General features: G+C 47.5%; 4 protein-coding genes across 28 annotated transcripts; 2 read left to right on the forward strand and 2 right to left on the reverse strand.

Moving 5' to 3' along the window:
* Positions 1–634: 634 nt before the first annotated feature.
* NCS1 (neuronal calcium sensor 1) lies at positions 635–50,705 on the reverse strand. 2 transcript variants are annotated; one of them, XM_044778547.2, is made up of 8 exons: positions 50,514–50,705; positions 26,851–26,875; positions 15,858–15,996; positions 14,544–14,622; positions 12,735–12,823; positions 12,285–12,362; positions 10,316–10,433; positions 635–4,257 (listed from the first exon to the last, which is right to left on the reverse strand). In XM_044778547.2, exons 1-7 carry the CDS (start codon positions 50,575–50,577, stop codon positions 10,335–10,337), a joined length of 573 nt encoding a protein of 190 aa, XP_044634482.1. In that variant the 5' UTR covers positions 50,578–50,705; the 3' UTR covers positions 635–4,257; positions 10,316–10,334. The 2 variants fall into 2 exon arrangements, with proteins under 2 accessions (XP_044634482.1, XP_044634483.1); XM_044778548.2 differs by lacking the exon at positions 50,514–50,705 and adding an exon at positions 38,853–38,901.
* An 18,084-nt stretch (positions 50,706–68,789) lies between these two features.
* Positions 68,790–139,523, reverse strand: GPR107 (G protein-coupled receptor 107). The gene is made up of 18 exons (XM_014863461.3): positions 139,337–139,523; positions 118,571–118,693; positions 118,199–118,249; positions 117,871–117,950; positions 116,715–116,854; positions 114,625–114,662; positions 112,990–113,046; positions 108,976–109,086; positions 108,494–108,627; positions 104,495–104,570; positions 103,098–103,171; positions 102,549–102,666; positions 99,249–99,379; positions 97,061–97,104; positions 83,884–83,933; positions 82,424–82,507; positions 81,571–81,692; positions 68,790–73,927 (listed from the first exon to the last, which is right to left on the reverse strand). Exons 1-18 carry the CDS (start codon positions 139,475–139,477, stop codon positions 73,831–73,833), a joined length of 1,671 nt encoding a protein of 556 aa, XP_014718947.2. The 5' UTR covers positions 139,478–139,523; the 3' UTR covers positions 68,790–73,830.
* Positions 139,524–145,521: 5,998 nt separating this feature from the next.
* On the forward strand, positions 145,522–267,577 carry FNBP1 (formin binding protein 1). 24 transcript variants are annotated; one of them, XM_070518536.1, is made up of 18 exons: positions 145,522–145,793; positions 187,927–188,042; positions 198,791–198,847; positions 200,204–200,351; positions 213,898–213,960; positions 214,370–214,474; positions 237,748–237,876; positions 238,875–239,021; positions 242,257–242,454; positions 243,394–243,576; positions 246,575–246,658; positions 249,187–249,201; positions 253,098–253,207; positions 255,919–256,051; positions 257,276–257,397; positions 257,712–257,851; positions 259,565–259,723; positions 263,649–267,577. In XM_070518536.1, exons 1-18 carry the CDS (start codon positions 145,770–145,772, stop codon positions 263,654–263,656), a joined length of 1,941 nt encoding a protein of 646 aa, XP_070374637.1. In that variant the 5' UTR covers positions 145,522–145,769; the 3' UTR covers positions 263,657–267,577. The 24 variants fall into 24 exon arrangements, with proteins under 24 accessions (XP_070374637.1, XP_070374638.1, XP_070374635.1 ...); XM_070518537.1 differs by having other exon boundaries at positions 257,715–257,851; XM_070518534.1 differs by lacking the exon at positions 263,649–267,577 and having other exon boundaries at positions 259,565–262,985.
* On the forward strand, positions 155,392–155,995 carry LOC106845399 (small ubiquitin-related modifier 2). Its single transcript, XM_014863475.3, has one exon. The coding sequence runs from the start codon at positions 155,523–155,525 to the stop codon at positions 155,808–155,810; it is 288 nt and encodes a 95-aa protein (XP_014718961.2). The 5' UTR covers positions 155,392–155,522; the 3' UTR covers positions 155,811–155,995.
* Positions 267,578–270,380: the final 2,803 nt, after the last annotated feature.

Here is a 270,380-nt window from a genome sequence, read left to right on the forward strand (position 1 = left end):
CAAGAGGAGCACGAGAGGAGGCGTGGGCATGCCACGGGGCCTGTCCACCCCGGGGCCCTGCCCCCACCTGCACCACCGGGGCCAGGGCCTGCCCCTCCCCCAGAGACACACACCAGCAGATTCAGACAGGACAGCACCCCCAAAAAGAGGCTCTGAGGGGGCTGGGAAGGCAAACAGAAAGAAAACGACCATGGCCAAGAAGCATCGCCTTTTTTTTTTTTTGTAAGAGTTGCCCAAATTTCTTTCCAAAGTTGCAGGCTGCGGGTGGAGGCGCCAGAGATTGCAGCCCCTGCACTGGCCTTTCACCTCTGCCAGGGGCTTTGATGACAACGTTTCTGTCCGCTCCCCTAACGCCCTGTGAGGTGGGCTGAGCGGGGGCTCTCGCTCCCATCTGAGGGAGGGAGAAACTGAGTCCCAATGAGCAGAAGTGACTTGCCCAGAGTCCTGGAGAAAGCTGGTCAGAGGCAGACTGGGAGCGCGTGGCCCTCCCCGGGACCACAGGCCCCTGCAAAGACATGGGAAAAAGGAAACGTACAGCCTTGGGGGAGCGAGGTGAGGGTTCTGCATTTGTCCCAGTCCTGGGGAGCACACAGAGCCTGAGCCTAGATGCCAAGACAGAAGATGGGACCAGCTGTTTATTCAGCAAAAGCCTTTTATTCATTCAAAAATCAACCATTGGGTTTATTCCGCAGATATTAAAAAAAGGGGGTCAAGGCTTCCCATCACAGTGCCCTTCTGCTAATTAACTTGCTACCCCTGGGGAAGACCTTGAAGAGGGGCGTCTGGGAGACACGCTGTCAATAACGTGGGGCTGGAGGCCCTGGCCTGGGGAGTCAGAGCCCCTCCTCGCCTCCCCACCTGCAGCCTCCCTCTGGAATCATCTGTTTGGCAGGTGGGGGCCCCAAAGGCCTTTGCAGCTCATCGCCGCCAGGGGGCGCTGCCACGTTCCCTCGGAAGCTGAAGCTGAGCTGGCAACCGGGGAGCTTTCCAAGCTCGGCGGGCAGTGGGGTTTTCTCCAGGGGGAGGCTGCCTCTCCCCGGGGGCACCCCGACACCCCAACCTCTCCCCTACACACACACAGAGAACAGACAATGTCCCCAAAAGCCCAGGTGCACCTGTCGTCTAGGAGGTGGGTGGCAAGCTGAAAAGCATTTCAGGGGAACAGGGGGACACGTACTCTGACCGTCGCCTGGTTAAACACTGCAAACTCGGGACATTCTCCTAAGTACCATCGACACAGAGCGGGGAGCAGGCGCCGTGAGCAAGAAGCCAGGGCCGCTGAGGACTGGCTGCCCGAGGCTGGACCCTGCTCCTGGGCCCAGGGAGCCAGGATGGCAGAGGGGCAGAGCCCAGCTTCCGCCTGGTCTGGGATCCCCAGACAGCAGCATCTGATGGGGCTGGGGAGAGAGGCCCATGGGCTGCTCCGGGTTCCGAGGGTGCGGCAGCTAGGGGCCCAGTGAGAGGAGGGGACAGCACTGTCCCTGTCTGGCAAGCTTGGGCGCTAATGGCCAGTGTCCAGCACCCTTCCAGGAAGAAGGGTGGCCCTTCTGGCAGCTCTGGGCTGTCTGGGGGCATGGACACAAGGTGTGCCTGAGGCGTGGGTCCACGGGATCCTGGCTAAGGCCAAAAGCCACAACCATGGCTCCAAACCAAAAGCCAAAGGGCACAGAGGTGGGAGGAAGGCCTCCCACAGACACTCAGAGATCTCCACCCTGGAGGGGTCTGCCTGCTCAGCCCCGGGGGACTCAGTCACAGGCCCTTTCCCGTGATGCTTCCAGGACGGGCTGCACAACAGCTCCTCCCCACGGGACCAGAGAGACAAACTGAGGCTCAGGCTGAGCCCGGAGAAGCAGCCTGACCCAGGACAGGCCTCACTCTCCTCCCCTCCAACCCCATGTCCAAGTTCATCTCGTGCCCTAGGAACCTAGGGCAGAGCCGGCTGAGGAGCTGCAGGATTTGGCGGTGAGTCCTGGGCCTCGTGGGCCAGTGGCCTGAGCAGGAGGGTGGCCTCAAGGATCCCAGCCTTCAAAGGTGCCTGTGAAAATGGAACCACTGCTCCCCGTCCCCACAGGACCTGGGGGGCTCACAGTGGAGCCAGAGCGCAGCCAAAGGGCCTGCTAAAGGCAGGGAGAGAGGGCTGGGCCGGCTGAGGTCCAGCCAACAGGAATGGCCATGCAAGCCACTCTCTGGCAGAGGGTCTGCTGGCGGAGGGGAATGGGCAGGAGCCGCTCAGGCCTCCTGGGAAAGTGCCGAGTGGAGACGGAGGACGATTCTCAGCGGGAACCAAGGGCCGGCTCCTCCGCTCCTGGGCAGGCTGAGCAGGGGGATCACAGGCTGCTGGCTGTGCAAGGAAGCAGCAGGAATTCTGGACTCAGGCCTGGCCCTAAACAGTCTGGGGGGCTGCTTCTCACCCCAGAAGCCTTCCCCGGGTGAGGACTAGTTCTGGGCCAAAAGATGACTCCTAAGTCCAGGAGGGACCAGGAAGCCCTGCAGGGAGGGCCAAGGTGTGTCGTCTGACCCACAGACCAGGCCCAATGGCTGCTGTGTCCAAGAGGACTTGTGCCAAGAGACAAAACAGTGACTCAGACGGTCCCCGCATCTGTTGAGGTCCAGCAAACGCAGCCACAGACCGCAGAACCGCAAACTGCAGGAGACCAGGCTCAGAATATACGGTGTCGGCACGGAAGCGCCTTCACGTCCACCAGCCCAGGCGTCTAGCTCTGCAGCTGGGGGAGCTGGGCCCCGAGAGGGCGGAGGGTTGCCCACAATCACAGAGCAAGGCCAGCCTCGGGGGCCTGGCCCCTGGTCCAAGGTTGTCTGACTTTCTTGGTGGTGGGTCTGGGGCTGCCCCGTCTCAGTGGCAGGCAGAGCTAGAAGCTCCCTGTGAACACACGTGGGCCACAGCCCCAAGAGACGGCCACTACCTGGACGGCACTGGCTGCAGCCCTTCGCTCCTCCCCTTCGCTCCTCCCCTCTCTCCCAGCAGGAGCTGAGAGAGGGAAGGGAAGAAGGATGCTGTGTGGTCTACTGGAAAAGGCAGACAGGCAGGCAGGAAAGCAGAGTGGGAGAAAACCGAGAGATTTTCAAAAGCCACCAAGGATGGAGAAAGGGCCTTCACTTCTGCTCACTTGCTTGCAAAGACCCCCTCTTCCCTCCTTCCTTATGTACCCATCCTCCCTTCCAGGACGAGCCTCTCCATTCTCAGGCTACTGCAAACACCAAAGCAAGAGTGGAGAAACCGAAAGATGCCCCTGTGGTCCTCGGAAAAGATGTGATGGACCCAGGGGAGGGCACAGGACAGGGAGGAAGGTGCACAGGGAGCAGAGAAAAGTTCAAGGAGGAGGCATTCGGGCAGGAGGGAACAGTGCATTAGCCATTTAAGAAACCCACCTTCCCCCTCTCCAAACATGGAGCACAGTATCCAAAAAGAAAAAAAAAACAAACAAAGGTTTTTTGGCTTCTCGGCCGCTGCAGAGGCCACCATCCTCCCAGGCGCTGGGCAGGTGGGCGAGGGCGTGCACATGTAAACGGGGGGCCCCGCATCCCTGGGGGCTTCGGACACACGAGGCAGCAGCAACAGTTAACACCAATAAATAAAAGATATCAATTCTATATGTATCAAAAAAAACCTCACTTTCCCCACAAAAAGCACAATACTGTTATCACAAAAAATCATCATCATCATCATTACTCATCCTGGCCACGCAGGCGGTGCTGCTGCTGGAGGACGGGGGACCAAGGACACGAACCAGGCAGCCCCCCAGCATCCCGAGCCCACCCATGGCCAGGCCGGGACCTCCGCGGCCTCTCCGGCTGCCTGAGGACGGAGCGGATTCCCTGAGTCCCCGAGGCCTCCTCCACATCTGTCAGTCCGTATCTTCTAGGACAGAAGGTAGTTTTTTTTTTCTTTTTCAATGTCTGTTTGAAATAAAAAATGAACGCACACACACAGGAGAGCGGGAGGAACCGGGGGCTGCGGTGAGGCAGCCGCGTCCTGGCTGTTGCAGGGGGCTGCAGCCTTCTCCGTTCCGTGCTGCTGTTTTCCGGACAAGCAGAGGTGGTTGGCAATTGGAGCCACTGGCTTCAGGCGGTGGTGGGGCCGGGGTGGTGCAGGGCTGGAGGGGAGAGCCGGGCCTCACGGTTCCAGGGCAGCCCGGCTGGGCGTGGCTGCAGAGAAGGGCTGGGTGGACACGGGAGGGTGGTGTCGGGGCTGAGGTGGCCTCATGGCACGGGAGGAGGTGAGTGGTTCCCAGGCATCTGGAAGACACAAGGAGGTGAGGCGGGTTTGGCGCTGGCTGCCGAGGACACATGCACACAGAGCTGGCGGGGGAGGGGGTCCAACCAGAGGACAAAGCAGCGTTGTATGTCAGAAATCCTAAAATGTGCACAGCCTCTGACCCTCCCATTTGGTGCTGAGTATTTACCCTTAAGAAACAAATATGATGTTTCCTACAGTATCATTAGTAACAGCAAAATTAAGAGGGAGGGAGCAAGCCCAGCGTCCACTCTCAGGGACTGGTCGGATAAATGAGGACACAGCCATAGGATAAAATGGTTTGCACCCATTAAGAACAATGCAGGAAACGGCCAATAAGCACACTAGAAGATGCTTAACAGAATTAGTCATCAGAGAAACGCAAATCAAAACCACAACGAGATACCACTTCACACCCACTAGCATGGCTATCATCAAAAAAATGGAACATAACAAGTGTTGGCGAGCGTGTGCAGAAATTGGAGCCCTCGTTCGTCGCTGGCGGGAATGTCAAATGGTGCAGCTGCTGTGCAAACAGTTTGGTGGTTCCTCAAAAAGTTAAACACAGAATTAACAAGGTACGTACTCCCAGGTACGTACCCAGAGGAATCGAAAACAGGTGCCCAACAAAATCCAGGAACACCATGTTCACAGCATCATTATTTACAATAACCAAAAGGTGGAAACTACCCAAGTGTCTGTTGATGGATGAATGGATAGACAAGATGTGGTACATCCATACAATGGAGTACTATGCAGCCGTAAAAAAGTATGAAGTACTGACACCTGCTACAACACGGATGAACCTTGAAAACATCATGCTGAGTGAAATAAGCCAGACACAAAAGTTCACATATTTATGATTCCATTTATGTGAAACATCCAGAATAGACAAACTCATAGACAGAAAGAAGATTGTGGTTGCCTGGGGCTTGGCGTCGCGGTGCGGGGGTGGTGGTGTGTGGATAAACTGCTTAATGGGCATGGAGTTTGGTTTTAGACTGATGCAAATGTTTTAAAACTAGATAGATGTGGTGGTTGCACAACATTATGAAAGTACCAAATGCCACTGAATTGCTCACTTTCAAGTGGTTAATTTTATGTTATGTGAATTTCACCTCAATAAATTTTTTTTTTAAAGCAGCAGCATGGGGGACAGTCATGTCTCTTACCGTCTGCACCATCTACAGATCCCTTCTGTAACCTGCTCCATGCCTGTGTTTAAATCACATGTCCCTGCTCCCCTCACTGGACAGGTGTAGGTGTCTGATCCAAGGGGACCATTTCCCTGATTTGTGTGAGGTGATTTGAAAACATTATCTGGGCCAATCAGAAGCAATGTGGAGGTGGCCCTGGAGGAATAGGAAGGCCCCGCAGGACCAGAGCTGGGGTGGCCGTTGCAGTGCAGGCATGAAGGGAGAGAGAGGACTGGAGCAGTCGCCCAGAGGCAGGCCAGAGCGCCCCAGGGGAGAGGCCTGTGTCCTCCCGGCCTCCCAGTGCCCATGCCAACACCGCAAGGCTGGGCTGGGTTTCAATCACATCCATCACCTTCTGTGGTGATCTGCAAACTCTCATGATTTGCAGTATTGTATCTGCTGGTTAAAACCGCAAACACAATGAAACTCATCAAATGCATTTGAATCCATCAACGCATAATTATATGAATACATTAAAAACTTCATTGGTGACCTCTAAAGGGTGTTAGGAATCCCATTCATTTTGAAAACTGATAAATAAAGAGAAAGAATTAAGTACCCATCGTGCTTTTCCTATTAAACACTGAGCCTCGGGGTACCAAGCAGCTGACGAGGGGAAGTTTGCCTTTGTAGAAGTCGCCCTGCCGACGACGAAGAAGGAAAGGCAGCTCGAGAACACACCATTTTGCACCACCGAGTGAATGAATGAATGAATGAATGGATTGAAGAGGTGACCATCAACGGCTGCTGACATCACCAGACGTCATGTGCCACCTGGTGGACACACAAACCCCACCACGACGCGTCCTTGCAAAAGTGGATCATACAGAACGCCAAACACGCCTGTAGACGCAACGGCCCCTTCTAGGAAGAGCAGGGAACAGAGCAGGGAACAGAGCACGTCACAGCACCACAGGGTGCAAGCAGTAAACCCCGGGCTGCGCGGAACCACAGAATGTCTTGCTCGACAAATAGCAAGAAAAAAAAAGGGAAGGGGGAAAACTTACAGATTAAAGGAAACTTAAGAGATTTATCCAAAAAAAAAAAAAAAGAGAGAGAGAGAGAGACCTATCAACCAATTCCAATATATGGCCTTTGTTCAGATGCTGGTTCCAATAAACAAAAAATTGTGAGAAAAAGGAAACCGGAAGACCACCTGCAGACTGGAGGCTATTGAGGAATTATTGTTGATTTTTTGGCATTATGGATTATTTAAAGAATTGTTCTCTTTTAGAAATACATTTTGAAATGTTTATGTGTGAGATGATATGGTGTCTTGAACTTGCTTCAAAATAACCCAGGTTGGGGTGGTGGGGAGACCGTCTAGATGGTTCAAGACCGGCTGTGAACTGGTGGTTGTGAAGCTGGGTGATGGGTGCGTGGACTTACACTATTCTCTCTACTGTTGCCTGTGAATAGTAAACTTTTTTTTTTTAATCTGCCCCCAAATTTCCAACAATCTAAGTGTCCCTCACCGTGAGACTGGTTAAATTATGACCCAGCTGTAGAATGGAATACTACGCAGCTGTTAAAAATGATGGTCCGAGACAACACTGAGCGACACAGGAAACACGCGTGACCTCAGCTCCTGAATAAGGCAGCGATTCTGTGACAGCAATTCCCCTAAGACTCACGACACTGCAGGAATCTGAGAAGGCAAATAAATCACAGAAATGACAGCACACAAGTTGCATGTAATTAATATCGAGTAGGCTCTAGAAGAAGCCTGAGAAAACGAGGAGGGCAGTTTTCAGGAAGAGCTATAGAAAGGTGGATCTCGTCACTCTGAAAAGCTTGTCGCAGAAATGAAGTTACATCTTCTCGGCTGACATATCGCTGGTGAGGGTAAGATACATGTCTACACAATTGTGTTAAGGAAAGCCTGTGTGGACAATGCAGGACATGAACTTTAAGCCAAGTTAGGTAAAACACGTTAAAAATCTTTTCTTAGTGTTGAGTCTCCAAAAGAAAAAAATGTTTCCTATAAGTTGTTCATTAAAAAAAAAAAACAGGTCCAGCCCCGGCAGCCTAGTGGTTAAGTTCGGCATGCTCTGCTTTGGCGGCCCAGGTTTGGTTCCCGGGTGTGGACTTACAGTACTCGTCTGTCAGTGGCCGTGCTGTGAAGGCAGCTCAAATACAAAAAGGGGAAGAGCCGCAACGGATGTTAGCTCAGGCTAATCTTCTTCAGCAAAAAAAACACAAAAAACAAAGACAACAGCCAGCAGCATATGGTTATGAACGCATTGTTGCCGAGGAAATATATAAACATATGTATTCAGAGAAAACTGTGAGACAAAAACAAATAGAGTGATTCAAAAATAATCGCACACTGTAAAGAAATTAATTCCATTGTATGACTTTTTCTTGGGGAGATACATCAGGTCATGTGACAGTTGCCACGGAGGCCACTGGTGGTAATTCACAAAAGCAGACTCTGAAGAATTCGACAGTGGATCAGTACGCGCCATGGGACCCCGAGCTGTAGCCCGAGTGTTCTAAGATTATAGAAATAAGCGTGCTGGTTCCTTTATAAATTGGTTTGATTATACGTTTCTATGTGACCTAGTTACTGAGTATTAACTCTTTGTAAGTGTTCAATTCTTTTCGAATCACTCTGGGTACAAAATGTTCACAGTGGTTATATCTGGGTTATATATGAAGGTTTTTTAAAAATAAGCTTTTCATTGAGGTTTTCTTTGAAAACATATTCTAATGTCTTTTCAAGGAAAAAGGATTTCTTGTGTAAAACAATAATAATAAAACAAGCTTCAGAACAGCGTGGGCCTCCTAAACAAAATATCACCAAATCAACTCTGATGATCCATAAAAAAAGAGTAACACATGATGGCTAAGTGGAATTTATTCTAAGAAGGCAAGGGTGGCGTAGTGTTCAAAAACCCATCAGCGTAACTCATCATATTAACAACAACAAAGGGAGAAAAGTCATGTGAGTGTCTTCATAGATGCAGAAAAACAACTTAATAAAATGAACGCCATTCACGGCTGTTTGTAAACAAGTAACTCCTAGCAGAGTAGAAAAAAAGGAAACTCCTAAATCTGATAAAATCTATCCATAAAACATTTACAACAAACATCCTCACTAATGGTGAATTATTGAAAGCTTTCTCCCAAGACGGAGAGAGAGACAAGAATGCTCGCCTTCACTACTCCTATGTGACATTGGCCTGGAGGGCCCGGCCAGGGCCAGGAAGCAGGAGAAAGACACAAATGGCAGAAGGATAGAAAAGGAAGGAATAAAATGTAGACAACGGAAAAGAATCTCAGGCAGACTCTTAGATTTAATAAAGGAATCTAGCAGGATCATGGAAATGTGATCAATAAACACAAACCAATTGAATTTCAACAAGCCAGAAATAAATGGAAACTACAATTTAAAAATTACTATTTATAATACCATCAAAAACATCAAATTTCTAGGAATAAATCTATCGAAAGATGTGAAAGCCCTTTCAGCTGGAAACAATAAAACATTACAGAGAAAAAATTTAAAAGACCTAAATAAATAGAGATACACCATTTTTAGAGATTGGAACACTCAACATTTATATAAAGATACCAATTCTCCCCCAAATTGAACCGTAAATTCAACTCGATCTCAATCAAAACCCCAGTGTGTGTAGACATTTATAAGTTGATTCTAAAATTTATAGGGAAATGCCAATAGTCTAAAGCAGCCAAGGCATTCTTGAAAAACAAGACACAGGATGCCACTTCCAAGATGAGGTCATAAAAAGACTGCGGTTTTCATCTCAAGTTTCGCTCCCTCCCTCCTGGAAAGCTCACTCTGCAGGAAGCCAAGTTGGTAAGCAGCCCTGTGTACGTGGGTCCATGTGGCGAGGGATGGAGGCCACCAAACCAAATGAGTGAGCTTGGAAGCGGACCAGCCCCGGGCAAGCCTTCAGATGAGACTGCAGCCCTGGCCAACAGCTGCTGACTATCCCAGTTTACCTGAGACTGAGGGGTTTCCCAGGACATGGGACTTCCAGTACTAAATCTGGGACCATCCTAGGCAGACTGGGCTGGCTGGTCACCCTACCGATAACCTGACGGCATCCTCAACAGAGATCTTGAGCCAAAGGCACCCGGCTAAGCTGTGCCCAAGTTCCTGACGTTTGATCTTCTCAGCTGCTGTCTCGTAGTAACTAGGATGCGGCAACAGATAACTACACAGTACTTCACGAAAGGAGATGCTAAAACGGATGGTACACATGTGAGGAGATGCCAACTTCAGTGCTCCGCAGAGAAATGTAAATTAAAATTACAACAAGCGATCACTACCCTCCCACCCAAACAGCTAAAATTAAAAACAGAGAACGTCCAATGTCGGCAAGAATGTGGAGCAACCAGAACTCTCCTCACTCCTGGTGGGCGTATGAAATGGGACACCCACGTGGGCAGACTGTCCGGTGGTAGCTACTAAAGCTGAGCACACCCAGATCCCACGTCGCGGCAAGTCTACTCTTAGATAAATACGGACAGAAGGCATCATCTGCCACGCACAGGAGTGTTCATGGCTGGACAGGCCGTGGGGGTCATTCACTCTTCCTCCCAGCCAACATGGAGGACGGAACAGAGACGAGGGTCAGAACTAAGTGTCCTCAGTGTTTCAATCCAGTGTTCAAGCAAACTCTCAGGCTGGGTCTGGGTATATAAAAATGACGAAAACAGAGGGCTCTGGCTGATCTGAAGGCCCTGCCTCCTGGGCCTCCCCCTACCAGGTATGCCCTCACTGGGCAACCCCAAGCACCCCCAGGAAACCCAGGTGCTCACCTGCCAACCCTACTGTCCTGTGGCTGGGTTTTCCCCCTCCCCCACGCCAGGCCCCAAGTCCGCCTCCACTCACCCCAGCTCTGGGCCCTGGACTATACCAGCCCGTCGTAGAGGGACAGTGCCTGCACGATGGAGGGGTCTGCCTTGGAGCCCTCCTGGAACTCCTGCAGCGTCAGCTTCCCGTCGGCGTTCTGGAACAGAGAGAGGCGGCCGAAGGTGGAGGGACAACCAGCCTCCTAGGACAGAGGCCTCTGACCCAGCCCCTGGACACCCCTCCCCTGGAAGCGGGGCGGGTCCACAGACAGCTCAGGAGGAGGGGAAGTCCGGCACGAGACAGAGCCGGGCACTTCCTGGCTGGGTGACCTGGGGCACGTGGCCCACATCTCTGGGCCTGTTTCCTCACCCGGGGACAGGAGATAATTGCTTGGCTCCCTGAGGGCACTGGGGTGAGTGCTCTGTGAGCTCAAGCTGCCGAAAGTGCTAGGCAACCTGGAAGCGCCCCTAAGCTAGTTACCATGATCACCGCTATTAATTGCCACAAATGGTGGCTAATCCCATGGGCTGCGAGCCTAACGCATTTCCCTGGGGTCACTCTCAGAAGGGCTTTTAAACCATTCCCGGAGCAGTCTACACCGGACCCCCGGAGGACCCCGGGTGGAGCTAAAGGGACTTCAGTGGGTCTCTTGGGGGAGGGGATGGTTTGGCCAGAATCCCTTCCCTGAAGCGTCTCTCAAGGAAACCTGTGAGAGCAAAAGAAAAAGGCCCTGGAGCCCACCACCCCACCTCCCGCACCCAGAGAGGGAAAGCACGACGAGGGTGCCACAAGCACAGAGGCCGGCCTCAAGGACCACCCGCGGGGCACCCAGCACAGGCGCTTCATCTCCTGGGACGCTCAAGGCCGCCCGGAGAAGAGGCACTGCTCAGGAGGGGGAAACTGAGGCTTGTCACCTTCGCAGGGGCCCACAGTCGGTACCTGGGGGAGCCAGAACTTACAGCCAATCTGACTCCAGGGTGTTTGTTCCCCAAAACTAGGGAGGTGTGAATTGGCCTTGATGAAGGAGTGCCTGGCCTTGGCATTAAACAGCAACGGACCACCCGGGAGTAAGCTAGTCGCCCCGCTCAGCACGGCTCTCGACCGTCACGTGTGCGACAGGTGCTAAGCACCCTTTCCCCATTAGGGAGGACCGGCCTCCGGCTCCACACTTCCCGGGCACACACCGGGGTCCGGCCCGAGGTCACGAGTTTATATTCCTTTATCGAAGGCAAGTAAAACTGGGTTTCCTTACCATCCTGCTATCAAACTCCCATTTAAAACAGAGTTATTTCAGGTTTAAAAAAAAAAGTTTGACTGGAAGGGATTCTTATCCTGGGGTCTATGGAGAGAATTCAGCAGGTCTGCAAATGTAGACGGGGAAAACGAGGTCTTTCTTTCCGATAACTCCCAACTGGAATTTAACTTTTCCTTCCTTGGTGAATCTAGGTGACGACTCCCGACAGAACCCGCAGTAAGTGTGACTCTGTCAGGCGCGGGGACCGCGGGCGTGCTCGTAACGTCGCGGCTGCTGCAGCCGGACCCACCCGGCGTCCGATGCTTTATGTCACGCGCTCATGCAGCTGCTCACGTAAGCCTGCATCACAAATTCTTTTCAAAAAAGATTTTGAAAGCTGTATTCCAAAATAATCAGCTTCCTTTTTGATCCTGTGGATGTTATTGGAGGCACTTAAAGCTGCTATTCTGAGAAGTCCACAGACGACTTCTCCAGAACGCCAAAGGGCTCCGTGGCAGAAAGTTAAAAAGGCTAAGAATCTCAGCTGATAAAAGAAAAAGCGTTGGGCAAACTTACTTAAAACTCCAGATGCTTGCTGGGGGTGGCTGCGGACCAGCGGTCATCACACCAGGCAGTGCCGCCTGCCTTGATCCAGGCCCACAGGTGGTCAGTGGCACCTGTGGGAGGGGTGTCCACTCCCTGCCCACTGGGGCCCGAGGCCAGGCCCCCACGCCTTACCTCCCTGGTCAAGGTCCAGCCTCACCCTGGTCTCACCTTGTCCATCATGGCAAAAATCCGGTCCACCCTCTTCTCGGGGGTGTTCTCCTCCTCGGGGAGCTCCACGGTGTTCCCCTGCCACGGACAGACAAGGTGGGGGCTGGGCTCCTGGCGCTCCAGGCTTTGGATCCTTTGCCCAAAACTTTGCCCCCCGGATGGGAGCTGGTTCCAGATGCAGACTGCCTACTCCCCGCCACGCCCCCACCATCTCTGCTGTTCTGCTCTGGAACATGCCACCCACCCCAGCCCCAACATCACCCCAGCCCCCACCCGCCTCCCTCCCGAGGTGCAGATGTGCAGAGTGACCGCAGGCAGTGACCCCACCTGGCCACCTCTTCCCCAGGCAGAAGAGCGGCCGCACCGGGGTGGTTCTCCCAGGCCAGGACCTGTCACCAAATTGGATGCCTCTCCTGCCACCCCCTACTCCCCAGGCCCCGGGCCGCTCACCACCATCTGATAAATGGCGTCCACGATATCCAGCATCTCGTTCCTGGTAATGTAGCCGTCGTTATCCAAGTCGTAGAGCTTGAAGGCCCCTGCAACCAAGCAGCAGGGCTGTCACCCCCGCCCAGCGCAGGGGGCTCTGCCACGCCCCTCCTCCCTCTGCACCTCTGCACACAGTCGGCACCCACGGCCCCATGCTCCTCCGGCCCATGAATGTTCATGTAGGGCTAGACGTGGACCGACACAAACGTGACACGAATACGTGCACCATTTCAACTAGGGTTTAAAGAAAAGAAACAAGGGGCCAGGCCAGGGGTGCAGCGGTTAAGTGCGCATGTTCCGCTTCGGCAGCCTGGGGTTTGCTGGTTCGGATCCTGGGTGGGGACATGGCACTGCTTGGCATGCCATGCTGTGGTAGGTGTCCCATGTATAAAGTAGAGGAAGATGGGCACAGATGTTAGCTCAGGGCCAGTCTTCCTCAGCAAAAAGAGGAGAATTGGTAGCAGTTAGCTCAGGGCTAATCTTTCTCAAAAAAATAAAATAAAATAAAATAAAGAGATGAAAGGTAAACGGGAGCGGGCAGTGCGTCTGCGAGAGCTGAGGCCTCGGAGGCTGGCGCTGAGGGATGGAGGATTCCGGCCGCGCCTGCTCCCTGTCCCCAATCATGCCGGACTCGCTACAGTCAACTCAGAAGATAAGACAATACACCTCGGGGGGACGGGGAGTTTTTGCATAAATAAAATTCTCTCTCTTATTCCGAAAAATAAAAAGAAAGAAAGAAAAGAAAAATGCGCTGTCGGGTTTTCGTGTTGCCGGCGCGATGCCGTGTGAATGTCTTAGTGAGCTGAGGGTCTGCATCTTCTCTCAGAGTCCCCTTCTCGCAGCCCAGGTTCCAGCGGGGCTGCACACTCTCCCCTCTGTATCCTCCTCTCACCCCCCCCCCCCCAGGGCCTCGCACCTGCCGTTCCCCTGCCTGGAACTCTCTCCCCACCTCCTCCCCAGCTCTCACCCTGCCCCGCGCACTCCTGACTCATAAGAGGGTCAGCTCCTCTCCTGGCAGCTCACACCTCCCTCCGCCTGCCTCCGCTGCAGTTTTACGGGATTTTTAAAAATAATGTCCCCATGCTAGACTGACGGCCATGAGAGCAGGTGCCTGTCTGTCTGATTCAGCCCTGGATTCCCAGCCTCCCGCACAGCACTGACGAGTGGCTGTGTTCGGTCAATATCTGTTGGGGGGGATGCGTGAATGAATGAAGGGATGTCAGTCATCAAAACAGCGGCCACCTAAGTGGCGGATGCAGCACGGGAACCAGTCTTTTTTTTTAAAGATTGGCACCTGAGCTAATGTTGCCAATCTTCTTTTTCTTCTTCTTCTCCCCAAAGCCCCCCGGTACACAGCTGTATATTCTAGCTGTAGGTCCTTCTAGTTGTGGTGTGTGGGACGCCGCCTCAGCGTGGCCTGATGAGCGGTGCCATGTCTGTGCACAGGATCCAAACCAGCGAAACCCTGGGCCGCTGAAGCAGAGCATGGGAACTTAACCACTTGGCCTCGGGGTGGCCCCGAACCAGTCTTTGAAGTGCCCTCTGCACTGCCCGTGGTCCCAGCTCTGCACCTGCTGGAACGTTCCCTTTATTCCTGCCCCACCTGTCCACCCCGCCTGATTAAGCCACGCTCCTCCTGCCCAGCCACCTCCAGGACACCTCCTCCGACATGGAAAGGCAGGACGGCTGTGCCACTCTCTCAGCCCCGGACAGTCGGCCTGGCCCCGGTCTGGCCTCCCTCCAGCCTGGGACCATCCGGGCAGGACTTACACCGCAGCTTCTCGTCCAGGGTCCCCCTCGAGGTCACCGACAGCGCCTGGATGAACTCAGAGAACTCAATCCGCCCGTCCTGACAGGAGAGAGAAGGGTGGGGGTGGCCTCGGTCAGCGTCAGGCTGGACCTTGGGCGGGTGGTGACGGACAACAGCAGGCGCCAGGTACCTATGGCCAAAGGCCACCCAAGTGGACGAGGGGCAGGAGGAGGAGGACGGAGGGGGAGGGAGCAGGATTAGAAACACGACAGGAAGCAGGGGTCGGGCTAAAGGGAGAGCTGACTCCAGGTCTGATGGGAGAAGGAGCCAGAAGGCACCGCCAACACACACCCCCCTCTCTGGGCAAATGCCCTTCCCCTGCCCAGAACCGCAGGCTCAGCGGCCCGGGGAGAGGGCAGGGCTGCAGCCTGTTCCACCTATTTGTTTGCAAACAAGGAAACTGAGGCTGGGAGACGGCAGAGCTCTTCCCAGGGCCAGGCAGTGTGACTGTCAGCCTGGGGACCCCGGGGAGGGAGCCAGGGCAGGAGGGAACAGAAACCACCCGAGGGGCCAAGAGCACGGGGCGTGGGAACCAGTCACAGTAAATCCACGGTGAACACGGGGGAGCCAGGAAAAACGCGTGCTTGGGTCAGTCTGGAGGACGGTGGCTACGTCAACCGTCAGCATGGCCATCGCCAGGAGGGGACACGCGCCACAACACGGATGAGCCTCGGGAACATGATGCTCAGTGAAAGAAGCCAGAACAAAAGATCCCATAGTGCACGAGGCTCAGAGCCTCAGTTTCCTCGTCTGCAAAATGGGGGATATTAAAAGGACATACCCCACAGGTGGCTGTTTGTCAAGCTTCACTAAAAGGCATCCACGGAAAGAGCTCAGCACACAGTAAATGGTCAGTAAGTGTTGGTGATGACTATAAACCCTATGACCTCTGGAGGCACTTCCATTTTTGTGCTTGTAAGAAAAAGGTCAAGGTTTCCATGGGTGTGATGCGTGTATGTATGTACCTGTGTGCACGCCATAGGTGTGCACACATCTCTGAGGGGTGCATGTGTGGGTTTGTGTGTGCGCACACTTGTGTGCACCAAGAGTGCACGTGTGTTCACGTGTGTGTGCATTGTGGGGTCATGCATGTGTACATGTGTGCGCATTGGTGTGCATGCGAGAGTGCACACGTGTGTGTTCCTTCTCGAGAAGGGAGCGTCAGCAGGAGACGGGGGGTGTGCAGACGCTGCGGGCGCCCGCGGGAGCTGAGCATGCTGCAGGAGGGAGGGGGGTCCAGGCAGCACAGGACTCCCCAGCGGTCCCGGGCTCACCTTGTTTTCATCAAAGACGTTGAAAACAAACGTGGCGAACTTGGTGGGGTCTCCAAACGGGAAGAACTGCTTATAGATCTTCTGGAAGCCCGCCGCGTCCAGCTGCCCGCTGGGGCAGTCCTTGATGAAGCCCTTGTACCTGGAGGTGGCAGACCAGGCGAGAGAGTGAAAGAGATGCCAATATCGCCCACCTGCCGGGAGCTCCGGCCCGGCGCCCCGGAGGCTGTGACTCCCTGTGCAAAGAGACAGGGCCACACAGGGGTCGTGGGCTCATCCCCCTCTGCCTCTCACTAGCTGTGTGACCTGGGACAGGTGACTGTACCTCTCTGAGCCTCATCTGTACAAGGGGGATAAGAGTTGCCATGAGATCAACCCAGACACCGTGCATAGAGCCCTCGGCCACTCAGCCCCGCGCTCCCCACAATGGGGCTAAAACAAAACTCACACCAACAACCCGGCTGAAGCTGCGCTCTTGCACGTGGCACTCCCGCCTCCCCCACCTTCTCCACTGAGCCCCTCCTGGCACCACAGAGCCAGGAAGGCTGGTGATGCTGGCAGTGCTGGTGGGCAGAGCCACCATATGGGGCCAGCAGCTGGCTCCTCCCACACGCCTGCACCCCCCATTATGCACAACGCCCCGCCCCAGCTCTGTTCCCAGGGTACTGTGTAAACAGACGCAGGAGCAGCGCAGCAAGCTTGGAGGGCGCCCTGCTTTGTTCCAAGCAGACTTGACCACCCTGTATCCCCAGTGCCCAGCACAGGACCCTCCAGATACCCGGCCAGCTGACGGCAGCACAGCTTTGCGATCCAAATCCCGCTTCTACCATTTGCTAGCTGTGCAACCTCAGACAAGTGCCTTCACCTCTCTGAGCCTCAGTCTCCTGATTTATAAAAGGGGACGGTTATTGCCCATCTTGGCAAGATTGGAGGAGATGATGGTGTAGCATACTTGGCACAGGGCTGGACATAAAAAATAATCAGTAGCATCATCTTTAGTATTATGGACTCAAATGTGCTGTTTTAAACCAATTTACGCGTTGGCCCCTACGGGTAGTTTAGCAACTCCAACGGGGACGTACATTTCCGCGGAGGATTCCCAGCACAGAGGGAAGCTAGGGGGAGCGATCGGCTGTCATCCGCTCCAGCTGAGACCTCCGCTGGGCCCCTCTCTGCTGGGAACTCAGCAAACCCCAGGCTCCTGGACTGCCCATAACAGCGCCATGAGCACGGCACCGTGATGAAGCCCGCTCTAAGGACGGGAACCGGAGGCTCAGAGAGGGCAAGACTTGCAAGTCCTTGCAGCCCAGCCCAGACTGGACCTGAGGTGGGGAACCGGGGTCACCGCTGAAGGGCTCAGGTGCCCCGCTGTGCTCTGCTCTAACCGAGACCCACGTGAAGAGCCCACTCTCCTTCTGCGGTCAAGGAGAGGATTCTGAGAGAACCGCACTTGAGGTCACTGGTGGCGCTACAGCTGGGGTCCATACACAGAGGGAGCACGTGGAGAAGCCACTGTCCCCCACCCATGAGAGAACAATCTAGGGCCGGGAGGGGGTGCTGGATGCACAGGGACCTGAAGGGACATGCAGGGCCCCCGAAAGAGGGAACCTTGGGAATTCTGCACCCTGAACGACCGAGGTCAGATGTCAAAGAGATAACAAGACAGGACTCTGGCTAACACATCAGATGCTCCTTAGGGGTGAGGGGGAGGCTGGGAGGAGAGCAGAGAAGATGGAGTGGGGTGTGGGACGTCCCTCCTGGGGTCAGGCTGGAGCGGGCACCACCGTCCCCACAGGGCCCACAGCAAGCGTGAGGTCGCAAAAGAGGCCAGGCCTCCGCGCCCCTTGCCCCCTCCCCCTGGGGGAACTCGAGGTGGACCCAGGGGGGTCCCACCCTCCGCCTGGATCTTTGCAACAGCCCCCTGCTGGCACTGAGCTCGGCCTTTGTGGATGGGACCTCACGCAGCCGCCCCCTCACCCTTCACAGTGGCTTCAGGGACGCCCATTTCACAGAGGGAGGCACTGAGGCACCGAGCTCGGGCACCCCTCCCACAGCAGGGACCAGGCAGGGACTCGGCCCTCCAGCTCCTCCTCTTAAGGCCTCCCTCTGAGCGGGCGCTCGGGCCCAACTCTCCACGCCCGGGCCAGGAGGCAGAGACACGGGGAAGGGGCGCTTCGGAGACGAGACCTGGGCTGTGATCCCAGGCCCCCGGCCAGGACGGTACCCGGGCAGGAGGAGGGGGTGGGCCTGGCACCAGGACTTGACGATCCACGTTGGGGGGGCCTCCCACTGTCACCAGCCGGCTCTGGAGGCTGGGAAAGGGGCCATGACTTCCCATCGGTCTCCCCCCGAAATTCCCAGTTCTCCACAATGGATTTGTGTCACTTGAGTGATTCTAAAAGGTTATAAAAAACAATAAAGGGGAAACAAATGGCGCCCAAGGGCCTCTCAGGGACGGGCTCCTGCTCCTGTGGTGGCTCACAGGGGGCCGGCTCCCCGAGGGGACGGCATTGGCCCCGTGGAACAGCAGCAAGCCACGGGGGGGCTGGCAGGGGGGCCCCTTGGCGTTAATGGGGGGCAGGCAGGTACAGGGAGGCAGCCTCAGTGGGGAACCTTTGGGGGCCTGTCCCATTACCCCTGCAGAGGCTGTCAGGTCACTGGGGGGCTGCAGCCCCCTTTGGGGCCGTTAGCAGGGCCCCAAGAAGCTCCCCCAGGGGGCAACACCCAACCGATTAAGGGTGGCCCCAGCCCGATGGCCCAGCCTCCCCTTGCCACCCTCCCCCACCCGCATTCCACACCCAGCCACACGTTCTAGAGCTTGTCCTGCGTCTCCAGCCTCCAGGCCTGTGTACCTGCAGGTCCCTCTGCCTGCCAAGCGCGTCCTCCTCCTCTTTATCTGGCTAATCCACTCATTTACCAGCTCCCTGTCTAGGCATCACTTCCTCCAAGAAGTCCGCCAGGTCCCCAGAGGCTGCCCTGCTCCTCTGCCCCCAAACCCCTTGCAGGTCCCGAGCACAGCATGCACCACGCTGTGTCGCATTTGCCTCCAGGCTGTGCCCCCCACCCGACTGTTAGCTCCCTGACACCATGGCATCCCGATGCCCAGCCCAGGGCCTGGCACACAGATGGGGCCTCAGTAAATGTCCAGTGAGCTCAGTGAGTGAGCTAAATGAATGAATGAACACACAGAACTGCCAGGCAGGGACAGAGCGAGAGCCCATGTGTCTGGTGTCTTTCTCCTGAGCCCCGGGGACCAGAACCCGAGAGCTCCCTGGGGATGGTTAGAGAGCCACTGACGTGCTCTCACTCCTCTGTGGATTGTTGGGGAACTGGCAGCCCAGAGAGGGAGAGAGACTGGCCCAAGGTCACACATCAAGTTAGCAGCAGAAACAGGGCTCAGACCCAGAGTTCCTGCCTCCCACGTTCCTGCCTCGCCCGCCCTTCCAGCAAGCCAGGCGGCACCACCCCCGCATAAACGCACGGTAAGGCGCCTGCTACCCAAACATTACATAACCCCATTGTTCATCGTCAGATGGGGGGCACCCTGCCTGGCTAGAGCAGAGAGAAGGGGACGTCTGAGCTGCACCAGACACTCAAGTTGCGCCCGGGCCCCGAATTCGCCCTGCAAGTCATCACAGCTCCAAGGCCAGGACTCCACGCCACGGTCCGTCCCCCACCCCTGCACCAGGCACACACCCCAAGGCGCTGCTGCCTCTCAGTGAAGCTCCTGCCTATGAATTCTGTCCCCAGAATGACTGAGCCGTGACTCCTCCCCCACCGGGGCCCAGGCCTCAGGCCTCAGGTCCCAGCAGGCCGGCCCCTCCCTCTCCCCCCGCCGTCCTCCCGCTCTCCTCCGACAGGCTGCCGCCTGGAAACCTGCACCCGTGCCTGCATGCCCTGGCCCCGTCCTGTCTCGCTGTGAGAGGGACCCCAAGCTGACCTTTTCCTGCAACGCCCCTCAGTTTCCCTGCCCAGAAAAGAAGCGGCTCAGGCTAGACGGGGTTTCTCCACCCCGGTACCACCGACACTTGGGGCTGGACGATCCTTGGTGACAGGGGCTGTCCCGTGCTCTGCAGGGGGCTGAGCAGCATCCCTGGTCTCCACCCACTGGACGCCAGTGGCACCCCTCCCCCAAGTGATGCCACCCGAAGGCATCTCCAGATGGGGACAGAACCACTCCAGGTGAGAGCCACTGGATGAGATGGCCTCTGAGGACCCCCACAAGCTTGGGAGGGGTCTACCACAGCGTCTGTCTTTCCAGGGGTCTCTGCTTCTGAACCACAGTTGCCATCAGGGACCTCCTGATCGCCGGGCGCTGGGCTGCTCACTTTCCAGGCCCGATTTCACCGAATCATCCCAACAAGCCCAGGAGGCGAGGACTGTTATGCCCATTTCACAGACGGGGAAACTGAGGCTGGGGAAGGTAAGTCCTCTCCTGGCTCAGGGCCTTCACCCGGCTGCTACTTCTGCTCGGCTCACTCTTTCCCTCCTCCTTACTCGCCTGACTCCTGCTCACCACTTTGTTCCGGGCACCTCCCTTCTAGAAGCCCCCTCTGGCCACCCCAGACTGAGTGATGCTCCAGTGCAGACACCCACAGCACCCTGTCCCCGGCTGGGCCTCGTGCTGCCTCACGCAGCTGTGCACAAGGCAAATGAGCTGTGCAACCGCGAGATGACGGACCAGCGCGTGCACCACACGGTCCACCAAGGCAGGACCATGTCTTCCAGTTCCCCTGAATCTGCAGGGTCCACCACTGAGCCTGGTACACAGTCGGTGCTTGAGGAATGTCAAACAGAGTCCCGCGGCCAGCAGATGGGGTGGCCAGAACGGGGGCCCTGTGCCGCCGCCTCTGTGCTCTCGTCGGACGGGGTGATGGCCGGGCTCCGGCATCCTGCCCATCTCAGAGTCGCAGCCGAGGCCCGAAGCCCTCGGTGGGCCTGCTCTCCCCAGCCCCTTCCGCTTCATTCCGGACCCAGAGCGGACACGACAGTGGTCCTAGCATCGTCGCAGGCACCGGGCGGGCCGGGGAGAGGCGGAGAGACACAAGAAGGCATCCTGTTACCACAGTTCTCACCGAAAACTGGCAACTTGGGGGGACCCGTCTGGTCAGGACAGGCTCTTGGGGCCCAGGCCCAGAGTCTCCAGCCACCACAGGGGACGGACGGACGGCCCTGGGGTCCACCACGCAGGCCCCACCGTGACGCATCCCCCGGGGGGCACCCACTTCAGACAGCACTTCAAGAGCGCAGCAGAAAGGAGTGGGGGAGAGAGCTCTTTGTTATTATTATTATTATTAATCCCCGTGCTTATTGTTTTACCGGCTGCACTGAGCATGCAGGAATTCTGCAATATGAAAAAGGAGTTGAATTTTTTTTTTTTTTTTTTGGTGAGAAGGATTGTCCCTGAGCTAACATCTGTGCCAATCTTCCTCTTTTTGTCTGTGAGCCGCCACCACAGCACTGACAGACAGACGAGTGGTATAGGTCCCTGCCCAGGAACCGAACCCGGGCCGCCAAAGCAGAGCAGGGCACACACAAGTTTTTGAGAAACCTGTGTTTGTTGACTGTGTTTGGGAGCTGCCTCTTTGAGACACACTGGAGATGAGAAGAGAAAAGCCTGCATTTGACAACTGCACTCTTACCCTTCTTTAAAAGGGAAAAGGAAAAAAGAAAGCTGTCATGTCATAAAAACACTGAAGGCTGAACGCCACTTACAAGACACGCTGGGCTCCCTCTGAGCCCTCCTCCCACCACCCCCTCGGCTGCACCAGCCCCTGCTCCCAGGAGACTCCAGGCACCTGTCTCCTTCAGTCCCTGCCGTCCCCAGCCCCCAGCACTGGCCTGGCACATAGTAGGTGCCTGGGGAAGATTTACTGAACCAACCAACCAACCAATGAGTGAATGAGCGAGGGCACGCTCGCCACGCACGACACACGAGTCCAATTCCAGCCGAGCTTCTCGTTTTCCGGGGGCCCAGAGCAAGCCCCAGCGCTGCCAAGGCCTTGGTTCCCCAAAGGCCCCAGCCTGCTAGAAGTTTCTGGAATCCACCGCTCCCAGTTCCCATGGAACTTCGCCCTCTGGGACGCAGCTGGCAGCCAAGCCCGCATCGCCCTGCATGCCCATCTCCCTCCCCGCCAAGGGCCCCTGTCTGCAGTGTGAACGCAGGACACAGAGAGAGACGAATGAGGAACAAGGCGTAACCCCAGCTGCAGGCAGCCGAGCGGCCTCGCCAACCGCGTGCCCAGCGTCTTCTCCAACAGACCCCTTCCTGGCACCGCCCTCCCGGGGCTCCCTGGACACCTGACTTCACACGGTCCCGGAGGAGGGTCCCAAACATCCCTGAGGATGACGCCCCTACCTCTCCCTGCTCGTCCTCCCAGCCCGCCGCCCTCAGCTCTGTGGGTTCCCGGAGCAGGAGCCAGCAGCCCTGAGCCCGAGAGCCTGGGCCAGGGGGTGCAGTGAGCTGGACCCAGACACACCCACCCACCCACCCACCCCCAACACACACAGAGCTGTGCAAATTGGGCAAGGGTCTCTGCCACCCACCCCGAGCCTCAGTTTCTCCAGAAAACATAAGAGGAAAAAAGGACCCATACCCCTGACGCTGCCTCCCCAGCGCACCCACCGCCAGCCCCCGGCTGGCCTCCCGTCTTTCCCTCTGCATGTTCCTCACCGTGGAACCGTGTTGGGGGTCCCACTTGTGACGTGCTGCTTCCACCCAGGGTCGTGGCCTCTTCGTTCTCCAGGTGACCACAGTTTTCACTCATCTTTCAGGGGCTGCCGCTCCCTTATCAGCCCCCCGTAGGGTTCCTGACCTTCCACTGTGACGAGTCAGCTCAAAGGGGGAACTGAGACGGGCGGGGGTGCCAGGCTGGCTGCAGACCCCGGCACGGGCCTCACCTCCCTAAGCTTCCAGCCTCGTCCTGCTGCCAAACGCAGGCAGCTGCGCCAGCCACCCCGAGCTGGGAGCGGCCGGGAGGACGCCGCGGGGCACCCAGGTGGCGCTGGCACAGGCATTGCATGGCTGTGACCTGACCTATGCTCCTGACCACCTGGGGTCTGGGTTCTCCTGGAGGACCTGGGACCCCACCAGCACGGAGGCCTGAGTTCTAGGCCCACTAGGCGGCCTGGGAAAATCGCAGAATCTCTTAACAGCCCAGGGCCTTGGTTCCCCTCTCTGGAGCAGCCACTAAACGTCAGCACAAAACAAGACGATCCTGTACGGACCCAGAGAAACCGGGGCCCGCGGTCAGTGCAGACCTCTCCCAGGAGGTGACGCTGCAGCAGAGACGCCAAGATCTGGGAGCAGAGGGAACAGTAAGGACGGAGGCTCTGAGGAAGGAATGAGCTTGGGGGGGGTAAGGGGCCACCAGTGTGGCTGGTGCCCAGTGAGCGGGAGAGGGTGAGGTCGGGGATGCGGGGATCCCTGAGGGCCAGGCAAGGGCTTCAGGTTTCATTTTAGCGCCGCAGGAGGAAGCTGCAGGTGCACCCCGCCCCGCCCCCGGCTGCATCTCCCCAGGTGCTCGCAGGCAGGAGAGGAGAGCTGTCCCCTGTGCCCTGTCCTCCTGTCTTCCCACTCCCTCCCCAGACGTTTTCGCCCTGAGCTGCTGGGCTCAGGAGCCCTGAGTGTTCCAGGGGAGGGCAGGCACCGGTGCATCCCCAGCTCCTGGGCGCCTGAGAGCTGTTTAGAACATGAAGAGGCACAGGCTGGAGGCTGTGGTGAGAAAGGGCCTCTGAAAATGGGCCTGGGCATTTGGGACACAGGCGCTCATCCTATCCGTCTCCTGTGCAAAGGACCAGGGGCACGGTGGGCCTCATACCATCCCAGTGAACCAGTGAGGTTCAGGCCAATCAAGGGATGACAAACGGGTTCACTCTGTGTATTAGAAACAACTGCACCGGCTGCCCAGAGCACTGGAGGAGACTGATCCAAAGCGCCATAATCTGTGATCCACTACCAATGTCTGCTGTGGGCACAGGCAGGGACAGTGGTGGTGTGAGTGTCACTGTTTAATCATCCCTCATCTAGCTTTGACCCGTGTGAGGTAGGGATGTGGAACATAGCCATTCTAGAATGCAACAGTGAGGTGGGTGGTGAGCTGACCCAGGAGGGCCAGAGAAAGGCATTGGGTCAACTATTTCCAACCTTGAAGGCACACCAAAATGCACCAAAGGACATTTACTTGTCCACAGAACTTCCTGACAGAGAAAAGACCATTTCTTTTTTTCATAAGCTCTTTAGAGAGTTTTCCTACAGCAAGGACTGGGCGTCCCACAGCCCGGGGGCCCGGTTTTCTCATGGGAGCCTCGGCAACTGCTCTCTGTGGGCCAGCTTCTCTGGCCTCCCTGCTGTTTCTCAAACATGCCAAGTCTATTCCTACCACTGAGCCTCTGTCCTTGCTGTTCCCTGTGCCTGGAACACTCTCCTCCAGGCTGAGTCCTTGTTGTCCAGATCGTAGCTCAAATGTCAGCTTGATCAATGAATCAAAGCCACTCCACCTGTCTGCGCCTCAGTTTCCCCATCTATGTAACGAGGAGGGCACCCTCAATCTCAGGATCGCTCCCTGGGTTGTGCTGATGAAGAGATCAGTATTATTACTATTGTTAATAACACCAACAGAGAGAGGATTCCCAGGCTCTGCTCCAAACGTTTTATATGAATTAGCTCATTTATTCTTCACAATATTCCTATAATTTGACTATTTTTACCCTCACTTTCCAGATGGGGAAACAGAGGCACCGAGAAGTCCAGTAAGTTGTCCCAGGTTGCTCAACCAGGATGTGGAAAGTGGGGATGCGAGCCCAGCACCCGGCTCCAGAGCCCCCCGGTCACCTTGCCTCCCGCCTCTCCAGGAGAAGGCCCAGGGGCCTCGTCCAGGAAAGGGGACCCTCCTCCGGGTGACTGTGAGGATGGAATGAATGAGGCCCCGTCTGAGTGGCCTGGCCCACAGCGGCCAGAAGCGTCTCCATCTCTCCAGGACAGACCCCCCCTCTGCCTGCCCTCTCCGAGCCTCATCAGCCTGGAGCTGAGACCCCCGACGACGCCAGGACGGCTCCCAGGTGACGGCAGCGTGTGTGAGGCACCTGGGCCGGGCCCTCTGGGTGCTGAGGCCCGCTCTGGCTGGGCCCTGGGGATGCAGTGGTGGACAGGGCAGTGCCGGCCTCAGGGCCAGGGGTGCAGGCAGGGAGGGATGGAGACGTGTAACTGCTGCCCGGTGAGTCCCAGGCTGTGACAGTGACGGGGCCCTCACCCAACCTGGAGGCCTGAGGTTGGGGGCTCAGGGGAGGAGGCCAAGGGTGAGGAGGGGGCGGCCAAGCAGAGTGGAGGAGGGGCATTCCCAGCAGGGGGACCAGCCCAGGCCAAGGTCAGGAAGCCCCCGAGAGCAAGGTGAGTCCGGAACGGCGGGCAGAGGGAGACAGCAGTCAGGCTGGAGGGGTCAGCAGGGCCGGGCCGAGTGGGGTCTCAGAACCACAAAACCACGACAGGGCGTGGACTTCACCTGAGGTCCGGGGAGGGTTTAGGCAGAAGCCTGGCATCACCAGGTTTATGTTCGACAAAGATTCCTCTGGCTGGTGTGTAGGAAGGAGGGAGATTCTGTACAGATGGGGAATCCAGGAAGGCTTCACGGAGGAGGTGACTCAGGTGAGCTTTGGGAGAGTAGAACTCAGACAGCCTAGGAAGGAAGGGTGGGGCGTTCCAGGAGGGAGAGCCTCGGGGATAAAGACCTAGAAGCAGGGATGTTTCTGGAACGCTCGCCGGGGGACGTGGAGAAGTGGAAATGAGGTTGAAGGCAGGTCAGGCCCACAGCTGGGTCCCAGGATGTGGGGGAGGCAGGGGGCAGTGGCTGCTCCCTCCACGTGCGTTCCCCTCCGCCCGGCGCAGCCAGCCCGTCAGCCGGTTCTGCCCAGCTGGCCGGGTGTCCAGCCAGGGGTCAGCAGAGCCGGGCAGGGCGCCCTCACAGCCTGGCCCAGGGACACGGAGGCACAGGGAGTGGCCCCCAGAGGAGCCGGGTCCCGCCCACCGCAGCCTGGCTGTGTGACAGAGGGCATGTTGCTAGGCCTCAGCACCCCAGCTGAGCAGCGGGCGGAAGACCACTGGCAACAGCCGTCGTCTCTTGGGCACTACGCCCCGACCTTTACGGGGGATGTGTCCCCAGTGCGTCATCACTCCTGTCACACACGTGGGGAAACTGAGGCTCAGAGGGGTTGGACCACTTGAGGTCACTCGTATAGGACAGATGGCCAGGACTGTAAAGCCCATTTCTAAACCACCAAACCTCACTGAGGTCTCCAAGCTCCCCTCCGCACTCCCCCAACCCAACTCGGGTTCGTCTTAAAATGAGGGCCCCTCCTGTCTGCTCCACATCCCATGGGCAGCGACAGACAATATGCTGCTCTCCTCTCCCCAGCTCAGGGCAGACATCACTAATCCATTACAGACCTCATTAATCCCTCACTGCTATACTTTCCATTTGTTCCCTGACATACAGCCTCAGAATCCTTCTTAACACGGTACTCCAGGCAGCCACTAAGGATTGATCAGAGCTGCACCCATGAGGGAGCTTATTTTCCATCCCTGATCCAGTCTAATCCATCACGTTGTAGAAGGGGCGGCTGAACCCCAGAGAGAAGATGCTTTAGTGATGAAGCCGGGCCTGGGACCCAGTCTCCTGACTCTTTTCTGGTCCAAACCCCTCCCTCGGGTGAGCAGGACCTGGAGTGAACACTTCAGGGCTGGTGGTCCTTAGAGACGCCACATGAGGCAAGGCGTTGCCAGACCCCGCCCATCCCACCCGGGTTCGGTTGGATCTTCGTCACTCCCTCGTGAACAAGGGAATCAGAGCAAGGCGGCCTGGCCTGGTTTGCGGATGAGCTGCTCTCAGAGGCCCCTCCACGTGCCCCTGTCCCGGGCAGCCGGACTGCTGTCCCCTCAGCATGAAGCCAACACCCCCCACCCCAACCCCCACCCACAGTTTAGGAAAAAGCAGCTACTCACCACTGCTGGACCTCCTTCTCGGTAACTGCAAGAGAAAACAGAAAAGCAGCCTTTTAGCTCCGGGAGGTGTCCTGGGGGTGGGGGCATGGACACTGGGGGACATCCTCCCACCCTCCCCACCCGGCCCACGGCCTGCCTGCCCACAGTGGGACACTGGCCGGCTCTGAACAAGACCACAGCCCCCAGGTGAACAGCCCCAGTCAGGAGCTGTGTGTCGGGCCACCCCAGCAGGGGACAGCCCTGGCCCATTCCCTCCCAAACCCCCCGTGCTGCCGGGGGACCAAAAGAACAGCCTGTCAGGCGCAGGGGTGGACCTCTCCCCTGTCCTGGGGTGGGCAGGCAGGACGGTCCCGCCCAGCCCAGCTTTCAGACACCCTCTCCCCATCGCTCAGCCCCGGGGAGAGTGGGCCGGGGAGGCACTGGTGCCAGGCCCGCAGCCGCCTGCGGGCACGTGGGGCCAGCAGACAGGCTGAGCCCCATCCCGGGCCCGTCCCTCCAGCCCCTCGCAGGGAACAGTCCTGGGTCTTTCACAGGCGAGACGAGAGCGGGGCGGAGGACCAAAGGCTGGAACGAGCCGTGTAAAGCAGCTGAACCTCCCGCCGAGCCCAAATAGCCACTCTTTACTGAACCATGAAACAAAAAATGTTTTTTCTGAAAAGTACTGAATCAGTTCAAGTCGAATCAAACAATGTTCTCTCCAAAATCACTGAACGGGAACATCACAGCACCGCCAAGGGCACATTCGCTCTCTGCAGGGGGTGGGGGGGCGTGGGGGGCCTCAGGAGAGCACCTCCAGCTCCCCGTGCCTCAGTTTCCTCGTTTGTAAAGAGGGAATAATAGTAACAGTACCTGCCCCGTGAGCCGTGCCAGGGACTCAATTGTAACAGGTGCGGAAGCTCCTGACCCCAGCTCGGAGCCGGCACTCAAACGTGCTCAATACAGGCTGTGGAATGAATGAATGAATGAACGAACAAATGAATGAACGAATGCACGAATGGACAGGAAGGCGGGTGCTAGGCGGAGGGCCACCGAGTTGCAGAACTGGAATCTCTTCCCAGGGAACTGGGAAGGGAGGCCCTGTATTGTCTGTGCCTCGTCAGACCTGGGAGGCCACCCCTCAAACACAGCTCAAAGCCCGCGGGAGTCCCTCGAGCCCCCCGCGGGTCTGAGCCAGGGCGGGCCTCTGCGCTCTGGCTCAGCTATGCCGACAGCAGCTCTGAGGGAAGACAGCATTCCTCTGCCCTGGCTCCAAATGGGGAAACTGAGGCACGAAGGGGCCAGGACATGAAGTGGCAGGGCGAGGGTCTGAACTCAGCCACGAGACCCACAGCCTGGAACGCGGTGGTCAGACTCCTGGAGCAGGCTGGAAGCTTCCGCCGCCTGGCCCTCCTCGTCAGCGCTCACCTCCCACAAGCCCAAATGAGGGCCTGAGGAAGGGACCTGTCAACGAGAGGCCGCGGAGAGAGGTGCCGGTGACCCAGGACAGCCAGACCCAGGGGAAAAGAATGCAATTTTCCAAGAGAGTTCTGGTACAGGGTAGGGGGTGAGAGAGGGGTCAGGCAGGCCTAACCCAGGCTGGGCAGCCCTGGACCTGCCACTCAGGCTGGCAGTGCAGGGCCGGGAGCTCAGGGTGTGGACTCTGGAGCCAGACTGCACCAGCTGGGCTCAAATCCAGCTCCACAGTTTCCTAGCTGTGTGTCCTTGGGCAAAGTACTGCCCCTCTCTAAGCCTCAGTTTCCTCATCTGTAAAATGTGCTTGTTGTGAAGATTAAAGGGCTTGGTGCTCTCCACCTGCACAAGAATCCCATAGGCAGGTGTGATCCCGTTTTCCCAATGAAGAGACCGAGGTTCAGACAGGTCCGCTTACTTGCCTGAAGGCACCCGGGGTCACCCTGCCAGGATATGGCAGCTCTGGGACTGTGTTTCCAGAGCCCAGGATGGACAGCCCATTGGGTACCCTCTACCCACCCCGAGTCAGCCAATGAGCTTCATGACCTTGTGTGACCTTGGCAGCACGTGACATAAACTGCAGGAGCTGGGTGGCAAGGGCTCATGGGCACATCCACTGCTGACCTCAGGCATGGCCTCACAGGGCCAGAGAGCCTCCCCAGAATCCCCCAGCTCAGAAGCCCCAACCCTCCCCCGGCCCCAGCCCAGCCCCAGCCTCCAGCCTGCCCCAGGCTTTCAGCCTCCAGCCTCCCCGGTACCCCCTCACCACCCCCCACCCCCGACGAGACCCCAGGATGCAGGTGCCATGGGCGCTGGGCAGAGGGAACATAGTTGGCCGTCCCCTCCCCCATTAGAACGGTCCCCAACACAGAACACTGGGCAGCCAGCAGGCTAGGCAGCCAAGCCCCAGGGGATGTGAGCCGGGGTGGGGGAGAGAAGCCCTGCCCGATCCCATAAGCAGCTAATTAACCTTTAGGAAACAGACAAGGCCATCAGGCGTCCCCAGGCACCTTGCCAGGGCCAGTGGCTTGTCACTGCTTCTCTGCCTGGAGCCTTGGAGGGTCTTGGAGGGGGAGTGGGCAGCAGGCAGCCCTCTGGGAGCCTGGCCACCTGCCCCGAGCCCCTCGACAAGGGTCAGGCAGATCTGTGCTACCACCCCAGCCTGGACATGACCGGTGTGAGCCTCTGTGCAGGGGAGGAAGCTGAGTGGGGGAGGCGGCCTGAGGAAGGGGCCCGGGGCCACAGCCGGAAGAGGAACAGCAGGACCTGTGCTCGACACAGGGACCTGCGGACTCACCGCTCCACCTGGGTTTCCAGAAGCTCAGCCATGCCCACACCACCTTGGCAATTCTCCCCATCCACCTGCCGATGACCCCTCGGGGTGTTTCTCTAAACCGGCTCACTCTTTTCACCTTCTTGCCTAATCTCACTTCAGTCTAAGCAGTAATACCCACACAATGACCAGCGACGTGGGCCAGTCGCATCTTTTCTAATACACAATAAAAAGATAACTATTAAAAGATGAGCATCCTTGATCAAACCTGGCCTCCCCAGTCGTGAGACACCGTGACCTCCTGCGTCCCGTGACGTGAGGCGGCCGAAGGACACGGCACCTGCGGAGTTCTCCTGCCAAAAACCTTTGCGCTGAGTCTAATCACGGGGACATAATCAGACATACCCAGTGGTGGGACATTCTACAAAACAAGTGGCCAGGACATGTCAATAAGTCCACGCCATGAAAGGTAAAACAAGGAAGGGATTGTTCCGGAAAAAGACTAAAGAGACAAGGCCACCCAATGGGATTCGTGACACCTGGGTTGGGTCCTGGATCAGAGTTAAACACCGGCGATAAGGGACATTGATGGACTCACTGCTGATTTTCTTAGGAGTGCTAACAATGAGAGGTCACGTGGGAGAAGGTCCTTTCTCCTTGGAGCTGTATCAGGGGTGAGGGTCAGAAATACGCACAGATACTTGGGAAGAGAGAAAGGAAACGTGGGAGATGCTGACTGCGGGCGGATCTGGGGGGAGGCCACACAGCTGCTCCCGCGCTCTTATCTCAATGCTTCCCTCGATTTTTCAAAATGAAAAGTGGGGAGGACACGTCTGTCCTCATCAGCCCATTCTGTGTGCTGTCCCCGCACAGCGCCAGAAGGGCCTGGGGTCCTGCCCCCAGCAGCTCCGACCCCCTCACGCAATGGGAGGGAGGCGGGGGATGGGGACAATTCTGGGGTCCCTCTGCCTCCACCCAGACCTCAGAGTGACGGTCCCAGGCTCAGGCTCCCAGGCTCAGCACCATCCCCGCTTCTCCCGGGCCACCATCCAAGCGTGAAATTAACAGGCGTCCACCCACACCGCCCTTGCACTTGGCGGATCCCTGCTCAGGGCTCAGGGCTCAGAGCCCAGCAGGAAGGCAGGCGGTGCTCAGTGCCTCTAGCCCCAGGCCCCTGCCCACCCCCAACACCCCCACCCCTTGTGACCCCCCCCTTAAGCTCCTCTCACCAGTTCTGCCTCCAGGCCTTTGTACCTGCCATTCCCTCCGCCCAGAACACTCCCCCTCACCTTTCAGCCTGGCGACCCCTACACACCTTTCCAATCCCAGCTGGGATGCCCCGTTTCTCGGAAGCCCTCCTGACCCTGCCACAGCCCCCTCCGAAGCCCCCTCAAGCGGGAATCACCGCTCTACAAGGAGTCTATCTTTCCATCAGCTTCACAACGGAGGGTCAGGCGGGGAGGGGGCGGTGGCAAAGGAGAGTGGTCCGCAGAAAGGGCTCCGCGGTCAGCCCAGCCAGGGCTCTGGCGGAGGCTCTGGTTGCGTGGCCTTGAGCAAAGAGCCCCATGCCTCTCATCGGCAGAACGGGACGAACAGCCTCTGTCGTACAGCAGGGGGATGCAGTGAAAGAGCTCGGACGATGTCTGGTACCCAGCAAGCACTCAAGGTCATGTGGGAGGAGCATTTTTTTCGTCTTATCTTCCCAGCTGGACCCTCAGCCCCCAGAGGCCGAGGGACATCTCCTGGCCTGTCCTAGCCTCACCCGCGGAGCCCGGCCCGGCGTCCTGCGCACGGGAAGCCGAGAACAAACCCTTGTTGATGCCCCCATCGTCACAGTGCCACTTGGCTCCGTTTGGAACACATCCTGAAACACGGTTCTCACAACGCCTTTACCTTCACAGGTATGACCAGCTTTGGCCAATTTTAAAAAGGAGCTCCATCCTCCAGCACACTCCCGCCTCCAGGCCAGGGGGCCCAGGCTCGTCAGGAGACCAGTGTTTAAAACCACAGGGCCGAAACGGTGGGAGGCTCGGGGTCAGCATCCTATCTTGGCCACTTGTAGACTGGGTTACTTCCAACAAGTTACTTAACCTCTCTGAGCCTCAGAGTCCTCATCTGAAGGATGGGGTATAAACTCCTACCAGGCAGAGTCATCAGGAGGGGTTCTTGAGGTGGGTAGGAAATTCCCAGCTTAGAGCAGGCACAGAGCCACGAGGAGAGAGAGGGGCTGGGCGTCCACTCTACTCCTCTCCCACTGACCCCCCTGAGAGCCGGGGAGGGCAGGGGGAGGAGGGGCCCAGGCCCTGCGGCTGCCCAGCCTTCGCCCCAGCTGGCTCCCTAGCACCAGGCCGGTCCCCCGGGATGGTGGGGGTGCCTGCAGCGCTCCGAGGCCGCTCCCCGCTCCCGCTCCCTGCCACCAGCTCTCGTCTGCCGGTCCCTGCAGCCCGGGACGGATGCTGAGTCTGATCTGATTTCCCTAAAGCAGAATGCCTCTCTGCCGATGAAGGCTCAGCTCCAACACGGCGGGAACAGAAAGTGGGGGCTGGCGGCCCCCACGGAGGCGTGGGGGGCAGCAGGAGGGAGCGAGGGCAGCCGGTGAGCTCTCGCCGGCCTCTTGAGCGTCCCGTCCCGCGGCTCACCCAGGCCTGCTTCCATCTCCAGGGAGGAGGCTGCGTGCATGTCGCCTGTGCTGCCCCACCCCCACCGCAGCTGAAGGGAAACCGTCAGCAAGGGGCCGCCCGTGGGATCAGCACAAACTGGGGGCCTGGCCACCAGCAACCCCCCGTCACTGAATCCGACGCTCGCTCCCATTAATGCAGACACCTCTGACCACTGACTGCCTCGGCTTCCAGAAGGGCAGCTTCCCTTGGACAGCTCTCCTCCGGGCCCAGGCCTCTCCTGGCTCCAGCTCCGACTACGGGGGTCTCCGAGCCCCCTTCTCGGCACCCTCCTCACGTGGTCTCCGGGGGCGGCGTGGGCGCCCTTGCAGGCCTCACTCCCAGGCTCCTCGCCAGTCGGGCCCCCTTCTAGCTCCTCTTGGACGGCCCAGGGGCCCCTCACGCTCCACATGGCCCAAAGGGACAGCCCCCAGACCAGACCTCCCCCTCCTGGGTCCCCATACTGTGAACACCCCTTGTCCTACCCTACCAGGAGTCCCACTCACCCTGGCCACCTGGAAAACACGAGAACAGCCCCACTGTCCAGGGCCAGCCCAGAGTCCCCCCACCCCCACCCCCACCCCAGTGCTGTGCCAGCTGCTTCCCAGCCTCCCCCTTCCCTCCCATTGATTTCCCGCCCAGCAGCTGCCAACATTCCTAATTTGGTCATGTCCCTCCCCTCTTAGCAAAGCTTCCTCAGAGAAGGGAGGGCACTTGCTGGTGGGTTCTGCTCACCAGGAGGCACCCTCCTGCCCCACGGAAGCCTGACCCCCCTCCACCCCAGGGACAGTGACCCGCACCCCCCGGGAGGGGCAGCTCCCTGTGGTGAAGGAGGCGAAGCATGCTGGTCCTGTGGGACTTGGATTCCAGGGGTCTGCCACTCCCTTGCTGCATGAACTGTCACTGCCCCTGTCGGGGCCTCAGTTTCCCTGTCTGTGAAAGGCTGGTGGTCCCTCCTCCTGCTCACAGCAGACATGACCTGGCTGTGCCAACTGTGAGGCGCTGCACGCTGGAGGGGGCGGAGGACAGGAAAGAGAGTTAACTGCCTGCGGGGTTACCCACCCACACGTCCGCCACCCCCGAGGGCTGGGTGCGCAGACACCTGCGCTCTCTAACCCTCCAGGTGCCACAAGCTCCCCCAGCCCCAAATCGCTTCTCCGGGGACAGCCCACGGACACACACGAGGGGCAGCATGGCAACAGAAGGGTGGGCACACGCCCCGGGCCGGACACCTGGCCGGGTCCCAGCTGCACTACTGAACCGGGTGGCCTTGGGCGGGCGTGGCAGGCTCATCGGGTAGAGCTGCCGCTGGAAGGTCAGATACGACGTGAGGACACGCACAGGAACCGCGAGTCTCAATGTCGCTGCTACTGCAATTCGTAGTCAATGCCTGTGCCAGGGTGGGAGGGAGAGGCGGTCCCTCTGCCCGCCCCACTCCCGTTTTCCATAAATGCCCAGCTGGACGGGAGCCGGGCCGGCCTGGGTTTCATCAGGAAGAAAGCTGGCCTCCCGTCCAGAATTCCCAGGCCCTCTGGCTGAGCTGGGCTCGGAGCAGCCCCGGTCCCCGCCGTGCCCTCAGCCTCCCCTCTGGGCTCCAGACCCCTGCCCAGCACAGGGGCCGCGGCCCAGCCTCCTTGGAGCTCCCTGTGTCCACCCACGTGGGCTGCGGGCCAGCCGGGCCCACCGCAGTCCCCGGGAGAACCGCAGGGCCCCGCCCACTCGGCTCACACCATCCTGTGTGCTGGGACCGAGGACGTCAGAGCGCCAGCCACAGATAGGTACCCGCGAGACCCGTGAGCCACTGCCACTGCTGGCCCTGCACCGGTCCTTCACACACAGGATTTCAGAGAACCCCACAAAGCTCCAGGGGTCAAGGTCACAAGGAGGCACCAGGGTTCAGGGGGAGGCACGCCCCCGGTCACCCAGCTGACCAGTCTCTGACCGCTGCCTGGGCCCTGCTCCTGGCCCCCGCCTCCCCTTACATCCTCACAGCAGCCCCCTCCAGGCTAAGAGGGGCAGAGCACGGGGTTACAGGAGGGCTGAGCCGCCCTGGGGCTACCTCAGCTGCACAAGAGCCCATTTGGGGCACGGGAGGAGTTCAGGCCCACAAGGCCTGACTTCAGGAACTCGGAGTGGATGGTGGCTCCCTGACCACAGAGGGCAGGCCCAGGACAGGGCTTGGCCAGCTGAGCCCGACTCCTGGGACCTGCTCTTCACCCCCCTGAGCTCAGGCCTGGCTGACCTGACCCGAAGAACCTGGGCTCTCTCCCACTGCAGGCCTTTGCACCGACGGGTCCACCCCCAATCTGGTCACTGTGTGACCTGAGTCAACGCACTCCCCTCTCTGAGCCTTGGTTTCCTCCTCCATCACGGAGCTGCCATCAGAGACAACAAAAGGACGCAGGGCGAAAGCTCTGAGCTTGAAAGCTCTGAGGCCAGCCTGTGATGAGTTATCTACAGGGAAACGTGGACCATCACGATGCCAGTCATGGTTTGAGAATAAGATGACAAGGTCTCACTGCCATTGGGGCAGCAGGAGATGCGGCCGGCAGGCTGGACGGCTGATGCTAAGACGGGAAACTCCCTGGGATGCAGAGAGGAGCCGAGCCATCGAGGGAACGCAGGTGTGGGAGGATGCTCGGAGCCGCTCGAATCCCAGTTCGAATTCCCCTGCATCCCTCTTGGCCACTCAGCATCCTCCCGAGCCCCAGGTGGCGCCCAGCTGAGCTCCTTTGCTCCGCCAGACCCTGTGCTGAGAGGGGGTCCCCAACAGCCCACTTCACTGATGAAGACGCTGAGGCTTCACAGACAGACAAAGGCACTCGCCCGAGGCCACGTGGTCAGAGGAGGCATGGAGGTGGTCAGTGGTGGTCACGTGGAGGTCACATGGAGGCGTGGAGGTGCGAGCCCAGGTCAAGAAGGCTTTAGCCCAGAAACGGTCATCCCCAAGAAGGGGCCGCCCACTGAGCCCCCCAGGCCATGGCAGGCACTCGCCCAGCACCGCTGAGTGCCAGGGACTGGGGTGCACGAGGCTTGGGGTGCTTGGTCCCCCAGGGAGCAGCCGGCTCCTGCCCATCAAAGCGCCCTTGGCAGTGCCTCCCCGGAGAGGCCCGGGCTCCAGCTTTCTCCTGGACGCTGTGACCCTTCTCACTTTCAGACTCACCAAAGAAAGCTCGATTCGTGATTCTTTTCACTCCAAGCCTCAGTCTTCCCATCTGACAAACGGGGTAGGCATGTTCACTCCAGCAGCTCTCAGGGAGGTGACAGTGCTCCGTCCCTGGAGCAGGGCCATGCGGAGAGGAGGCGACCGGCTCCCAAAGGTGCCCTCCCCAGAGCCCCTGACAGCAGAGGGCTGGGGCCCGGGGCGGGCGCAGGAGGAGAGTCCCAGGCCACCACCGAAAACCAGGTGCAGTGGTATTTTGCTCTAACAATAAAGTCATAAAATATACTGATTTTAATTTCTATATAAGTACCTTTTCCCAAAAACTTCTCAGTAAAGCTGCAGGAAGGTATACTTGTCCGGTGGTCTCCAGGCAGAGCCAGATGCCATGCCATGGGCATTGACTGTGTGCCCGTCCTGGGCTAGGCGCTCTGCAAGCACAACCTCGTTCAGTCCCCGAACGATGCTGGGAGGCAAGGACTCCAATTATCCCCATTATACGGATCAGGAAACTGAGGCTCCGGGAGATGAAGCCACTTGCCCAAGGACCAAAGTCAGTCTGCACTGGAGCTGGGACCAGAACCAGGGTCTGTGTGACTCCAGAACTTGCTGGAGAAGTGCAGGGTTTAAAACATCACACAAATGCATTCTGGGAGTTACCCTCTTTATGTCCTGCTTGACTCCTGAACCACGTCATCTGGTCCCCTCTTTGGCTTCTCTGACTCCCTAATAAAGGGCCTCGAGACCTGTTGATCTATTAACAACTTGCTTTGACTGAGTGACCCAGACCGAGGCACAGTGACATAAATTCAAATCCTGGCTATTCCACGTTCCAGCTGTGTGACGTTGGACAAGTCAGTTAACCTCTCTGAGCCTTAGTTTCCTCATTAGAAAACTGAGGATGATAAAACTCACCAGCTACATACATAGTGAAAAAGACTGGAAGGAACTAGGTAAAAATGTTAACAACAGTGACCTCAGAGACCGGTTTTGTTTTCGTCTTTGTGACTGCCTGTATTTTCCAATTCTGTCCTTCCCCAATGGCTGGGGGCTCTGTGGGGCAGGATCTGTGTCTGCCTAAGTTGCAGCCACGTTGCAGCCTCTGGCAGACAGCAGGTGCTCAGTGTGCGTTTGTTCTCGCAGAGCGTGTGGTGTGTGTTTTAGGTGAATGAGTTGCAAAGTAGAGACGTCTCTAAAACTCAGTTATTCCCGGCTAACAGGAAGATTTGCCCCCACAGTGACACGCGCCTGCTCTCTCGCTGTCTCTCTGTCACACACGCATGCGCACACACACACACTTACACCTCCCAAGGTAAGACCCCAAGAACCACTCCCTGGTTCAAGCTCCCTCTCCTGCCAGACTCCGAATCTTCCAGAAGAGCAGCTGCAGAGGGAGGTGCCTGTCCTTTGAGACCTTGGGAAAGGCTGACACACGGGGCCTTCTCAGGACTTCTGGTGGGGAACCCTGCAAACATTCCAGAGCCGCGCCAAGCTACGTGCTCAGGGTTCAGCCCAATTCCAGGAACACTTTCCCAGGACCTGCCAAGGTCAGAGGCTGTCGGAGGCCCTGAGGCACCTGGTCAACAGGGTCTTTCTCTGAACTGAGTCATTCTTTTTTTTTTTTTTGAGGAAGATTAGCCCTGAGCTAACTGCTGCCAATCCTCCTCTTTTTGCTGAGGAAGACTGGCCCTGAGCTAACATCTGTGCCCATCTTCCTCTACTTTATACGTGGGACGCCTACCACAGCATGGCTTTGCCAAGTGGTGCCATGTCCGCACCCGGGATCCGAACTGGTGAACCCCGGGCCTCCGAGAAGTGGAACATGCACACTTAACCCCTGTGCCACCGGGCCGGCCCCTGAACTGAGTCATTCTTTAGGCCGGTGTGAGCTGGGGAAACTGAGTTCAACCCCTGAGCCTCAGTTTCCTCATCTGTAAAGTGGGGATTGTGGTGGTGACAACACCTTCCTCACAAGGTGGTCAGAAGGAACAAACGAGATTTTTCACCCCTTCATTCATCCCACAAATAATCACTGAACACTCACACAGGCCAGGCCCTGAGCTGGGCCCTGGGAACCCAGTAATGACCCGGACACAGGTCCTTGTCCTCCGAGTGGCTGATGTGACAGGGGAGGGACCTAGAGCACACACCACACAGCTGTCTGATTATCTGTGGTGGCGGGAAGGGAGAGTGCAGGGGTGAGGACAATGTAAAACGGGAGCCCGAGCCCGTCAGGGGGCAGAGCCCACTCCCTGGAAAGGGCGCTCAGGCTGAGGAATCAAGGGTATAAAGGACGAGACAGAGAGCCTGGTAGGCCAGGGACCACAAGAAGCCACGTCTCGCTGGAACCGAGCATTAGCCAGAGGAAGCACGGCGAGGTCCAGGCAGACGGAGCACAACGGGGGCCCCGCGACGTCAACAGTTGCTACTATTATTAATAAAGGTGTCACGGCAGTCAAAAACAAGGCGATGACCAGGGCCCATGACCTGGGCACCCGGGAGGGGAGGGAGCTGCAAGAAGCCGTGGACGGTCACCCCCTCCTGTCCACCCTGTCCTGGGGCATGCGGCATCTGCATCCTCCCCCATGGCCCCCACACCCCAGCTTGGTCCCCAGCCCTGGGACAGGTGGGACACGCTGGCTGGTCTCCGTCACAGCCCGGGCATGAGCCAGATCAGTCACAGTCCCTAACGTCACAACCACTGGAGCAAGGAAACCTCAGAATGGCAATGGGAGCGGGGGTGGGGCACTGAGGGACGGGGGAGGGCGCAAAGTCCCCCACAAGGAGGGACGGAGACAACACTGACAGGGACACAGGGACGAAGCAGGGGCTGCACCTGGAGTGGGAACCACACAGCCACGCGGTCACCAGGACCCAGTCCCAGCTCCCCGCCAATATCCCAGCTTCCCCTCCCTGCCCCCCCCATGCGGTGAATGCCCTCCCCAGATACCGAGGCCACACCTCAGCTGAGCGGGGAGGAGGAACCCCAGCGGGAATCCAGGGGCATCCGGCCCAGGAGGGCAGAGCGGGGGCTGGCGTCCCAGGCGCCCTGGGCCAGCGGCACTGCGGGCTCGGGCTCCGGCTCTGGCCCTTTAAGAGCTGAGGGTGGAGGCCGGCCCTGACCTGCCCTGCGTGGGGAGGCACCAACAGACGTGACTCATCCCAGGTCCTCGTCCTGGTCCTGGGCAGCGGGAGGACCCGCGCTGGGACTCCGAGCGGTAACAGGGCTCAGGCAGGCACAGCCTGGCCAGATCCCACGGAGCCCGGACCGTGACCTTGACCACGACGCCTGCGGGGCCTCCTTCTGCCAAGGTGGCCCCACCTCCCTTAGTGTGCCCTGTGGCCTCAGGTGGCTCACCTGTCCCCCGAGACTGGCGCCCGCAGTGCTGCCCCTCAGGCGGGGCCCTGCCCTGCTGGCCCGCCCGCCCCCCCGAGCGGCTAACCCGCGGCACCCCCAGCTCACCGTGCACCTCCTCTGCACTCCGGCCACCGCACATCTTCCAGGTCCTCGGAGACGCACCCTTGAGGCCTCCAGATCCAGAACATGCTGTTCCTTCTGCCTGAAACACTCTCAACATCCCCCATAAACCATCCCACAAACCTCTTCGTGCCTTCTCAACTCCTACTCCTCCCTCAGGTAGGGCTGCCAAGTTTAGCAAATAAAAATACAGGATGCCCAGTTAAATCTGAATTTCAGATAAGCAATGAATAACTGTTTAGTATGTCTGGCAATCCTACCCTCGGGGCTCAAGAGAAACATTGCCTCCTCCAGGAAGTCATCCCAGATGCACCCCAGACCCAGTGAACTCCCATAGCATCATGCAATGCCCTGTCTTGATGCTTATCCGAGCCTAATATCTCCTTCTCCACCCAACTGTGAATGCCAGGAGAGAGGGAAACCCATCGGTCCAATCTGCCCTGTGTCCCCGTGCCCACAGCACCTGGCAGCAGACAGCTGTTCCTCACTTTCTCATCAGGGAGTGAGGGTGGCAAGGCAGCCCAGGGATGCCCTCGGCCAGACTCGCCTCACATGGGCACCCAAGCCTCCCACCGTCCTCGGACGGCTGGCTGGGCCTCCCTCCCCGGGATGTGCCCAGAACGCTTCCCCCGGCCGCCGCAGCTCCCTCCCAGAGCCAGAGCGCAGGGGGCCTGACCAGGGCAGGGCGGCCAGGCCAGCCGCAGCCGGCAGGCTCCCCTCCTCCACCTCGATGGCTGCTGTTAGTTTTAATTAAAATCGTGCTCCACTCAGGCCCAGCAAGGGCCTCCTCGCAGACAGTCAAGAAACGATGGCCCAGTGAGGCCGGGTGGGCCAATGAGCCTGGGGGGAGGTGGGCCCCGGGCCGAGGGGCACGAGCCTGGCCAGCACCGGCTTTGCACTCTGCGTGGCTCCTGGGCGGCCCGGCACAGACGCCGCGTTTCTGAACAGAAGGGAAGCATTCGCCTTTCCCTGACAGGGCCAAAAATAGCCCCATCTCCCGCCTTTCAACGGGATCTTTCGGTTCCTACAAAGAGACGGGAGCGGGTGGGGCCTGGAGCGTGCTGGCTGGCAGCCTCCTCCTGTCCCCCAGCCCCCGGGGAAGAGGGGCCCAGGCCTGACTTCTCAGGACCCGCAGACCCGGGAAACCCTCCATCGCCGGCCTGGGGGTAGGAAGGGGCCCGGCAGGAACAGAAAGCGCAGACCCAAGATGGATGAGAAGAAGCCTCGTTCATCCGTTAACTTGCTCATTTATGCATTTATTTCTTCTTTTATCCCACCCAATGTGCACCAGGCTCCCTTCTAGGAGATGGGACACCACGGTGAACTGCACGGCGTGTGGCCCGTCCCCACGGTGCTCACAGCCGAATGGAAAGAGGGCGCATTAAACACGTTCTCACCCCCAGGCCCGGGGAGGCCAGCGTCCGGAGGGGCCCTGGGCGCCTCCCGTGGAAGGGACCGTCGGGCACTGGCGCAAGCTGAGTGCGGCCGCGAGGTAGGAGGGTCAGAGGAAAAGCTGCCCGTTGCCCAGGGCACGGATCTTCATTCAAGCCGGCAGTGAGCCCACAGGGGGCGTCTCCCACTCTCTGTGTGACGCCACCAGGACGGGAGAGCCTGGGAGGCGCCAGGCCCTGTGCCAGCATCTTCACGGCACGCCACCCACAACCCTGGCAGGCGGGATGCCCATCATCCGCCCATTTTACAGATGGAGTAAGGAGACCAGATGGGACAGGGCTTGGCCCAGAGCCAGCGAGAGGAGCTGGGGTTTGTGCCCTGGCCAGGCGTGTCCCTGAGCAGGAGCTTCTGACACTGCACCACCTGCCAAGCGGTCTCAGCCATGTCCCCGCCACCAATTCCGCAGAAGAGAAAGCAGAGGTTCCAGGCAGGACGTGGTCACAGGGCTGGGAAGCGGAGGACGGGGGATTTGAACCCAGCTCCATCTGCCTCCCAACCCAAAAAACAAAAGGCCACTTTCTGTCCCCAAAAGGCCAGAGCAGTGGGGGAGCCGGGGGAGGCTGGAGAGACAGAGAGGATGGCACTCAGAGCCCACCTCCCGGCTGAAAACCCCAGCCTGGAGCAAAAAAAGCAGCTGGCTATTTCTGCCTCGGGTCAACATTGCTCACAGCCACATTCCTCCCGCCCTCCCCCTTCTCCAGTCGGGAATCGAGTGGAGCGCGGTGGCCTGGAGTGGTGGCCTGGCCGCCCCGCCAGCTTCCTGGGGCTCCCTCGTGAGACCAGGGCGCCAGGCCCCCCACCAGGCTCACCACCTCCCAGGAGGCACTGCCGGGCTCCCTGGGGCTGAGAAAAGGTGACGTCCCATCTCATGGAGAGCAGGACAGACAGGAAACTAAGGCTCTGAGGGGGGCAATCAGAGGCCACAGCAAGTTGGGCTGGAACCAGGACCCAGCCTCAGACCCCTTGCCATCACCCGCCCCCATCAGATTGGGGCTCGGGGGCACAGGTGGGTCCCGAGTTGGTCTGCAGAGGAGCAAAGCAAAGCAGCACGTGGACAGGACCTTGGAAAGCCCAGAACCTTCCACAGAGGCGTCACAGGCCTGCCCCGTGCGCAGCTCCAGGCCGGGCACTGCACAAAACCAAAACCCACCACATGTGTTCTAACCCTCAAGGAGCTTAGAGTCATCCTGGGCGCTGCTCCCAGGGCCCGAGGTCCCCTCCGTCACCGTGCCCCTGAGCCCCACGCTGCTCTGTGAGGACTCGGCCTCTTCCTTCGTCAGACACGCGCAGGGCGGGAGGGCCAGGGAGCTCCCGGGCTCCGTGGCCTCAGCTTCGGGCTGCCCCTGCTTTCCAGCCCCAGTCGCGGGCTCCCCGAGGGCAGGGACAGTGCCAACCCTGCAGGACGGGCCATACTGCTCCTGAGCTCAAGGCTGGGAGGACGCCATGAGGTCGGCACAGTGCCTGCACACGGTGGGCACCCGAGCCTCTGCCAGGATGGGGCGGAGGCCGAGAAAGACCCAGAGCCTGGTTACGGGGCAGCTGCCCACTGCCCCCTCCTACAACGCTCCCCAAACTTCTCGCAACCCTTCCTGCCGCCTTCCCACGGGCCTTGGTTCTGCCTCCTCCCCAGAGGGAGCCAAGCCGAGGCCGCCCCAAACCCCTTGCAGGAATCAGGACATCTGGAACTAGTAAGGCTGTGTGCTGGAAGCTGTGGCTGGAAGGATCCAACCCAGGAATCCAGGACGCCTGGCCAGAGTCTGACGCTCCAGCAGTGGCTTGAATGCCTCTAGGGATGGGGTGCTCACTACCCTCTGCAGCAGCTCTAAGGCTACAAGGCTCATGGAGATCATGGGAGGCAGGCACAGGGTGGGAAAGGCATGGCTTTGGCAAAACAAAAATCTGAGCCTGAGCCCACCTGGCCACTGACTGGTTGGGAGGCCGTGGGCATGTCCCTGAACCTGCCTGGGCTTCCGTTCCTTCATGTGTAAAATGGGCATAATAGTCCCCACTCCCAGGGCTGTGGTGAGACTGCAGGGGGTACAGCCTGTACTCAGGACTCCTGGCACCGAGTACCCACTTGGCAAACAGGAGTTATCATTACCGTCACTCCTCCCCAGGATAGTCCCCCACTGCCCAAGGCAGATGGGTTCCCAGACGCCACCGTAGCCAGGGCAGAAGCGGACCGAGAAGTGGCAGCCATGTCGTCTGGTCCCAGAGCAGACACCTGAGCAACCAGCTTCTGACTCAGATTCCTGGCCTGCGTGTGTCTCCCACCAAATGCCCCGCCCCCCGTGCACATCTACACTTACAACCTGCACAGACCTGCCCTCACACACACCGACGTGCGCACGCGCATGCACAGACGTGCCGGCTCACCCACTCCTGACACACGCCGTGACCCCGTCACTCACACCTGGAGCACACCCACGCGAACCAGGGCTCACACACGTGATCCGCAGCAGCCCCCCCACCTGCACACCCACACTCACTGGCGCTCACCCACACACCACCACTGCCCACCGGCACAGGGCCCCGCCCCACGGCCCAGGGTCAAACTCCAGCTGTGCCACTCATCCGATGTGTGGCCTTGGGCCAGCTGGGGTCCCCTCTGAGCCTCAGATTCCTCATCTGTGAAACAGGGACCACACAGGGCTCCTGGGAGGAGAGGGTGATGAGCACGTGTGAGCACTGAGCCGGGCCCGGATCACACAAACGTGCCTGATGCCAGGCTCTCGTCACGGCCACAGCCTCTGATCCCCGCGCGTTGTCGATCACGGGTTCTCCGTCACCAGTGGTGAGCTGGAGGGAGCGCCTGACTCAGCGTCTCTACTGTTTCTGACCTCGCCCACACAGCCCCGTGCCATGGATGCACCATCGTCCCCAACTCGCAGACGGGAAGACCGAGGCATCGAGAGACAAAGAACTGTGTCTGTGCCGAAGAGCCCAAGAGCCCAGGTCGTCAGACACCAGGGCCCAAGCACGCTCCCTCCCTGGGCCCAGGGGCAGGCTCCCCACGGAAGTCTCACCATCTGGCAGTCTGAACACAGCACAGAAAGGGAACCTGAGTCCCGGAGGGGACTGGTGACACCAAAGTCACTGTCCAGGCCACCATGTTCTGGACTGAAGCCCAGGCAGGTGCCTCTATGGCCCTCCGAGGCCTCATCTGTACAGGACCCTAAAATCTGGCATCCCAGAGTGAGCACGCCCTGGGAGCCCAACGTACAACCACCCAGCCACCGACATCCAGGACAAACACAGAGGCCGTCCACATTTGTCACTCACTCCCAATTTATCGGCTGGCCTGTGACGGGTCACCCCGTGGCTGCCTGGGGGAGGGGCCAAGGACCGCTGTCCCCTGACCCCCACGGCCAGGCAGCCTCCTTCCTGTGGGGGCATTTACTTAGTGTGCGTCATCCCTGTGTCCGCTTGCGGGAAAAGCGCTACTGTCGTCCGTCCCCATCTCACACACAGGTCACCCAGAGGGTGAGGGGCTCGCCAGGGTCCCACAGCCAGAGCCTGCAAGCTGGCCTGCAAACGCTCAGCACTCTGCTCTCCCACCCTCGGCCGGGAATCTGACCCCAATTTCAAGTTACCTGGAAACTCGGCACATTAACTTACGACGTCCTCTGCCTCGTAAATAGACCACACGGAGGATGTGTAATGACAGTAATGACAGTAAGATGAACGCTCCTTTTAATTTATACTGGTTTTTCCTTACCTGAGAGCAAGAGATATGGAGGACAAGATGAACCATATCAAAAGAAACTTCCAGAAGAAAGCAAGACATGCCCGTCTTGACCGCAATGGCCAACCCAGCACGGCAGAGTGGGCAGCGTCCCGACGGGAGTCAGCCGCCCTAGGTTCCTGCCTGGTATTTGCCATGTGACCTTGGGAGAGAAACTTCACCTCTCTGAGCTCAATTTGTCCATTTATAAAATGAGGGCGTTGGACTGCCTGACCCCAACGTCTCCTCCAGCTCAAAGATCCTAGGACGCTATTCAACAGCAATCAAAGAAACGAATATTGAAACAGTGAGCTGTTCTTTCCTTTCCCGTAAAGTTGGTAATTATTAGGAAAAACAATCCTGCTCAGTGCTGGAAGGAATTCAGGGAAACAGGCATTCTCCACCCGCTTCTGCTGAAATACAAATGTGGCACACGTTCTGGAGAGCCACTGAACAACTTCTCAATCGAAAGCTTTTTAAGCTACCCCCAGTCTTTAACTCCACACTCTCATTCTGGGGAATTTATCTTCAAGAGATACATGCAAAGATTTCGTACAAAGATGTCTGTCACAGTGCTGTTTACATGGGCAAAAACAAGGCAACCTAACCATCCAATGGCAGGGGGTTAAATAAAATATGTTGCATTTATATGAGGCACCATGAAAAACTCATGTTTTAGGGAGCAGCCTGGCGGCGCAGCGGTTAAGTTCACGCATTCAGCTTCAGCAGCCCGTGGTTTGCCAGTTCAGATCCCGGGCGTGCACCTACACTCTGCTCATCAAGCCATGCTATGGTAGGCATCCCACATGTAAAATAGAGGAAGACGGGTACAGATGTTATCTCAGGGCCAATCTTCCTCGGCAAAAAGAGGAAGATTAGAGACAGATGTTAGCTCAGGGCTAATCTTCCTCCAAAAAAATAAAATAAAAATAAAACTCATGTTTTAGAACAGTTAATGACGTGGGCAAACATCCACAATTGCCAGGTTTCAAAGTTAGAAAAGAAAAAGCATCTAATCCCAAATTTACAAGGTAATTTGTATCACGCCCCATTGAGTCTTCCTCCTAAATAAAGCTAGAATCTGCCTGTCACATCGTCCCCAGTGATGCTCCAGCTTGTCACCATGACACCCCCGGCCTTGAGTACCACCCCTCCTCCAATCCATTCTCTGGACTGACCTCCAACCCCAGACCTAACGTGTCCCCACCACCTCCTTCCACGCCTCCCACCCATCTCAGAAAATGTCCAAAGCCCTTCCCAAGGGGCTTTCGGGGCCCTTGGGGAGGGGTGACCGTGAGCCCAGCCCACTGGCCAGCCGTGTCACCACTGCCCATGACCTGCCCCACAGGGGCTCAGGCCTGGCCCTGGGGCAGAGGGAGCTGGGTCCCATCCCAAGGCTGTGGCCAGGAGAAAGGGCTTTCACCTGATTCTGAGATGCCAGAAACCGGGGTGGGGGATGCGGGGGTGACAAGAGGAGCCGGGCCACCCTTACGGAGCTGGAAGAGGCAGAAAGAGCCGGAACAGGCTGGAGGAGGGAGCCTGGGCCCCTCCTCGAGTCCCCGCCCCCCTCTGGCCTCCTGTACTTCTCTCTCTGCTCAACAAAGGGGGCAGGCTGTGGACCCACCGGGCAGTCCTGCTCCAGAGGCAGAGGACGCACAGCCCAGGCCGCCACCAGGAGAGGTTTAAAGGACCCCTCGGCACCGGCATGTGCTCGAGCCTGGCACCCCGAATCCTCGCCAGCTCTGCGGCCCCCGTGATGCCCACTTTCCCTCATTCATAAGGGAGGAGGAAAGTGAAGCCCTGCTCATGGGGCCCCCAGCCCTACTTCCCTCCCCGAGACTCTGCTGCCGAACGGCCCCCGCTCCCTTTCCGGCCCACGCTCTGGACCTCAAAGCACTGTCCCATTTGGACCCACGGAGTCACATGGGCAGGTATTATAGGTGAGCATTCTGCTGCTCAGAGAGGGTAAGCGACTTGCCCAAGGTCACAGAGCCCGAATTCCCCAGGATCCGGAGTTCTTTCCTAAAGACAGACGATGTTTCTTGCCCAGATGCCCGCCTAGCATTGAGAGTCCAACCTCGATGCCTCTTCTGCTGCTCTGTTCGCCTTCAGTGGAGACAGGGACCAGCTCCCTGGTCTCACCTCTGTGCACACAGGATGACAGGGAGCCAGCAGCCACCTGCTTCCTCCAGGCCGTCCCTCTCCTGGGTGGCTTATCCCTTGCCTGGCTGTGGGGCCGTCCACATCCCAACTCCTTCATTTGTCCCAAGATGGGTGCCAGACACTGCCTCCCCCCAAGGCGATGTCTTGCCCCCTCTGGTCAAACAGAGGTGAGTGAGGGCAGCAACGCTCAAAGAATATTCCTCATCCTGCAGGAAGGGACCCTTCTCAAAGCTAGAGCAACACAAGAGCCCAGGTGGTGACAGTCAGCATCTCTCAACCTCAGACTCCTAACTCCCAGCGGGGCTCCCCAGACCACCCAGCACTCCTCCCCTCCACAAGGTGCCGAGTGCCGGGCACCATTCTGGGCATCAGGAAAAAGGCCGAAGACACTCAAAGCTGGCGAGCAAGGTCAAAGCAGACCCTGGGCAGACCAAGAGTGATATGGAGGGGGTGACCACCTCTGAGTCCTGACGGAGGGTCCCTGGGGAGTGCCATGAGCACCCGGGGAGAGGAGAAAGGGGGAGGGGAGGGGGCATCTCTGCCTCCTGGGGCCGCTGTGCTGGCCCAGAAGCCCTTAAACTGATGCAGCTCAAACCACGACAAACAGCTTAAGCCTATGAGATCGGTTTTTTGGACAACCGGGCTGGTTTCCACCCGAGGGCAGGAATGACATCTCTCCGGTTCACATCTCTGTCTCCCTGCCCAGCACAGGGTGAGCATTCAATGAACAGCAGGTCAGGGTGGCTGCAAAATTAACAAGGGAGGGTAGGGGGAGACGGCTGTGGGGAAAAGGAGAATGGGCTAAGATTTGAGCAAAACAAAGATCCCACCTTTCTATGCCTCCTGTGTGCCAGGCACAAAGACCCAGCCGCAGGAAGTTTCCTCTGTGGGGAGGTGAACTTCGCCCACACTTAAGCCCCGTTCGAGATGAAGCTGAACTGTGTAGTCAAAACAACAGTATTAATGACGATCCCTAACAAGCATCCTTGACAAGCGCTCGTCCTGCAGATCAAGGACGGCCCCTTACCAGAGACCAGGTACTAGGATGCTGTGAACCATCCTGCTGACTGCTCACATCCCCTCCGAGTCAGGTACCAAGAGCACACCCATTTTGCAGACAAGGAAACTGAGGCTCCGTTAGGTGAGGGGCTGGCCTGTCCCACAGCCTGGGCACACAGGGATGACAACAGCCTCACCAATACGCTAGAAGAAAGTGGGCAGACCTCAGAGGAACCAGGCTGCTGGCCAAACTGACCACTGCCCGGTGAGTCCCGGCTGGGCGGGGGCCTCCTCCCTCTTGCGAACCTCCCGCTGCTCCTGGATATGAAGTGCGCCAGGAAGTGTGAGGATTGGGTGACGGGGCACTGACGATCTACAAAATGTTATCTGCGGAGGAGGAAAAAGTCTGCTTTCTTTGTTAAACCTGAAAGACAGAGGGTTTTAGCCAGGCTGAATCCAGATGCATCCAGCAAGGGCCACACAGCTGGAGCTTTCCGACCTCTGCCTCCTCACACATGCACGGACCACCAAGACAGTCTTTTCCAGGGAGCAGGAGAATCGCCACCAAGGGTGGCAGCTGGCACTGACGCAGGCGGGAACATCTGGGGCTCCCTCTGGGTGCTAGCCAGCTGTGCTACGCCCGAGGTGGGTTAGGACACCAGGTGACGCTTACATACGCCAGGCCTGCCAGAACCAGCTGCGGGTCTTCAGCTGGGGCTCCTGGGAACCAAGAGCTGTAAGACAAACACTTGTCAAGGATGCGAATTCCTGGGCCCAGCCCAGAACTTAAGAATCGGAAATCCGGGAGAACGATCAGACCCAGGGACCGCGACATTTAACAGGCTCTCCAGGATTCTGACATTTGAGCGTCCTTCCGAAGCGCTCTTCTCCGGACCCCAGACACAGAACCCCCCGAACAAAGAACAGATGGCTCCTCTCCTCGTCAGAAGGAAGCTCATCTGGGGCCGTAGAACAAGCTGGAGGCTGTCTCTGCTTTTCCTGCTGGTAGACTCTTCATTCAACAAATATCTGTGGGCCTACTAAGTGCCAACACAACCAAACAGACGAGGAAGCTGACATTAGCAAGGGAGACAGACAGGAGGCAAACGAACCCACCGCCACCTCCACCAATGCTCCCCTCATAAGGGCTCCACAGAAGACAAGGACCCCACTAACTCTCTCCCTGATGGAAACAGTTCCATGTTGCCGAAGGCCTTTAAAAACAGCCCAGCCCAGCTCAGCACCGCAGGGCCAACTCCCAAGAAAGCCTTGTGGACTCAACTTCTCCCAAAGTTGACAGATCCGCCGGGAGAGAGGCGGGCGGCCACAGTGACCACCCCAGACCCGTTGCCATCCAGAAGCCCCCAGCCTGGGCTTATAGCAGAAACCAGAAAGGGACACGCAGAAGAAAGGCCCCTGCTGACTTCGCATGAGCTCTGAGTTCAAGTCCTGGTGCCCAGGCATCGGCTGAGGGATCTTGGGGACGCCGCTCCGCCTCTCTGAGCCTGAGCTTCCTCCCCGGTAAATACGGATGGTCCCAGTGCACACCGTGCACAGGGCTGTTTCTGGGATTCAGAGTACTAAGGATGCGAAGAGCTCGGCGTTTGACGTGCTCGATAAGGAGGAAAGCTTCGTTCAGCTCACAGGTGGCTGCCCTGCTCCATCATGATGGAGACGCCCCAGTGTAGCCCATGCCCCCCATCCCGCCGAACCTCATGGTGCCCTCCCCCTCCTCAAGCACAGGGGCCCATGAAGCCTGCCCGCAGCCTGCCTGGTGACAGCTATGGGCCACCTCTGGATGGAGTGCAAAGGAAGGCCCAGCAAATCTCACACAACGACAGCCAAACTGGGGAGGGCCACCCACCCACCTCCCAAAGAGAGTAAGAACAGCAAGGACAGAATCCCCAGCCCTCGGAGGCTCACTCCTTAAAGGAGCAGCAAAAGGGACGTGAGCTCTTGCGGCAGGATTTACTGGAGAAGGGCCAGTACCCCTCAGCAGACCAGTGCCCACTCAGGAAAGCCCCCTTTGTTCCAAGCACATGGGGGCGAGGGGCATGGAGCTGACGCGTGGGCTTGGGCAGACCTGCCAACGAGCCCAGAAGACCGACGGCGTGGGGGGCGGGGAGCAGAGCTTGTGCAATGCACCACCAGCAGCTGCCTCCCCACCTCCACCGGCGCACCGGGCTGGCGGTCAATCGGCTGCCTCCAGGGAGGGTGCAGAGGGGCTGGACCCACCCAGTTCCCAGGGAGGGGACCTGAATTCCCACCCAAGCCCAGGGACACTGCCCCCTGCAAGTCAGACACCCAGGCCGGAGAACTACCACACCAGGCAGTCCTCCACCCCATCCCCAGAAAGAAAGACTGTGTGGTCAGGACCCCATGCCATTAACCCCTGGTGTGCTGGGGCATCTCCCAAGAAGCTGCAGGGAAGGGAGAAGTGTGGTATGGAAAAATTGGAGACCCAAGGGGACTGGAGAGTTGTGAAGTTGGGCAAGTGGAGGGAGACACACTGGGAGGGATCTGGAGAAGTCCGAAATGGACAGACCCTCCTCTCGGGTGAGCCCCAGATGGTGAAACGATGAGATAGACCATCTCCCCCACAGGCTGGACAGACCCATTTCCCAGTTTGGCAGATAGAGATAGAAGGGCGGAGGTGAGATCAGGGCCAGAGGAAAATTCAGCCTGTAAATCCTGCAGCCAACAGGGCGCCCAGGACCCTTCCCCGCCGCCGCTGCCACGAGCTCTGACAAGTCTTGCCACCCCCCTGCACACGATCGGGGCCAGGGAGGGGGCGACAGGCCAACCTGGCGGCGCGGCAGCAGCGGCATCGTGATGCATGAATCACCCAGCCCGCTGCGCTCGTGCCAGTCGCTCCGCGCATCCGGAGCCACCTCGCAAGCGGGCGCCCCCTCCCCCGACCACCGCCCCTGGCCCCTGCACACCCCTGCCCTGCTCGACAGCTCTGCAGAGAGGGGGCCGTGGGTGGGCTGGGGCTTTTCCTCCAGGCCCGGGGGTGGCCCCACGCACGCTGACAGGCAGCACACGTCCCTGTCGTGGGGGGTGCCCTAGAACAATAGGGCCAGGTGTGGGGCTGGGGGCGCGGCCGGGGGCTTCCGAGGGGCCCGGGGCGGAGGCAGGGCAGGGTACCACCGAAGAGGGTTGCGGCGCCGATGGGGGCGGAGAGCGGGCCCGCAGCCGGGATGAGGGGTTCGGGGCGGGGTGGGGGGAATACCGCGCGGTGGGGGAGGGGCGCGCGGGGGCGGAGGGAGCTCCGGGAGCGCGGGGCGGGGGCCGGCGCGCGCACTCACAGTAGGTTTTCCTGGTCAGCTCCTCCACAACTTCAGGCTTCAACTTGCTGTTGGATTTCCCCATCCTCGGCGCCGCGGCCCCCGCGCCCCGGGCCGGACCCCGTCGGGGCGCCCAGCGGGAGCGGCTCGGCCGGCGCGGGCCGGGGCGGGCCGGGGCGGGGCGCGCGGAGGGCCGGCGGGCCGGGCTGGCCGGGCCGGGGCCGCGCCTTTGTCTGCGCCGTGCCCGCGCGGCCCGGGGCGCGGGGCTCGGGTGCGCTGAGCGGCACGGCGGGCGGCGCCTCGGGCGCCCTGGGCGCGGCGCGGGGCCCGGGGCGCGGGGCAGCCGCTGGGCAGGCCCGGCCGTGCGGCCGCCGCCCTCTCCGGGCGCCGCGGCGCGGAGCTGCGCTGGCTGGGCGCCGAGCGGCCGCCGTGTGGCCGCGGTCGTCCCTGGTTACTGGGCTCGGCGGCACATGCTCGCTGCTGCGCTCCCTCGCGCCGCCGCCCTGCGCTCCCCGCCTCCCGCCTCCCCCCGCACCGGCGCGCCGGGGGTGGACCCGGAGCCGCCACTCAGCGCCCGGCGCCACCTCCCGCCCAGCACCCGCCCGGCCGGGCCTGCGCCCGCGGAACGGCGGCCCGCGAGCGGGGAGCCGGGCTCGGAGGGGCTGCCCCGGCCTCGCCGCGTCCGGGGCTGGAGGGGGCGGTCACCCCGCCGCCCTCCCTCGAGTCCATCCCCGGCCTCCAGCCCCCCCACGGCGGGGGAGGGCCCCGGAGATGTGGCGTGAATGAGGCCAAGTCGCTGCCCGGCGAAATTCATTCATTCGACACGGATTGTCGGGCGCTGGGGACACGCCGCTGCACGGGACAGGCGCAGCCCCGGCCCTCGCGGGGGGCGGGGGGCACTGCTCTGCAGGATGTCACATGTTGTGGTGGGGGGCACCTACCGCGGCCTGGAGGAAGGTGACCTCCAAGCCCAGGAGGGAGGGAGGAGGGGGCGTGGCTGGGAACGTGTTCAAGGCCCAGAAAACCCGGCGGAGGGAAGGAGGCCTGGACCCGAGGGAGGGCTCCTTTCCTTGCACAGGGCTCCGGGCGCAGGGCCGCTGCGAGCTGAGGCCACCTCTCCCCAAGGAGCTGGGCCTCTGGGGTTCAAGCTCTCTGCTTCTCTGCCTCCGTGTGCAGGGGCACTCGGGCAGGAGTTGAGGCCGAGGCCAGGGGTCAGGGCTCCACCTGGATGGACAGAAGCAAGTGGATTGGGGGGAGGGGCCCACAGGGCCTTCCCTGGCCACCTGTCTACAATGTCAGCATGTCGGGACCTTTCCCGTCCCCTTCCCAGCTTTATCTGTTTCCTTCTTAGCTACTGTCACAGCCTAATGACCCCCTGAGGGCAGGGCTTCCTGTCTTGTCTGTAGTTGTGTCTCCAACACCTGGAAGGTGCCTGACCTGCAGTGGCCACTCAGCAAATGTCTGTGCATGAGTGAAAGGCTGAGGAAGGAATGATGGCTGTGCTGGGGCCCTGGAGGTGGGCAGAGCATGGAGGACCAGGCAGGGGTGAGGTGGGGCACCTTTTCTCCCCACTTTGGCACAGTGTCCAGACCTCGGGGTCCTGGCAGCGCAGAGGAACTGGGGAGACAGAGCACCCCTGAGAGTGCTTCTCAGCCCCCACAGGCCCCCTCCTACCTCCAGACTGCTCTTCCAGCTTTCTCCCTGCAGGCCTGGCCGGCCTGCATGGAGCCCCAGGCCCCAGGGAGCCTTCAGATGGGGTACACTTGCTGGCCTGCAGGAGCTCATTCTGGAAGGGAAGTGGGGAGGGCACGGACCCCAAGAGCTGGGGCAGGACCCACAGTTGGAGGGACTTGCTTCAGACTTGGGAGCAGGACATCCCAACAGTGAGGACGGACTCAGAATGGACACCATTGAGGGACCCACAGCGAGGGGCTCACAGTTGGGCAGACCAGCCTGAGCATCCTGCCCGGGAGGAGGGGGAGCTGGCATTGGGACCAGAGCCTGGTCGGGATGACAGTGACAGCAGTGGCAGTTAAAGCCCTATAAAAATCCAGGTGCTCCTCCCGTGAGTACTTCTTGCCTGCTGCCCATGTGCCATGTGCTGTGCTGGGCACAGGGGACACTGCCATGACCTCCCCACTTCCCCTGCCTGTGCCACAATGGTCCCCAAATCACAGTGGTGACAAATTCCATGAAGGGAACGGAGAGGGCGCCGGGGGCACATGCACAGAAACCCTGTCGAGGGGCATCAGCGAGGTTCCTGCGGGCTTCCCAGATTCACTATCATTCAGTAGATATTTCCCGAGTGCCTACTGTGCGCCAGGCCCAGGGGCATACCGACAAGCCCCCGCTGTCATGGAGCTTGCAGTGTAGTGAAGGGGAGAGCAATATAAACAATAAACAAGATGCATGAGTAAAATACATCATGTCAGAGGTGAAAACATAAAAATAAGGCAGGGAAGGGGGGTGGGAAGCGCTGGGCTGGGAGGTGGGACAATCTTAAGGGCAGGCGAAGCCTCGTGGAGAAGGTGCTACCTGATCAAGGGCTGAAGGGGGAAGCGCTGCCCCGGCCCTGGGGTGAGCCCCGCTGGCCCTCCGGTGGCCCGCAGGGGTGAAGGGAGGGGGCGCTTAGAGAGCCAGGCAGAGGTGGGAGATGAGGTCAGACTCAGGGATCTGTTGGGATCTAGCAGACGGCCGGACAGCCAATGGGGCGGGGTGGGGGCTGTGAGACAAAGGTGGGAGTCAAGGACGACAGCAGGGGTTTGGCCTGAGCGGTGTTGGAGGGGCATTTCCATTTGCTACGGTGGGGATGGATGGCACAGGAGGCGGGAGGAGCAGGAGCCTGGTTCTGGACGTGTGAGGAAGAGATGCTTACTGGACATTCCAGGTGGAGAGGCCGGTGTGGGGGGCGGGCGGGTGATACTGACACCTGGAGCCCAGGGAGAGGCCCAGGCCGCAGGGGTAAGCTGGGCGTCATCCCGGTAGCGATGGAAATTAAAGCCCTGGGGCAGGATGCAGCCACCAGGGGAGCGAGTGTAGATGGAGAACTGAGACCCAGGACACACAGGTCAGGGAGACAAGTGGGTGTCAGCAACAAGATAGGAAGATACCTGGGCTGTGGGCGGGTGTCCTGGAAGTCAGGGCAAGAACAGCGGGTTTTAGGAGGGAGAGAGACGCACAGGGCTGGTCGGGCAGGGGGAGCAGAGTGTCCGGCCCCATGAGGTGAAGACAGCATGTGGGAAGGTGCTGGGCCTTGGGGTCAGCCCCACCCACTTTCCTGAGCTGGATTTCGGCCCAAAGCGTGTCCCTGCCAACATCAGCTGAAACCCTCAGCCCGAGCCACCCCGACAGAGAGCTCGGATCCACTCTCCCTGGTGCCCCGTCCTTCTGAGAGCAGCAGTTCCAGTTCTTTCTGCCACAGGAGTAGGGTGTTGAAGCGAAGAAACCTGTGCAGCCAGACTTCATGCCAGGGTTTCAGGAGCAGATTCTCACTTTAAGAGGCTCCTGCTGCTGCTGTGTGGGTGGGAGGGGCAGTGAGGAGAGAGGCATCAGAGAGAGGACTGATTAGATGGGGGAGGCGTCAAGGGCGGCTCCCTGGGGGCTGGCGGGAGCCCCTGGGGGAGGGGTGCATTTGTCAGGATGGGGCCACCCAAGCAGAACTAGGTTTGAAGAGGAAGGTCATGAACTCAAATGTTGGATTTGAGATGTCTGTGAGACACCCAAGGGAGGGTGTTGAGTTTTCTGTTCAAAATAAAAGAGTAGGTTATAAACCAGTGTGTACAAAATAATGGAATGAACGGGGCTGGCCTGGTGGCATAGTGGTTAAGTTTGTGCGCTCTGCTTCAGCAGCCTGGCGTTCACGGGTTCCGATCCTGGGCACAGACCTACACACCACTCATCAAGCCATGCTGTGGTGGCGTCCCACATACAAAATAGTGGAAGATTGGGACAGATGTTAACTCAGGGCCAATCTTCCTCACCAAAAAAATAACAATAATAAAGGAAGAAAAAGAATAAATTTAAAAAATAATCAAATTAACCACATACACCTGTGTAGAAAGCAGTCTGAAGGACAAACTCCCAAAGTGTTATATCAGTCATTATCACTGTAAGTGGGATGACAAGTCATTTTATTGTCTTCTCTCATCTGTATTTTTCCTTGTATTTTTTTAAAGTTGGGATGTAATTCATATAACAAAATTCACCATTTTAGGGGCCAGCCTGGTGGTACAGCGGTTAAGTTCACACGCTCTGCTTCTCGGCGGCCCAGGGTTCGCCAGTTTGGATCCCGGGTGCAGACGTGGCACCACTTGGCACGTCATGCTGTGGTAGGCATCCCATGTATAAAGTAGAGGAAGATGGGCACGGATGTTAGCTCAGGGCCAGTCTTCCTCAGCAAAAAGAGGAGGATTGGCAGTAGTTAGCTCAGGGCTAATCTTCCTCAAAAAAAAAAAAAAAGAATACATAAAAAAATAAAAATAAATAAAATTCACCATTTAAAAATGTACAATTCAGTGGTTTCAGTATGTTTAGCATATTTGCTAGGTTGTGCAACCATCACCACTGTCTGGTTCCAGAATCCCACCTGTGTTTTATACACATTGTTTGCTACAATTAAACGCATTGCTTTTGAATAAGAAAAATATTTTATCGAATCATTTTGCTCGCCTACAGGTAGCTGGAGGCAGAGGCCTTCCTGAGTGGCCCTGCTCAGAGCGGTTGACCACCCAGATGCCCGGACGCCCTCCAGACACTGTGGATCAGAACGAGGCGGGGGCGTGGCCTGGGAATCTGCGTTTGAACCCAGCCTCTAGTCCATTCAGCAAGCGAGTCCCTTCTCTTGGGTTATGAGCTCTCCTGGAAGAGTGACTCCAGAAGCTTGCCCAGTAGTTGTTCCAGAAAGCCCATGGGGGAAAAAATCACACCCATGTGGTGGGCAGAGTCAGATTCAATATCCTCCTGGGCCGCCGCATCCTGGGCGTCAGTTCCCTCCCCCGGCAGATCTCTCCCCGGGCCTGAGCCCCTGTATCCAGGACTTTATGGGGCATGTCCATGTGAGTGTCCCACAGGCACCTCAGACTCAACAGGCTGGACATATAACTCATCGCCTCCCCCCAAAACAGAATCTACTCCCCGTCCCTCGCCTCAGAGACCCCGCTTTCTAGATCCATCAACAGCACCTAATCCGTTGGATTTCACTCCCTAAATAGCCCTTAAGGAGCCCGGAAAGCTGAACGCTTTTCTCCATCCTCCCCCTGCCAGTCTACTCCAGCTGCCGCCTCTCTCCAGGCCACCCGCTCTGCTGCCTCATCTCTTGGGTCCTCTGACCCGCAGTTTCCTCTCCTCCACTCCCCCCCGCACCCCGGCTGCCCTCCCTTCCCCGCTTCTGTGCTGTAGCGACCGCCTGGACCCGCGTCCAACATGGAGACCCCTCGCACCCACGCGGCCATCGGGCCCTTGAAATGTGGCCGGTCCAAACGGACATGTGCTGTAAGCATAAAATACACGCCGGATTTCAAAGGTTCGTACAAAACAAAAAGAATGAAATCTATCTCATTAATATTTTTGAAAATTCGATTTTTGATTGAACTGATAATATTTTAGATATAAAGCATTAAATATACTACTAAAATTGATTCCCGCTGTTTCTTTTAATTTTTTTTTCAAGTGCCTATTAGAAAATGTAAAACTACACATGTGGCTCACGTTGCATTTCTACTGGACAGCGCTGCCGTGGACGTCCCTTCAAGCCTGCATTTAAACATCACCTCCGCGAAGCCTGCCTGGCTGCCCCAGGTGAGCCCAAGTCCCCCTGGTGCACGCCTACCCACAGGGCACCTGGTCCTGGGGTCTTGCTGCTTTTTATGTGAGTTGAGGAGCTCTGTCCCCACAAGTCCTTTCTGTCCCACAGGTCTGGGTGGGAACAGGGACTCAGGTGGAGGATGCCCAGGGTAGAGTCAGCTGCTAGCGGTTGGTGGGGGTGGGGTGCTGACATTTGGCCCAGAGGAGGGGGAGTGGGAGGGGGAGGAGGTGTCCTGATGAACCCCCAGCACGGAGCATGGCCACCCCGCTGCCCAGGCTTAGTCCTGGTCCTGTCCCTCAAGCCCTGTGTGACTTCCGGCCAATCATTTCCCACGGCACAGACGAATCTGATCTTCTCCTGGGGGAGGGTTTACAAGGACCAAAAATGCTCTGCACAAGCACAAGACAAACAGTTAATATCTTCAACCTACTGAGAACTTTCTAAACTAGTAAGAAAAAGATGAGCCCGCTTAGAAAGTTGGGGAAAGGACCCCCAACAGGAGACGCAACAAGAGCAACGAACGCAAGCCGCCAATCCACACGAACGCTGTCCCTTCCAAGTCGTCAAAGACGCACAAAACAAACTGGAAAAAAATTAAAAAGTCTGTGACGGTCCCCGTGTCGGCAAAGGAGCGGGACGCTGCCAGGCAGGGTGTGTGGGTACAACCTTTCTGGAGAACAGTTTGGCAGTAAATACCCCCAGTCCTTGACTCAGCAAATCCACTTCTAGGAAACCATCCTCAGCCAACAGAGATCTACACGAGTGTTCAGCTTCAAAGATGCTACTGCAGCAGCGTTTACAACAAGTGGAAGCAACCTGCGTCTCCAGCAGTGAGGGATTCCTCTGTCCACACCACGGAATCTTGTAAACAATAATACGTTATGGCCCGGATGGAAATGCACTCACGTGTGACAGATCCCAACTGGGTGAGGAGAAAAGTCCGTGTACATCACTGTGTGTTTTAACTGTCTTTTTCAATCATATTTTTTCCTCCAAATTATATAAAGGTTATCAAAAGTACATAATCCAGTATCTCCTGAAGAAAAACCAGTCTCTGCGGTATGTAGGTCCTGTGGGGAAAAAGGTCAAATAAATGCCTTGAGAGAATATCACAAACTATAACCTCCAAGAGTCACAGCGCATGTCAGCATAGTAAAGGCTCTGAGAAGTCCTGCAGGAAAGAAGTGTTTTATTTAAGTAAGTATTTTCCACACTTACTTGACTGTTGAACTTTTTTTTTTCTTAATTCTAGTTGGTATTTAAAGAACCAGTGTCTGTGGGATAAATAGCCGTGAGGAGCCCATTGTTTTACCAGCTCTGACTCCCCATGTGTCTTGTCTCTGCCGCCCGCCCAGGGCCCAACTCAGAGCGGAAGCTCAGACAACACACATGACCAGGTGGATGGTGGCTCTTTGGCCCCTCAACTCCTCCTTGGCCGTGATGGTGAGTCCGTCTGTCTCCTTGAGGTCAGCCACACACTGCATCAATAAGGTCCAGGCCCGCTAGCTTCCGCTGCAGACTTGGACAAGCGCTCTCTCTCTCTGGACCTCAGTTTCCCCGTCTGTACAAGGACGGGCTTCAAGCCTCCTTCCAGCTGGAACAGTACCTGCTGTAACCGTTCTAAGCTGGGGTCCAGGCTTGAAGCATCAGAGCTGACCACGACAGGAGGATGCTTGGCTTTCTCTTGGAGTCATTCAGCCTCTCTTGCTTTCAGACTTGAACGCAGTGTAGCCTTGGTAAAGAGTAAGTCCTGCAGTAACAACAGCCTCTTCGTCCAGACAGCTCTGCGGGGCCTGGGAGGCCGCCCCTGCTCGGCTCCTGACGTTTGCAGATGGAGCCTGACAGCCTCTTTCCTGGGGTTCAGCAAACACGGACGACCATCAGCTGCAGCAAACCTTTAAAGCCCTCGTTCTCCGTGGCCTCTGGGGCATCATTAACATGCCAGGGAGGTCCTCGCTCAGGGCCCGGGCCAAGGATGCCTGACCCAGGCCTCCACGCCCAGCGCAGGATTCCTGCCTGCCCTTCGAAGACCAGCCCGCTGCGGGCGCTCTGATGGGGTCTTCCTGTGGATTCTGAGAATGGAGAGGCAGGGTGGGGCAAATCAGCATGTAGGGAAAGCTCCACTGGTAGGTGGGGCACAGGGCTGAGTCTGGAGGTGGAGTTCTGGAAGCATCTTTCCTGGACTCCCCAGCCCCCATCCCTCTGGGGCCTTCAGAAGGGTCTCTGCTCCCTCTGACTCTGAAATGAGCCCGGAGCTAGCGCTCCCCCCACCCACAGGTCAAATATGGGCTGGGGCAGGGGAGAGGAGCACCCCGCTTCCCAGCCCCCACTCCATGAACCACCGTCTAGCCACCTACCCAACCTACACGGCAGCTGGCTCCCAGATTGGGGGCGGGGAGGGGCAGAAATGACCCGGAGGGTCTGTGGATGGTGTCTCTCTCGCTTTCCCACCTCCCCCAGCTGCTCCTGCTCCTCGCGGGTCTTCACCCGGCTCCACTTGAAGGAAATCCGTCAACACCAAGCTGACTGCAGGGCCTGCTGGTGACCAGGTGGGTGCCCCACGCTGGCTCCTCGGTGGGGTCTGGGGGAGACTGGAAATAACAAACTGCAGGGAAGGGCGGGGGCAGCTTTTTGCTCCTTCTAAATGGGCTGGGGCTCGGGGCGGACCTAAGGGCAGGTCGTTACCAACTCGTCTCTCAGGGCAAGGTTTGGCCCTTAGCCTGGAAGGCCGTGGGAGCAAGTGCAGGCTGTGGGTGTGGAGAGGCCCTGCAACAGCTTGGCCCTTGACCCCTGAGCGGCCCCAGAGTCCGCCCGCTTTGCTGCCCGGCCAGCTTTCCCAGCAGGTCCCTCCAGAGGAGGGAAGGCGGCCTTGTTAGTAATTCTGTCCCAATGCCCCTGCACAGGAGCCGCTGAAGCTCCGTGTTGGGAGCGGTCAGCGGGGCCTGGAGCGACCCGTCACGTGGAGGTGGACGGTGGCTGAGAACCAAGGGGGCCACCCGCTGATGGGCTCTGTGAGGCCTGGACAGGGGAAGGCAGGAGCCACAGTGCGGGGCCCGTAGATAAGCAGGGAGGCAGAGGAGCCCGGATGTGAATTCCAGATGGGGCAAATGAGCTTTTTCTCAAAAACGACAAAATCAGCTTTACCCCAGGCCCAGCCCTGCAGGGTCTGTAGCTCACAGTCAAACCGCAGAGCGGGTGGAAGGGACTCGCCCAGGAGGCAGCACACCTGGGCTCCAGGTCTGGCTCCTGCTGTGTGGCCGTGGGCGGGTCAGTTGCCCCCTAGGACCTCAGCTTGGATCCTCATCTGTGAACAAGGTGGGAGGATGACCTAATCTGGGGGCAGAGCCAATCCGGCCCCCTCAGGCTCTCCGTGTTGGTCTGGGGTCCGGGCCCACCTCTTGGACAAGCTGCTGAAATCCCACTGGGGGCCTGGCCTCAGGCACTGAGGATGGATGCATGTCAGGAGCAGATTCTCAGGAAGGACCCTTTGTACAACTCCTCCCCTCCCCTCCCATGACAGCCCTTCCAACCTCCTTCACTAACTACCCCCTTCTCATCTTTCAGCACGCTGCCCCAGTATTTTCCAGGGAGCCCTCTAGGACCCTCCAGGGAGACTGCAAAGGTTCCTCAGGGCTCCCTGATTCCTTGTGCATTCCTTCAGTCACAGTGTTTGTTTATTTGCTGAAGCACTTTATAGAACGGAAAACCTGACCTAATCTGGCTAAAGCAAAAAGGAAAATTATTGACTCTTGTAACTCAGGAGTACAGCAGTATCTGCCTTCAGGCAGGGCTTGATCCAGGCCCACAGGCTGAGAGGATCTTGGTTTCTTCCTTCCATTTCTGGCTCTGCTTCTTCGGTGTTGGGGCCATTCTCAGGAAGGCTCCTCCAACTTGGCTGCAGGCAGCAGCTTAGGGCTTCCCTCTTGGTGTTCACATCTTGCTGAAAGTGATCCACTTCTTCCCCACCCCTGCCCTGCCAACCAAGACTCCAGGACCCCGTCTCATTGGCCCAGATTGCCTGAGGGGTCTATGACAGTCAGTCACAGACTGCCTGTGTCTATTCTTGAACCAATCGATGTATGCGGGGTGGGGAGACAAGGGATCTGCTGATCAGCTTAAACCAGTCAAGGCTCGAGCCTAGAGCTAGGAGTGTGGGGTCAGTCTCAGCCAAACCATATGCCTGAGGAATGTGAGGTCCAGCCTGGGACAGAGGGGAGGGATGGAAGCCAGAGAGGCGGCAAGAGAGGCCCCTACACCACTCGTGTGTGCCGTAATCACCAGCGTGCCCATCAGAGCGCAGTCCGACTGTCTTACTTCCCTGTGAACACTGCCCTCAGGGTAAGGGCCAAACTCCCCAGAAGAGGGCCTCCAGACACAGCCCACACCCACGTTGCTAGTCTCATCTCTTCGCCCCCAACTTCCCATTCAGGACGGCAGCTCTACTGGATTTATCAGATGTACCAGGCTCTCTCTCACCACTTTCCTCGCCACATGCTGTTCCCTCTGCCTGAACACCTTTCCACTGCCATCCGCTTCATCAAGCTAATTCATCCTATCCGTACAGGATGCTACTTCCTCCCGGGAGCCCTCCTTGACTTAGCCAGGGCAGGGTCGCGAGCTCTGTGCTCCCACAGACCCCTCTTTGCTTGGATCACTGGATTTCTTTTTTTAACAGCTTGAGTGAAATATAATTCACATACCATACAATTCACCCACTTAAAGTGTACATTTAATGGTTTTTGGTATATTCATAGAGTTGTACAGCCACCACCACAATTTCAGAAAATTTGCATCACTTCCAGTCACCTCTCACGCTCCCCCGGCCCCCCGGCCCCCAGGCCCTGGCAACCACTCATCTACTTTCTGTCTCTACAGACTTGCCTATTCTGGACATTTCTATAAATGGAATCATATGAGAGTGGCCTTTTGTGTCTGGCTTCTTTCACTTAGTATAATGTTGTCAGATTTCATCCATGTTGTAGCATCTGTCAGCACTTCATTCCTTTTCATTGCTGAATAATATTCCTTTGTATGGATAGACCACTTCTATTTATCCATTCATCAGTGATGGACATCTGGGTTATTTCCAATTTTTAGGTATTAGGAATAATGCTTTGGACATTTGTATCCACGTTTTTGTGTGGCCATATGTTTTCATTTCTCTTGGCTATGTTCCTAGGAGTGGAATTGCTGATCATATGGTAACTCTACGCTTCATCTTTTGAAAAACTGCCCAAGTTTTCCAAAGCAGCTGCATCGTTTTCCAATCCCCTCAGCAGCGTGTGAGGGTTCCAATTTCTCTGCATCGTCACCAACATTTGTTATGCTGTCTTTCTTATTATAGCCACCCTAGTGGGTGCAAAGTAGCCTCTCACTCCTTTTGATTTACGTTTCCCTGATGGCTGATGCTGTTGGGTGTCTTTTCACGTGCTTGCTGGCCATCTGTAAATCCTCTTTGTAGACACGCTTATTCAGATGCCAAGACCATTCAGTGGGGAAAGGACAGTCTTGAACCTGTGGTGCTGGGAAGACTGGATATCCACATGCAAAAGAATGAAGTTGGACCCTTACTTTACAATATACACAAAAATTAACTCGAAATGGATCAAAGACTTAATGTAAGAGCTAAAACTATAAAACTCAGGAGAAAACATAGAGGAAAAGCTTCATGATATTGGATCTGGCAGTGATTTCTTGGATATGATACCAAAGCATAGGCAACAGAAGAAGAAATAAGTAAATTGGACTTCATCGAAATTAAAAACTTGTGTGTATCAAAGGATATTATCAACAGTGAAAAAGGCAACCCGCAGAGTGGGAGAAAATATTTGCAAATCATGTATCTGATAAGGGCTTAATATCCACAATACATAAAGAACTCTCACAAATCAACAATAAACAATTCAATTAAAAAATGGGCAAAGGGAACTAGGAAGACATGACGCTGAGATAAGCCAGTCGCAAAAAGACAAATACTGTGTGATTCCATTGATTTGGGGTATCTGGAGTGGTCATATTCATAGAGACAGAAGGTAGACTGGTGGGGGCCAGGAGCCGGGGGCGAAGGAGGACGGGGAGTTGTCGTTTAATGGGTCCAGAGTTTCAGTTTTGCAAGAAGAAAGAGTTCTGGAGACGGCTGCACAACAGTGTGAATGTACCTAACACTAATGAACTGTGTGCTTGAAAATGGTTAAGACGGGAAATTTAAGGTTACGTATATTTTACCATAATGAAAACTAAACTAAAAATGGGCCAAGGATTTCAATAGACATTTCTAGAAACATACACAAATGGCCAATAAGCACATGAAAAGATGCTCAGCATCACTGATCACTAGGGAAATGCAAATCAAGATCACAATGAGATACCAAACCGGCCATTAGGATGGCTATGATGAAAACAAACAAAATACAAGATAACAAGTATTGGCCAGGAACATTTATAGAGAAACTGGAACCCATGTGCACTGCTGGTGGAAACGTACAATGGCGCAGCTGCTATGGAAAATGGTACGGTTCCTCAAAAAATTAAACACAGAACTACCAGATGCAGCAATATCTGCGTATTTACCCAAAAGAACTGAAAACAGAGACTTGAATAGATCTTTGTACACTCATGTTCACAGCAGCATTACTCGCAATAACCAAAAAGTAGAAGCAATCCAAGAGTTCATTGACAGGTGAATGGATAAACAAAATATGGTCTATCCATATAATGGAATATTCTTCAGCCTTAAAAAGAAATGAAATTCTGGGGCTGGCCCTGTGGCCGAGTGGTTCAGTTCGCGCGCTCCGCTGCAGGCGGCCCAGTGTTTCGTTGGTTCGAATCCTGGGCGCGGACATGGCACTGCTCATCAAACCACGCTGAGGCAGCGTCCCACATGCCACAACTAGAAGGACCCACAACGAAGAATATACAACTATGTACCAGGGGGCTTTGGGGAGAAAAGGGAAAAAAATAAAATCTTTAAAAAAAAAAAAAAAGAAATGAAATTCTGATACACATTACAGCATGGGTCAACTGTGAAATTACCATACTTGAAATGCCTAGTCAGATCCTTTGCCCATTTTAAAAATGAGTTATCCTTTTATTGAGTTGTAAGAGTTCTTTATATATTGTGGAAACAAGACCCTTGTCAGATATATGATTTGCAAATATTTGGGTTGTCTTTTCACTTCTTTTGAAGTACATTAAATGTGAACTTCGGTCAAATCCAGTTTACCTATTTTTTTCTTCGGTTGCCATGCTTTGGTGTCATATCTAAGAAACCACTGTCTAATACAAGGTCACTTGTATGATTGATCCCTATGTTTTCTTCTAGGAGTTCTAGTTTGAGGTGTACGATCCATTTTGAGGTAATGCTTGTGTGTGATGTGAAGCAGGGCTACAAATTTGCTTTCTGCATGTTGGATGTCTGGTCGCCCCAGCACCATTGGTTGAAACAAAAGACAATTCTTTCCCAGCTGAAGTGTTTTGGCACCCTTGCTGAAAACCCAATTGACCATAAACGTATGGGTTTATTTTTGGACTTTCAATTCTATTTCACTGATCCCTACATCTACACTTAGGCCAGGACCACACTCTCTTGATTACCACAGCTTTGTAGTAAGTTTTGAAATTGACAAGTGTGAGCCCATCAGCTTTGTTCTTCTTTTTCCAGATTGTTTTGGCTACTCTGGATCCCTTGCATCACATATGAATTTTAGGATCAGCTTGTGAATTTTTGCAAAGAAGCCAGCTGGGATTTTGGTAGGGACTGCACTGAATTTGTAGATCAATTTGGGGAATATTATTACCTTAACAATATTGTCTTCCGATCCATAAATATGGGATGGCTTTTCATTTATTTAGATCTTCTTCAATTTCTTTCAATGTTTCAGTTTTCAGAGAATAAGTTTTGCACTTCTTCTGATAAATTTATTCCTAAGTATTTTATTCTTTTTGATGCTGTTGTAAATGGAATTGTTTTAATTTCATTTTTGGATTGTTCATTGCAGGTGTAAAGAAATACGGTTGAGTGGGGGCCGGCCCAGTGGCACATCAGTTACGTGCACACGTTCTGCTTCGGCGACCCAGGGTTCGCCGGTTTGGATCCCGGGTGTAGACATGGCACCGCTTGGCAAGACATGCTGTGGCAGGCGTCCCATATAAAGTAAAGGAAGATGGGCACAGATGTTAGCTCAGGGCCAGTCTTCCTCAGCAAAAAGAGGAGGATTGGTGGCAGATGTTGGCTCAGGGCTAATCTTCCTCAAAAAAAACAAAAGAAATACAGTTGATTTCTGTATATTGATCTTGTATCCTCCTTGCTGCCTTTAGAAGGTCACTCAGCTGAAGCACGACAAAAGGCTGGAGGTGGGGCAAGACTGGAGGCCAGGCCACCAGCTGGGAGGTGGCTAATGCTGTAGCCCAGGTCAGGGTGAGGGCGGCCTGGGCAGTGGCAGGAGGGAGGGAGAGGCGGATGGACGTGAACCCTCGGATTGGGCTGGGGTGGGAGAAAGAGAGGTGTCAAGGACGAGGCCCAGGTTTGGGCCTGGATCACATTTACTGGGTGTGGTAATTTCCTTTTGAAAGTGTGGCTTTGAAGTGCCTTTACAACAGCCCAGGAGGCAGCTCAACTTGTCATCAGCGACTCAGAACAGCTCTGGGCTGGAAATAAAATCCTGGGTGTCAGAGAGCAGGAGAATGGAGGAAACTGCCCGGGCGAGAGCTGGGGCAGTGGCTGAGGAGCCCAACACTGAGGGGCAGACGCAGGAAGCCGGCTGTGGCCGAGCGGCTGGAGAAAGAAAACCACGGAAGCACAGTCGCTGGTGCAGGATGCGCGGAGGGTGGTGGTGGGCGCAACGCTGGGAGCCCAGGGTGAGTCTCCGGAGGGCGAGCGTCACTGTGAAGTCGCAGGAGATGAGGTCCATGCCCCAAGGGGTTGCAGGTGAGGCCAGAGGAACGACACTGCAGTGGGTTGGGGGTACGGGAGGGTCAAGTCGCAGACCTGAGAGGTTTGGCCCATAAGGGGGGCGGGCGGTGCTGCTTAGCCTAGGGAGAATTCTTTTGTTCTGTGGCTTTGTTTTTCATGAGACAAACTGGAACAAGCCTTACAGCTGACGGGAAGGACCGAGTTACAGTGGAAAGGGAGGGGGAGGCGGTGGAGCAATGCTGGGGCAGCGGCTCCTCTTCCCCACGGTGCACCCCATGTTGCTCTCCCACCACGTGGTGAGCCAGACCTACCACCCATTTCCTACCGTGGCCCTGCACAGGCGGGTGTGCTCAGAGCGGTGTTCAGCCCCCGTGAGGCGCGCTGGCTGGAGCCGGGCTCCGAAAGGAGACGCACTGGCCAAGTGCGCACACGAGAAGGGCTGGCGAGGCGCCCCGAGTTCGGCTCCCGTGGACGGTCCTAAGGAGCGGACTCCTCACTGCTAGGAAGGGAAGAGTCCCCGTGAGTGGATTCCTCACTGCTAGGAAGGGCAGCGTCGCCCCCGTGAGTGGATTCCTTATTGCTAGGAAGGGCAGCGTCGCCCCCGTGAGTGGATTCCTCACTGCTAGGAAGGGCAGTGTCCCCGTGAGCAGATTCCTCACTGCTAGGAAGGGCAGCGTCCCCCCGTGAGTGGATTCCTCACTGCTAGGAAGGGCAGTGTCCCCGTGAGCAGATTCCTCACTGCTAGGAAGGGCAGCGTCGCCCCCGTGAGTGGATTCCTTATTGCTAGGAAGGGCAGCGTCGCCCCCGTGAGTGGATTCCTCACTGCTAGGAAGGGCAGTGTCCCCGTGAGCAGATTCCTCACTGCTAGGAAGGGCAGCGTCGCCCCCGTGAGTGGATTCCTTATTGCTAGGAAGGGCAGCGTCGCCCCCGTGAGTGGATTCCTCACTGCTAGGAAGGGCAGTGTCCCCGTGAGCAGATTCCTCACTGCTAGGAAGGGCAGCGTCCCCCCGTGAGTGGATTCCTCACTGCTAGGAAGGGCAGTGTCCCCGTGAGCAGATTCCTCACTGCTAGGAAGGGCAGCGTCCCCCCGTGAGTGGATTCCTCACTGCTAGGAAGGGCAGTGTCCCCGTGAGTGGATTCCTCACTGCAAGGAAGGGCAGTGTCCCCGTGAGCAGATTCCTCATTGCTAGGAAGGGCAGCCTCCCCGTGAGTGGATTCCTCACTGCTAGGAAGGGCAGTGTACCCCCGTGAGTGGATTCCTCACTGCTAGGAAGGGCAGTGTCCCCGTGAGCGGATTCCTCATTGCTAGGAAGGGCAGCGTCCCCCCGCAAAGTGGGAAGGAGCCAGTAAGGCACAGCAACCCCCTAAAATCCAGTCCCCGAACTGCTTCTCTCCGTGTGGGGGACGGGCCAGTGCCAAGGAGACACCCCCGGGCCCGCGGCTGAACAGGAAGCACCGGGCGCTGGTGGGTGCTGCTGGGCACAGCGCAGGGCTGCGGGTAGAAGTGAGCTTTCCTCACCCCGTGCCCAGCCTCACTGTTCCTCAGCCCGAGGGCCGGTGCAGCGATCCATCTGCCAACCCTGCGGATTCATGGCGCCGGGTAGGGCACCCACAGGCAGCTGCAACAGTGAAGGAGCCCCCGCGGGCGCTGGGAGCACTGCGAGGGTGCTGGGGTGGCTGTCGGCAGCTCTCAGAGGGCACATGTGGGTCAGAGGCTGGGCCCGACTCTGCCTGCTCTCTCCCTTAGCACAGGGAGCCCCGAAGGTGAGGGGGCCGTGGCGGGACTCGGGGGCACAGGCCTTCCTGACGAGCCCACGTCCTGAGGTGCCAGGCTCCGCGGCCTCTGAAGCCCGGGTGTCGTCGGCCCGGATGGCTGCATTTCTAACGGGGAAAGTTCGGCCTGGCTCTGGAGGGGGAGGAAGCCAGCGCCGCTGACGGGGAGCAGTCCAGCCAGCACCGCCCCCGAGCCCCTGCCTGCACTCCTTCACCACGACCACCACAACTCCACGGCAGGCCTGGAGCCAGGGCGGCGTCTGGCTGCTGCCTGCCGTCCAGCAGGGGCTCTGCGAGGGGGTGCTTGGACGTGTGCTGGCTGAATGACTGCGGGGCAGTTAACTGGGTTACATCAGTGGTTCTCAAAGTGCGACCCGGGACCAGCCGAGGCGGCATCACCGGGGAGCTTGTTAGCAATGCAGCTTCTCAGGCCCCCGGGGGACCTACTGAATCAGAAACTCTGGGCCCTCCCAGGGGACTCTGATGCTTGCTCGAGCTTGAGAGCCACTGGATTAGCTGGTCCCCAAGGTCCCTGCCCTGCGTTTTCTCAGCTGTCCCCTTCCTGAGTTGCCTCAGCATCTCTTATCCTTGAGCATCTTGCCTGACTCCTGGGCTCCCCACCCTGGGAATGCCCCACCCCTACTCCTCAGGCTTCACTCCACAGATACCCTTGGGAACTCAAGGCCTCTGGAGAGCCAGGGACAAGAGTAGGGGGAGGCACGGCCACTAACTGGGAAACCTAGGCCAAAAATCATGGATCCTGAGGCCTGTTCACCCTGAGCTTGCATGATACGGTGAACTGTTACCATAAAAGTAACCGCAGTAACAATGGAGCGCTGGCTGTGCGGGGCACTGGGCCAGGCCCGACTGAACCTCATCACCCCAGCAGGGTCGGAGCCAGGAGACGTGAGTGCTCGTCTCAGCACTGACACTCACAAGCTGGGTGACCTGGGGTCGGGGCACAGCCTTCTCCAGGCCCCACTGTCTGCAACTTTACAGCCAGGGCTTTGGACGGATAAACCACAAACACAATGTGTTGTGTGGACAGAGCCAGACAAAAGGGGACACACCAGGTGATTCCGTCCAGGTGCAGCTCTAGAACAGGCACACACACGGCGTGGCAATCAGAGCAGCGCTGGTGGTAGTTTTAGAAAGGGAGTGGTTCTGACTGAGACGGGGCACGAGGGAGCTTCACAGAATGATGGGAACGTTCCATCTTGATATGGTAAGGCTACAGAACTATAAATACAAACTCCTCCAATGGTACAGTTAAAAAGGGTAAATTCTACTGTATGTATACCGCAATTTAAAACATCCCTCATAAAATGAGGGCTTCGGGGTTGGATGACTTCTAAAAGTGCCTTGAGTCCCAAGTCCTGGAGATCTGACTCTGACACGGGGTAACTCGCCGGGCTATTGGACAGCCAGTGTCTGGGGGAGTGAGCTGCAGCTGTCAGTGTGGGCTTTGCCCCAAGTCTCCACTGTCACCTCCCCTCACATGGTGGCAGTGCCCAGGTCCTGATTCAGAAGGCACCCCCTCTGCCCCCAACGGAGGCAGAACATTAGTAAACTACAATTGATTTTAGGTCTGTTCCAAAATCCAGCCTCTGGAGGGGAAGGCACGTTTGTGTGTCAATCGCAGCTGCCCCAGATATGCTAAGATGCGTGCAACTTCTCTAGCCGGTGTCACCACTGTCAGTGCGAGCAGGTGGGAGGCAGGTAACTAATTTAATGAACAAAAACCACAAAGAAAGAAATTATGAGAGGGAGTGGAGGAGAGACGCAGCCAGGAGTCAGCGACGCCCTGGGATTACAAACATACATTCTGTCACAGAATCTTTATTTTACATGTTTGATCACAGCAAGAGAATCCATCCCATACATCACCCTGACCAGAACCCCGCCCGCTAGAGGTTTACATAAATACTCTTCTATGATCATTAGTGTTAAAAAAAATACTGAAAGCTCCTTCTGCATCCCAATATAACCTGGAAAGCAAGTGATATTTACAGACATTTTCTCCCCCAAACGAAACTTATTTCTGGTTTAGATGTGTCCGACTTCTGAGGTCATAGGACTAGTGAATCCAATTTATGATCTGCAAAAGCTGCTTCAGATGTCAAGAAACGCACTGTGTGGACAAGATCTTTGGATCCTTTTGTACTAAGTATCTGAAATGCTAAGACGGTTGCCCCTCTGGAGCCCCTGTAACCGCCCACCATAAAAACCCGAAGCTCACCTCAAAATGAGCTCACTGCGAGTGAGTTCGCTTTCCTGTCTCCGTTTGACCTGCACTGACTTTACCCACGACTCCTCCTTCCCGGGTGGCCTGCCTGCAGACTTCCTGCCACCAGAAATCCTGCAGCTCCCTGGGGCAACACAACCAAATCCTTGCCCTGGCCCCTCCGTGCTCTCCCTCAGTGTGCTTTCCTCACACAGCATCTCAGAGGATACGCATGTCCCACGCCCTAACAGGGAACCAGAGAGAAACAGTCTCTATTTTTCAAGCGTAAACCATGCAGAAAGGGCACAGATGCATCACCAGGCTACTAAAGTGGCCCCTGGGGAATGTGGAGTGTTCAACTTGCTGATCAATAACTACATTCCAGGTGGTGACAAGTATTAGCCTCAACTCAGGTGGATCTCTTTTAAGGACTTCATGCCAAAAACACCCTAGAGAAAACTGGAATAAAGAGCAGATCTTTTAGAACGTGTATATTCCAGACAAACACCTTTTTGATCAACCAAGAGAGATCAAGTCAAAGTCTAACGTCTTTAGTGGGGAAGCCATGAATTTACTGAATCCTACAGGGAAAAACAGCACGGGCATCCTGGACTCAGCCAATTCCAAATCTGTTAAAAGGCCTGGGGTGGGTCAGAGCAAAGCAAAGGGACAAGGTGTGGAGTGTGGAAAAGGTGGAGGAGTGGGCTGGGGTCTGCTGCCTCTGAAACTCAGCAGCTGGCAGCATAGAGCATGAACGGTTCTGCCGTTCTCCCTAGGGGATGGAGGAGCGCCAACAACCTCGTCAGACTGTCCAGCGTTCTAAGGGCCTTCCTCAAAGAGAGTGCTTCAGGACGGGGGAGACGGCCAGAACGCCACTGGCAGTTAAGATAGGCGTCTCACACTCTTCCCTGGTCTGGAAGGACCAGCTCCTGGTGGCAGGCGCTTAGGTACTAACACAAGACATACATTCTAGTGCAGGGCAAGAACATTACACATGGCCCAAAGCAATAATCTACGGTATTAGGACGGACTTTCTTGAAGAAATTCTCCTCAGCTCAGAAAACACATCCTTCCCAGAGCTGCTGGGAGAAAACGCTGCAATGCACCAAAGCTCGCGGCCCAGCCCGAGCCTGTGGGGAATCGATAGGTGGGGGCAGGGGTGGGGGGGGCGCCAGGGTGTGGAACCAGAGAGCAGACATTCTGATGAGATCATAACGCAGGAGCGGAAACGTCGTCCTGACGGTCACGAGTGGACTTCTGATGAGACTGAGTGCTGCCCGAGCTGGCTGGACGTGTCCAGGGAAAATAAAACCTGGAAATTTTACTCTAAAGCGGTTTCTTGAAGGAAAACTGCACTGACTCAGGTTATGATCTGAGAAGCTACCTCTTACACTAGAGCAGGCTTCTCCTTACGGGAGAATGGGCCACCAACTCAACAGGCACATTCAGCGTATAAAACGCATTGCTGTTGAAATTTTAAAGCACTGAGGGACCAAGAAACAGGCTGACCAAGTCTTTGGACACTGTTAAGAGTCAGGATTAAGAGATCAATGATTGTTCTTATTGTCCAAGAAGTAATTTTCTAGCAAAATAGACACACTTCATTAAAGGAAAACAGGTCCTTACTTCCTAAGGTTTCCCAGCCAGCAGCACTTCCAGTCCACGGCAGATTTCGGAAAGGAAGCTTGGATATCTTGTGTAGGCAGAAACGGAGCAGGAGCACAAAGCGAAGCTATAAATACCACTGCGCGCTCCAGGATGTGCACCCAATCCTTTCTGCCCAATCCCTGAAATCCTGACGGCTTAACCGTGGGAACACGGCCGCACAGGGATCCCGGGCGCCTGTGAGACTCAGGCTGCAAGAAGGGGGCTTGTCAGCAGCTCAAACTATTTGGCTTTGGACCCCAATCAGTCATCTCTACTCAAGAGCAGAGCTGAAGGCTGGCCACAGCTATTAAGCGACGGAAAAGGAGAGGAGATTTTTACAGAACAGGCTGCAGAGTGTGAACAATTTTGTCAAAACCTGAACCACCACCTGTTTCCCAATCTCAGGCTGGGGTTTTGATTTTTCTTGACCATCAGCTTGATTCCAAACCTTCTGCCAGTTAAGATATAGAATATAGGCAGACAACCTGCTTGTTAGGAAGGCTGTGGCCAGCCTTGATTCCTAAACCGCTATCTTATCTCATCTGTACCTTCCTGTTCCAGAAGGGGACCGTCACACTGCAGCCACTCAGCTGTTCTGTGAGTGAGCCTAGAGGTAACCACGGATGGAAAGCTCGCCCCACCCCCAGAGCAGCTCAGCGCCCTGGCTCATGCCCTCGCGTGACTGCAGAGGCTCAGGGGTCTGCCGGAGAAAGGGCAGGAGCCAGGCCGGCGCCGGGAGCAGCAGTCAGGCTGGAGCCCGGTGCTGGCCCCCACATGTTCTTGTCCTCTCTCACTCCTTCACTCACTTGCTTCCTTGCGTCTAGCACGTGAAATGAGGACACCTCTGTGGGGATCCTTTCTAGGGGGGGAGGTTTCGTCACACCTTTTGTTCTTGCCAAGAAGTCTACGGCCTGGTCAAGACCAGCTGCTTGCAGGACAAACAGCAAACGTGTCCCTCTGAGGGAAGCACCCAAGGGAGTCTGGGCCATAGCACGAACACGCTTCTGAAGCGCTGCTACTGTGTTCACGCACAGGAAAACTAAGTCTCACACATATTCCCATCCTCCCTGCAACTTCCTTCTCCTGTCACACAGCTCCAAGTTAACTTAAAAAAAAGAAAAAAGCCCCCTAAATTAATACTTCAGGCATATTTCCCTGCTCCTGAAGCCGGGGAGACACGTGAACCATTCCCTGAAGCCTCTGTGGGCAGGCGAGCAGCAATGGCCTTGAAGATGCCTCCTCTTGCTGCAGGCCTAGCAGGGACTGCGGCTGTGAAGGACGGGCTGGCAGAGCACAGGGAAAGAACGCTCGCTTCCTCACAGCTCAGTTAGGAGGTGAAAACGGCCCAGGAGAGGGAAAACGTCTCTTCTAAGTAGAGACTCTCCAGGTCCCCGAGTGTGGGATATTGAGCGCCACCCCTGAATCCTGTGGTCTCTGACTGACCCTCCCAAGCTGGAGGTAAGAAAACCACCACCAGAGACTGTCCCTGTCCCCTGCAGGGCCAGCTCACTGCCAAGCCCAGGCAGGGGAGGGCTCCGGTTTCTGACACCGGGAATCGGAAGGGCCCCAAATCCAGCCAGCACCCCAGCATTAGGCAGCTTTTCTGATGCGGCCATGTTTCAGTCCAGTTTTGGGCCCAGGACTAAAAAGCATAGTGGGAAGTTACCACCAAGCCCTTGTTGGCCCTCGGTCACAGATGACCTTCTGAGACTGTCCCATTATCCTAATGACTTAGTCACGAGTTGCAACACTGTTCACTTCGGGCCGCTCCCATGCTCATCTCCGAGCTCTCACAGCCTGTAGGGAAGCTCACTGAGCTCCCGTGAAAGACGCCGCCCCTGGTCCCGGGGAGTGAAAGGCCGTGCACTCACACTCCGTTTCCCGCATCCACACTCCTGGAACACAGGGACAGGTCTGCTTCACTCCTCCGTTTAGAAATCCTACCTGGCTTATAGGAAAAGCTTTTTAATGATGATAATTTGCTTGTACTTAAGCATTTGCTTTACATTACCCTTTCTGCCCCGAGCTGCTCCTTTAAGGAAAATTCCTTCCCTTTTCCCCCCATATCTGATCACACAAAACAGACACAGCTGCGGGGAGAGGGGGACACGAGAGATGCTGCTGCTCTGGGTGGTCCGGGGGCCAGACGTTCAGGGAAATCCTGGAGGGGAATGCTTTTTGAGCTTAAAAACACATTTCCGTCCATCCATTAGGCAACAGAGAACACGCTTCAATCAAGAAAAGCATTTCCCACCAGCTGGGCTGTGTGGTGTCCCAGGGCCACGACTGCCTGACATTATAGCCCTCAGATGACAGAGACCTTCTGGAAGAGACCATGTGCCTCCAGAGCTGCTGGTTCCTGGTCATTTTCAGAATGTGGGCTAGAGGCCTGGGGCACGTTTCAGGGCCAGGAGTCCTGGGCAGGCTCTAGATGCTAAATTGGGGTTTCACTTTGCTTTCTAAAATAAGCGAACTTCCTTCATTTTTGTCCCCAAGGGTGCAGTGCTGCTCTCCAGTTCCCATCTGAGTCCCCAGATCCTCACTCCACACTCGCTCATTTCCTGAAGCCCCGTTCCTGGGCCGTGAGCGGCTTCAGCCACACCCCTCCGCCCTCCTCCCAGGTCCCCCAACGTTCCTTTCAGTGCTGCCGCACACTTGGGTCACAACTGAAGAGCCCTTAAGAGTTCCCGGTTAAAAGAAAAAAGAAATATATGTTAAAAAGACAGTCTTCCTTTTATCCTCCTCCTCTCCACTCTCCCTCCCCACCACGCCCACCTGAAGGAGGATTCTAGCTGCCTATAACCAGCCACAGATCCAGCTTCCATAAAAGAGAGTAAAAAATTAGGCTTCCGTGGCACTTTGCTCCCAGCCACGTGCTCTGTGGTGTCACTGTCGGCAGGTGCCAGATGCTCTTGCTCACCAATAGGACTATGAATAAATCAGACGTTTCCTTTGACAGTGCCAGCTCAGAGCTGCTCCATCACGCGGTGCCTTCCCAGTCGCCCTGGGGCTCCACCAAGCCGTTGGTCACCTTCTTGACTTTCTTCATATTCTCCATCACCCCTGACGTCGTCACTCTGAACGAGGAGGAAAACAATGAGGAAAATCTCAGTCTTACAGTAAAAGGCCATCCGCACGACCGCACAGGGGTTGGCTCTGGAATCAGACAGACCTGGGTTTGAATTCAGACCTGCTCCTTGCTAGCTGCAACCTTGGCCAAGTCATTTGGCCTCTCTGTGCTTAAGTCTAATAAATAATTCCCACTTCACAGAACTGTCGTGAGGGAAAAACGAGATTCACCAGTGCACCAAATCAATACATATCAGCTGCACTTATCACAATCAACAGGAATCTCTCTCTTTTTGTCACGGCCTCCACCAATTTTTATTTATTTAATGCTAGTTATGATTATGAGACCAATATCTATATCATAAGTAACATTCATAAAAGAAAGCTCATCAGCTGTAGACATTTATCTTTTTTTTTTTATTTTTGGAAGATTAGCCCTGAGCTAACTGCTGCCAATCCTCCTCTTTTTGCTGAGGAAGACTGGCCCTGAGCTCACATCCGTGCCCATCTTCCTCTCCTTTATATGTGGGACACCTGCCACAGCATGGCCTGCCAAGTGGTGCCACATCCGCATCAGGGATGCGAACCGGCCAACCCCAGGCCGCCAAAGCGGAACGTGCGCTCTTACCCGCTGCGCCAGCGGGGCCCCGGCTGTGGACTCTCTACAAGGAGCCGCGATGGCTCATTTCTGAGCCGTGGGGCAGAGCCGCAGGTCTGGAGGAGCCTCCTGGGCCCAAATGTTCTCCCACAGAGAGGGAGAACTGGCCGCTTTCTGCAAATCCAAGCCCTGCTCTCTGTGGGCTGGGGCCACGCAGCTGTCAGCGATCGTGTGGCTCTGCCTCCGCTCTGCAGCCCAGGCCAGGGGCCTGCATCTCTGTTGGTGCCTGGCGCTGAGGAGGTGCCACGGAGACCTTCACTGAATGCAGGGATTCAAACGGGAGAAGGCTGGCCTCAGCCTGAGGAGCTGAGCATGGGGGCCCTTTCCGCGGAGTGAAGCCTAACACCTCGAGTGGTGGGTCTACGAGAAGACAGCCTCTCGCCTCTCAAGACGTGAGCTGGGCAGATGCTATGGAGCTCCGGATTTATGCAGGAACTGGGTGGCTTTGCAGCAGGAGACACCAAGCAGAGGCACTGAGCTCCACCTGGCAGGTGGGACACAGAAGGTCTTCAGGGCTCTGTGATTCTATAATGGTGGATATGTGTCATTTCACATTTGTCCAAACCCACAGAATGCGCACCACCAAGAGTGGACCCTACGTAACCTAGGGACGCTGGGCGACAATGACGCGTCACTGTAGCTCCCTCAGTTCTAACCAATGAACCCCTCTGACGGGGATGTTGACAGCGGGGGAGGCTGCGCATGTTTGGGGCGGGGGGTATATGGGAAATCTCCGTACCCTCTCTTCAACTTTGCTGTGAACCTAAAACTGCTCCAAAAAGTAGAGTCTATTAAAAACACACGCACACACACTTGGCCCAGCAACTCCCTGAGTCCTCTAGGAAACAACGAGGCATCTGTGTTTCCCGGCGTGGACCAACAGCAATTTCCTAATCGGTAAAATAAACTCAATCGGTCAACTCAACAGATTCTCTCCAAGGACTCCCATACCAACGATCAAAGCCCGTCACCTACAGGCAGTAACTCAGCGGCCCTGTATGTGACACCTTTAGAGTTTGTCCAGCGGGACGTAATGGTAGATAAATGATTTTGTATGGGGTAAGGAAAGAAAATTCTTCCTCCCCTTTTTCCTTCCTTCATTCCTGACACCACGTTGCTGCGGTGACCAAGCCTCAAAACCATCCAGTCCTGCCCAGAACTGGGACTTCTCTCAAACAAGAGTCCTTCAGACTCGTGGGTTACCTGTACTTCTGGCAAGGTTGGGACAAGGTATAATGCTGGCACGTGGTTCTTGCAGGAAGTGAGAGACCTCCGCAGATGCTGTTAGTGATCTAAATGTCGCACCCACACAAAGGAAAGCAGCCAGCACCACTTCCTGTCAGCTGGTCACACTCAGGCCTGGCCTAACTAGGAGGAGACCATGGTTTTCCCAGGAGGAATCCACGCAAACAGGGCTGCTTCTAAAGGGACCTTCTCCAGACTGGGACACGGGAGGTGGTGCGGCCGAAGCACCAAGAGAACCATAAGCTTTTGTAGCTCTGGCACAACAACCCCCTATCCTCCTCCAAACATGCTGAGATCAGAGAAGAAATGCAACCTCAAGTCTGCCAGCAACACTCCCCGCAACAGCCAACTCTTCTGTGGCTGCTGCGCCTTGTTACAAAGGGACAAGGAGCTCCACACGTGCTGATGCTGAGAGCAGCACCCTCGCTATGACCGGAGTGTGGCTTGGACAGCGGGATGGGACGACACCTACTACCCTACTTTCCCTAAGAAAATATTCCTTTCCAGATGGGGGACCAAGGGAGAAAACAATGCCTGCTCTTTCGTGCAGGGGCAGGGACAGAGAGGGACAGCACTGGGCTGGTGCTTTTAGGTACCCGCAGCCAGCAGAAGAGACAGTCTTGCAGACCAACAGGCAAAGCCCTTCAGACAGACAGAAGTGCTGGGAGCAGGTCAGATGGCAGCTCGGGGAGAAGAACCCCCTCTGCTGGGGGAACCGGGGGAAGCTGTGAAAGCTGTGTGGAAAGACAAAGAGCAGCAAGATGGAGGGTGGGAGAGCGCAGGGCTGTCTCTGAAAAGAATATACCGGGCAAAAAGCAAGGAAGAAACAAAAGAAAGTTCCCGGGCACAGTCAGGGAGTGCGGAGAAAAGTGGCAGGAGGGTCAGGGGCAGGCAGGCGGGGCGTGGGGGCCTTATCTGCCCTGTCACCAGTGGCTGAACTTGGGTCTTATGCCAGGGTCCTCGGCCCTGGCTCCAGCAGGATGCCCCAGGGAGTTATGCCTGAGCCCATACATTCAGAATCGAGTCTCCAGGGGAGGGGCCAGGGAACCTACTTCTGAAATACTCTCCAAGTGAATCTGGTAGCCAAGGAGAACGGCCAGGAGGGAAAATCAGAGGTGAAGACGCCAGCCAGGTGAGGGCGGGGCACCGGGATGAAGCAGGGAGAGGCATGGGAGACACGATGTTGGCCTCCAAGACATGGTCACTCACTCCACTTGGGCTGAGGGAGAGGAGGTGTTTAGGCCAACGCCCGTGTTCGGCTGGTGGTGACTGGGAAGATGGCGGTGCTAACAAGGCCCGTCTAGAATGCCGGGGAGAGGCGAGCTTGGGAGGACGGTGAGCCGGTGGAGAGAGGGCCCCGAAGCTCGGGTCAGCCAAGTGGGCTGGAGCGAGAGACTGGGGAGGAGTCGCTGAGTAGACGGCCGGGCAGCCTGGGCTTGGGTGAGCACTCCAGACGAGGAGCGGGAGAATGGCAGCCTCCAAGGCTTTGGAGCAGGGGAGCATGCCAGCACGCGAGGTGTCACCAGTGAAGCAGGCAAGGAGGTGGTTTCGTAAGTGACCTGGAGCAGGAGCTGCTGAAGTGAACTGAAACCGATCAGGACGCCTGGCAGCAGGGATGCTGGGTGGCCCAGCAAACCTTTGGGAAGTGAAAGAGATGCCGGGGCCCAGGTGGAGCAGGTAGGCCCGGCCAGCCCCCTGCAGACTGGCACTGCTCCTCACAGCGCAGACCCTTCAGCAGTGACAAAGGAGACCTGGCTTAGACTGACACCCTAATGCCTTCCAGGCAGGGACAGAAGGAAGTGGGGCTTCTGCAACTCCGCGCGCACCTCCCTGCGTACCTCCCTGCGTGCCCTAGTTTCGGTGCAAACGCTGAAGGGGAGGCCAGCTGCAGAACCACCATCCAAGCAGCACTGTGCACCACAGACAACCGTCCTCAAAGGCCCACCGCACGCAGCATGCAGAGCACTCGCCGAGCTCAGGCTAAGCAATGGGCAGTGGGGATTTTCAGTCTAACTCAACTCCGGAGATCTGGGCAGAGCCTCCTGGAGCTGCCTGGATCACAGCCCTCACCACTCACTTCACAGAACCGGAAAGTGACATCCGGAGAGGATGACCTTGTGTCCTCTGCTCATTCCTTCTCTGCCTGACTAGCTCCTTCTTGCCCCAGGCTGGTGCGATGCCCTCTGTGGCTCCAGGCACACAGCTCCATGGCAGCACTGGCTGCACTCTGTCACACTGTGCCCGCAGCAGACAGTGCGCTCCCTGAGGGCAGGGCTTTTGCACTGGCTGGTGCTCCACAACTGCCCAGAGGGCTGAGGGAGCCAGGCACAGTGAGGCACAGCAGCCTCAGTGCATGGGGCCTGCCTGGCCTCTCTGGCTGCCCAGCCCAATGCCAGTCCAGGAGAAGCCGTCCTCCCTCCAGTGCCTGTCCAGGGAAGCACTGCTCTGAGCCCAGGTGCCCAATTCCTGACTTCGCGAGGGTGCCAGCCTCAAGGGGAGCAGCTCATGAGCGGGTCTGAGGTGAGGGAGACCAGTTCAGGAGGGTCTGTGGACAGAGAGGAGAGTGGAGCAGATGCCCGAGAGGAGGAGCAGGGAGCTCCAGCAGAGATGGAGAGAGCACATGGACCCAGGGCTGCCTCCCATTTTCCTTCCACATCTAAATGGTGACCCCTCTTTTCCTTGCAGAACCCCGAGTCTACGCTTACAACCAAAAAGGCCTAAGGAACAAGACGGGAAAGGGGGCTGTAGGTACCCACTGCTCCTTCTGCCACACCAGACTGCGATCACATGTGGCTTGGGCCTAAGTGGTCCATGGACACATCTGTTTCTGGAACCACACTAAACCACAGACATAACCAAACTAAAAACGCGTCCTGGACTTGCAGTGCACGAGGCCTGGTTAAGAGGCAATTCTATTTGTCTCCAAGCCCTGTTTCCACTTTTGCTGCTCACTCCCCGAGCTAACGCAGGACATAGCAGTCAAAGGTTAAGGCAACCTCGAGGCCGGCGTTCTGGAATGGGATCCCCAGAGAGACAACCGCCCGGCCCCAAAACCCACACCAAACGTTTCTTCCCACTCTCACTTCTTGAGATGACGGAAATGATTCAGACCATCGAGGACACGCACAGCTTACTGGAGGCTACTGAGTCTGCTTGCTGAAACTGCATCCAGGACTTCTTAACTTGCTGAAATTTTTATGATAAATTCTGTTACCAAAATTGGTAAGCCTCTGTGAGCTTTAGCCCAAGAAAAATGTTGAAAGAGATAGAAGGAGAAAAAGACAGAAAGTCAGAGTTAATTCTGACTGTGTCCTCATTCTGCAGACTCAGATGGAGCAGCTGTGTGGGACCTGGCGGGGATGGCAGCCCGCACGGACTGTACGGGCCTGGGCCAGAGGAAGGGTGGAAGCACTCCATCCCCGGGGGAGCACGGCTCCGTCCTGAGATCCACCGGCAGATTAGCTTCCCAAACGCACTGCACTCCCACAGCTCAGCTTCAGAGAAGGGGCGAGAACAGGTGAAGGAAACTATCTAGAACAAGTCAGTAAGGGCAGTGAGTGACCGGGTCAGAGTTCACGTGCTGCCAGTGGGTGAGACTCATGAGGAAGAGTGTGGATTTGTTGTGGGGTGTGTGGGGCAGAACAAATATTGCTCCCCACAAGGAGGGGGTTCGTTCTGTGGCGGGAATCAGACCTAGCTCCCTCCTTCAGGAAACACCCTTCAGTGTGGATGACAGACAGCTCATGACCTTCTAGAAAACACAGCCAAGGGCTTGGCTCGCCTCTGGCTTGGATTATTTCTGGAGGACTGACGAGGTGCCGTCCAGGAACAGCACCCCCAAGAAGAAGAGGGAGATGACAGCTGGGGCACAGCGCGGTGGCCCTGAGAAGCCACAATCAGCCTCTGCACTCCCTGCCTGGGAACGCGGTGGCGGGCTGCGCCGGAGCCTCCACCTCGGGCCTGTGCTGCTGTCACATCTTACAGATTCACAGAACTTTCTCAACAGCAGAGGTCTTAGCCAAAGAGAAACCCCAGAACGATTTCCTTGCCTATGTAAAGGCACTTGGCCTCAATCGGCTCCTCAGCTTTTTCACAGGCCAAACTGGGCCAGCGCTTGCTGGAAATACCACTGCCCTAAAGAAAACCTTCATCGGGCGTGAAATTCTTTCCGGCTGTTACACATGTGGCCTTTCTGCCACTGATGAGAAGCTCACTTCACTATGACAGTACGGCTCTCACTAAGCACTGAGAAGCCAGTACAACCAGAGTACCCCCCTGCCCTTGTAACAGTGTAAACTGAGGCAGGCAAAGGATAATCCCTGACTTAACGTTCCGCCGTTCCGCCGCTCCCAAATCGTGCCAGAATAAGGAACACGCTCTCTCCAGTCTCCACTAGACTGGTGGTGTGTCTGCTCCCTCCCCGTTCCCTCCAGATTTTAGCACCTATAGACCCTCTTGCTCAAATATTGTCGGAGAGAAACAAAACCAACACAAAATTTAAAAAAGTTTTGCCAGGAGACAAAAATACCTTCACAATGCATCCACGCTTCCAGATGAAACAGCTGACGGCAAGGACGTGGGGAGAGAACTCCTAAGTTGCTGGCGAGGAGCGCAGCTATGTGGCCATTCTGGAGCACAATTCAGTGAAGTGGAAGGTGCTCTGCCCCAGCCGGTCAGCTTCTAGCTGCCCAGCCCAGAGAAAGCTGGCCGCGTGCTTATGGAACAAGCTACAGGTCTCCCAGCAGGGGACGGCTAACCACACCACGCCTTAGGTTACTGACCACCGTGCCCACCAGGCTGACTCTCACTTGCACCTCTTCAACCAACAGCACTTGCTCAGCTTCTGCTGCTTCTAAAAAGGCACATCTGACGGTTCTCCTGCTTTGCCCTCCACTGTCTGTAAAAAGGTGTCTCTTCCTCTGCACAGGGAGATGCTGTTCGGGACCCATGGGTAGGCTCTGCCTTCCCTTTATTGTTCTCACAGTGGAGCTGAGCACAAAGAGCTGTCCCACGCTGCCCAGCCTGCTGCCCAGCCTGCAGCCCAGCAGAGCCCAGCAGGGGCCAAGGCTCAGCCTTTGAATTGGGAACAGTCAAAAGGCTGCGGAGAACCAGAAGAGAAACCCAGCCTCAGGCTAATCAGCACAACAATTAACCTGGCCCATCGCAGCTGATAAGTTAACAAGTAAATTCGCTTACTTAATCACCATTCACTTCTCTAGAAAATGACTGCCCTTTCCCAGAAAATAGGACCCTAGAATCACTTAGCCTGTGACTCAGAAAAGCCCATTTTAACGCTCAGATATAGGTCAAAGTCATTGTGCTAGGTTTAGCTGATGATAAAGGACGTTTGAGGATAGTTAGCAGACTTACAAATGACCCCGGTGATCGCATTTTCAGCTCCCCACGGCAGGAGCCCAACAGGAAGTGGGGCTGCCCATCCTCAGGAGCTCTGAACAACCAAGTATGTCCCTAAGTTCTTGCTGGTGAGTTACTGGAAGCAGGCTCCAATGAGGCTAAATAGGATGGCAAGTTCAACTCTCCCTGAAAAGATGGAGGGATGCCTGGCAGCTACTGTCCTTCAAACTGAATGAGAGCGCCTGGGGCTTGAGTGTCCATTTCCTTCTGCTAAAAATAGAAGTGCCACCTCTGAAGCAACAAAAGGCAGAGAGTGGCTGCTCCAGTTCACACCAGGCTGCTTTCAGTTAGGTAAAGGGGTAGACACGGGAGGGAGGAAAGGAGATTTCTTACACAGATTCCATTTCCAAGTCATCCTCTTCCTGAGAAAGTTGTAGGTAGGGGTTATCTGAAGCTGGACGGAATTTATACCCCGTTAGAACAAAGAACACCAGCGTGGCCGTTTCATCCAGGAGCTGCAAATTGAAAAACCGTCCCCAAATAAAGGGATTAGCAACACTGTTCTTCAGACAGCAGCGGAACTAAACAAACAGACACATCCCCCCGCCAACCCACCACTGGCTGCTCCCTCACTCAAATGCCAGAGCTGACTGCTAGAGAGCATTTTCTTTAGCAGATTTGCTGAAGCCTCAGCCAGGAGCATTCTGCCCAAAGACGACATTTAAGACTCCCTGCTTTAAGCAGTCTTCCCCGGTAGCTTTCAAGAGCTCATTAAATACCCACATTTCCCATGGCCCTAAAGCACCAAGTCAGTGCTTCAAGAAAAGTCTCTACATCGTTTGGCGGATTCCCCTCGTAGTTAAACTTGTTCTAGTGTACTGCAAAGATGCTAATAACGGGCCAAGAAGAGGGGAGGCCCGGATTCTGTTATTCGAAGCCCTGTCTCTGAAGGAAAAGACCCCTCTCATCTAAGTTTGATTATACAGGGCACATCTTTCTCTTTCCGCCTGAGGCTTTTCTTTTCACAGACTTTTAAAATTGAAAACTAAAATCAATAATGCAACTATTTCTAGATTTCTCACGTAATCCAGCAGCTTTCCTAGACAGATAATGTTAATTGTGGACGAGAAGAGACAGGAAGTCTGAGCGGCCACGGCTGGATACGTTTATAACAACCTTCAGTTAAACCCCAGGACTTGATCCTCAGACAGGAACTCTCTGGCACGGTGCCCTGAGAGCCGCATACCTGGTAGAGCCACTTCCACTGGAAGGGAACGGCAAGCTTGAGGAGAAATGCGATGATCCTGGTGAAGTATATGTAACACACGATCTACGTGAAGAGGAAAGAAACGAGGAATACAATCAACACAGACATTACGGCACCACTTTCTTCCAATAGTTTGTTTCGACAAATTATCTACAAAAGAGCAAAGAGAATATCTGGAGACAACTGTTCGACACTCGTAGGCGAATTAATGAGCCTGGCGGACAGACGGCTACTCCGCTAGTCAGAACTGAAAGCTCTCCTCTTTGTCTCTGTGATGACACACACTCCAGGGCGGCTGCCCCTAACTCCTGAGTAACCCCTCCCTCGCCCTATCCACACACATAACCCATTGATCCCAACCCCCTAAGGGTAATATTTTTAATTGTCAGACTCTGAGGAATGTTTTCCAGTAGTAACAGCAAAATAAAGCCACACAGAGAAAATACTGACTTTGAGTCTCTCCAGCAGATGCTGTAAATGTTCGAGGTCCACACTCAGTGGAACAATACTAAGTACTCTAGGAAGGGAGGATGTGACAAGGATTCACATGACAGCTACTCTAGTGTGCACTGCTTGCTGGGACCATGCCCAGGGTGGCGAGGCTTGCGGGAAAAGAACTGTCCAGCATGATAGTCAATGCCAAAATCACAAAGACAACTCAGAAACTTTAAGAGTCAAAAAGTGAACCCTAGAAGACCCATAACCTTACGTATTCCAAAAAATTATGATCTTAATAATTTATGGCAAGTCCTGCCTTTGGTGTATGCGTATATGGACTTTGCATGTCCATTACAGCCTTGTTTTAGGTGTGATCCCATTTTGGTAAATAAATACAGAAAGCAAGTCAAAGGAACAGCTATGTGTGGCATATGCCTAAAAAGAGTCTAGAAAAATAACCACAAACTGTCAACAGGAATCACTCAGGGAGGAAGAGGAGGGGGAGAAGATCAGGGTCATAAAGGGCTTCTCCTGTGTTTCTATAATCCCTGTAGTTAAAAATACCAAGCATTTATTATTTTTCTGAGTATTTAAAGCCAAATTTAAAACCAAAATTTAGAAAGAAATAACTCAGGTAATTTCCCATATCAAAAGACACAATTTGGAGCAAGCCCTGAGGGCCTAGTGGTGCAAGTTCGGCATGCTCTGCTTCAGTGGCCAGTTCGGTTCCCAGGCGCGGAACCACACCACTCATCTGTCAGTAGCCATGCTGTGGTGGTGGCTCACACAGAAGAACTAGAAGGACTTACAACTAGAATACACAACTATGGACTGGGGCTTTGGGGAGGAAAAAAAAGAAAAAAAAACCCAAAATACAATTTGGTTTTATAAAATGAAATCCACACAGCTCCACACATCTTGTGCTTTCAACAACTCTTGCAAGTTCATTTGCTCTACTCCTTGAATTGATCTTATTGCAGATTTAGGATTTTTTTACTCACCAAGACGTAATAATGTCTGAAAAGTTTCAGCTTTGCTAAGTTAATAGCAGCTAGGGAGAAGAAAGAACAAAATGAAAAGCTCATTAACTTCTTTTCTCAATTTCCAAGAAAGTTACAGGCAGGCACCCGCTGTCAAGGGGACAAGTCTACTGCGAATGAGGACAGCGCGGGGCACACCTAGTTTCTGGAAATGCCAGCGCTCGGCAGGACCTCCCCAGATTACCAGGAAGCAGCAGGGAGTAGGAAGCAGCAGGTGCGGTGCTCTGGCACTGCATCTCCCCACTCCAGGTTCAGGAGCTTTCAACTGGCCATGCTGGGCGTATGGTGACACCACAGACAATGGGGACACGACCAATCAACACTCGAGGCCCCAAAGCTGGTGTTGACACTCCAGCTGTGCTGCTCCAGCTGACAGAGCTGAACCCTCACTAGGGCCAGTCTCAGGTGGGTCCCTGAGCCCTGTCTGGGGAGCCTCCCACTAGCTGAGCATTAATTCGACTAACCCACGGGTGCATCTTGCAAACTTCTCTTAGGTTTTACTATGTGCCTTGTAATGAGCCCTTTAATATGACCTCCCTGGTTCTGTCTTACGGTTGTGATGGCTCAAGGTCAGGCAGCCGGGACAGCTAACTTCCTGCCGCTGCCTATGGCCATGAAATATTGATGACCACAGAGGGTAGCCTGGCTCCCTCCCCGATTAGCAGTCCTTTCACTCATCATATACGTTCCAGCAGGAGCCAAATTCATTTGTTTAACAGCATTCAATTACTGGCTCCCTTTAAGAACGGGACTGTGGGCAGCGAAGGGTCGAATTTCCTCTTCCTCCCTCCTCTGGCTCGTGCTTAGTGGGGGGCAATCAAGCCTAGGATTCCAAAAGAAATTCCCGAATCCTCAATTAATCTTCAAAGTGATTATCAACTAACAGTATCTGCAAGAATCTCCTCTGAGAAACCGAACGCATGGATGAGGGGAGGGTCAGAAAGTCTTTCCAGGAAAGTTTAACTCCCCAAACTGAGAGGCTGTAACCCTCACATGTAGAGCTGCAAAGGACTCGCACACAACATGTGAAGAAGCACAATTCCAGGAGGCCGACGGGCGGAGGCTTTCTTACCCAGCACCCTCTCTAGCAGTCTGGTTTTGTCTTAAGTTAAATCTCTCTGGTTCTCTTGTAGGTTTTCACTCAGCTCATCTCAGGACAGGCGCTGGGACGCAGCAGTGACCCTGGCTGCCCAGGCCTTTGCCCGAGGGGCGGCTGCCGTCCCTCAGAGAGGCACCAGACCAGCCACATACTCACTGCTACATTGCCCAGAGTCCGGTGACGAAAGGGTGTAATGGGCACTATTCCTCCTCATCTGAGGGAGGGGAGAGGCTGCACTGAGGGAAAGATATTAGAAGTGTCGGATAAGTAAGTGACCATGGATTTAAAACTTTCCACATTTGCATGAGCCAGTATTCCTCTTGTGTCCCCTTTTGTGTGCGTGTCCCCTGCTCACACTGGCAGAGGTCAATGAAACGGCCTGCTCACACTGCATTCGGCCCTCGAAACCCCAGCCCTGGGAGCTGTGGCCCGCCCAGAGAAGCACACAGTTCTTGAATACGAACACTCAATTCTCTTCTTTGCGAATAAGTGAGAAAGAACAGCACCAACAATTAGACACTTAAACAATAAAAATGCTTTAAAAGTCTCCTCTGAATTTTCAAATAAATCCTGACAAATGAAACTCCTGCCCTTGCTTAAGCAGGAACCTTCAGCCTGACAGAGAGAAAAGTGCCACACTTTTATTCCTGGATTTCAAGACGCCAGGACAAGATACACATGGCTGCCATGGCCATGATCAAGTAAGGGCTCTCAAGCCAGATCAGGGGGACAAGGGGAGAAAGAGAGGATTCCCAAAGGAGGCGATGTCCAAGCGGAGGCGCTGTCTAAGCGGAGGCCTTCCTGGGGCTCAGGAAGGGGCAGGAGTGGAGACACCAAGTGGAGAGAATGCGCGGGAAGAGCAGGCACAGAGGCTCCGAGGTGAGGCAGCACCAGGCAGCAGCGAAGAGAAAGCAGCTCGGGGCAGCTGGACAGTGAGGAGGCAGGGGACGAGGCCGGGTGGAGAGGAGAGGTGGGAGCTGAGTCAGATGCCAAAGGCCGGAGCTGGACTCCCTTGGCGCCGAGACCAGGGAACCTCGGCCAGCTGAAGCAGGGCCGTGCCTTGATCACACCTACAGTTCAGAGCAAGCTCTCTGGAGACAGGATGGAGAGAACCAATAAAAGCCCAGGGGAAGTCAAAAGCCTGGAGTGTGGAGGTCCCTCTAAAAGGTGGTGAGGCCTTTCTGTCCGTGGAGAGCAGAGGACAGGGCAGCAAACAAGAGGCTGAGCTTGCGTTGGTGGCTGGCTTGGGAGACAGAAGGACAACAAGCCAACGGTGCTGGGAGACCAGAGAGAATTCTTCAGGTGAAGTTCATGGGGGAGAGAGCAGATGGGTCAAGGCGCTGCAGGCCTTAATGGGCCAAGACACGAGTGCGCGTGAGAGGAAGGGGGCGGGAGGCCCGCGTCACAGCCTCCAGGCTGACTGTGAGACACTCGGAAGAGGCAGCCACGAAGCCTTTATCGATGAGCCTGGACAGCCACAGACAGGCGCCCACGAAGAAACATCAGCACAGGCACTGACGCTAGGCCACCCCAGGACACGGGCTGGGACTGAGAAACAGACCTTGGGAACAACTAGGTTTGTCTCTAAGAAAAGCAGCCACAATAAGCAGAGTTCAAGGTTGATTCTGAAACCCACCAGTCACGACAGACATCGTTTCTAGGCACAAGTAAGGCATCTGTTTGAGACTGCTGGTCACGGGATGAGGCACCTGGGTCCACATGGGTGTTCTAGGCACAGCCAAGGCAGTGGAGGCCAGGAGCAAGCTTCCTCATTGGAGCAAGAAGCAGGAGTGGGTGTCAGTGCAGGCCCTGCACATTTGAACACTGTGGGTTCAAATTCCAACTCTGCTGCTTACTGGCTATGTGACCTCAGATAAATCGCCTCACCTCTCTGAGCCTCAGTTTCTTCATCTGTAAAACAAGAATAACAATACCTACTGCCAGAGTTGCTGGGGGAATGTGTGAGACAGGATGTGGAAAGCAAACAGCACACAGTAAGCACTCAATGAATGCCTGATGTCATGGCATCAGGATTACATGGTATTACCAAATACCAAATGTGGCATATAGTGCTACAGTGGCTGCCACAGCTGGCAGGACTCCAGACTCTAGTAAGTAAAACTGGAGCAAGTGGCGACCTGGGGACTGCCAGAGAGCTCTGGGTTCTCCTGGAAGCACTGCTGCCATATGCACACGATGAGTCAGCCTGCCGAGCAGGGGATGGACCAGCTCTGGAGGGTGGAACCTCACTGGCACCATGCAAGGAGCAGTGAGGCAGTGGGCCGCAGCCTGGAGTGCCAAGCCTCCCTTTGCTTTGATTCCAAAACAGCCTTCAGTGGAGTTAAGAATGCGGATCGCTTGCTGCTCACTGGACCATGGCAGGGCGGGCTCCCACGGGAGTAAGGGCTCACCAAGTCTGGGCTAGCTATTTCTGACCCCACCATGAGGAAGAGCAAATATGGTAAAAGAATGAGCACGGTGTGAGGGAAAACGCCTCAGACAGGAGCCAGGAGACCTGCATTCCAGGCCCTGTACCATCATAGCTCAGGGTGCCTGAGCCTGGCCTGCCGCTGCCTCCTTGGGGCATCAGTCTCCCATTTGGAGAATTTCCTTCCGGCAATGGTCCTTAACCGGGGTGGGCAGCAGAATTACCCGGAGAGCTTTCTTTAGCACAGATGCCCAAGCTGCTCCCTACTCGTAGGGAATCGGGGCTGGCTATAAGGATTTTGAAAAACTTCCTAGGGAATGGGGGAGGGGTGGGGTGGGGAGCAAGGAGAGAGCACGGACACCTGTGTCAGGAGCGCCTACGAGGCTGACTTCCTGCTGCGGGATTCCTCTTCCTCCCACTCTCAGGAAAACGGACATGACTGGATTTTGGCAAGTACTTTTTACTGCCGAGAACAGAAAAAGTGCCCACTGAGGTAGGAAGTACCCACTGAGGCAGGACGCATCCAGCCTTTCAAATTCTTAACAAGTCAGCGCTCTCTCGGACCCAGCAGCAAAAGAGCAAATGCACCCCAACTCCAGGAGCTCCCTGCCTAGACTTTCACTTTTCCTCTTTAAGCCCCAGAGTACCAAGCAGGCTGGCAGGAAGATGGATGGGCCCCTTCCTCCTCAGAGGTCTTCCCTGGATGGTCTTGGAAGCACGACAACAATAAAAACAACAGTGCTGGTCACCATCTACTGTGTGATAGTGCGCTGGGCCCCGGGCCGGGCCCCTCTCCTATTTCACCTCGTGTAGTCCGCACAGGAGCCTCTGTGAGGAAAGGGGGCTGTTACCACTGCCTCGCAGATGAAGGACACAGGCCTGGAGAAGTGAGTAAATTACCAAGGTCGCACAGCTTGTAAGCGGAGAAGCCAGTGTTCAAACCAAGCCCCTCCCTCCGAGGACCAAGCTCTCAGTGCCCAGGCTTAACGCTGAGAGAAAGGCGCTTCACGGCCTCCTAATCCACCAGTGGCTCAGGGCAATGCGATGGTGGCTCAAAATGCTGGGCAATGCCAGGAGCTGCCAGCACTCTGTCTTGAGGAGTTAGCTCTGGACAATCCACGGGACGGACAGAGGCAAGGGCCCACGACAGCCACTTAGAGGATGAAAAATTTCCACAACAACCCTTCCCTGGGTGTAAGGAAAGCCTTGAGGCTTAAAATCACCCCTACCTACCCATCATCCTTTTCTCCTGCTTCCTCCTGAGCTTCACAGGGAATTTTGAGTCAAACTAAAAATTAAAGAAATAAGGATGACAGCAAAGCCTAGATCGCATTGGAGTCGCTCTGACTCACTCTCAACCGTAGCATTTCCACAATCTGCTTCAGCTCCGGGCTCAAGCTCACAGTGCACGGGGCACAGGGCAGCTTCCCCCATTCGAAGCCAGGCCACATGCTGACCTGGGACCACACTGGTCTGAACGTGTCCATTCTGGAGTGCTGAGCCCACACGCCTCCACTAGTAAGAGATCCCACTCACCCGTCTCACAGAGAAGGCATCAGGAGCGAGGATGGGAAAGACTGTGACGGACAGGAAGAACTAAGAAAACTGAACGCTTTCATCTGCAAACTGAAAAGTAGCTCAAAATACATTTCCAATATACATTTAAAACAATGACCCCGGAGTGGTCAGAAGCCACTGAAATGAACAGTGGAGGGCTGTGCATCTTACTGTAAGCAAAATTTTATCATAAATAACCAACAAAAAGCATCAAAGAAAGGAGCAAAAATGGCCCAAGAGACCGGCTGACAACCACACCACTGCAGGAAAGAGTGACTCCAGAACAGATTTCTGCCCTCCAGTCTAGTGAGCGTGTGCCTTTTTCGTTCCTTCTGCTCTAGAATCACACCCAAGGCCCTGCTGGAGGAGGGGGTCCTAGGGCCCATGCTGATCTCAGATTCTGCTTGTGACAGTCCCTCCCGCCTTGCCAGCCCGCAGCGCGCAGCCGCAATGCTGGCAGCCGTGTCAGCCAGACATCACAGCTGAGCTGGGCAGCACATCGCTCCCCTGGCTGTCCACAGCACAGACTCACAGTTGGCAATGAGCTGGGCAAGGAAGACGGTGAGATGTCTCATGGCTTGATGACACAGCCTGGTCAACAGCAGACAACACCTTCTCAATAGGAGAACCTGACCGCCCTGAATACTGCAGTAATCTGAGAAAAGCTGCTTTCAACTGTGTCTTAAGAATCGCAGAAAACAAATGCATGCTAACACCACTAGGCAGGAGAACCACACCCAGAACTGCGGAGGGCATGCCAACACAGACGGCTAACCAGGCCCACTGGGGGCTGAGTGCCCCACGGTAACTAGGGTCCTGATAATATCTGAAAGGCCTAAGAAGAAACTGGCACTGCGATGAAGCTGCGTCTCAGCCCGGGGATACGAGAGGCCTCTGCTGCTGGTTGTAGATTCTATTAACTCAGGGTATCGCTGGTTAACTGATTATTTCAAAATGTTGATCAGAAGCTGGGATTAGGTTGATGACATTAAAGGAATTCTGGGTGACCTGCTGAGGGAAAGTAATGAAAAGAGGTTTTTGGTGATTAAAATAAATTAAAAATCATTGTATTAAGCCAGTGTAATAAAATATCCTTTTTCTCTCTCATTCTCTCTTCCTCAGAGTCTATTTAGTTGTGGTTTTACCCTTTCTAGGGTCACAGACTCCTGGAGAGACCAGGAGACAGCCTCCTTCGAGAATGTGCTGAGAGCCACAAACCCTGTGGCCAGGCAAATGCGAGCATGCACAAGATCTACAGTCTCTGACCCACAGCTGCCTCGTGTCATGCTCTCATGGGTGCCACCTGAAAAACACCTGACTTACAAGGTCAGCCACACACTTAGGTGAGGTGGCCCTGAGTGACAGAGAGAATCCTCTGGGGTCTCGACAAATGCCACCTCACCTCATGCCATAAGAGAGGCAGGAATTTTGTAAGTACTTCCATCACATCTCCCGGAGAGAAAGTGTTCTTTGCCTGCCAGCACGCCACCTTTCTGGAGCAGCAGACTGTTTAGAACGCCCTCAGGGCGCAGCTTTAGACTGCAGAGGCCGGAGCAGATCCACAAATGCATGCTCTAGCTACACGGGAACAGAAGGAAGTAGGAAAAGTTTCTGAGTGACCAGATAAAGGGAATCTCACTTCTTCTGCCTTTTCTCTTCCATGATCATGAAACAGTGCTCCAGAGGGTGGGATCCCAACGGACTACCCTCACCAGCCGTGCAGACGACAGTGGACTGCGGGTCCGGAGGAAAGCACCCTCGCCCCACTGCACAGTGCTAGAGCCCTTCCACCTCCGGGAGGTGGAACCACAGCCAAACGCGCAGCTGGGGGCCCTACTCTCCTGACCTCCTCGTCCTCTCTAAGGCTTTTGGGCTAGAGTCTCCAAATTTAATCTAACAACAATCCTCACTGCCTAGAGCATCAGTGGGTCTGGGGCCACCTTAGTTTCTACTTGGAAAGTGAAAATAAAGGTTAGATAAACCTATAATTATAACCAGGAACTGAGTCAAAGAAGTCAGAGAAGAGAGCGCGTATAAACCATCAGCCCGGGTAGAAATGTATAACCCAAGTCTCTGTTCATAAACAGAGAGTAATCCATGTTAAAAGCCATCTTGTTAGTTAAAGAAAAGCACAGATTCCCATTAGAGTAATGGGTTAGGTAAAATATCAGAACAGAGAAGGATGCAAAAGCTACTGTCCCAATCAAATAACAAAGAACATAGTGCTGGACACTAAGTTGGAGTTCAGTAAATCCTCAGAAGCAGTAATTTCTTATACCTATGTGAGCTTTACAGTTTTCAAAGTGCTCAGTACAGAGCGAACGGTCAGCAGTCAACATCACTACATTATAGATATGGTTTCAAAAATGGTATCTCTTAAATGTCCACAATAGCCAGGAGTTGTCACACTTTCTCTGTAAAGGGCTGGAGAGCAAATGTTTTAGGCCTTGTGGGCTGGCTGATCTCGGCCACATAGTCATCACTGCCACAGTAGCACAAAAGCAGCAACAGGCAATACGTATAGCAATGGGCATGGCTGTGTTCCAACCAAAGTTTATTTACAAAAACAGCCAGGGTATTTCTCTTTCTTGCACATTAGTACGTTTTTCAATAGGTCTGTTTATATGAACACACCGAAATAAAACATATTTTTTTGGCATCGGTTGCCCAGTAATGGACTCTTAAATAGTCACAAGAATCTGAACAAGTCAGTCTGAAATGAGCTCAACAGGCTCAGGAAGAAAGAACCAGGCAGCCTTTCACTCCCACTCACGGGTGTTGGGACCACAAGGCTCAAGAAGTCGCATCCCTAATGCATGGTTCTGGAACTTTCAGGCTCAGGACCAATGCACACTAAAAAATTACTGAAGACCCCAAAGAGCTGGTGTTCATGTGGGGAAAATCTATCAGTATTTATCATATTAGAAATTGCAACAAATTTCCAAAATATTTAATAATTAATTTAAAAGTGACAAAAATAGGGGCCGGCCCGGTGACACAGCAGTTAAGTTCGCATATTCCACTTTGGTGGCCTGGGGTTCGCCGGTTCGGATCCTGGGTGCAGACATGGCACCGCTTGGCAAGCTATGCTGTGGTAGGCGTCCCACGTATAAAGCAGAGGAAGATGGGCACAAATGTTAGCTCAGCACCAGTCTTCCTCAGAAAAAAGAGGAGGACTGGCAGCAGATGTTAGCTCAGGGCTAATCTTCCTCAAAAAAAAAAAAGTGACAAAAATAAATTCATTACATGTTAATATTATTTTTCTTATAAAAATAACAAAAAAATTTCATGAGAAGAGCAGAACTGTTTTCCATTTTTCTAAATCTCTTTAATGTCTGGCTTAATAGAACACAGCAGGATTTTCATATTTGCTTCTGCATTCAATCTGTTGTGAAGGAGGGTTCTGGTTCAAGTATATGAAGAAAATATGGCCTTAAACAGACGTAGGCCTTTTTAGATAACTGAATAATCTTCTCTGATTCTATATTAAAACTTGACAAGCGGTAGCTTCTCGAAGATCAGCGAAGTGGGAAATCTGAAACTGTATCACTGACTTTTCACACTCTGTCAATTAAAATCCACTGGTCCATCTTGCACTTTGACTGGATCTTCTATCCATGCATGACTGTGTAACATGCACTGATCAGGTGGAAAATACTGTTTCACTGAGTTATGCACACCTCCAAAACACTGCAAATTCTTATCACAAAATATTTCTTAAAAGTCCCCCTGCTCACATTAGAGCTCTTTTAAGAACCGGGAAGCTGTCGAGCTTGCAGCGGTGGATCTAAGTCTTCCGAAATTGAAATTTGTGCTTTCAAGTGAAAATTAGATCACTGGCAACAAATACTTGTAGTTGTTTCCCTGAAGTGAGATGTTTATTTGGTTCATTTTCAAGAAAATGTCTGCCAAAACTCCAAGCTTCAGTACCCATAGTTTGACTGTCACCATCTTTCAAATACAAACGGTGCCCCAAGAGACAAGTGGCTAGTTCAGCTTGCAACTCAAGCAACTACACGTGCTCTCCCTCTAGACGACCGTCGCACCTCGGTACGCGGCAGACGTGCTTTAGGCCTACTTCCCAGTTCGTCCCCCAGAAGGTTAAAGACCATATGCAAGGGTAGAGATTTAATAACATTAATAGCTTTTACTATTTCACCAATGCCACTCTTGAGTGAAATGAGCCCTTTTCCCCCCTGCAAGAAGGTGGCAGTGAAGAATGCCAGGGCCACCGACACAGGGTGGTGCCATGCCCTGACGCTCGCTGAGGCGCCAGCTGTTCTCCCCGCCTCGGCTTGTGCACCCTCTGCAAATGCCAACAGCGAAAAAGGTGGATAATGTCTTATTATGGAAATGGCTCTGACTCCGAGGAGCCTCTTGAGAACTCTGCCCTGACCAATACTTCTCAGGGGCACAGGACCTCGACACGGCCGCAGCTCCAAGTGAAGCCATGCCTCCACAAAGCCTCCGGCTCGCCAATCACCATTTGTTTAAAGGCTTGTGAAGCTCACCTAAAAGCTAAGATTCCTCAGAATACTTCCACCAATTTTCCTCAGAAACACAAGGAAAAAACCCCAGAAGATCAGAAGCAGAGCCTGTTAATTAAACGTATGGTGTGTATCCCCCAGCCAGCCCTCTAAGGTGATGACGCTGGAGAACGAACGAGAAGGAAATGGGCGCAGGCTCAAGGGCAGGAACAGCCAGTGAATGTTGGCAGGCGAGACCCAGGGGACAGAGCGCGGCGCGCCTGTGCAACACTCAATTAAGCCTCCTCTCAGAGGACGGGCGCGGCAGCAACTCTAAACGACAGCAGAGTGTGCGACAGCAGAGACAAAGACACAGCTTAAGGACAGCAGGCAGCTTCATCTGTAACTTTTTCCTTTATACTTCCCTCAGGTTCAGTCGGAAGGAACCCAGAGACAAAGAAGCGCACGAAATCCAAACGAACCCTCCCTGAAAGCCAGATGCAATCCCGAATGCAGAGGGACAAGGACAAAGAGCATTTCCCCCACCTGCAGTTAGTCAGCCTGGACTGCACTTAAAACTGAAACACTTAAGCCCAAGTCGCTGTTAAGGTCGTGCAATGAGTCAGTGGAATAATGGGCCTAAGAACAGGAACCAGAGTGTCAGGCACCATCCAGCAAAATGCTTCCAAATCCAGTAGGAGACATTCCTGCCCTTGGCCTTTACTTTGCGTAGATGCCTCTAGGATGGGCTAGATCTCAGGGGGTGAGGGGACAGGATGGGACTGAGGAACACAGAGGGTCAACCAAGACATCCTGGGACCAGCACCAGCAGGCGGTCAGCTGTGCGTTCACTCCAGCTTCCCGGTGCTGCCGTGGTGCCATCCTGGAGTGGACAGGGCACAGCCACTCTGCAGTCACACCCGAGGCTGGCCTGACAGCACAGGGCGCTGCTCCTGAGGGTTCCTTGCCGGGGAGACTTCAGCTGTGGGAACACAGCTGCCCTGACTTGGGAAGTGTCCCAAGCATGACCACTTCTCAAAGGACGGAGTGAAATAAGCATTTGCAGATCAGCTCAAGAGCATCCCTCAGCCTAAATCAATTCGGTGAAAGAACACGAATCAAGGAGACACCCCCATTCTAGGCTAATCTACTCTGTCCCCCTTTCAAAGGGTTTGTGATACCCGCTGATGAGAAACTGGTGCTTCCTTAACAATATGTCATCCTGAGAGTGCTGAAGGAGAGCCCGGGGTGGGGGGTTTGCGCGACTCCCTGTGTCCGCGTTTGCTCTCTGCTGAAGAGGTCTCATGCTGTCACCTGGTGGAAAAGACGAGAAACTGCCTGTGTGCCCCAGGCGATGACAAAAGCACTCCTGTTCCATAAAGTTTCCCTTCCCCATGATGCTAGGGGACAATGACGAGTCCATCTTGGGCTTCCCCTGCAGTGCTCTCTGCCCAGGCAGGATACTGCACTAAGATCTCAGCTGATGACCACGCTCTCACGGAGTAAGAGGTCCCAGAGACAGTCACCTACACAGTCAGCCCGAGCCCTCCAAAGCACGGGGCAGAAGGCGGAGGCAGTCAGAGGGCTAGAGTGATGGCGGGGGGGTGGGGAACTGGTGAGGGAGGACCGGAGCAAGTCGCAAACAGGGAAGGATGAGGCCAAGAAGAAAAGCACAGATGAAACCCGTCAACGGGGAAACCCTGCCCGTGGGATTTTTACACACCTTCAGCCAAAGTCAGAAAAATGAATCTAGAAATAGTGAAGTGTATAAAGATGAAAAAATTAAAATGTCTCATCTCAATATATTAAAATAAGAGAAAGACACATTAACTAAGTCACAGAAATAATAAAACCCCTTTTTAATATGATGTGTATAGAAGAGAAAAAAAAAGACAAGAATATACCCAAACGACAATTATTCCCAGAAAATGGGGTTTTACTTTCTCCTTTGGACTCTTCTGTTTGTGGTAGGGTGCTTTATTAAAATTCTGATTTATTTTTTATGATTCCCCTTTACCCTATTCCAAGAAGTCAGGAGGGCTCTCAGAGTTCTGTGGCTCAGAGGAAGGCAATGTAGCCAGGCTTTTTTAGCACAAGATTTCTGCAAAGTTCCAGCTTAAACTCACTGAAAAGAACTTATCCCAGAGGGTATCCCAGAGGGAGAAGGGAACCCAGTGCCTCTGACGGAAAAGAGGAGAAAACAAAGAGCTATTTCCCAGGACTGGAAAGAAAACAAGAGCTGGCACATTCTGTGAGTGGGGTCTGTGGCCACTCGAGAAGCCCAGTGGGCCTTGAGAGGCTGGACTCAGAGCACTGGCCAGACCTCCCAGCCGAGGCAAGACCCTCACAGGCTGCCCAGACACAAGAGTGGTACCCAAGCCAGACAGCAGGACTCTCAATAGGAACCACTGTGGGCGGAAACCAGGGGCACCGCTGAACACCGTGCTCTAAATAAGAACGCTGGATGTCCCCTGACACTGGAGTGAAGCCTTGAAGGCAGGTCTAATTCAATTTTAAGAAAGTACTGTGATATTAATTGTACAGCAAGTGTGAACTAAAATATGTACCTACTACAGTCCTGTGTTGCATGACGATCGGATACATCCCGAGAAATGTGCTGTTAGGCTGCTTCATCGTTGTGTGCACATTATAATTACTTACACAAACCTACATGTACAGCTTACTACACACCTGGGCTACATGGTACTCATCTTACGGGGCGACTGTCACACATATGGTCCATCCTTGACCGAAACATCATTATGCAATGCATGACTGGACATGTTTTCTGACTTTCCTGAAATGAATCCCCTTTACTTTTATAATCAGAAAATAGGTCAGCAACAAAACTTTATTTACAACAAGAACTGGACAATCTGCCTTAAAGAACATGATTACTATCAGCACTGGGTGTATGATGTCACGGCTCCAGAGGCAGCTCTGGCCTTTGACAGCACTGCTCCTTGACCCCTTGTGGTCGGCAATGCCCATTTGTGCCACAGCAGCCTGTAGTTGTGGACATTTTTCAAATAAGCCCAGAAACACACAAAACGTTTTCTTTGTGGTATCTTTTCTGATTTAGCAGGCACGGTTGGAAAATCAGGTGAATGCAAAAAGTTATAATGGCACAAGCACTTATAAATCAGAGCGTGTCAAAGGTTCTCTGTGGCATCAGTCTCGTTGTAAATTAATACCGACACCTCTATTTTGGAAGCGTGTGACATCAGCAGAAAGGGACGCTTTACACATAGCCAGCCTCAATCCTGAACCTCCTGTTCTCACAGTGAAGTGTTAGCCGGTCCCCCCAAAACAAGATTCTCTCTTCCCGACTCAGTTTTGAGAAGGTGAAATCACGCTCACGAGTGGCAGTGAAATGAATCATCCCAAAGAGCAGCAGCCACCCCAGGCCTCCTCACAGCTGGTCTCCGCAATGGGTGCCACCTGCCTCTCCACCCAGCAACGCCATGCTGCCTCACAGAGCGGGCCCAGGGCTCGCGCCGCCTCCCGGGCCCGTCCTCCGCCCCTCTGCAGCGCCCAGGCCTGTGGCTTCAGGGAAGGTGAGCAGCACAAGAGCACAAGGGAACTTGCCTTTTCCATCTGTTGCTGATGCTTCTTGTAAATGCCTGATTGACCTAAAAATAAACATTTGGGAACAAAAAGTTAGCTCACAAACTTGCATTCCTGTCCGTTTCCAGTACTAGCAACTGAAGGCCCCGAGTCCCTCCACCATAGACGGAAGGGCTGGACTAGACTGAGCAGGCTCTCCTAGCACCGACATCTCTGACAATCGGCACTCCGCCCATGTGGTGCTCAGGCTGTGAGTCAAACACGCCCTCTGCTGGCTGAACAAAGCATGGCAGGGGCCTGCATGTGAGGAGAAACAAAACAAAATATAACCATTGAACACTCCTGATTTCTCAACCCAATCTCTCATTCCCACAACTACCCCCCACCAACACTACTAAGACGAGAAGCATCAGTGAGTTTAGCTGCTTCCTAGACAGAATGGCCCCCATAAGAAGGTCACAGGCCAATTTCTAAAGTCTAGGTCCAGGAGCTGTGAGCACGTGGCTTCGTTCAAACTTTGTATTCATTGACTGGAGATTTATAACTGCTGAAAAATGCCGACCTCCAGGGAGTCTTTTCCAGCTGCAATGTGCCAGTAACTAAGTACCATCATTACAGTTCAGGCAGGGGACATTAACATTATTAAAGGAGCTATAGATGAGAGTTCCAGGCAGGGTTCAAAGGCACCAGGGAAGTCTTTCTTAAAGGATGAGAGCAGCACAGGCAGACACGGTGCAGGGGGAAGACAGCTCAAGTCCTCACATGGCCACCCACTCTTTACTGGACCATGAACAAGTCATTTCTCCAAAAACCTCCATAGTTTGCCCACCTGTGACAAGTGACTGGCACAACATGTGAACGTTAACTAGCACAGAGAACACCAAACCAATGCTGGCTGAAGCTGAATATTTAAAAGAAATCATCAATACTAGTTCTTACATCACCTCTTAGTACTTGATGTTTTTCATTTTACAGCAATTTTCAGGATATTTACCTTAAAGAATCTTGCCATTTGGCATCTGCTCGTGAGGGTTTTAATCATCAAGTGGCAGGAAATGGCCCCTTGTAGCTTTATAGTGCACTGGGTCTTCCCAAACCCCCATGTCCCTTCTACTTTGCTGAGTGTGGCAGATCTAAGAGGAGGGTTCTCCACTCCGTTCCCTAGTAATAAGATGCTCTTTCTATCTGAAGATAATGCTGGTCCTCCTGCTACAGATGCCTGAGTTACTTATTCCTGGCAGGACTCGAGGAAGTGTGGAGATTAGACTCATTTGCGCTCTCTTCCACAGTGGCAGGTGTCCGCTGCACTGCTCTATGTACACGTGTGACGTACGATGGAATTAAGGTTAAGAGTGAATCTAACTGGCTAGAATGAGCATTACACTCCACTGGCACCATACCCTAAAAAACTCAGACACGAGTGACCTGATAAACCCGGGGATCCTAAAGAATATTAACTGACTGCAGGGGGCATTGCACTGAGGAACAGCTCCCTTCTAATAGAAGGCAGGTAAATCTATTTTCCTAAACTTTATTCCATAAGAGTTAATTGCTTTCAAGTAGCCGTGGAACTAGCTCATTATAAGGGTGCTTCATTTTTGCTCGCCGTTTGTCCTCAACTTGTTTCCTACTCTACCAAGAATTTCCTTCACTTTGCATGAGATTTAATGAGGATATTATTTCTCACCAACCACTGACTTAGCACTACCATTTCTTTACACATAACCAGAGCCCAGCATATGCATCTAAAGCCTGCCATTTCCAGGAATGAAGGAGCCCATTCTGAAGATATCTAGAATGTTTACATGCTGAGAACTACCACTAGTTTTATGTTAACGGACTTCCTCATTTTCCAACTAACTTGGCAAGAAAAGGCTATGGGATTTCTTCAACTCCCTCCCCTCCAAATTCTTGCTGCTATTTGTGCTGCTACTAAGTTCGCATTTCCAGACTCTTCTCTATTGTCTAAATGGTGCTAAAAGCCAGTCACAGAGCCAGACTAGCTCTATCAGAATCCACTGGGGAACTTGATAAAGACGGATTCCAGGGTCCTGCCCTGAAGACTGATTCAGTCTGGGACCAGGAAGCTGTATTTCTTAAAGAGATGCCCCGTGTGATTCGAACCAGTTTGCGAATGGCTGGTCCAGCTGTTGGGTTTGACGACAAGCCTCGTGGTGCACATGCAGCCTCCCTCCCTCCGAGGACTTACCATACCACTGGGAAGAGGATGGCTCCACAGCACAGCAGGTCAACTAGAAACAGAGAGTCCTTCCACAAGCCGTACTCCGTCGTCCCCTCCTCGGTGGACTCTATGATGATGTAGGCCACATTCGCCAGCACCTATAGGACATGAAAAGTCACTGAGGCCCCAAAGCGCAGGGAGATCTTCATGACCACAGCCCCAGTGGGGGCTGGACACCTGGCCTGCAAGCCCTCAACCTGTGGCCACAGCATTATTTCCAGTCCCACATGCTCTTCCAGAACTTTGCCATTCTCCTGCCAAGAAGCAGTCTCTGTGCCCTCCTCCTGAGATTGTGCTTGCTCTGACCAATACAGTAAGGTGGGAGTGACGCCATGGACTTCCAAGGTAGGTCATACAAAGAATGCAGCTTCTGCCTGGCTCTCTCTCTTGAGACACAAACCCTTGGAGCGCCCTGAGGCTTCTTGTGAGAAGTCTGGCTACCTCGAAGCTGCCATGCTGGCCAGAGCAGGCAGAGAGAGACAAAGACGCCCAAGGAGCCCCAGCTGTGCTGGCCCTATCAGATCCAGTCTCCCCAGGCCAGGAGGGAGAGGGAAGTGAAGACTTCCAGAGGAGCCCAGCCACTGTCTGACCACGTAATGCACGAGACTTGAAGCCAGACCCGCCCAGTGAAGCCGCTCCCGAGCGCTGTTGTAAGTTACTAAGTTTGGGGGTGATGTATTATGCGGCAAGCGATAACTGGGACACTTTGCTTTCCAGGCACCCCAGGCCTCAGCACAGCCACTCAGGTGCTAAACAGGGGGCACTTTCCATCTCGGTTAGCCACAGTGCCCATGCTCCTCGGGCCCAGTTCTCCCTGCGTGGGTAGCTCTGGCTCTCCCTGACGGTCACCTTCTCCGCGCCAGATAACGGGACTGTGTTCTCAGAGACCAGAGATGCAAGCACGGCAGACTCCTCACAGCAGTAACTCCTGTCCAGGTCCTCTCTACGTGGACACAGCTCAGTTCTTCCCACTGAGGTTCATCCGCGTCCATGTTCTGCTTCGATTTCCAAAATTAAGGCTGTGCCTTGTGTGTTCAGTCCTGATATTAAGCTCTTGGCATATTATGAAAAGTCCTTCAGATGACTAAACTGAGATGACAATGTTTTGAAAACTGGGATGCTGCTCAGCATGAGGGAGACATAATCTATGAGACATTCTTTTAAGATTACCACGAGAACAGACGCAAGGATTCTAATCCCACCTCCACAGTCCATGAGAAGTCCACGGTCCCCAGTACTCGACTTGACTTGCAGTAAAGGTAGTTCTCCAGACTTCTACAAAACTGTGCAATCTGTTGTGCTAGCACTTGGGGCATCTCCAAGCGAAGTTCCTCTACCTAGGACTGAGTTAACTCAGCACAGAAGCCATACTTCGCCTCATATAAATGCAAAAATTATTTTGCAATTTCAGTCTCCCACCGACCCCATTCTGGGTTCCTCCCGAAGCCCAGTCTGTCCTAAACGTCTGCACCTGTGGCTCTGTCTATGGCGACAAAGTGGAAAACAGGGTTTCCACAGCTCACACCCTTAAGTCCCTTCTGTCCTTTGTGCACACTCCTGTCACGAGAGACAAAGCGTTCCCAGAAGGGCTGGTGTGCAACAACGTGCCAATCATGCTCCCGAAACGCCACTTTGTATGCCACACACTTCTCACTCAGAAGCGTGCAGTGGCTCCCTGTGGTCAAGAGGAAGCAGCTTTAACTTTTTGGGCTGATGTTCAAGGCCTTCAAAGACTAGTCCCAAAGGTTAAATACTTGTCACTTCTTCACTGTAATTATTTGAATGTCCTTGTTTCCTCAGAGAGACCTGACAGGTAACCTTGTGTTTTGCCCCTTCTGGGAACAAAAGCGGGGAAGCTGGGAAGACGGTGCCCACTGCATCACAGCCCCGGCCAGCGAGGGAGACTCCAAAGTGGAGAGGATGGCTGCAGCTACCAGAGGGAAGGGGAAACAGGAGCTGTCCGGCACGTGGGAAGAGGACCCAGGCCCGGTACTCTGGGCTCTGAGACCTTGGCAGGCTGCAGAACTTGGCCTGGCAGAGACGTGGTCCCAGTGGCTCAACAGCAAGACCCACACAGGCCCCCGCGCCTCCTGTTCACCAGACAGTAGGATCACGTGCTTCTGCTACTGCTCCTCTGCCTCCGTCCTGTTTCTTTCCTTAACCATCTAGGCAAAGCCCATCTCCATGATAAAGCCTTCCAGATCATTCGAAGTGGGGGATTACTCTCTCCTCAGAAACCTCTAGCAAGTGGTCTGTACCATTCACTCGGCACTCACGTATGTCCTTTATTACTGAACGTGAAGGAGGCTTTGCTGCAAACATTGCTAACCCACCGATCACCAGTGTTGAGTGGGCTGATCTGGGTGCCTAGGGAGTTGCCCCTTCCTTCGCTGGGAAGCCTGCCACATTCACACTGTGCTCCACAATGAGGTCAGCTGGCAAGAACAACTTTATCCAACAGATGCTCTTTGGTCAAGCAGAGCAGGGTAATTGCACACTCCTGTTTACTCTCAGACTTTATTTTCCCTTTTTCTCCCTAAAACCCCCCAGTACATAGTTGTGTATTTTTAGTTGTGGGTCCTTCTGGTTGTGGCATGTGGGACGCTGCCTCAGCATGGCTTGATAAGTGGTGCCATGTCCACACCCAGGATCCGAACCGGCGAAACCCCAGGCTGCCGAAGCAGAGCGCACGAACTTAACCACTCGGCCACAGGGCCAGCCCCAAAGACCTCCTGTTTATTATGAGTTCCTTAGGTCCAGGTTCTGCTTCCAGTACGTCTATTTATCTTCAAGACACAGTTCCTCCCCTGAGGGGCTCACAGCCTTGTAAGGCTGGCCTCCACCCCAGGGTCCCAAACACAGGAAGGGTTTAAGAAAGGCTTGCCCCTGACGCCTACTTAACAGTCTACCTTACGGAAGCTCACTGGTGTCATCTGCAGTTGTAAAGTAATTTGTTAATAAAATCGCTTCTTCATTAAGAGGACCATTTTGTTAGAGGGAGAAAGGATGCAGAAAAGAAGGCTGTGTGTTGGTTGCTCTAATTTTTCAGCAGCTCTCTGTGCAAAGTATAGGTGCCCACATGTTGGTTTAAAGATGACTGATGGTCAAAAATCTCCCAGTGCAATCACTAGAGGTCCTGGGTCTGTCAGAATGCAGAAAGAGAACCCCCGGTGGCAGAGGCAGGGTTTCTGAGTGAGACAGGCCTGCAGCTGAGCCCTGCGAAGTGCCAAGACGGAACTAGGCCAAGCGGGGGTGGAGTTCCTTTACCTGGAGTGGGATGACAATCATGAAGATCTTTTTGTCTTTATCGGAAAGGATGTGCTTAATGAAAGCCCAGCCGGTGCCAATGAGCGCGATGGTGATGAACAGCAGTGCCCCTTTCAAACTGGAAAAGAAAACATTTAACAGACACTGACGGGCCTCTTCAGACTCTCACTCTGAGAGTTACATTCTACAGTGCACTCTAGGATTTCACATGCTTCTTGCAAAAGATAGGTGGCCCGATTCAGGAAACTCATCTCACATGTGCAACACTTCTCTCCGGACATGCAAATAGTTAGCTACGCACCCCCACCCTGAGCAGCCAATCCCTGCAGGGAGGCAACCCCTCCCAGGAGCACACCTACAGCCCCAACTTCTCAAGTCTGCACAGCCACCTGCATGCCACACCCTTTTGGCATGGCAGGAACCCAGAAAGGCTGCCAAGGAGGCAGGGCCATCAACCTGGGGCAGGCCTCTTCCTACCACGGCTTCCCCCACTTCTCCCGCGCACCATTCCAGGGCCCGAGTCCTCTGTGTGGCATGCCGCATACTCACAGGTGAGTGATGTAGTACACCACAGCCCAGCCTTCGATGGGAAAGCCCTGGGAGGAGATGTAGTGGTAGTCGATCTGCAACCGAACGAGCACGTTTCAGACAGGCCCATCCACCTCGAGCCCCAGTGCACAGTGGAACAGGAAAGGCCACCAGAGGACTTCCTGGTGGAGGACGTCCCCCATGCCACGCCCTGATAACTCACTCGCCAATTCACAATTAAGCATGTGAGTGCACTAACAACGTCAGGGAGCTTGAGAAACCCGACTCAAGGTTTCAAAGTCACTAACATCCAGCCCAGGTCCCTCTCTTGAGGCAGGTGATTCACCCTGGCAAATGGCTGCCATTCTCTTCTTTAAAATCTCTAAGATCCAAATGCCACAGGTCTTTTCAGTATTCCAGCCAAGAACTTTATCTTTCATGCTCCAGCTGCTTATAAAAGTGAATAAGCCAGTCAGTAACACATCTGTGTGGAATCACCCAGCTTCAACTAGGTTTTCTTTGAAAAAAATTCTGTAAAATTTAGAGCTACCTGAAGCTGCCAATTTTAATTAAAGTGGCAAGTTTCAGTAGGGTACCCAAAATGCTTCCTGGAAGAACTCACAAAGCTGATACCAATTTTTTATACATCTTTCATTCTATCACAGATGGCTAGCTAGACGTTGAAGTGACTCAAGGATCCCATCATTCATGATCTATATGGTTCCAGAGGAATCTTTTAACTTAGATCCAAATGGGAAATTATCCAAATAACTGTCATTTCTTGAGACGGTAACTGGACCTAATATGACTTTTTCTACAGCAACATGTTTAAGTGCAGGAGGAGAGCACCTGTCCGCAGACTGGCATGCTCGCAGGTGTGGCCCGTGGGTGCCTTGGAGGCCTGCAAATTGGAGAAGTTGTGGTCTTATGCCCACGGGCAGGCTCATTTCAATTTGTATTAGTACTACATATTCAAAGCTTAAGCTCAATTCTTAGACCTTGATCTTTAGAGCATCCGTTTTCTCTCAAATAAGAGAAAATAACACGGACCTTCAAATCAAATGGGAACATGAGGGAATATTTGGAAAAATAAGGGAAGTCATGGAAACAATTCACCAGGTGGCACTCTTATCTCAAGAAATGACAAAAAAGCCCCAAAGAAATAAAAACCAACAAGTGTTGGAGGAAAGCTCCAGGTCTGCAGGTAATATCAAAAGATGTCTTAGGTCTAGTCTTAAGGAGGTTGTGATGATGTCCCCCCGAGGCCAGTCCCTCCCAGACCAAAGGAGGCTCGTGAGACAGGGACTCTTTCCGCTTTTGTTTCCCACTGATCTGCCTCCTTTCTTCTAATTGATTTTTCCCAATCATCTAGACATTGTACATCATTTCATGAATGACTGCAAAATACTAATACATACTGCATGGAACACCAGAGAAAGAGACTTGGTGAAGGGAAGGGCCGCCATCAACCAGTGAATTTTAAATACATCATTCCTATAAAAACAGAGAAAAGAATTAAAGGAATATTCCATTCACCCAAAGGACAGCTGGAGTGCCAAGCATCAGATATATTTATAAGGAGACAGTAAATATAATCTAAGCAAATCACAAACATGAAGACTTTTTAAAAAGTAGCTTCTGCCAATAGAAAAGGCCTCAAACGGAGTCCTCAGGTCATCCCTCACATGCAATTTAACGTTGTGAAGGGAACTGAGAGCTATGCACTGAAGCCAGATGTGATGGGTTCCGAGTTCTGATAAGATGGAAATCGAAATAGGTTGCCAGCTTCCTCCCCGAAAACCAGCTTGAAAAGGCCACAGAGGCAAGAGCGGGGTGGACGGATCCGTGAAAACGACACGAAATCCTGAGAAAGCAGAGGCAATGAGGTGCAGCTGTAGGGGAACTGGCACCACACAGCAGGGACGGCCAAAGGGAAAGCTCCAACTCAGTGGGAAAAGAACAGGCTGGTTAATAACCGGCACAGGGACAATTCAGCTCAAACCTAGATAGAGAAAGAAAGCTGGATCTCTACTTCACACTTCCATAAAGGGGGACCCCCCACATTTTGGGATCCTGAAGTGGGAAGAGGGCTCTTAAGATCCAAGAGGCACTGCTCAAAAGACTGAAATTAGCTAGCTTTGACTCCACTAACATGAAAGATTTTTATTCAACAACGACTACTAGAGACAAGTTTAACAGACTGGGAGAAGACAAGGGACTGACACCCAGAATATGCAAGAAACGCATGCAAAGCAACCAGAAAAAGAGAAAACTGCACAGAAAACTATGCGAAGAAGACAGGCAGTCACAAGAGGGAAAACCCAAATGGTTAACAATTTCCTGCAAAGATGATTTACATCCCTAATATTCAGAGAAATGCAAAATAAAATAAGGTACCATTTATACCCATCAGACTGGCAAAAATAAGCTGTCGGTATCGGTGAGTGTGCAGGGAGACAAGACCTTTCGGCCTGTGGGCAGAAGGGTGAGCTGGTACGGGCACACAGGCAGGCAGGCTGGCGGCACTGAATGAAATTAAATGCACGTTGACCCCACACCTAGTACACCTCCTCTGGGAATGTGCCTCAGAGGTTGCACAGAGCCATAAGGGGACAGGTGGGAGGGAGGGTCGTGACAGCACTGTTTGTGGAAGCAGGCAGATGGAGGCAACCAAGGGGTCCACCATTAAAGGGAGGGATAAGTAAAATGTGGGGATGCATACCATGGGTGCTAGAGAGTAACTAAAAATGAATGGACTAGATGTACACACAGCAAGATGACTAGACCTTAAAAAGGATATTACGAGTGAAAAATGTACAAGAAAGATAGTATATACTATACTATAGTTTAGTAGTATACCATACTATATAGTTTACACTATACTGTCTATATAGATATACTTATATCTACATGATTTAGGTCTTTACTATATATATTTAGTTTATATAAATTAAAAATACATGCAACACCAATAAACATTATTTATTTTTAAGAATACACAAATATCCAATAACACATACTGAACACATGTGAGTGGCTCTCCACGGGTGGGAAGGAATGGGAGAGGGGACAGGACACGAGGGGGAAAATAAAGCAGGAGAGGGGGCCTTGCACAGAACGATGAGGAGGGCGTGCATGGACTGACGCACACTCAGTTTCCGGGCTGGTTTCCTCCCTGGTACTTTCCTGCTCTAGTCCCCACCCATTTGAAGGTCAAAAAGGAAGTCAAGGCCAGAGTAGTCTGTCACTCCTAAATAGCAGCGAGATTTACCAGAGTGCAAAACCGCCCAGTGTCAAGAGTGGTGCACACCCACACCCCCTGGCAACCTCGCCTTGCAGTTCAAGTTAAAACATCCACGGCTGGGGCAGGGATGTGACAGGAAGAACACAGCTCTGAAGCCACACCAACCTGGCTCAAATACTGGTTCTACCCTGATGACCTTAATCTCTCTAAGCCTCAGTGACCTCTTCTGCAAACAGGGAACACCAACCTCAAGATGCTGCTGGAAGATTCGTTGAACTAACCAACATCGAGTGCGTGGCTGAGCAGAGAGTGGGTACTCCAAAACTATTAGCTTCCTGTTGTCCCTTCCCACATCCCCAGGATTCCCATCCCCACGTTCTGGGGCCCACAAGAGAACTCAGAGTTGAGAGGAGCCATGTATGCATCGCAAGTAGATTTGGCTTCCAGTGCCAGCTCTGTCACGTGACACTAGCCATGTCTCTCACTTCCTCTCTCAAGGCCTCAATAAAACCAGGCAAAGGTCTCTCAGTTCCTTCCAGCTTTATGGGACTACGAGCCTCTGAAATGTACCGGCAGCCATGGGGTCACATCCTTTACAGGACTCAAATTTCCAACCCAACACAACTGGCTGTAGGACTCCCGGAAAAACACGGGGATGGGCGGAGGGCTTATGTTACATATTTCTGAATGTATACTCTACTTCAAGGAGAGTTTAGAACATTTTGTACAAGGTAGGTCAGTCTCATTTAACCACAGATTTAGAACTGTTGCCACAATTATATATAAGTGAATCAGTGACAAGGACTGCTGCATCAGTAAATAAAGGGAAATTAAACCACTGAACACCTGGCTAGTAAGCTGTTTTGCGTGGACCTCATATTTGCATAGCACCCTGATTTGCAAAGCCCTCTCATACACAGTATTTTGGGGTAATTACGTAAAAAAAATCTAAGGATCTAAGGCTCTCAGAGGAAGAAGGGAAATTATCACTGTCCCGGTTTGGCAGCCAAGGAAAAGCACACTTAAGAGTGAAGCTGGGCACACGGGTGCTAACAGTGCTCGGTCACACTGGAAATCAGGCGTCTGACTCCTAGTTCTTACTCTTCTAATAAGTGCAAGAGCAAAACTTTCTTTAAAAAAATAAACAAAAAAACCCTTTCTGACCTGAATTTGTAGGATTCTTTTTTTCTTATTAATGGCTGACTGATCAACCAGTCCAAACACGACTACATAGGGCCCTTCACAAATCAACAAGATTGTTGATTTGTGAAGGTCTTTGCATCTGGTGGGTGTAAAGGATATTACAACAAATAGGAAGGAGCAAGTGCACCCAGCAGAGCCCAATACCCTGGCTGGGCATGTCCCCTAGAAGGCAATCAGGCCACCAGGGATTAAAGAGGTCTTAATTTCTGCTCCAGTGCTCCAGAGAAAGAGGTATTTGATATTTGGGGGTCCTTAACTATTGGACGAATTTAAATTAATCCATATTACAATACCATATTCACATACCATCATTTACTCAGTTTATGGGCCTTATACTAATAATAAATGCTTCACGCTATTCTTTAACTGAAAATTAATATTTTGTTCTCAATTTTGGGGGGAGGAAGACAGAATTAAACACTAGCTCCACACATATGCAGCTGCTCCCCTCAAGAACCCAGTACGGGAAGTTAAAACCTCAGGGGTTTCAGAAGAAAGGCCACGAGGCAGGCAGGTGGCCTTTGAAGAGGTTTTCCCCAGCGAGGAGCCTCTGGAGATGAGGATCTGTCCCAGACAGGCTCTGAGCTGAGGACTTCAGCACGAAGCAGCGACGCCATGCTCTCACCCAGGCAGTGGGTCATTGTCACTCATCAACTCTTAAGAACAAACAGCCCAGAATGGGACCAATGTGTTCACTATGAGTCCTGGACTGCAGCGTCTTTGCTATGGAAACACTTCGCTTATACATTTTACTTTCCTTGTACGTTATTGAAATATTTGGATTTGCTTTCTAAACAAAGCAATGGGAAGTAAATAAACAGCAGGGCATGCAAACGCCTCCCTCACTGCAAGGCCGGTTTGAGGAATAGGCCAGTGCCAATTCCTTCCAGGTTCAGAAGCCAGCAAAAGGTGAAATTATACAAATCCCAACACACTCTAAGTTGAAGGGCTCAAGGAAGTAATAATTTACCGTCGTTTTCGAAGGATGTGAATCCAGATGGTCCCAGAAAGGAAAAAGAAAAAGGCCATAGAAATGTATAATTTAGGGAGAGGGGTCTCTCCCGCTGAGAGGTAGCTGTCAGGGTTCTTCTCTGTGATCTCAATCTGAAACCAACATGAAATCAATTTTCAGGAACAGATCATCACATATCCAGCAACTTGTATGTAATCTTAGCTGCTACAATTAAGCTTAAGAAAGTGAGTACCAGCAGAAAATAAGCTCATTCTTAACTCACAGGCTGAAGTGTAAACACACCCTAAATTGCTTTACACTTTCTTATTTACGAATCTTCCGCTGAAGTATCCTGCCCACTGGCAGAGACGTTATTCTGGCCACATTTTTCTCTTACTCTGCTTAAGTGTTCTTAAAATCTATTCTTATAGAGAAATAAATGCCTCCCATTTTACACAGCTGACAAAATCTATGTGGGACACACTCCATATGGTACTCACATCAAGGTTGAATGAAAACTTGCTATGAGATGAAACTTCTTTTGTAAGGCATTTATGAAAATACAGACTGTAGAGGCCTTCTTGGTCATTGGTGCTGATGTTAAAGAAAAACTGTAAGTGAAGAAAAAAAATTTAAGGGTACTCAAATCCTCAGCTAAATTTTTAAATCTTAGAAATAAATCATGAACACTATAGACAGAAGAATATAAAGATAGACTACTTAAATTACTCAAATTCTCCCAGAGCAGAATTTAAACAGATATTTTCTTACTCTATGATTCCCTCCCAATATTTTGTTCTAACAATTTTCAAGCTAACAGAAAAGTTGACAGAATTATACAGTGAATACCTATACACCCACTACCTAGATTCAACCAGTAATATTCTGCTATACTTGCTTTATCATGTATCTATCCATCAGCGATGGGTTTTCACAGAAGTCTGCAGAGATAACCTAGAATGCAGTTATCTAGTTTTCAAGACAACATATTACTTTGCTTTTCAGGTAAAAAAATACTCCTGAGAAATAAAGGAGGTTCATCTGATACTTGAAAAGGAAAAGGACCAATGTTCCCTCATCAGAATTCACACCTATGGTTTTAGACAACAGCGATTGAGGCTACATTTTCTACATTTAAACATTTCTCCATGTTTTTCATATATTTCATGTGTTCAAATGAAGTTTAATGTCAATCAAAAAACCTTATATATATAAGATCACAGAATGTGACTCCTTGGTCAATTCTAGAGAAAATTTTAATATAAGCCTAAAATATATTGTTTAGGGCTACATGTATAGATGGTAAATATAAAGAAAAGTGTGGAAATGATTATGATAACATTCTTCATGATAGGGGTTACTCTAGAGTTGGGAAAGGATGTAAGGTACACACAGGCGTTCCAGGGTGCCAGCACTGTTCTAGTTCTTGTCCTAGGGGACAGTTACAAAGGTGATCATAATTGTTTGTACTCAACATAAGTACTATATACGCTTCTGTGTGTATACTATACATCGCAATTAAAAAAGACGGGGAAAAAAGAAACATCTGACAAGAAGATGGAAACAAAAGACCAAGAATATTCAAGCTGAAATTATTAATCTGTTACACCCTGTCCTAAATGTGAGAGCGTGTATTTTGGGACACGCAAGGTAGCCAGAAAAGGAAAACTTTTTAGGGGCTGGCCCCGTGGCTGAGTGGTTAAGTTTGTGTGCTCTGCTGCAGCGGCCCAGGGTTTTGCCGGTCCGAATCCTGGGTGTGGACACGGCACCGCTCATCAAGCCACGCTGAGGCGGCGTCCCACATGCCACAACTAGAAGGACCCACGACTAAAAATACACAACTATGTACTAGGGAGCTTTGGGGAGAAAAAGAAAAAAATAAAATCTTTAGAAAACTTTTCTAAACATATCAGTAACTTTTAATTCCAAAAGTAAGACTCATATGAAGTTTCTAAGAAATAATAAAAAAAAAACATCAACAGAGTCATCATGGTAGATCAGAGTAGGCAGCTGACCTTTAAAGAAAAAACCGAAACAGGGGCTGGCCAGGGGGCACAGCGGTTAAGGTTGCATGTTCCGTTCTGCAGCCCGGGGTTCGCTGGTTCGGATCCCGGCTGCAGACATGGCACCACTTGGCAAGCCATGCTGTGGCAGGCGTCCCACATATAAAGTAGAGGAAGGTAGGCATGGATGTTAGCTCAGGGCCAGTCTGCCTCAGCAAAAAGAGGAGGATTGGCGGCACACGTTAGCTCAGGGCTAATCTTCCTCAAAAAAAAAAGGAACGAAACAAAACAAAATAAAGCAAATATGTCAATCTTAGAGTTGGAACAAGCCCTGACAGTCCCTTTCCTGCTTTAGGGAGATGAACTATCACAGCTACCCCGTGAATGGGGCAGAAAAGCTCAGAATGATCACACTGTTCAAAACTGGGCAGATCCTTGGTCACAAAATAGTAAGGAGTCGCCTTCTGACTTCTTTACAAGGAGGGGGAGCCAGAGAAAAGGCAAGCTGTCTGTCCACTGCCTGTTTGATGCATCCCAAGAACCCTACAAACTAGCTGTTTCAGCCAATGTTCTTCATCGTCACATATGCTGCTATCCCCTCCACACTCACCCCGACACCAAGCATCAGTAACTGGCAAATGTGTATATCCTATAACAATTTCCTTTTGTGATTTCTTTAAAAAAGCCTTTTTAAAAAACATTCAAAAAACTTCTTTTATTAACAAGCATTTTAAAGTGAGGGAAAGAAGAGAGAAAAGTACCTTTCGTATTTTCTTAAGGAGGTAGTAAAGCAAAGTGGTTAAACACATGGGCCTTGGAGTAAGACAAACCTGGGTTTGAATCCTCCCCTTGGGCAAGTTACTTAACCTCTCTGAGCCTCAGTTTCTTCATCTGTGAAAGGCGGATAATAACAGTACCTACTTCCTAGAGTTGTTGGGGGACGAACTGAGATAATGATAATGTAGAAGTACTTAGCACAAGGCCTGGCATTCCTTCATTCATCTCCAAAATTACTCACGGAGAGCCTATTGTGGGCCGGGAGCAAGCTTAGGAATTTCACAGACATCAGTAATAAAACAGATAAAAATCCCTGATCTTATGGTTACCTTCCAAAGGGAGGGACAGTCAATAAACACAATAAATGAGTAAAATATACAGCATGGAAAGAAGTGTGAGGGAAAAAACAGAGCGGAGGGTGGGGGAAAGGGGAGTGGGCTCCATTTAAAACAGGGCGCTTGGAGGAAGCCTTGTTGAGAAGGTGCCATTTGAACAAAGACTTGAAGGAGAAAGAAACTAATCACATGGATTCCAAGAGAATAGCGTTCCTGCCAGCGGGGACAGCTGGAGCAGAGCCTCAGGCTCGATCCTGTCTAGGAGCAGCAGGGTGGCCTGTGTGGCTGAAGCAGAGTGAGCAAGGCAGGGAGAAAGAGGGGCTGAGGGGCAAGAGATGACAGCAGCCAGACCACGTGGGCCTGGAGACACTGAGAGGACGTGCCTTTCCCTCTGAGACAGATGGGAAGCTGCTGAGGGCTCAGAGCAGACGAGCACCCCACAAGCTCTCAGTGAGCTATCAATACCAATAGTTACTGAACTTAAAGAACATAGAAACATTGTCAGATAGGCAAAGTAATCTATGGTGTAAGAAACGAGAACAGCGGATGCAGGGCTGGGGGCCTTTCTGAGGTGATAAAACACAGAGACTCTTGATAGTGGGAAACATGGGGGCCTGAATTTGTCAACACTGATCAAACTCTATACTTAAGACCTGTGCATTTCGCTCTAAGCAAATTATACCTCAACTAATGAAAACCGGTTAGAAAAGAGGCAGTGACTCTTACAAACTAATGGTAAAAAATTATTTGTATAGTACTTTACATAGCACTTTCCTTTTTAAAAAAATGATAGAACAACCCTGAGATAAATGCCATCATTTTTCATTTTTAGATGATTGAAGAGCAAGGTTCAGAAGTTAAGTGAGTTGTCCAAGGTCAACAGCTGGGAAGTGGATTCTGAGATCCAGGCCAATGTCCTACCTGTACACAGGCTGTGATGCTGCCATAAGCACTCACGTGCAGCTAATAACCGCGACAGCCGAGCGGGTCACTCCAGGCCTCCGAGTTGCAGTGAGAGCATCTCTAAAACTACATCACCACCCTAGTGGTCACCAATGGTTCTTTGAGGCACAGAATTCTGGGCTTCCGGCCCACTCTGAACGAGAGGCAGCACGGGATTCAGAGAGGCAGAGTTGTGGGCAGCCAGGCAGAACTGGGTTGGAATCTGGCCTTGTCACTGACACTAGACACTCACAAAGTTATTCATCTCAGAGCTTCTGATTTGATAAGTGGTGGTCACAATAGCCACCTTTCGGTTGTTAGGGAGAGAGCTACTATATTCAACGACTGACACACAGCAGGCCTAAATTATTATTCCTAAATTCAAAATCCCTTAAAAAATACACCCTTTTACATGGTAGAGATAAAGTCTATGAAGCTTTACTCAGAGAACACATACCTGAAATGAAACTGCTCCACCCTTATTATGAATAGAAAAGGAATTCTCTCCTGTTGCCTAAAAAGACATAACATCCTGTTTTAGGAAGACACCGGCAGAAAAAGTATGCTAATAGAAATAAAAAAGACACAAAACACATTCTTCTTAAACTCTAAATTTGCTGACCTTCAAAAGCTCTCTGAAAATAAAATTCACCATCTTTTCAAGATGCTTAAAATCTCCGTCCCCAGAGAATGGTGATGTCTCTTCAGCCATTTCCTTTCCTCTGCAATAACCCCCTAGGCCCTGCCCTCCCCCGCAGTCTGCCTGCTGGAGCCCTTCTCTACTCTTACAGCCTCAGCAGGATGAAGGATGCCCACCCAGCTCACACCCCGACACATCACCTGGACTCTGTTCCCAATCTCACAGGATCAACATATTGCCACTTACACAATGGACTGATACTAAGTAATGAAAAGAATGAACTATTCATACATGCAACAACGTGGACGAACTCAAAATAATTACACTGAATGAAAGAAGACAAAAAACAGCACATACTGCATAATTCATTTATATAAAGTTCTATAAAATGAATGTGTAGTGATAGATCAGTGGTTGCTTGGAGGCAAAAGGATGACCAAGGGGCAGGAGAAACTTTTGGGGTGATGGATATGTTCACCATCCTGACTGTGGTGATGGTTTCACAGATGTACACATCAAAGCTTATCAAATCGTCACTTTAAATATGTGCAGTTTACTCTATTCAATTATACTTCAGTAAAACTATTAAAACAAAACAAAATAAAATACTGCCATTTGGATGCCCCCCCAATGAAAAATCAATACATCCCAAACCCAAACCTCCCCAGTTTTTCCTTCTGCTGTTTCTCCTACCTACCCCTCTGCAAAAAAAGTCTGCCTCTCCTCTTACCCTCCACTAGCCCCAACTACCCCCAGCCTGCTCCCTTATTTCACACCCCAAGTCTCAGCTCTGGGTCAGATCCTCCTCACCCCAAACCTGTGTCATCACAACCACAGCCCTCCTGGGTCCCCTAATTCCACTGACTTCCTCTCCAAGGCTACCCTGCACGTTACACTCAGAACGATGATCTTCCTGAGACACTACATCCATCACATTTCTTTCTGATCAAGAAGACACGATGACTTCCTACTTCTATGCATCAATACCTTCAAATGTATGGCCCTATATTATCCAAGATCCCTCTTCTACTCCCAAATATGTACCTTTTACTTCAAACAGCCCAGTGGCCAGTACTTGTCATGCTCGTTTCCACTTCCAGTCTTTGCTCGCGACAGTCTTCATCCCCTTTCTTCTCCTCTTCTCCAAATAAGTCCACCAAACTTCAGCCCTGCTGACACTTCCTTCAAGAAGGCTCTCCAGATAGCTCACTTTCCTCTCCCCTCACTAGCTCACCCTGTCACACTAAGTGCTGTACAATTCGGCACCCAATCTTACTTTGCAATTGTCTCAGTGTGTCAATGCTGTCTCCCCAGACATAAGGCAACTCCCTGTGGATTAGGGATGAATACATGTGCATACTTACGTCCATAAATATATTCATATGTACACACATACACATACATACATGTATACCCAGGAAAGCTGAGCACAAGTGGGTGGTTAGTTCTTACCTTTGAATCCACTGTACTTCTTGTAAACTTTCCACTGTCTAGAAGCAGAAACATTCAAAAGATGTTATTGCATGATTCAGCTCATATGTACATCACAGTGTCATTTTATGAGACTCTAGCTTGTCTCATATCAAAGAATTCAAAGAAACAAAAAGGTGAGGCCATGTGCTATCTTGTAAGCTACCGTCTCCTCAGAACCCAAAACAATCCGGAGCTGCAGAAGCGGCAAATTGCAACTTGCTATACTATAAATGCTATCTAAAAATGATAATATTTAGTACAAACAGGGGAATTCATCTCTGAACAATCTAGTGTATGTTATTGCCAGTGATGCCACATGGAGTGACTTTCCTTATTTTCTAAGTAATTACATTTGTAAACAGATCATTATTTAAAATATTTATATAACATACGAGACTTATTTACATACATGGAAAAAATAAACAGCAAATACTATTAGCATAACGCATACTTTTTTCCATAGCAAGGAGTGTTAAGATTGCTAACGGCTTCTTTCAAGGAACAGAGAGGGCATCTGTCCCTTATTTTTACTTAAGATACTCTTCATGAGAAAGACAGGATCTCAAGCTCCCTGCAGGAAGGAATAGAGTTTTGGAATAAATAATGGAAAAGAATATAGTTATACACCACACAATGACGTTTCAGTCAACGGTGGACCACATATACAATGGAGGTCCCATAAGATCAGTACCATACAGCCTGGGTGTGCAGTAGCTGTACCATCTAGGTGTGTGTAAGTAAGTACACTCTACGATGTTCGCACAATGATGAAATCGCCTGATGACGCATTTCTCAGAACACATCCCTGTCGTTAAGTGACACAAGACTGTATTTTCCGCTCAGGGAATGGTTGTGTGAGCATGAGGAACCTGGAAAAGGAGATGGTGCACTGGCATTAAATTACACCACCACACAAACGCAATATTCCTGTAAGTCTTTTAATTTAGGTTAGAGTTTTGACAGACTGAGGAAAAATATGTGTAAATAATACAATAAATAGTAAATTATTTTTAAAGAAGTCATATAAATTATTAGACAAACCTGACAGTTAATAAAAGAAGTGATAAATGTAAATTGGCTAATCAACGTATGGGGAAAAAGTGCAGCCTCAATGATAACAGTGAATACAAAAAGAAGACCTTTTTGCCTTTCACTTTAAGATTTAAGGGAAAAAACCTCCAAACCCAGGACTGGCCAGGACTTGGTGATGCAGGCACTATTTCTACATGTTTCCAATAGGAGTATGAATCTACTCAACTCATATGGAAAGGAATTAAAACTATGTATCAGATATATTCTCAAAAGTATTAATATCCCGTGAACCAGATATTCTATTTCTGGGAAACCATCTTAAAGAAAGTTCTATGGGGGCCGGCCCGGTGGCGCAGGAGTTAAGTGTGCACATTCCCCTTCAGTGGCCTGGGGTTCACTGGTTCAGATCCCGAGTGCGGACATGGCACCACTTGGCAAACGCCATGCTGTGGTAGGCATCCCACATATAAAGTAGAGGAAGATGGGCATGGATGTTAGCTCAGGGCCAGCCTTCCTCAGCAAAAACAGGAGGATTAGCAGCAGTTAGCTCAGGGCTAATCTTCCTCAAAAGAAAAAAGAAAGTTCTGTATACATGAAAAAAGTTCTACAAATAAAGAAGCCCAATGCAGCAGTATTTATAATAGCATCAAAATAGAAATATGTCTCCTTAAGGGGAAAGGTTGAGTAAATTACACTACCCATTTAATGGGATATCTGATGAGTATGAAACATCTTAAAAGTTAAGTGAATGGGGATGCTTATAAAATTATAAATATGACTAAATTTTTAAAATCAAATGTTACAAACTTAGAAGGAAACATAAATTACCAAAATTCTAACACTGGGAGTAAGGAGAAACGACTGTTCTTTTTCCATCTTCCTCATAATTTCCACATTTTTCTTTAATGGTCATATATTTTTGTATAACTTCCAACATAAAATAAGGATAAGATCATGTTTGTTTTTACTTAGGAACAAAAAAGAATCAACAGAAGCAAGACAGTGAAGAAAATGCTGGTTTCCACTCGGCAGTTTACCTTGTTTTTTCTGAGTCTGGTTGCCTGCCGAGACCGGGGGAACACCAGGCTCCTGGCTCTGGCCAACGACTTTCTCATCCTTGCTCAAGATGATCTTTGGTAACTGGGTATCAGTGTCTGGTGGAGATCGTATTTTCACTCTATATTTAAATACGACAGAAGGAAAACAGTTGACAGTAATGCTTATGGCCATTTAACTGTTGCCTGTTAGGAACTGTTTCAAGCTCTAAAGCCATCATCTCACGGAGTCCTGACAATGTCCTGTGGTGTAGATTCTATTACACGCATTTTACAGATGCTGAAGTGGACGCTCAGAAAGGCTGCATACGTGCCCAGAGTAGTCAGTTAGTAAGTAGCTGGGCAAGGACCCAGGCAGTCTCACTGTAAAGCTTAAGTTCTCAGCAACCATATGATGCTGATGTACATATTTCCCCCCAAGTATCCATAATGTGTTCAACAAATTGGCATACAAGGGAAATGGAACAAGACATAAAAAAACCAAGAAGACATTAAAGTGAAGTCTAGGGGAACACGTGAGGGGCAGTGGGCACCAGAAGCAGCCTGCCTAACATGCACTTCTTCCCTTCTCCCTTCGTAACAGACCCGTCCCGCCCGAGAAGGGGCCAGGGAGTTTCCATGCCTGAGTGGACATGTGCCCACAGCTGACACGACCCAGCTGAAGGGAAGCACTTCTAGTTCTGACTGGGAGAAGCCTTCCCCTCTTTCCCTCAGCTGCATGTGAATAAAGAACTCACTTCACTGAACATACCAGGGTATTTCACACTACTCCGCCTTTGTAGAGAATGCTCCCTCGGCCTGAAATGCTCTACCTTTCTCATTCATCTGGTAAAGTCTGTGCACGAGAAGGCCGGTTGGGCCAACACTTACTGAAGCCTTCCCTTTTCTTTCACAGTTCCACGGCTTCTCTGCCTTACTCCTTCTCTTTTGATGTGATCATCTGCACTGCTCTTCTGCCTCCCTCATTAACCTACAAGCTCCTCAAGGACCAGACCTCTGTCTCCCTCATCTTGGTTCTAATCTCCACCACTCAGCACAGTATTTGGCACATGGCAGACACTCAATAAACTAGCTTAGCTACCAAAGGCCCTCTAACTTTACTCTAGGATGGAAGTGAAGGAACGTTAGAATTACTTACTCACTCTTGGAGATGTCTACGACTAGAAGGGTGACAGAGACAACCTGCTGCCTTAAAATGCAGTAATGCACATCTTCATCCTGAGAAAGGAAGAGCCAACTGTACATCATCTTAGACATTCACACTAGAACGAGAACAAAAAGTTCTCGGGAACAAGGCAAACAAGTGGCCCAGCCTCCATTCCAAACACAACTGCTGGTGCTCAGAGACGCCTGGAAGTCAGAGCAGCCACCACCTCAGGAGAACAGCACCAAAAGGAGCAGCCTGTTCCCACCCAGTGTCCTGGGCTCAAGGGAAGGGAGTGATCAGGTCAGGCATTTAAGCTCACCAGGTAAGAAGAAAATCCATCATTCTTTGTGCGGTCCAGGGTGAATCCAATCTAAAAAGGGTAAAAAGAGTAGAGGTAAGTATCTCCCTGATACCCTAGCGTCCAGACCTTTCCTACTTTGAGAGAAGAAAAGCTGACGCTTTTGGTTTGGCCTCCTCTCGGTTTTCTTAGCATTCATTTCGTAAGAAGCATCACTAATTACTAAAATTATTCAAGAATTACAACTTCAGTGTTAAAAGTAAAACTATCTGATGCCTGCTCACAAGGTAAATTTTCTGCGCATTCTGATACTTCATCTTAAAGTATGGGGAGGAGCTCTCACCTAAGGAACGAAAAAGGGCAAAGGCCTCGACCTCCCAGAAAGGCACTTACAACGGGCTCCTTGTCTGTGGCTCCTTCAGGCACGTTCACTGAAAGGCTACTGACAGTAACCACCATGTACCCATCCTTGAAGAATCCAAAGGTGTTCAGATGAACCTTATGCCTCACATCGTCCTAAAAAAGATATGCAGTAGTGGAATTAGTAATATGGAGAAGTTAATTTGATTACTTAACCTATTCATTTGCTTGAAGAACTATAGTATCTAGTTTCCTGCTAGCTAACCAACGTTTCCATATGCTCAGCACTTACCAAGAACCAGGTTATGTGCCAAGGGCTTTCCCATGATACCTAAGCCTCACTCAGCCCGGTGTGGTTAAGAGCAGTGTCCCCACGACAGGGATGAAAACACTAGCTCAGAGGTGAGACGAATGACCCAAGCCAGGCAGACGATAAGTGGTAAGGCTGAGACTTCAACACAGATCTGCTGTGAAAGCCATTTTCATACGACTGTCCCTTAATATGGGAAAATGATCAGGATATAATATGAAATGCAAGTTGGATAACCTAGAAGAAATGGACAAATTCCTAGAAACATACAATCTACCAAGACTGAATCATGAAGAAACAGAAAATCTGAACAGACCACTGACAAGTCAGGAGATTGAATCAGTAAGCAAACAGTTAAGGCAAAGTTAATGCCAATCCTTCTCAAACTCTTCCAAAAAATTAAAGAGGAGGGAACACTTCCAAACTCATTTTATAAGACCAGTATTATCTGGATAGCAAAGCCAGATAAGGACACTACAAGAAAAGAAAATTACAAGCCAATATCCCTGATGAACAAAGATGCAAAAATCCTCAACAAAATACTAGCCAAACCGAATTCAATAGCACATTAAAAGATCATACACCACAATCAAGTGGGATTTATCCCTGGGATGCAAGGATGGTTTAACATATGCAAATCAATAAATGTGATACATCACTTAACCAAATGAAGGGAAAAATCCAAAGATCATTTCAACAGACTCAGAAAAAGCACCTGACAAAATACAACATCCTTTCATGATAAAGACTCTCAACAAATTAGGTATAGAAGGAATGTACCTCAACATAATACAGGCCAAATATGACAAACCCACAGCTAACATAATACTTAACAGTGAAAAGCTGAAAGTCTTTCCTCTAACACCATGAACAAGACGGATGCCCACTCTCATCATTCCTATTCAACATAGTACTGGAAGTTCTAGCTAGAGTAATTAGGCAAGAAAAAGAAATAAGAGGCATCCAAACTGGGAAGGAAGAAGCAAAAATGTCTCTGTTTGTACATGAGATGATCTTAAATATAGAAAATACTAAAGACTCCACTAAGAACCTGTTAGAATAAACAAATTCAGTAAGGTTGTATGATATGAAAATCAACATACAAAAAAAGTGACATTTCTATACACTAACAACAACAATATTTTGATTGCATCAAAATATCCCGAAGAGAAACAAACAAACAAAAAGATCCCATTTACACTAGCATCAAGAACCCAGGAAAATATTCAGGAATAAATTTAACCAAGGAGGTGAAAGATCTATACACTGAAAACTACAAACACACTGATGAAAGAAACTGCAGATACAAATGATGGAAAAGATAACCTGTATTCATGGGTTGAAGGCATTAATACTGTTAAAATGTCCACACTATCCAAAGCGATCTACGGAGTCAATGTACTCCCTATCAAAATTCCAATGGCATTTTTCACAGAACTAGAAAAAACAATCCTAAATTTATATGAAACTGCGAAAGACACCAAACAGCCAAAGCAATCTTGAATAAGAAGAACGAAGCTGGAGGTATCACATTACCTGATTTCAAACTATCTTACAAAGCTCCAGTAACCAAAACAATATGGTACTGGCATAAAAACAGACATACAGACCAATGGAACAGAATAGAGTCCAGAAATAAATCCACACATATACCGTCAACTGATCTTCGACAAAGGTGCCAAGGACACGCAATGGGGAAACAATAGTCTGTTCAATAAGCAGCATTGGGAAAACTGGATATCCACATGCAGAAGAATGAAACTGGACCCTCATCTCACACCATATACAAAACTCAACTCAAAATGGATTAAAGACTTAAATGTAAGGTCTGAAACTGGAAAACTACTAGAAGAAAACATAGGAAAAAAGCTTGACATTGGTATGGGCAAAGGTTTTTAGGACAGAAACCAAAAAAGCACAGGCAACAGAGGTAAAACAGACAAACAAGATTGCATCAAACTAAAAAGCCTGTGAACAGCAAAAGAAACAATCAACAGAGTGAAGAGACAATCCATGGAATGAGAAAAAATATTTGCAAACCATATGTCTGATAAGGGGTTAACATACAAATACACAAGGAACTCAAACAACTAAACAGCAAGAAAACAAATAACCTAATTAAAAAATGGGCAAAGGATCTGAACAGATATTTCTCAAAAGAAGACACAAAAATGGCCAACAGGTGTATGAAAAGGTGTTCAACATCACTAATTATTATAGAAATGCAAATTAAAACCATGATGAGATATCACCTCACTCCTGTTAAAATGGCTATTATCAAAAAGTCGAAAGAGAACAAGCGTTGATGAGAACATGGAGAAACAGAGAACTCTTGTACACTGTTGGTGGGAATGTAAATGGACCAACTATTACAGAAAACAATACGGAGGTTCTTCAAAAAATTAAAAATGAGGGGCCGGGCCCGTGGCTGTGCGGTTAGAGTTCCCTGCGCTCTGCTTCAGCACGGCCGTAGATCCCAGGCGCAGACCTAGCCCACTCATCAGCCGTGCTGTGGAGGCATCCCCATATACAAAATAGAGGAAGACTGGCACAGATGTGAGCTCAGGGCCAATCTCCCTCAAGCAAAAATTGAGGAAGATTGGCAACGGACGTTAGCTCAGGGCAAATGGATCTCACCAAAAAAACCCAAATAAATAAATCCCATGTTTGGAAAAAAATTAAAACTAGAACTACCACATGATCCAGCAATCCCACTTCTGAGTATATATCCACAGGAAACAAAATTGTCATCTCGAAGAAATAGCTGCATTCCCACGTTTGTTGCAGCACTATTCACAACAGCCAAGATCCGGAGAAAACATAAGTGGTGCCAACAAATGAATGGATAAAGAAAATGTGATACACACACACACAAAGGACTATCATTCAGCCTTCAAAGAAGAAGGAAATCTTCTCTTTTTCGACGACACGGATTAACCTGGAGAACATCATCTTAAGTGCAATAAGCCAGACACAGAAAGACAAATACTGCATGATCTCACTTATATGTGGAATCTAAAAATGTTGATTTCTTAGAAGCAGAGTGCAGAATGATGGTTACCAAGGGCTGGGGGTGGGCGCGTGGAGGGAAATGGACAGATGGTCAAAGTGTACAAAGTTTCAGATATGCAGGATGAGTAAGTTCTGGAGATCTAGCAACACTGTATAGTATATTTGAAATTTGCTTGGAGAGTAGACCTTAATTGTTCTCACCAAAAAGAAAAGAAAGTAGCTATGTGAGGTAATGGATACATGAATTGGCTTGATGGTGGTAATCATTTCGCAATGTATATATAAATCAAAACACCACACTGTACATCTTAAATACAATTTTTATTTGTCAATTATACCTCATTAAAGCTGGAAAAAATATTAAATGCGAAGAACCAAATCCAATCTATATACAGTAAGAGCTAAATTTGTTTTTAAAAAATTAAAAGGCATATATATTTACACTTATTTACATATTTATAAAATATTTGAGAGAAACTCACCAGCTCTAAAAATGTTAGTGCCAGTGGGATGGTGGGTAACAATTTTTTCTTTACATTTTTCTGTATTTTCTAAATTTATAACAAGTCATGTATTAATTTATAATTACAGAAAAATCAATCATTTTTTTCTTTAAGTATTACCATTTGCCAGCAATATCCGCAGGACCCTCACCTAACCTAACCCCCATCTCCATTTTAAGCTATTATGTCACAATATCAACTAAGATACATATGGAAGTGACTTTGTAAACTGTATCTCATTATACAAATCATATAGACATAGAAATTTTGAGACTAGAAGGGACCAGGAAGGTCATACATTGTAATCACCCACTCAACTTTATTCGATTCAATTCAATGTAAATAAACCAATATTTACAAAACACCACTAACAGCTGAGGCCCAAGAGGTGAAAAATACTCAGTCCCAGAAAAAATCCCAACAGCCAGTCCTAACTGTCCAGGAACAAGGGAACCTTTCCTTCCACCACGGGGAAGTCAGAGCTCTGGGCGCTCTGGGCCAAGTGCCCCAGCCACTTTGCAAGTCCTGTGCCGGGGTGCTTCAGCCAGCATCTGGGGACGGGGTGGGAGGAGGGGAGAAGAAACCTCAGCACTCATCTCTCTCCCTCCAGATACTCTCCTAGAAGGGGCAGTGATGTCAGTCTCTTGATGGCAAGGTGACCAAGCAAAAGGAGGCACACGCAAGGAGCCGCCAAGTAGGGTGAGGAGGACAACAGCAGACACAGCAATGAAGATTTAACTACATTTCAACAACCACCTACCATTTCCATCAGTATTGACAGCAGTAAAGTCTGTCTGTTTCCTCACGGATTTCAGAGATTGCAAGCACTTGACCTGGAATTTAGTACTGTGCTAAGAGGAGCTTTATGTATTACCATTCATTCTTCTTACAACACTCTGAGGCAGGTGTTGATATGCCCATTTTATAGATGAGGAAACAGAGGCTCAGAGCAGTAAAAACCGCTTAAAATCATACTGTTAGTAGGTGGCAGAGCCAGTACTCCAACTTAGGTTTGTTTAAACCCCAAACCTCTGGTCTTAACCACCTCATACTTTTTACAACCAAATAAATGGTGTATCTTTTGTTTGCTTTTAAATTTTTTATTATAGAAAATTTCAAACTATCTACTTGTGGTCAATTTTATTCCTCTACACTCCTCCCCAGCCCCAATCTCAATTATTTAGAAGCAAATCCCAGCTATTTTATCATTTCATCTGTTAATCTTTCAGTGTGTATCTGACAAAGGCTTTTTAAAAAAACATAACCCTAATAACATGCTATATTCCTAATCACAGTAAACTACTTATCAAGTTAATTAAAGGAGATTGTTCATCCATGAGAAGTCAAGGTCACAGGAACATAAAACACAGGACTGTTTCCAGGTTCATATTCACAGGGCTGGTTGTAAAACTTTCTAATTTTTCCTAGCTTTTCTAGTAGACTTTTATTATCTGAAATCAGTGGAAACACAATTGGCTCTAACACAATTACAATCTCAAAAGCATTTATCCAAAACAAGGAAATCAGCATTAACTTGAGGAGGAAGAAGCAGTCTGAATTACTGTGCTGGATACCTAACCTATCATTAGAGAAATGGCGGCACCAGCAGATTATTCTGGATTATTTCAGATTATTCTGAAAGATTCGTTTGTATTTTCCATAAACTATTATGTTAAATTAAAATTTCCTTTTAAGATTTCAAAATTCTAAACCAAAATTTTACCCAAAAGTTTAATTAAAATGTGTAGTTTCAGGTCTTAATTATGGATGCAATTTTGTTCGCTTCTTCCTGTTTTCTGTTTGCATGCAACTTTCTTTTTACCACCACAAAAGCTTTCTCAGCATTTAAGAACACATACGTACTGAGAAGTAAACTCTTACTGAAATAAGTTTTCCTAAAACTTCTGGTTTATAGAGTAAATCTGAAATTAAAAGACAACAGGAGGCTAATAAACATGCTGAGATCCTGAACCTCATCAAGGGTCAACTTAAAACAAGATGTCACCTTTTTCCTATCAGGATGACAGAAGACCTAAAATGTGCTATGTTGTGCAGCATGTGGCTAAATGAACACTCAACACTCGCATGTCCTACCGGTGGGAGTGTAAACTGATTAAACCCTTATAGAGGGCTATTTGGTACCCTCCACTTAAAGTAATCCCACGCCTAGGAATCTACCCCACAGAAATACTAAAGCCGATACACAAAGATATATGTACAAGAATATTCACAGCAGCCTTAGTATAATAGCTAAAATCAAGCAATAAAAAGGCAATATAAATTTTCATCAACAAAAGAATGATTTTTATAAGTCATGAGTCCTCCTCACAATGGAGTATTATTGTAGTGGTTAAGAAGTAATAAGTAGGGGGGCTGGCCCCGTGGCCGAGTAGTTAAGTTCGTGCACTCCGCTGCAGGCGGCCCAGTGTTTCGTTGGTTCGAATCCTGGCGCGGACATGGCACTGCTCATCAAACCACGCTGAGGCAGCGTCCCATGTGCCACAACTAGAAGGACTCACAACAAAGAATATACAACTATGTACTGGGGGGCTTTGGGGAGAAAAAGGAAAAAAAATAAAATCTTTAAAAAAAAAAAGAAGTAATAAGTAGGCCTACATACACTAACATCTTTTAAATATCCACAAGATAATAAATGAAAAAGACAAACTGATTCATTCAGCAAGTATTCACTGAGTACCGACAGGCCTTGCTCTAAGTTTGAGAACGGAGCACTAAATAAAATGAACAAAAATTCCTGCCTGATTGAGCTTATATTCCAGTGGAGACAGATAAGAACAAATAACAGTGGACGACGCGGTCTATTGGATGGCGAGGAGTCTACAGAGAAATCACGCCGGGAAACGAGCCGAGGAGGGTGGGGAGCGCTGCCACCTCAACCAGGGTGGTCGGAGCAGGCGCCACCAAGCAGGCAGCTCCGAGCAGAGAGGAGTGTGGGCAACCGCCACACAGACGTCAGGAGGAAGGGCACTCCAGGCCTGGCACCAAGGAATGCCCCCCAAAAGTGGAACCGTGCTCCGTGGATTGAGGACTACAGGAGGCCAGTATGGCCGGACTTGGGCTCAGAAGTCACTGAAAAGCTCTGCACATAACCTGAGCTGACTTCCATTTTATAAAGTGTGACTATAACAGAAAAAGAAAAGAGAAAGAAACCTACATGTGGGGAAGGCGTTTATGAAGGTGATTAAAGTTACGGCGGGAGACGCGGAAGGACACACTACGCGGGCACAGCGGACCACTCCGAGGAATCCACTCGAGGGGCGGGGTGGGGGAAGGACGCCGAACACGCCTGAGCACCCTTGTATCAGGAAAGCTTTCAGCTCACCAGAAAGCAGTTACCTGGCACATACTAAATACTCTTTTACTCCTTCAAACACATTATGAAAGGCAATTATAACCAGTGTTCTAATCTGTACTTTATCCATCCAAAAACCTTTTTGGTTTTCTACAAACTATGCCTCTGAAAATGAAGTATTATATTCAAAAAAATCATTTTTATTTGACTTCTTAGAGTGAAATGTAGGATAGTTTTTATAATCAAATTTAACTTTTAAAAATTATAAGTGACAACTACATTAGGGAAAAAAGAACCAAAGTGAAAAAAAGTCACCCCTATTTCACTTTGTGAAAACCATTCAGAATTTGGAGATTTTCCCTCTAATCTGTTTTATTTTAATATTACTTGTTGGGGGCCGGCCCCGTGGCCAAGTTCACGCGCTCCGCTGCGGCGGCCCAGGGTTTCACTGGTTCGGATCCTGGGCGCGGACATGGCACCGCTCATCAGGCCACGCTGAGGCGGCGTCCCACATGCCACAACCAGAAGGACCCACAACTAAAATATGCAACTATGTACAGGGGGGCTTTGGGGAGAAAAAGGAAAAACAAAATCTCTAAAAATAGACATATATCACTTGTTTATTCTGATGATAAAACTTGTACCCGCTCACAGAAAACATAACTAAAAAAGGACAGGAGAGGAGCTGCATCCTCACCCTCTGCGATAACTTACAATAACAGTTTGGTCTTTTCCTTTCACATCGAAGAAAATTTAAACCACATTTTTCAGTCATTGTAGCTCTTAGGTGGGACTAAGCAAACGAAAGATCATATTAGCTGGAAAAGTATAAACTAAACCATAATGTATACTCTCGCTGTTTGGTGGCATCTATAACAGGATCAGCCATGTCCTGAGTACACACAAGCCCATCACCCAAGTGCAGAGAATTCCTGTTTATAGAAACACGGCAACAACACTTTGTCAGTAATAAGTGCTCATTTTAGAAAAACTGGAACACAGAAACGCATTCATTCCCTCATTCAACAGAGACAGACTGAATCCCCACTATGTGTCAGGCACTGTGCACTCAATGGTCACCAGGGCAAGCGAGCCCTTGCTCTCAGGAGGCTCACAACCCTTCTAGTCGTAGCAAAGTTAAACGAACGACAACCAATATCCATTCACCCACTCCGGAATTATCAAATGTCTCTATCACAGTTGCTTCAGATCCACAGGAAGGGAGAGAGGAAAGGAGGGAAACAATAAAACGTTAGTGACAAAGTCAAGCGCCTTGTATCTCTGCCGAATCCTATTCCCTCCGTCATCCCTCCCACATTCATTAATTGGTTAGGTGGTTTTCTGCTTTTTCCTTTTTAAATTACTTTTACTAGATATATCCATAAACATCACACAGTATCATTCTGTGTTTTAAAATTGTGGATAAATTGTGTCATATTGCATGTACAGTTCCACAACTCGCATTTTCAGAGACACTGCACTCTTTGAGGACCTGCGCTGATACACTTAATGCTCCAGTTCCTCATGTATCTGCTTGTGTTCCATCACATGTACATCACAATATATCCATTTCCCCATCCTGTGTGCTCAGGGAATTTCCGATCTTTTGGTATGACAAAACTGTATGAAAGCTATTATGATCCTTGTACATATCTTCTTACACATATTTGTCTGGGGATCAAGGGTATATAAATATATTATATATACATATAAATTCTTAAATATAAATTTATATAAAATTACACAAAAATATACATCTAATTTTAGAGTTGTTTTTACATTTTGGTCTTTAATCCACCTGGAATATATTTTTGTGTAAGGTGTGAGGAAGGTAGCTGTTTCTTTTTTTTCCCTCCATATGGGAAGCCAGTTGTCCTGAGACTACTCCAGAGCAATCTGTCCTAACTTCCACTGCTCTGTGATGCTCCAGAGGTAAGCAATAGATGCTTAGCCCATCCTCATGAAGCCAGAAGTCTCTGGTGTGTGCTTCCTATTCTGTCCCATTGATCTGCTTGATTCCCAGTATTATCACATTGCCTTATGATATGAAACCGAGGAAGGCAAGACCTCTCTCCTCCTCCTTATTGAGATGTGTGTAATTTCGGGCCTTCTGGTGACTGGAATGGAGAGCTAGGAGGGCTTCTAGGGTGCTAGTAATGTCCTGTTTCTTGACCTGAGTGCTGGTCACATGGGTATGTTCAGTCATAAAAAAATTCGCCAAGATGCACACGCATGAACTAAAAAACTAAAGAAAGGACGGGCAATGGGACGAGAGGAGGCTGCCTCACAGAAAGCTGGGCAGCCTCATTAAGGACTGTGAACTCTCCCCTAAGGCAAACAGGGTGCCACCAATGGGCTTAAAAGGGGAGTGACATGACTGGAGTTGGCTTTTAGGGAGATCATTCCAGCTACAAAAGAAAATATGAACTGGAGTAACACTGGGACCCCAGGTGTGAGGAGACCACACTGCTCCAAGAGATACAAGGATGGCCTGGACCAAAGAGTGACAGTGGTGATGACAGAGCAGTGAATGGATCTGGGGAGCTATTTAAAACGCCCATCTGTGGAACTTGGTGATGAGAAGTTAAGAATAACAGACTCTGGCTTGAGAAAATGAGTAGCTAGTGGTCCCAGCTACTAAGAAAAGGAAATCTTCAGGAGAAGTATATAGGTTGGGGGTGAAGGGAGTGGCAGGACAAGCTGAATTTCAACACACAGAGGTGCTTACGAGACATCTGAATGGAACGGGGGGCAGGGGGGCAGGCAGTTGGACATACTTGTCTAGAGCTCAGAGGAAAGGGCTGATCTGCAGAGGAAATAAGCATTCCCATAATCACAACGCCTAAAGACAACTACTATTTTGGTGTACTTTCTCCTCTTTCCCCACTTTAAAAACAGTTGTTTTATACTGACAATTCTGGTCTTTTAACTAAATACTAAAACATAAGAAATGCTTTTACTTTGATTTGCCCAACAACTTCACATTAAACTGCTTTCAAATAGAGCACGTGGAGTAATGATACTTCACTTTAGTTTTCTCATAAACGGAACTTGAGAAAATAAACACACCACTTAAGTGAGCTGGCTGAAGGTCACCTACCTGGCCACTTCTTTATTTTCAACAGCTCACCAGCTGGCAGTCTACAGACTGTACTGGCCCACAAAATGTGTTTTATCTGGCCAACACAGTGTTTTGTTTTTGTTTTTTAACTTGAATCCATTGCTAGTTAATTTCACATAAAAGTCTGAATTTCTAGTTATTCTTAAAAAAGAAAGAAAGGAAGGAAGAAAAAGAACCAGAAGATCCAGCATGTCTAGGCCACATTCCAACACAGCAACCGTCCGCTGCAGCAGGGCAGCAGCCACCTGCAGAAGGGGCGTGCGTTTGTTCTGCCGCGGGCGCGCCCTGCTGTCTCACGGAGCCAGCTCACTTGGCATCTCCCTGGCTTCTACGAGCATCGAAGTTTGTGACCTCTGATTAATATAAACAGCAGACCCGACAAGTAAGCAAAAGTGCCTTTAAGTGCCCACGATCACAGAGAAGCAACAACAGTATCATCTACCACTTGTTGACTGCCTACTACTCCTGGCAGGAGGCACCACCGTAAGCTTAATATTGATTCTTGGCTCACCGCATACAGACAGCAACTCACAAAAGGAATCAGGTAAAATTCACTCATGAAACAAAAATCTGACAGCTAAGCATATGAGGAAAGAGAAGAGCTACAAAAAGCTGACAGAAAATGCAAAGCACAGAAGTCTAGGGTCCTGGCGATCAGGGTTCGCCTCCTTGACAGTCACTGAGGGCTGCTCGCTCAGTGCAAGTGCTAAGATGGAAAGAGCACGGATCCTGGGTTCAAATTCCAACTCTACTTATGTAACCCAAGTTCTGTTTTCCTAATTCATAAAGCAGAGATAATAACATTTATCTCAAAGGCCTGCTATGAGGAGTCAGTGAATAAAAAATTTCAAATATTTAGCATAGTCTCTGGCCTATAATAGATGCTTTAATAATAAGTAGCTATTACCATCACTTCAAATTTAGATTCAGGGGCCAGCCCCGTGGCCGACTGGTTAAGTTCGCACGCTCTGCTTCAGCGGCCCAGGGTTTCGCAGGTTCGGATCCTGGGCGTGGACATCGCACCGCTCATCAGGCTGTGCTGAGGCAGGGTCCCACATAGCACAACCAGAGGCACTCACAGCTAGAATATGCAACTATGTACAGGGGGGCTTTGGAGGGAGAAGAAGAAGAAAAGACTGGCAACAGATGTTAGTGCAGGTGCCAATCTAAAAAAAAAAAATTTAGATTCTGTAGAACACCTCATTTCCCCCAAGTGAGCACAGAACAGTCGTCACCGAGCCAGCGGTCTCAACGTTTCTGTGTCCACAGCAGTCTCATACGCTAGAGTTACGGTAGCATACTTAAGAGGGACGAAAGATTTCAAACAACACTGAATGAGTCAACAGCATCTCCCTCCGTGTTGCACTCCCCCCAGCTCCCTTCCTCTCCTCACTCTGAGTTGCCTTGGGTGAGCTGTTGGCTGCCTCGACCAAGCTCTTCTCCACGCTCACAAGGCCAAGGGGCTGGGCCTGACCTCATACTGTCGCGAGAGCACACTGCATGCTTTTCTGCACCACCCTGGGCGAGATTCTGGACAGACCCGGCTAACCTGTGAGTCCACCCAGTTGCAGCAAACACTGATTTTACACACTGATCACAGTTTTGGAGGCATGCCTAGGAAGGGTTTGAGGTTTTACAGGATGGACCAGCTAAGAGTCAGTGGACCTGAGCGGAGGCACAGCAGGTGTGAGGAAGATCCTCTTCTAATTTCCCAAAACTTTCCAGATACTTGTTCAGGGGCAGGGGGTGGAATTCACAAAGCAGTCCGTGCAGTGGGGCTGTAGCCACTGGTAAAGGAAGATCTACCAAGTAAGGCTGGTGTGATCAGGCGGATCCTGATCGACTGGCAGTGATTCCAGAGTATTTGTGCAAAGGGGATCTGATTCATCTACTTACAGACATCACTGCTCTGCTGAAGACATTCTCTGAACGCTATCACTCGGAAACAGAGTAGCAACACGTTGCTATGAAGGTGGAGCTTCGAAGTGAGGTTATCATATACCTATTGCATTAGTTTCCCAGGGTTATAACAAACACTCACAGACCGCGTGGCTTACAACAACAGAAACTTATTCTCTCCCAGTTCTGGAGGCTAGAAGTCCAAAATCAAGGTGTCGGCAAGGCCATGCTCCCTCTGAAGCCTCGAGGGAAAAAAACCCTTCCTTGCCTCTTCCGAGTTCCTGGCGGTTGCTTGCAATCCTCAGGGTTCCCGGTTCGCAGCTGCAGCAATCCAATCTCACACGGCCTTCCTCCCTCTCTGTGTGCCTCCTCTTCTGAGAAGGACACTGGTCACACTGAATTAGGACCCAGCCTGACCCAGTATGACCTAATCTTCATTATTTACAGCTGCAAAGACCCTATTTCCAAATAAGGCCACATCCTGAGATTCTGGGTGGACATTAATTTTGGAGGGACACCAGTCAACCCAGTACATACATCCATGTTCTCAATCATTTACACTGAAGACTCCTAGTGCTTAATCACCTGGCCATATTCATGCTATTCTTCTTCAACCAAAGAGATGAAGCAAAGGAAAACCTAATGCATAGACAATCTTTCTTGATCCCAACTTTTTTCCCCCTAGTTAATAAAAGAGTAAACCACAGGTTTACCCTTGTGCACCGGGGATAAAAACAGCAGCAGCAAAAATCCATAACAGCAGCAGTGGAAGGGCAAGGGGAAATAAAAGTGGAAAAAAAGACAAAATAATTATTGGAATTTTCCAGGGGTGTTTTATTAAGAAACCTCAGCAATCAATATTTGATTACTCTACACCAGTATTCTCAGAAGAAAGCAAACTGGCACACACGCCACCAAAGAGTAATGACTAGAAAAAGCGTGCTGCATGCTCATATACACCTATGCCGATGAGCAGATGCTTAAGAGACATTAGTACTTAAAAGAGATGAGACCCCGAAAGGTCCGTATATTTCACGTGTATACAGTCATGCGTCACTAACAACAGGGATACCTTCTGAGACATGCATTGTTAGGCGATTTTGTCATTGTGAGAACATCACAGAGTGTACTTGCACAAACCCAAATGCACAGCCCACTACACACCTAGGCTGTATGGTACTGATCTTACGGGACACTGTTGTGCATGCGGTCCCTTGACCGATATGTCGTTATGCAGGGCACGACTGGACTGAGGTTAGGAGTCTTTCTAATTCAAATGGTCAGGCGCTGGTGTTAAAATAACCTTCAGAGCACTATGGACTATCCCACTTTGGCGCATAAAAGTCGGTAGGGAAATGGAGAAGACTCAGGGGCTGGCCCTGTGGCATAGTGCACAGGGTGCAGCTCTGCTTCGGCAACCTGGGTTTGCAGGTTCGGATCCCAGGTACAGACCTAAACCACTAAATAAGCCATGTCGTGGCAGCAACCCACAAACAAAATAGAGGGAGACTGGCACAAATGTTAACTCAGGGCTGATCTTCCTCAAGCAAAAAAAGAGGAAAAGTGGCAACGGATGTTAGCTCAGAGGAAACGTTCCTCACCAAAAAAAGGAAGACTCAGATCAATGTATACACTCATGTTGTTGAGGCCCACACAAATGGATACTGCTGCCTTTTGGCCACACCAATTAACTACAGGGCAGCACGTGCTCAAGCCCAACTACAAGGCCTCTCTCTTGGTTTAACATGAGGAAAAGGAGTAATTCAGCTATGCTAATGGGTAATTACACAGAACTGCCTTCCCATCCTGCAAAATACGCCAGTGAGACAACCACATCCCCCAAATAATCCCTTCACCAAAAGGTGTGTGTGGGGGGGCACACAGGTTTACAGCTGGAGGATGAATGTGCATCTTGCTCTTATTCCTTTTCCAACTATTCAGTCACCTCAACAGCACTATCTCATCTTCTTCCCAGAATCTGTTAGGTGGTGGCACCAACATCCACCTTCATAAGCTCTGCCGCCAACCTAGATGCCACCTCCTCCCTTACCCCGAGATTTGTCCATCATTTACTTTCTAAATAGCTGGGGGGGTCTGTACCCTCTTCTCCCTCCTGCCCCCACTTTAGGCCCTAATCTCGCACCTAGAGTGCCTCTATAACCTGGCTCACCCCTGGCTTCCAGTCTTGCCCCCTGATTGAAATCCCAGAGAAATCTACATAAAATCAAATTATTCAGTCACTCCCGGCCTTAAAAACGTCAGGGGCTCCCCAAAGCCTCCACATGTTACAAAGGCCGATCTCCACGCATTTCCTCTGCTCTGCTCTTTGCACGTCAACACCGGGCATGATGGATGACTTCCTGCCACCATGCTCAGGAGGCTGTCCCCTCTGACGGGACCACCCTACTCTCTCCATATGCTTCTCTTGGCTTATTTTTTCTCCTAAAACGTAAACTCTTCCAAGGTACAACTCAGATGTTAGCTCTCAGAGGAAATATTCCCTATCTCGGCCTCTCAGAAAGGGTCCCGGACTCTGTGCTCCCACAGCCCCTGCACAGGACTGTTGTGTTAAAGAGCCACCAGGCTGTATCAAAACTACCTGTTTCCGTGCCTGTCTCATTTTTGCATCCCTAGCACCTAGCACACAACAGGTATTTAATGAATGCTGAATGAATGCACTTACTATTTAGTTCATTCTACTACTCAGTGCTATTATTTTACATAAATTATACCCAGGCCTCGTAGCTTCCCTGACAGAAAGCAACCATCACCCCTATTTCGCGGATCAGGGAACCAAAGATCAGGGTAGGGCACGCTGTCCCTTCCACACACTCTAACCCCAGCTGACCCTGGCTTATTCTTACTCACGTTCCAGGTCTCAGCTTTAATGTCACTTCTTCAGGGAACCGTTCCTTTATACCAAAAACCAGGGCAGGCTCCTCAGTGCACAAAATACAATCCGCACATCTTACCGTGGCCTCCAGGCTCACCTGCACCTCTTCAGCTTCCTCTCCTCTCTTCCCCAAACCACTGTGCTCCAGCCACACAGGCCTCCTTGCAGCTCCATGGACAAATGAAAATGCAGACCGTCCCACTCAGGGCCACTGCGCCTCCTGTGTCCTCTGCCTCTCACACTCTTCCCCAGATCCTCAAGCGCTGGCTAGTTCTTTGAGTCTCTGCTCAAACATCACCTCTTCAGGGAGGCTCTCCCGGGACAACCCATCCAACTGCACTGCTCTTTACCCCGACACTGTTTTATCCTCTTCTCAGCAATTTATGCCAATCTTAAGTTACTTGCGCACTCACGTGTTTCCGAGCTTATTGTCCATTACCACTAGATTGAAAACTCCATGTAGGCAAGGGCTTAGCCCCACTCACTGCCACAGCTTGTGTCTAGAACAGTGCCTGCCCAGCATATAACAGATACCCGAGGAGTATCCGTCCAGTAGGCAAGCAAGAAGCAGAAGGCATATGTTGCAAAGTCATCTGGCACATTTAAAATCACTCATTTAGTCAATGAAGCTACAATCGTAGTTTTTAGGTCAAAATAAAATGTTTCAGGTACATACCCTTTTTGTGTGATTTTCTGCTTTAATCTACCTTCTCACTTAACACCTTCTGATCTAGACACCCCCCCAGTGAAGAGGATTTCTTACGAGACTAGCCCCAAAGTCATACGGCATCAAACAGAAGTCAGGATCCAAAGTCAGACCTGTTCATTCCAAAGTCATGCTCTGTCCTGCACTTCATTACACTGCCGGGATGAAGTTTTGGTCATTGAAGTTATAATTTACGGATAATTATTATAAAAGTACTCAACCCAAGAAATGTCCAAATTAAATCAAAGCACTCAAAGCTTTAGCAAGACACTTCCTGGCCAGTCTCATAGGCAGCGGCTACCCGAAAGCTAGAATTATCAGGCATCAAAATAGCCTATATTTGTAAACACAGAAGGCCACCATGTAAAAACCGTTATCAGACGATCTTTGACACAAAATTCTCATTATCCTTTTTTATTCCATTAATGAGAACTAGAAAATGACTACTAAAATACCATCATTGATTTAAAATACTATCAATGATCATGTAACATTTGTTCAAAGTAATGAGTCAGAAAAAAAATGTTTATTGAATAAGTGAATGGACACTCCCTATCATCCAGAAAAGGCTAAATTGTACTCCACAGCTTGAGTCTACAAAGTCAAGAAGTGTTAAAATACTTAAGGGTCAGGCTGGCCCTGTTGCCTAGTGGTTAAGTTCACACGCCCCGCTTCGGCAGCCACGGGTTTGGTTCCCAGGCACAGACCTATACCACCCCTTGGCAGCCACGCTGTGGCAGCGACCCACATATAAAATAAAGGAAGACTGGCACAGATGTCAGCTCAGGGACAATCTTCCTCAAGCAAAAAGAGGAAGACGGGCAACAGATGTTAGCTCAGGGTGAATCTTCCTAAGGAAAAAAAAATACTTAAAGAAAATTCCTATCAACAGAGGGAATTCTATATTCTACTCAGAATATAGAAGACTCTACCTGTTTTCTCTGCTGGCCTGAAACCGCCACAGGGGTAGGGACCATGCCTTATATAAGCAATCAATAAATGCTTCCTGAGCATGTGGATGCCTGAGGAATGACACGTTTGCACTTTAATACACTTTTCCTTTGTCTTGGGGGCCATGTTTGAGAAACAGAACAAGATCTACCATACCATAAAATATACAACTTAATAAGGGCAGCCCTATGCTTTGAGAGCAAACAGCATAATTATAGATCAATGCCTAACTGCCACAGTCTCAATGTCTGTGGCCCCCAAAACTCATACAGTGAAATCCTAACACTTGAAGATCATGGTATTAGGAGGTGCCGAGGTCTTTGGGAGGTGCTGAGGTCATGAGGCTGAAGTCTTCACGAACGGGATTAGTGTTCTTATAAAAGAGACCCCACAGAGATCTCCTACCCCATCTGCCATGTGAGGACACAGCAAGAAGGCAGCAGCTATGAACAAGGAAGAGGGCCTTTACCAGAATGCACCCATGCTGGCACCTTGATCTTGGACTTCTCAGGCTCCAGAACTGTGAGAGATAAATTTCTGTTGTTTATAACCTACCCAGTCTGCGGTATTGTTATAGCATCCTGAACAGACCAAGACACGAATGAACAAAGGGACGTAAGCATTGGACATCAACAGGGCCAACGTGACAAAGAGAAGGACAAGCAGACACCTTGCCTCCCCATGGAACAACACAGCACTACGCGGGAAACAGCCCTGCCCCAAGAATCAAACTTGAACATGGTCAAACCGCTAGATCCAATTAGCAAGTTACAGGAAACACAAAGGACAGACGAACATATTAAATTACACAAGGAAATAACCAGCAAAATCCAGCACGGGGCCTTGAAGGAGTGACATCCTCTAGATTACAAGAGACTTAAGAGGCATGTTGACCAATTGCAATGTAAGGATGCTATTTAGATTCTGGTTAAAAAAATGTTTTAAATCCATTTATGACCAATGGAAACTTGAACCTGATCTTGGTAAATATTAACATTATTATTTTTTGTTATAATGGTATTGTAGTTATGTTTTTAAAAGGGTCCTTAGTTCTTATAGGTACATACTGAAATGTTTATGGATCAAATGATAATGATGCCGTTGATTCATTCTAAAATAATATGAGAAGACACTGACAAACGCCGGCAAAAATGTATAGAAAGAGGAACCCTCACAAATTGCTGGTGGGAATGTAAAATGGTACAGCCACTTCAGAAAGCCGTTCGGCAGTTTCTTAAAAGGTTAAATATAAATCCACCACATATCCAGAATTCTACCCCACTTCTAGGGTATCACCCCCAAAAATGAAAACATAAGTCCCCACAAAGACTTGCTCATGAATGTTTGTAGCAGCGTTATTCACAGTGGCCAAAAATGAAAACAACTCAAATGTCCAGCAACTGATGAATGGCTAAGCAAAAGGTGGTATCCACACAATGGAACAGTATTCAGCCATTAAAAGGAATGAATTACTAATACATGGCACTAACAGACAGATTTGATGAATCTCAAAAACATAAGCAAAAGAAGCCAAACACAAAAAAACACATACTGTGTGATTCCATTTCTATGAAATATCCAGAAAGGGCAAATCTATAGAGATGGAAAGTAGATTAGTGGTTGCTGGGAGCTGGGGGTGGAAAGGGGAATTCACTGTCAACCAGCACAAGGGATCTTATGAGGGTGATGGAAATACTCTAGGGCTGGACTGTGACGATAGTTGCACAACTCAGTAAATTCACTAACAATCATTGAAGTGTACACTTAAAATGGGTGAATTTTATGGTATGTAAACTATACCTCAATACAGTTGTTTTAATAAGGTACAGAATCTAAAGAAAGATCAAAAGAGAAGGAATTTGAGAAGACTGAGAAAACCAGGAGAATGCAGAAAATGTAGCATGGGATAAGAAAAGTGAATGAAAAATGAAAGACCCTGTTTCCAATTAAAAAAAAAAAGAAAGAATACGAAGAGAGAAGTGACGTGTGGGGATGGGACAGAATTTGCCACTGTTTAATGGTTACTGAGGCTGGGTGACAGCTCCATGGGAGTACATTATACTGTTCTACTTTGGTATAGGTTTGAAATTCTCCATGATAAAAAGTTTTTAAAAAGATCAACGCATATTTCTGGCACTCAGGGATCTCTTCATGCCATTCTTGCTAGTCTAGGTCTGTAACCTCATCAAACATCCTATTTCTCTTGGTCTCAAGCGAAACAAGACAATCTAATGTTGCTGCTGTGACGAGCTCTCTTTAGGTGATTTCCATGTCCTTGGGTAAGAAGTTAGAATGCTTGAGAGAAAAGAAACAGGGGGCCGGCCCCATGGCCGAGTGGTTAAGTTTGCACGCTCCGCTGCGGTGGCCCAGGGTTTTGCTGGTTTGGATCCTGGGCGCAGACATGGCACCACTCATCAGGCCATGCTGAGGTGGCGTCCCACATGCCACAACTAGAAGGACCCACGACTAAAAATACACAACTATGTACCAGCAGGCTTTGGGGAGAAAAAGGAAAAGTAAAATCTTTAAAAAAGAGAGAGAAAAGAAACAATCACAGTACTGACTATGGAGTTGGCACCACAGTACTTATCAAACAACTTACAAAGATGAAAAACACTAAGTGACTTAGCACAATAGGGAAAAATCAACCACCAGAATTACATCAGTTCAGTTTGCTTCTACCACTTAGGCCAGCAGACATCTTCATCTCTACCTATACTGTCAGTATTTACCTAATGATGCCAGCCACCTGACATTTTAATTCTAGAAATGTACAGAGAGCACTGTACTGGGAGCCAAGAGACATGATCCAGTGTGTCCTACTATTAGCTTGGTTTCAAATTTATAAGCTATATGAACTCAGTTACATAACTTAATGTAAGACTCAGGATCTTATACTATAAAATGAAAGAATTTTAAAGATCAGGAGTTCTTGACTTGGAGTCATAAGCTAGGGAGCTAGGGTCTATGGCTAAGTTTCAGCAAGATTATAAAGTCCTAAAAATTCCAAGAAAATTTTGCCTACATTTCTATCTGCACGTTTTTGGGGAGACGTTCCATAGTTTTCAGCAGTTTCTCAAAAGGAGCTAAGACTCATCTAGCTCCCTGGTGCTGAAAACCATCTCAATCAGGTAATTTTTGTTTACAAACAAGTGATACCCCAAAGTATGATGCATGGGTCTGGCTAGGCTTTTTAAGCCAGGTTCTGTATTCTTTAAGCTCTACGTTTACAAAATACAGTGTTTCACGGTTTGTTAATGTGTTTTAATAAGACAAATTTTCTACAATCCCACAACTTCTTAGAAAATGATGCATCATGAAAATAATGTACAAGGCTTTGGGTCATAACGATTTATTTTTCTACTCCCCAGATACGTTAACCTGCTGAACCGCCTGGAGGCACGTTTTGGTCTTAGATGACTTTTAGTTGTGAGTTATAATGCAAGATCGAAAGGATCGTTCTAGGCGTATCATAAATCTCTTTCCTAGGCAGACAATGACAGGAGCCAGGCAGAAAAAGGCAGGCCCTCTAATTAGAAACATATTTTTAAGCCTGGTTTTAAGTTCTCGGTCACCTATTTCAAGCGAGATTTGAAATTCCTCCCGGACGTCCCCCCTTTGGTCAGTCTACACAGCGCCCTAAGCTGAACTGGGAAACTGAGGCCAAGGTTCCGTGTACTTTCACGGGGCACGAGGGGATGGAGGAGTGGAGACCGCGAAAAAGCGACGTCGAGGATAAAAGTTGGAGGCGAGAAGGGAGGGGGAAGAGCAGCTGCCTATCGGCGAGGAGCCTAGGGAAGCCGGCAGGGATTGCAGGCTGGGGCTCCCGAGTCCTTCGGTGTTACGCCGCAGGTCAGCTCCTTCCGCTTTCTCAGCTCGAATCTTTTGCCCCTTCCAGACAGCCCGAGGACCCCCGCCACTCCCTCAGTTCCCAAAAGACCTCTGTCAGGAAGAGGCCATGCCCGCGGGGGCGAGCAAGCGGGCCCAATCGATCCGAGACCCCTCCTGGGCCAAAGTTGCCCCAAGCCCCGAGGGAGCAGCCTCGGCCTCCGCCCCCCGGCCCGGCCCTGCTCGGCCCTCGGCGGCCTTACCTTGAGCGCCAGGTGGTGGACGCGGCCCAGGCCGGGCTCGGCCAGCAGCTGCAGCAGTCCCAGGAGCGGGAGCAGCCGGAGGCCAGCGGTCAGCCGCGGCCAACAGGAGCCTGAGAGGCCGCCAGCGGCCGGGGCGGCCATGTTTGTTCCAGCATCACCAGCCGCTTCCTCTCCCGCCCACTTCCGGGGTCAAAGGGCAGCGGCGCCGGAAGAGCCTGGCAGAAGGGCTTGGCGGCCCGCGGCGCGGGGACAGTGGTCATTCTCGTGGAGGGTGCGCCCCGGAAAGTCGCCGAGGGGCCCAAGCTGGCCGTCGAGTGGCCGTTCAGTTGGCCTACCCCGTGCGGACTCTGGTTTAGCCAGAACCCCCCGCGGGGACCCTGTGATGGCTGCCATGGCAACCGTCCTGGGCAGGGCCGGCCGGGGCTTCGCCTCCGCCCCGCCGTGCTTTGAAAGCGCCCGTGGGCCTGCGGGACCCGGACCCCGGGGGGACCCGGCTCTCCGGGGCGGGGATGTCTCACCCTGTGGCTGCAGCGCCGGGCCTGGCCGTTGTTTGCACGAGCGGCGTTGACTTGGTGAAAAATAGCAAGTTCACGGCTTGTCATAGGTCCTTTGGGTTTTTTGAGGCGCTTCATACTAAAGTTTCAGACGAAGTGGTTGTAGTAATAGGATTTCTCGAGCTTAGCTGGCGCTTCGTTACGCCTTTTGTGTGCGTTATTGCATTTAATCCTTGGAACAGTCTGGTGAGGTAGGAGGTAGGTGTTAACCATTATCCCCACTTAACAGGTAAGCAGACTGAGGCTCTGAGTCATTTTTTCCGGGTTGAGCTGGACATCACGTGGAAACTTCTAAATACTGTGTTATATTGCTTCCTGCCGTTCGTGGGACCACTAGAGGATGAGTGGAAACTTTCTTTGCTTCTAATCTGTGGAATTTATAGGGAGATCTTTAATGGGGGGATTCCTTGCACTATGCCACACATGGCTTTCTAATTCTTTAATTTTTCAAAAAATTCCATTATCTTCAAAAAATTTTTCAAAATAAAATCCCAGCGTCTGAGTAACCAATGTGTTATCAAATGAGAAATTTTCAGAAAGCATTTTAAAAATCAGCACTGTGAAAGAACATAATAGGAATGTAAAATAAGTGATATTTTTCTTTTAGGTGTCAAGAGGAAATACCACAGACAGTTGACCGATTCTTACTTTAGTAAGAAACTAGTCATTAAAGGGAAAGGTGACTTTCAAGTGTAGTTTCCTTTTCAAAGGTAGCTTGCAATGCTTTGGTGTGTTTTTATTGTTTACTTTTTAAAGTTAGATGCCCTTTTTGAGAATCTCTGGTTTTCAACTTGAATATAATAGACTTCTAAAAACAGAATGATCAGGAAGCGTCTTAATTTCATTTAATAACATAATAGTGATGAAACATTTAAGTAGTTTATAAAATAGAAGACTTTTGTCTTTTAGTTTCTGGAAAACAGTTTTACAAGCACTTAAACTTGGGTTCTTATTGCTTGCTTCTTTTCCCTTGGGAACTATTAGGTGACCTTCACAGAGGTTTAAACCGTCTCCCAGAGGTCGATGAAGAATAGCTTCCTTCAGGCCTTTGAAAACCACATTGTACCAGTCATTAGTTTGGAATTGAAAGAAATAAGAATGGAAACACTAATGACAAAGGCTTAAAGTGAAGCATTTTTTAGACACTTTTCAAATTCTGTGAAAACTACTGTCTTGGCAATTATGTCGGCACATGATTTCTGAGTTTCAAGAAAAGGTTATTGGCATAACCATGATGCTGTAACTAGAAACAGACCTGGTCAGTAACAGAACAAGTTATGCTTGCTTCTCCCTGGCAGCATTCTCAAAGGGGCATTAAACTTTAAGGTATTGACTGAAAAGGCCTGGAGGGGCTGGAAAGACTGATGTCCTAAATCTGGCTTTTAGCCTTACTCTGTCGGTCAAGTGCATTTTATTTTTCTATTTCTTCTAACTTTTCAGGATCCACTAAAGGTTGTCACTAGTAACAGAATTTGTAATTTGAACCTAGTGTGATTAATAACATTTGGCATCAGTGTAGAAATTTCCAGAAATCTTTTAAGTAATTAATGGATTAATATTCTCTAGTTGTAGTAAGATGTAGTTGCTATTTGTTTTTCTTATCAAAAGAGTTGATATTTTAGACCAAAAACCTCTATAAAGACAGTATAGAGAACTAGAGGTCAAACTGGGACCTGGGAAGGGCTGTCCTGGTGGCGCAGCGGTTAAGTTCATGTGTTCCGCTTCAGCGCCCCGGTTGGCTGGTTGGAGCCGGGTATGAACCTATGCACCACTTGGCAAGCCATGCTGTGGCAGGCGTCCCATGTGTAAAGTAGAGGAAGATGGGCACGGATGTTAGCTCAGGGCCAGTCTTCCTCAGCAAAAAGAGGAGGATTGGCAGCAGATGTTAGCTCAGGGCTGATCTTCCAAAAACAAGAAAAAAATTGAGACCTAGCAATACATTCAGAAGTCAAATATCACTTTTGTTCTTTGACTTCAAATGTCATGTCTTGGGGCCAGGGGGGAGCCCATGGCCTCTTGCAGAGAGTGATCTTCATGGAAAAGCTCGGCCCTGACACGTGTTAAATCCTACGGGTTCGAGAAAAGCTTCCAATTCACGTCTCCTCACCTTGGTGGCACAATGTGTGATTTGCTTGGCCACAGGACAGCTGTTTTTTTCTGATTTTATGCACATCTTTATACCCTTTCAGGGAATTCCATCATCGGGTGCAAAAATTGGTTGCCGTTTTAAGATTCTACTCAGCATAAAGTTCCTACTTTTATCCCACTCCAACTTTTTCCACTTGACTGCCTTCTTGACTAAGTAGTTTGAATGCTAAACAGATGAAGCATTTTAAGCTAGAAACCAATGGAAGCTACTTTAAATTAAAAAAAATTCCTGAGAATTTCAGTAGGAATAGTGCTTCACCAATAGATAACCAATCAATTGTAGTTCGGGCAAGCTGTCTGGCTGCATCAGAAGTGCTTAAACGATTGCTTTTCTTCGTATAATAAATAAAAATTCTCCGGAAAACAAGCTGAAAGGAAAGGGAACCAATACTTGTGCCCTTACATGCTAAGCATTTTACATGTATTCTTTCTTTTACTCTTCGCAGTAACCTTTGAAGTCAGGAGCATTATTTCCATCTTACAGAGGAGGAAACAGGCTTGGAGAAGGAAAATAATTGATGCAAAGCTCTGCAGCTTTCTGTGCAGGGCTGTCCAAATCTGGCTGACACTGAATCCAGCGCCCCCCACCAGCTCCCTCATTTCACAAATGAAGAAACCGTCGCGCAGAAGAGTGTAAATAACTTGCCAAAGGCCACACACCTAATAAGTAGTGGAACACTAGGGTCTCAATTTAACAATTACAAAACCTGTCTCCTTTAAAAGATAAGACGGGGGCCGGCCCAGTGGCACAGCGGTTAAGTGCGCATGTTCCACTTTGCCAGCCTGGGGTTTGCCGGTTCAGATCCCGGGTGTGGACATGGCACCGCTTGGCACGCCATGCTGTGGTAGGCGTCCCACATATAATGTAGAGGAAGATGGGCATGGATGTGAGCTCAGGGCCAGTCTTTCTCAGCAAAAAGAGGAGGATTACCAGCAGTTAGCTCAGGGCTAATCTTCCTTAAAAAACCAAAACAACAAAAAAAGATAAGATAGATACAGATAGATAGATAGAGGTATCTATATATCTAAGCCCCTGAATTAGATGTTTATTAATTGCAAAGAGCATTAGAATTGCCAAAAAGCCTTCATAGAATGGTTTACCTCTAACTACACAGCAACCTATACAGGGTCTCTCTTTGTCTAGATACCTTATTTCAGTGCTAATAATGTCCTTGTGATCAGATTAGTCAGTGGAAATTTATATACTCACTCACCAAGATCATAATTTTGGGTTCTCGAGATGTCACTGAGAGGTGAAACAGGTGTGCATAACCCAGACTGACTCCCTACGTCATTCAAGCATTTACATAGACAGGGTTTAGAGTACCTCTTGTGAAAATTGATTGCTAAGTAGGTCAGGTCACAGTAATTTGTTAATAGTGAGAACTCCTCTTCTTAGAATCGCTCCCTCTTACTACAAGGGAGACTGAAATGGATTTAGTTCTTCCGAAAGAGAACTGTGCTGTATTTATCTTTTTCTCTGCTGGTTTATTTCTCCTTATCTTCAATCCTATTTGTTTCCATTGCTTTAAGATCAATGGCATCTTTTCCCTTTTTTTTTTTTTTGAAGATTCTAACATTTTCAATCTTTTTCCAGTTAGCACCCAAACTTAATGAAGTTAAAGATATTTGTAGTGTGGTCAAATTAACCCAGTTCCATATAGATCTGCTGCTGTGGCTTTTAATGGGTTCCTATGACTATTTCCTGCTTACTCATCTCAAAAATTTCCGTCTTCATGTGGTCTCTTTTTTCCTTCTGTCCCTTCCTCTTCTTTCTCTTCTTTACAGCAGCAGGTGGTTTTCCTCCTGATTAGCTTACTCGCACAAGTGGACACTGTTTTTGAGAAGTCTCCAAGAACTCAGTCAAGATTAGATCACTGTATTTGACTGAAAAAATATTCAAGCCTTGGCAGGAAGGGAAATTGAGGTGGTTACTGAGGCAAGGTCTTTTTAGATAACCTGCGTTTTCACTTACTGTTTCCAAACAGCAAACTAAACTGTGTGGCGTTGTTTGAATTTCTAACCCCTCCAAATCCTCTGGCTATTAACCTGCCTTGGGATGTAGGTGGCTGGCCATTCTGATCGCTGTGTATGTAGCCGGCTCTGGAGTAAAGAATTCCCAGACCTGGTAACTGTGAGAGCACAATATTTAAGCACACACACTAATCGAGGGGGTGGAGGGGAACTTGAAACTGAAAAAAGACAGACCAAAACAGTTTTGACAGTTTAAATTTATTGTAACTCTGTCCAACAAAGGAAGTCGACTTGGTCTATCGGCAGGGGTTTTTCAGCTCCACCCTTTCATGGAGGAGAATGATAAGCTGGTTGAAGCTGGGGTGTTTGGCTTGGAGAGAGGCATCATTGTGAATGTTTCTAAAATAGGGCCCATTTTTGGAGTCCACAGTTATTCCGAAAAGTCAGTAGCATTAACTGAGGGAGAGAGAAAAGTTGGGGAGAAAGGGCCTAGTAGTTCAGAGGAGAGTTGGAACTCCACAAATCCTCCATAGCTTGTCGGGAATGATGTTAGTGTAGACGCTGGGAATAGAGTGAGGGAGTCAGTTATCTACCGACACGTGAGCTTTCCGTTTCCTAACCACAGGCCAGGTAACAGGTGCTCCTCTCTTTGATCCTCGCCACCCCACTGGGAGATGGATACGTTATTACCTCCATTCGGCGGGGGGGCTCTGGGCTTCTGGAGAGGTGGAGTCCTCGTCCGAGGCCACCCAGCTAGTACGTGCGGGAGGCTGGATCGGAACCAAACACGCTATCTGTGGGCACAGCGCCTTTCCTCTTACCCACTAAGCGGCAACGTGATTTCACGTCTGAGAGTTTCTTGGCCGAACAAGTTGGAAATCACTGGTTTCAGAGATTAGAAATCACTGGTTGTGCGTCCCTGGGTTCCTTCCCCAGCAACGCGGAGCTGCTCGGTCGCTCTTGGCCTCGACGTCCCTACCCCTACAGGGCACAGACATCAGCGTACCAGGCCCCACTGCCCCCGCGCAAGGCTGCAGGCTCCTCGGGCCTCGGCGGTTCCCGGCGGTGGGGAGGGAGCATCCCGAGCGAACTCTGGTCGGCGCGAAGGGCTGCCGGGGAAAAAGATTGTCCTTCAGTCCACGGCGGCGCTCGGCGCAGGGGAGCAACCTCAGGCCCCGGCAGAGCACCGGTAATAACAGGGCCGGCCACGTTCAAAGGCGAGGGGTCGTCCCAAGAGCAGAGAGCGTGGTTGCTAATAAGTAATAAAAAAATCGGCGGGGGGAACCCCGGGTCCGGCCCGGCCGCGCTCCCGCCTCCCTCGCGTGCTCCCAGACCCCCAGCGGCGCGGGCAGGGCTGAGGGCGCGGGGGGAGGGGGCCGGGGGCGGGGCGGGAGGGGGGGCCGGGGTGGGGCGGGGCGGGGGGCGCGCGTGCGCGAGCTGTCAGCCCGGCCCCGCCCCCGGCGCGGCCCCGCCCCCTCCTTCCCCTCCCCCTCCCCCGCTCCCGGGTGTTGGGCGGGCGGGCGCTGCGGCGGCCGCGGCTGCTGCTTCCTCGGGCCATTTTGCTGAGGAGCGACGGGGAGGAGGAGCGGCCGAGGAGACCCCGGGCGAGGAGCGGCGAGCCGGAGGAGGCGGCGGCGGCCGCGCGGGTACCGGGCCTTCCTCGATCGCGAGGATCTCGAGGGGCGAGGGGATCGCCGGGGAGGGGGGCCGGAGAGCCGCGACCGCCGCGCGGCGCGCCCCTTCCCGCCCCCTGCACCATGAGCTGGGGCACCGAGCTCTGGGTGAGTGAGGGGCTGGGCCCGCCGCGGCGGGGGAGGGTGCCTGGCGCGCCTGGGAGGGGGCGCGGGCCGGGGTCCCCTCGGTTTGGGGGCGAGGCGCAGGTCCCGTGCCCCTCGTCGGCCTTCCCCGAGCAGGAGGTGCGAGCCGGATTCGCCCTTCGGAGGCCGGGGAGCTGGTGCGGGTCCCCGCCGGCCTGAGCAGGGGGCGCCCCGAGGCCAGCCGTGTGCATTGGAAGGAGCCTTAATCCCTCGGGGAGAGCGACCGATGCGCCGCGGGCTGGCTTCGATGGGGGCGTGGAGGCCCTCGGGTTTTCGGGGATGCGTTATTTATCGGGGCGCCCAGCCCGAGTTCCTGAGGCTGCTTTCTCCCAGCGGAGGAGCGGGCGGATCGGGCGCTTTCCCCGGGGGCGGGGCGCCTCGGCGCGGCCGGGGCCGAGGTCTTGGGTTTTGGGGTGCAGGGGCGAGAAGCGGTGTCTTCCCTCTGGAGGCGAGGACTTTTGACTTGTGGCGGTTTGGGGCGCACTTGTAGTTCTTGAGGGGCAGCTCCGATCCTGGATTGGACGTGAGGACTGCGGCGTTTGGCCTGGAGGGGAAAGTCATCGGAGTTAGAGGGAGATTTTGTGTCACCTTCGGGAAGGGGCGTTCTCGGGGTAAATCTTTAACTGCTCCGAGGAAACGGTTTAAAATGGGGGAGGTTGGCGGTGAGGGGCGCCCTGCCGAGACCCTTAACCTGGGGGTGCGGATCGGTAAACAAGGAGCGTGGTGTCTGGAATCCGTCTCCCCGGACCTGGCGAATAGAGGATGCCGAGGAGGGGAGGCTGTGGGTCGTGGAATGGAGCTTGGTTCCCCGTCTGCCTCTGGCTTCCTGGGGAAATCATTGGGTCAGGGATGGGCAGTGCAGTGTCCAGAGGGAGGAGTGGATGAAATCTCAATTATTGCGCTGAAACGTTCTCAAGATGAGGCATTTCCCATGATGAACTCGAAAGTGCCTCCTTTCAGAATTCCATTTGTAAAGGGTGTGGAGGAGAAAAGTGTAGGGTGGTGGTTGCTCTCTGAGCTGAGGCCAAGAAATCTCACGTCAAAATAAAACAAGGTAGGAGCAGCGATAGAAACAGAGCGCATCCTCCCTGATTATTTATTTATTTTTTTGGCTTTAATTGTTTTTACATAACCATTCCTTAGGCTTGGAAGCAGCTACTGTTACTAATGCAAAATCCTGAAGGCAGTAGCTCGCTCAAATTAAGATAATTCATTTTATAAACATCCTCTATCTAAAGGGATGCATGAAAATTTCGGCTGCTGTTTACACATACTCATTTTAGAAATAAAATAACAGATGCTTTTAAATATTTGCACGCACCTGATTAGGCAGAATCTACCATTTTAAGCGTTGTTTTTCTTTCTCTTCTATTCCTTCTCCACTAGCTTATCTGGGGTGGGGGAGCAAATCAGAAGTAATTTTTATCAAGAGAATAGAAATTTTGGCGCAATTTTTTTTTCCTACTCGTTCAAACAAGAGAAAGGGATTATGGAGGGAAAAATACAGTATACTTCTAAGTGAAATGGGCTGCGGTTAAAAGGACTGAACACAGTGGTGGACATTCCCCAGTGCTGCTGGTGAATGTTGTAGAAGGTGACCCGGAAGAGAGTAGGTAGCCGTGAGAAGAAAATGGATAAAAGAGCTCCAATTGCCCTGTATTATTCTATACACTTCTTTTTGGGAGTGGAGGGATGGGAAGGAAGGCAAAGACAAGGAGTTGTTGAAAATAAATGGGAACTGGAATATAGATGAATGATATGAAGTCTCGGATTTGCTTCAAAATGAATTGGGATGGTGGTGGATGGGGATATGGATGAAACAAAAGTGGTCTTGAGTTGGTAATTGTTGAAGCTGGGTGGTGGGTACAGAAAAGCTCATGATACTGTTCTTTCGACTGTGTATGCTTGAAATTTTCTACGATAACAATAATTGGGAGAGATTTTTTAAGGGAGAAGGCGTGTAAACTACTTGAAGTTTTTTTTCACTTGGTAAGTTTATGAGGAAGAATGAGTCAGTTAGCAGTTGTATATATGCAAGTGTATGTCAGTGAAGAGTGAAAGAAAAAAAGACGTCCTACTCAAAAGGCATTCTAGTAGAGCTTTGGCCTTTGCCCTTGAGTGCTTATAGTTTAATAGAGGGAAAGGAATGAACACATTTGCACTAATAAGAGAGGTGCAAAATCGGAGTTTCAAGGTGAAATACCAAGAAGTCTAAGAGCCAGAGAATGTCTGTTTTCAGTTGCCTTATTTTATTAGGGGTATTTGAGATTTTAAAGAAAGACTGGAATAATGGAGGATTCTGAAAAATAGAGCTCCAGTCCAGCAGTGGGGACAGACTGTGAAATGCAGCGCAGTGGGCAGTGCTGGGCAGCCCGGGGCAGGGCAGAACGATTGAGGGTTCCCCTTGCATGTGGCTTTCGAATCATGCACATGGGTAATGAGATAATGACCGGGAGCTCAAGTCTTGGCAAAATGATGCTTCTCAATGGAGAGAGACAGAGCTATGGGTTGGCGGCCATCAGTCATTTCTAACAGGTGGTTGTACGGTCACAGATCTTCGCAAATACCACCAGGTTTTACACACATTTTAGGACTTTAGTCAAAGTCCATATAGGCTGTTAAAAACTTCAGGTTTCTAACACACACTTTACATTAAAGGCCTGCTCGTCGGCCACATCCTGCTTTGTAGACAGAGTAAAACCTTTCTCTCTCTCTCTTTTTTTTAACAGCTCCGTAGGAGTAATCGCTCACATTCTAGGACATTTTTGAGGGAAGTTTTCATACAACTATAAAAGTAGACTTGAAACCCATAATTTGTAAAAATTTCTTGGACTAGTTTGAATTTAAATCGAGGCTTTTAATTTTTGTATCAGAAGGTCATAATAAGGTATGAATGGCTGTTTTAAAGCGCTTAGGTTATAACAAAATTGTTTCTGTGCAGCTCTTCATAACATTGCCTTTTAATCAACTTTTAAAATTTTTATCGAACAGCTACTATGTGCAGACTCAGACCAATCTGAGACTGTAAGTCACATCGTATACACTGAAGGATGTCTGCTTAATTCCGTGGAAACATATAAAGTAGGCTTAACTCTAGCCTGCAACATCAGAATCAAAAGAGAGATTTATGTTTCTCTGTAAAATGAACTGAAATGCATTTACTGCAGATTTTGTTAGGAAGGTAGTGTTAATAGGGTAAGTAGGTTGCATTGACTTATTGGAATTGTGACTGGTCATTGGAGAAATGGCAAAGCAAGAGTTTCTTACATTTGAATGTTTTTTCTTTACCTACTTATTTGAAAGAAGTGGCAAGTTACTGAAGTGTCAGTTCAACATTTTTTTTCTTTCCTGAAGAAGATTCACCCTGAGCTAACATCTGTTGCCAGTCTTCCTCTATTTTGAATGTAGGATGCGACCACAGCATGGCTGATGAGCGGAGTAGGTCTGCGCCCAGGATCCCAACCTTTGACCCTGGGCCATGGAAGCGGAGCCTGCCCAACTTAACCACTATGCCATGGGGCCAGCCCCTCAATTCAACTTCTTATTAGCTTGATCATTGATGTGAAGTATGAATAAATCCATTGGAAATTTTAGCTTTCCTCATAATCGTTCTACTCTTTGCAGCTAACCAATTACTCAGTGACAGAAGCTACTTTTGTCTCCTGGTGTCCTCTCTGCCATCTTTATGTCTGTGCTTTGGTGCTAATAGGAAGGAGAGTGGCTCAAAATACCAAAAACAAGAAAGTGAACAGCAAGACTGAATAATACATATTGGTTCACATAGTAAGAAGCCACCTGTGTTGATTGTGCGTAATTTTCTCTGAATCCGTGTTTTTAGGACAATGCCAGGCATGGAATGCGCATTCAACAGTGTGTTGAATATGGTGGTGTGCCCCTTTAAAGAGGCAGCAGCGAGTTACCCACCCGCTGTACCAGGCACAATGCCTGGTCATAGTAGGCGTTCAGGAAATATTTATTGAAAATGACTGAATCGTTTTTTTCCTTTTGTTTTAACTTTTGCTTTTTTAAAGTAATGGAAGAATAATTGTAACGCTTTTCTGCGCTTTGGCAGTTGTAAAAATTTTCTGTAATTCTAGGCAACTTTAAAAATTGTTTTAAATAGACTTTATTTCTTAGAGCCGCTTCACAGCAAAACTGAACGGAAGGTATAGAGGTTTCCCATATACTCTCTGCCCGAAGGGACATTTTTCACCTTTAAAGTGGGGCTTGAAAACTTCTGTCTTCTCTGTTGTTCACGCTCCTTGTGCCTGGTATGTCCGTGTGTGTTTATACAAGAACACTTTACCGTGTATCCGAATTTTAAGCTAGGCAATCCTGATTCTTTTTTAATCTAGAAGTAATTGACTATTAATAGTTCTAAGTTTTGGAGAATCATTACCATCTTGTGCTGCTGGATGCGGAGTGGAGGGCAGTGCTAACCACAGTTCGTAGCTCTTCTGCTGCTCTTTGTTCTCAACCCTTCAGAGGTTTCTGTTTGGGATAAACATAGCAAGACCAACAACAGGGGAGAGACAGTGCTCCCGGAACTATGCTAAGTGGAGCAGAACTACCTCAGAAGATAGACTGAATCAGATTTAATTCTGTCATCCCCATGTCTCCGTTAAAACAGGCTTTGCACGCAGTCTTTTCTGGTTAGTAGATATTAAACAAACCATGGGAGGTCTGGTGATTTTTTGGCTGATATCAGCTTGTTGCCTTCACTTGATACATTAGCTGGAACCCTGAAACTTGCGTTTTTGGTAGGTAAAACTGTGTTTCAAGCATCATACAGGAGTTCTGTAACTGTTGGTGCTGACTGTCTGACCACGTTATAAGTCTTGATTTACATTGGTGCGACATGGAAAGTGTCTTTGAAGGACTATTCAAGTGTCACCCACTTCCTAGCTAAAGCTAATATTGTGTTTCCTGCAAGTATTACTCATACTTGTTTCATCAACACCACCCACATTTAAAAATAAGGCTTCATTTTCACACTTAAAAATTGCAAGCTACCAAGAATACACAAATGCCTTGGAAAATTAATCTAATTAGATTTTAGAATGTGGGTGTGAAATCTTCTGGAATTAGTGTTTATAATGAAATATTTGTTTCCTATTTTAGTAATGTATGCTTATAGTAGCTTGAGCCTAGTGATGTGTCTAGTTAAAAACTTAAAAAAATCATAAAGGGCCAAATATGCATATTATATTAAAGAGTTAGTCGGGAATATACAAGTTTTTAATATTGATTGATCATGGTCTTCCAATTGGGACCAACTTTTAACTCATAAACTTCATCCAATTTGTAAAATTCTGTGTTAAATTTTTGTAAGGCTTATAGCCTCAATTGTTTAATGCTAGAAATAGATTCAAACCACCCATAACAAAAATTTTAAAAAGGTAGATGAAACTTCCAATTTCTTGTTGCAAAAGTTGTAATACCTGTTCACATTTAAACTATAGTATCATATAAGCTATATTGTGTTGTTTTTTTTTTAATTTAGAACATACCATTTAGTAATTGGAATGAGGTTTTTAATGGAAATTAGCTCTTAGACTAAAATCTGTGGTTTTGGTGTATAATGTTCAGCAACTACAGGTTCCATTTGTACTTCTCTACTCTCTTTATGGGTTGTAAAAATAGGAATAGCTTATAATTGCATAAACTCTATAGTTCTTGTAATATTTTCACAAGCACCATGCCCTGTTGCCTTAAACACTGCTGGCTAGTTATCAGTATTGCCGATTATTGAGAGCTTATCCTGTCTTAGGTGCTATGCAAAGTGTTTTCCATCCATTGTCTCATTTATCTTCACAAGAATCTAATGAGGTAAGTACCGTTTGTGCCAGCATCAGGGAAGATGCTGAGATGGAGCTAGGAGTGCCTAGTTTTACTGGAGAGGAACACCTGTGAAAGGAAAATGGAGGACGTGTGATTGGGGAGAGGAAGCTGTCAGGCCAGGATGCAGCCTAACAGTCTCTACCAGGCCACCCAGGAGCTCCAGAGCCAAGATTACCCATTCAAAGAGTCTCACATGGGACAGAAATGGCCAGCCCTTGTACCGCTGCCTTGCTCATTCATTGGCCAAGGACTGCCCCATGAGAACACTGTGACCTTGGCTGCCATCATGCTCAGTCATTGGCTGGGGGTTGCAATAAGAAGACCAGGACCTGGGGCTGGCCCCGTGGCCGAGTGGTTAAGTTCGCACGCTCCGCTGCAGGCATCCCTGTGTTTCACTGGTTCAAATCCTGGGCACGGACATGGCACTGCTCATCAAACCACACTGAGGCAGCGTCCCACATGCCACAACTAGAAGGACCCACAACGAAGAATATACAACTATGTACTGGGGGGCTTTGGGGAGAAAAAGGAAAAAAAAAATCTTTAAAAAAAAAAAAGTTGTTTCTTAAAAAAAAAAAAAAAGAAGACCAGGACCTTGGCTCAAAAGATGAGGCAGACGCTGAGAGAAGCTGTTTGCCAACCACACTCCTTGCAGGTGGGCAGCAGGTCCTTTCTGGGAAGGGGATCTGAGCGGCACATCTCTGCACCCGCCACACCATTATCATTCCCTTGTATAAGAAGAAATTGAGGCTCAGAAGCATAAAATAACATGCCCAAGTTCAGGATAGAAAGTAGAGATTCAATCCTAGGTCTTAGGGATGTAAGAGCCCTCCTCCTCTTCCTTTTTTTTTTTTTAAGTTAATACCTTCAAAAATTATTATTGTTCGAACTTTTTATTATAGAAATTTTCAAACATACTTACAGAAAAAAATATTATCAACCCCTATGTAATCCTCACCCAGCTTCAAACTGATCGATATTTTGGCATTCTTGTTTCATCTTTTTGCCCCCATAGGGTTTCCTTGAGCCTCAGCCTTCTCCACCACACGTTATATTACTACTCTGCTGCCCCGCTTTCCTGAGGAGTCATGCATGGAACCAAAATTCTGCCCCCATCCTTTAAAATATGAAAACAGAAGGGAACCAACTTGTGAAGTATCTGATGCACCCTTATTAGGGGATTGAAATGCATCCTTTCATAACCTAAGAAGGACCCTGTGAGTTTAACAGTGATCTCCATTTCACAGATGTCTCAGAGAAGTGAAGTTATTTACCAGACTCACCCAAACAATGAGAGCTAGTGCTAGAATTTAAGTTTAGGCTTTTTTCATGACACTAAATAAATGTAGTTTAAAAATTGCATCTTCTATATTAGTAGCTCGCAATCCCTTTTCTCCCCATTACTCACTCGGATTTCCCCTGTCACCGATGGAGGTTTTGCTTTCTGAAACATTTGCTGTTGCTCATATGCGAATCCCTGAGCCTCTGACTCATAGTGCTGCAGACCCAGCAGAAACGGCTATGAATGAAGCTTGAATTCTAGTAAGCATTTCATGTGTCTACTGAGCCCCTCATTCTTTCAAATCCAGTGTTATTATTTTCTCTTCTAACTTAAAGAAATTAATTTGTAAAAGTATTAGATAGAGTAGGATAAAGTTCCTGATTTCGTGTCTAACAAAAGTATGTCGTAGTGAAAAGTATTTTGAATTGAATTGGAAAAGAACAAAGAGGATATGGATATTGACCATGTTAAAGGTGCTCTGGCTGTCACATTCAGGGCTTTCAGAGTCTTGGTTCTTGAGGGATAAGAAACTAAACTTTTCCCCTCGTGTCTGTGGCAAAGAAAACGAGGCAATTTTACAGGAAGCTCTTGCCCTTGGACTTCTTTTTGCACAACCAAAACTGGGAGTGGGTTCCTGAAATGCATTCAAGTACCTGATGGGTTCCTGGGAGGAGTGGCGTGGGCGCTCCCAGGCAAGTGAGACAGCCTGGAGGGGCTCGCACCGCTTGCTGCGTCTCGTGTTTATTAGTGCTGCGCAGGTCCTCACATCCCTGTTCCTCGTTTTCCCTTTTCCATAAAGTGGTATGATGCTGTGTGATGCTGCGTACCTTCCTCTTCACAAGCAGGCATGAAGATGAGTGTTTGTTTACAGAGTGCTTTGAGATGGTTGGCTGAGAGGTGATGGGTACGTACAAGTGAGTATGGTCACCGGGAGGGTTAAAGGAAAAAAGCCCTGTTGCCTGGCAACAAATTGCAGAACTCGCCTGCTGTAAGAAGGACTTGTGAAAAATGAGCAATTCTCTGTCCAGCCTTCTCGTTTTCACAGTGAAATCTTTGTCCTTTGACTTAAAGTTGTGTTTACACGTTAACAGTAAAATAAAATAACTTCATAGTAGGACAATGCCTGGAAATCATTGCTTTGGAAAGGAAATCTGGAGACCTTGCATGGTTATCTTTTCCTTCTTTTTTAATATGAAATTCATTCCAAAACACTAACCATACTAATTGTTAGTAATACACTTGACTTTACTTAAGATATAATTTTAATGTTATCCCTTGAGGGGAAATAGTTCTCTTTAGCTATTATTACCATGCTACTGAAGTCACATTATTTCCCCCCAAAAGCTGGATATTTGCTGCTTGAGACAGTTAGTGAATTATTCTGCATATCAGCTTAGTTTGAGATTGATTTCTTCTTAGCTAAGAAATATAAAAATAGGGGCCGGCCTGGTGGCACAGCGGTTAAGTGCACACGTTCCGCTTAGGCGGCCTGGGGTTCGCTGGTTCAGATCCTGGGTGTGGACATGGCACCGCTTGGCATGCCATGCTGTGGTAGGCGTCCCATATATAAAGTAGAGGAAGATGGGCACGGATGTGAGCTCAGGGCCAGTCTTCCTCAGCAAAAAGAGGAGGATTGGCAGTGGATGTTAGCTCAGGGCTAATCTTCCTCAAAAAAAAAAAAAGAAATTTAAAAATGTTTTCATTGGGATAGATATATATGGAAATGCCTAGCAATGTTTGGGCAAAGAAATTTGGATTTCATGAGTATGTATGTGTATATAAAATATCTTTTTCACCATGACTCTGAATTTTTAAATTTATATTTTACTTATCCTTAAAAACAGGTTATCTATCTGCACTGTTCAATTTTCACAAGATGCTAAGATGTCCATGAGAAGTCTTCCTGTCATCCTAGAATAGATTTAATTCTTAATGTCATTACCACTTTTGGCAAGAGGGTTGAGGATGTTGGTTGCAAATAATTATGGCTTTAGTATGTAAAAGAAGAAACCAAATGAAATTATAAAAATTATATCAGACAAGAGATACAGACATGATGAGGGTGATTGAGACTTCCATATTTTGTCTACCATATCTATTTTTTCAGCATATACTCAGTGCCAAGACGTGATTATTGCCCTTAAGTAGCTTACAGTGTAGTAGGAGGGCAGAAACGTACGCAAGGGCTTACAGTGTGGTGTGATAAGGACTAAGGAAGAGTAACTGCATGGAATCATATACGCAGGAGTGTAACTCATTTGGGGATGAAGTGGCGCCATGTGAGCCCTGAGGACTAGTAAGTTACACGGGTGAAGGAGAGCGGTCAGGTTGATCTAGACACAGCCTTCCAGGAAGATGGAGTAAATGGCATGTCCAAAAGCCCATAAGTAAAGAGGACGTGGAACTGGAGAACGAGGAGAGCACAGAAAAAGGAGCCTGAGAGAGACTCTCCCTCCTCCACCGCTGCCGCCTCCTTTTTCTGCCGCTCCTGGTGCTGCTTGTGTGCTCGTTCGGTGCGGACCTGGTACCTCTTTTGTGAAGTGGCAGCTGAGGAGACTCCGGCGTTCGCCATGGCCGACGAAAAGCCCAAGGAAGGAGTCAAGACTGAGAACACCGATCATATTAATTTGAAGGTGGCGGGGCAGGATGGTTCTGTCGTGCAGTTTAAGATTAAGAGGCATACACCACTTAGTAAACTAATGAAAGCCTATTGTGAACGACAGGGTTTGTCAATGAGGCAGATCAGATTCCGATTTGACGGGCAGCCAATCAATGAAACAGACACACCTGCACAGTTGGAAATGGAGGATGAAGATACAATTGATGTGTTCCAGCAGCAGACAGGAGGTGTCTATTAAAAAGGGAACCTGCTACTTTACTCCAGAACTCTCTTCCTCCAGACCAAGAAGACATTCTCAATTAGAAAACCGCAATTTGGTTCCACCGCGTCCTGACTACTACAGTATAGTTTTCTCTATTCTTTCATTTTCCCCTTCCCCATTCCTTTATTGTACATAAAGTAACTGGTGTATGTGCACAAGCATATTGCATTTTTTTTAAAACTAAATGGCCAATGGTATGTTTTAATTGACATCAAATGGAGATGGGATAGGGAAAAATACTGGTTCTGTGAAAATACCCCCTTTCTCCATTAGTGGCATGCTCATTCAGCTCTTATCTTTATATTCCAGTAAGTTATTTTGCTCTCACTGTTTAACAAAAAAAAGAACAACGTAAAAATCCTTGCATACCTTGTTCGATTGGAGAATTTTAATGTTTTTCATTTGTCACTGTAAAACCAAGGACAATTTTATAACTTTTTTGTACGTAGCTGTTACATGTAGGGCAATCTGTCTTTAAGTAGGGATAAATTCCTCTAAAAGAAATGAATCCTAGATAGTTTTCCCTTCAAGTCAAGCGTCTTGTTGTTTAAATAAACTTCTTGTTTAAAATGAAAAAAAAAAAAAAAAGGAGCCTGAGAAGATGGGCTGTAGCTGAAAACCACGTGAGGACTGTGGCTTTGCCTCAAGGCCAGGCGAAGGACCCTTGAACTGCTGAAAACAGGTAGCGAAGGGGCCAGTTTTTCAGTCTCCCTCCTGCAGTGAGGAGAAGGTTGGAAAGGAGCTAGACAGCAGCAGGGCAGGCCAGGCTAATTGGCTGATTGGATTAATTGTGTGGGTTGGAGTAGAGAGCACCCCTCAACATTTTTATGTGGGTGAATTAGTTAAAATGAATTGCTAGGGAAGTCTTGGATCCCTAAAGAAGACCCAGCAGTGTACACCTTGAGTGGTGAGCCAGGAGATGGGGAGGGTGAGGCCAATTCTCTGCTGTGGCTTGTGGGTTGAATAGTATATCAGCCTCAGGTCCCTTTTTTCACCACTTGGGCACAAAACCAAAACCTACAGTTGCTTGTTTCTTGCCCTCTCTTTGTTTCTGCTCAGGTGGCACAACCCTGGTAGGGTTGCCAGGGTCTGCACTTCAGCCCTTTTAAGCTAAGAGATTTGGTATTTTCACTGTGCCTGCAGGTGACTCATGTTAACCAAATTCCCAAGACTGATGAATAAACCAGAATGCACATTTTAAATTCATACTGAGAAGTACGTCCATAAGGAGACCAACTCTGCATGTTTGCTCCTCGGCACATTTTCTCCCTGGAGGCTAATCTATATGGAATGTGAAATTCTACACAAACTTTCTTGGAGAGCAGAAAATCAAAATAGAGCTGGATGAATTTAATGGCTTGTGACACGAAGCTGTGGAAGCCTAAGGCATCTCTCCCTTCTAAAGGGATGGATCTACGTTAAGGACAGAATAGAGTCTGCTTTATAGATGCTGTATAGCTGATGCCTTTTTCTATAACCTCTTCTTTCTTAGGCAGACTACAGGGCAGTTAGTTATGTTTAGACCTTTTTAATTCTCATCTCTATTCAGTCTTGCATCCCTGAGATTACATCCAGGTACCCAGATTGGAGGTTGGGTGTTCCTCATCTTGTCCCTTTCCAGCATTTGCCAAACTGGCAAGTCTGAGAATCTAATTTTGAAAGCTCTCGTAGGTCATGCTGATGCGACTTAGGTCGCACTACTTAACACGTTGATTCTTTCTCATGCATTCTCAGTTTTTGCTCATTTTTATTCTTTACAACAAATTTAAAATCTAGCAGTATTTTGGAGCTACTTTCTTGCCCTGCCAGTCACTTACAAACATCATAACCATTCTAAGGTCCTCTATTCCTTTATGGTTCTCTAGTTGCGATTTACTCAGGTATCCAGATAAGTCATCAATTCATGCAACAAATATTGACCACCTACTATATGCCAGGCATTGTTCTCGGCAAAGGGAAAATGGCAGTGAACCAAACAGTAGAAAATTTTGCCCTTGTGTATGGTCTCTCTCTGTGTAACATAGCTGATCATGATAAATGCTATGGAGAAAAATAAGGGTGTGAGAGTCTGGGAACTGCAGGATTAGGGCTGACAGGGAAAAGAATGGACATGTAGTGCTGGACATTTTGCAAGACGCCTGTTAGCTATCTAAGTATCTACTCTCTAGTAGATACTGAAATGTGTGCGTCTGGAGCTCAGGAAACAGGTCCAGGCTGATGGATCTCTTTGGGTCTGATTACCCAATATAAGTTTGGCAAAATTTTATTGGTAATTATGTTGGTAAAAATGGTAAAATTCTAAGCTTTTGGCATAGTTATATTGCTCCAACCACTCTTATTTAACTTTAGGACCATGCCACGTAGTAAAACTGTCAGAATGTGTTGCCCTTTTGGACAGTGGCTGTGCTCTCTGCTGGCTGAACTGTTCGCCCTACTGAGAATCATTATGTGAAACTTGTTTTAGATTGGGAGGGGTGTCGACCATTAAGAGTTGATTGGGGGCCGGCTCGGTGGGGCAGCGGTTAAGTTCGCATGTTCCACTTTGGCGGCCCGGGGTTCGCTGGTTTGGATCCCAGGTGCGGACATGGCACCGCTTGACAAGCCATGCTGTGGTAGGTGTCCCTCATATAAAGTAGAGGAAGATGGGCACGGATGTGAGCTCAGGGCCAATCTTCCTCAGCGAAAAGAGGAGGATTGGCAGTAGTTAGCTCAGGGCTAATCTTCCTCAAAAAAAAAAAAATTTATAAAAAAAGAGTTGATTGGTGGGGCCAGCCCCATGGCCGATTGGTTAAGTTCGCGCGATCCACTTCAGTGACCCAGCGTTTTGCTGGTTTGAATCCTGGATGCAGACATGGCACCGCTCATCAGGCCACGCTGAGGCAGCATCCCACATAGCACAACCAGAAGGACCCACAACTGAAATATACAACTATGTACTGGGAGGATTTGGGGAGAAAAAGCAGAAAAAAAAAAGGTTGGCAACAGTTGTTAGCTCAGGTGCCAATCTTTAAAAAAAAAAAAGAGTTGATTGGTTTTGTAACTTGTTATCAGAGCATAATAAACAGATCTTAAAGCTCTGATAAGCTTAGAAGTAAAACTAATGTACCTATTCACAAATGGAAAAGTAAAAATAAATGGCCACTGATGGGTATTCAGTTTTGGGTAATAATCAGAAATTAATGTCACGCATGCATCATTTTTAATAGTTTTCTGCAGACAGTCTAATGGCTTCAACTCTACTTCTTTGAAAGCCGCCTGTGTGCTTGTTGTGCCATCTGGAGATGCACAGAGAATGTTGAAAATTATTCAGTGCCCACCTTATGGACCGAGATCTCTGTTGTGCCTGATACTGTTTAATTTTCCTCTTTATATTTCTTGGAGAGAGTTTAAAATTGATAGTATTAGATCACCAAAAAAATCAGATCTGGGGGGAACTCTACTTCATATATGTGACAGATTCCATTTGGCAAGGATGGCCATAGCAATATTTCCCATCCAGTGGCTCTTCCCCACTAAGCTTTGGGGGTGATCTGTGCTACAATAATAACTGGGACAGTATCCTTGGATGTCACAGTAGATAATAGTAACCTTACCCTTGTTCATTTATTAAAGAAGAGGGCTACTGTGTGTCCTTTCTCGTAGTCAAAAAATAAAATAAGATCACTTTCTCTTTGAAGAAATTAGAATATGAAAGTGAAAAGTTAAGGAGCATTCAGGAAGTTTTTGCGCTTCTTTTCTCTGAAGAGGGGGGATGGGAAACTGAGGCGCTAAGACATGGAGACTTGTCACAGGAAGAAAGAAACTCCTTCAACTCAGTTTGTTCTCAGGCTCTTGTCACAAGAGTGTACACTTTGAATGTGGTGACTCTTTGTCATTCTTTATAAAATCTCAGCAGTTTTACGTTATTGTCACAGCCTCTTCGGACCCACAGAAGAGGATATTTCATTGCAATTCCCTTTTGTAGGAAATGGTTTGGCCGGTTTTTCTCCCTAAAATTCGTCTCCTCTTCTTTGAGATGTAAGCCGTGCTGATCCACTTCAGAAGTATTGTTTGAGGAATATCAAATAAAATGCAAAATTTGCTGGAGTTTTAGTTCTGAAATGCAATCATTGTTCAGGAGGCAGTGAATCTGCCAGACTACAGGTCTTGTTGACTGAGTTCTCTGTGATCTAGTCCTCTCTCTGCTGCTCGCTCACTCTGCGTCTTCATCCTGACTGAAAGACTTGGCCTAGATAGTCTCTGATGGCTGCTTACTTTAAAATTCTTTTATCTTATAAATCTTAGAAGATTTCTACAATTTAATCAGTGTGTGTCATATTGTTCAAGAGTATGGGTCTGGATGGAGCCAGACTACTTGGGCTACAGCCTGATACTAACTAGCCGAGTAATTTTGGGCAAGTCATCAAACCTCAGTTCCTTCATCTGTAAAATGGGGATAATAATAGTGTCGACTTGACAGGATTATTGAGACTATCAAATGAGTTAATGAATGCTTAGAGCAGTACACGTCTGACACAGTAAGTTGTATGAGCACTGGCTGTCATTATTTACCCTCACGTGTTGCTGGTTGTGGTCACACTTTTGTTGATGTCTTGAATTCCACGTTGAGAAGAAACCGAAGGAGCTCTTCCTTGGGACGGGTACTGAAGAAGCGATCGATGAATTGGGTGTGGACTAGACTGTGTGACCTCAAGTCCCTTTAACTGGAGTGTTCTGAGGTAATCTGAGTCCCAGGACAAACGGACACTGAGATGGATTGTCCCAGGAGTACTGACTCATAATACGCGGAGAATGCATCAACGTTGATTATGGTAGAGCGACTGCTTCCAAGGCTGGACACTCTATTCAGTAATTTTATGTGTAGTTCCCACACTTGAGCTCAAAGAAATGCTAATAATGTTAATAGGAGGTTTGTAAAAGTTTCAACAGTTCAAAAAGTGACACATAAATGGAATCATTAGGCACATTCCATAAGTTGTCAGGCACTCTGCCCGTGGATTGAACGTCTTGGGTGTGACCCCATAGGCAAAAATATCAGGGACTGTTTTGCTCAACAAAAATGTTTTGGCTCAAACCTGCAAGGCTTATGGTTTAATTTATTTTCTCACTTGGTAGATGAGCAAGTAAATCAGGTAGGTAAACAATGCCATTCCAGAAAAACTTTAGGCAGCCAGGGGCTTCCTTGCTAGATAAAAACATTCAGCCACTTGATGGAAATGAAATGCAGGCTGGTGACTTCTTTCTTCTTCTCTTTCTGGATTTCTTTGGATTATGAAGTGCCAGGAATTGTCTGAGAAAGTGGAACAAACAGCCAATTAGATGAGAAGAAAACCCTCAAGACAAGTTGGAAGCTGTTGACCACAATAAAGAATGTTTTTGATAACTCCAAGCAGATCTATAAATTGTCTTTGATTATTAAAAAAAAGATTGAGGGAATCAAAACTACACTAAGATATCACCTTACCCCTGTTAGAATGGCAAAAATATCCAAAACCAAGAGTGACAAATGTTGGAGAGGCTGTGGAGAAAAGGGAACCCTCATACACTGTTGGTGGGAATGCAAACTGGTGCAGCCACTATGGAAAGCAGTATGGAGGTTCCTCAAAAAGTTAAGAATAGAAAGACCTTATGACCCAGCCATCCCACTACTGGGTATCTAGCCTAAGAACCTGAAATCAACAATTCCAAAAGTTCCATGCACCCCTATGTTCATCACAGCATTATTCACAATAGCCAAGTCATGGAACCAACCTGAATGCCCAGCAACTGATGATTGGATAAAGAAGATGTGGTATATATATACAATGGAATACTACTCAGCCATAAAAAAGGACAAAGTCATCCCATTCACAACAACATGGGTAGACCTTGAGGGTATTATGTTGAGTGAAATAAGCCAGACAGAGAAAGACAGACTCTATATGACTCCACTCATAGGTGGTAGTTAACATATGGACAAAGAGAACTGATCTGTGGTTGCCAGGGGAAAGGGGGGTGGGGGGAGGGCACTAGGGGTGAAGTGGTGTACCTACAACATGACTAATAATGATGTACAACTGTAATTTCACAAGGATGTTAACTTTCATAACCTTAATAAAAAAAAAAAAGATTGAGGGGCTGGCCCCTTGGAGTACTGGTTAAGTTTGGCTTGCTCCACTTTGGTGGCCTGGGTTCATGGGTTCGGATCCCAGGTGTGGACCTGGGATGTTGTGGTGGCAACCCACATGCGAAATAGAGGAAGACTGGCACAAATGTTGGCTCAGGGCAAATCTTCCTCAGCAAAAAAAGAAGAAAAGTTTGAAAACTTTAAAAGTCAATTGCAGAAATGGGCAAAGGATAGTCTCCATCAGCCATGTTCACTTAGGTGTCACCAATGTGTGGTAGTCTATAAACAGATCTGTTCGTTTAAAAATAAGTAATATGTGCATCAGGCATAGACCCCACCCAGATCACAAGTTTGGAGTGTGGAGGCTGGCTGTTCAATGATTGCAAATATAGGCCAAGCTGAAGATTACACTTGTCTTGATTTTTCAGTGTGGCAGAGACCACAGTAGCTCAAAGGGAGATTAAAGGGTGCTGCTTTACACACTGTCTATTTACTTGGCAGTCTTTGAATGGGGGGCCAGTCCTAGGGATGAGGCAATCTCATCTGGGGCAAAAGTAAAGAAAGAGGAGAAAAGAGAGAGACTAGAGGGAATGTAGGATCTGCTAGTGTAGATGGAAGGCTGAGCTCGGGGAAACTGGGTAAATGCTAAACGCCTGGAATAAAAAAGATGACGGATGCCTTGGATCCTCTAGGCAGCTCCAAGGGCTACTGTGGGGAGAACACTTAGGAACCGGGGTTACCTAATATGGAATGGGTGAGGCTCAGACCTGATGGCAAACCTAACAAGGACTTACGTCTCAGAGTAAAAGCTAAATTTAGACAACCCCTTTATCTTGCTGGTCCTCTACCCCCAACACACTCCCTCTTCCAGCCGCAGATGCCTTCTCATCCTTTGTGCACACAGCCTGCCTCCCTCCCTCCCTCTCTCTCTCTCTCTCCCTCCTCTCTCTTTCAGGCGCTACCGCTCCGTCCTGGCTTTGCCCTCCACCAGGACGCTCTTGCTCCAGGCAGTTTTGTGGCTCTGCGCCTCCTCCCGCTCACCCTCCTTGTATGTAGTTTTGTCCTCATAATATCCTTCATGCAGTTACACATGTAACTGAACTCTTAGAGTTCAGTCATCATACAAAATGACTCTGTTAAAGAAGCAAAATTGGGGAAAGAAAAGTTTGATTTCAAAAGCCTGATTTATTTCTGCTTTGTTTACGTATTTTTGAATAGGCGACACATGTACGTGGTATGTGTTTCTCCAGTGACCCCCTCTCCCTCTATGGAGGCAACCACTGTTACTAGTTTCTTGTGAGTTCTTCCAGAGAGCAGAGCTGAGTGTTTATAAACAAATGCCCCCCTCCACACTGATGTTAGCATACCCATCACACTTTTTGGTACCTTACTTTTATCACTTGTAGTAATCTTGGTGTTTTTTTCCTTAGCTGCCTCATTCTGCTATTCTATTGTATGGATATGTTGAAATTTGTTGTGGTCATTTCAGTTGTTTTCAATGTATTTTCCTATTAAAGATAGTAGAAATTAATAGTTTGATATGTGCTGTTTTGCATATGTGTAAGTATATGCAGAGGATAAACACCAAGATCTTGGACAGGTCTGGCCAAACCACCCTCCAAAGAGAGTCCCACACTAGTGCTCTCACCAGGCATTTATTAGAGTTTCTGTGGTCCTGCATCCTCCCCGACGGTGTGTAATCAAACGTTTTAATAGCTGCTAATCAAGCGGGTAAAAAGTGGTATTTCAGTGTAGTTTTTAATTTTCATTTTTCTTTTCAAAGTTTAAGAACATTTCTTTTCTGTAAACTGTTCGTGTCCTTGATTTATTTTCTCTTAGGCTGGTGTGGGTTGTGAATGTGCTTTAACAGTAAGGAGGCTTCATGTCTGACGTGAGGTGACTTCATCTTAGGTATTGACATAGGAAGAAGCTGGAAAAAAGAAGTTAGGTTGAATTTGATCTCCAAGAATGTTTTATTGGAAAACAGTCAGATTTAGGTAAACCGTCTCTTTTTAACACCTTACCATTCTAAATTTAGATTGACTACCATACGTGTGTTCTTTTTTGTCACACCCTTGTTGAAAAAAATATCTTTTAAAACAATAGTTTATAACCATAAAACTTGGTATACAATAGCAGCTATTTTTCTAAAAATTGAGTTTATTCTTGGTATAAAAAGGAGAGTGCTGCTATTTGTCTGACATTTTTATTCTTGAGGATATTAAAACAGAGTATGTCGTTCTATACTTTTGGACCCAAGGCTTTATAAACTCATAGTAAATCTGCGCATTTCCTAGTTGTAATTGTGTAAAATATGCCTGATTAGTATATCAAGCAGTACTCTTAACAGTAAAAGTAAGATAGTCCTTCAGTGTTATTTAATATCTGTACACAAGAGCCCACGTGCCTGTTTATGGGTTCTATATTTTAAAATATTTCTGTGAAAACTGCAAGTTACTCATTTTTACTATGTCCGTTTTCCAAGTTAATAGATTTAGCGTTTATCAAACCTTCCTTGGGAGCCGAGCTCCCTGAGGACGAGGTTTTTTATTTGGTTTTGTTCAGTGCTGTGTCATCGGCATGTAGACTAGAACCTTGCACACAGAAGGCCCTCAATACATGAGGCAATTGCCAAAACTCCAGTAGTCTTGGATTTTGCCCTTTGACAGCACACCAGTTCAGGCTCTTACCTAATTCATGTGACTTCCAACATAGATTTAAAAAGGGGAGAGAGGGGGCAGTTTTAAGAAAGATGATAATAAAGATTTACAGTTATTTGTATTTATTGTCGCAGAAGTGGGGAATAAAAGGAGATTGTTTCCCAAAGAAAATATACAAATGGCCAACGAGCACAGGAAAAGATGCTGAACATCATTAGTTATTTGGGAAATGCAAATCAGAACCATAATAAGGTACTGCTTCACACCGGCTAGGATGACTATAATCAAAAAAGTGGAAAATAAGTATTGGGGAGGGTGTGGAGAAATTGGAACGCTTGTACATTGCTGGCAGAAGTGTAAAATGGTTCAGCCACTGTGAAAAACCATTTGGCAGGTCCTCAAAAAATTAAACATATAATTACCATATGATTCAGCAATTCCACTCCTAGTTACAACCCTAAAAGAATTGAAGATAGGTGTTCAGATAAATACTTGTACAGGAGTGTTCGTAGCAGCACAATTCACGATAGCCAAAAGGTAGACACAACCCAGAAGTCCGTTGACAGATGATGGATAAACAAAATGTTACATAGCCACACAGTGGCATATTATTTGGCCATAAAAAGGAATGAAGTACTGGCATACGCTACAACTTGGGTGAACCTCGAAAACATTAAGCCTAGTGAGAGAAACCAGACACAAAGGTCACATGTTATGTAATTCTATTTATGTAAAATATCCAGAATAAGCAAATCCATAGAGACAGAAAACAGATTGGTGGTTGTCAGGGGTTGGGGGGGACGAGTAGGGAGTAACTGCTCATGGGTACAGATGTTTACTTTAGGATGATGAAAGTAGTTTGGAACTAGATAGAAGTGGTGTGCATAACGTTGGAAGGTATTAAACGCCACTGAATTGTTCGCTTTAAAATGGTTAATTTTATGTTAAGTGAATGTCACCTCAATTTAGAAGAAAAAAAGATAAAAACCAAATTGGTACTGGGCATCTGAGTTATCTCTCAGATGGCAAAGAGCTGAGTGGGGAAGCTCCCTGGTCTTTGGACATTTAAAAGCCGGTGTAAACGCTGGATGAAACAATTGATCTTTAGCTCCTCAGAGGGTTCCACAAATTTTCTTCCAAGTAATTAAAGGATTGCTGTGTTATGTTTGAACTCTCTTTAATGATTATCTAAATGTTCTTGTTGCAAAACAGGTTACAAGGGTATATTAGGTGCTATTTAAAAATACACCCACAACGTTAAACCAAACTCGAAGAATTAATTGGGAATTGTTCGCTCTGCAAATTAATTTTCCACCAAATCAGTTGTTAAGCTATCTGCTAAAACCAGTATTTAGTGGCTCTCAGTCAAGTTGGCTAATGGTGGTGTTCTCCGAGCAAGTGGGAGGCGTGAGCTGAAGTGGAAGAGAATGGAGTTCCCAGAAAGCGGTCAAGGTTGACTTTTTACACCTTACTGTAATTACAGTGTGTGACTGGAAATAACTATTTGGTTCTTTTTTAAAGCCACTATAGTTAGATTGACTATAAACATCATTCAATTTACCTGTGCTGTAACTCAGTTCCACAAACATGTATTGGGCAAGACACTGAGCTGGGTGCCGTGCGGGAAACAGGAAAACACTTGACAGCTGTCCTTAAATTTAATAGGGGTGAGACTTCTAGAAATTGCTGTAATAATTTTTCATTAGCTAAAAACCCATCTGTGCTGAATGACCAGTTTTATGTTATCTTATATGAGAAGTGCTTTGAAAAAGTAGCCAGCAATTTGACATTGTTTTGAAGAAGTCTTTTTTTTTTCTTAAATAGAGATGGGAATCTATATGGATCTGTTTAACAGTAGTTTTAATTAGTCTCAGTAATAGAGATGTTAGAACTAAATTTGACTGTGCGCCGACACCCACAATCTACAGGGACCAATCACATTTTATGGTCTCTGTTGTTCCTACAGTGGGAATGGCGGGCTGAAAGCTGCCTGCCACTTGAGAAAATGGCAGCTTTTCAAAGTTCTTGAGTGCTGACCTTCCTTGCATCTGTTAAGGCATTCAGAGCAGAGTACAAGAAACTTAAGGTTTGAATTGGACTGTAGCTCTGCAGAGCTGGCCTAGCATATTAATTATCTATTCCTATTGGTAACTTTGGGCGTTGTTACTCAGTTCTTAGTACCTTTTGGTTTTATGTTGGTGTGAGGTCGTTTAAGTGTTACAGAAACAGTTTTAAAGTTATTATTGTACTGTTGGTCTCAAGTAGACACTGCTTAGTAAACCACAAAGGAAAAAAAACCCCCAACACAAGAAAAGTTAGAAGGCGGTTCTAAAGTACCCTTATTAAATGAGAAAGTCCATGTTCGTGTGTGTCGCTGATGTGAAAATAAACATACGTCGCCTTGTCTCCTAGGCAGAGTCGCTGCAGTTGAGGCCATTTGTATCACGCTCGTCTTTTGACAGCCAACAGGAATTTCCCTCTTCGTCTTCACATGTAGGAATGCGATGAAAACATGGTTCTGTTGCCTAAAAAGCAAATTATCAGAACAGCTTTAAAAGGGACTTGTAGTGGTTACTTTCAAGTTCTGTAGCCTTTTTTTTTTTTTAATCTAGTGGGGTCCTGTGAAAATAGTCCAGTGTTTATGTACATAAAATCAGTATTGTGCATTTGACCACTTGAAAAACTTTGGGTTTCTGTCTGGCCAGCCATCACTCTGAAAACCAAAATAAACAACAAAATAAGCAGGGGTGGTGGTGTTTCTTTCTTTCTTTCTTTCCAGTTAATTATTGCCAAATCTGAATTTATGTGGCAGATTTGGGCTCCAGATGGAACAGCCGTGATGATCTGTTTTGGAACTTTACTCATTGATTTTTATAAACATCAGAGCAAATTACAAAATTGATATTCCGAAATATTTTCTTAAATCAGTCCATGGATGTATCTCTCATCCAAATCATTATTAAACCTGTGAAGACCTTCTATGAAACCAATGCAATCTAATTGTCAGTTTAATCCAAAAAAATCAGCTTGGCTGGTTTATGTTGGCTTTTGTCTGGGGAAAAAGATAACAATTTGATTGTCTTTTTTGGTGTATTATTTTGCTATTGCTACCTAGCAAAAGATGATTCTTACTTGCTTGAAATAAAGTCCCGACTTCAGAAGGCAGAATTTCCAGTTTGTAGAAATTCTCCTGGTACAATTTAGCTACATTGTATTCTCCACCCCCCCCAGCTTTATTGAGATGTAGTGACATATAATATTGGTAAGTTTAAGATGTACAGCGTGTGAATGTGACACACGACTATAATGGAAAATGATCACCACCAAAGGTTAGCTAACATCTCCATCCTGTCACATAATTACCATTTGTGTTTTTTTTGGTGAGAACAGTTACGATCTACTCCCTTAGCGACTTTCAAGCATGTGATACAGTATTATTAGCTACAGTCACCATGCTGTGTATTAGACCCCAGAACTTATTCAGCTTCTCACTGGGAGTTTGTGCCAGTTGGCCAACATCTCCCCATTTCCCACACCCCCTGGTCCCTGGTTGCCACTGTTCTACCCTCTGTTTGCCTGAGTTCAGCTTTTTTAGAGTCCACACTTAAGTGAGATCGTACGGTATTTGTCTTTCTCTGTCTGACTTACTTCACTCAGCATAATGCCCTCAGGGTCCATCCATGTTGTTGCAAAGGTAGGATTTCCTTCTTTCCCAAGGCTGAATAATATCCATTGTCTATATATACCACATCTTTATCCATATGTTCTTATTTTTAGTAAGTGGTAAGTGACCGTATATAAAAGTGGGCTCTTTTGACTGCATTAAATAACCCAGGTATTCTCTATATGCCGTATGTCAGGTCTAAAAATAAAACTTTAAGGTAGTGAAAATTGCGGTGTACTTCAGTAATTCTTTCTTCTTTCTACAATAATTTTTGATTAGCCACGTATAAGATGGCATTTGAATCTCTCAAAACTAGAAATATGTTCTTAAGTTTAAGAAATTTCTCATTAGCTCTTGAGATATTATTGAACTAGTACTTTTGCCAAGAGAGTCATTCTTTCTGTTACGTTCTGGGGGAACACAGGGGTAAGCACAAACAGAGAGGGTGTCTGCCTGCCCTCACAGAGACTGCTCATCAAATAACTACCCAGATAAATGTGTGCTTCTACTCTGAGCGATGCCGGAAAAGAAAGGGGCATCGACGTCCTGAGGCCACGTGTTGGGGAGCCAGCTACGTCGAGGGAATTGCAAGAGGCGTCCCTGGAGAATGCATGTTGTCTTGCTAGTTTAAGCTGTCTTTACAAATACTGCCTGAAAAAAAAAATTGCACAGCATGCCTACAATTTACCACACATTACATTATTCATAATTCTTAAACAAAGCCTCCAGGTCCTTTTTGTTCATTGGCATTTCTTCTAAATGCCTGAAAATGCTGAGAGAAAGATCCAAGAGAATGTTTCCTGAATTTTGAGGAAATCCTGACTTTTCTAGGGGGAAGGGGGTGTCAGTGTGATTTTCAAATAGTGCTGTAATTGTTTTGTTATCAGTGTTGCTTTTTAAAATAAAGCAATAAAGAGAAGAATCCTAGGAATAAAAAAGAATCTCTTTTTTGGAAGGTAAAATATCGCTGCAGACCTGCGTGGGAGGTTCATAGCAGCTTTATTGATAATTGCCAAAACTCGGAAACAACCAGGATGGCCTTCAGTAGGTGAATGGATAAACAGACTGTGGTACCTGCAGACAATGGAATATTATTTGGCAATAAAGAGAAGTGAGCTGTCAGGTCACCAAAAGACATGGAGGAAGTTTAAATGCATATTGCCAGGTGAAGGAGCCAGTTGGAAAAAGCTGCATACTTTCTGATCCAACTCTATGACCTTCTGGAAAAGGCAAAACTCTGCATACAGTAAGAAGATGAGTGGATGCCGGCGGGGAGGGGGAGCGAGGAAGGAACAGATGCAGCACTGGGGCTTCTTGGGGCAGAGAAACAACTCTGTTTGATACTGTCGTGGTGGGTACCTGACCTTATTCATTGGGCAAACACAATTCATTTGGGTATAACACAAAGTGAACCCTAACGTAAACTATGGACTTTAGTTAATAACGTATCAATATTGGCTTATCAGTTATAACAAAGGTACCACACTAATGCAAGATGTTAATAATAGCAGAAACTGAGGGGCGAAATAGATGGGAACTCTCTACTTCCTGCTGTTTTTCTGTAAACCTGAAACTGCTCTAAAAAAATAAAGTCTATTAATTAAAAAATAAAATATCAGTGCAGTAAACTAAGATCATTAAGTAACTTATTATGTCATTGAATATGTTGTTGGCACTATGAGCTGTTGCAAAGGAAAAAAAAAGTCTACAGGTTTTTTATTTTAAACTTAAAATAATCTGCATTGGTTCTTTTCATGACTTTAAAAAGACATTTTTTTTTCCAGAGGATAATGTTTTACTGATGTATGATTTTATACAATAACGTCTTTCTGAAGATTCTGTTTATAGGTTAAATGTTTTCTGTTTTTATAAAAGAGAAAATGAGGTTATATTCTCAGGAATACTTAAGAAATTCAAATTTATAATGGTTTTAAGTTGCAGTAATGAGGCTGTGGTCTGCTCACGGGGTTGGGCTAGATTCCTATTGACATTAACTTTTAATAAGTAAACAAACAAGTAAATCTTCAAGCAAAATTCTATGTTGGCGGTGTTTTGGGTTGCTGAGATGAGAACAAGATTAACTATTTTAAATCTTTCTGAAAGCAAAACTTGAACTTGACTATTGTTTTAGTTGCTGTTTATAGTACCACTGATTATTATGATTATAAAGAAACCTCATCTTGTATTGTTGGAATTTATTTCCCTTACCTGGAATAAACATAGGTGTATAATGCTGTGGAAATTTGCATTGCACTCCCTGAAGGACATAGAAAAATGTCATAATTTTGTTCGGTATTTTGTAAGATAAAATCTACAGTAAACATTTAAAATTTTACATTGTAATATTTGCAATGAACTTCACAGTTGAATATTTGCAAGTGTTATGACTGTCTTTAAGAGTGGGTAGGAGGCCCAGTTCCCTCCTGTCCATTTGAAAAGTTCAGATACACACACCTACCCAACCCATAATGGTTGATAGATTTTTGACTCAGGTGACCCCCACACAATGCCCTCCCAGCCCCCAACAAGGCAAATGAGCCTTCCAGTGTTACCAACTTCTTTCACCAGTGTCTTTCTACTCTTTTTCCATCTCCACAGAGATGAGTTCAAATTCTAATTCCACCACTTCCACCTTGCTCTGTGATCACACGTCAAAAAATGGACATGGTACTGACTATACCATGGGGTTGGGGGTTGGGGTACAGAAAGATCTCAGGTTCATCAAGAACCGAGCACAGTGTGGACAGCCAACAGTAGAAGAAATCAAGAGCAAGGATTGTCTTAAGCAAATCGTCTAGAGCAGTGGTTAAGCACACAGCCTCTGGAGCTCTGGGTTCAAATCTCTTCCAGTTAATAATTGTGTGGCCTTGAGCAAGCCCCTCAACCTTTCTCTGCCTCATTTTACCCATCTCAAATAAGGGGATATTAACAGTGTCAGCCTCATAGGATGGTTTTGAGGATTAAATGAAATATGTAAAGTGCTTGGCATAGAGCCTGCACATAGGAAGGACATTAGAAGTGGTAGCCATTATTATTGTTATCGGGGACCTGAATAATCTAAACTCAAGAGACAGGGAGCTCAGGATAGATGATGTCTGCTTCAAATGAATCTTTACTTGTGCTTGGAAAAAAAAGGAAAAAAACTAGCCCAATTTATGTTGACAACAAAATAAGATACATTGGAATTAAACTCTTAACACCCCTGCCAAAAGATGTAGGCAGTTGCATTCACTCTGTTGCTTATCTAGAGTTGTCAACATCTCCTGGACCAGTAAAATCTCTTGCATTTGCATAATGCTTTGAAGAATTCCTGAAATATGGGCACTTCCCTCTGAATTAGGGGTTTCCTGTGGTCCTGACCACAACCCTGAAACACTGGGATTTCTGCTCTTCACTCAGGGCTCTGGTCACAACCACCGGCAGCCTGGGCTTCCTCACCAGCTCACGCCATGATGAACTGCTGTGCGGAAAGTGGGAATGGACTCTAGGGATAAAGATGGTTTTACCTACTCTTTTAGGGTACAAGTGTGAATCATTGGCTCTGTTATGATATTGCTATGATGCTTAACGTGTCAGCTACTAACTTACTCGGTGCCAGTTTTAAGCACTTTACACTATATGAACTCATTTTATGTCCCAACACATTGGTACTCTTATTGTGTTTCACTGCCTCATTTTTTCTTTCCAGATCTCGTGAGAGTCCATCTGGCTCCTGAAACCCAATCCCGTTCCTCTAAGTACAGGAGAGTCTGAGAAATGTGGTTCTCAGCCTTCCAGCTTTGATGATAAAGCAGAAACTTAAAAAGGGTGGAAAATGGATACTGAGAGTCAATAAATAACATCAGTACAGTTTCACTATTCTCAAAGTATTTCAATGACTTCCCACCTCACTCCGAAGTTCCTTTCAGTAGCCACCATGGCCCCCTGTGGTCCGGTCCAACGTGATCTTTCTGACTCGTCCGAATAGTCTTCCTCCTCTTCTTCTTCCTCCCCCCTTCTTGCTCCTCCTCCCCCTCTCCCTTCTCCTCTTCCTCCCTCTCTTCCTCTCCCTCTTTCTCCCCCTCCTCCTCCTTTCATTAACTTTTTTTAATTGTAAAATATACGTAACATAAAATTTGCCTTTTTAACCATTTTTAGGCGTCCAGTTCAGGAGTGTTACCTGTGGGACTGTTAGTACCTTTACTTGTGGATGAGGCAGCTGTAACACAGACGTGAAGGACCTCACACTGCCAGCGAGGCGAGGTGCTGGGGCTGGGGCATGGGCCCGTCTAAGGCCAGCGCCTCGGCGCCTCGTGCTGCAGAATCCACAGCCTCCCCCACCCTGCAGTGAATGCTCAGGATGACAGGCAGGGCTGCACATTTGTAGTCGACTCATTTTGGTTTGTTTTGAAAGCATAGCGTTTAGTGTGTTGGTTATGTTAGCAGTTGCCCAAAAGAAATCTGTAGCATGGAAATGGGAGCTCAAAACATCGAAATAAGATGAAGCTAGAAATAATTTACAGCCACTCAAAAAATAGGGCCAAACATGGTGGATTTTCTTTGAAATAGCTAATGTTTACTTTTAAAACGTGAATAGCTTTTAGTTATTGAAAGAACTGACTGCCCACGTATAATTAATGAAAAGAAAACACGTGCTAGGACTATAGGTCTCTAAGCATTTAGCTAGTTCACATTCTTTGGCAACTGTTTGGGGAAGGCAGCCATGTACTAGAATTTTTTTTTTTTTTAACTTTTTTGCACCCCATCTCGGGGACTTGAGAATTCCTAATGCTATGATTGGAAGTAAAGGGAAAAAAATTGTCCTCTTATAGATGTAAAATTTCATGTTACTGCATGCTCTTCATAAATGACATTTTTCGTAGCTCCAAGAGAGCAGGGAGTTTTTCTGTTGTGCACAGTTGCATCCCCAGCACTTTGCAGAGTGGCTAGCACACATCATCCTGGAATCCAGGATAATAAACTACATATGTGAACTAAATGGACTCTGGTCATGGGCTAGAAGGAATTAAATCATGGGCTAGCAGAATTCCAGTGATGGCTGGAGAAGTTTCCATTAACTCATTCATTCGTTCAGCAAATACTTATTGAAGGGCACCCACGGGGTGTGTGCCGTGTTAGTGTTGACCGATGGTACAGGATGTGGTGAGCCAGGCACAGATGAGGTGTGCTGAGCAGAAGAGGTAACTGGTATTCAGACTATGGGTGAGAGTGCCCAGCGCACCCTTGGTAAAGGGGTTAGTGTGAAGGTAGCAGCACTTGGCAGTAGATTTAGAAACGCAGAGGAAAAGATAGTTGAAAATGAATCCTGGATTTCTACTTAATGTTGCATGACATGTCACTAGAAATGTTTTTCCTTTTAGTAAAAACATCAAACTAGAATAAAATGGTAATATTTATGCTATTTTATCGTGAATTACTGCCTCGAAGGAAATGGTAATTCAGTAAAGTCAAGGTAGAAGTTACTTCCAGAATAGATATTTCCTTATGTTACTTCCTTAGGTGTCTTTAAAATAATAACTCATGGGGCTACTGGCCCCGTGGCCGAGTGGTTAAGTTCGTGCGCTCCGCTGCAGGTGGCCCAGTGTTTTGTTGGTTCGAATCCTGGGCGCCGACATGGCACTGCTCATCAGGCCACACTGGGGCGGCGTCCCACATGCCACAACTAGAAGGACCCACAACGAAGAATATACAACTGTGTACCGGGGGCTTTGGGGAGAAAAACGAAAAAAATAAAATCTTTAAAATAATAACTCATTAAATTAGTATTGTACTATATTGATAATCAGAAAAAAAGGCTATTGAAGAAAATTTGGAACATACAGAGAAATGTAAAATAGTGGGGGAACCCTTATAGTTTCTAACCCCCTGGGGTAACCATACATTTTTATGTCTGTGTGTCAAAATATACATACAAATTCCAAGTCAGACAAACTAGGAAAAACATTTATACCAAATATGGCCGAGTTAAACCTTAATATATAAAGAGCTTATATGCAAAACAATAAGATAAATACAAAGTTTCTAATAGATAAATGAGTCAAGATTAAGAAGAGACCAGTTACAAGAGGAAATTCCAAAGGCTAATGAACATGTATAAAAGGGTTAATTTCAGGAATAATCAAAGAAGTGCATAATACAGCAATTTGCTTACCAAATAAATAAAGCTTTCTTCTTCTTTTTTTTCATTTGTTTTTCGTTTTACAATCAGTAATATTCAGATCTTATCAGGGTTCAGTAAGAGAAGGATCCTTGGACTCTGTTGGTGGATATGTAATTGGTTCACCTTTTCTGGAAAAGACTTGGGCACAGGCAAGGCCTGTTTTCAGCCAGGATGCCTCAGCACAGCTGGCCTCTCTTCTGATTGGATGGGGAGTCTGCTGTTGATTGGTTGTTAAATATTTTGACTGTCACCCCTGCTAATAGGTGTGAATGGGCTTTACAGTGTTCCTCTCCAGGCACCTAGTGGTTCTTCTCATGGGACTGTCAACTGAATTAACCTTTCTGAAATTTCTTTATAGCTTTGTACAGTAAAGATCTCCTAGAATATAAGCTCTATGAGAGTAGAGAATTTACGTCTTCTGTTTGTTCTATGTCCTCAGTTCCTAGAACAGTGTTTGACACATGGTAGGTGCCCAGTAAAACATTGTTGCATGAATGAATGGATGAGTGTGATTTGGGCTTAGAGGAGAAACACAACATATGTTGCTTACTATAATATATGTTTTCTTAACCTTTGTAAACATTTTATTTGAGGGAAATTATCTATTATAGTCCTGTAGTGGTATGTGAAAAATATTTTTAGCTTTTAGACAGTAAGAGTCCTGGATTTTTTTTTTTAAGTTTTTTTCCCCCAAAGTGTGAAGTCTTTTTTGCAATCAATAATAAATCCATACTTGGGTATTAAAGGATGCCCATTTTTTGAAGAAGATTTTATATTTTTTTATGGGAATAAAATAGGAAGTGCATCCATTAAGGAAAAAGTAATAGTTCAATACTTTATGCAATAGATTTTTCTATTGATTTCTTTCTTTTCTTTCATAAATGTTTTAACTTCGTTTTTGATCTCCAGTTGGCAGAGGTTCAAAGGACCTTAAGTTTCTCTAATACTGAAGATTTTTCCCATCAACCCAACTGTAAACTAACAATTAAATGTTAATTATGGAATATTACAAAAGAATGTATGAAAATGTGTATGTATAGAATGATGTATACAAAAGTAGCAGTAAAGGGAACACTCACGAACATTCCACCCGGTAAAGAAATAGAGCATCGCTCTGCCCCAGAAGCTCCCTATGGCCCCTTTGCGATCACATTCCCTCTTCAAGCTCCCCAAGCTAATTGAGTGTTATCCAGAATTCTGAATCAAAAAATATTCTTTTGTTTTTCTTTGTAGTTTTTCATCACTTCTGAATGTATCAGTAGACAATACGTTGCTTAGGAATCTATACAGAAGTTGAAATACTATGATGTACTCCTGGAATTTATATAGTGTTGTAAACCAGTGCTACCTCATTGTTTAGTTTTGCCTGTTTTGGGGATTGATATAAATGGAATCAGATGGACAGATGGGTTGTTTTTGGTATTTTGTGGCTATGAATTATGCTGCTGTACACATTTCCGTGCATGTCTCTTGGTTCACATGACCAAGAGTTTATTGTCTAGGTCCTAGACCTTAAGCTGTATGTCCAGTAGAGGAATTGCTGCATTGCACGGGGGCACAGGTTCACCTTTACTGGATAAAGCCAATCCGTGTTTAAGGTCCCCAGCAGTGTACGAGCTGGCCTGTTGCAACACATCCTTGTTAATCCTGGGTGTTTTCTGACTTCAAATTTTTGCCAGGCTGGTGGGTCTCATTTCATTGTACAATGACATCTCATTGTAGTTTTAATATGCATTATCTTGATTACTAATAAGGCTAAATATCATTTTATGCTTAAAATTCTTATTATTTTTGCCCCTTTTCCTATTGGATTATATCATCTTTTTAAGAAAATCTATTTGAAGGAGTTCTTTCTATATTCCAGACACTGATCCTTTCTTTCTTTCTTTCTTTTTTTAAAGATTGGCACCTGAGCTAACAACCGTTGCCAACCTTTTTTTTTTTCTGCTTTTCCTCCCCAAATCCCCCCAGTACATAGTTGTATATTTTAGTTCTGGGTCCTTCTAGTTGTGGCACGTGGGACCCCACCTCAGCGTGGCCTGACGAGTGGTGCCATGTCCACACCCAGGATCCGAACCAGCGAAACCCTGGGCCGCTGAAGCGGAGCGCAAAAACTTAACCTCTCGGCCCGAGGGCCGCCCCAGCACTGATCCTTTCTCGATCATGTGTGTTACAAATACCTCCTCCCAGTTTGTCTTTTATTGTTTTACGTTCCTCATGGGATCTTGTCATAAACAGAAGTTTTCAGTGTTCGTGTAGTCAAGTTCATCAATTTTTTTTCTTTATGGTGCATGCTTTTTTGTGTCTTATTTGAAAGTCGTTTCCTACCTCAAGGTCAGAAAGATCTTCTTCTCTATTGTCTCCTGAAAGTTTTCTAGGCTTGCCTTTTATAGTTAGGTCCTTATCCTACTTGGAATTAGTTTTTGTACATTGTAAGAAATTGAGGTTGGATTTTATTCTTTCCCATAGATGCACAGTCATCCCAGCACCTTTGATTAAACAGCCCGTTCTTTCCTCATTGGATGGTGATGATGGTGATGATGGTGATGATGGTGATGATGGCATTAACACTTCCTGAGAGCTTACTATATGCCAAGCCGTGTTCTAAGCATGAGATAACTTGTTTAATCCTGGTAGTCACCCTACAAATAGATCCTGCTGTTATCTCCATTTTTTAGATGAGAAACAGAAACACAGAGAGGTTAAGTAACCTGCTTCATGTGACATAGCTGGCATGTTAAAGAGCGAGAATTCAAACCAATTTGTTCTAGCTCCAGACCCCAGGCCCTTAGGCATTAGGCTCTCATCTTTTCTATACAGTTTTTTTTCTTTTCTTTTCTTTTCTTTCTTTCTTTTTTTTTTTTTTCTTTTCCCTGGGCCTGTTCCTGGCCTTTCTGTTCTTCACATTTGCCTATTTTTCTATCCCTGGCCAATACCGCACAGCCCTTAACTAACTTTATAATGTGTCCACATGCAGCGTGGCGGTCCCCCCAGCTTGTTCTTCTTCGGGAGTGTTTGACTATTGGTTGACCTTTGCAACCCCATTTAAACCTTTGCATTATGTTCTTCAAAAACCTGTTGGGATTTTAATTGGAACTGCATCGAATCCATAGACAATTTGGGGGAGAACTGATATATTCACAATATATAGCCTTGCAATCCAGGAATGTGGTTCATATCTCTCCACTTCTTCTGGTTTTCTTTAATGTCTTTTAATAATGTTTTATTGTTTTCTCCGTGACAGTCTGGTGCATCTTTTGTTAAGCTTATTTCTGTCTAGTGGCAATTTTTCGTGCTATTGTAAATGATATTGTTTCTAAAATTTCATGTTCTGTTTGTTGCTGATGTCCAGAAAGCAGTTGGGTTCTCTCTGTTGATCTTATAGCCAGCCATCATGTTAAACTCTTAATTCTAATAATTGATCAGCGGACTCTTCTGTCTGTGCTACATAGTTAGTCATATCATCTGTGAATAATGACAGTTTTATTTCTTCCTTAACAATCCTTATACTTTTTATTTTTCCGGTCTTGTCTTATTGAGCAACTCGTTTCCCAAAATTAGGTCCACAATCCGTTATCCAAAATGGTGTGGAATGAAAGGTATGAGCACGTGTGATGAGTGGAGGTTATAATCAGGCTCGGGTGAGGTTTGTCACTAGGTGAGTTAAGAAAAACCTTTTGGCTTTCAGGAATTTTTTGATTTTGGATTTGGAGGAGACTGTGAACCTGCCTTAAGATGGTCGTAATGGCTCTTCTCCTAGCGTTTAGCTCAATAAATTATTTTAAAAGCCGGTCTTTATATCTGATTATTCCTTCCTGTAAAGCCTAGTCTCTCATCTTCATTCCTCCTCCGAGAATGTCAATGCCAAGATGTCAACTGGTTTTGGAATGCAGAACTAAAATAAATTATATCTTATAATATTAAGAGGACAAATAACAAAATCTTACATTTATCGTATTTACATACCTTATGTCCTTTGATTTTCTAAGAACCTGTTTTGAGTAGGCAGAGACTGTCTGCCCTTTTTACAGATAAGGAAACCGAGGCTTAATAGAGAAAGAATCTTGCCCGAAGTAACAGGACGTGTAACTACTGACGTCAGAATTTGAACCCAGGTCCAAAGCTCTTCCATTATCCTCTCCTGCTTAGGAATGTTTGGCAAGATGGCATTTAAAACTTCTGCTAGGTCTGGCTTATTGGTCTACGTAGAAGAAAAGATTGATCAATAAGGCTTTTGATTTATCTCAAAAATGAGGTGTCTCTTCTTTAGAGGACTATGGGGCCATGTGTAGCAAAAAACTCTTCAGAATCATAAAGTGTATCCCTAAAACTCATTAAATAATTTAAAAACACAGCCTGTAAGCCACAAAGAAGTCTTAGAAAGAAGGATTGTATTAGTCGGCAAATGCTCACCGTCATTTCTCAGTAAGAAATGGTTGATGTATTGCAACTTATTGGAAAGAGACATGGGTGTGTGGGTTAAACTGCAAGTAACAAAAGACCCAAAGAAAAGTGGCTTAGACAATAAGGACACATTTTTTCTCACCTCACAAGGAGTCCAGAGGCAGGGAGTTTCCGGGACTAGTGTCGAGGTTCAGTAATTTCATCAAAGATCCAGGTGCTTTCCATCTTGCATTTCTGCCATTCCTAGTGCATCTGTGATGCTTCCTCCTCATGGTGACAAGATGGTTGCAGCAACTCCAAGCATCACAGGCAGCTTTGACCATGTCAAGTAAAGAAGAGGAGGAGTTTATTGAGGAGGGTAACCTTTCTCAGTAGCCACCCGTAGATATCCCGTACATCTGGTTGGCCAGGGTGATGTCGCATGTCTATGTCGTAGCTGCAAGGGGGATCTTGCAGTAGGAGAGGTGCTCAACCCAAGAATGGGTAGGAAATAGCTGCTGGTTTGTCAGCCAACAGTGTCTGTCCCAAGGGATATCTTACAGAACCAGGGGCTGGAAGAACAGACTAGTCTCACAGAGGACTTGAAATCAGCCGGTGGAAAGCTCACAGGTACAACCATTTGGAATGCTCTGCATAATGTTGTCTGACATCTCTGCTTTGTTCTTCGTCTCTGCAGACTGGTGTTTTCTCTCTCATTTGGCGTGCACAGGGACAGTTTTCACCTGTTAGCTCCAACACCTGTTCCCAGAGAGTTTCTGATTGGTCCGATCCACCCTGTCTTGTGGGTTCCTTGGGTCAGATGTTCAACGGTGGCAGTGGGTTGAGCGTTGGGATCCCATGTCTTAAAAAGGGACAACACCTACGTGTTTGCTTAACCTTCTTAAAATTGGAGGTTAGTTAACTGCTAAGTCTTTGGAAACTCCCTTTCATTGGTGTTAACTAAGTTTCAGGTGCCAGGGCTTTAAGAAAACTTTTTTCCTATGACATTTTTGTAATATTTTGCACCCCCCCACCCCCCGCCACACACACACCCCTGGAAATATTTATGGAGTTTAGAAATAAGCCAGGACTTTAAAAATCTGGCTTTTTCTTCTCATTAAAAATTTAGCTTGTATTCTTTGCTCTTCTTTAGTCTTTGTGTTGCCTTCAAAGTTCTTCCTGGTATTTAGAGTGTAGCGGCCTCCTCTCTCCCTCTCCCTCCTTTCTTCTGCCCTTGGGTTGGTCTTGAACTTATTTCCTGGAGGAGAGAATCACCTGCGGATAACCATGCGGGATGTTTGAGGTACAGCTGGTTCCCCGGAGCTTAAAGGAACGCAGGACAGCTGGAGGAGGGAGAGGTGACTGAACTTGTGCGTCTGCTGCCTGAGCAGGCTCAGTACAGCAACCAGTTCATACTCAGGCTTCCTTGTCCCAGCTGCTGCACAGAAACCAGCAGATGAATGAGGAGATCCCATTTCCAGGTCGAAACCAAACGCTAATGATACCGGACATTTGTGTTAAGGATGTTCATCTCACAATCACAGCTTAACTAAGCCCCCTTGCCTTCTGCCACAATGAGACAGAGTCTTTTTCCTTACAAAGAGCAAGATTTTGCTTTCTGTGATTATTTCTGTTTCTCATTAGCGTTGATTCAGCCCTCCACAATTACAAGTTAGACCCAGCTTTCTGAACCCAGTTTTTCTAACTTCATCATCCTTAATACTTTTCCTCTTCTATGTAAGGTATTTGACAATGCCTATCTGGAGGAGTAATTTTTAAGATTGCTTTAAAAATTAGTGGGATTTCTTTTTTAATCAAAAAACGTAAGCTCTTTAAAATGTTTTTTCCTTGAAAATCTTATTCTTGGTGATCTCTGTCACTCAGCCTGTTTGGGGCAGTTACAGATGTTTGTTTTTGTTTGTTGATTGCTTGTACTGTATCCAAAGGAACCGAGAGGGGAACTGAAACTGACTAAGGTGTTCTAAGAACCTTGCAATAGGCCAGAAGCTTATTGCGGCTTCTTAAAGGAATACATTCTGTAGCAATTTCCCCTCCAGGTCTCATCTGCTCAGACGGCAGTATAGTATAATTCTGGTGCTTTTTCTGCAAGTTATATTTTCTACCCTCTCTTTTCTTTTCGGGATGCAATGTAACATGGCATCACATTTGGCGTAGGACATCCCAGCATCCATCACCCAAGTCTCCTCCTTTCTGTGTCCTTCCATTTGTTGCACAGCCAACGTCAGCCTCCTTATTGCCCTTTTGCACAATATAATTATTGTTATAAAAGTATGAAAATGCAGCTTTTCATATTCTGTGTGCCTTTTCCACATTCTTTGTATCACTAACTTCATATGCTGTTGGATTTTTTTTTTTAAGGTTTTCTTTGGGGTTTTTTTAAACTCATGCATATATTTTCATCTTGTGTTTGTTTACATTCTTACTTCTTGTGTTTAAAATGCAATTGCTGGAAAGAACCATGAACATAGAATAATTCCTTAGTGTTTTCATTTTCCCGATAAAGACAGACTTAGACTGTGGTTGGCAACAGTAGATGTGCCCGAATTTCTACCTGTCTTTATGGCAAGTTGTAGACTTTCATTTTAAGGAAATTCTGAGTTCACTAAAACTTGTGTGCTAGTTAAAATCCATTGTAGTAGCTTGACTGTCCAACCATGACCCTGTGATGTTAGAGGCCCTCCTTTGTCAGTTATGTGACAGGTTATTGCTTTAGGAGCATTTTCAACCGAGGGAGAACACCACCCTAATTCACAGAACCCATTTCAGAAACAGCCAGTGAGTACGAAATTTTACAGAATCTGCATCTGCTTGTATCGTCAAAACATAAAGTATCTGTGCTCCTTGAAATAAACCCTCTAATGCTGCCACTCTTTCTGTGGGTAAACCCTGAAGTCACTGTGGGTAATGGTTTTTCATCACTTCAAGGTGTGATGCGTTTATGTTGAAAATATATATTTGGATATTTCTGCTTTTAATTTAATGAGAAAAATTCTTAATTTGCCCGTGGAAATCAATTGAAGTCTTTGTTAAAAGTTCGAGAAATAGAATTTTACGTGGTATTTGTGATGACACATTTTTGTTTCTAAAGCTTTCTAAAACTTTTTTGTTCCTGTATATACAGCTACTTTAATAGTCAGACCCAAATTGATTTTTAAAACATTTTAAATGGAGGTTTTGTTACATTTATATTCTGGGTAAGTCTATACCTTCTGACACTTTCTCCTCGAAGATAAGAGGAAGCCGATACCGGCAGTATCATCCCCAGGGCTTCTGTTTAAAAAGAGCCGTTTAAGGTCTGCTTTTCAAAGTGCCCAAGTTCTGAGGAAAGTGGGTTTATCCAAAGTTAGAGTATCCTAAAACAGGGGTGCAGACAGCACACACGGAAGTGGATCCAGGAATGTGAAGGGGATAATTCCATCCCCGGAGCGGGTCACTTGCTGTAGAGGGAGGGATTCGATCGTGGGGGAGAGCTGGCCTCAGGTCCCCTGTCTCTGAGTCTGAGCCGCTTACACAGAGGAACTGTAGCAGTTTCCTTTCTGACTAGATTGGCTGATTCCAGGGGTTTTTGGATTAGTGTCGGTTTAGTGTGCTTCTCAGTTACAGGAAGTACCGTGTGAAAAGTTGACCTCTTCTTTGCAGAAGAACTTCCTTGTGGCTGACTTGGATCTTCTCACCTCAAAAGCTTTTCTGACTGTAGCTCCTGTGTCAGCTCTTTTGCATAATTTGAAAAAAAAATCAAGATTTCAGAAGACTTCCTGAATGGCCAAGAATAATCATTATCTACTGACCTAGAGAGACTAGTCATAACACCGACTGACGGGTTTATGCTGTAGGCAAAATCTGTTGGTATTGGACTTCGTGATTCTGTAAGAATTCTGATGAAGACATGATGACCCAAACGAATGCCATTCTCCATACTTGTTCTGGTTCGGTCTTCAGCGCATAAAGGAGCTTAATCGCAGCATAGTACATAAAACCAGGCCTAAAAACGATTGTAAAATACAGCAGTTGTATGTTGATTAATGCAATCGCACCTTCCTTATTGTCTTCTCGGCTTACTCAGCCTCTCACAGCTGAAAGCTCCTGGCACGAACCTTTGGTTGTTTTGAATTCTAGGTCAAGCGGGGGCATTACAGGGGTTCCTGGAAGGTACCTGTCAGGCTGTAACCAGCTACTTGGAAACATCCATTTGCAGTCCTCTTGGCAACTTTACATTTAATTGTTGAGTGTATATATAGCACGCACTTATAAATTAAACATCATTTTCCATTAGGTCATATATTATCTGACTTTCTTAATCTTTGGCAATATGCAACTTTAAAATAGAAATCTTAGAGTATGTGCCATGTGGTAGTGGGTCATAAAGTGTGGTCCCTGGACCTCTGGAAGTTCCAGAAACCCTCTCATGGAGCCCACAAGCTCAAAACTATTTTCACAACGCTCCTAGGACATCGTCTTTTGTGCTGTGTGTGTGGACATTTGCAGCGATGGTGCAAGAGCAGGGAGGGTAAGACTCCCGGCGCCTTAGCGTGAACCAAGGCAGCGGCTCCAAACGGGACTGGCCGTTACTGTATTCTTCACCTTCAGCTGTTAAGAAAATGAGTTTTATCTAAAAATGTCCTTGATGAAACAGTAAAGATGACTAATTTTATTAAATCTCAACCCTTGAATAGACACCTTTTTAATAGCGTGTGTGACAAGACGGGCAGCATGCCTAAAGCACTGTATTGCTTACCAAAATACTTTAGTGATTGTGTTGTGAGCTGAACTAGCTGTTTTTGTCATGGGCCACCATTTTTCACTTCAAAGAGCCATTGCCAGACAGACTCTTGGGCATTTGGCAGACATTTTCTCAAAAAGGAATGAAGTGAGCTTGTCACCTCAAGGAAACAACTGAGAATACTTGTTGCCAATGATAGAATTCTAGCTTTTAAGTGAAAATTCGAATTTCGGAAAATTTCTATTTGCCACTGTGACAGCTTGATAGCCTCCAAATATTTAAAGATTCCTCAGATAAGATGAGATAGGTAGTAATATAAAGAAATGTGATTTTTTAATATTTTATTATGAAATGTGTCAACACTTGGAAGATCTGCATGTGTCAGTGAAGTAATATTTTCTAAGTGACCAATGCATAATGTCAGACAGTCATGTGCCGGTAAATGATCCATTCAAAATGCAAGATAGACCAGTGCATTTTATTGTAACTGAGGATGAAAAGTTCATTGCTATGGTTTCAGATTTCACATTGCAACCAGCCATTAAGAAACGACTTTGTCAAGTTTTAGTGTAATATCAAATAAGAATATCCACAACTACCTAAAAAGGCTGTTGAAATACTCCTCCGTTCCTAACTACATATCTGTGTGAAGTCCTATTTTTTCTTACGCTTCAACCGAAATAAGGAGTCATGCCAGATCACATACAGAAGCATCGATGAGAATCGAGCTATCTTCTATTGAGCTGGACATCAAAGAGATTTGCAAAAACGTAAAACAACGCCACTCTTCTCGCTATTTTTTTTTTTTTTTGTCTTGGAAAAGAAAGTTCTTAAAAGTTAAAAAATATGCTATTTGGGGCCGGCCTGGTGGCATAGTGGTTAAGTTCACATGCTCCACTTTGGTGGCCCAGGGTTCATGGGTTCCGATCCCAGGTGTGGACCTAACGCCACTCATCAGGCCATGCCGTGGCAGCGTCCCACATACAAAATAGAGAAAGATGGGCACAGATGTTAGCTCAGCAACAATCTTCCTCACCAAAAAAATATATATAACAATAATAATAATAATGAAATAGATGATGTATAAAGAGATTGTCTAGGTTATAGTTAAACCTAATAAAAAATTTTTTAAAGCATATGCTATTTACATTAACATTTAGTAGATTTATTATTGTTTTTAAATGAATTACTAAATGCTTTTAAAAGCTCTCCGTTTTTAATTTCAGATGGAAATTTAATTTCAAATTTTAATTTCAGTAAATATTGATAGCTATAACCCGTATAAACAAAACCTCTTTGAGGCCCTTAATGATTTCTAAGAGGGCAAAGGCACCTTCAGAACCGCTGTCATGTGACATCAAACAAGAAAGGAGGCATTTTTTTTTTCTCTTTCTCTCTCTCTTTTTTTTATTGAGGTATAATTGACATGTAATGGAGGGGATGCATTTTTTATAATGGCACCATCCCCAAAGTAGCAAAGACTATTTCTTTAAAGAGCCATTTGGAATATTTGCTCACAAAGGAGTCTTTTCAAGATTTGGAGTTTTTTTCCATTAAGTTTTCCACATTTTAGTCAAGAATGTAAGTGGGTTGATTAGTTTTTCATCTGTTTTGAATTTTCTTTTAGCGGCTGTCAGGAAAGTCTATCCCGTGGCCAGCAGGGTGACGGCTACAGGGCAGCATCCTCAGAGATGTTTGCATATAGCATCGAAAGAACTATACTGTATTCCCAAACGAGTACTAGTTTATTTGTTGCTAAGTTTTTTTATTAAGATCTTCTATCTTCTTTGTACCTTATTTTACTAAGTGCCTTACAATAGCTTGCATAATGTTCTTGAATACAGATAACTTTATTGAAAACATATTGTTGGTTTGAGGCCAGTAATTTTTAAGGTGGACTCAATTCCAACGTAGATTTTTTTTAAAGAGTTTTGGTATCAAAGGCTGTTGCTTTATGTTGTGTACATTAGGGCTAAAAAGGATGGCAAACTAATGCAATAGGTGAAAATATGTAGTTAGATTATTAACAGGACAAGAGTGACATCTAAGAGCAGATGGTCTTTGCAAGTTTTCAAGGAAACACTTAGAATTGCTGAAGGTAGCTGAGGCCCCGAAGATGGGAAACAATCCAGAGAGAGGGCTCGCTAATGGGGGGGTTTGAATAAATAGGATCGCTATGAAACTAGATTTACAAAGGCTCACCTTTAGCAGAAAGCTTTGAGGAAGCCGGGCTCTAAATAGCCAGGAACGATTTGTAATCATTACTTGAATACTTTGTATATTTGCTTCCTCAAGTACTTTAAAGAGACCTACAGTCTTGTTTCCACTATTAGTTTGCTTGACAACCCTTGTCTTTAGAGATTACATAAATAAACAATCTTCCTGTACTGCGTTTCTTGAAGTGGAGGCTAGGAGTTTGTGGAATGTATTATTGAGGACCGAGAATCAATGAAAACCTTAAATATTTGTCCTTATTGTTTATGATAATATTAAAAATTCTTAGGTATAAAGGCAAACATTTTGCCGGGATTATTTTTAATGAGAAAAGCATTCTAGTAAAATAAAAACCCTGACTTCTTAAGTTGATGTTTCTCAAACTGTTTTATGGGCCAGGGTGGGAGTTAGGTTGGGGAAATTATTTCTCTTCAGAAAAGCGTTTCTCAAGGTGGAGAAAAAGTGTTTTTGCCTCTGCTGCCTGCCCACTCCACCCAAATCTGACTTACACAGAACGAAGTTTACTCGGTTTACAGTTTGCACTGCTTTGAATGGAAACTGAAGACGCTCGATTTACAGAGCGAGCCGAGGGTGAGGCTGAAGGTCACTGTTAGGTTGCACATGCTGACAGGATTAAATTGCGGCTTTGTACTTGTATATTTGATTTGGCACTTTCTCGTTTTACATGACCGATCTGTGAAATTAGGCGGGGATTATTTCTGCATCTTAGAGGCAAATGACTAAAGCCTTGAGATGTTCGGTGGCCTTTCTCTGTGAAGCCCCAGGGCTGGGCTAGAACCCTCATCCTCAGTCACCGTTACCTCTCACGGGCAAACTTTCCATCTGTGCCTCGTCTCGGTTCTCTCGTCCCCGGGATGGCCTGCTAGCTCTCTTCACTTTCCGTAGCCTTGCTGGGCTGTCCTTCCGGGCCTGGCCCGCAGAGCTGCAGTAGGCTTTGGCATTATCATCCTTGGCTGTTGCTTCAGATCCACTGGCTCACGGGCCTCCCTCCTTGAGCTCTGAATAGATCTGTGTTTCTGACCCTCTTCTGGACATGTCACTCCCTTGTTCGACGTGTCACTTCATCCCAAACTGTTGTCCTTCCGTCTGTCTGGTCACAGGAAGGAGAAGGGAGTCACCCTAGAATCCTCTGTCTCCTTGGCATCCCTTTCCAGCCTCCTCATCCAGTCAGTCACTGAGCCTGCTTGATTCTACTTGTTAAGTGTCTATGAAATGCTTCCCTCTGCTCCCATTTCCTCTCGTCTAGACTTATTTAACAAGCTCCTAACTTGCATCTCTTGGTGATTCTAGACATATCTATCATCCTGCCACACCCCCTTGCAAGCCCTTCAGTGAGTCACTTGTGCCCTCTGGAGAGACTAAGCTCCTTAGCTGGGCATTCGAGGCCTTGGGTGATGGTCCCCAGTCTTTCTCTAGTTTCATCACCCACCACCTTGCCCCCTACCCCCGCCTTGCGCTCCAGCTGGACGAGTCCCCCTGACTCCCGGAAGTCTCCATGCCTTTGCATTAGCTGTTGCTGGAATCCCCACCCCCTCTCATTCTTCCAGAGGAGGAACCTCAAGGCGCTCTGCAAGTTGGGGCTGTATTTCTGTTCCTTTGGGTTCCCCAGTTCCCAGCACCATTCCTGGCACGGTGTAGGCTTGCTATATGTTTGGATGTTTGGATAAAGTCCCTGTGAGTCATTGTATTTATTTGTTTGAAGAAAGCAATGTTTTGTAACTCTTCTCCCTCCCATTTCCTTTCCCCAAATTTCACTGAGCTGTTTTGAATAACTCCGAGATAACAGTTAAGATGCTGATAGTGTGGCTGAGTTAATGTGGGTGTGCGTTTCACCTCTCTGTTTTTGTATCTGGAAAAGACATTTTCTGTTGTACTAGGACCTTAATTATATCCAAAAGCCATGTTTCTAATAGGAATAGGGAACGTGAACAAATGGGTCAGAGTTCAGTCCCCCAGGCGGTTTTTCAAACCAAATTTGGTAATGTTGATTCAAAACTGCTCAACAAAAAAAACACCCAAGTGCAATCATGGAAAATGTTGGAACTGCTTTCTACGTAGCAATATATTGTTGAGAGAGTCGTTCACTGAAATTATGTTAATCACAGAGATAGGTTATAAACTGTCTCTGTTTTTTTTTTAACAGGATCAATTTGACAACTTAGAAAAACACACACAGTGGGGAATTGATATTCTTGAGAAATACATCAAATTTGTAAAGGAAAGGACAGAGATTGAACTCAGCTATGCAAAGCAACTCAGGTAAGTTGATATTGAGAAGGTTATTTGTTTATTAACTGCAAAATGGAGGTAAGGATAACTTATATTCTCATTTTATAGTATAAATGTATAACCCTTTAAATATTTCTTTTTCTCTTTCATGTAAGGTAATATTTCCATAGAAACAACTGTTTTTACGTAGAAGATTAATTTTCATAGAACAGTAAACATAAAAACTAAGTTATTGCTTTTAGGCTCATTTTTTTTTAAAAGGATATTTTCTGAATTTGGGAGCAGCTTATTTTTTTTTCAGAAAACTTTTTATTGAAACATATATACAGAGAAGTGTCCAGATCAGAAGTGCCTGGCTCCATAACTTGACACAGAGTGAACACACCCATGTAACCAGCGCCCAGGTCAGGAAAGAGAAAATTGCCAGCTCGGACGCCCCTATGGCCCCTCCTGGTTCACCGGCCGCCCCCCAGGCTTGACACACTCTTGATTTCTAACAGCGCGGATTCGTCTCGCCTATTTTTGAGCCTTATGTGAATATAATCATTTATTATGCACAGTTTGCGTTTGGCTACTTTTTGTTCTGCGTTGTGTTTGTGCGGTCCATTCATGTTCTTGCACGCGTGATAGTTTGTGTCTTTACATTGCTGTTTCGTGTTTCTGTGGGTGAGTGTGTTCATCCCCCACTGTCACCGGGTGATTGCTCATTTCCAAATTGGGGATATAACGAAGTGCTTCTACAAGCATTCGTTTTGACACAAGGCTTTCGGAGCGTATCTGTACGTTTCCGAGTGTCCACCCAGGAGTGGAACTGCGGGCTCAGAGGCTTCCTGTGTGCTCAGCTTTAGCAGATCGGATCACACCGTTTTCCAAAGTACTAATTCACGTTTCTTCCAGCAGCGTGTGGGAGGTCCGGGGAGCAAAGTTTTAAAAGTATTTTGGACCTCTTACATCTTTAATGGTGAAACCATCCAAGAAATTTGTGTTTTTGTGTAAATTGTTTAGAAGTTGTCTGTAGAACCGAGCTTGAACTTGAAGTGGCATGCAGAGTCTTTGATGATTTCTGGTTTGGTTGAATTGGTTTGTGCAGATTGCTTTAAGACTGGTTAAAGATCTAGATGACTTTCGGATTAGAAACATTTCATTTTAACCTAAAGAGCATCTGCATAAGGGGTCTGCCATGTGTCATTGAAAGAACGTGGGTTCTTACAGGGCTGCTGGTGGTAGTGTTTGTAAATAAGCACCTATGTGGTACATATGGGATATTTTTATGGATGACAAGTTTTGTTTCCATTGAGTAAATAAAACATACAACGTATGGCTCAATGAAATAATTTTTATAACTCACCGAATCCAGATGAATTTCTACTGCCCCTTGTGTATGTCAGCCTCATTAATGCGTTAAGGCTTTCAGAACCGAGATAGGAAGAGAGAATGAGCTGTTTCATGTTGATTAGACTGTCAGCCATAAAATGTTGCCTTTCACGTGAAAATGCGTTACATAAGAGCTTTAGCCAAAATAAGGTCTCACCTTATGGGTTTATCTGTATTCGTTGTCCGTTTATCTACTAGCATACACTCCTCTTTGCTGGTGCCTTAGTCCACTATCTCGTTCTGCTTTGGAGGTTTGTTATTAGATGTCGTTAAGTCGGTTCTCAGCAAGTTTCTGCATCCCTTCTGTGTCACGGAGGGAAAGTGCCCTCTTAGCTCCCGGTCTGGACTGCACCTGGCTCCTCGCCCTACTCGTCACCCTAGGAGAGGGAACTGAGGATTTAGGTAACAAAATGGGAGGCTTTTGCAAAAGACTGCAAATCCCAATGTGGGTTTAGGGTAAAATCTAATAGCTCTCCACTGACCATTTTACCGTGTTGTAGATCGTGTTTCACATCTTGAAATAAAGTATCAGAATTACTGCTATGATTGTAGTCTCCTGGGAAGCACTTTTCCTGAGATTCAAATATTAACATTTGTTTCATTACATCCCTGAGAAGTATCTAAATTTGTACTTGTTGGGAGAAGTTGATAAAAAAAAATTCTGAGTAATTGAACAAATGCCTTCAAGACAGTTACTAACCCTCTGGACAGGTCTTCTCATCTTTTATGCTGAGGTCTCAGCCGCAGGCTGCACGCTGATACATAATCGTGCTTTCTCTCCTTTGTTGATTTTTTCCCTGCTCTCCTAAGTGACTCTTCATAGCTTCTCTTTCATCATCTCCAACACCTCCTTTCCCATCCTCACCGCTTGCTTCTTACTTCACTGAGAAAATTGAAGGAGTCAGAAGAAAATATCTGCACACTCTCACACTCTCTACCCACGTGTCAGCATCTGTTCCCACATTTTGATGCCCCTCCCCCCAAAGATGCTCCTGTCTAAATGCAGGCTCTCCTCTTGTGCACCAGGTCTCACCCGCTCTCTCTGACTCCAGAACTCTGCCCCAGCGTTCTCCTCTCTCTCCTACATCATCAATTCTTCACTCTTTACTGGATTATTCCCATTGGCACAAAAATGCGACCTTATGTCTCCTATCATTAAAAACACAAAAAAGAAAGGACCGGCCCCCTGGCCAAGTGGTTAAAGTTCTGCACACTCCACTTTGGTGGCCTGGGTTCGTCAGTTCAGATCCCGGGCCTACTCCACTCATCAGCCATGCTGTGGAGGCATCCCACATACAAAATAGAGGAAGATTAGTACAGATGTTAGCCCAGGACTAATCTTCCTCAGCAAAAAAAAGAGGAAGATTGGTAACAGATGTTAGCTCAGGGCAGATCTTCCTCACCAAAAAACCCCCCAGAAAACAAAACGAAAAAGAAAAACAAAACTTCTCTTAAGCTCCCTTTCTCTACCAGCTACCTTTTTCCTTTTTGCTTCCATTTGCAGCAAAACTTCTCAATGGTGTCCTTACTTGCTGTCTCCAGTCCCCCTCCTCGCGCTATTTTAAATCAGCTCACCTGCACCACTCCGCCAGCTCTGCTCCTCAAGGGTGCCACTGACCTCCATATTGTTCAGCCCAAGGGCCTGTCCTCAACCTGCCAGCAGCTTTGACAGAGTGGATGCTCCCTCCTCCTTGCTTGGCTTCTGAAATCCCACGGTCTCCTGGCATCCTTCCTATCTCACTGGAAGCTCCTTCTCCGCCTCCCTCGCAGGTTCCTCCGCTCCTCCTGCCTCTTCGCCGTGCTGTGCCCCACCTCCTAGTTCCCGGCCTTCCTCCCTCTCGGTCTCTACTCTCTTGTGACCCCATCTGTCTCGTGGCTTCAGGTGTGATCTACAAGACAACAGCTCGCAGATAAGTGTCTCCAGGCTGGACCTCTGTCCTGAACTCGAGAAACAGGTTACTCGAAATCTCCATTTGGACGTCTAAGAAACCTGACATGTAACGTGTGAATCTCTCCACTCAGAATCTGCATCTCTGCAGCCCGGCGTTCCCCCCCTCACTCGAGGGCAGCTGCCTCCTTCCTCGCTGAGGTCGGAAACCCTGGAGTCACCGTGGGCTCCCCTCTGTCTCTCACACTCCCTCCCGTCCCATCCAAGCCGGCTGGTAGTCCTGGTGACTCTACTTTCCAGATTTATGCAGGATCCGACCCCTTCTCATTGCCTCCACTGCTGCCACTGTGGTCCACGTCCCCATCACCTCTTGTCCGGGTTGTTCTCAGTCCTCTCACTGCTTTCCCTTGTTCCGCCCTAGTCCCTCTTATCTGTCTGTTTTCCACAAAGCAGCCAGATCACTGTATTCCTCAGTTCAAAACACCAGCATCTCCCCATTTCACTCACAGTCAACCCCAAATCCTCACAGTGGGTGTCCTGCAGAGCCCTTCGCGATCAGATCTGCTTTCCTCTCTGACATCGTCTCCCTCTCTCCCTCCTCCTCTCTGCTCTAACCCTATCGGCCTCCTTGCTGTTTCTTGCATGTCCCAGGCATGCTCCACCCCAGGGCTGTTGCACTGGCCTTTCCACATGGTGTCACCTAGGTGCTCATCCCCCAGGATCCCCGTGACTTACTCCCTCACCTCCCTCAAGTCTTTGCTCAAATGTCACCTGCTTGGTGAGGCCACCCCCTCCCTCTACTGGACTTTCCTGTTTGCCTCAGTGCTGATAACTTGCTACCATTCTGTATAATTTCCTCATCTTGTATTTGTTGTTCACTGTCTCCCACTCCGTCCTTGCTAGAATGTCAGCCCCTCAGCGCAGGGCCCTTTGAGTTGTGTTCACAACGCATCCCGATAGTAGGGAACGGTGCCTGGTACATACTAGGTGCTTAGTAAACAGTTGAAGAAAGAGCAAAGATGTTTGGTCGGTGTTGCTTCAAGGAGCATTGTGTGTTTGCACAGGCCTGTGAGAGCTGATGAGGGCTTGACAACAAACAGAACAACTAACAATGTGTCGGCAGAGTTCCAGGGGGACTCTAAGGAGCTCTCCTTCTCACTATGGAAAACAAAGAGGTCAATCATTTAAAGATAGCATTTATCACCCCAAATAAGTAAAGCCAGGGATACAGTAGAGCACGATGGGGAGCCAGGCTTGCCTAGCTAGACTGGCCAGGGGAAAGTCATTGCTTGAGAGCTGAAGGACAAGGAGAAGGCAGGTGTGGAGAGGTCTGGGGGTAGCTCGTCCAGGCTGAGGAATCAGTATGTGCAAAGGTCCTGAGGTAGGAACATGTTCAAGGAATGGAACGGCCAATGTGACTGCAGCATAGTCAACAAATCCTTGCCTGAAATACCCATATGATGTTGAAAAATCAACATGATTTTTCTGGGGAGACGTCTATCATTAAATAATTTTTATTTTTCTCTGCATTAGAGGAAAAAATGCTAACTTATTTTAGACGTAGAAGATGATGATTAGGGCTTTGGTTTCTGGACATCCGTGGTTGGCAAACTAAAGCCTATGGCCAAATCCATCCACTGCCTGGTTTTGTAAATAAAGTTTTATTGGAATGCAGCCACATCCATTCATTTATGTGTTGTCTGTGGCTGCTTTTGCTGAACAGTGACAGTGGAATAGTTGCAACCACGTGACCGGGACCTACTTGCAAGTCTAAAATATTTACTGTCTGGCCCTTTACAGACAAACTTTGCTGATCCCTGCTATAGTTACTGTTTATTCAAGGCAGTGTAGGGTCAAATTCCTAATATAATTTTAAAACGTCTTATATGACCTGTATAAGAGAACCAATTATTGGTTTCCCTTAGCAACTGTTTCTTTAAAAAAAAAACTAAATTATTTGTTATGGCCAGATAATGAATTCATATGATTAAAAATTCTAGAGGGACAGAATAGTGAACAGTGAAGTGTCCCTTCTCTTACCAGCCTGTCTCCAAGGACAATAAATATTATCAGTTTCTTCTGTGTCCTTCCAGAGAGATCTTACACACACACGGGCAAATAAGTGTGTGTTTTCTTCCTCGCTTCCCCAGCAGTTCAGTGTGCTCTTGGCTTTCTGCATCCTGGAGATTTTTCCAAGTGTTCGTTTCGATTTTTTACAGCTTTACCATATTGCATGGGCTTGGTGGATGTGTTGATTGCTGCCACTTGTCTGCAACTCTGAACAAAGTTGCAATGCGTAACCTTGAATAACACACTTGGGCGAGCACATCGGGAGGATAAATTCCTAAAAGTAGCGCTCTGGATGTGACAGAGTTTGCCAAGATGCCCTCCTGGGAGCCGGTGACCCTCAGCGCTCATACAGAGGGTGTGGCAATGCTCCCTACCTTGACCCTCAGTGCCTCTTGTTACCAATCTTTTTTTATCGTTGCCAATTTGACAAGTAAAAATTGCTAAGTCTGAGTGTTAGTTTCTGTTTCTCTTAGTATGAATGAGGTTGAGCATGTTTTTATACATTGGAGACATTTGTGCTTTTTTCTGGATGAACCATTCAGTCTGCTCAGTTTTTGTTACAGGAGCTCATTGTAAAGAAAGGATGACCGCGTACAAGTCATTTTAGAAAATATTTTGCATATTGTGTATACAAAGCATTAAATTTAAATTTAACCATAAAAAAGACATTAAAGTGAAACTGGAAGATTTGCTGAACTTTAAATATTAAACAAATTCATAAGATTTAGCAAAAAGAATCTGAAAAACTTGTAGGGTGTCATTACTGGGTTTTGTTTTTTGTTTTAACTCCATGTTGTAATTTTAAACAGGCTGAATTGCCTCACTGCTAGGAAAGATAAAGAAAGTAGTATTTATGTGTTTTGCTTCCTCTTCTAATTGAGTTAGACAATGTGGTCTGTAACATGAGCCCCACAGTTAATTTGTCTTAATTCTACATTTAAATATAGATTTATGGTCACCACCATTCCTTCTACCACAGCCTCTCCACTTTGCTTCTTGGCATCAAGGAAAATAGGGCTATTTTCCCCCTAATAAGAGCTTGCAGCCTAATCCTGGAGCTCTTTCTTGTCTGAGAACGCCACTGTGCTTGACGACAGTTTGACTTGGTCGTTCTCTGGCCATATTTTCTCTCTCTCCAGACTTTCTTACTGCCTTGTCTTTGGTGGAAAACTCTGGAGCCGGCCAGATTTTTTTCTCTGCAGATGACTTGCTTTTTTGACCATATATGTGAAGAATTTTTTTGTTCCACTTAGCCGTTTGATAACTTTGCCATCCTATGCCTTGTTCTTGATCATTCTTTATCAGTTTTCCTTAGAGACCTTTCCCAGGCAGCTTCGCTTCTTCATTTATTTCAGGGAACTTTCTTCAATCACATCTGAATATTTTTTCTGTTCCACTTAGTGGGTTATATACTTCAGAGATACGCGTTTTCCTTACGTTACATCATCGTGTTCTTTGGATCATGTTTTCTTCTGATTGTGTCCGTTGCTTTCCACCTGATGGTCATCTCGGACTCTGCTCTGTTCACTTGGACAGCCAGTCTCGTTTATGTGTTAGCTGTGCAGTGGTGCGTTTCAGTTGTCAGTTCCTTCCTGAGCTTCGCAGTCTCCCTTTCCATCCGTTCTCTTTTATCTGGTGGTCTGGAGACTCTTGCTTTATTGCTGTGTTTTTATTGTTTGTCTAGAATGCAAAATGTCCTGGAGGAGTTTCATCCTGCTTCTTTTCCTTGTTTGTTTCCTTCCCGATTGGGTCTTTCTCTGTCATGTCCCTCCCTCCTTCCTTTCTTTCTTTTCTTCTGTATTACATATCATATCTTTTCACCTCACTTATGTTTAATGTGGGTGGTTCAGTGAAGCGGTTAAGAGTACAGACTCGAGAGTCTCAGTGTCTGGGATGTAATCTTGGTTCCTCCGCTTAACAGTAATACGATTTGGGGCAAATTACTCTCTGTGCTTCATCTTTAAAATGTGAATAATAATAATAAATTCCCACTTTATAAGGCTGTGGAGGGGACTTAGTGAGAAACAGCGTGGAAAGGTCTTACTAGGCTGATGCTCAGCAACATTATTATTACTGTTTTTGTTGTTGTTGTTAATGTAAGCAACCCCTGGGCTCCTGCTTGATCCAGTGGAGTGCAGGGGAGTGTTCTCACCGGGCCCCCAGCACCACTGGCCGTTCCCTCTATGCTCCATCAGGGGCTCAGGGTCGGGGAAAGCGCCTAGTTTGACATCTCGTCTTTGAGACTCTGAGTTGTTGTCCCTTCAGAAACGTTGTTAGAGGTTCCGTTTTGGACTTCACTCCATTACGTCAAAGGCGTGTCTTATTCTTTGGAACCCCTAGGTTTGGGGGGCACCCCCCAGACAGCCAGCCAGACAGTGGGGATCCAGGTGGCCAGCCCTGCCCCTGCCCACGTCCTGGGGTCTGGTGGCCTTCCTCACAGAGCTCTTCTGTCTCAGTCCCCAAGTGCTTACTCCCCGCTTGGTTTACTTCTGAATCCATTGTCAGGGTTTTGCGGACTTCTGTTGGTGCAACAGGCAGGGTGAGGTCAGCCTCCATTCTCAGCTGTCCCCAAATCTTCTGTCTCTCACCCTGGTCATCGCGTTTCAAAGTGTGTAGATGAGGTCCTGCTCCTTTCTTCATTGGCTTATTTTCTGCTCTTGAAAATTCTCCTGGCTGCTTTTCACCTCTTCTTGTTGGCAAAGCACAATTCTCTGATTGAATTTTATTCTGCCATCTTTATCTGGAAATCTCGTGAGGAGCTTTTAGATAAATAAAAGAAAGATAGAAAAAAAGTCCTGGACATTCCTGGGCCCAACCCTGGACCTTCCATTTCAGAGGGTCTGGAATGGGGCCCAAGTATCTCCTTTTTAAAAGCATCCCTGTGGTTCTTAGGATCGACCAAGTTTAGATCCGGGATCCTTATTAAAGGATGTATGTTTGTCTCTTACCTTTTAATTAGCCTATCTGAAGAACAAGTTTAGTATTTAAAACACTGAGAATTTCTCAGAAAGACCCAATAAATTTAAAGATGCTCTTTGTGGTTTATTTGCTTGCTTGTTTCTGAAATACTCTCATACAAACAGGGCAAGAAAGCCTGTCTCCAGAGAATGGAAATGAAAGTTGATCGTTTTTTGTAGTGGTCCCTGAGAGAAATATCCCTAGGCCTAGGGAGAGAAATTCCTAGGCCTGAAATTCCCTTCTAGACCTCTGAAGCTTTTAGTTTCTGCTCGCATTTGTAGAGTGAATTATTCATTGGTGCTTTTAAGAAGCATTTTGAATGCTGTGTGTGCTAACATTGTCTAAGTGGTGCTCCTTCGTCAGAACTCGATGATCTTACAGGATATCGCCCACAACAGGTCTTTAATCCCATTTAGGATTTGACTGGTAAAAGGGAGCCATAAAGAATGATGGTTTTACCTGGATCTATTCAAGCCATTTCCTTCAACTAGATATAAAACCTAAATGATTTTTATGGCTGCTAAGGACTGGAAGCTAAAAGGAAAATGTGGATTTAAATAAACCTTTAAAATAATAGTTTTGAAATAATTTTTTATTGAAGAGGTGAATTTAGAAGTGACATTTTTTTAATTTGTCATTTATAGTTAACAGAAGAAATAGTTAATATTTAAAACTGTGCACTAAAAATATCTCACATGCGGCCACTAGGCTTTTTCAATATCGGGTCTCCCATCCATGCTCCTCTAAATTCATTTGGGAAAGAATCTATTGATTATATAGTGTCTGCTCTCCATGTGCTCCCTTTCATTCCTGGTCCTTGTAGGTGGGAGATAGTGTTTTTACTAATCTTCTTAAGGAATGATTGTGATAAACCAACTCAAAGAACCAAATGGTGCTTTCAACATACGAGATTTCCCTCTTTTGCATTATTTTTTCTCTAAGGCACACTCTCTAAGGAAATATTGCGTTTTCACATTCTCTTGGATGTAGGTTTATTAGGTAAATTGTGACATATCCAGAGTATCAGTAGAGAAAAAATGACGTGGGTTATTTATTTAAGTGGAACTTACATGAGGGCAACCTTCAAGTAAGTGCGTTCTTCTTTCATCCGTTTGTCTAATTATAATTTTTAAATTGTTCTATACGCGTGTCTTCATTTTTAAATAACTGCAACAATCGATATTCTAGTGGGTCTTATATACTCCCTCAGAATTTCCAGACTTGGAGGGATGAGAGGCGACATTCCATCCTGCCCCTTTGGACTGACAGATGAGGAACTGAAAGCACAGACTTGCTTTCAAAGCGTGACTTGTCAGAGGTCATGCCTCCCAGCACACGGCCTCTGGATCCCCAGAGTGATGTCCTTTTTGCTGAAGGCTACTGCCTCTCACGTCATCTAGCAGCACCTGTTAGAATGAGGTCACATTTCACTCTGTATGTGAAATGTACCCTGATCCAAAATGTAAATTTATGATCACCCATTTTTCTAGGCAAATCTGTAGATTCAGAGGAAATGGAAGAAACGCAACGTGAAATAATGAAAGTAGCTGTTATAAAAGAGGAATAGCAACATGAAATCCACAGGGAAGTGAGCACCGAGATGCTGTCAAATGAAGAGTTCCCCTGTGGACCATTAGTCAGCATCCTGTGGCTGTTTCGTTACCCACAGTGGCCAAAGTCGGGACCCACGAGAAGTGAGAGTGCAGACCCGGCTGTTAGTGAGCTTGCTCTTTCATGTTGACCTCTTGGTCTTGGAGTAAATTTAAGTGCTTTGAATGTAGAGGAGAGAATTTGGATCCTTGACCTGGAGATGGGATTAGAAGAGAGATTGGGATGATTTTGGGTAATCTGAGTGTGTTCAGAGCAAACCTGCTGGGCAGGTTAAAAGTTCTCCTAGTTAAATGTCTTAGCGTGAACATCCCCAAAGTATTGTCTCTACTTCCTTCGAGGAGACTTACTCACAGGCGGTTTTCGTTAGCTCTGTGTGGGAGGAGCCACCCAACCTTGACAACAGGCCCTTGGCACTTTGATTTTTCATTTAAACCTTTGGACACAGTTCATATACCTTCCTTGGGTTTACAGTAATACTGCTCAACTGGAGATGATGACGAGGGCATGGTGGCCTGGTGAGAAAAACCGCCGTCAGCTCAGTGCCCCAAACGGAAGCCGCTGCGTCTGTCCACGTGGTCTGTACTCTCCGGGTGAATAAAGGCAGGTCTTAACATCCACGTAAGGGACCAGCTAGTGACCATTTCTGTTCTTCTTTGCTCTCCCTTCGAGGTGAAAGATTCAAAGTTTGCAAACCCTTCCTAACAGGAGCTTCACGATCCGGGTTGAAAGACGCAAAGAAAGAAATGGATTTCACCTGTGGACATTTTATGATTTTTTTTTTTTTTAACTTGTAAACAAAAGCACTAACTTCATCTTTCATTCCTGATTTCTCAATTATCTTTCTCTATAAGGTGACATGTCTGCATTTTTCTTTTAGGAACCTTTCGAAGAAATACCAACCTAAAAAGAACTCAAAGGAGGAGGAAGAATACAGGTGTGTCTATCGTTGATAATTATGTGGCAGCATCTCTGTGCCATTGGGGATGATTATGGAGGAAAGGAGAAATACATATCTACAACAGGTTGCATTCCCCCTTCATATTTATGTCAGTTTTTAAACTGGGGAGAAGCTGCAATAAAAACGTACTCAATTACCTTTTCTTATACTGAATCACTAAACCTATTCCAGATTGTTTCAATTAAAGTAATCAGGAAAAGCTTGGAGTATGATCGAAGCCAATACAGGAAGTGTGGATTATGTGTTCTACAGGCTTGATTTGTTGGGTTTTTTTTTTCTTTCTGCTTTTTCTCCCCAAATCCCCCCAGTACACAGTAGTATATTTTAGTTGCGGGTCCTTCCAGTTGTTGTTGTTTTGGGTTTTTTTAAATGCTTTTTATTTTTTTAATGATTGGCACCTGAGCTAACATCTGTTGCCAACCTCCTTTTTTTTTCTTCTTTTTCTCCCCAAAGCCCCCCGGTACATAGTTGTATATTTTTAGTTGTGGGTCCTCCTAGTTGTGCTATGAGGGTTGTTACCTCAGCGTGGCCTGATGAGCGGTGCTAGGTCCGCTCCCAGGTTCCAAACCAGCCAAACTCTGGGCCACCGGAGCACAGTACAAGCACGAATTTAACGACTCAGCCACGGGGCCGGCCCCTTGATTTGGTTTCGTACCATCAGGAGTCTCTATCGTACCACTCTTTCATCCGAGAAATATGTCCGTTTCAGTCAGCAATTAAGGCATCTTATTTATTTATTTATTTATTTATTTTTGAGGAAGATTAGCCCTGAGCTAACATTTGCTGCCAGTCCTCCTCTTTTTGCTGAGGAAGACTGGCCCTCAGCTAACATCCGTGCCCATCTTCCTCTACTTTATACGTGGGATGCCCACCACAGCATGGCTTGTCCACACCTGGGATCCGAACTGGTGAACCCCGGGCCACCGAAGCGGAACGTGCGCACTTAGCCACTGCACCACAGGGCCGGCCCCAGCAATTAAGGCATCTTAACGTGGACAGCCCAAAAGTATTGTCTCTAATTTAGATCTAAAACGCCCACTACATCAGTACCTACAGCGTGTGTATGTATTTTGGGTTATATTTGGACTGAGTATTAACAAAGCCAAATATTGCCTTCCATAGAGAAATTTGGTTTCGCAAAATGAAAAGGGTTCCCATTGTAATTAATTCGGAGCCATTTTGACAAGAACACTCTCATGTGTAATGAATTGTCAGGATCTCATGGGAGGTGGATGCAAATTAACCTGATCTTAATTAATATTCCGCCAGTGTGAAGCGGTGTTAGGATGGATGTGGCCTTGTTTGCAAAGGAGTCGCGTTTTCTGTTCGTAGGTACACGGCGTGTAAAGCCTTCCTTTCCACCTTGAACGAAATGAACGATTACGCCGGGCAGCATGAAGTCATCTCGGAGAACATGACCTCCCAGATTACCGTGGAGTTAACACGCTACGTCCAGGACCTGAAGCAGGAGCGAAAATCGGTAACAGAAATTTGTTCTTCCTTCCTAAGAGACGGACCAAAGATAATGCGAGTATCTCTAGAAGCTTTCAAGTTAAATGGAATCCTGTAAGATGCTGGATTGTAAACTGACACCTTTGAGTCTCGTACGAAAGTTATGGAGCCTGTTCCTAGAAAGTGTTTCTAGGTCTTCACACACAATTTCAGGAGTCCCTCAGACACTCAAACTCGTCTGTGGACCCCAGAATACTAATCTTTTGAGGAATTTAAATATATTTGAGGATATCAGAGATGAAAAGAGTAAGCAATATAATATGCTCTGTGGAATAAATAGTGTTAAAATAAATGCATATAAGAAGTTCAGAAAAACCAGAAAGATGGCCTCAGTTCCATCCACCCCGCTCTTTGGCTCATTCAGTGCCGTCTAATGAAGAAGACCCTTTTGTTCCTCTTGACGCCATTACAGTCTTTTCATAGCTTTATTGTTAACAAAGGAGAAAAATGTACACTCCAGTAAAGTCTATTCATAGTCAAGATTTTGCCCAAAGAGATTTATCTTTAAGCCGTGGTCCTTGTGTTTCCATCGCTTGTGAGGTGGCACCATAAGAACTTCTTAGTCATAAAGTACCAAAGTTGGCCGGGGATACACTTTTTTATATAAATTTGAGTCCATAATAATTCTTTTAGTGCTCTGGAGATCCACGAGCCAACAAGATAGAGAGGGTTCCTGCTGAAATGGAGGAGACATTAAATAATAATGACCAAAATAATGATTTAATGGAAGTGATGATAGTTGCTACAGAGTATGAGTACAGCTGCTGCGAGAGCATTTAACAGGGATGCTCACATGTTCATGCTCCGGGTCAGGGAGGAGCCTCCCGGGGGCCTCACCAGTTAAGGCTAAACCAGACCTGAGGGCTGAGTAGCAGTTGCCTGGGACAAGCATTCAAGACGCAGGAAGGTGTTTGGAACATCTGAGTTTCGTTCTTTCTAGCCTATATGTGCACACGTGGCTTTGGGTATATTTAGAAGTTAGGAAGAGATACATGCCTTAAGATCAGCCCATTGGTTTTTTTAAAAAATGTCGATAAACTGAGATGAAGTTTTTATCCATTCACAACTGGACACAATTTTGCTCCCCACCCCAGCACCATTTGTCAATGTCTGGAGATACATTTGGTTGTCAGGGAGATTGTCGCTGGAGGATTGCTACTGGCCTCCGGTGGGCAGAACCCCGGGATGCTGGCAAACATGCTACAACGCACAGAACAGCCTCCCCAACAAAGAATTACCTGGTCCCTAATGTCCGTGGTGCTGGGGTTGAGAAACTTTGCACTAGAGCCCCAAATTAGACGACAGTTTCCATTAGACCATCCATTACAGAAGATCTTTTCTTTTATACAATGGAAAGGAAGCAGAACACTAAGGTTCAGGATGAAGCACAAATACCTAATATCATCATAAAGTAAATACAATAAATCTGAACACGATGCTGGACTGCTTCCCCGGTTCTTGAACTTCCCTCGACCTTGCAGAGTTTATACTTTCTTCCTGTTTGTTACTCTGGTCCAGTGCTCTGTTTCTTGACTGACCTCCCTCCACCCATATAGTGTAGCATTTTAGCAACACTCTAAACAAAAACTCAGTGCATTTACCTTATTCTGGAATGTAAATTCTACTTCTGGAGTGAATCGTGGGATGTGAAGCTCATATAACGTGGCCTCCTGTTATTTCTTTGAATTCCTCTTCTCCAACCACATGGCCTCCTCATCCATGCCCCATGTGATCCTGCCTCAGGGCCTTTGCACGGGCTATTCTCTCCTTGGATAGCTTTTCCCCAAGCCATCTGCAGAGCTCACTTGCTGACTTCTTTCTCAGGAATCGCCTTCTCATTGAGATCTATCTTGTCCACCTTGTTTAAAATTACAGAGTCCCTCCCACCTTTCCCCCCACTTCGTTCCTCTCCCCATCTTCACCACCTTCCTCTGCTTTACTTTTTTTCATCAATACTCACCAGCATCTAACATTTTACAGATTTACTTGTTTCTTTTCCCTTCACCCCACACTAGAATGTAAGCCCCACAAGGGCAGGAATTCTCTTGTCCACTGTTGTTTCCTGAGCACCTGGAACAGTGCCCAGTGTGGCTCAGAGCAGGCTCTCGATAAACACTCCTGGAGTGAAAGAGAGAGTGGGGAAGTAGAAGCAGCAGCCTTCGACACAGCTTAGTTCTCAGCTAGACGTTGTTCACTGGCGGAGCATCCTTGTATTTCTTTGCCGTGTTATGATTGAGTTCTTTTGTTTTGCTTACTCACTGTTAATCATATGTCCTTTTTACAGTCCGTCCTATCTGTATTTTGAGTTCTGTTCCTTTTTTATCAGAAATTATAGTCATTTATAGAGTAAATTATAGGTAGTAGAGATATGCATTAAATAATGTCTTGCAATATACAGTGTTCCTTTTATTTTAAGGAGAATTACAGGTGTACATCTCTGACTCAGAGGTTCTTTTAGGAAGAGCTGCAAACACTGGGCTTTCTTGAGTCATTTTGTGATTACAGTCATGGGTCCTCACGTAACGACGGGGATCTGCTCTGAGAAATGTGTCGTTATGTGATTTCCTCATTGTGCAAACATCATAGAGTGCACGTCCACAAACCTAGGTGGTAGAGACCACTACACACCTAGGCTATGTGGGACTAATCTTATGGGACCACTGTCATCTATGCGGCCCATCGTTGACCTAAATGTCGCTATGCGGCGCATGACTGTATATTAAAATGAAATTTTAGGAAACTGTGAAACCTCTTAAAATTCTAGAAAGAATATCAGTAAGCAAATTTGTGGTGTTTTGATATAATGTATCGTGAACATTTTTACTTTCTTCTGCCTAATAGTTACCATTGTTTTGAATGACTGCATAATGTAGCGTGACGTTGCGTGTTGATACACTGTAATTTTTTAAATTATTCTGATACTATTGGATATTTAATTGTTTGGCCTCAGTGTTCATTCTTCAGATGATGGTAACTGACATCCATTGCACTTTACATTTAGTCCTCACAGTGTCCCTTGGGGAGGAGGGACCAGGATCTTACACATTTCACTCAAGTCGAGGAGCCTGGAGGCAGCAAGCGGGGAGAGTCAGGGCTGTCACGAACGTGGTGGAGCTGGGTTTCATACCCGGACAGCCTGTCTCGCCGGGCAGCACGTGTTCGCACGCATGTTTTTGTTTCCACTGAGTTGCTCTCTTTAACTCACATCGGAGCACGCCAGATTGAATAGGGGAACACCTTCGCCCGCAGTCAGCCTTAGAACAGGGGTCCCGAGACCGGCTCAGACTAACCAATACTTCTCCTTTAGAGCTTTCACTTTTGGCTACCCTGACTTTTCTTAGTAAATGATCTAATTTTCCTAAGGATGACTCTGAAAACCACAATAGAATGTGATCGCTTCCACTTTCTGGTGACATTAATTATTGGCAGAAGTGGCCCAACAAAGCTAGAACTCAAATCCGGGTCTTCTGACGTCAAATCCAGTTGCCTCTTTGCTGCGCTGCCATGAGGGGCTGACAGTGTGCTTAGATCTTCCTTAGAAGAGGGGAGAGCCAAAACCAGTGGTGTGTCCACAGACCTGCAGCTCCATACAAGGCTGTTGGGCGAGGAGAGGAAAGGACACGGGCCTTCCGTTCAACAGGTGGGCTGAGGATTCTGGCAGCCCACCAGCTGTGAAACCTTAGGCAGGTCATGAAAACTCTCTGAGCTCCCAGTTCTGAGTCTGTAACTGATCGCAACCACCCTACAGAGCTGGAGGGAGGATTGGGAGAAGACAAGCGCAAACCACCTATCACCGCTCGAGGATATGGAAATCTAGGCACTGCGCGCCCAGTACGTCTTGTCATGGGCATCCTGTTTCTCAGTACGAGATCTCTCTTCTACCCCAGAGCTTTTTGATCAGGGTTTATTACAGAAAACAGTAGCATATACGGTCTTCCTTGTGACCGTCTATCCTGACCGTAATGGTCCAGTGCATTTAAAATGACCTTTCTAAACGTGTCGAATTGGTGGATGGCATTGAAAACAAGCTGCTTTAAGAAGTTTAGGTCCAGCTGCTATTTCTCATGGCTGCCTGGAAATAATGTCTTGCTTTATTAACATCAGTATAATACCTTTTGGGCCATTTGATACAGTGGTGGAATCCTGTCTGCCCAAAAGGACGATTTAGAATTTACAGGATTACTGCTGAAGCTGTTACTGCATGTAGAGTATTTCCAAGTTGAGTTCAGAATACTAATGGAAAGTTATTTTTCCTCTAGGTTTTGCTGTGTTTGAATAGATGAATCTCTAACAAGAGTGTGCATGGTGAAAAATAGCTCACTATGCAAAAGATGAGATTTCCTTCCCTTTTTGTATTAAATTGAAAGGAAGTAGAAGAAAGTAAGGTCGTGGGAAAGGCAGACATTCTCCTTGCCTTTGGGGCCACGCCGCAATGAACAAGCTGTTCGATCTTCAAGTCTTAAAACCTCCGATTGGAAAACAGGCTAGTGCTTGCTGTTCGCATTTTTAGGAGAGAAGATGATTTTTTATGCAGCAGTTTCTACAGATACTATATTCTCATGTTGCAATGCAGCCCACTCACATAATATTTGGAATAACCAGTGTTTGTCCTGACACACAAATCTGTAGGCTCGTTTTGATGAAAAGATTTGATTTTTTAAAAGTAAATTCTTTCCAAGAGAACCTTGACTTGCCTTCTGCAAGAGCGTAGGCGTTCAGGCTCTTCCCCGCCTGCCGTCTGAGCAGTAGTTCTCAGCAGGAACAGGAGCGCTCCTGGAAGACGGATGGGGTGCCTCTTAACTTCTTCCCTGAAGGGGCTCCACTCCGGCGGCTGTGTTTTTGGCAAGATGCTCACCTTCTCGTTAGAGATAATGGATCAGCGACCCGTCTCTGGGGCGAATATAAATCCACATACACGGTGCCAGTTCCTTTGCTTTGTATTCAGTCTTTTATTTGCAAACGTAAATCATCAATAAACCTGTACTCTGTGATAATGTCTGGGATTTGTTGGTGTTCACTGATAATGAGGAGAAATAACTGGGAAATCAGCAGTTCTTTATAAGCCAACATGATTAGTTTTAATGAGTAAAATCTGGAAATTTTATGCTTGCCTGATTTTCCTAGATTTCTGCAAATTTACAGTGAACACAACATCCATCATCTCTTCAAGCTGACCACATACCCAAAGAACTTATTTTTCTTTTATTTACTCTCCCTTTGTGGGGGCGGGAAGGCGGTGCCGTGACTCATGTGTTAGTTGCCAAATTCTTTAAAGAATGTTACTAAAACTCGGAATTAAAGAACAGACACTCACAATCTTTATAAATCAAAATCCTCATTTTTCTGTTTCCTTCTGGATGTCACTTGTAGATATATAGATATATATAGAGAGAGAGCTGTCTCACTTGATATAAATATCTATATATCTATAGCCCTCTCTTTATATATCTCTATAAATAGAGATATATATAATATTTAAGAGTTTTAGTCCTAGTATAGATATAATTTATATTTTTCCTTATTCCCCATTTAATCTATATTTTCCATATTTCTACATGAAAACATATAATTATAATAATTAGAATTTTAGTGGCTATGTGTTATTCTAACACTATTATAATTCACTTAATTAATTCTTTATTATTTGAACTATAGGCTATTACCAGGTTCTGATTATTTATTTATTTAGTTGTATAAACAATACTGTAGTGAACTCTTCACTTTTATAGCTATTTTCCTTCTGTGTAGAGTGGGGATTATTTCTCCAAGCTAAATTCCCAGAAACGAGAATATGAGAGGAAAGCGTACGTGATTTATGGTTCTTGATTAAGCTTTGGCTATTTATAAGATTAATGGTCTCTAACAGAAGTGGAGATGAGATTCCCAGGTCACTAACTTGGATGCGAATTGGCTTATCTGAGACATGGGTAATTCAGAATTGTTTCAGATATAGTCCTCCTTAAGAACTATATATGATGAATACACTCTTATTAGCGATTTTTGCACATTGAATCAAGTTTTTAAAGAATTTTAGAGAGACTGTTTGATTCAGCTCCAGCCTTTGAGTGTGTCTGAGGTTATCCTCAATGATCACCACCAACCGCCTATGAGGGATTTATGGAGGTCTGTGCTCCAGAAGAGGAACCAGGAGGTTCCGGCCAACATTTACTGGAAGCTCCGAGTAAACGTCTCCCAGCAGGTGGAAAGTGTGGTTCATCACAGAGGGTTGGCCAGGAGCAGAATCACTTTTTGGCAGGGGTTGTCTGAAGACTTCTAGAGGAAACAATTATACAATACCTTCAGTGACGCACTGAAATTTTTATAAACCTCAGAGAATGCTTACAAGACCCACACCATTAGAATTGACCCTTAAAATTGTTTTTTCTTGAGATTTCAGGAATGTTTAAAAATTGATACTAAAAGCTATAACATTTTTCTTAAAGTTCGCTGTTGGACGGGTCCTATTTATGAACCTTATGAAAAGGCTTAATTTCGTATGAGGCAGTTCTGCAGCATGGACTGACTCCAGTATGTTTGGAACATGTTTTTTTAATAAGAGATTACAGCAGATAGATAAAACTTAGCATGAAGCAAAGCAAAAACTAAAGGGAGCTTATATATGATCGAGCTAATCACAAATCTACTTCTGATGTACTCAGTCCTACTGAGATGCAACTATGCATACCATACTGTTATAAAGCCAAAACTTGTAGAAAGAAAACCAAGACGGGTTTTAGATTTCATGATCTGGAAAAAGGAGCAGTGGGTTTCAATGGCAGTTCTTCCTTGCTGGTGTTATGGCATTTATTTAAGTAAATCAAAAAGCAAGAAGTCCTTTTATCTTTCACTAGTTGGTCTTTTGCTTGTGTCACACGGACAGAACACCCACTAAGATCCCCTGGGTTAATGTATCTCAAGGTGTGTTTCGATTTGTGTCTCCTTTGTTTTGAAAGAACATGAGATAGTGGGTTTTCTATTAATTAAGGGCCTGTCACCACTGTGGTTCTACTGCCTGTAAAACCATTGGTCTGGTGAACCAAAGAAATTTTACTTTATCATTTATGGGATAACGTATTTAGTTATCAGAATACTTAGATTCTGTCCTTGATTTCATGGATTTGATATGTGACTTTGGGTTTTCTGTTTCTTCCTTATGAGTTGAAACGAGACCTTCGTTTTCTTCTAAGAATTGTGAGAACCACTTGACTGTTTTGTGTCCCACCTGACTCTCAGTATCCTGTCACCTATTTGACATCTCCCCTTAGGTGTCTGATGCAGCCTCACCCCTCGCGCCAGTCATTGGAGGCCCTGGACCCCAGCCACAATGTGAATGATTGCCCCAGAGTTGTGCAATGCACTGGACCTGTTAACCCATCCAAAAACAAACTCTGGATTCCCCAAACTCCTTTTTCGTGCCCCATTCTAATCTGCATTTCCTCCAGTCAGTAAATAGGACTCCTTTTTTTTTTTTTTTTTGAGGAAGATTAGCCCTGCGCTAACATCTGCTGCCAATCCTCCTCTTTTTGCTGAGGAAGACTGGCCCTGAGCTAACATCCGTGTCCATCTTCCTCTACTTTATACGTGGGATGCCTGACACAACATGGCTTGCCAAGCGGTGCCACGTCCGCATCCAGGATCTGAACCGGCGAACCTGGGCTGCTGAAGCAGAACGTGTGCCCTTAACTGCTGTGCCACTGGGCAAGCCCCAGGACTTCTTTTTAACCTGATTGTTCTGGCCAAAAACATGGGGTATCCAGGACTTCTTTTTTCCTTACACCCCATCTTCTATATAACATCAAGTCCTGGTGGCTCTGCCTTCAGTAGATGTTCTGAATCCAGACTCTCCTCAGCACTTCTTCCACGCCCATCCCTAGTCTAGCCCCTCACTATCTCACCTGGGGGCTGTCCTCCGTCTCCTAAATCCTCTCTCTGCTTCCAGGCTTGCCCCGTAGCCAGTGGTCCAGCTCCCCGTCTCCACCAGCTCTCCCTCAGGCAAGTGCAGCAGCCTCCTCCCTGGTCCCCTGCCACTCCTGCCCCCATTCAGGACATTGTCTGCACGGCAGCCCGAGCAATCTTGCAATGATACAATCACACGGTGTCACTTCCTTTCTTAAATCTTCCGGTAGCTTTCCATGGTGCTCACGTGGCTTGAGAAGCCACTCATGGTCTAGCCCTTGCCTACTTCTGCCTTACCCCTCATCCCAGTCTAATTGCATTGGCATCTGGCTCTTCCCTGAACACACCAAGCCCTCTGCCACTTCGGAACATCTTCATTTGCTGTTCCCGCTGCCCGAAGGGTGTTTCCCCAGGTCTTTTCAGGGTTACTCCTGCACTCTGTCCAAGTCTCAACTCAAATGTCATCCCAGACCACCTTACCTAAAATGCCGCCTGCACCCCCCACCCCTTCCTTCTGTGTTCCCTTCCCCTCTTTCTCTTACCACTGTGTCCACTACGTTTCTAGAGGACGGGGTCTTTGTCTTCTTCGAGCTGCTTTCCTCCTCCTGCAGCAGCGCCCTGCGCGTGCGGGCGTGCCGTGAACGTGGGTTGAATGAATGGTTGAATTACATTTTAAGGCCTTTCAGCCCAGGGAAGTGTTCCTGTTCTAAAGCTTCACCCATCAACCTGGCACTCTATCTAAAACTCTTATTAATTGTGATCCTCCTAGTTTGGGTTTGGAAGTAACAGCTTTATGCCCTCAGAAGGGATCAAGTGAGGGACGTGAGTCATTCGCTACTTAGTATTGATCGTTTTAAGATCCTTTCATCCTAAGAGCTAATTGGGATTCTTCAGAGGAATTAGAATTTTGAGGAATGCGAAAGAAGGGCTTATTGTGAAGAACAGATGAAAGACTGCTGGAGTCGAGGTAAATTGTGGATGTGGAGAGTTCCGGGTAGCGAAAGCCAGCATGAGAATAACGAGGTCGGAGGGGGGAGGGAGAGGCACGCCAGGGGAGAAGTGAAGGAAGCTTGGCCTATGCTTCTGGGCCTGGACCCGGGCCGTGTGCAGGGTCCCCTGCCCGGTGCCCAGATGGTCAGTGTTGGGGTGAAGGGAAGCAGCTGAGCCTGACACGGGGAGGTGGGCATTTTAGGGACTTGAAACGAGTTCATTGAGAAGGCATTTTTATTACAAAGGAATTTGGGAAAATAGGCCTTACTTTGTAAAAATAGAGCGTAACTCCCGTCACAGACATTTCTGGGTTTATGCTTTGGGATTTCAATGGAGGAGTGAAATGCTCGCTTGAACAGGCCTGAAGGTGTTTCAGTTTTCCTACACGGTCCACGTAAATATCTGCACCTCACAGATTTGTCGTTACGTTAATTAATCCCAAGTCACGCTTAGAAACTGCTGGTGTCCACACCACCCCCACTGTGAGTTTTGAGGCCATTATTGTATTTGTCACAGACATATTTTCTGGAAGCTGCTTTTTTTCTTTGCCCTTTTCCAGCCTTTGTGTGCCTTTGTTTTCGTCTGTGGAATCTGAGTTTTATTTAAAATTCCAGATGGCTGACTGTCCTCAGATGAGTGTTCACTCTTTTATTTTTTTTCCACCTTTTTTTTTTTGAAGTGGCTGTTCTTACATCAATGCCATATTTTGCATTTTTATGTAGTTTTAAAAATTAAAATGTATATAAATTAAATATATATATATATATACACACACGTACATATGGTACAAACGGGCAGCTCTCATCCCTGATTGTAGGGTGTGAATCAGGAGCAATCTCAGTTTGTCTATTCAGCCTAAATTTGATTTCCTCCAGAGCAGTAAAATCTTCTTAGAAGTTTGGTCATTGTAGTTTTTCTTTCAGTTAATGCTTGCTTGTTTAAGGTTCCCTGTGATTTTTATCTCAGCTACCTCTGGTCACTGGGAAATTTCTAACAAAATTTTTAAGGGTGATTTTATTTGTAGAAATGTCATCTGTATATTTTTAAGGTTCAACCAAAAGTTGAAATGAAAGTCGGTAAGTTTAGCTGTCACCCCAGATACCATCAGGCATTTAAAAAAGTCTATTATTATGTTTGAAGAGAAGCGAAAGCATCTTATTACCGCAGAAAGCAGGGAGCGTTTTTCTGCGTCTCCAGAGATGGCATTTCCCGTCTCCCCTCTGATAGGAGAACCGAGCCCTGATGACTTCACTCCAGCGCTCCACAAGAAGTGCTTATTATCTTTTTTCTAGAGAACAATTCCTCTTTCTTTAGGGCTCGGAGGCACACTTTTTAGAGACACACTTGCTCACTGTCCGGCGAAGAAATGTTTTGCCATTGTTGATTAATAAACAACAAACACATCTGGGAAGCCGGCTCGTGTGTTTAACTTGGTGACTGTTAAAATAGCTTTTCTGATTCAAGGAGGGAGGATGGAGCTGGATACAAATGACCGCTGCTATCTAGGTCATGTCTGCTCCGAACCCCGAGGAAGGCTTTTCTTCCTTCCATTAATTTCCTAAGGGATCAAGCCGCACAAAGTTTTTTTTGCGTGTGTTGTAGCCAAATAAATTTTGGAGGAACACAGACGAGGAGAGAAAGATTAGAAGGAAAATCACCGACGCCTGGATTTTTCCTTGCGTCACATGAAATGTTATGCTCACAAGTGTAGTTTTCCGATCATTACTGTAGTCCAGCTGAACTGTGGCTGAGCTGTCTCATGGGAGAAAGCTCACCAGTAAAGTCAGCGTCCACGCCGTGCTTGAAAAATAAATGCATGTTTATTATTAAACATTTAAATGAAGAAGTGGCGGGAGAATGTACTATGTAGGTTTTCAGTCGAAGTCGTCCCTCATGCTTCCAGAATATGGCCTTTTTTTGAAGACCGTTGTCGTCAGAGAAGTTTCCTTTGGTAATAAAGCCGAGTCGACCTTCCGTGCCGTGTCCGTCACTCTCCACGTGTTCTTGTGCATCCTCTCTCCACCCAGGACCGCCCTAGCAGTAAGGGAGCTTTCGTTGGGTGGAAACGTTCATTTTAAGAGTTGCTGTAGAGATGGAGCGTAAACGTAGAGCACAGCTCTGAATTTGGCGCCGAGGTTTCATTTTTCTTTTCATGTCTGTCTTTGAATCTCCAAGTAAAATTTGGGGGAGTGACCACATGGTTTCAGCAAACTACAGAACATGACGGTCCTACTCTCGAGATGGGGATAGTCCTCTTGACCAGTGGGGAAAGGCAAATTTCTGGATGGAGGAGGGACTTCAGGACCGAAGGGGCCTCGCTGGGAGGACACAGCCAACAGCCAACCCTTCGTGTCGCCCTGAGCCTGTCCCTCGGCCTCCCCGTCTGCCCGTCCCTCTTTCCCCTGAGCACCTCCCTCACTGCTTCGCTCCATGCTTTTTTGAAGTGATGGATGTGGCTTTCAGAAAGCCTGCCCGCGTGCTGTGCGGCGCTTCCTCCAGCGTTCGAGGTTGTCCTGACTCTGCCCTCAGCCCTACCTCTTCTCCCTTGGCCTGATCCTTCCTCGCTTGTCGATTCCTACCTTAGACTCGATCTCTTTTCTGTTTTATCCCTGTGTCTATTATGAGACTTGAAAAATGAAGCCCCAAGGGGCTCCTCTCGAGTTCATAGAGACCAAAAAATTGCAGGATGGATAAAACTTCTGTAAAGAGGCGCTTCAAACAGTGAAACACAACCTCAAACGAGAGACAAGAGAATGTTCCCTTAGAAAGGAGCACTGTTCTTAAAAAAAAAGAATCTGCTTTCGTCTCCTCGTCCCTGGCCTCCCAGCAGTCGGCTGTCTTTTGTGACTCTGCTCAGCCTAGGGCCCAGCCGGGTAAGATGAAGGGCTCCGAGGCTGTGCTGAGGGGAGGGGGCCTCTTCGTTTCTGCTCTCTCTCACCTTCCCGTCTCCTCCGTAGCACATAGCGCGCCCCTGCCACCAATGCGCACCTTGTCAGTCAGAAAACAGACAGCACATTCAAGCCCAGTAATCGAAGGAAGGTCATTTATTAAAAGGAGCATTTACGACGTTGTGGAGAGGGTTCAGGAAAAGCAGTGAGGGGTGGTGTGGTACCCTGGGGCTAATCGTGGTGGGGAGCTGCTGTGGTCCCCAGATCTCAAAGGGCGGGGAGAGCATTACAAGAACTTCATAGATTAGCTGTGGGGGCTGCTTGACCAGAGCTGTGGCCTTTGGTCGGAGAACCCAGCCAACCCATAGCATCTGAGCGAGGGGAAGCTGGAGATATAAATCCCTGCCCTCTTCTGTGCCAGAACCGCTCCATGGCAAATCGAAACCAGGGGGAAAGGGAGCCATTCGCGTGGTCCACGCCGGTCAGAACAGCCTCGGAGTCACCCTGACCTCTCAGCAGCTCAGCCCACACCTGATCCAATCCACCAGCAAGTCCTAGTGTTTTCCTGATCAAAGGACCTCCAGCGTCTGACCCTCTCCCCCTACCTGCACAGCTGCCCCGTGGTCCAAGTCTCCATCATCTCCAGGGGAGGAGAGTGCCTCCCATCTGGAACCTTCCTTCCTATCATGGCACTTCTATAGTCTATACTCGGAGTCATCCGTGGCTCCTCAGCTCATTCAGACAGAAAGCCTACAAGACTTGACACGGTCTGCCCCTTTCTTCTCTGACCCCATCCCCTAATGTTCTTGAGGCTCACCCTGGTCTAGCCCTCTGGTGTCCTTGCTGGTGAACACCAGGCACATACCTGCCTCAGGGCCTTTGCAGATAGCGAGGAGGTGAATTTATCTTTAAGTTTAAAAAGATCTAAGTAATGGAAATATTTGTCTGCACAAGACTTTTATGCAAATGTTTGCAGCAGCATTATTTGTAATAGCACCAAATTGAAAGAACCCAAATGTCCATCAGCTGGTGAATGGGTAAACTAATTGTGGTATACAGCCATACAATGGAATATCACTCAGCAATCAAAAAAGGTGTCGATCCATGTGACAGCATGGACGAACCTGGAAAACATTATGCTAAGTGAATATTATGAAATAATGAAGGCATTATGCCAGTCACAAAAGACCTCATACTGTGCGCTTCCATTCACCTGGGACATCCAGAATAGGCAAATCTATGGAGACAGAAAGTAGGGTGGTGGTTGCCTAGGGCTGGGGAGGATGGGGAACAGGAGGGTGACAGCTAAGAGGGACAGGGTTTCTTTTCGGGGTGATAAAAATATTCTATAATTGATTGTGGTGATGGTTGCATCATTTTGTGACTATACTAAAAGCCGTTGAATTGTACACTTTAAATGGATGAGTCGTATGGTACGTGAATTACATCTCAAAGCAGTTAAAGATCTAAGTGACTGCTGTCTTAAGAACACATTCCTGTCATTTTCACAAGTAGTGTGTAAGTCTTAGAATTCATTATTATTGTATCTAAAGTTTTAAAGGGAACTGACTCCATGACTATTCTTTTTTCATTTCTCCTTTATTTTTTAACTCTTAAATTTCCTTGGAGCGCAAGTGCTAGGTAGTCAATATTTGGATGTTGTTTAAGTGAATGAGTTTTTTCTCGTGTGTTAATGTGGGGAGCAGGGGTACTAATCGTGGTGTGTTTTTCCACCTCCAGCACTTTCACGAGGGCCGCAAGGCCCAGCAACACATAGAGACCTGCTGGAAGCAGCTCGAATCAGTAAGTGAAAGCACACAGCTCAAGAAATGTCTCTATAGATCTTCTAATTTGAATTTAAATTAAGCTTGAATCAATCAGTAAGGACAAAACAAAGACACTTAAGAAATGTCTTTAGAGATTTTTCTCATTTGAATTTGTTTCTAGAAACCATTATCTAGAGTAAAACATTGAGCCAAAAGAGCTCAAGTAGAGTATTTTTCTAAAAATCATATGGAAAGAGCAAAGAGGAGACAGTTTGGGTGGGAATAAATGCAGATTTTAAAATAACTTTGTGAAATTATGACATGTAACAAATCAGTTCAGAGAAGAATGGTCTTTTGGAGGTTTAGATAAAATCGTGTTTTCTCCTAGAAATCTCATGACCTCTTTAATAATTACTCTCCCTGCCACCCTTTTCCTTCGCTTTTAGAGTAAAAGACGATTTGAGCGGGATTGCAAAGAGGCTGACCGAGCACAGCAGTACTTTGAGAAAATGGATGCGGACATCAACGTTACAAAAGCAGATGTCGAAAAGGTGAGGCGAAAGTGAGCCTTCCGTTCGTTTCCTTTTTTACTGTTCGACACACATCCTCCCAGACTGACTGTCCTTAGTTCTCCTTTCTGAGGCAACCACAAAAGACCACTCAATTTGGGATCGTTTTCCCTTTGTGTCACCTGTCCTGGGAACCAGAAACTAAAATTTGGGGAATCTTCGTGTCATGATTTGAACAATTTATCGCTTTGTTTACTCACCAGGATGGTAACGGGGAGACGTAGACCCTGAAGGGACCGTGGGAGGGCGGTTTCCGGAGGTTGTGGCTTTCTCTTAATGGCTTTTCAAAGAAAAAGTGAACCCCTTGAAAGCTGGAGCAGACGTTCAGCACCATCTGGAAGAGCTTGGCTGCTCCTGAATGCTTCCATTAAAAAGATAAAGAGACTCCCTCCCACGGCTTGGCCTCACTTCTGGTTGATTCCTTCAGGTTGCTGACAGGTTGTAGTTGAGGCATTTTACAAGTCCTCTCAGAAGCCTTTCTCCAAATGGACTTGTGCTGGCAATGAAGAGCATTTCAAAGCTGGTACTGGCTCTTCTTGTGGTTGATATGTGTGTTTTCCCTAGAAGCTGAATTTGCTTGTTAGGAAGGTCATCAATATAGTGTAAACAAAATGAGGCAGTTGAGGAACAGTGTTCATTCATTACTGCCCAGGGCTGTTTTCATAGATTTCTTTCACTTCTGCCAGATGAGTTGGAGATGGGTTTACTTTGAAAATTGTGTGAATTAGTTATTTCGTTATTGCCCAATTCTCCCAGATTCCTTGCTTAAAGACTGTGTATATATATTAGTCTGCCTTCCTCTAAAATTACCTAAGATATTGAAATACACTATCTCGTATCTATATTTGATCTTGAGTGGCGATGTTGACTTTACCAAAATATATACTAACTTGTTGGTAAGTGTACTATAAATCACCATAAATTTGTCATAAGTTCTCATTAAAATAGCCAGCTCCTCCAAGTATTTAAAAGGTTATGCAATTAAAATAGATAGACCCAAAGTTTATCCAATAAAACAGTTTCGGTTAAATGAGGTGAAATCAGTGTGTGTGTCACAGAAACAAATCTACCACAAAAGTACACATTCTCTATCAAATATATTTTGTTATCCTCAATGTAAAACTGGAGTGATTTTTATTTGTTGAAAGACTTTTTAAAAGAAATAACTTTTAGTGGTCTTTTCTTGGTATAAAAGCTGTCCACGCTCGTTGTAGAAATATCTGAAAATACAAACAACTAAAGGGGGAGAAAAACTTTAAAACATCCAACTATTGCTAATAAAAGGGATTTTACGTTTCAGAGGCTTTTCTTTAAAAAAATAGTATATATTATCTCTGTACAATGTAAAGAAGAGCAAAAGGAACACCTGCTAATCTGCAGCCTGTCTTAAGAAATAAAGTCTTATTGGTGCCTTTGATGTCCCCCTCCCTAACTTCGTCCTTTTTCTCCCCACCCAGGTGCCTTGCTAAACTCTTTTTATTTCTCTTTTGGGTTTTCGGTAGAGACAGTCCTATCACCAGCAAATAATGGCAGTTTTATTTCTACTTTTTAAATCCTTATGCCTTGTGTTTATTTTTCTTATCTTGCTCTGCTGTTTCTGACCTCCATTGTGCTGGCAGAGCTGTCCTTGGGGACTTCCTTATCTTGTTCTTGATTACAAAGACAGCGCTTCAAATGTGTCCCCACTAAGCAGGATTTTACTATTCCCTTTAGCAGGTTAAGGGATTTCCCTTTTCTTTGTGTTTTTCCAAGAGTTTTTTTTAAGCTTGACTTGATATTGAATATCATCCAATACTTTTTTCTGCTTCCTTTAATCCATTAATGTGATGGATTGCATTAATCACTTTTCTCATATGGAACCAAATTAGCATTCCGGGGGCAAATCCAACTAGATGATGATGTATTATTTTTTTTATACATAGCTGAATTTGTTTTGTTAATATTTTACTTAAGGTTTTTACATCTATATTCATTGAAACTGGTCTATAATTTTTCTTTCTTATCTCTCCTAGTTTGCTTTACTTACTCGTTTTGGAAAGTTGCTCTTTTTTCTGGTTTCTGAAATAATATATGTGAGATGAAATTGTTCCTGAAATGTTTTGTAATAATTTGTTTTGGGAAAGTTTCTAACTACTGATTTGGTGCCTTTATCGTCTGCTTTTTCTTCGGTTGGTCCTGGTGGGTTATTTTTTCTGGGACTATATCTGTTTCTTTGTAAGGTTTCAAATTTATTGGGCAGAAGTTGCCCATAGTTTTCTCTCCCCTTAAGTTTTGCTGCGTACATTGTTGTGTGCCCTTAATTTCTTCCTAATATTGCTTATTTATACCTTTTATTAAAATCAGATTTCTAAAATCATTTTTATTAGTATTTTCCAAGAACCGAAATTTGTGTTTGTGGAGCTTCTCTGTTCTATTTTTATTCTCTATTTCGTTTAGTTTCTTTTTCTTCTTCCTCTTTTGTCAATGTATTTGGATTTATTCTATTGCCTTTTGGAAAACTTCTTTCTTCAATTGCTCACTTCATTTCAACTTTTCTTCTTTTTATAAGCATTTAAATAACAAATTTCCCATTTAAGTACTGTTTTATATAGTATTATTATTGTTCACTTCCAGATATTTTTCATTTCTTTCACTATTTAGTCTCTCCTATGATTTATTTAGAATCATATTTTAAAATTTCCAATTGATGGCATATTTAAACTTATCTTTTTGCTATTGATTTCTAATTTAATTGCATTGTGGTTGTGGAAAGCCTGACTTTGAGCCTTTTCTGTTTGTTGAGACTTGCTTTGTGGCCGGTACATGGTCAGGTTTTATAAATGTCCTATAAGTAAATGAAAAGAATGGGTATTCTCCATTTCTTGGTTGCCAAGTTCTACATATTTTCATTAGATCAAACCCGCTGGTGATCCAAATGTTCCCATTATTAAGGATTTTTTGTCAGCTTGTTGTAACATTTTGTGAGAAAGACGTGTCACTTCTTTGTCCTTTCTTTCTTTGTCTGTAAAGTGGGAACACAGAACAGGGTTGATGCGAGGTTTAGTTGGGTTAACATGTACAAGGCACTGCAAGCCATTTATGGCAGTGCCGGTGCTCCCTAAGTTAGCTATGATGATGATAATGGTGGAAGATTTGTCACTTTCTGCCAATTTTGCTCTTCTATGGTAAAGTTATTTTATCAAAAAATAAAGCTTAGAATTGTAACATCTTCATGTGATTTAATTTTTCTTCAGCGTGTAGTGATCTTTCTGCCGTTGTGCTCTGTGCTGTGAGGTCTGTTTTACCTGACGTTTACCGGCTCTTTCTTTGCGTTAGCATTTGCCTGGCAGATCTTTCCCATGCTTTTGAGTCTGAGTGTTTCTTTGTCCTCATGTTTAGATGTGTCTCTCATAAAAGGCATATATGGCTGGACTTCTTTTTAATCCAGTCTGAGAGGTCTGGATCCACGTATACCTGGAGAGTTTGGGTCCAAGTATATATACCACCTCTTTTTTTTTTTTTTGGTCTCACTTTTTCTATATCTCTTTCCCTCTTACTCTGACATTGTTTGTTTCTTGTCTTCTTGTCTTTTGAAATTTTTGTTTTGTTTTACTTTCTTCATTCCATTTTGCCCCTCTTGTCTTTTGGAGGTTATGTATTCGTTCTATTTCTGTTCTTTTGTTGGGGGGCCTCGACATTTTAACGTATGTGTTCAACCTAAACCATAACGTAAATCAGCATCTTTACTGATGTCCTCCCAAACAACACTTGACCAAAAGCAGCTTTCCTGGACAATTGCAATTTATTTTTGAATATTTTTGGTTCAACTACTCAAATTAGGCTTTAATAATTTTATACAATTCTATAAGTATTATTTGATTTTCTTTGTTCACAACTTCTTTTGTACCTGGGATCTTATTTTTTCTTCCCAAAGGGCACCCTTTGGAAGTTCCTTTAGCAGAGATTTATGACAGTAAAACCTCAGTTTTTGTCTGATTGGAACCATCTTCACCTCACTCTCGTTCTTGAAAGCTGATTTCTCTGTATACAGAGTCCTAGGGAGACTCTATTGCACCTGGAGGATCTACCTACGTCTCCTGGCTCTCATTTGTGCTGAGAAGTCACGGTGGCTGAGAGGTCAGAATAATTGTTAACCCTTTGAAGATAGCTTTCCTTTTCTTCTTGGTAACTATTAAGATCTATTTTTTTGTCATTGTTCTTCTGAAATTTCACTATGACGTATCTAGGTGTGAATTCCTTTTTTTATCTTCCTTTTGAGTCATTGAGCTTATTGACTCCAGATCGGAATTTCCTGACACCTGCCTATCCCTCATTCTATTATTTCTTCTGGAACTCTGATTATAAAGTAGAAGTTAAAACTGCCACTTTATATCCTCTATGCCTATTAACTTTTATTTGTATTTCCCATCTCTTTGTGTCTTTCTCTTCTTTGTTCCATGTAATTCTTTGAGATGCAATTTTCATTTCACTAATTCTCTCTTAAGCTATGTCTAATCTGTGGTTTAACACGTCCATTAAGTTTCTAATTTCAGTTGTTACATTTTCATTTCTGGAAGTTCCTTTTAGTTCTCTTTAAAATCCGTATTTTCATTTTATTTTCTTATCACTTCATCACACTTTTGTACCGTAGTTTACTTCTTTAAACATAGTAACACAGATTTTATATTCTCTATTTGATGAATTTCAGCATCTACAATCTTTGTGGGCCTGATTCTTCAGTTTGTTGTTTCTGTTGACTTGTTCATGGCAACTTGTTTCCTCATGTATTTTTGTGATACAAACATTTCTGCTATAATCCCATAAATGCATTGGTGAAAAACCATATGTTCTGGAAAAATACTGCTAAAAATAACAAACAGAGCTTATGGGAAAAGTAGGCATAGAAACAGGTTAGTCAGTACCTATAGAACTTTGTAACCAGAGCACCAACTAAACAACAATCCTAGTAAAACTACTAGCATTTGCATTGAACCTCACAGCCCTTGTCCTTCAAGATGTAGGTCCTTCATAGTATTAGGGCCTTCCGAGATGTAAGTCCTTGAAAGCACTTACTTCTAATAGAGACTACTTTCATCAAAGTGAAAAGTCTGATGCAGGATATAGCTTTCTGCATTTCTCCTTTGGTTTAACACAGGGGAAAATATCTTCCTAGTTTTTGCATTCATATTTCCAGCTTCACCAGATCGCCCAACAGAATGGAGATTGTAACAGTTCTTGAAGTCGCTAAGCCAACCACTGGTTGCAGTTCTGTAGATTTTTATCCTTTTTCTTCAGATCTGCATGACATTGCTAAGGCTTGCTGTTGTGAGAAAGCTTACCCATTATTGCTTCCAAACATTACTGTACTATGACAAATTGCACCTGGATTAGCAAGGCTTCTATGTTAAACCGACATCATTGCCCTGTATTTCAGTCACGTAGGAAGGTGTAAGTCACAGCAGAGAAACGTGAGAGGTACAGAGCAGACTGTGTGATATGAATGTCATTCCTCGGACTTGTATCTATCGTCTGGGTTTAAAGTGGTTTCTCCGGGGAGCTGACATTACCCGGGGGTCACTCCCAAGCCGGGAACGCATAGATCTAAATCTCCACCTTGGCATTTGGGATGCACCCAGGCTGTGTGAGTTCTGGCCCTTTGAGGTTCAAAAATTTCCGGGATGACGTTTTTCTTTGTTTTTCTCACTCAGGTTGGCTCCAAGGTTGTTAAGTTAGCAAGAGTGCAGTGGCTGGACCCAGTGGCAGCCTTAGGACTTTCGATAGGTACTGCCGAACTGCATGGCTCTCCTCAACTATTTCAACATTTCCAAGGATGTATTGTTTTTTGTTATACTGAGAGCATCATTTTGTTATTTTTATGGAAGTACTACTTACCTCCTCCCCAAGGATGTGATAAATTTCCTGATTTGGGCATCACAAACATTGAAGCTGATAGAGCAATGTCTAAACATTGGGATTCTGAAGTTATTTTGCTTATGAGTGTGACTTGAAGCACTGAATTCCCCAAAACAAACAGTGATTTGACTATTATATCCGTTTTTCGCTTTATCGCCTATGAAGCCTCTTGTCAGGATCAAGCTGAAAGGATGCAGTGTTTCATCCTTATCATTGTTTAGTGTCATTTGCCATTTCTGGCAGTCTTTGATCTAATATAAATGCCTTTTCCCCCAGTTTCCGCAAACGAGGAAATTATCCAGTTGTATTAGAAGGAACTCACCCTCCTTTTTCCAACAGTCAGCCCCCCAACACTTGGAATGGTGTGCCTGTGTTTACAAAGACGTTGTGACCGCTCCAGCTATAAGAAGGATGGCCTTTTCTAAATTGCTTGATGATACAGTTGATATGAACTATATGTGCATGCAGCTTCTAAACTGTTTAGGGCCTAGATATGAGCCTGATTTTCTTCTTCTCTTTTTGAAAAGTTAAACGCCCCTAATAAGGATTGGAACCACACCTTTCGTAAGCACCGTGTTCCAATCGCCTGCATCTGCCCGAGTCCACCACGGGCTGTCAGTAGACTTTTGCTCGTGTTCTGTGTCCAGGTGTGGCCAGATGTTTAGTGATTTGCATGCAAGAGGATATGTGTTATCCTGGAGGCACCCAATTCAACTAAAAGTAAATTTGTGCGTATAAGGTAGACATAAGAAAAAACGGGCAATGTTATCTCTGGGCAAGTGAACATATTTGGACGTCGTGTGATGCCGTGTTCCTTACAGGAGTGATGAGGAAAGGAAATAAGCTCAATGGAATGGTTTTTATTGATGATGAAAACTCAACGAACTATGTAGTCTCTTTTCCTTTGCCGAGATGCCACTGGCAGAGTTTTGAATTTGAAGACTTGAAACGAGTTCTGGTGATTTGGAACTGGTTGAGCTGGGTCCGTAAAAGGACCAATATGCGTTAGAACAGGTCATCTTGTGGCTCGTGGCCCCTGTGCTTAAGTCGAAGGTGAAACCAGACTCTTTCTTTCTCCCTCTTAATGGGGTGGAAAAGATAGTCCTTAGTGTCTGTTTCGTAATATTAGAAGTTGAAGGACTGCAAGGCAACATGGAAAAATCCAACCATATATGTCTTTAAAAAAAAATTAAAACGTGGAGGATAAGGCAGGAGTATTCTTTGCTATCCCACCCGCCCCCACCCCAGCCCTTCTCAGAGGTGACCACTCTTGCCACTTGATGTGTGTCCTGTAGACCTTTTTAAATAGGTTTTTATTGAGATGTAATTTACATATAATAAAGTGGCCACGTCTTAGAGTGGACAGCTCAGTGAGTTTTTACATATATATGAAATCATGTGCCATCACCCAAGATAGGGGACATTTCTAGGAGAGCCCAGCAGGCTCCCCTGAACCCTCCCCCAATGCCAAAGCTTACTCTGACCTCTATCATATATTAGTTAGCCTGTTTCTGTACTTCATACAAATTATATAATACAGGTTCTTCCATGTGGCTTCTTTAATTCAATTATTATCTTTGTGAGATTCATATTTTTGCTGCTTATGTTGGTAGTTTGTGTTGTCTATTTTTAATTGCTGTGTGATATTCCGTTGTATGGATATACCACAGTTTGTTTCTCCATTCTCATGTTGATGGACATTTGGATGGTTTCCATATTGAGGCTAAATTAAGAATAAAGCGCCGTGAGCATTTTTATACATGTTATTGGTGGACATAGTCTCTTGTTTTTCTTGGGTATACACCTAGGAGTGGAATCCTCGTGTGTTGTCAAAGAGCTTGACACAGTCGTTGTACCAGCTGACACTCCTTCGGCAGTTGCTCGTCATCCTCACCAACAATGGGTATTGTCAGTCGTTTTATTTTAGCCTCTTTGATGAGTGTAGAGTGGGATCTTATGGTTTTAATTTGCATTTGTATTTCCTTGATGAAAAATGATGGGGAGCATCTTTTCATATGCCTTTTCTGCCATTTGAATAACCTCTTTAGTGAAGTACTCAAATCTTTTGCTCATTTTAAAAATAGATTTTCTTCTTTCTGGTGTATACGTATTCTTTATATATTCCGGACATGAGTGTGTATATATATGTGTGTGTATAATACACACATGTGTATGTATAGAATTATACAATACATTTTTGTGTCTGGCTTCTTTTGATGAACACAAGTTATCAATTTAAATAAAGTCCCATTTACCCATTTTTTTTAAGGTTAGTACTTTTTGTTTTCTGTTGAAAATATCTTTACTTACTCTAGTAAAGCCTTTTGGTATGCCTTTAATCAATATGCGGGTGATCTTTTATTTTACGTGTACATGGATTGGAAGAATAAACATAGTTAAAATGTCCATACTACCTAAAGCAATCTACAGATTCGACGCCATCCCAATCAGAATCCCAATGACATTCTTTACAGAATTAGAACAAAGAATCCTAAAATTCATATGGGGCAACAAAAGACCCCGAATTTCTAAAGCAATCCTGAGAAAAAAGAACAAAACGGGAGGCATCACAATCCCTGACTTCAAAACATGCTACAAAGCTACAGTAATCAAAACAGCATGGTACTGGTACAAAAACAGGTGCACAGATCAATGGAACAGAATTGAAAGCCCAGAAATAAAACCACACATCTATGGACAGCTTATCTTTGACAAAGGAGCTGAGGGCATACAATGGAGAAAAGAAAGTCTTTTCAACAAATGGTGCTGGGAAAACTGGAAAGCCACATGTAAAAGAATGAAAATTGACCATTCTTTTTCACCATTCACCAAAATAAACTCAAAATGGATTAAAGACCTAAAGGTGAGACCTGAAACCATAAGGCTTCTGGAAGAAAACGTAGGCAGTACACTCTTTGACATCAGTATTAAAAGGATCGTTTTGGACACTATGTCTTCTCAGAGAAGGGAAACAATAGAAAGAATAAACAAATGGGACTTCATCAGATTAAAGAGCTTCTTCAAGGCAAATGAAAACAGGATTGAAACAAAAAAACAACCCACTAACTGGGAAAAAATATTTGCAAGTCATATATCTGACAAAGGCTTAATATCCTTAATATATAAAGAACTCTCGCAACTCAACCACAAAACATCAAACAACCCAATCAAAAAATGGGCTGGAGACATGAACAGACATTTCTCCAAAGAAGATATACTGATGGCCAATAGGCACATGAAAAGATGCTCATCATCGCTGATCATCAGGGAAATGCAAATCAAAACTACACTAAGATATCACCTTACACCCGTTAGAATGACAAAAATATCTAAAACTAATAGCAACAAATGTTGTAGAGGTTGCAGAGAAAAAGGAACCCTCATACACTGCTGGTGGGAATGCAAACTGGTACAGCCACTATGGAAAACAGTATGGAGATTCCTCAAAAAACTAAAAATAGAACTACCATACGATCCAGCCATCCCACTACTGGGTATTTATCCAAAGAGCCTGAAGTCAGCAATCCCAAAAGTCCTGTGCACCCCAATGTTTATTGCAGCACTGTTTACAATAGCCAAGACGTGGAAGCAACCTAAGTGCCCATCAACAGACGAATGGATAAAGAAGATGTGGTACATATATACAATGGAATGCTACTCAGCTGCAAAACAGAACAAAATCATTCCATTTGCAATAACATGATGGACCTTGAGAGAATTATGTTAAGTGAAATAAGCCAGCGAGAGAAAGATAATCTGTGTATGACTCCACTCATATGAGGAATTTAAAACTATGGACCAAGAATAGTTTAGTGGCTACCAGGGGAAAGGTGGGGTGGGGGGTGGGCACAAAGGGTGAAGTGGTGCACCTACAACATGACTGACAAACATTAATGTACAATTGAAATTTCACAAGATTGTAACCTATCAATAACTCAACAAAAAAATAATAATTAAAAAAAATTTTCATCATTGCTATTAAAATATCGTGCAATGGAAAAGCCTAGATAAAAGGAATCATTGCTTCCAACTCACACGTTTTTAAAGATCATGCTTAGAAGCACAGACTCTGCTTCTCCGTGACCCCATATCCCGGAAGCCCAGCGCCATCTGAATGGACAGGGAACAGAATGACTATTGTTCACTGTCACCTTGAGCAATTAAACTTCATGTATACATGGGGTGTTTTTGTGGTCTTGGAGTGTAGTGTGTAAGACATGGGCAAGAGACTACTTTTTAATGAGGTCAGTATTTCAAGCTTTACATAGTTTGGAGGTTACTTTTGAAGAATTGGAATTCTAAGTAATCTTTTTTTTTTTTCTGAGGAAGATTAGCCCTGAGCTAGCATCTGCCACCAATCCTCCTCTTTTTGCTGAGAAAGGCTGGCCCTGAGCTAACATCCGTGCCCATGTTCCTCTACTTTATATGTGGGACGCCTACCACAGCATGGCTTGTCAAGCGGTGCCACGTCCGCACCCGGGATCCAAACCAGCGAACCCCGGGCCGCCAAAGCGGAATGCACACACTTAACCCCTGCACCACCAGGCCAGCACCTAAGTAATCATTATTTTATAAAAATGTTTCTAGTAATTTTTTTCTTGCAGCTTGCTTCTGCTTGGTACAGCTTTTTATGCAACTAAATTCTGAATTTGTCTATTTCTATTTTCATATAGCCCCCATAACCCCAAAATGAGTTATCCCAACCTTTTTCTTTTAGTTTAAGGGAATTCTAGTGGAATCATGATTTCATGGTCTTAGTCTCATTTCTGAAAAACGTTTAACTTGTGGACGGAACTCCTAAGTTGTGAAGTGTTCACATTCTTTCATTCGTTCATTCTTTCCCCCGTCATTCACTGACTGTGTGCTGGCGAGGTGTGGGGTGGCACAGATACCACGTGTAATCCCACAATCGTTGACTCTAAAGAACTTGCCATTCGTTTTCTTCGTAATATTTAGTTCATTTGCCCCCTAACCAACTCTTGAATGACATTTTCGTGACAAAGACTTCAAAGTCAGGTTTTCTCTGTCACTCTGCTTTGGAATAACGTGCCAGACAAACTGGGATGAGAGAGGAACCTGATGTCTGGTTCTGCTGGTGCTACAGATGCTCAGTGTGGTGTTGGGACGAAAAAGGAAAAGGTTATCAAAATGAATGGAATGTGAACTAATATTTCCGAACAGAGAGAACAGTGTTTTCTAAATGCATGCATTAAACCGAGTTCATCCATGTCAGGCAATGAATCATTCCCTTTCTCTAATTCGCCTTGGCCTTGTGACTGTTGGCTCTTACATAATTTCTAAATGCAAAATAGGACATTGTTTAACGGAAGCTGCAGTTAGCGGTTACAAGTAACTGCAGAAATTGTTAGCGAGTTCAAGTTATGTTTTTTAAACTCCAGTGTCAATTTCTCCTTTTCTTATAGATCTAGTGTCATTTAACCTGTGTGATTCTTTTGCTGCTGGAGTCTTAATTTTGTGGGCAGTTGTTTGCCATGAAACAGCTAACTTGCCTTCTTTATTCAAGTTCATTGCAATTCTGAGAGCTGACTGACCAGAAGTCTTCTCTATACAATTCGAGAGGTTTCCTTCTTTGGCTTACTCAGGAGTTTTATTACATAACCTGATTTGAGGAAATGTTTTAAAAGCTAAATTAAATTAAAATCCTGACCATAGGCCCTTAGAACAGTGTATCGGTTTCTTAGGGAGCTTGCATTCTGTTTTTGTATGATACTATGGCTTCTAAATATATTTGGCTTTGCACATTATGAGCTTTAAAATTCTACGTGGATCTCCCTCTTGTGAAGTAAAGTAGGAAATTCTGAGTCATTTATGAATTCAGGTAGAATTCTAAGTATGTGAGAAAACTTCATGCTTCTAATTACGGTAAAATGTACAGGTACAATTTTTTGTGTGTCATATGTTACATAATAGAATATTTTAAAGAGAAAATAAAATTATAGTGAAGAATCTATGCCAATTTTAAGCAAGAATGAAGGAATTTACTTTGAATGATTATCAGTTTGATAATTTGATAAGTAAATGAAATTTGGCAGTTTAGAAAGTTGTCTTCAGTGGGAATCAGTGTTTCTGATCTGTGAAGCCACGGACAGGGTTGCGTCGGTTCTGTTCTAACTGAAGCCAGCTGAGTAGCAGAGTGTTAAATTTTTTGACCATTTGGGGAAACAGTCTCTAGCAAGATGACGACTTTAGTTATTGTACGTATAAGGAATTGTACTATTAAATTTTTTCTCTGCCCTTGCTGTAACCACGAGGTTGACATCTTTATTGAACGTGTTAATACCTTGAGTGCTTTCCCCGAATTTGTTTCATATAAAATGTCTGACTGGTTATCTGAAGGAATTGTTCACTGTAGCAGTTTAGAAAACAAAAATTTTTTTAAAAAAGAGGAAGTGGTTAGTATGAATGCAGGAAATAAATTTTGCAACTGCAGCTTGATCTTTCAGTTTAAAGTGCTTTTTATTTAGCACAAGAGAACAATAGAATTATAAAGAGAGAACAAAAATTGGATCTTGTTGCTGTAACTATTCTTTTATAAGTGGATCAATGTTCAAATCAAAGATTCTAGAAAAGACACTTTGTTCTTCTCTGGTTTGTGTGTATCCTGTAAGCGGTCATATCTGTGGAGTTCGTATTTTGTTTATTTTGCCTCTCATTGTGCCTTTATTAAATGAACATTCCGAATGGTTTTGATTCTTAATATTTGTCTTCAGTAATAATGGATACGTTTTCATCTTTTTTTAATTTAATTTTTGTTGAGTTAATGATAGGTTGCACTCCTGTGAAATTTCAGTTGTACACTATTGTCTGTCAGTTGTGTTATAAGTTCACCCCTTCACCCTTTGTGCGCACCCCCACCCCCCCTTTCCCCCGGTAGCCACTAATCTGTTCTCTTTGTCTGCATTTTTAAATTCCTCATATGAGTGGAGTCATATGTTTTCATCTTTTGACTCTTCCCACAGGAAATGGAATTTAATGGAATTTTTCTGCAATTATTAGATGTAGAATAGCTGTGTTTTTACGTGGAAACAGGACACCGCTTTGGGCTATGTCATAAATGAGTATTAGTAGGATGAGGTTTTTTTTTTTTTAAGACTATGACTCTCAATATTAGTTTTACCATTAAAAATGAATTTGTGCTAGGAATATTGAAACAAAATTATTTCCTATGGCTAAATGTTTCACCGAAAAGTACTCTAAAGTTGTGTTCAGCACTACGTGTCAGTTCATTTGCTACCAAAGAATGCTCTCTCTTTATTCTTAATATAATTTTCACTTCTTTCTTTTTGAAGTAAGTGGTTTTGGCACTAAAAATGGGGTTTGGTTAAATAAACATCTAAAAGAAACAGGAAAGTCAAAACTTCAAAATCTCAGAGTGTCAGAAATGTTGGGGGTGGAGGTGCCGCCGAGAGTGAGTTTCCATGAAGACTAAATGCTTTCAAAAGCCTCTTCAATGAAACCGTTTCAGTGTGCATTTGCCGTTAAAATGTTGACGTGAGACTCCTTCTTCGCTTTGCTTTAGTATTCCTAAGCACATAACCACTAACCAGCCTCAGCGTTCACGTGCGAAAGAGCAATGGAGCAGAGGCACGCGACAGGTGCTTCTCCTACCGTAGGTCTGAAGATGGAAGTGTACTCAAGAAATATAACACGAATGAAAATAGTCACATATATTCATAGTATGTGAATATGTGAATATAAAATAAAAGTGAATTAAATTAAATTAAAATAATATGAACTTATTTATGTGTGTGTGTGTGTGTGCGTGCGTGTGTGTGTGTAGCTTCAAACACTTGGCACTTACCATGTGGCCCCACACTGTTCTAACGGCTTTCATAGGGCAACACATTTGATAAAATATTTTAATTTTCGCTGATAGTCAGTGGTCTAGCTTGGCCAAGAGTTTGTTCTTAATCTCAGTTGATACTACACAGAAGTGAGTTCGGATCTTGTTTCTCTGCCCCTCACCAATGGTATGGCAGGAGGCAATTCACTTAATCTCTGGGCCTGTTTCCTGTTCTGTGAAATAAGGATAATATTAGACACCTCGAGGGCTGGTTGTGGGGTTCCACTGGTGTGTGATGTGTGTAAAGCAGTGGCCTGTTTTTGGACTGCACTTCATTAGTTGACGCTATGATTGTCATTTGTATTTTGCCTGCTTGCGTCCTTCTCCTTGGAGTCCTTCTGGCTCCTCCTTCCTCAGTTCTTCCCGCTTCAACCTCCTGTGGATCATTTGAGTATAGTTTGAACAATCTAGGCATCACAAGAATATTTATTGAACAAATAGTGCATAGTATCCATAGGATTACAATAGATACCTTTCATGAGAACCCTGGTTAGCAAATATGATGAGATGGAGAGACAAGAAAAACGTGAGTCCACTGGGGAATGAGATAGAGTATCAGTTACAGATTGTTGGGATAGGCCTGAAGGAGGAATTGGGACTTGAATATGCAGGATGAGCAGAAATTGAAAAGATGGAGCAGAGAGAGAGCAACTGAGCTGGAGAGAACTTCATCCAGGGCACTGAGGGAGACGCGTTGCTGATGTTGACCTGCCTGACAGAACAGGGGACCGAGCAGGATCTAGATGGGGAGGTGAGATGAGAACAGATTATGAAGGATAGTAAGAGCAAAACAGTGGAGTGGATGTGACTCTGATGAAATGCTATTGAACCTGCTTCTCAAAAAACTTACATTGGAAAAGTGTTTTATATTTTCTAAAAGGGTTTCAATCCTCCCTATAACTCTTTTATCCCTTTATAGATAAAAAGAGTAGAGCTATAAAATGCTAAATTGCCATTAGCCTAAAGTGGCCCTGATGGATATGGCACAGCTCAGACTGGAGCACTTTTCCATGCCTCAAGTTCAGTGTATTGCCAGGGTACCATATGACTTTACCACTGGATTACATCAAATGAGCTCTTTTCCCTTTTTTTAAAGATCGGCTCCTGAGCTAACATCTGTTGCCAACTTCTTCTCCTCCTTCTTCTCCTCCTTCTTCTCCTCCTTCTTCTCCTCCTTCTCCTCCTCCTTCTCCTCCTCCTTCTCCTCCTCCTTCTCCTCCTCCTTCTCCTCCTCCTTCTCCTCCTCCTTCTCCTCCTCCTTCTTCCCAAAGCCCCCCAGCACATAGTTGTAGACTCTAGTTGTGAGTGCTTCTGGTTGTGCTGTGTGGGACACCTCCTCAGCACCGCCTGATGAGTGGTACCATGTCCACGCCCAGGATCCAAATTGGTGAAACCCTGGGCCACTGAAGAAGAGCGTGGGAACTTAACCACTCAGCCAAGGGGCCGGCCCCTTAAATGAGCTCTTTACTCTTACCCACTGCTCTTGCCTGCAGAACTAGGCAGGTAATAGTGAGTTGGGGTAAGATGATAAAAAGCAGTTGACATGAGGCTTCAGTATTAGAAACCCAGTAAGGAGAGATGAGGACTGTACTGGACTAGGAGGCCCAGGGACCGTCTAAAAGACAACCATCTATTTGCCGTCCGTTCACATCTGTCCACACAGCTATAGCCATGTGATAATGCAGGCCAAGTATTGTTACTTATTGCATGTTATTCCTTTTGGGGTTAAATTTCCTCCTTCCTAGATAATAGATTGTTTTCATTTTTTTTTCCATGAGTGTTTGTGAGTAGTAACTTCTCTTTCTTTGTCTGAAATGTCTTTATTTTGTCCTCACTCTAGTGTGACAGTTTAGCTGGCTATAGAATTCTAACCTGACAGTTATTTTCTCTAAATGTTGAAATTTTGAAAATATCATTCCATTGTCTTCCATCATTGATTGTTCCCCTTTGGGAAGTTGGCTCTCTCCTTAATTGCATTTCTTTGTAGACAGTTGACTTTCCTCCCTAGTTGTTAAGACCTTGTCTTCCCCTTGGGTGTTCTTTGGCATCGCTGTGATGTTGCAAAGCATAGACTTTTTATTCTTAACTTACTCTTCTTGGGATTCCTTGGGGATTTGTTCGTTTTGTAAACGTAGGAAAATTCTCAGGCGTTAACTCTGCAAATATTACCATTCTCTCAAAGTGTAGGTTCCGGGACTCATATTGGATGTGTGTGAAACTTCTCATTCTATTCCCCGTGCCTCTTAACTTCTTTTTCGTTCATTCCACTTCCTTATCTCTATACTTACATTTCAGCTGCTTCATGAGTTCTCTTCAATTATTCTGTTGTTTAACTCATCTGTTAAGTTCTAAATTTCAATGATGGCATTTTTTATTTCTAGAAGTTCCATTTGGTTCTTTTTCAGATATGCTTGATCTTTATAATGTTTTATCATTTCTCTGTGATTTCTGTTGCTTCTTTTATTTCTTTAATCACTTTGAATGTTCTTGTTTTATGTTTTATATATTCTTTCAAATTGTTCTTTTAGCTCAAGTTCTTATGGTGATAATTTTTCTATCATGTCAGCCTAATGGTGGTTTATTTGCTTGTGCATTTATGATTTTCATTGTCTTTTTTTTGTACGAGCCTATCTTCAACAGGGATGGTTTTTTCTCTGAGAATCTCATAAAGGCAGGATTGTGGGAGTATCCACCCCCACACAGACACCAAGTTTTATATTTGTTTCTGCCAGACAACCTGGGACTAATCTGTATGTTGGTTACTTGAGTTGGAGATTTTTGTACCATCTGTATAATATACACAAGTTTAAGGTTTTGTTTGTCAAGGGCCATTCTTCCTCCACTCCTCCTCGTAGCCTGAGAGAAGCAATGCTGAGGTTAAGATAGAGGAAGGGCTCGTGATCTTACATCTTGACCTCATTGATAGTAGACGCTGACTATAACACATGTAAGACTTTTAGTATTAAACATTACTGATTAAATGTCGGCTGTGACTTGGGTACCCCCAGGTGAATGGCTGCTCACCTACCAGCAAACACTTCAGCTTTCTTCAGAACTGCTAGTGTGGTATTTCATTTCTTTCGCTGGGGTGTGTAATGGGACTAATTTTTTTTTTGCTCTTTTAAGGAACATATCTTTTCTAGAACTACATTTATAAAGTGCTTTCGGTATTTTTGTTCTTCACAAGAACTTCACAGGAATAAAGAAGGGTGATCATATGGGCATGCACTTTCTGGAATCCAGGCTATCCTCAGCTGTGCGTTTCTGAGACCTTGTGCGTGTCATGTTCTGGCGTGAGGTTATTTATAAAGGGGAGAAGTGGAAGAGAAAGGGATAATTCATTTCAAACCTCCCATAACTGAGAACTCAAGTCTTCTAGCCCATGACAACGCATTAGAAACCAGGGAAGAGAGGAGGCCAAGTCTTAGAGACCTCTGAGCTCCAACCAAATTTGTTTTCACCAGCCTATCTTGGAGTTGTGCCAACATCAAGATGAACAGTGTCAGCACTGGCCTCTCGTTTAGCAGAAATTGTCGCTCACCTTGAGTAAATAGATATTTCAAATTCTGCCTTTCAAATAAGGCAGCCAGGTTATAGGGAGACAGAGGCATTTTCTTAAAACTGCTTAGCAAGTGAATGGCCCATGGGCAATTAAGATGCTGGTCTCATTCGCTGTCCTTCCATGTTCTCTCCTATTTCAGTGACCATGCACCAAAGTAACCAACAATACTGGGACTAGAAGTTGTAAGACTGTTAAGAAAAAAAAAAATCAGGAAATTGCTGGAATATTTCAAGCATATTTCTTTGGTTAACTTATTTTGAAGTTTTTCTCTGTTTTGTATTTTAGCTGCCCTTATAATTTATCAAAGACAGACTCATTGTTTTGGCAAGTCCCTGCCTGGAATTCTCCAACAAAAACTCACAGCACTGTCTGAATAGGAATTTTTAAATGCATTCTTAGTCTTGAACTTGAAAATGGATTCTTGATGCAACAGTTTGCTGGGAAATTTAAACAATGGCATTTATCGTGCAACAACATTGCTCCAGACAGAGAGCTTTTTCATCTCTTCCTCTATCAGTAGCCCTTCGACTAGGTTATCTTTTCAAAGTTTTTTGTTTTGTTTTTTTTTGTAGACCTCAAAGGCAAGCCATCCCTCTTCAATCTCTCACTGTTTTTGGAATTCAGCATTAGAATTTGTCTCTTTTACTAATCTTTTTTGACAAAACAAAATATTCCTTAATCACTCTTTTCAGAGGTGATCATTATTAATGTTTTATTTTTACAATAATGGGATTATGCTGTAGATACTGTTTTTGGAAACCTTAAAAATTTTTTTAAAATATATATAGTCTCTACTTTCCTTTATTATTAAGTATTCTTTCACATTATTATTTTTAAAGGCTGCAAATTAGTCCATCAAGGGTATGACATATGTTTAACCAATCACATACTGGGCATTTGTTTCAGATTATTAGCTATTATAAACAATGCTGTGATGGACATCTTTTGTGAACATTTAGAATTATTTCTTTAGGATAAATTCCTAGAAGTGGAATTGCTGGGTCAAAAACTAGGGTGAAGTCAGGTTTCCTCCTAATCCTTGACAAATCCTGGAGAAATCTGGCATACCAATCAGAATTCTCAGGAGTTTCAACAGGTTGCTGGTTTTCTGATCTCAGAAATGCCTAGAAGGTAGGTCATAGTACTCAGTGCCCCTCCCTCCCTTGCGTGCTCTGAAAATGTATGTGCTTCTTCTCGTTAAGCTGGCCACGCCCAGAAGGCAGGGTACTCCAGTGGTTGGAGCTCCTTGGTGACTCTGAGACTCACCAAGTTTGCCAGCGGTTGACGGCGGATCATTCTGATGTGGTGGTGTCATTTAGTGGTGACGTTGCAGCTGTGCTTCTGGAACTTTCCAGTGAATTACTCTAGGCTGCTGTACCTCCCCTCGGGGTTTTCTCAGATCCCTGCCCCCCCCCCCCCCATGAAGAACTCCGGGCTGTCACTCTTTAATAGTGACTATCAGAGGGCGGAGCCTTCAGGGACTTCCACGGTCTAAAGCATACAATTCTGTGAATTTGACTTACAGCAAGCAAATTTTTGTAATCGGGTAAAAGAAGAACTGAAACTGGAGAGAGGCCAGATAAGCCAGGTTGTTAAACTCAGAAGTTTAATTTTATCCGCGATATCAAGTCGGCAGCTCAGAGAGGTCGAAGAGGGGTGAATCAAGAGCCAGGCGCCCTGCTGGCCTCTTGCTGGGCCGCCAGCCCGGGCCCCACGCCCTTCCAGCCCAGTTCCAGCCACAGCCGTCAGGCTGCTCTGCCCCCTGAGGGGAGCTGCCACAGGTCGCCGGCTACTGAATATTAACTACCGGTGCAGAACAGCAAATTCAGAACAAAAATCTCGATTTTCCCTCCAGCCTAAAATACAGTTGGTCTCTTGTGATGAAATAAAACGTTGAAAATACAGCTGCTCCAGAGAACATTTACTGTTGTTTGAGCTACCAGTGATAACTGGAGAATAGTCCTCATGGCTCCCCTCAGCATTTTGGTCATAAAGGATGGGCCTTTTAATTTGTTATATTACAAACTTTTAACAGAGAAGAAGTGACTTTCCAGAAGCTCTGAACGCTGCTGCAATAAATGGTTTGTCATTTAAGGAACAACAGTGGATAAAATTCTGAGAGGTCTGAGGTCAGTTTCAAAAAATTAATAAATCTCATTATTTATTTACAGTAACTATATAAGTAGAACCAGACCATGCTTTCGCATTTTGTTAGCAGATCAAAAGCCATAAGCAGCTCTGATAAAAGGTGTGAGGGTCCGTAACTTGCTAAGTAAATGCACCACGTTCCCCCGGTGAAATGAAGAAGCTTCTAGTTCACCTGTGCTCTCTGCTTGTGACAGTTGAGACTCAGCCAGCAGTGTTATTTTCTCCTTGATATTTGAAAGATTCAGGACAAAGTAAGATTGAGTTAAACAGGAAGTAGCTACACATTTTGGGCATGCTAATAATCCAAATTTAACTAACTAAATGGATGACAGTATTTTTGTCCGTAAACCCAAGAGGGATCAGAAGCATTGAGCTGCAGCTCAGTTTCTAAAATATCGTTTTCTTTACTTAGAAACTGCAGCTCTTTTAGGCAATACTGCTTTCCTTTCACGCGACGTTGAGATGGCCCGTGTCACGAATGAGCGGGCGGTGAAGTCATGCCTGGGCAGGGCATACTTGGGCCTAATTGGATTTATTTGGGGAGATTCCCAAGGGTTTGTCAGAGACATTCTAAAGGTTAAATTCAGTCTTCCTGATTGACAGTGAAATTGGTCTAGATCTTATTCAAAGATGTCTGTGGCTTACAGCCTCAGGCAATTGCGGTTATTCTGGACTTTTTGAGAATACTATCTCTAAATTCTGTGACTGTGACTCACGAAGAAAAGAACAGGCCGATCTCTTAACTTCTCTCTGCCCTACAGTAATGTTGCTCTAAGGCGCAGTGTCTTTTATTCTTAGAATGGGAAAGTTAATTAAAAGAAGTAGCTTGTGGTCTGGCTTAGAATGGAAATACTGTACCTCTTTAAGATAATAGTTGCTATTTTTAGACTGACTTAAAAAGAAATGAGCAATAGTGATGCTTATAATCTTCATTTAGCCTTAGACATTAGGAGATACACTCTCTAAAATGTCTAGTTACTTCCTGGTTACTCCAGACGAGTTTTTGAAAGTATTTTTAAAGATATTTTTAAAAATATATTTGTAATGATGAATAACTCGCTCAACGCTAGTTGTAGAGAAAGGCTCTTCAAATTCCATTATAAAATAAACATAGCAGCTCACTAAGCAAAATGGAGTTCCCATAGTAAATCTTGGTCAGGACAATGGCACGTTCCTGGGCCCGGGATTCAAAAGTAGGTATTAATTCAAAGCAGCTGGACGCTGATATGGAGCGTAAACAGGCCCGTCTTCCTGCTGTGGCCTCGCAGAATTTGATGTACGACCGTATTTTGCTGCTTTTGAGTGTTTCTCCAACCTTTGAGTGAGGGAGGGAGATGGTAGAAATACATAGGCTTTCCTGTGTCTAAGCTTTGACGTTCCAGAAAAACTCCCAGAGAGGTCATGCTTCTTTCCCTAAAAGGTAGACCGTTTCCCTCGAGTGTAGGTTTGTGTGGTTTGTCGTCTTCTGCTCAGCTAACTTTCTGCTGGATTTTATACATGTCATTCCTTCTCTCAGCTTCTTCCGTCGTCCACAGCCGCTGGTGCCTAGTTAGGTCTCAGGATGCCTGCGGATGGCAGAGCGAGGAGCATCGTGACACTGACATGACTTAATGTGCTTGCAAAAGCAGGTCCCGCAGCCAAAGCGGAGACATCCTGGGAGATTGTGGGGAGCCGAGAGGAGAGGATTACAGCGTTTCCAACCAAATGGAGCTGGGGTGCCTCTTGCGGGGCTCGCCTCCAGTTCTCTTGAGTGAAATACTCCATGGCTGGTGTGAAGGATTTATTGGGAGGAAGCGTTGAGCTGCTCTTGTGATGTGTGTACATACAGGCACACACACCCACATGCACACGCATACACACATGCACACATAATGATGACAGTCTGATCCCTGTTTCAAAACTTAAGCTATTTAAAGAATTCACCAATCTAGAATCATTTCTCCCAAATAAAAAAGGGACCTCTCCATCTTCTTGTTACTCTTGTTTGCAAAAGAGATGAAGGAAGCACTCCCCTTGGGTTTTTGTGAGACTTTTTCTGAGGAAGGATTGTGAATGAATAGAGAATTTTTTAGAAATTTAAGGCCTACCTGGGAATTTCCTTGGCTTTTTTTCTTTCATGTTCATAACAAAGTGATGAATGATAGAAGTCCGGGGAACCGAAAGAGTTAAACGGATTTTTGCGTTGGGCGTATTCGGGGAGCAGATGGAAGGCCCGTGGGTGGGAAAGCTGTTATTTAGATGGGGGGGGGGGGCTCCTGTATGTTGGAAGGGCATGGGATTTTGAGGGGAGCTGGGAACCTAACATTTTGGGGACTAGGTTAATATGTACTAGTGGACACAGAAGAAGCAGAAGCCAAAGCATATGGTCAGGAAGGGAGTTAACAGGCTGCCGACAAAGAGGAAGAATGTGGCAGCTGAAGTAACCGCAGGGAGATGAGAGATGGATAAAATGGTTCTGAGATACCTAAAGGCCTAAAGAAACTCAAGAGCCTCCGGTAATATGGAAATTAGTCTGGAAATATTGATATTGTTACCTTCATTTGGGAAGTGCTGATACGTGAATAGGGAAGAAAATAAAGGAAGCTCCCTGGGTACCACCTGGGGCTTTCACCCATTCTCAGATGAGTCAGAGGCATCCAGGAAGTGAAAGACAGGTTGAGCCTTCCTGTCACGGAGGCAGGAAGCCAATAAAGAACGTCGAGATGCTCAAAACCCCAAGAGTAGATGTTACCGGTGATTAGACAGAAAGTGGGACAAACTTCTCCAGCATTTCTTCTTTGTGTTTACATTTGAACGTTTCTATGTTCTTTGTTTAAAACTATTTAGGCTCAGTGAAACAAAACACAAAAACAAACGAAACGTCCCCTTGGTTCTGCTGGAACAAGGCCCTTTTCCTGTTGTGTTTTTGGCTCGGTGTGGTCAGTTTGCCAAGTCGCCTACAGACCAAGCCATCGCTTCCGCTGGCAGGGGGTGGTTTTCGCGCTGCGTGGACCTCAGATTGCGTTCGATTCGCGAGATAATATTTATCAAGGCTCCTTCAAAGTGCCAGGTGAATCGAAGGAGGTGTTACCAGCGCGACAATCTCTGGTGTTTGTGGATGACCTTGACGTTTACAGACTTTCTTGTTTGAGTTTGAAAATCAATTCTGCAACTTGTCAACAGCTGCCCCTTTCTTGTAGGCGTATGACTAACCAAAATATGAATTAGAAGAGAGAAACAGATTTGTGAATTTTATTGTTATTTAGGGGAAAAGCTATGCAGTGAAACGCAAAGTAGCACACGCAAAAATATTAAAAGCACAAAGAGGGCGCCATGCTTCTTTAGAGTATATACTAAAAATGAGGAGTTTTAGAAAGGTCCATTTATGTGAGTGGTTCATATGCCTTTTTAGTTCATGAACTCCATTGAGAATTAGATTAAAAATTTATAGATACCTCCATACCCTCCTCAAAAAAAAAAAAAATATATATATATATGAGCAGAGGTTCCCACAAGGGCCATCCAGGTGACGTAAATCTAGGCCAAGTACAGACAATAAAGAACGATGGCACTTGGGTTAAACTAGAAAGTAACGTCGAGTTGTTCAGACAATAGAGAGGTGGATCTGTGACTCATTAGGATGCACGTCCTTACTCAAGTAAACTCAAACTCTAAACAATTTTTTAAACATAGCGCCAGCTAACTACAACACATTTTAGGCAAATTTGACCCCACAGCCCCTCCAGTTTGCTATTCTAGGCTTTTATTTATCATGTGTAAACAGGGCTATTCTTGTTTTTTTGCCCTAAGGCACGACAACAAGCTCAAACTCGTCACCAAATGGCAGAGGATAGCAAAGCGGATTACTCATTGATTCTTCAGAAATTCAACCAGGAGCAGCGTGAATATTACTACACTCACATTCCCACCATCTTTCAGGTAAGTGCCTCAGATCTCTCGGGTTTCATGTGTGCTTCACTTAGAAGCACGTTCCTTCGAAATCATGATTGCTGGGCTGGTATTCCAAGTGGTTATATAATTCTAAATTTCCTGTAACTCAAATCATTTTTGAAAGCATCTAGATCAAACACTGACTAGCAATGAGATGAAATAGAGTATTAATCTCAAGATTAATCAGGAGCCTCTGCAAACTTCCCTGGCTTGCTCCTCCAGTCATTTTCTGCCAGTCCTAGAAGTCTGATTCTTAGATTAACGCTCTCTTTGCTAAAAGGACCATTTTTGTTACAAAAATACCACCTTAACTTTAGGAGTGAAAGCGATATTCATACAGATCTTAGCTCAGGGCTAATCTTCCTGAAACAAAAAAAAAAAAAGGAAAAGAGGAAGATTGGCAACAGATGTTAGCTCAGGGCAAATCTTCCTCACCAAAAAAAAAAAAAAAGTTATGAGAAAGATATATTCATGTTCTCCCACTTTGGGAATCTTTTACATCTTCAAGTCCAGTTGTAGAAAAGAAATAATAAATATTTGCTTCTTGGTGTCTACACACACAGCAAATAAGAACCTTCGGCTTGTAGAAGGAAGGTTCCCTAGTCACCTCTTGGCCTGTGTTGGGGTGAGACAGTTAACCAGATACCACGCCTGTGGTGGTAAAGGGTAAAGTAGGATCCAAGATGGAGGGAATGTTTGACAAGTATCCTCAAATGCTGTTAATAATGAAACTACTTGAGTTTGGGGTCCTTACTGAAATTGGAATGGAGTTGTGTCAAGTTTCCATTTGATTAGCCTAACAAGTCATAGAATATGGGCACAGCTGGCTAATGTGGGGGCACAATAACCTTCCAGTTGCTCTAACTCAAACCCTATAGGCCTATACGACTCCTAGAGAATTTATTAGAGGTAACAGTGCTACCAGAAAACAACTTTCTTCCACAACAGTGGACCAAGTTAATTTTATATGAAATCTAACGTTGCAGAAAATACAAGAGATGGAGGAGAGGAGGATAGTGAGAGTTGGAGAGTCCATGAAGACCTACGCCGAGGTGGATCGGCAGGTGATCCCAATCATTGGGAAGTGCTTGGATGAGATAGTCAAGGCGGCCAAATCAATTGATCAGAAAAATGTAAGTCTTGCTGTTTGGACTTAGCTTACAACTTAGTGTTTTTGGTTCCATTCTGTCTCCTCCCCCTGCCACGGTGACCTCATTGAATCATCTCCTGCTAGGTACTTGCTTCCTGTGGTCACAAGTACTTTTCAACAGTAGCAACACCACCGGAGAGTTTTTTTAATTCAGCCCTCTGTGTTTTGGATTTAGCTCTCGAATTCCTTTTGCAGAAAACGCATATAAGTGGTAAGCGGTCTGAGACATTACAGAATTAAATGGAAGTGTTTTCTTCTCAGTTGGCTGAGTAACCTTTCAAATTGGGATGTGACTCTTTAGGGCATTTTTGGATGTTTTGGACCAGATAATTCTTTATTGGGGGGCCCTGTCCTGAGCACTGTAAGATGGTCAGCAGCGTCCCACTAGATGCCAGCAGCACCCCTCCCCCGGTCGTGACAATCAAAAGTGTCTCCAGACGTTGCCCAATGTCCCCTGAAGGGAAAAATCCTCTCCGATTCAGAGCACTGCTGTAGGGCCAGAGTTCTCCATTTGGATTCCTTTCCTAGAAGTCTATTTCCCTCAGCAAAAATACCAACTAGAACACCAGAATAGGCTTTTACAAACATTTGTTAATTTCCAAACCAAACATTTAACATAAAAGGCATGCCATAAGTATTCTGTGTCATAGGAACAGCTTAAAAAGAGTCCAGGGAGGGGATTGAAGCCATCTTTTTCTTGTGAATAGATCTTAGCATGCAGAGAGATTCTTCATTGCTCTAAGACGTTTGAAGTGTATTAACGTTTAAAGCCATTTGTGTATAAAGCTTTTGTTGGTCCAATGGACACAAATGCTTCCAAATGTGTTCAATGGTAAGTATTTGTAGGAGGGATAGCTGTAAGGTAGTGGTGTGGTTTTTTTGGTTTGTTTTTATGTTAAGATTCCTTGATCTTTATTTTATTAATACCTATTTGCCTAGAGCCTCCTTCAGTGATTTCAGCTAACTGTTTAGGGAAAAATTATTGATGCTTCTGAATTACTGGTGCTTTCCCATCAAACTACGTTACGCCAACGAGTTTTCAGAAGTGATCAAACCATCTTTTCCCTGTATTGAAAATGTCATCATTTGATGTTTTCTTTATCTCTTTTAAGCATCTCAAAAGAGACAGGCCTCTTGCTGGACCTGTTTCTTGGTTTAGAGACCTATGGCTGGTCACTCGTCTATGCAGTCAAGTTTCTCCGTGTTATGAGTACCCATTCCATCTTCCTACCACCATTGATTCATCAGTTCTGTACATCTCTGTATCTTCACTTTGGTCAAAGTCTTTTATGGTTGTAAATTCCTGGCTCGTAGAAGGAAATCAAGAAATAATCTCAGTGGCTATCTGACCACCCTATTTAAAATTTCATTAGTCACCCATAAATTACTGTGTGGGGGGTCTTTTAAAGGGAGATGGCAATAGTGGTGTTTACAAGGGAAACTTTCAAGGTGAGGTCATCTCTATGTGCGTCTTGACTTTTCTTTTAGCTTCATTGACTTCTGGCATTGATTAAAACCCAAAACAAGCCTGATTTTCATTTCTTGTATTATAAACTTGGAAAATTCTTTTTCCTTGAAATTTTACAGTTTCATGAGATTATGTCTGAATGATGGTTTCTCTTTATCAGTTTTATCTGGGAAATTGTGAGCCCCCTAGATTTATAGGATATTTCTCCCATTCTGGGAGCCTTGTTCTCCATTGTATCACTGATAATTCTTTTTCACCCATGACGTTTATGTCACTAAATCCAAGGGGCTATTCTAAGTCGGTTCGTCATTGACCAAAACGTCATTACACGGTTCCTGACTGCATGTCAAAGGATCATGTTTTCACTAGAATAAGTCATTGTAAACACCAGCACACTTAGGACTGTGGAATGGAATCTGCTAGGAGAGGTTTAACTTCATGTGACGAGAACAATAGTGTCTTAAACAAGGCGGTTTATTTTTCCTCTCGTGCAAAAGATGTCCCCAGGCAGAGGGTCTAGCCATGGTGTGGGCGGATGGTCCATAAGTCCTCACAGACTCAGGCTCCTCCCAGTTCACAGCTTTTGAGGATGTGACCTTCAAACTCAATATGGCTGCTGGAGCTCCAACCATCCTATCTAAATTCCAGAGAGCAGAATATAGAGAATGGCCCATGCCACCCCTTTAAAGAGGCTTCCTAAAATTGCACACTGTACTTCTGTGTACCTCTCAGAGATCTCAGAGGTCACGACTTAGTCAGGTGGCTGCCCCTTGCTGTACAGAAGGCTGGAGAGTGAAGCCTTTTAGCTGGGTGGCAATGGGCCCATCTACTCAGAAGGAAGAAGGGTGATTGGCTGTTGGAAGACAATCCACAGTCTGTGGCATACTTCCAAATTACAATACAATGAAATAGCTATGGGAAATTAAAATGTGGGCTCCTGAAGAAGTTGAGATGTATCCACATTGTCTTCTCTAGTAATTTCTTTTAATCAGATGGTCATTGAGTTAGAATGTTATGTTATAAAACACTACATATAATACTTTATCTATAGATCTATCTATCTATGACACTGTGGTTGTAATTTTCTTATGCATTTGTCTCCACGACCTGACCCTGAGAAGATGTTGAACCTAAAGTTGCCAGCACAGTGCACACCATAGACTAGGCATTCAGTTCATTGATTCATTCAGCAAACATTTATTGCACACCATTTTCACCGGGCGCCATTGTGGTACTAGGGATCCAACAGAGGAAAACAGAAGGGAGCTTACATTCTAGTGGAGGAGAGACTGTGAACCCATATATATACAAAGAAAAATTACACCATAAATTAATATCTTTGGACCACAGTGAACCAAAGAATTAGACGGATTAGTTACTTTTTGCTTTGACTTTGTGTACACTGCATTGTTATAAGAACTTCTGATGAGAACCAGATTTTTGTATTTCTGTATTTTTCAAAGGAATTGCATGATAATGGTCCAATTTTTCTGCTTTTAGCAAAGTCATTCTTAATTAGCATTTGTTTCGCCAAATGTCAAAAAAATTTTGTTTCTTCAAATCTCAACTAGAGATATAGCTTTACAAATTATACTTTTTCTTCCTAGTGATAAAACTACTACTAGGAAGAATCTATTATTAATCAATATACCTTCCTTAGAGCATCATCTGTGTGAGGTCATCACAGTTCATTGTGTAAAAAGTATTGTACGTATTGAATGTATTTGCGTGTGATTGGTTGTAATTTCAGGATTCACAGCTGGTCATAGAAGCTTACAAGTCAGGCTTTGAGCCGCCCGGAGACATTGAATTTGAAGATTACACTCAGCCGATGAAGCGCACCGTGTCCGATAACAGCCTTTCGAACTCCAGGGGAGAAGGCAAACCAGAACTCAAATTTGGTGGCAAATCCAAAGGAAAGCTATGGCCATTCATCAAAAAAAATAAGGTACTGATGGTTGGACCCAATGTGAAAATGAGTTTTCTGCAGAGTGGAGATTTTGACTGTATCTTTTAGTTTGAAAAAAATTAAGATTTTAAACCTGTAGTTTCAGAATGCAAAAAAGGCTAGTATGCGATTTTATTTTAAAACAGTGTTTCTCCTTGGTGGTGGTCCCTCCCCCATGGCCATTTGTCTTATTTCAGATGCATTGTCACTCGTACCGTGTCCCCCACACTAACAGATTACTGACCGCTCGGCCGCCCTGCTTCACGCCTTTCACTCCTCAATCTCCTGGGCTGCTGGTTGCCTCAGCTGGGAGAAGGGATACTGCGCAAAATTTCTATAACAGTTTATCAGCCTGTCTAATCGAAATTGTTTCCCTGGGTTAATAACTTGGTTTTGAATTCATGTTAACATGTATATCCATGAACATTTTTCGTTTTCTTTTTATATGGCACGTAGGTGCATGGCGGCATTAACCTGGGCATAGAACATGATCAAGGCGACATTACAGCTTTAACCTTAGAATAATTACTAATTTTAAAAGACTGTCTTGCTGTTTTCACAATCTCAGCATTTAAGGTCTTATCATTTTCTCCCATCAAGCTGTGTTAGTTTAGGAGGTTTAGAAGTATTCACCCTTCTGGCTGGAACTGGTTTCCAGGAACTGATTAGAACTGTAGTTTGCATGTGAAAGTCTGCATGAGCTTCTTGTCAAATATTTCTTGCGGTTCTTCTGTGCATCGCTTACTAAAACTCCCACTTTCATCACATTCTTCATTTAACGTATTCTCCATGTTTTCTTTTGGACCATGGCCTAAATATTTAATTGTTTGTGTTTGACTTGCTTTGGGTTTCAGATATGATTTGATGCTTATTTTTGTTTGTGTCTTATCTTCTTGTTTCTGATTTTTACTCTGTCACTGCTCCATCTCTTACACGTAGCTTATGTCCCTTTTAACATCCCCCCGTCAGCCTCCCCCTCCTCCCCCTGCCTCTGCCTCACCCTCTGCTGTTCCCAACGGCCCCCAGTCTCCCAAGCAGCAGAAGGAACCCCTCTCCCATCGCTTCAACGAGTTCATGACCTCCAAACCCAAAATCCACTGCTTCAGGAGCCTAAAGCGTGGGGTAAGTCCGGCTCTGGAATCCTGTCTCTCTCGTGCGCTTTGGTTGCATGCTCTGGTCTGCATAACTTATTTTGTTTGTGAATGACTCCATTGTGTTTTCCCATAACATACAACAATAAGAACCTATGATTCAGTATTGCTGGAGAGAAGAATGGCAGAGAGAGGAGGAAAGAAGGAAGGAAGCAGGGTAGATGGAAGGAGAGAGAGCCAGCCGGCCCAGAGCTCTTTTTGTCTTGAGCGCATTTTGGAGGGACTTTTCTCCACTTCCCTTTTAAAACATCAAAGTCATTAACATTTTACTTTGATTTTGCCAAAGAAGGAAACTTAGATTCAGTTTAAGTTAGTGACGTATGAGATGAGGAATTGGAAGTTACTGTGTAGTCAGAAAATATTTGCTTAATAAATACTGAGACAATGTGAGCATAATGAAGATGGTTTTCTCTGAGCTGCGCCTCAGGGTTCAAAGGGGAAATGTCACGGTTTCAGGGGTTTCTTTAGCTATTTTCGTGAACTTGTAAGATGTTGATAAAAATCTCTGACTGGAAAAGGCCCAACGCAGTATTTATCCTTAAAAGATGAAACAATAATAGCAGCTGACATTTATTGAGTCCTTATTCTATGCCAGACTCTATTCTCTGTGCTCGTTTACTTTTTTCAACCACCCTATGAAGTCTAGGTACTAAGATTTCCTTCTTTTACTGATACGAAAACGGAGGCATAAAAAGATGAAGTCAGGAAGATGTTGAGCCAAGATTTAAAGCCAGGGAGCCTGCTTGTAGTCAGAGATTCTGTGCCGTCCACGTTCAGCGAGACGCTGCGACAATGTGGTTGACTCGTGAGTGGATGTTACGCAGACCCAGGCTTGCCGTTCTAACAAGGCTGCACGTGCCTGAGTCCCAGGGTCTGTGGAATCGATCCAGCAGCCCAAAGTAGATACCGGTTTGGTTTATAGGAAAAGATTGGAATAAGGTAATGTGTAGTCTCCCAGATAGGTCTAAATTGTCAGTCTAGTCCAAGCCATCCCCAAATCTTCTTCATAACGAATGATGAAGTGTGGCTATCAAGAGTAAAGAAACATTTAACGCATCAACTTATCCAGTGAGGTCGTCTTTTATCCTTTCTCTGAGGGTTCAATACAATTGTCGTGGGATGTGTTCTTGTACAAACAATTTTTACTTCTCCTTTCCTCTGTGTAAAAAAGAGTGTAAATGTATAATAACTAACTAACTTGTTACCTTTTAAAATAAGAGACAAAAAAACCCACCCCATTTCTTTATATGCAGAGTTCCTTTAATAAGGGAATCTCAAAGTTTTATGCAAAGAGGACAGTGGGTGGAATGATCTTGCTTTCAGGTTACCCAGTATATCAGGTTAAGAATTAGAAATTTAGTTTCCTAATGATTTCAAGAGAGCCATTGTTCGAACGTAGAGTATAGCTTCAAAAGTGGATGATGGATGATGTTGAGCTCTATAATTAGATCTCACTTTCTGGCTTGATTCTCCTGGCTGTTAGAACCCCCCATCCATCTCCACTTGTTCATCAGAGCATTTCCAGCACATGACCAGGGTATTTTTTGCTAGGCTATGTTTTACATTAATCGTAAATCAGTGAACCCATCTCTGCCACTTCCAAAACCCTTATGGAGTACTCATTTATTCTATTGATAATAAATACCTCTGCATTGCCTTTTGGAGTCTCCTAGTGAAGTGTGTTGAATATTCATGACTGTTTACCATTTGTGTCTGTATCTTTTCCATTCTTCTCTCAACATCACACAGTCTGTTGGTTGCCAATGGTTTCTGAATCTGTGTTTTCTGGTGTTCTCTAAATGTTCAGTAAAAGACCAAAGAGTGTCAGTAATCAATAAGTGTTAGAAAAAGATGGCTAGGAAAAATATAACACTTAAAAACAAAAAATGGTGAAGTGGGAAATGGGTTATTTTGATGATTTAAAGGAAAACTCTTTTTTTTTCTTACCATAATTAGAAAAAATGGATTTTATTTCTTACTCTTCAAATCTGTGCTCAGCAAACCTCTGTTAAAAAATTTGTCCTAAATGATGAGTGTGTTTTCCTGAGAGGAAATGCACAAACACATACACACACTAGAAGCATTGGTAAATAAATAGAAATCTATTTTTGTTTCCCTCATTTTTGGTCAATCTGTTCTTAGTGAGGGTCAGATTTCATGTCCCTTCCTTCAGGAAGTAGGAGTGCAAAAAAAAAAAAAAAAAAAACAGAAAGAAGGAAAAATGAAATACATCATAGAAGTAAGATTAGGAAGTTCAAAAAAAAAGTCTGAAATGTAGAGAAATAAATTTGATTTTAAAGTACTCTCAGCATGGAGGGTACATGGTTTACGGGATCCCTGACTTGAATGATACAATCCTAGCTACTCTTTCATTTACTCTACTTTGTAACTTAAAGACTATTGTGCCAAAGATAGGAAAAGTACCCTAGGAGAATAACCAATCTGTGATTTCAATATGTCTTTTAATTTATCATGTTTTGCAGCTTTCAGATCCAGAGTTCAGTAACTGGTTTCTCTTATCAGAATGTATAATCCTGTGCACGTATTTCTTAGTGTAACTGATTTTTGTTTCTAAATAATTAAACAGGATAATTTTTTTTTGCTGTAAATCATTGACATTTGTAAGAAAATTTTATTTCATTGAAGGTCTTTGAAGTATGCTACCTGAGTGTTATTAACCATTATTTCGTCTTTACCTCAGTTGAAGAAAAATGAGACTAATGTTCTTAATTTGTAATCTACAAAGTAATTTCATTGTCTTAAATTAAGTTTTCTTTTTCTGGTCTGAGTAAATCTAAATCTAAATGGACATATTTTTCCCATGTTTCAGAGTTCATTGCATGGAAAAATACTGTCAGAGTTGATCAAAATATTTTGAAAATCCTTACCAACTGTTTGTCAGATGTTACAATCTTATGGTTACTTTAATTTTATTTACTTTATCTTGTTCTCTCGCTGATTATTGGCAGACTCAGTCTTTCTGTTTTCACAAAGAACTCATGAAGAGGACGATAGGGAAACCCACGTATGCTTTTGAAGCTAGGGACTATGTTGTAAGTTTACCTGTGGCGGCCCAGTCGCACGGTCACGGCACAGGCACTAACCCCATTGACATCACCAAGACTGGGGACCCAGAGGCGCTCTGCTGTGCTCCCATCCGAGCAATAAAATTCTCAATTGAGAGACCTGGACACCAGAAAAAGCCTAATTGTCTAAATTCAACCACAGGCTATTTCCTCTGGAATACTCGCATGGAAAACGGAACCAAGCCTCCCAGTAACACTCAAACTTCCTAAAAACGTCACTGAGTGGAGCTTGGTTTTCCCCCTTCATTGAGCGTGACTGCCTTCTGAGAGGACGTCACTGGCTTTGATTTTATGGCAGAATTTCATCTATAAAACGCAGTTGCAGAGCGTGGTCACAGGACAATGACTCTTACAGATGGCAGTTGTGTAGCTTGGGGACCCACATCCACATTTGAAATGGATGGACCTGTAAGGAAGTTATATCGTAAAGCTCGCAGAACCAAATAACATCAGAGCAGCATGAGCAAGGTCAGAGAGCAGTGAAATGACGTCCTGTGAACACTGACTTAGATCTTTATTTCCACTGTCCCCTTTCTTCATACTTGAGGTTAGTACCTGTGACTGCCCGGTAACACATGGACTCGCTGGCTCTGTGTCCCTCATGTGTTATTGACACTTGTGGCTCCCAAGGCTCCATAATTGTTGCCTGAAACTGACAGCTTTTTAGTTCTGCAGGCGTCTCGCGATGCACTTACTGCAGCCTTTCAAAGTATTCTCTGAGCAGATGATTCCGTTTCTAATTTTAAATAATCTAACTGGCTGGCTTACCACTTAAGACCCAAAACCGGTTTATAATCGTGGAAAAGAATCCCGTAGGGTGTTTCTTGTAGATCATCCATCAGGGTCCACTTCAGAAAGTTGGATTGGTCTGAGAATTCACTATTTCCCATTTCTATTTGGATTTATTCTCAGTCCTGATGACTTGTTTTTATTAAGAAGTAGTAATCTTCCTGTGCTGTTAGTTTTGATGTTAGAATTCTACTTTTGGAACGCTTAAAAAAGAGTATATAAGCTTAAGGAACGGAAGTAGCTGAAGAGAGAGCGGCTAGAGTACCAAGTTCAAATATCAGTTCTCTGAGTTAGCCACATTCAGAGGGTGATGAGCGAAGAAACGTTTGTATATGGCAGTGTGCTTTGCAGGGAAGATATTTGCAAAGTTTTCTGCTGTGCACCATAAGTGTTGTCCGTAAAGAACTCGAACTGTGATGACTCTGTGCTGAAGTTCCCAGGAGGGGCTCAAAGAGCTAACACAGACTGCCACACGAGAGCCGCCACGGATGTGACTGTCTGTACTTTTTTTTTCCCCAAAAAATTTCTCTTGCTACTTCTTTCCTTCAAAGTCTTTTTCCTCATAAGGACAGTTTCTTTAAAAGCTTAACGCCTATTTACAAAGAAGCATCAACTGTGAGTTAATCTTAAGAATACGATTTGTTAAATCTGGTTAAGGAATTTCCAACACCCTCCCTTCTCCCAACTTAAAATGAAAGGGTGCTTTCTTTAGCCCTTTGTCTCCAACATAGTTTCGGACCCTACCACCAGCTGCCTGAAGTTTCAGGATTGACAACAGCTAAACAAATATGCACTGACCTCTCAAAATACTGCTTCATAGCCATAGAGCATGGCTCACCCGTTGAGGAAGAACCACGTTCCTTTTTCTAATTTTGAGAGGCCTTCTAATGTGTTTTGGGTCCAGAAATCACTATACCCTTCTAATCTCCAAGCCCAGCAGAATTGCAGCTGCTGCGCCCTGGTAATGACCAGGACCGCCACAGTAAGGAGGCCCTCTGGGAAGGTGAGACAGTTGGCTATTTCCTGGATGTAACTTTCAAGAGCAGCAAGTTCTGTTGACTCCCCAGATGCTATGTAACCCCTGCAGACGGGCTCAGGGCTCCCTGGCCGCCCCTGAGACCCTCCCACAGCCAGGGGGTGGTGTGCAGGGCACGGGTGGGAGGGGCATCCTCCTGCCTCCAGTGCTTGGTTACCCATTCCTCAGCTTGAGAGTTTGCCTGAATACCTTTAGGAAATGCCAATGCTCATACTTATTAGGTCTCCTTAAAATACAAATATTGCTTCCTATTGTGGAATAATTGCTTTTCCGACCCTTTTAGCCTGTGTAAAACTTTCCATGGGAAATTTGGTGAACAAAAGCCTATGTGACTATTTTTGTCTTCTATAATCATCATATGTCACCAACGGCAAACTTATTTTCATTTATATCCAGTTTCTTGTGACCAATAGAGAACTGTAAACAGAAACTCTCCTTTTCTATCTTGATTCTTCGCCCAGGCAACACGGCAGTCGAGAATGATTTTGGTAGCAGTAGCCCCTCTTGTGAACTTTTGCGCAGACCCGCTACAAGTCGTTTTCACAGAGCGCAGGTGAACACGTGTATGTTAGTGCAGCGGAACTGACCAGGGCCCTCTTCTTCTGATGTGTTGATGTATTTCTCTCTCTCTCTTTTTTCCCCCGCTTACTCCTTCAATTTTTTCCTGAAGCTTTCTCTCAAGCTGGTAAGCACAATTATTCCTTGCATGTCCTGAATCTAATTGGGGCTTTGGTGTGTGTTTTATTGTGCTATGCCTTGTGCAACGTATCTTCAAAGTTAACTGTTGATTTGTGTTTCTCTCGTGTCTGCTTGCGTTGGTGTTTCTTTGTCAGACCTTTGAAAACCAAAGGTCTAGAATCTAATCAAGGTGATCTTAATCTTTGCAAATTGCTAAGAAAATTAACGCTTAACTCATGATTTGGTTTTCTTTATTACTGGGGCCTTAAGAGGATGACTAGTGTTGATAAAGTTTATTTAAATATGAACATAAATATAAATATTAAATATGGGGGAGTTTATTGGGTCATTTTGAATAAAAGTAAATTTAATAGTTGAAAGGTGCTCCTCCCTGGGAGCCAGAGAAGCAGATGGAGAGCTCTGGCACCTGAGGGGGACATGCAGGAACGATGCCAGTCTCAAGCTCAGGTCTAAGGCGGCCTTCGAGAATTGAAAACTGCGAAATCTCGAAGGTGCTGCATAAGTACCTTGGTGCCTTGTGCATGGCTGATTCAAGAAATCACAAGGTGATTTAATAGACAGTGAACAAGCCTCCTCAGCCTTCCTACCATGATGGGCTGGGTGTTCTGTGTTCTACTCAATTGTACAGCCCTAGTAAAGAGTCCAACTAATCATTAAATTTATTAAAAGAAACTCTCATTTAACCACATAACCCATAACTACCCTCCAAATATGTGTAAGCCACGTAGTATTCTCAAACACCACAGCTGAGAAGGTCCTGAGATGATGAGCAATGGTAAACGGTGACCATTCACCCAGGAATAAGACCAGCACTTTACGCACTGCTGTTGATAATGGAGGGTGATATTTGCTGGTGATCCTTATATATACGTATTCATAAATACGTAATTGTTTTCAACCCATCTCAGTATTTGGCAACTGCCCCAACCCTAAAGAAAACGGGTATTTTATTAAATTAAACATTGCTTAGACTGTGAAATAAGATCCAGAGAAGGGTTCTTGATTAAGGTCTCTACAAGAAGGAAGGATGTAGACGCTTAAATGAACTGAGTTCCTCAGCAGTCTGGATTCGGCAGAAATGGAGAAGCTAACCGGGGTCTCTCAGATGCCAGGATGTCCTTCCTCCCTTTCTTTGTTGTTTCGATGAGGTGCTAGCAGCCAGCGATCACCGCATCAGGAGCCTTTCTGTCTGACATACAGACCACTGACCGCCCTGGTGGCGAATTGTTGTTTTATACCCTGACTTTGAAGTTCATGAAGAAGTGGCATGTTGCACAAAGGCGGCTTAGGGGTAAAAACCAGAAAACTCAGGCAGAGCTCAGGAGCAAGTGTTCGATCCCAGGAGCATGTCCAACAAGAGCCTCTTAGAGCCACAGGACTGAAAGCAGACATCTACGCACACGGCCGCCCCTTCCAACACCTGGTATGGCCAGTCTGCGTGTGAACTGGGCTGTTCCAAAGATTCCAGAAAACCCATCCTGAATCAAAGCTGGAAATAAAAATTCCTTTGTGGCAAAATGAATCATAGGTCAGAGTATTGTTTGAAAGAATTCAAGCTTCAAAAGGCTAATTGGACACAAAGATGTTTTAAGGTACTTTCCAGAAACCTTGAGTTTCTTTGGATCTTTCAGAAACTGTTGATCTGAATCTCCAATGGCAACGTCAGGTTTGTCTGAGGCGTAGTCACTGAGATTCGATTTAAATACCAACACAGAAACACAGAACATCTATTGAAAGGGACCTAATTGCTCAATTAGACTGACTCCTGATCAAACGAAGAGAATTTGTTTCTTTATTATTTAATTGTTTTCATTTTTCTAAATAATCCGGGCTGTGTTTTTGTTGTCTAGGGCATCTATTTATGAGTCATACAGTGTGTTTCACTTACAGATTTCTGTGCAGCTGTTCACACGCCAGTGCAACTCGTACACCTGCTCGCAGTCTAGACCCGTGTGGGCCAGCGTGGTGGCCACTCACCACACGAGGCTATTTAGATTTTAGTCAATTAAAATTAACTAAATTTTAAAATTTCAGTTCCACAGTTGCACTAGCCACATTTCAAGTGCTCAGTAGCCACGTGCGGCTACTGTATTGGACAGTGCAGCTATGAGGACATTTTGATCATTCTGGAAAGTTCTTTTGGACTCGTAGCACATAGTAAGGCTCAATGAATGTTAATGAACGCTGACCACTTTCTCGATCTCCTCACTTCTGAAGCAGTGTATTTTACACTGTTTTGTTGCGTTCCAGCATTAAAACAAAAACAAAACCAAAAACCTCAATTCTAGAAAAAATTCAACATGAAAACAAAATATGGAGCTTCCAGGCTCCGTGATTGAACTGAGCAAATTGAAAAGCACGTAATTAAGGTTTCAAGTTTTATAACACGATAGTGTATGGAAAAGAAAAAACAAATGTGGTTTATTTTTATATTGAAGATTAGTTTGCTTCATCTTAGTTTTAGAGGCAAATTGAACTTCCTTGGTTTGGCCTTACGGGATATTCCCTGCCATCACTCTGGTTTCACTCAAATCTTATCTCCTCCCACTCTCTCTCTCTCTCTCTCTTTCTCTCTCTCTCTCTCTCTCTCTCTCTCACACACACACACACACACACACACACACACACACACACACACGAGTCTTTGAGAGCATTAGCAGAAAGGTCTTGGCGTGGCCTTACTGGTAAACTATTTGCTGAACCACACGCTTCCAGCAGCCTGGCATTTTGTCCTAAGGAGCCTAGGAATTCCAGTCACACGCCCCCAAGTAAGCCGCTTGGCAACTTCAGCTTGATTTTGGAATGACATTATCTGGGTCCCTTCTTTTCCACCCACTCCCAAGCCAGCCTTGCCTTTGTTTATTTGGTTCTAAAATAAAATCTTTTTTTTTTTTCCTAAATTCCCCAGCTTATCCCTGGTTATTGAATAAATTTCTCTTTCTTTATGAAAATCACCCCATTTAAGTAAAAGCGCTTGATAACCACAACTTAGCCACAGCTTGTAACAAGTCTGTATGGAAAAGTCTAGAAACTCACTGTTGACGTTTTCTACTTAAATCGCATGCACAGAGGAGAGATAGCAATTGTTTTTGAAAGGGACTCAAGAGATCAGAATATACTCCTGATGGATTAAAAATAGCTGAGGTTGATTTCCTAGGCCGTGGGCAGTAGATTTTGAGGTGGGGGAATTATACGTGGATTTCCCGACTGTATAGGAATTTTCTAGTGACCCTAAAGATGTCAAAAAGAAGTGAGCTGACTTTTAGAGGCAGCAGAGTGCGTGGGGGTAGAGGGAGGATGTGTTTTTTTAAATGTCCTTTACACCCACATTCTCTGAGGTACTAGATGTCCCCTCTGTCACTTCGCGAGGATGGAAACTTTTGGCCTCAGCCTGTGTGAGGGGACGGGAAGGAATACTCAGACTAGGGGGGAAAAGCAGGGCCTTCGACATGAGACAGTTGATGGGGGTACTTACCACTGTTTTATATGAAGAAAACATAAACTTCCTTAAAACTTCAGTGTCGCCACCGACACTGACAGTAAAGTGAAGGATCTGTCTCAAAATTTGTTTTCCACTGATTCTCAGTGGAGTCAGAAGTATTTCTTCCTTTCTCCCCCTGCAACATGGCTCCGTGCCTTTTCCGAGGCGGTTCGGCCGGCATCCACGGCCCGGGAAATGGTTTGTGGGACTTCTGCCGTTTGCATGCATTGATTCTGCATCTCAGCTGGGTGTCGTGGGAAAGAGCTTAATTTATTTCATGAAAATACATGCAGACGTCTGTCCCCCTGGCGTCTGGGGAATTTTCCCTGCGGGCTCTCCTCGGGATCTGTTCCCCAGCAGCCCGGAGGGCCTTCCCGGCTCACGCGTGTTTGCATCCGCAGGGCGCCGCGCCAGAGGACTTCAGCAACCTCCCGCCCGAGCAGAGGAGGAAAAAGCTGCAGCAGAAAGTCGACGAATTAAATAAAGACATTCAGAAGGAGATGGATCAAAGGTAGAGTGGATCCATGTGACCTCCTGAGACGTTCCACTTCAGTTTGCAAAGATGGGCAATCCTAAAGGAGATCCTAATAGAAGCAGTTATTTCAGCCGTGTGTTTTGTCCTAGATCGTCCACTGGATTGCTTTATTACAGCCTGGGAGAATTCTTTGAACAAATAGGTTTTATTCTGAGTTTTGGGAACAAAATACATATGGTTATCTCTTTTATCACGGGTATAAAAGTGAGGTTTTTTTGTACAAATGAGGAAGAAGGAAGTAGCATGAACCCCGCCCCCTCTCTTGCCCCACATCCTAGTTTTGGGTCCAGAATGTACCTTCCTTTCTTTCTTTTTTTCTTCTTCTCCCCAAAGCCCCCCCGGAACATAGTTGTATCTTCTAGCTGTAGGTCCTTCTAGTTCTGTTGTGTGGGATGTCGCCTCAGCATGGCCTGAGGAGCAGTGCCGTGTCCGCTGCACAGATGCCAACCAAAAGAAAATTGATGTGAAAAGGCTGACTTTCAGGCCCCCCCCAAAAATCCAAACTATTCAACTGAAGAGAGTCAACTTCATAATAATAAGAGATTCAAATAACAAATGGTTCAATTCACCAAGAAGATACAAAATTTTAAATCTGTATGACCACAATAGCATAACCTCCAAACATGAACAAGCAAAAGTTGACAGAAGTACAGAAATACAAATATATCATTATATGGGAGATGTTTAATGCTCTTCTCTTAGTAATTGATAGAACAGATTAACAGAGTCAGGACAGAAGATCTGAGTAATGTAGTTAACAAAATTGACCTCATACACAAACGCAACAGCTGCCTTATACACAGTCTTTTCGAGCACACACGGAACATTTCCAAGAATTGAGCACACCCTGGTTTCATAACGCAAATCTCAGCAAACATCAAAGACAGATACCAGGCGAGGTGTGTTCTCTGAAGCTTGAAATTGAGCTGGATACCAGTAACAAAAATTTTGAAATTAAGAAATGTAGTTCTAAATAGCACAGAGACTAAAGAAGAAATCATAATAGATATTAGAAAATATATGGAACACACATTCCACCTATCAGTGTCTGGGATGTCACTAAAGCCGTGCTTATAAAGGGAAATTTATAGCTTTCAGTAAATATTAAAAACAAAGAAAGCTAAAAATCGGTGAGTTAAGTATCTAAGAAGTTAGAAAAAGAACAGCAAATTAAACCAGAGAAAATAGAAGAAAGGAAATAGTAAAGAAAATAATGTAAGTTAAATAAATAGAAAAAATATACATTCAACAGAAAGGATCAACAGATGCGAAAGTTAGTTCTTTGCAAAGATGAACAAAATTGATAAACCTCTGGAGGGACTGATCAGGAGAGAGCAGAAGGAGGAGAATGAAGATAATGAAGTTAGACAACTCTTGAGAGGTTTTGCTGAGAAATGGGGCGGTGGCTGGAGGGCGGGGCCACGAAGTCGAGAGGAAATGTATAAAGGGGGATGACACTACAATTTGTTTGTTGTAAGGACGTTTGTTCGTCTAACAGATATTTTTGAGCATCTGCCGTGTGCCAGCATTGTCCCGCCCACTGGAGATGCATCAAGTTAACAACAGGGCTTGAGCCCATCGAGCTAGGAAGAGACAGGCAGCAGACAATGAGCGCAATGATCAGTGATGTAATGTGGGAAAGTGATACATGCTAGGGAAAGAAAGGGAGTGGAGCGAGGGCACGGGGCTGGGGGGCCAGTGGATGAGGGCTCCAGTCGGGGAGTGGCCTTCGGGAAGAGTGGACAGACACTTCACCACTGTCCACCAAGGGGGTGGCAGGCGACATGTGCTCAGATGCAAGGAGGCGGGGGGTGTGGGGGGGTGGGGGGGGGTGAGGACCTGTGGAAATTCTGTTCCTATTATTTCTGTATTTTCAGTTAAACTATTTCCCATGGCTCAAAATATAATTTGGTTTGTTGGTCTTGTCTTGTATGACTGGTTTAGATTTTCTTTTGCTGAAGCTCATTAAAGTTGGCCCCTTACCCCTGGCAAAGAGTCATCTGCTCTAAGCTTGCAGCAAGTCAAACCCGACTCCAAGTCCCTTGAAGCCTGGGCTGAAGTTCGCAGAGCTCTTTGGTCCTATACAGATAAGCCCACGAGTGCCCGCAACGCTTCTCCGGGGGTTCCTCACTCGGGCTGCTGTGGGAGGGCTTCCAACACGAGATTTCAGGAAGGGTGTGGCATCTTGCAGTACGCAGCTCTGTTGCCCGCCTGTCTTGGAGACCAGCTGTGGGTTCAGTTTCTTAACAGTGGAAATAGTGTATAATAAAATTCCCAAAGCAGTTACCTGTGCTTCCTTCACGAGGTAAACGCAGCGCAGCCCGCAAGGCCCAAGATGCCCGCTGTAGCTTTGGTTCGTGTAAAGAATATTTGGGGTTGGTTTGTTGCTATTGTTGTTTGCGGCAGAGGGGGTGTGGTGCAGGATTACGTCTCTCACTGGCTGAAGACAATAGGGAGGTCCCATCCCAAAAAGGCAGCTGCAATTTAAATATCTGTCTCTGGATTATACAGACCTTGGTAGCAGAATTATTCCAGAGGCGTTTTAGAGCCAGCCCCAACAGGCCCTCTAGTCCATGCTCAGAATCCCCCCACGCTCCCTCCCATGCACAGGGTTTCCCAGGTGGTAGGAGGATCTGATTGTCTGACGACATTAACCTTTACCAGGCTCTGCTCATTCTTTTTTTCAGAGATGCCATAACAAAAATGAAAGATGTTTACCTAAAGAATCCTCAGATGGGAGACCCAGCCAGTTTGGATCACAAATTAACAGAAGTCAGCCAAAATATCGAAAAGTTGAGACTAGAGGCCCAGAAATTTGAGGTATGAAAAAGCTGTTGTGGAGAAGCTTTGTTGGAGAAAAAGAAACAGAAGAAGGGATGGGTGTCATGAAGGGCGTGTTGTGGAGCACCAACATTTCTCTGAGAGAGACGGCTGGAAATGGCGCCGTGTTTCACGATATCAGGGAAAATATGCCGTCATCCATTGAGCATCCTGCTTTTCAGCATATCCTATTTTAATTGTGTCCCTAAAACTCACACTGTTTACAGCTGCATTTGTACACGGTGTTGCTTTTAATTTAAGTTTTAAGTTTGTTCTGCTTCATTTCATGTTGATAGCGGATGCAGTGGGAGTGTACAATTGTTCGTCATTTCAGTAAATCAAAAGACAATTTTAGAAAATCACTTGAAATATGTTATTGTTCTTTCAAAGGACCCATTATCAAAAGGTTATATATATATATGAAAACCAATGAGAAACGGAAATGAGAAATGACTAGGAAACACCAATAATAAATGTTTTAAGGAGAGAGGGGAGCACCCAAAGGCTGTGGGCAAAAGTCTTCTTTTTTCCCCCTAATTTAAAGAGGTCTCCAGAGCATGGAAGAAGAAATTAGTAACCGATCATTCCAATCAGGATAGGTTATTGTGGCTTTTTTCATTCTTCCTAGAATCTGTCGAAAGTTTTTAATGTTTGAGTTTTTAGAACCTGGAAATGTCCTTTTCTGGTCATTTTTATTCCTCTGCCTTTCGAATAGCATGACTATTTCAAATTTTGCTGATTTTATTTCCTACGTATGAGTTTCTTCATTATTAAAAAAAAGTTACACTTTTAAAAATATGGGAAGTATGGCTTTCAAACTGAGTCACTGCCCTAGTGTGGCAGTCCCCTCGTGTTTCCCGGTGTGACCTCACGGTCACAGAATTTCTGGAACCAGAAGGAACTAGAAGTGATTTATCCAAAGCCACACAGCTGTTTAAAAAGCCCAAGAGTAGAACGTGGTCCAGGGTTCCTTCTGCCACGATGCGAGCGATTGCCTATATCTAAGTTTGCTCCCACTTCTCCAGCTCAGGGTGAAATGGAAACAGTTGCCTGTAGGAGCGTTTATACAGTGAACAGCAAAAACACCGGAGGCTCCACCCTGATGTGGGCCTTCTCGAATCAGCTTCACTGACCAACGAGCAGCCCGAATAGGGGGCCTTAAGACTCCCTGCTCAGGCGCTCAGCTGAGCTCAGGCCAGGGTCTGTCATGGCATTTGTTTCCAGGCGTGGCTGGCGGAGGTTGAAGGCAGGCTCCCAGCGCGCAGCGACCAGGCCCGCCGACAGAGCGGCATGTACGACACCCAGAGCCCAGCGACCGTCAACAACTGCGCCCAGGACCGCGAGAGGTACAGTATCTGCACAGGGCCTGCTTTCCAGCAAGGGAGCAATGTTACTGTGTATTCGGTTCTCGATTCTGGAATGTGGAAACGAGCATAAGGCGCTTGTTAGACACCAAAGTGCCTGTGATGACGGATCTCAGGTTCTCTCCCCGGTGCGGGGTTCTGATGCCACATGGGAGGGTGACAGAGCATGGGGGGTGATTTGAAGTGGCCTTAGTTACGGCACTTGGGGGCCTCAAGCACTTTGCTCTCAAGGGGGCTGGACTGGAGTCCTCCCAGGGGGCAGTCGCTATAGTTGCTGTGTGTCTTCCTCTCTTGAGCAGCCCGGATGGCAGTTACACGGAGGAGCAGAGTCAGGAGAGTGAGGTGAAGGTGCTGGCCACGGATTTTGACGACGAGTTCGATGATGAGGAGCCCCTCCCTGCCATAGGGACTTGTAAAGCTCTCTACACCTTTGAAGGTAACACACGTGCCAGCCCAAGGCCCCCACTTTTCATAAACTTCCTGTGTCACTCTTCTCTTTCTCGGATCACACCTTCTTTTGAAGCCTTCCAGATCTTTCTCTGCTACTCTCTTGCTCTGCGCATAGTATTATTGTCGTTTGGTCGACGGCTGTCTGTTTTGCCCTCTGGTCTGTGCAGTTTAACACCTTCCAATGAGCTTAATTATAGCAGATGGCAGGGAGTAATGACTATCTCACCCGTGCGTTCAGTTCTCGCAGAGCCCCTGTCCCGTAAAGACCCCTGAAGGGGTGGGATGCGGGTGGGATGCTGTGGCATCTGCCTTGGACACACATCCTACAGGGGGCAGCCTGCAGGATTTCCCAGAGGAGGGGGAGAGAGTGATGGGGGCTTCCTGGGGGCGTGAATCACTACCTTAACAGAACTCAGAGAACTCTCTGTGCAGCCATGTCTCAGAGGAACAGGCATTGCCAGCCGTGGAGGTGAGGAAAGCATGGGGCTCCTGTGGCTGGAGCCCAGATGTCTTAGGTGCTACTAGTGGAATTTGAGATGAGAAAGTAGGCAGTGTCAGTGGGGAGGTGGGTGTGAGAGAAACATGTGGATTTTACTTGGCAAGCATTGAGGAACTATTCAAAGTATCGCGGGTGTTGACACGCTCAGAGCTGTACCTTAGGCCATTTAGTGTCATGTGTAAGTTCAATCAGAAAACAGGGATAATGGTTAGAAAGATTAGCCTGGTGTTTCCTAAACAGATGAACCTTGAAATGATGTCCTGAGAATGTTAATAAGGATGCTACGAAAGAAGCAATCAGAGCTCAGAAAAGTTTGGGAAGCCCTGGGATCAATGAATTTTACAGATTTCTTTACTACAGGACTTTTCAGAGCCTTTGATAGACTAAATGTTCATTGTGACAAAACAAGAAAGAGAAGTACCAGGTTAAATGTTCCCCGTTTTACTTCATGTCCTCAGGCCCCCCTCAGCCCCCACAGTCCCCCCCGTCAACAGCTCCCGAAACAAGCGGCCTTTCAGAATACTGTTCGGGCAGTGGTGGCTCGTCTTTTGACATTATCTTAGCAGATGTCTTGGGGGCCTCAATTAGGGAATGGACACAGAGATGCCGCAGTCAACAAACTGCTCAGCCTGGTGGCTGACTGGAAGTCGGGAAGAAAGAGGGGAGGAAATCACAGATGAGTCCCGAAGTTGCATTCCCGGGACAGTGGCAGTCCAGTGCATGGGAAAGCAGGGGATCTAGTTGGGGAGGAACAATGACGAGTCCAGGTTAACCCATGTTGCGTGTCAGGAGTCAGGTAAACACCAAGGTGTGCTTCAGGCAGAAGGAGAAGTGGAACCTTAGGCACAGACAAGAACCAGCATGGGAGAAAGGAGTGGGGATGAGGTGTAATTGAGGCCATGGGAGTCCTTTCACCCCAAGAGAGAGATGCAAGAGGGAAGAAGAGAAGAGAAGAGGACCAAAGACTTCCCTTGGGGAGAAAATGCTCTTCTGGGAAGAGGAGGGCTCCTTGGAGGAGGAGAGAAGGGTCCTTAGAGAGATGCAGGGTGAGGACCTGGAAGCTTCGGGACAAGGGGCAAAGGGCCAGAGCGTCCGCGTATGCACCTCGTCTTGTACCACACTTGTTTCACTGCAAAGCCCCGTTTGCTCTCGGTCTGGATTTGACAAGAAAACTAAAATATTCCAATACTGCTTTTTCAGGTCAGAATGAAGGAACCATTTCAGTAGTTGAAGGAGAAACACTGTACGTCATAGAGGAGGACAAAGGTGATGGCTGGACCCGCATTCGGAGAAGTGAAGATGAAGAGGGTTATGTCCCCACTTCCTACGTCGAAGTCTATTTGGACAAAAATGCCAAAGGTGCTAAGACTTATATTTAATACAACTTTGAAACATTTTTTTAAAAATTGGAGTTGTTTCTCCCCACACCTGTGACTGTTACAGGCAGTTCTTCAGAAGCCTGGATGGACACCAGCACAGTCTATGTCCCTGTAGCCACACGCTGGACTCACATGCATCTCACACCTGAATTTCTTTGGTTAGTCTTGACTCTAATCAAGTTTCACTTGTTGATGAAATTTTCTGTGGAAAGCTGCCAGCTGCCAATTTGCAACTGTGTCATTTGAAATCTGATAAACGTTTCCTCTTTCGGCAGCACCACAGATAACAAAACAAAGCTGCCTTCTAGCTTCTAATCAGTATTTCCGAATTTAAAAGTCCACTTACATCATAGGGGTGCAGACGACCTCAGTTCTCTTATTTATATCTAGTACCTGCCATAAATTGAAGTACCTTAGACTGTTACAGTTTGTAACTTAATAAATTAAACTACTCTAGTTTGTTAAATTTTATAATCATTCACTATGGAGGAAGTCATAAATGAAAGCTCCCCTTCTTAAGTAAAGAAGGAAATAAGATTCTTACATTGGTACCAAAAGTGTGTATTTTTACTTAAACGTGGTTAAGATCATTGCTAGATCATCAGGATTATCCTCTTAGGTCTATACGGTCCCGAGCAACCTACTGAAATCTGGAAAAATCTGGCTGATCACCCAGTTGATTTTTACCTGTGACTGCTGATCTCCCCTCTGCCAACTGACAGAGTCGATCAGATGTGCTAGTGCTTTTAGATAAACTTATATAAAAATGGCGCACTTCATTCTGTTCTGTTGGAAGTTTTGTGGCAACTATTCAGCTCACACCTCCCCAGCTGGGGCTCTAAATAGAACCCAGGGCAGCAGCAGCTGTTTCTACACACAGACCCCTGCACGTCACTTTTCAAAGATGGGATTGTGTGTGTGTGTGTGTGTGTGTGTGTGTGTGAGGAACATTGGCCTTGGGCTAACATCTGTTGCCAATCATCCTCTTTTTGCTTGAGGAGGATTGTCCCTGAGCTAACATCCGTGCGAAACTTCCTCCATTTTGTATGTGGGCCATGGCCACAGCATGGCTTGATGAGTGGTGTGTAGGTCCACGCCCGGGATCCAAATACGTGAATCCTGGGGGACGCCAAAGTGGTGCATGCAAACCCAACCACTATGCCACCAGGCCAGCCCCAGGACTTTTTGGGTTTTTTTAATCATTGGCATCTTTAAAACCCAAAGTGTGAATTTACTGAAAATTGTTTTAGAATTTCCAGTTCATTTTATATAATCAAGTATAGCCAGAATAAAATAAAATGTTTCCCCATCTTTAAAGGAATCTGGGTCACATGGGGATTTGCATTTTTAAATTGGCCAGACAGGTAGCGAAGTAGTCGGTCACATGCATAGAGGAGTACCGAGCCCAGGGTTCGTGCCCATTTTGAGAATCTGCCCTGAGATCATGGAGAATCAGCTATAAGTGGGTCAGAATGAAGATGGTGGGTTGAGAGTCTCTTTTTATTTGGCTTTGAAAATTATTCATGTCAAATAGGAAATTAGCTCCTTGCCTTTACGTTGTGGGCTCCTTTTATAAGCTCAAGTCCATTTAGAGCTTATTCTAAAAGGGACAGCAGCCTATCGGGGGCTGGGACTCAGCAGTAGTGAGGGGTGCTGGCTGCAGATTCTAGCAGAAAGGTCACTGACATTTCACAAAGGTCACCAAAGTGGAATTCAGTCACCTTTACTTAAGACAGCTTGATTTTTAAAATGCTTTTTATTTTTAAATAATTATGGATTCTCAGGAAGCTGCAGAGGTGGTACAGAGCAATCCCGTGTGCCCATCCCCCAGTGTCTCCCCGTGGTTGTATCTGCCACAATTGTAGTACAGTATCAAAAGCAGGAAACATTGATTTTTTAAATATTACTTTGTAATTCACATCTCTTTTGAATTATTATACCTTTGCTGACATGATATCGATAAAGCCACTCAAGGAAATCATTTCAGGTCTCCTTTTCAAGTATTGCAACAAGAAAGTCAACTGACCCTTACGCCAGAGAGATTTGTTTCCATGAGCAGTAGGTGGTCACAGCTGTGGCCATGTCACCAAGCGAATGGGAGACTCGAGTTAATAAAATCCGACCTTTCTATCCCACGATGAACTCATTTCCAGACTATGAACTATTGGAGAAAGTGAACTCAGTGCTGAAAAAGTCTTAAACAGGGCAAGACATTAGCCTTTTAAAAGCCTGCCTTGAAAAGGACGGCATTCCTTGAAGTTGGGTTTTTTCCTTAGAGTTGTGCAAATTTGATTCAGAAGATCCCTCAGTAGGCTCCAGGGGCTGGTGGGTGGTCTGATCCTTAGGAAGCTGTGTGCCTCCGGGCGGGTAACAGATGAGTCTCTGGAATCTGTCTCAACAGTGAAAGATATGTTGCCGGTCTACTTCCGGCTCCTGAATACCGGAAGCGTTAGAAAAAGCATGGGAACAATTGCCAGAGAAGTAGGATTTCCATTTCCACCCAAAGTATACTTTGTTTCTTCCAACAGTTACCTGTTAAAAGCAGGCTTGTTTATGAAGTTTTCTCCTTTTATTTTAGAGACAATGTACATGTGGAAGCCCTCTTCCCTACCTTGTTGATACATCTGTTCCCCACAGACACGACCCTTAAACCCATCCCAGCGGGCGGGGCTGCCGCTCTGATATCCCGTACTCAGAGCAGGAGGCTCATTTTCCACAGTGGGGGGGGCTCTTTTTGGTGTGTGTGGTGTCTACGATGTGACGATTTAATAACTGCCAAAATATTTAGACTAGAGCAACTTCCACTTGGTCAACTGGATTGTGACTGTCCTCTTTGATGGTTGTGCTTTTGAAAATTGCTCTCTGTTAAATATGTCCCTAATCCCCCACCCCATATATTTGTATATACTGCCATTTAAAAACTAAAAGGATGACTTGAATTCGTTGTTTTAACGTTTGACTCTTTTATCTGTTTGTTTTATTGCTGATTCTGCTGCCTAATGACCTTTCTGCTTTGTAAGGCGGCGGGGCAGCGGCCCGGACTGTTACCCTGTAGCTAGGCCCCCTGCTGGCTGCTCCACACTTGAGTTTATTATAGACACTTGGGTTCTGAGTAAGTTTGTTTGAATATGGCCACCATGATTGTTTCTCTCTATTCTTATCCTAAAAGAAAAGAATCTGTCTGGCACCTTTTAGTTGTACCCTCATATCTGCCTCTCTAATAAACATTATATTTTTCTCAGTGTTGTGTATTTTAAATGATTTTTCTCCTTTCTGAGAAATTTCTTCGGTGTAATACAAGCATTTAACTCTTTCGTCTTCAGTAATGGGGGATTTCCTAGCCAAATGCTTTTTTAAAATTCTGCCTCTTCCCTCCTTTGAAATGATGACACCTTCTCTGTGTTTCCTGCACCTAAGGGCTCAAGGTCTATCTCTCTTGTTCCTTCTACCCCATAAGATGAAGAACTTTCACTGGTTATTGCTAAGTAAACATTGGATGACGAGTTTTTCTTTTCACCAAAGATTTTACATTTTACTGCTAAAGAACCAGAGTGTCAACCAGAGAGAGAATTGGCCCTTAAGTTCCTGCCATCTTTCTGGGGAGCTGGCCCCATCTCCTTCTTTCTCTCGAAACTCAATTTATTAGAAAGATGAGTTGGGTGGACGGGTGCATCGTCATCCATCTGGGCTTCTCTGACCCCGAAGGAAAGATGAGCTACTGACTGGACACAAAACCGTGAAAGTTCCTTATCTCGGATGTGCCCTGTGGTAACCAATTGCTCTAAAAATGCCCCACCCCTCCCACCCCCCCTCCCAGGGCGGGCAGCTTGGAGCAGAATGCCCGCCCCTGATGCTGGGCCTTCCTCTCTGACAGTGTTTTCTTTCTCTTTCTTTTTGTGTTGTAGATTCCTAAAGGTGGCTGTGGAGCCAGAGCCTCCGGAAGTCTTCCCAGGAGAAACCCTTCGGTCTGCTTGTCTCCACAGGCCCCGGTGCCCGCCCGCCCGCCCGCCTGCGTGATCAGACTGCCCCCCGGGCTGGGCTGGAGTGTGGCCCTCGGAATCTCAGCCTGAAGTGACGTCCGCACACCATGCAGCTGCTTGCCTTTTTCCTTCTTTTCTTTTTACAGCATGCTCCTCATGGCCCAGCTCCTCCCATGGCCCAGTCTGGCCGCCTCTTTGGGGGCAGGTCTGTCCCCATTCTGGTCCCCACCCTGCGCAGGGCTGTGGAAGGCAGCCAGATACGCATTCCCTCCTTCCAGGGCTCCTGCCTCAGCCCTCAGTCCACCCGGCGTGTCCTGGCCCGTCCAACGGTTCACACTGTGCCTTTTGTGAAAACTTTGCCACTGGTCTCCTGGGGAGACTAACAGAATCTGGAGAAGGAGGGTCAGTGCGCCAGGTGGACTGAGTGCCCGAATGTCGTTGATGCGTTCCCACATTGTTTACGTTAGAAAATCCTCGTCTTTTCCCAAGTCCATTGAGTATTCCATGGTCCTTTTCTGATTACGGGTCCTCACCTCACGCTAAACATTGGCCCTTGCAACATTTCACGGCCTCAGCATGTCCGTGGTGTGCACTGGGGATGCACACGCACATACATGCACACACCTGCATGCACACACCTGCACGCACACGCACACACCTGCACGCACACGCACATACATGCACACACCTGCGTGCACACGCACATACATGCACACACCTGCATGCACACACCTGCACGCACACGCACACACCTGCACGCACACGCACATACATGCACACACCTGCATGCACACACCTGCACGCACACGCACACACCTGCACGCACACGCACATGCATGCACACACCTGCACGCACACGCACACACCTGCACGCACACGCACATACATGCACACACCTGCACGCACACGCACACACCTGCACGCACACGCACATACATGCACACACCTGCACGCACACGCACATACATGCACGCACCTGCACGCACACGCACATACATGCACACACCTGCACGCACACGCACATACATGCACGCACCTGCACGCACACGCACATACATGCACACACCTGCATGCACACACCTGCACGCACACGCACACACCTGCACGCACACGCACATACATGCACACACCTGCACGCACACGCACATACATGCACGCACCTGCACGCACACGCACATACATGCACGCACCTGCATGCACACACCTGCACGCACACGCACACACCTGCACGCACACGCACATACATGCACGCACCTGCACGCACACGCACATACATGCACGCACCTGCACGCACACGCACATACATGCACACACCTGCGTGCACGCACACGCACATACATGCACGCACCTGCACGCACACGCACATACATGCACGCACCTGCACGCACACGCACATACATGCACGCACATACATGCACGCACCTGCACGCACACGCACATACATGCACGCACCTGCACGCACACGCACATACATGCACGCACCTGCACGCACACGCACATACATGTGTGCACACACACATTTTTGTTTGGGGCCCTGTCTTCAGTGGAGGTCAAATTCTAGCTTGTGGGCCAGCCCTGCTGTCGTGACTGTGTCCCCCTTTCATGGGGTCAAGGAAGGCCCCAGGCCACGCACTCCTCGTTAATGAGAACTGCAGATCGCGGTGCTTTGTGAATGAGTGCCTCGCCTCTGCGTTCGCTCCTTGCACAGTGAAAATCCCCCTTTCCATCAGTTCCAAGATTTGCCTCTTAGGATTTTAGTGCTTTTGTCACCAAAGACCCTGTGCTTCTTGTCCTTCAAGTGGTCCTATGGCTGCAGCTTCTGCGTCTTATCCCATGTTCTTCAGGCCACGCAGAATTAATTGGATTTGCTTTTTGAGCTCAGTTTCCTTCCTCTTATGGATCTGTGAGGAAAATGTGAGGTCATGTGGCCTGTGGCCACTCACACCTTAGAGCAGCGTAGCTTCTCTTCTTATCTGGTGCAGAAACAGTCAAGAGAAATCATTGGCTGTGAGTTTCTGTCAATGAGAATGCCATCCACGAAGCCCAAGGATGAAATCGAGCATCTTTCTTCTCTTGTTTGGCTTTTGGTAACTAGGTGGTCACCTTGAGCATCCTCAATTCTTTTTGACATTTGTGAATCTAAGACAAGGAAGTCTTACAGGCGCCGAAGGGCCTGGGAGAGAAATGGCAGGTCCTAAGTACTGGGTCTTCGTTCAGTGAGAACAGACTTTCAGTGAGAAAATGGTTGCCCTCAGCAGACTGGCGTGGACCACGCACCCTCCAGGAGCCCCCCCGGTGACTAGAAACGAAGCAGATGCCGAGGGGAAGGAGGGGAAGAGGAAGTGGCTTCAGGTTTGGAGCCAGCGAGCAGGAGCCCTCTGTCACTGCAGTGAGGCCGGGGCGGGGGCCGAGAGCTGCCTGCTCTGCAGCCATGCGTCTCAGGGCTGCTGCGTTCACCGGGGCTTCCGTTCCCCACTGTGCGCGGCCCACGTGTGGTCCCCATCAGGACAGACAACACTGAAAGCAGGATGCCAAACAGCGAGAGGAGTCAGGGCCTCACCCGTGTCCCTGCAAACCAACAGGTGTGTGGTTGACCCGGCCATCCCAGCGGCTCCTCGAAGGCTCCTCCGTCAGCAGAGTGACCAGGTGTCACCAGGAACTCCCAAATCCCACCAAGTCCAGCCAACCACTCTCCGCAAGGATGCTACATGGTTCCGCAGTCAGGTTTCAGAGCCTCCGTCATGCATGCGCATGGCATCGCTCACGTTAGGGGTCAGGATAGGTTACTTTCCGCCGCATAGGGAGCAAAGGTGTGGGCTGCAGCACCTGGCCTTTTAAGGTCTGTTAAACCCAATCTAAAACATGCTTGGCCCCTCTTGTATCCCCTGCACTTGTTTTTTCTTCTGTATCACCTGTGTCCAAAAAAGAACGGAGATGAGTGCTTCTCAGTGTTAACCTTTGCTTCTCCGCCAGCCCGCGCGGCCGTGTGGAAAGGGCAGTGCTGTACCCGCTGGGCTTAGTAAAGGAAATCAGTTATTCTAGGATAGTCGAGCTATATCATTACTCTGGGAATCCGACTGTGAAGTCACCGGTAGATGATTGCGGAGCAGTTCACATAGAGTAGAGACGTGGGGTCTCCCACCTGCTTCACGGCATCCCCTCAGATCCACCGCACGTCATTTCTGCACCAATGCTAGAATACTGTTGTGTTGTAAGAATGACTAGTTTTTAAAGAATCCGCCCTGAAAACAACTTGACTTAACAACAAAGTGCAAGAGAAGAACTTATCATTTACCCAGTTTTCCCCTGCAGGATGGGAACATACGAAGGCAGGGAAAGCCGGGATGGGATTTTCCTTCGGCTCTTTATCACGCTCCGCCTGCAGCCGCTGGGCGGTGATGCCCAGGTGAGAGGCTGTAGCCTGGCCCCCCAGCACAGGCCTCTGATGCCTTTGGGTCACATCTGTAATTGCAGAAGGAAGTTGACTGAACATGAAATAGTTATGTTGAGGCTAAGTATTTTTCCAGAAGTTTTGCTTTCAGACTTCCTAATGGCTCTGCCTCCTGGGCTTCTGTCATCAAAAAACTGCTTTAAAAAGTGATCCGAAATTCTGTTTTAACCTGATGTTGAACACCTTTAAACGTGAGGGTTTATTTGTGTGTGTGGCGCTAATTCTAACCTTTGGAGGCATTTCAGTGTTGTCAATGGCCCATTGGCATTGGAAAGGTTCTGGAATCGCCCATCTGTCTCTGGAGATGGAATTAAACCAAATACAGTGCTTCCATTGGAAGGCTTCTGTTGACCTTGTAACTATATGTTAATCCTCTAAATGTTAAATAAAAATATAACTTCTGGCACCGTATCCCGGGATGGTTTTGTTGCACCGAGATGACCCCGGTCACTGAGGCAGCCAGAGTCCCTGGGGCCCAGCCCCAGCCTGCACCTCGCCGACTTCCTGTGTAAACCCAAGACAAGCCCTGCAGCCATCTGCCTGGGGAGGGGCTTGAGAGCCAGCCAGCTCTGCAGACCAGCCCACCCACGGGGGGAAAGCTGTCAGAGATGGTCAGGTGGGATCCAGGTGGCCTGGGCCCAGGATTTGGGGAGGCTCCTCATGACTGGGAAGTTTTTTTGCTGCAGATTCAGCTGGCAGCTACTCTAGCTTTTCAGGGACCCTGCTGTGGGGGCGGGGAGCCGTGAAACAGGAGCGTGTCTGTATTTCATTGGCGGTCTGGTGTCATCAGTGCTCAAGCCCCCCCTCTTGGTGGCTCAAATCGCTGGTTTCTGTGAAGCCGCAGACAGTGTGCAGGTTGAAGGGGGGGGGGGGCCTCGTGCCCAGCCCCCACTGGACGTATGTGGTGGGAGACCCTTCTGTCACCAGCATTGGAAATCTTGCCCCAGGCTTTCGGGGGAGATGCGCTCGTTAGCATCCACGCCTATGTCCGAAGGCTCTGTAGGGCCATGGTAGGAAGACCATTGTCAAGGGGGTGAAACACGAGCAGCCACCCTGGGCGTGAGCAGGGCAGCCTCACTAATGCCAAGTGTGGACTCACTTGCTGAGGGGTGGGAGGTGAGGCCACCGGAGAGCCTGGCCTCGGCCTCCCCCACGACGGACGTGAGCGGCCTTCGGTCACCCTCAGGGAAGGCGAGGCTAGGAAGCCTGTTCCCAGCACACTCTTTCTGGGTTTTGTCTCGTTCCAGGAATAGTCTCCGAGGGTCTCCGCGGAAGACATGGAGCGTCTCCCCCTGTGTTTCTGAGAACCTCCCTTCCCTGCAGGGCCTCCGGCGCTGGGCTGGGAAACGGCTCTGCTGACGGGGGCTTGTGGCCTGGCCTCTGCGGGCCTCAGTCTCCTCGGGGAGCTGCTGTGAGAATGGGAGGCACTGGGCCAGCCTGGCAGCGGCTGACAGACATCAGCTCTGAGTCAGAGCTTGCTCCCAGCCCCAGTGATGGCGTTTGTCACTCTGATGCGGGGATAGACTCCACAGCTCGGGGCTCTAGGACTTGCCCCTGCGCCCAGGGGTCTGAAACACGGAGATGCTGCCCGGCTCGTCCCATCTGTGTGCACCTACCTGGTTCAGTGTTTAGGGCAGTCGGCACCTCACCCCACCACACACCTGAGCCTTCTGGTGACCCACTTCCTCCCCTCTGGGGTTGCAAACGGTGGCAGCAACCCAGAGCCGTGCTGCCGGACAACTCCCTTCCCGGTGCTCTCTCGAGGGGAGGGCGGCCTCTGTAGGCACGGAACTGCTGACTCAGAAGGTTCCAGTGATGCTGCAGACCTGTCAGTCAGGCTCCTCCAGCTGGTCTGGGAATCGCACCAGCCGCCCAGGGCAGGCCTGGCGGGCCTCCCTGGCCTCCCCCACGTGCCAGCCTCGCCCAAGTCGCCAGATCTACTGCACAGGGCCCGGGGCGACCCCTAGTGGAAGAGAAGTCCGAACGTGCAAGGAGAGAAGGGTCCCTAACAAGATGGCTAGGGATGAAACAGAAGTGGGCAGAGGCAGGGGACTGAAAGTGTGTTCTCTTTTTTTCTTAAAACAAAAGAGATCGGTGGGATCGTGAAATCTGTGGGACAGCCTGGAGATCACCCTTTGAATTACTGCTGCAAAAGATGGATGGTGTGGGTCTGAGTGAGGGAGGCGCAGGGGAGGCCGGACAGCGACAAACAGCAGGCCCAGCCCCGTGAGGATCAACGGCCCGTGTGTCCTGCGAGGTGAGGAAGTCCAGTGCCCGGCCCAGCCACCCGCCTGGAAGAGGCCTCTCGTTGCCCAGCCTCTGCTGTCCTCCTCTGAGAAGGGAAGCCGTGAGCACTCTGCAGTGTCCTCAGACCCGGGATCACAGGTGCCGGAGGAACAAAGGTATTTCCTCCTTCCCCTCTGCTGGCCCGGAAGCAGCGGGGGCAGGCAGGGTCCTCCAGGGCCTGCAGCATCCTGCTGGGGAGCCCAGTGCCCCTCGCTGCACACAGGCTCCCGCTGCACCAGGCTGAGCCTGCCCCGATCCTGTGGAACCCTGTCCCCAGTGCTGGCTCTCCAGACACCCCCAACCTGGGCTGCTCGCTGGTGTCAAATCCAGGGAAGGCCTGGAGACTGCATCCTAATACACCCCTGGGGCAGCTTTCCAGAACACGCTCCATCCAAAATGTTGACTGCAGCCTGCGCCTTCTCTACGACCAGCACATGCCTCTCCGCTGTGGGTCAAGTTGTAGCAGAGAAAAGAGCCAGACGGAGGCAGGGTTCCAGGAGACAACTTCCTCCCGAAGGCACTGGGGCTCAAACGCGGCAGTGTAAGGCTCGCACGGTAGTTCACGTTGCCTGAATTCAAACTAGAACAAAGGTGGGAAGCTCGCTTTCCGGGGGGCTGCACCTGGCACATGCTTTTCCCATGCAGCTTTGTGAGCACAAGCGCAGGCAGACCGAAGGGCTGCAGACCCAGGCCGCAGGGGGCCCGCAAACTCCTCAGGCTGCAGGGGTGGCTCCTGGCTCCCTAAGGGGCTGCTGGAGCCAGTCCTGGGCCAGCCCCGGGGAAGAGCCCAACGGAGGGGACGAGGGGACATCGTGGGGAGCAGCAGACCACAGACGGCTCCCCTGCAGCCCCGCGCTTCCCGGCTCCACTCCGTCCATGAGGTGAACCAGCACAGACTCCTGCTTTGTGCTCAGATTCCA

This window comes from Equus asinus, chromosome 10 (assembly GCF_041296235.1).
Source record: "Equus asinus isolate D_3611 breed Donkey chromosome 10, EquAss-T2T_v2, whole genome shotgun sequence".
NCBI lineage: Eukaryota > Metazoa > Chordata > Mammalia > Perissodactyla > Equidae > Equus > Equus asinus.

Coding starts and splice junctions, on each gene's coding strand:
- LOC106845399 (XM_014863475.3), top strand. CDS start 155,523: ATGGCCGACGAAAAGCCCAAGGAAGGAGTCAAGACTGAGAACACCGAT.
- NCS1 (XM_044778547.2), bottom strand. CDS start 50,577: ATGGGGAAATCCAACAGCAAGTTGAAGCCTGAAGTTGTGGAGGAGCTG. Junction 15,997..26,850: donor GAGAAGGAGGTCCAGCAGTG/GTGAGTAGCTGC, acceptor TGCCACCTCCAG/GTACAAGGGCTTCATCAAGG. Junction 14,623..15,857: donor ACGTCTTTGATGAAAACAAG/GTGAGCCCGGGA, acceptor CTCTCCTGTCAG/GACGGGCGGATTGAGTTCTC.
- FNBP1 (XM_070518534.1), top strand. CDS start 145,770: ATGAGCTGGGGCACCGAGCTCTGG. Junction 188,043..198,790: donor AGCTATGCAAAGCAACTCAG/GTAAGTTGATAT, acceptor TTTTTCTTTTAG/GAACCTTTCGAAGAAATACC. Junction 243,577..246,574: donor TCAGGAGCCTAAAGCGTGGG/GTAAGTCCGGCT, acceptor GATTATTGGCAG/ACTCAGTCTTTCTGTTTTCA.
- GPR107 (XM_014863461.3), bottom strand. CDS start 139,477: ATGGCCGCCCCGGCCGCTGGCGGCCTCTCAGGCTCCTGTTGGCCGCGG. Junction 104,571..108,493: donor CACATCCTTCGAAAACGACG/GTAAATTATTAC, acceptor CTGTTTTTATAG/GAATGATGTATTTAAAATTC. Junction 102,667..103,097: donor GTGTACTACATCACTCACCT/GTGAGTATGCGG, acceptor TTTCTTTTCCAG/TTTGAAAGGGGCACTGCTGT.